We start from the raw sequence: 283894 nt of genomic DNA on the forward strand, positions 1-283894 counted from the left end.
ATGGTGTTGTGTCTACTTTTGAGGTGTCCGAGATGATTTGGTAGTTTACATTTACACACTATTACTATAGACACAAACTTTATACATAATTTATTTCAGTTTTAATTGTACACGCACCGCCCGTAGCACACCGAACGCTAAGTCCTTCTGATTGCGCGCTAAGCCGATCCTGCGGTCAGCGCCCTTCGGGTACTCACGCACTCATCACACGTGACAACCATAGCCGAGCGGCTGTCAGTGCGTGGCGCTAGCAATCAGGTTGGGCCATAACACATGGCGAATATCCCGGAAGCACAGCGAGCGAACCAATTCGATGGCAAAGTGCTCCTTGGATGCTGTAGTTGTAAATTCCACCACGTGCAGCTTCTCGAAGTTGGCGCACGTATGATTGTAGCTCCATTTAGAAGAGTGCAGGTACAGTGGTAACTGGTGTTGGTGGTAATATAGCCGGTTCCAATATTGTATTCCAATGGTAATGGCCCCGCCGGACCATTTGAAGAAGATGATTAGTGGCGGCCCAGCGGCGGATCAAACGGTAGGCGGAGTAGGCCCCTTCTTATTGCGCTTTTCGCCTTGTCTCATTTCAAGTCCCACCATTAATCCCCTTCCCTCCTGCATCGTTTTTAAAATTAGAGGCCCCAACTATATTTCCGCTCTGGGCCTCCAAGGGGATTGATCCTCCACTGGTCTGTACAGCTTAAAACGAAAGGAGGAAGAAGTTAGGTGCGATCAAAGCGCACATGTGTTGATCCAAGAAAAAAAATCGTTTGTTGTACAAAGGAATTGTGATAGTTGCCAGCAGTTTCGCGTTTTGAGTTTTATGTTATTTTCGTCATTCGAATATTGTTGCTTAATAAAAAGTTGCCAAGTTTAAACGCAAAAGTGTTCTCAGTGTTAAAAAATCTCTGTTTTCTCAGAATGAAGCTTTGTGGTACACATATGAAAGTATTTAAACTGAAGCGGTAGAAGTCAACTATGCATGATGAAACATGCTCAATTTGAGTTTTCGTTTTGCGCAATGAATATCACATTATTATTTGATATAGTTCCACGAGCGACGGATCCACCTGTTCTTTGTTAATTCACCTTGGACCCACCTGTACTCTGTTAATTCACCTTGGGTAAGGGTATCACGCGTGGAAAGTTGAGGACGTCATGTATATGTAAGAATGATAAGCTGGTTTAGATACAGTGTCATCTATGTGTAAGAGTGCAGAGAGCAGGTAACATTTTATTAATTTTCACACAAATTTCAGCATGTTTATCATACGTGATCGGATACTTCGATCGGACGGAATTTCCCGCTCGTGTTACTTTTTCGATTTTCGGGATAAATTGTTGGGATTTCGTATACAAGGAATTCAAGAGAGATGAAAAATGCTTCACTATTTCATATCTGTCTCATTTACACTTTGTTCTCATGAGTTTGTTGGTATGCGATAATGATAGCCAATTTATTAGAAGACCTGTTCTCACGCTCAATGATAACGCGCGAGAGCGGAACAGCTACGCTGGAGGAGAATCAATGTCACCTCCTTCGAAACATGCTCTCCTGGTATCAGGAATTACAAATGCCTAGTTTGTATGGAATGCGATTGATACGGAACTGTTGTGATGAAATCATGTAAGAACCGTTGCATACTTTACCCAAAAACCTGAGGAAATTTGTGGAACTCTTAAAGCAAAAGTGCTTAAAATTGGTACAAACCTTTAGTAAAATGCCTACAACATTGGGAAAACTACATGCCTATAACAAGTGCACCGGTAAATCTGCACGGATCTGAAGCTGAAGCTCGACGCTGTTCGGAGCATTCCGGAGCACAAACACACCATTTTTAAATTTCTGTGTGTATTTTATTATTATTTTCATGCCGAGAAATATTTTAAGAGCTAGGCGAGTTTTTTTTTTCACTTGCTTCTTTGTGTCGTATTACCTTTTATCTCCCTTTCTGGCGCCATTGTTTTGCTTTCGTAAGTTTATTTGAGGCGACAATGTGACACCGAATCATCTTGTGTAGGATGATGATTTTATGCTTCCTTCCCTTTTTACACAGTACGCAAAAGGGTCTAAGTAGGTTCATCGGGTTGCCCATTGGCGATCAACTTTTACACGAATTCGCAGCGGTTGCTTTGGTTTTCATTTTGTTTCGCTCTCTCTACTCTTCTTGCCTGCCATGTTACATTTTAACATACGAAGCTGCAAAAGGGTTTCGAAGTAATTTCATTATTCTGTTCGCTTTTCACCATTCAGTGCACGGACGTGACCAATCACGTTTAGGTTTTAATTGCATGCTGAAAATGCCTCATTTTCACATCTCTTGCGTGTGTTTGTGAGTGTTATGTTCTTGTGTGTTTGTAGTGTTTGTTTATCCTTGCCGAGATTTCTTACAAGAGCGGTTTATATTATATGGTTTCCTTTTGCTATTCAATTGACTGCTGAAACGCAAAGTGAAGAAAAGGGGAAAAGAAAACTACAATACAACGAAAGAAGGTTGTAAAATGTGTTGTAACTGAGGCATTGGAGTATGTTTGCGATTAGACTGATATGGTGTATGTGTGAATGGGAAAGTTTGTCTTGAGTTCAATCCTATTTTCCCGCCATCGACTGCTACTACCATTGTTCGTTAAACTATTTCAACTTTCAAACTCTATTTATTCTTATTTTATGAAGTCTTCTATTTACAAGCTAAAATGTTTTCATTCTCATTCACATGTGATAACGCATCGAAAATCAAAGTGAAATAAAGAAAAAAATGGAAACAACAGGAAATGATTGGGATGGAAAATGCTTTTCAAGGAAAACCAGTTTCCTTCTTTCCCGGTTCCTTTCGACGTTCTATTGGAATTAGTTATTTTGAATAATGTTTTTCTGATTAATACGTAACAGTTCCAGAAGTGTTAGCTTTTTTACACAAAAAAAAAACACCGACGAGGACGCAATAGACAATTATTTCTTCTAAAGGCCACTTTTGTCAATCAGCCTAAAGTTATGCAACGTGTATATATATATATATATATGTATGCTTTGCTTTTCTTCTCTTTTTCTCTCTCTCTCTCTTTTCTATTTTTATCTTTTTAATAGCTTTTTCTTTCTATTTTGCTTTATTGTTTTGCTTTTAATCTATCTGTTTTTACGTTCTTCCTTCCCTTCGCTTTCTATTAGCTTGCGCAACGCGAAAACACAAGTTTTCTAAACATATGAAACTGAGAACAGAGTGACTGCTACACAGCTAGATGAGTCTTGAATGATAGTCAATGAACCGTCGCTTTTTGTTCTGTTCAATTATAACTTTTCCTATTTTTGGATATTGAAATTATACACTGTTTTTAACTGATTCGTAAAGAACTTTGTTCTTTCGATAATATTTGCTTTAAATTTCTGTCTCCCCTCTTTTCGTGTCCTCTACCAAAGTAATTAACTGTTATCAGTAGAATGTATTTTCACTATTCACTATACCCTTGCTGCTGATGTAGTTTTTTTGGTTTTACTCTGTTTGTTTTCCTCTTTCTGTGCTGTTTACTACGAGATATTTATTTATTCTTTTTTAATTCCGTTCTTTTAAAGGCCCTTATAACAACTAGATTAACGTAATCCTTTTGAGAGACATAACAAAAAAAACAACAATACAAACAGGCTGTCTTGAGTTAGATTTCATCTTTTTTGCATATAATTATACTTTCTTGTTTGCTTTTGCGTTCATTCTATTCTGAGCCTGAGCATGAATGGGCGCAAATATAATCATCACTCGTTTACACTATCACAATGTGTTTGTGTGTTTTTTTTTTGTTTTGCATTTTTTGCTTCCTGTTAAACAACTACTACGTTGGTTTAACGGGATGACGACTAGGAAAATTAGTGCAAAACATAAACTAATAAACAGATTAACACGAGGACATTTGCTCCACATCAGGATGCGGATGAGGTTCTCGGGGGGCTCGGCTCTTTCGAACTCGGAGCTTCGAGAACAAGCACATTATACACTCAGCTCAGGGTGGCTCATTGTTGGATGGAATGGGATTTACAGTCATGAGCGTAATGGTGGTGATGATGATGATGATGATGATGATGAAGCTTCCATGGATGAGTGGAAATGAAACTAAAATTAAAAAGGCAAAACAACATAATTAATAGCGTTTTATGTTAGTAGTTAGGTGCCTCAAATTAAAAAAAGCAATAAAACTAACCGTTTCTTCTTGTCTTCTAGTTTCCAATTTTGTTTACCTTCTTTCTTCTTATTAGGCGCAGTAAGGGACAGTGATGTCAAACACTACTAAATAATTCGCTCTGCTTGTCCTATTCGTGTGCTTCGTTTCTTTCGATGATCCTCACACCCACACCGTACAACAGCGTGAAATAACAACAATATGCAGGATTATGTATTTGCATCAAAGTTTTGTGTGTTTTTTTAAAGGTTTTTCTCTTCTTTTTTCTCTCTCCGTTTGCAATCCATTTTTCTCGTCGTAATTCGTATCCTTTATCGCAACGCACTTTCATTTCAGCTAACAAAAACATCCCCATCCTCCGGAGCCCTTTTGCCTGGAGATAAGGGATGCTTGTTTGTCTTCTTGTATTATTATTCCTTGCATACTGGGGCGTGTGCGCACGGTAGTCAATCGTTGTCGATCTCCGCTTCTCACTATTTTCTTTTCTACTTGTGTACCTTATACACACCATCTTCAATAGTTTTCACATTTATTGTAACACCGTACCGTTCATCACTCGCTTTTTATCACGCTCTCTAACCACATGTTGTGTGCAACTTTCGTTTTCTTAATCTGTTTACTGTGTTGTTTCTTCTCTCGCGTTCTTGTTTATCATTTTTCTTTTTATTTGTTTCTGCCTTCTATAAGTTGACTCTCTATAACCTCTGTATTAAATATATATTTATATATATATATTTATTTTATAGACCTAATTGTTTTTTTTCTTCTTTTTTCATGTTAATTTTTCTTCCCTTTTGCTCACCCTTCATTTGTGTTGTTTGTGTGTGTTTTCTTTTGTTTTTTCTTCACAGTGTTGTGTTTGTTGTTTGTTTAGCGTTTTATGTTTTATTTTAGGTTCAGCTTCTTTTGCACTGCTGCCGGGGTTTGTTTTAGTATAGCTCGTACTATCTTTCTCTCTCTCTTTCTCTATACAAATTCCGCAGGAACAGGAATTAACCACTGTGCGCTGCGCGTTACACTTCTATAAACTATATATTGATATAGTTTGCTGCAACATGATCTCTACGTTTAATGTGAAAACATTACATCTGCTTGCTTGTGTCGTTCGCTGTTTTGCGCGCGGGGATGAAAAAACGGTTTCATTTTTACGCACCTATTAACATGTCCCCGTGCACGCATTTACTCTAAACGGGTCTATTTTTTCATTTCTATATTCTGTTTGCTGTAACAGCCGCTCAACTAAATGATCACACACACACGCATCGGTCTCTATATCCTATTCTGGATGGGTGTGTGTGTGTTTTTTTATATTATATGCATTTCTATTAACAATTATACTTCCTTCCTCTTTCTAACACGTGTGAATTATTAGTAGTTTAAGGTCATTTTGTTGGTTGGTAGCGGGTTTTTTGCAATAAACTAATTCCTTTTCATCGGCTGACTACTACTACTGACTCTGTTCGACAGCTAAAACCAGTGTTTTCTCCACATACGCACTAAGCTCAGGGCAGTCGATAGAGCAAAAACAAAACAAAAAAGACAGCGAAAAAACGCTAATAAATCTACTGTAAACAACCTAGAGCGCACAGAGAACACACAAAACAAAAAAAAAACGAAGTGAAAAAGGTAGCTATAATTGTGTATTAAAAGTTCTAAAGGAGCAAAATTAAGCGAAATGGTCGAAAACTGAACATAGACAGAGAGAGAGAGAGTAAATAAAACATAAAACAGAACAGATATAAAAAAAATAAAAAAATAATCTAGAAAGAAGAGTAAACAACAGTGGCTAAGAAGATACAAACGTATATCACTTTGTGTATGTGTGTGTGTTACTTATATTGTTTACCTAACAATTGATCTTTGTTTCCACTTTACCACCACGAGGAAGGGCTTTATACGGGAGGATTCCTCTTTCTGTAAGCCTGTTTTGTTTCGTTTGTTATTTTATTTTCACAGCAATAAGCTCCTTAAAGCAACAAGAAGAGCCTTTTTCTGTAAATTCATAAGCGCATACTTGGAGCGGTCAATCGTAAATGGTCTTAACTGAAGTAAAGGAAGAGCACAAGGAAACCAGAATAATCACTGTGAATAACAACGTTAACAGCAAAACAACCAAAAACAACACAATTCTTTCGAGGTAAAAGAGTAAAAATTTCAATGAACGAATTAGAATTAGATAACAGAGGCTGCAGCAAAAAAAACCGAATAAAACGTTTCAAACACAGAGTAGATGATAGATTGGTGAGAATAAAGGGAAATACTTGAAAATAATTTATGTTAAAGTTGATCATCAAACAGCAGTAAAAAGAAAAACAAAAATAACACGTTATCACAACGCAAAAAAAAACTGTTCAAAAGAAAACTCCACTGTGGAAGTGCAGTAGTTGTTCGTAACTCATATGCAGTTAAAACTACTATGCCTCTCCGAGGAGGCTTCAAAGTTTACAGGACGCTTCGCTAAATTGGGCTTGAACAGTAATACATACGTACACAGATAGATTAGCCATTCTCGGGAGCAACCATTCACAAATTCTACGCTTAAAAATGATACCTAGTGTCATAAAAAAAAACAAGTAAGATTGACGCAACGCCTCTGTGTTCTGTTCTGTGTGGTTTTGTGATTCCAAAGCCAATGTGACTCTATGCGTGTGTGTAAGTCTGTCTGGATGTGGTTGGGTGCATGTGTTCTGATAAAAACGGATAAAAGGCAAAAAGATTTGGGAACAAACTAACAATTCCCCATGCCACACACCATTCACAGCGTCACACACACCACAGTCGTCGCATCTTTCAGGTGGCCATCTACTTTTGCCTCTACCCTGGTGTATGTGGTGTGTGTCTATACGTTTGCTACCATCATTCGTTCCCCTTTGCAATGTTTCCTTTTTTTGTATGTTGTTTTGTTTTGTTTTAAGATCACATTTTGGTCAGATTTGGGTGGGCACCTGGAGGGCTCCACAGCACGCCGCCCCGCCCAGCAGGAACATGGTTCCGGCGCCGGCCCCAACACTCGCGGTCCAACGTATCCACTATGCCGTTGTCTGCGTGTTGGACGACTGCTGGGAACTTGGCCCCCCTGAATGTCCTCCACCGCCACCACCTCCCCCACCACCACCGACACTATAACCCACACCGCAACCGGTTACACCGACGCTGCCCGTGCTGCTGCCGCTTCCACCACCGGTCGCACACGGTTCCACCTTGCCGCCACCACCGGGATGGTGGTGATGGTGGTGATGATGGTGATGCGGGTGATTATTATGACTATTACTATTTACAACGCTGCCCGATTCGAGCGGCTGCTTGCAGATCGGCTGGGCCGTCGCATCCCCATCGATCAGCGCATGATTGAGGACGGTGTTGGTGGTCGCGTGCCCACTCTCACTACTACTGCTATTATTGTTGTCCGCACTGCAGGTGTTGGAGGAGGATAGCTGGGAGGGGGTGTTGCAACTGTTGTTCACCGCACCGTTGTTGGACGGCACGGCGTTGGAGGCGGCTGCAGCGGCGGCGGTTAGGAGTAGCGGCGGCGAACAGGAAGCGGTCGAAGACGTGGACGACGACGAGCACGTGTTGGTCGTACCGGTCGAGGCCGAGGTCGTGGACGCGATCGAGGCACTACTGTCCGCCTTGCCGTCGGTGACCGCCGCCGGGGCCGTCGGATCGTCCGTCAGGCGGAGCGCAATCTCCAGATCGCGCAAAACTTCCGTTTCTTTGGATTCTATCAGATTAAATCGCCTAAAAGTAAACACAGAACAGTTGATTAAAATGAAACCGACCCTTTAAGGATGGCTTTTGTTTTTCCCCGTTCAGTAACCTACCTATGGAACGCGGTTAGATGCGCGAAGGTGAGGTTAAGATGCGCGTGCAACCCTAGCAGGGCAACCTCGCGGAAATGGGCTGCGTACAGGTGCGCAATCACATGAAACAACAATCGTACGATTTTTCTAGCGATGCTCTCGAACGAACTAGGGAACTCATTGGCATATTTGGTGGGAAAGATCGACTCATCGCTGACCGTCTTCTGCGTAAACGTCATCACATAGTCGATGTACTGTGGGGCCGCCACCCGGGTCTTTTTGCCCTTCTCGTCGAACCAGAGGTACATCCTTAAACGAAAGAAACAGAACAAAAGATTACTTATTAGTTTGAGTCGAAGCAAAACAACAACAAATCGAGCAGTCTCCGTTGACAGCTGTCATCGATCAGTGTGACAAGGTAAATGTCAAACATTTTGCACTTCGCACGCCTTCAGCTTATTCTACAGCGTGGTTCAGCGTATGAATCATGGCGGAAGAGACACGACTGAGATCAATGATGCAACACTAGATAGAGTTAAGATCACATTTGAGATCAATTGTTCAAAAAAAGGAAAGAGAAGAGAAGAACTTGAATTTTAGAGATGAAAACCCTCTACAAAGAACAAGAGTTACATTCTAAGGCACAACTCATCTAGAACGATGAGGTAATAAGCGTACACTATTGGTACACTGATCACTGGAATGTGCACCGTCATTCATACTCACAAGCTCGCTCTCGAATCTGAGAAAGTACCTTATACCCACACGATCGTCTTCTTCTTTGACGGTACACAAAAGCACAGGGGGCTACACATCATGGGAGGTCGGAATTTTTGGAAGGGAAAACAAAATGAAAAGAGTTCTCGTCCCGGGTCGGACGATCAAAGAACAAACGTCCGATGATGGTTGAGTTCCTGTTTGCTTTATCATGCGCGCGATGTATCAGGCAGCGGGTTCAAAAACTGTCTCTTTGAACAATGTGCCCTAACGGAGCGTGAGATGTTTCGGTGTGGGTTTTAAAAGGGGTCAAATCGTTTTCCTACAAATGCCGATACTTTGTGCATACGAAATTATGATAAGCACGTGAGAAGATATAAAAATGTCTAGCTATAAAAGTGGAAAGACATATTCCAACCCTTTCCCTATTGCGTTGTGCGTGATACTCGATCAAACATTTCGATGAGCTTTCTTCCAAACGAGTCGAGTTGAAGATTAGATTGACTCTAAACTTCGTCATACTGTTGGATTTTGATTTATTTTCATTACAGTCGTAAATTAATTTATCGCAAAATCGCATCCAATACGGGCGATCGTTTTATGTCACTGTTTATTTGTTACTCCGTCGACCGTCGGGCACGAAGAAGAAAGTTAAACGTGCGAGCGCGTGATTTATTGTTTCAGAACACATCCTGTTTCCGGAGCCGGTGTATGTGCGCTCTACAAATAAATCTTCAATCGAGGTCTGTGCGAAGGAAAACATAACAAACTACTGGCTGGCGAACGATTTAGTACACGGATTGTGGAACCCTTTTTCGAGGCGTCACACTATTATTGATCATCGTGATATGAGCGACCTGAATTGATTGACGCGACATCAGAAGTTCAAACAGTACAGGCTGCACTCAACAACGAGGTCGTTGATTTCAGGTCCGTTCGTGCAGTGCCTTCCTAATGAGGCTAGGTAAAGATCTGGAATCTGTCAGACGGCATCTAAAACGTGACCGAAATGGGACGCCATTCTACGCGGCGAAAGAAAGTTGTTCAAGGCTTTAACTGCCTGTCGTGCCGCACCACCACAAACTCACACCGAAAAAAGGTGCACGACATACGCGTGTGTCTTGTCATCCATTCGCGGCCAAGTGGGAAGAACCCCCATTACAGTGCGTGCAACGATCGTTACGGTGTTGCTTTATCGCGCCCTCAAGATATGCAAAGGGGACGTAACAGCATATACATCGAACGTATATGTTTGCGTGCATTCAAACAATCACCCCCGCTTCGCCCAGGGGTGACTCTTTCACTCCCACACTCACCTAGTTCCTGGACCGGTCATGTCTGGACAGCCGGATGTAGTGCAGAATTCACTGATGGTACCGTACACGAGGTTGACGTGCTCGAACAGCGCAAGTGCTAAAAAGAGAAGCAGGAGAAAAAAAAACAGGAAATGGAAGTTTCGATTAGTATTCAGTTTGTTTTTTAAAAGACAATTAAAATAGAATGTAGTTTGGTGAAGTAGACCTTCTCTACTGGGTCCTGCACGAAAAGTGTGAGAAAACAAAAGCAAAAACTACTCTGCTGATATGATGGTGTTCAGTTTCCAACAACAATTTGCATAGCAGAAAATGCAAAAGCGCCCACCAAACCAACTGGCGGCGCGACCTTCGCCATCATTTATCATATCAGAAACGAGTTCGAAATGAAATGGACATGCGAGCGAAAAAAAAACAACAACTCCTGCCAACAACCAGCGATATAGAGCTGAGTCTTTAAATGGACCATCGATGGTTCGAGTATTTTTTTATTGGTTTTTTGCATATCTTTTTGTTGTCTTCTGTTTTCGTGGGATAAGAAGCTTGGTTTGGCATCGAATCTCTCTCGGCTAAAGGTTTTTTTGGCAACGTTTTTTTTTTTGGTTTGGTGAAGTTGTCTAAATTGGAGAACGATATCCTTCACCAGAGATGGAGGCAGCCACCAGTGTCTAACCACACCGTCTCGCAGACACTTTTTGGACATTTGACATTTGGAATCAGCTGTCTCGGGTAGCCGGTTCTACAGTGTTTGGCCAAGTGGTGAAGTTTGCACCAAAAAAACAGAGGTTGCTTTTTATTCGCCCGTCTGTCTGAAACATGTTGAATACAATGAGACCGAGCAATGGAGTGTATGAGACGGATCCTTACCCAGAGGAAAACAGTAAGGAAAAAAAAGAGCGCCCACTTGTGATTGATGACAATCGAGCCCCCGGAGACAGTGTGAACCTCACCAGAAGATTATGAGCTATTATTCCAGCTGTTACAGAATTATCGCGAATTCTTTATCGGTCACTTTCGTCTGGCGATTAGATTGGGGTGAAATAAGTCTACCAGAAGACGCGAAGATGTCCACTTAATTTTAAGTACGATTCATTACTGCTGCCTTTACAAACCGTGCCATTTCTAGACGGTTCCATTACGTGAACTTTGCCACTCCGAATGGGCAAGAAATGAGGGCAACAAAGATACCGAAAAATGCCATTTTTTGACAGAATCCATCAAACGGCGACATTGTCCGGCTAGACGTGTGAGATGAAGAGTTACACCAGCGGATGGTGAATCACATTATCTCCGAAGCTTCTTCCACCATTTTACAAAGCCAAGCGCAGAAGGAGAGATGGAGCGACCGATGAAGAGCCCCGTTTTAATCGAAAAGCGCAAAAAAGGAAACGATGACACTACTGTCAACTTTGCGCACACATTGTCACAATGATGTAGGATGATGTGATGTTTGGGGGGACGGAGAGTGAGAGAGAGAGAGCTGGGATTTAAAAAAAGGGAGGTTTTTTTTCACGGGTGACGTGCAAATCATCCCTGTGTTACAATATATGGTGGTGGGCGACACCATGTCTGGCGATTGTTAAACCGAACCCTGACGTGGGAAGTGTATGATGAATGGTGATCCCCAAATCGTTAGTTATTTTTTTATAGTTATAGTTAGGCAATATCCGTATCGTGGATATTTAACGACAATGGCGAGTTTTTAAATAGCTCCAGTAAAAAGCTTTCGTGATGGTACGGTTTTAGATGTCTGACATTACTAAACAAGGTGTCAGATGACAGGTTATGGAAGATATTTAGAAGACCTCACAAACTGAGATATAATACGTTTTGTATTGTGTGGATATGGTCAGCTAGCAACTTGGGTGTTTTTTATGCATATTAAACCACGTAGTACTATGTTGGTAGCACAATTCTGGGAAATACCACTCTCTTTAAATGGCGAAATGAAGATATTCCTAATGGCTTCACTATTAGCGATGATTTCCTCGAATATCTCCACTACTGTTACTTACTGTGCGATGCTAGCCATTCGTTGTAGTCGAGACCGGCAGGTAGATCCACTAATAACCGCAAGTCTGCATCGGGTAGCTTCCGCTCTAATAAACCTTCCTCGAGGTAAAGCTTTGTGTCGCCCTGATTCGAATCTCCGTCTCGTTCCTTGCGTCGGGCTTTTCTGTAATGAAAATGTAAACGAAAACAAACATTAAAACCGTGTTGCTACGTTTATTAGTTACGGTGACATCTGTCAATGTTGACAGTGATTGCTTTGATTAAAATAAGTCACAGGGCGAGAAAGAGGAACCATAATCAATCAGCTTACTGCAAGCTGCAATATCATAAATTATTCGTTTCACAACGAAAAAAACAACAGCAACATCACGATAGAACAGCTCACTTTAATTCCGTTGCATTAGCAGCGGTTGATTTCTCCCCTCCCTTTTAGATGGGCATTAATTCAAATAACAAAACTCCGTTGCTTAATTATGAAGTTCTGGGATGCGGGAGACCACGCAACACGTGCTCACGATCTCGTCGTACGCGGATGGATGTTCGAGAAATTGAAAGTTGCACTAGGGAAGTGAATTTGATTTCGATACCATTTCGTTACGAAATGATGCCTTTCTTCCTCTCTAAAATGCGCAATGTGGGTCTCTCGTCTCTAATGTGCAGCAGAGGGAGTGGGTAGCGCGTTACGTCTAAGCGATCGTAAATTAGCGTCTTCTTGCCGATCTTTGGATCGGCTGGGCACACTGTCAAGAAGATTAAGAAGCATCGCAACACGGGATCGCGTTCTGCACTACGGAAGCGGTTGGAAGGTAATGAACTGTGAATGTTCCACTTTTTTTTTGTTTTATTACTGCCCTTATCTTACACGTTCCCCATCAGAAATCTGAAAATCTACCGCGTTGCCGCTATTTCCTGCTTTACCCTCAATATTCCGCCCGTTCAGTTGAAGTTCTTTGATCTAAGGTTCGACTTTTCTTTGCCTTCCTTTATACAGCCCGGGCGCGAACCAGATGTTTTCCAACCCAACAGATATTTGGGTCATCACCGTCAACCGACCGAATCGTGCGTGGGGGGAGTGCTGTGGGGACTTTCGGGAAGAAAAGGAAGATGAGGGTGGGGGGGGGGAGGGGTTTGAATTTTAATTCACACCACATTTTATCATCAGATTCATTTTGTGCGCACTATGAAAATAATCACAAATAGGGCAGGTTTGATTTAGCCACATGTTTTGTCATTTCATCGTATCTTGCAGAAGGCCGGCCACGAGGCGAGTTCGATGGAGGAGCAGACAGAAGAATAAAAAAAACATTACCACGAGACTCTTCCCGGTACGATAAACAACGAGAGGAGGCATTTAGGTTTGTGTTTGGTCAAATTCAACTGATAACGCTTCAATCGCGAACACTACCCCAAGAAGGGTTTTGGAGCTCTGGACGTCATGCGGAATACTTGAAGATAGGTGATGTGTATAAAAACATTGGGAAGAATTTACGTACACCAGATACTTACCTTAGATGCTCTGGAATAAAATTCTTGATCTAGCACATATCACTCCATTGGGATCCAGTGATCAATAGATTTTAGTCCACGACTTCATCAACACCTCATTGACGTACTTAAGAATTTAGGAACCAAAAGAAGCAATCCCAAAAAAAAAACTACAGGACATTTTGCTGCTTCGTCTTAATGGTCGGTCCACCAAACCTCCGCTACCTTTCAATTAGTAACACCATCGCCCGCTATAACACATTGACCGGAAACATGCGAAAAATGAAAAGAAAACGGTACCAGCCGTACTACTCCAGCTTGTTTGATGATCATCAAACATGGATATCACTCATAGAAACACCTCTTATTTTGCTTCATATCAGGAAGGTATACTATCACTCTACCTTCCCCCAACTCCAACTCTCAGCTTGTACACACGCACAAAAAAAGGGAAGGGAAGTACACCCGAAGTGTTTGCGTGGGTGAGCGTACAATACACCTCACGCGTCTCTCTATCTCTCTTTAATCACATCATTCATCAGCGCGATGTTGTTGCAGCAGTTAGGAGAGAGCCGGGTTGGCATAACACACCATCGCACAAACACGCCAAATTATAACGGGGCACGTAATAATAATGGCCTGATACTGCTACACCACCACCGCGCCATCTTTATCGCTGACGTATCCAGCGGGCCCCTCCGTAGTCTTGCGTATTTACTCACGCGTATCATCACGATTATGCGGCACGGAGGAACTAAAAGCACTAAAAACAACGTGCGGTCTCCGCTCCACCAAGAGGTCAATTGAGTCTAAATGAGTCTCCGGGTGGAGACGTTTTGCGCCACACACCGTTTGAGGATCGTACGATCATGACAAGCCGACATACTCGCGTAAACAACGCAGCAGCCAAGACGTACCCGGGGGGGCGCGCTTCTTGGCCAAGGTCTATCCCGGTCCAACTCCAAGAACTCCTCCTCTTGTCGTCTGCCGCGGCCTGGGCCCCACCACCGCGATTCGCGATTGTTTTGATGATGTTGATGAGCTGCGGTTGATTGCGGTGGTGAAAAATAGCAACTCTTCTCAATTGATTGAGGAAGTGCGTCGTGGGCACGTCCATTTAATCCATTCTCACGTCCCTTTTGAGAGGATGCGTACGGTTTGCGGAATAATGGTCTGTGGTGTGGTGGGCCGCACCGTAAACAACAACAGTGTGGTGGTCGGGGATTGATGGTGTTTGGTTTGTTTGCGTAGTTAAACCGCTGAGTACACGTGAGTACATTTGCCACTAGTCGTTAGCTTCTTGAGAAGGACCCTGGTGGGTATGAGTAACGGAGATCACGGACTGCCTTGGTTGAGGAACTTTGAAAAGGGTACAACTTTTTACTCTAGAAGTTCCACCAAGGAACCCATCCCAAGTTCAAGGTTTACGTTGGGATTGCAGGGCAAGAGCTTCCCTTTCATTGGCCCACGTTACTTCTAAATGTCAAAACCACATCTTGCCAGAGTTCCTACTGATGCTAACCTGATGTTTCAGAATTCCCATCCCATTCGACTGCCTCCATTTTATGGCCGGTTTCTTAGCCGGTTAATTATTACCGAGGAAGAGAGATGCCTCAAACGACTTTGGGCAAGTAAATATGAAAAACATTATGGCTCACAGTTGGCATCAAACATTCCGTGTTCTTTGTGCCTTCCCCCATATTTGTCACATGTCTGCACAACGAAGAGCGCCTATGCACGGCCATTTAATTGGGTAACTTTGAATGAAACGAATGGTAAAGAATTTGGCACTGCACTGCAAGAGTTGGCCGATCACTCGATCAATTAGAGAAGCAACCGCCGAATTGCTGTATGAATGAAATGTCACCCCGAAAAGGCGGACTTACGTCGGGCAGAAGAAGATGTTGAGAGATTCCTGAGCATAGCGCACGAGTGATCCGAGTGCGTCAGTCAGCTTTGCCGGTACGATGCCCACCTGCCACATAGGCTTCCGCAGGTACAGTATACACTCGATCAGGCCCAGCTTGGAAGGTGACGAACGCTCGTACACACTTTTCATTTGGCACTTTGGTGTGTTACCACGCCAGTTCCTCTTCCGGCGCGGCGCTTTTTTTTTCTGCTCTTAAACCGTTCTTCAAGACTAGAACTGAGGGGGCGTTTAGTTACACTAACTAGGTGTAGGAACCGTTTGTATGACAGCACCACGAACGTATCACAGATGTTAAGTTTTCAACCGACCGGGGGGGTTTGTGTTGGTGGTGAGTCCAATACTGCTCCAATACCCAAAATTTTTGCGCTACACAAACACACTATTTGTTTCTATTTTCGCACCGTTCACAGACACTCGACAACACCGTGCGATATTATCGCTGAATGTACTTGCGCCGCCTGGACGACTTGAATGCCGATGACGTCCGATGACGTAGTGTGCACTCGCAGTTGAAGAAATGGAACGGGCACCAGCGCTGGTTTCTCATCGGATGGATCATACTGGTACTGCTGCTACCGGAACAAACATTAACCGTGCACAAACATTGCCGACCCTGTGCGCATTAATAATATATCTGGCTGGTTCCACTTATGCACGATTCTGCTTCCAATTGGTAATGTCCGAGTCCTCACCGAGCAAATGCCAAACAGCAAACTGAACGCACCCCGAAAAATATTGTTCGAAAAGTTCTCCCACAAACCCAAAGCAAAACGAAGGGTTTTAAAATCGGGGTTTCCTTCCCCTAAAAACAACAAAAAAGGTGTTGCCTGCACCTCGCGGGTTGGTGGGCTCTCTGGTTCCTTCGCGCACGGTATCAAATCGTCAACTGATAACGTTGGCTGGGCGCACAACACCCCATCGCAGCTGTGTTTGCGATGTCGCGAATGTTGCCCTGTCACGTTGCGATAAGCATCGCGAACGCTGCCGCGGTATGTTGCCGCAAAGCACGGGGTTCGGCGTGGAGCGGATGACGCACGGGTGGGGCGACTGTTGTTGGTTGCGCCAACATAACCCGAACGGAGCGGTGTTGTTTTGGCGGGCTGAATACACCACCGGGGAGCTTCCGTTTTCGAGACGTTCGGATTCGGTTCGATCCGATGCCGAAGAGCCTGCGAACAGATCAGGTGACGCTATCACGCTATCAGCCATTTAGCACGGGGAGTAGCTCAGGAAGAGTTCGAAATCGCAAATAAAATCCCCTCGCGGGTGTGCGGGACCGCTTATCTTTTCGGGAAGATCGAATCAAGGAGGGGTGGCCTGTTACTTTTTAGATTGCGCTGGCCACACCAATCGATACGAAATAGATTACAGAGAGATATAAGGCACAGAGGGGGTTGGGGAGACATTTTATCGGGGATCAAGCGGGAAGGCTTACTGTGGCGCGAACCACCCCAAAAAAAGCCAATGACATTTTCTGCGACGTCGAAAAAACCACTTCCACCACACCTTGTTGCTTTTATTTTTTCGCGCGCCCCCAAAGATTGGCTTTAACGCAAGTGCGTGTGTGTTTGTTTAAGCCCGAGATAAGCCACTCACCACTCGGATGTGTGATTCACAATGCAAGGGGTGCGTCGTTATGTTACCGTTAATAGGAGCTGTCGCAAACAGTTCCAAAATGTCGTCAGTTCGGTAGAATTAAATCAACAAATAAAGGGCTTTCAGGGGGGGCGCAACGACTCACTCTTAAAGCAACAGTATGATGGGATAACAACTTCTGTCAAATAATATTGCTTCATTCTGATGAGATTCGTTAAGGACACAGCATTTCGGCGTTAGAATTTCGAATTGCATAAGATAATATTTTTTGAGACCTTCAATTTGAGGAAAAAAACTAACTTAAACCCCAAATAGCTTAAAACAATACATAAATATGATTATATTAAAGTACAATAAAAAATTACAAATTTTAAAATAAAACTGTGTAAATGTTCTTATTGATTCTTTGCTGTGTTTTAAGAAATTTTGATATTAGTTTATAGTCAATTTTTGTACAAATGTAATTACATTTGCAAGATTAAGTATTAGAAAACCGCAACCTTCATGATACCTAAAATGATAACATGATAACCTTTAAATCACAAGGATTTATAAAGTATGGAAATTTCATTTTGTCATTTTTTAAATTAATTGTTGTACTAACAATACTAACAGTAACTACCAGTTTAAGCCGCTTTTTCTAAACATAACTTGGCTTGCTTTTATGTTTTGGGGAGCTGACAGCGAGTAACCCTAGAAACGTCAAAACACATACAAAAAAACACTAACTGAAAGTGTCAATATTCGAGTAAATGTTGTCAAATTGTACAAGTTGTATAGAACATCCGGAGAACCTCCTAGATTCAATGATTTGATCAGTAAATGTAACAACATTTACAACCATTACATTCCAAGTGAGTCCAGCTGTGGTCACTGTCACATGTTTGCATGCAAAAAATCAAGCAAACCCCCGTCATTTCATTATCCCAGTGCACGTGCACCACATGGTGAGGGGGATCTCGCCAGTCGTTGAGGCTAACGATCCGTTCCCACGCCATCTTTACCACCGTACCCGAAAAGGATGCCGCCGCTGGACGGTAGCCAACTGGCCGACCTTGGGGGCAAATCTAGGATAGCGAGAGTTAGCCTCCGCCTCAGTAAAATGCAATGGGACGAAGCGAGTGTGGTTGCGAATATTCCACTGAATTCCCACGTGCAGCATAAGGCGTACGGCGTGTAGGGGGACCTTCAATAATTCATATCCTTTCTTTGCCAGTTCTTACGGGGGGGGGGGGGGGGGGGGGGGGGGACACGCGAGAGGAAGAAATAACGCTTTGCTATCCGATAGTGCTATTCTCCCGCAACCAGAAACAAGCACAAGGTCAGATCGAAGTTCTCGAGCAGGATGGGGTGGCCATTTTCAACTTGCCATTGCTCTTATTCTGAGCCGCTGTTTATGTAACAACGTTACGCAAGCAAAGGGATTGTTTTCGTCTATTTCTAATCTAACACTGACCACCCCCCAACAACGGGGACCAATTACTCGAAGGAGCTATAAATCAGCGTTAGTTATAGCGACGTCAAATGCAAAAATATGAGTTGCTGGTAAAATCGGGTCCCAGCAGCTTCTGCTTCCGTTATTTTGCACAGCACGATATCGAAGCTGTAAAACCGTATCTCTGGGGGTCCTTATCTCGCCAAGGGTAAACAAACAGCACCGCTTAGCAGCAACTTGCCATGACTGTCAAATATTGTTCTGTAGAGCTTAATTTGCAGCTCATTGGTTGTAAAATAATTTATCAATGCGTTTGGTACAATTTTGCGGCCACATTATCACCAACAACTTCAATACGCGACTCCAATGAAGCAGCACATTTCATCTCGCAATAGATTAGCACGGCTCATTAGCTTCAGACAGCACTCTGTCCAGGACTTGCTTCGGTGACGCTATATTTCGCTGTCCCGGTTGGGGCTGACGGCTCCAATCAACAGGATCAATTATCCTTCATCCGTACCGGCACGTGTACTCTCTTCGGCAGGGGGTTTACTCGGGTGAACCGATCGGGCACGACACGAGCAGACACACTCACACGAGCAGTCGAAAGGAGCTTCGAAGGAGAACGTTCTCGAGACGGTACAGAGTCGCTTGGAGCTTTAAGCAAACCCAAACAGTTCTTGCAAGGTGGTTTCATTTGCTCAAACTTAAGGCTATGTTTGCCCGCTACTACCACACTTAGTTGTCGCGCCCACCCGAAGGTTCCAACTGTGGGGCTATTTCTTTCAATGTTTCTTTTTTTGGTTGCTGTTGATTCTTTTTTTTTGTGAACATTGCAGATAAACAACGTGCTAGAACGCTGCATACACATATACAACAATAGTTCCCTGACTGTTTGTGTGGATTGTGCCTGTACTGTGGCCGAGAAGAAATGCCAAAAAGCAGAAACGAAAATAATGCTTCAATGCTCGTGGAAAATCGTTTCCAAACGTAAACGAAACGAACGGCGCGCGCGCTGCACCCCGTTGGTGGGGGTGGTGCTGGAAAACCCCGCGTGAACTCATCCAACCTCCCCTCCCTCCCCTCCTCCCCTTCTAAAAAAAAAGAAACACTAATGACCTTGGATTCTTGGATAGCTTTATCGTTTTTAGTTTCCGCTTCTTTCCTCCTGTTTGTTGTAGGTTTCCTCCTATTGCGCAGTTATTATTCTTCTCCCAGCAAGCTCCCAAAACCCAACCGAAAAATGCCTACCGGCGCGGGAAAAGCGTGTATAGAGCCAGGCGTTTTGTTGTTGTTGCTGCTGTCTTCTCTGCTGAGGGGCTGGGAAAACATTATGCGGCAAAATTTTGGAACGCGGCACACACAAGCACAATTTGTGGCTTGGTTTCACCAAACACACAACAATAGGCATCGGCGGAGGGGAGGGAGTGAGGGGGACCGGGTAGAGGACACAAACACATAAATGTGTCTAGCAAAAGGGGGTACTATTGGGGGTTGGGAAAATTCGCACCCCCAAAAAAAAACCCCAGAACACCATATGGTTAGTGAAGGCCAGCTGTTCGATGGTGGAACGTGTCCCGATAGAATTGGAGTTTGTATTGTACGGACAACGATCATTATGTTGCCATCTTGTAAAATTATTTATTGATCGGATACTTATGTTAAAATACGTCTTTAGTAGACACCACCATGCAATGCAAGCACATGATATCACCATCGCTCACCACAACACCAGCACGTTGATAGAAGTGAAGTACGATCCGAGCAGTATAAACGTGTTCTAGGTTGGATTTTCACTGCCAGACGATGATTTTTAGTCACAATTACTGTATTTTTCATCAAAGAAAGCTTATTTAATTCGATAAATGCAGTAAATATTTCTTCGGATCAAAGCAAACAACGCTTGATTGTCAAAATCATTCTCAGAATGCGTTTATACTGCTCGGATCGAACTTGGCTGATACCATCGTACGAGTTTTGCGTTAAGCGGCGCTGTCATTATGATATCATGTGCGTTGAAGTACGCCTACTGCGGTTGTGGTGTCTTCTAAGGATATTGAAATGTCAAGTGCTGCGCTTGTTGTGAGAGGCGCTTGCGTTGTTCTATCATCTAAAAAACCCTGTATTAAATATGCGACTCACTGATTTTAGACGTGGTGCATTTTAAACTTTCCTAACTAATAAGCCACTTTGGTCTGTCTGGAAAAAAATCTAATGTCAGCCCATAAATAGCGAAAATCGTAGTAGTGTCTCATGCAAGTCAACCAACTCGCAAGGAATTATTGTCCAGAAACTGAGGAAGGGTTTCGCGAGAACACTGCCCCCACTTGACCACATCACACATCATCAAAGAGTCGAATAAAACACGCATAATTCCACCGGACAGGTCGTCCTCTTCAAAGAGGGAAAAGCCTCACACCGTTACATCTCGAAGCAGGAAGAGTGTACAAGAGCACACCAAACAGAAGGCAAGACCCGATACATTACACTGCCGTTGTTCCGGTGGGGCACGGTAATAAAAAAGAAATTTTTATTCGCCACCCCTCGAAAGGTTGAAGAACCTTCGCAGCGAAATAAAGGGAAGTAACCCATCTGCCACGGTTGAAAAATGTCTAAAAAAAAAAAAGAAAAATCCTGCTTCCAACAAACGTGAAGTTAGAGCTCATCTTTACTTGCCTTTTTTTTTCGTTGCCGGAAAAGCAGACAGTAAAAGAATTTCGCCAAAAAGTGTGTGGACCCTCTCCCCCCGAGTAGAAGAAGACCCATTTACGACGGTAAAATGGTGCTGTATCAGTGGCAGAAGAAAAAAGATTATAGTCCGCTTAAACTCCACCGCCTAATTGGACGTGATTTAGGCGCCATTTCCACCGTTTTTTATTTTACGTCGCATCAAAAATATTAATGCCCCCGGTACGCGTGAGAGGAGGCTCGTGGGCAGTAGAGAACTCGAGTGCTTTCTTTGCGTTGATCTTTGGCTTTCGGTGCTTGTGTTGGCGCGCTCTGGTACTCGCAAACGCATGCCGGAACGTACAATTTTAAGTTGTACGCAACGCAGGGAATATGGTCGGAAAATGGTGGTTTTGTGTTTTCCGCATCATTTCCAAACTCAGGGCCCAGAACTCAGCACACGACACCGGTAGAAGCCAAAAAAAACGGTTTTCTTCTGTCTTCAAAAGGTCACCCTGCTGGGTGAGATGTGATCGTCTCATGCCCTCGAAATAAAAATGGTAAGACGGATAATGCCTTTATTATTATTCGTGTCCGTGCCGCTGTTTCGATTATTGCGATTGGAAGCAATATCAATGGAAGGTAAATTTATTGGCACAAAAATGCACAACAATAAAAGGCGAAGCAATGCGCGCACGCTTCGGCGTACAGTTTTTCGGTCACGTTGAACGACGTTTTGTCCCGGGAGGGGAAAAGTGATACCGTTCCGGCAATAAATTAAACCTAACTGGATAATGATGAGAGATTTCTTCTCGGTGGTCTTGAACGCTTTTTTTTTTCGAACCCCCCGAATTTTCCCATATGTGGATTTTGAATGTGTTCTTTGTACCGCCGATGATAGCAAAAAACACCTCGGGGTTAAGTTTTTCGTTCCTGAGAAACGAGTTTTCCACGATTGTTGTGTGTGTCGGTACCGAGAATTGTTCTTTCGTGTGACCACAAACCATTCGCCAGTGCGTGGCATAAAGGTGAACGCGAGACCGCAATTTCGTCACCTGCCCTATACAAATTACAACCCCTCTGCATGAGTCACGGGAGCAGAATTTAGTTTTTGCACGCAAAAACAGTTTCCATACACCGCCCCACCCCGAAGGTCAATGCGTTAATTACATGCCAATCTGCAATGAAACGTGTGCACTGCTGATTGCGACCGTTCAGTGGTTTGCGCAAGAGCTCGTCCCAACTTTCCGCGATGACATCAATCGCCTAATAAATCATCCATTTGAATGTCAGTAACCTTTACCTGAGGACACCTTATCCCAACAAACGCTTGTGTGTGTGTTTAAGGTCACTCTTGTGGAAGGGTGAAGAAAGACGCCCACACAGAGCCGCCCAACCGATGGGGACATTGCGCACTACTTTCTCTGGTGGCCAAACTTCAGGTTTAATATTCACTGAGCACAGCCATGAGTCACACGGAGTGGGTCCACACCTCCCCAGTAAATCCAAAGGGGAATCTCCAAGCGGCAAAGTTTACGATTGGTGAGTTTTAGGTGACAAGCCTCCTTCCATACCACTCTTCAAACACACATCTCGATGAGTCATGCACAGTGACGAATCATCAGACGGCCAAACGATTCACTTATCCGCTCCAGTGAAGCTCAAAGCAAACAGGTGAAGTTCAAGTTGACAGGCAACCCTAAGGACCCTCCGTTACTTGGTCGTCTATATTGAAGACTTCCTCTCGATTAATAACCAAAACAAAAAAAAACAATACCCCACAAACGAAACACTTGTACTACCACCCCCATGGAGCGAGTGTCCACAGTGCGATTTGCTGCTCTTCATCACCTCACTTTCACGTGCGTGCGCCATTTTTTTTTTTGGTGGGTTTCGCGCATTTAGTCAGCTTTCACGCGCGTGTACTCACTAAGCACACGCACACAACACCGCTGCTACTGTCACTGTTTGGCTTACTTTCGCCGCATTAACTACGCTTTGTGATGCGTGTTGGTGGTGGTGATTGTTGCCTGCACACACAAAAAAAAAAACATCACACATACGCATTACTGCCAAAATCCGGGTTTCAAGTAGATCCGGTGCAACTGTACACGCGTATGGTTTAATGAGTCATCTATTATAAAGGGGTAGCTATGCGTGGTGGGCAATAATCCCCAGAGGGTTAGAACTAATAATCAAGGAAGCAGAATCGCGCATGGATCTCAAAAATATTTATAGAAACGATTTGTTGTTCCATTTTAATTCCCGCTTTTAATTAATTCACTTTTCGCAATGGTTTAATTTCCAAAACTTCACTTTCCGAAAACTCCGAACTCCATACCGTAACTAAACATTCACTTTTCACACCTGTTTTCACGTGGCTCTGTGTGTGTGTGTTTGCTTTTACGCAGAAAAAAAAACAAACTTTCTCAATGATTTATCAATAAAGAGTTTTTCACTTTTTTCCCCCAATTTTCCGGTTCCAATCCGGAATGGAAAACAAAAAAAAACATCAAAATACCATTACACAGAGCTCGTACCAAAACTTCGCAAATGCACAACAACACACAGCCGCCGCACTGCTCTTTTTTCCCCCCAACGTGGTTGATGTACTTTCTCACCCCGTAAATCTAATAATTCGTTTCGTTTCGCCACTGCAATGCAGCAAGGGCGACTTTTAGAATCAACAAACCACTATCACACACACACACGTGGGGTCACAAAAAAGTGTGACACAAAATTGTCCTCAACCCCTTTTTACCACCGGGAGGGGGGGATGATATTCTAGTTGGTTCGCCGGTTTTTATTTGGCACCCCGCGGCGCGGTTTCCGGTTTCTTGGGCAGCGATATTTTAAACGCGAATATGGTAAATCAGCTGACACCGACTGCGGGCCACTACTCTCGTGGTGGAAAGACCCAACAACTGACGTACCAGTAACGGCAACCAGCGGGTACACACAACATCCGCGTCCGCGACGAACTGTACGAGTACACACCCGGGGAAGTATTCATTCGTGACTGAGAGAGAACACGGCCGTAACAAACTCACAACACTCTTGCGAACCGCAGCAGGGGGCTTTTTGCCAGGGTGGCTCAATTATCCGCTAGTGAACGTGCCGCCCCAAGTGTGTGTGTGTGGGGCGATGACGATTGGGGTGGGTTTTGTTTTGTTTTGTGGCAACGGCAGAGCAAAGTCAAAAGCTGGGTGAGCACATCCGTTGGGTGAGTTGTTCACTCACTGGTGTGTGCGGTCTCACCGAGTGAGGTGAGCTGTGAGCAAGAGTTAACGCATGACGTGCGGTGGGAAAGGAGTGAGTAAGAAAGAGCATAACCGTGTGGGAGCTTTTTTGGAGCAAAATAAAAAAGCTTCACCAGCAGAGGGTTTGTTTTTCTCTTCCATTTTGTTCTCACAGCCTCTCAGCGGGAAAACACACGGCTGGCGAATATTTCGTGAGAATGTTTGGATTGTTTTGATTTTTTGTTTGGTTTTGTTTCGATCAATTCCGCTAAACACCGTGGTGAAATTTCGCAACATACTAATAAGAAGTGACAAAAGGTAGAAAAAATATAACATAAAATATAAATATATAATGATGGAGACGCATGGTGCCGGGAAGATAATTTCAGGAGAAAATTCAAATTGATTAGTTCACCACATTTGGCTGATTTTTCTTTAATTTGAATGATTATTTTTATCTTCTAAGAGTCTTTAACATCTTCCACCAGTCCTTTTGGTTCTGTTTTGACGATTAAAGAGTACTCAACACTACTAAATATTGATTCAAACTGGCAGTGTAAAATGAAGGTTAAATTCTTTAAAATTCACCACTTCGTTTGACAAGGTTGTGTTTGTAATATTTTAGCAGAGTAAACAAACTTTTAATGCTAAACAAACTGAAAGCCAGAAATGGTAAGGCTAGATTTCTGGTTGGTTGTCCCAACATTTTGTGGAGGCTGTTGTCCCGATAAAGAAGGAGAATTGAATGATGATGACGGTAAATCTCATCTCGTACTGCAACGTAGGTTTAAGAAGTAAGAGTTTACCTTTGTGGTATTGTTAAACTATTATTCTTTTGTTTAAAAAGTGTCTATCTAAGAAAACTCTTACATCCCTATTATCAGATTAACACATTATTTCAAAAAACAGATTCTTGATCAGTAACATCAATTCTCTAATGCCTATTTTGGCATGGTCAATCCTCCCGGCAATAGATCTCTCAAGATTCATCTCTCGAAACGCCACTGCACAAAATCTGAACCAGTTGCACTAAGCTTCGACAGCGTGCTTTAGGGTTTTTGTAAGATTTTTCAGGAAAATTCATCAAGAAATTACTTCAGCACGTTTGGTAGACATAACAACAGTTCAAAATAATAGAATTTTCAATTAACCCGTCGCACGTTTAACAGAAGTGACATTGAAACTTTATCTTTCCAATAAAAGCCGCTGGAGGCTTAATTGTTTTACAAAATCTGATTTCTGTTTTTGTAGAGAAATATGTCCCAAATTATTCTATAACTCTATTTTAATTTTACAAGAAATTCCGATATAAAATCCCATCCGAAGGCGACCTCTTGAGGTTGTGGTGCCACTATCGAAGAAGTAAATATAATACTTATTCTAATAATAGTCATGTGTTACACTTAGCGGATAATTAGTAGAGCTTCTCCAATAAAGGTGTTTAACGATGGTTCGACATCCCAGCCCATGAACAAATCCTGCACGCTTCATCAGTAATCCAGAATGAATTGACAACTTACCTAAAAGTAGAAAGAAATAAAAAAAAACATATGAATACATTGTGTTGTTCGATTGTATAACTATTACAGAAACAAAGTTGAATAAATTGAACTTGAAGTAAACGCCAATAATTCTTCACGATCGAAGCGATCAACGACACGCCACGATGACATTAAATACTGGTCGCACATTACAAACAGCTAACGGAATCCGAATACCGATAGACACGTACAAAACATATTTCCTAATTTGTAAAGTAACGCCCGACTGTTGTCGCCAAACCCCACGACCATACACACACACACACACACACACACACACACAATGGGCATGGGCAGTGGCTGAAATTAAACCGACAAAGTCGTCGTACACGAAAAGAGCGCCGGGAGCCGTGACTACCCACCGAGAAACTAACCACACCACTGGGGTAACATTGTTGTTCGGAAGCGTGGCGGCAGTGGAGACGTTCGTTAACTTCTCTCGATTGGAAGTAATGTGCCGCAGTGACACGTTTCCTCCATCTTCCCGCCATCGTTACCACCATCACATGCTTTATGTTCGTGGAATAAACTTTTCCTAGGAAAAACATTGAAACATACAGCACTGTCAAGGGCAGAAACGAAACGAATCGTAACAACAACAACAACAACAAAAAAACGATTAGTCAAACGCAAAAATGCTGCTTTTGCTTTTAGCCAAACTGTGCTTTCTTTGATCGGCGGGTTCCATTTTAATGGGCTGTGGGGCTATGCTGACGACCTGAAGAAAAAAAACGTGATCACGGGGTGACGGGTTTTGTCAGCGATTCTTCCATACCCATACACACACAGAACAAAATAACGCGCAATGAAGGTTTTCCACTGCGTTATTGTTCGTGTGTTAAAGAACCCTCGAAAGATGGACCACTTTTACCTGCACTAAGGCGGCTAAGGTGAAATAAGAAGAATCCGATATTGTTTGTAAGGGCACTGGTTAAATGTAAAAGGTCAAAGAGAGGACATGGAGAGCGAGAAAGAGATACTTTTTCCGAAATGTCAACCGAGTGGGACACAACCGGTAAGCATCTTCCTCGTCAGTAAATGTCAAACTGTCAAACTTGACCGACCTGTCAACTGGGTTGTTGTTCTTCTTTGCTAAGTATGTTGCTGTTGTAGGGTTCTATTGGTGATTCAGCAAAACAAAAACCCCTGCGCTATTGTGAGTCCATGTAATGCAGCTAGATTAATTAACTAAAATCCATATATGCAGAAAAGAAGTTTGCCACCTGGTCCAATTTATCACACAACTCATTATTTGGTGTCCACAGAACCACAGAAAAGTGATCGTTATTCCATTTCGACGTGAACCATTCAGGCGGTACGTGCGGTACTGGTCGGTGACAGCCAAAGTAATTGTACTTCGATGTTACGGTTGCGCTCGATTTGCATAATGTCGACATGAACCATGACCGGTGAACGTTGGGGGGTGTTCTTCGTGTGCTGGTGCGAGCGGGCATTACCGTACCGTTCCGGCCGTGTAGTAGCCGCCGCTTCTCCATTTCCTAATGTGCTTTGAATTCACCGTTTCGTGACGATGATGGTGAAGGGAGAGTAAAACAAAAAAAACATTAAAGAACCTCTACAACGCGGGGGGCGGGATTGATGGAATGCACGCTGGCGGGGTGGCGGTTGGGTAAAAAAGGGGAAGGGTGGTAAGGCGGCAATTAAACTTTCAAATCGGCCAACCAATCTAAATAAAACTTGCCGGACCACGATGGCGGAAGCACGAGCACCGAGAATAAGACCGACACCGCTACGGTGTGTCCAGGGATTTATTCTACACGGCAGTGGACGTGCAGCGCCGCATGCACCATTCTAACGTAAATAGTTACCGTCCAAAACACCTGATCGAGGTCGGCAGCAAATTGGGACTGTTTACATGTGATTAGATTTTTGGAACCACCGGGTCGATGTTTTTGTACCAGTCGGGTTAAGACTGTTGTGTTACCACCGCAACAACGGGTGAAACATGCAAGAAAGAATTGTTCTGTATAGCGCACACGACGTTGACCAATACACGGAAAAGTGGGTTTCTGGGGCGAATAATCGATAGCTGTACAATTAGGTGCAAGTGCTAGAATAAATAACGCACTGGTTACTTACTGATTAGTAGGTTTCGGTTGGTGAAATAAAATAGGTTCACTTAAGTTTAATGGACTTGGAGGTTCGCACCGTATGCGTCACTCGCAGCCAGTGATACCGAAACCAATGAGCGTACACATCATGGCACATAAATAAAACATAAACCTCCACAGCAAAAAAAAAGGATGCCAAAACTTACACACAAACTTCTGTGTGTGCCACCTTGCCACCGTCGGAAGTCTGAACAAGCAAAGAAAGTCAAAGAACCACAAAAAATAGTACAAACAGCTCTTGAAAAACTACGTCAGATTCGGGAACTCGGGAACCTCGGGCGGGTTGGGGGGTACGAGATCGAGGTTATGCAAACGATACTGTGGAGTCTGAGTGGCTTGGTGGTGGTTTTAGTTGCCTCACGAACAGGAAAAGTGCGAAGTTAAGGTGAAGGAGGTTAGCGTGGAAGTGATGTTTTCCGTGCGATGACGTGCCATCCTCTCCAAGAGCGGATTGTGCGCTGCTGCTGTTGCATCACCCTGGGCAAGATATCGGGTGGCCACAGAATGGCGTCTGTTCGTCGAGTCTCCACAAAGCATACCCAGCAGCACCGCGCATTTTGAGGATGATGAATTGTTTTCTTATGCAGGCGGGAGGAGAGGTACCAGAAGCTGTCTTTACACGCTGCTGTACGATGTGAATTTTCTTCACGCCCACAAGGAGCGGACGAAAGGATATTCGGTGAAACGGCGCGGGAAGTTTGGGAAGTTTTTGCGACCAGTTTGGGGAGGCAGTAGCATCGGAAGCAAAACCAAATTTGAATGATGTCAGCAGGAACTGGATATTCGGAGCGCTTTTTCCACTCGCATTAGCTCAGACAGGTGGACGTCACCCTCGAAGACTTAATCAAACAAAAGCTGCTTAAGTCCACACACTGTCCACCAACCTTCCTCTCGCTCTATTACCCCCCCCAAGAAACAAGGCAGGAGAGTCACCGAAATGGGGTACTTCAATGTCGTCCCAATTGACTTCTGGTCAGCGCGCCGCCGATACAACAAAACACCATCACCACTTGGGTGAGATCAATTCAACGAAATGCAAATGAAGCTACTTGGTGGTCACTTGGAGAGCTGGACAGGGAACACTAATAATGATGAACACAACAGAGGGGAAGCAGTGTCCCTGTTTAAATGTAAGCCAAACTCGAAAGCTGACAATGCCGCTTTACGAATGTGTTGATCTTGAAAAAATGTCACACCGCAAAAACACTGGCCAAGGTTATACGGTGGAGGAAGTGGTGTGAAGTGAAGGTGTTTAAACGCCGTTGGTTGGGTGTGTAATTAGCGTGTGTAATGTTAGTTGGGTGCAGTAGAACAAAAGGCACTAAACTTCCGCCATTTAACAGGAATTTGTCATCATCTTTCGAGAAAAGCAAAAATCATCACGTTCAAGTAATTAAACATTAATGGAAAATGTGTAGAAGTAAATCAAATGGTAAAGTGATGTCACCACCACCAACCAGGTTGGCCCCATCGATGCATGTAATGCGCACCAGGAGGGTTGGGTCCCTTACGGTTACACCAAGTCACGCAACGGTGCCCTACTCTTGCAGGCAATAAAATCAAACTAAAGCCTTCACAACGGTCTGATTGCCCATGCTACACATGATTGCCCTGCATCACCAGTCAAGAGACAATAATGTATCTCCTCCCCGGCTTGGCTGTATTGTTCGGGGTACGGGATGACGAAAACTGTGACATTTATGAGCTACTGCAATCGAGAACGAAACAATATTGGCGAAAGTGAACGAAACGTACGGAGATACCAAAGCCTAAGCTGCTCTGGATCATTAAATGTTGAGAAATTTGCTCACCAAGAATGAACTTTTGGGGCCCGGTGTACACTTCTGGATGGTTGCTCAACGAAATTCTAGCTATTGAAACGGTCACCCTTCTAAACGCTGTAGAACGAACCAGATATCGCATATCGCATATTCATCTAGCCGTTTTGGGGTATTCTCTTTTTTCACAAGAGGAAATCGATTGATGTGCACACAGCACACTCCCTTCTCATGCTGTACACATCTGGTAGACGACGTGCAATAAAAATCGCTCCAAATAAAAAAAAACCCACCGACCGAAGAAAAAAAAAAAGGCCCAAAATCAAGGGATGGATGATGTTGTAAAATCTCGATCCAACAATCAATAAACAACAACCACAGAGCACGGGGTATGTGTGCAATATGAGCAATGAATCCCTTTTGAGGAGGCACACAAACAAAAAATGTATATACATCCACAGAAGGCCGAGTAGTTTACTGGCAAAAGCTATTATTTTGGACTCCACTCCCCACCCCACCAACACAAATGTCGTCCACCAGAGAGTTGCATTTTCCGGGGGGGGGCAAGAGTTCGACCAGATGGAACTGGAGGCTAGGAAATTGGATCACTGTACCATCCACACATGATGTCGTTTGTGGCTGTCGTTTTGGTCTGCCAGGAAAAGAAACTCCCTCCTCTATTGACATATCGCAGCGGAGTGTGATTCGGGGTATTCCTTTTTTTTTTTTAAGGCGCCTATGAAAGTTTGAAAACCCAAACAAGCAGCAGTAAAGTGAAAGATGTGCACTAATAACACCCTTTTCCCAGCTGGACGGGTGCACGCTCCCAGCACATCTTCATCACATCAAACGGCCGGAGGAGTCTGAGGAGTTCCGGGGTGAAAACAAGAAAACACAACGCAAGGTACACACTGTTCTCGTTTTAGGAACGTCCGGAGTTTCACTACCGGAAGTTGGATTATTTAGGGGAAAGAAAGAAAGAGAGTTTGTCGACAGTAAAAAGCCGGTTTATAGCATCCGTCCGGCGTGATTTCGGGTGATTTTAATGGCGTTGCAATTGCCAGATGTACCACGAACTCACGGGTTGAATTCATGCGAGATCTTTGAAGTTCTCATGTCAATATGACAAATTTCTTTGCAGAAATCCTTGATATCGCTACATCTAGTATCTCCAGACATTAAGGAGTTGTTTTGAGCAAGACAATGATCTAAATGACATATATTTTCGTATGATCTTCTTGGTTATTAGACAATAAAATAGCATTTAGGATATTAACGGATTAGGTAGCGTGATCATCGCGTATGTGAAGGCGGTAATTTGATATACAATGAGTAAACTATTCCACACGATAATAAACAGATAAATCCCATTTTTTTTGTTGGTGATACATTGCTAATAGACATCAACTACCTTCATCATACATAGTATCGTAACGCATCAAATAAATAGATCTTTTTCACTGTTCAAATTACCCATTGTCAGTGGGATGCTCCCTCCACAGTCACACCGTGTCCAACCGACGTTTCCATCGCGAGGAACGATAATCGCCAATCCCTCCCCCCGGGGGGGCGCATATTCGTTTGTCGGTAAAGAACACTGAAATTGCTACTGTTGCGGTGATCGCGGGCGGCTTGCACAACCGATCGGTGTGTGCATATGCACATTTTGCTCGATTATGCAACACGATTTGCCCGCTTCGAATAAAACCAGCACTGATCTCACTCCGACCACCAGATGCTTCGGACACATCATCGCTCCACCGACAATGCGGACCTATTCATCATCGCACCACACGTGCTGATTGCGGGTGGGGGGTTTTGTCCACCGAATCGAATGCATTTATGCGCGATCGGGTGCGAGAGGCGGAGATGGAAGCATTGTTGTGGTTAAGAGATTTGCATAGATCGTGCCACGATGTGCAACACACATATCTACCTTCTCTCCCCGTACACTAGTTGCGGGGTGTCAATTGGTGGGTAGTAAATGGAATTATTAGTACGTAAAACGCTGACCTAAAGTGCCACGAGGGAGGCTTTCGACTGGAACACCTCTCACTATCATTATACCACCCCCGTTCCGTTATCACGCCTCACACGGGCGTATGGGCAGGTTAGAGAGTAGTCGCCATGGAAGCCACGAAGCAGTAGCCAACAGTAGACGAAATGGAAGAAAGAAAAATCCTAACAACGATTTGAATAAAGCGAAAGCGAAAAGCTGTGGTTTGCCCATTATCGAGACAACTAACGTGTGCTGCTGCTGCTGCTGCTCTCGAGACGCCTCATCTTATCGAAGATTGTTACGGCGAAGTAACGGCGCCATACGTCTATAGCTGCTGTTTTGCCCTTCCTTTCTTCACTTCCTGCCAACCTCTGCCTGTGTGTGTGTATTATTTGTGTATCATGTGTTACATTTTTGTGAGGTGAACACGTTTCATTTCGTTGTTTCTTTGTTGTTCCTCTTTTTTTTAAACCATTCCTCCATTTTCTATTCCACACATCGAAGATCTCGCTCGCCAGATGGCGTACGTTGATAAGCATCGTATGAGTGATTAAGTAACCGAGAGCGCAAGTGGCAAGTAATGATCGCCCGGACCCGCTGCTCGGGGGAAAAAACTCCACCTACAAAGCGCAAACACAGGCAGAAGTTTTCCACTCCGTAACTCCGTTAGATGGAGTTCTCCTCTCATCCGGTTAGGGGTTGTTTTTTGTTTTTGTTTTTCGTTCGAAGAAATGTTCCTCCACTTCGGAAAGAAGCTTTCCATTAAACCACTATTTTGTTACTGGCAATGTCTGCGGCTAGACGCCATCTTGAGTTTGCTTGAGTGAACTAGAGCTACAATTATGACGGTCGCCAGCCGTCACGATCTCCGACTGGGACAGCAGTAAGTGCATAGACAGCTGACGCGACATAAACACATAAAGTCCAACAACACATTAGGAATGTGCCGGCTTTAAATGCTTGTTGAGAAATCAAAATCAAAATCACGGTTGTATTACAGCATCACAGTCCCTCCGCTTGTGGCGTGATCCGGGCAATGTGATTTGCATCGCACCATGCACGGAAAGATCAGTAGCTATTGGAGGCGATATCTCACGAGGCGCCATCTATTTAGCACGCATGGAAGCGGATCCATTTCGATGAATGTTTTGATGTGGGATGTGCACTACCCGAAACGGCCGTGCATCTCTGGTGAAGTTGTCAATTGATGCCGAATAGCGATTAGGATCGCCGTTTGTTTTTTTGCGATTGGCGCCCGTCAACTATAGATGCTGATTGAAACATGTTCTTTATTAGCATGCGCACGTTAAGCTGTTTACCATAAAGAAGATTTAGGATAACGGTAAAAGAAACCGACCAGAATATGCCAATACAATAGTGACTCGCTATTAATTAACTAAATTTCGTCCATTTTGAGACATTTGTAAGGTTCCAACAACAGCTGTCAAATATTTTATAGAAGCATTGCTATAGGGTTTTATGGCAAAGAATTCCCCTTTTCTGCCTTTTTTTTTAATTTACTTATTCAAATTTGTCAGTTACTTGTAAACTTATCCAGGCAGTCTCCGAGATACGCGGATTTGGAAATTGGACAGCTGAGTTAATTTAAAGCACAAAATCTACGTAAAATGGTGAAAAATTGGTCGAAAATACTTTCCTCTTTCATACAAAACATTTGATTTTATGTTAGTTTTGTTTTGAAATGCCCCCTTTTTTGTTGAATAATTAAAATGAAGAAATCGAAGTCAACTATGTAACTGTAAGGTATAAACGATTTTGCATCAGGATTCAACATACGTGGATCTTTCCCAGATTATAGCGGTCAGCTATAATAACGTACCTGTAATTCGTGCATATTAGTATCATATTTTTTGGCAAAACCGGTTATGTAATTTGAAGACAGACACTGTCAGTAGTGAGCTAATGGATGATTGTTTAATTATAAAAACTACATGCGATATAGTATAAACTTAAGCAAAACGCCATCTGTTGGATAGTAAGCACACCATTATGGGGTTTTAGTGTACTTTAATTATATTCCAGGGGATAAGTGTACTTTAGTACTTAGTGTTATTATAACTCCTTTTAGAACCTTCCTATATCCAGCCAATTTTAATCTAAATCCGATACATCTAACTGACCACCCAGTACAAGAAGATGCCGAACCGCTGCCCGTTTACCTGCTAATCGACAGTTAATAAATCCTTCCCACCTTTTGCCATTATATAGAATTATCTTTTCTCTTACATGTACACAAAGCGGTTCTCTCCGTACTGCCAAAAGCAAATGGCAACGAAATGAACCGTGCCCTATGGGCCGTGTGCTCCATTTGCCAAAGAGCGCGCACACATTCGATGTCCCAGGACGATGCACGTGTCTGCAAATTGCAATTGCATGCAAAATGGCCTCTACCACAGAAACGCGGTCGGTGGTGGTGGTGGTGGTACTTATCGATTTACACACTACGGAAGCTTAAAGGTGAAGGTGCAAAACAAGCCAACAAAAAAGAAGGAAAAAAAAGCCGTTGGCATACATTACAACGGCCGGGTCCTTATAAACATGAAACGGGATTATCATAACGTTAAAGTAGCAAATATGGTGTTTAATGGCACGGTGAAGTGTTATCCACATGGGAGGGGGGAAAGAAAGCCCCACTGGACACACACACACACACACATGTAAATGTGCACGTGGGAAGGTCACACAATGCAATTTTAGCACATTGTGCGGGTCTTCTCACCGCACGATTTGCACATGTGCATACGGTATGGGTTTGCCACTATTGCGGGAAAATGGACCAAACACGTTGTCACCATTATGCGGAGCGCGCAGTACAGAACCCCATTATCGTGCGATGCAGGTCTTTTTGCCGTTGAACGGAGACACTAAGAACGGGGACGGGGACGGGGACGGGGACGGGGACGGGGACGGGGCATGAACGGGTAAAAGGGATGCGCACCGTGTACCGACCACCAATGATTAAGAGAGTTCGATGGTAGTTGTATCGTGTTTTTTTTTTGTTACAACGACTGAACTACATGTCCCAACGGTAACAGCAGTTGATTGTGTGCATCGATAAAAAAACAAAACGAGCGTAAAAGAAAGGACAAAGAACGATCGTGTGTGTCCTTTCTAGATTGAAGCGACCGGAAACCGGATGCATTAAAAGTGCAGTGTTCTCTATTTCTCTCCCCCCCTTTCGTTGGTTGTAATGGGAGACCACCTTTTGCAGGTCATCATAACGAACAACAAGGGACTATGGTTGAGGATGAGAAACTACGGGACATATGGAGTAAAGAGATATGTAAAAAATAGGCACAGAAAAAACATATCACATGATGAAATAAAAAAATGGAGAGCAACATAGTGTTACAGGCAGTCCCCGAGATACGCGATTTTTTGGAAATTTGACAGCTAAGTTAGATCTAAAAAATAAAAAAACTAAGCAGAAAAGTAAAGAATTTGTCGAAAATAACTTCTTTTGACAGTGGTCAGCTATAAAAGCGTATCTCAGGGACTGCCTGCACATGAAAAATATCATTATTTTATAGCAAAATAATAACATGAAATGCTATAAAATATAGTAATATTAAGATAGTGTGCTATATCGTTTATTCTTGTAAGTTGGAGAGTTGGTTTTACTGATTTACTAGCAATATATTTTTGGACAAAGTTTTTGGACACACATTTATTGGATCAAATTAAAAGGCATTACATTTATTGCCTTATTTGTCTGCTTTTCGTACAATCGACACACTGTGCTATAAATTCTCAAATTCCGCCTTTGTCAGATACCGCGTATCTAGGGAACTACCCGTATATTTATGATGTCATAACAGAAATTGATAATGACACAAACTAAAATACATTCAAAACAGTGTTTTTTTTTTGTAAAAGAACGCTCACAAACAGTTTTGATGAGGGACTACGTTTTGGAGAATACATTAACCAAGCCTATTTTTCGAAGACCCGCAGCAGTTAGTTCTCGCTTCCCGTATGAAACAAATGCCATGGAAGCGCATTTACGCGTGCTTCCGGTTTGAAAAGAAAGTTTGCTGTACAGCAACATCATGAACACACACAGCGCAGAGCTAGTTCACCCTGAACGCTGAAAAATCCCATTGGGGCACTGTCGGTTGTTTGCATTTTGACCTCGTAATTGAAGGTTTTTTGAAGTGCTCAATTTTGGGGGTTCGTTTGAAGCGAGAGCTTTTCGTGAACTTCTCCCCGCGTTCAACAGTGGAACGAAATCGGGAATTGTTTTCGCTCCCATCGTTTACCCATCTCGATCGATTTTCAAGTGCACTGGAAATAGCACGGCAAGAAAAATGAAGTAAAAAGTGAAAACGGCGACTCGAAAAGGTCATTCCACTAACGCCCAATCAGAGCTCCCATATCTCGGAGGAGTTTGGAACATTGGAACACAAAGCGGTGCTTACACGGTTCGATGGTTTTAAGATTGACCTATTTGTGTGTGCAAACGTGGTGAAGGCGGTACTCAAAGCGGTTTAAAGTGTATTTGCCACCCTCGCGTAGTACATTTTGCAAGTACAGTGTGCCGGCCCGGCCCTATATTTACCCTAAAACGCTGCAACAAGCAAACCCGTATGTTCTTCCCGACCCGACTCTGTGTAACGGCGAAAGGGAGTGCAATGGAGTTGGACAGCATCAGCTTAGCAAACCTTCGAAAATGGTGCCCGGCCCCCCCCCCCGCACAACGACACGACGCGAGTGGAACCTTTTGTTGATGTAAGCAGATAAATTTGCATTTTAAATTAATGCTCGTACGCACTTTTTTCCGGGTGTTTTTTTTTTACTGTTCCACCTTCGCGCTGACGGTCGAAAGTGGTTTGGACACTACGCCGCGTTGGTGCACTGGCTGGTAGTGTACCCGCGAGGTGCGTTTATTTCACACCGAGCGTAAACAAACAAATTGAACCAACTTGGCTGCGTTTACCAGTAATCGCGAGCAATGAGCGCAAAGCGGTCAATGGACAGGGCGCGACAGCGGGTTGGAGAAATAATATTTATTCACCCCAAGCTTCCTGAGCAGCAGCTGCCGGCTGTAGCAATTTTCGGTGAGCAATTTAGAATAAATATTGCGAGCATAGTGGGCAAACGGTTGGATTTATTTATTTTGTACAAGAAACAAAATTGCAACATTGCAAAAATTGGTATGAAATTAATAACTGCACAATAAACAAAAGTTTAAACATAAATATTGATGTCTAAAAGCGTTTTAAAGCGGGTTTTCCGCTAGATGGAGCCACCAGATGCCGGAACGAGAGTTAGTAACAAATTGGTTGTGGTTGTATATGAAAATAATTTCACTTATATTCTAAACATAAGATTTTGACTTCGAAAATGCTGAACGCAGCTAAAGCAACGAATGCACTACAAAACCAGGTTAAGGTCTGACAGGAGGATTACAATTTCCTACCGGCATCAGCAAACTCGCTATCGCGCGCTTCGGGTTAAGAAATCACAACCTCAAATCCCCAACGAATGGACAACACACACACACTGACGACATCAACCCGTTTTTTTCTGGCCCAACCGGCATTTATATCAGCAGCATCAAAAGCGCCACTCGGGCAGAAATATCGTTCCCCAATTTGCATACGACATTGGGCTCACACTCCTGTTCGTGGTTACGTGTGGAAACCACTTTCCCGGCACGAGACGCCCTTCATCCAGTGTTTGGGACACCATCCTCTTTCCCTCTGTGCCCTGTGTTTTTTTTATCTTAGCCTTTCGCGTGATTAGTCAATGTTTACAGCACCCGGTGGTCACTCATCCATGGTGGTGGGGCTGTTGGCGGCGCGAGAACGATAATGATACCAGATTGGGTTGAAGAGTATTATGCGAATAGGAGCTGCTACTAATTCGTGAAAATAGCCTGTTAGGGTAATTTTAGCACATCGCCACTTCCGATCGCATGTGCGCCACGGTGGACAGATATTTACACTGTTTCTCATTTGGAAAATGTCACCTCCATTCAAGGTCGAGCGTAAATAATGGAGCTGCACATCGAAGGTGAGAAAATCATTCATAGCATGTCCCCCCAGTGGTTGGGCAGAAATGGTTTTTAATTTTTCACAGCTTAAAACCCTTCCAAATGGCGCTAAATTAGCACCATAAGCGGTGTAATTATTTTTAAAACCCAAATAAGACGCACTCTTACGTCTAACAACAGTTTTCCCGCTAGATGGAGCCACATGGAGCTCCAGAACATGTGCTAGTAACGAATGCGTTGATTGGTTTAACAATCAATACTGATTTACGACCCTAAAGATCGAATGAAGTAGAAAATAAACCGTTGATTGATTGATTGGGTACACGTACGAATGAACAAAAAGGCTTAGAATTTATTTTTGTGCAATTTTTTTTTTTAAACCTCTCTCGTGTAAATGCCAAATGGCCTAAGTTAGCTGAATTTACTTAGATGATATTTAAACCTTTTGCACAAATCTTAATAAAAAGACACCGAATTCGCTAGGCATTCCCTCTTCCGTCGAGTAATTGTATCTGTCAAAATCGATCAATTGGTCTCAATATTACGCTAGATGTCGCACGTGAGTTGATTGAACAATTGGTAGTAATAGTAACACGGAAAGGGCGTCTCGCGTTGTGGAGTACTGTCTATTGTGACGATATTTTTAATGAACCCGGCATTTTAAAAAGGCGAAAACCTAGACCTAGACATTCTTCCGTACTACCAACCCTCCGACTCGTTTGCTCGATCTTTTTTCGTTGTGCGGTGACCTTTTGAATGAATATCGTTGCCGTTTGGCTGGCACATTTGGATGGACTGTTTCTGTGACGCTACTCGCCAAAGCATCCACCAATACCCATTACCCGCTCTTTCTCAGGGGTGGATGACATTTGTTGGTGGAGCATCGACGTTCTGTAGGGGGGGTGTGTGTCTGGCCCCGCAGCGCGGTGTCGTAGCTTGTGTTTGGTTAAATTTGATGATCGTTTGGTATATGATTAATTTGTTTACGTGCGCCATTTGCTGCCGTTGCCAAGAGAGAAAGGAAGGTAAATGCACTTTCAATTCTCGCAACCACATGGCAGCAAATGGCGAACGGGACACACCGGGATGCTCTTAAAATGTTTCACGCAAACAGATGCCGTAAGAGAGCACTACCCGGTTGCTACCGTGACTCTAGAGCCGTAGGGTGTATGTTTCGTTTCAAAAATGATCTATATTAAAACACCACCTCCTTTCCTAAAAACAAAAACACTCATTTCTTGGTTTCGAACGGCGAAATATGGCGTGCATTAAGATTGAAGGTCAGGACAGACCTAGACACCGTCAGGTTTGCTACATTTAGTTCGTTTTGTTACACCATTTTGTTTACTGGCGCAGCGATACGGAGCGGGAAATAAGGGGACACACTTTACCATCGCTCACACCCGGTTGCAGAACTTAATTCCTGCTTTTAAACACACCCCATCAGGCCGGCCAACTGTTGTTGATGGGTAGAGCTCGCATTTCAACACTGTAAAGCAGCTGTATGTAGTTAATTAAAATCATAATTAAACGAGCGCAAACTGACGTGGCTCATCGGTAAGGGACGGTTCGCTATAAGAATTCATCTCATGTCCAAATTATTCGGTAATTTTAATTAGTAGCTATTACTGTCTAACGACCGGGAACAAAAATAGTAGGCTTATTGTGCGAGAACACCAGCACTGTTTATGCTGATTTATAATCTCTCTTTAAGGTGGAGCTATCATGCGATTATTTCGTTTTACCGAATATTTATATTTCAAAACTTTGGATTTGAATATAAATGTTTTTACGCCCAGTTCCAGTCACACAGTCCACACCCAATAAAGCTGCTGTTTATTGAGTGGTGAAATTCTAGATCTTCTACATTTCATGCTCCAACTCTTTCAATCTACCAAACACCAATGAGTTTTTATCACTCCACCGATTCTGAGGGTGATAAAAATCAAACGAAACTTTTCAGCCAAACCTTCCGCCGATGCCTCACAAAAGACCGGCTGCCAATCAAAACGGGAAGTTTCGTGTTTTATGACATTATCAACGTCTAGATGGGACGGGAAAGGGAAGAAACCAGTAGCTGACACCAAAGCTGACAGTGAACTTTAGCAATAACCCCAGCTTGCAGACAGCGGCAGCAAGCAAACAATCGACGGCAATCAGTGCAAGGCGCAATCAGATATCTTCGATAATTTTCTTCAATTGGAATTTATTGTCACATTTGGACCATGGAGTGGAGAGCATGTGCAGCAGGTTTGTTCGGCTACGACAAGTGGCAGTAAAACAATAACAAAAAAAAAACCCAACTGACACAAATTTGCGTGGACGTGGACGTTGAACCTCAAAACTAAGAAAACAAAAAAACAGATGCGAAGGTCACAGAGCTGGTTTGGAAATGTTTTATGATATATTTATTTCACTTTTAATATGGTGAGAAGCTTTTGTTAACTATGTTTTATTGCCTCATTGTTAGTTTTATTTTTCGAATAATTTGTTTCCCCAATTAATGTTGTGACAACAGCTCCCCAGCATTCAGACTTTAAGAAACATTTTTAATGTTTTAATATTTATTCCTTTTATGACGAATTGGTGCGATATTTAGCACCATGCTGATACTACAATGTCCATCGAGACTCGACTGGCCCCCCATAGGTTCGATGATAATTTAAATGTCTTTATGACCTTTTTCGCCACTAAGCCGTCGCGCATTAAAAAGCGCTCACACAATTACGCAACGCACATGTACGAGAAGATAAGTTGCTTTCTGTTATTGTTGTTGCCCGGTTGTTGCTGGCTGGTTTTTCTCGTTTTCCATTGGCCCACCATCATCGATATTGTGCTTACTGCTCCTTCTAAGTAACCGCCGCCGGTCCGGTCTGAAAGGTAAGGCGACGCAAACGCAAAACCCGTCGTTGGAAAGGGGAACAAGAAAAACAAAAACGGACCCAACGTGAGCGACTGCCGGGGGGGAAAAATGGGTCACTGTCTTAGGGGGCCAAAACCGGCCTCCCTTCAAAAGCCACTGCGTCGTCGTCTGCGTATTGATTTTCCGCCTTTTTTCGCATGTTGTGCAGAAGTGAAGCATAAAACAAAAAAATAACGAGAGAAACATGCCGGGAAACCGTTAAAGCCACGCACCCTTTGCGAGATGAAACGAGTTGTTCCACTCTTCGTTCGCTTGCTCCGTGTGGCCACGGTTGCGACTAACTCGAGCAAAACTCGCACGAATGATCGAGTGTGGATCGCGGAGAAGAAGAAGAAGCACATACATGGCCAGGGCAAGTTCAACTAAGGGTTTTTGTTATGATGATGATGATGATGATGATGATGATGATGATCGTGTTGTGGAACAGACAAAAACCTGCAATCACAACCAAAAGCCGTACCATCATATTGGCAACATTACATTTATTGCGTCCACATTCACCTTTATTCGAATATCCGAATGCATTGTGGAGATATTTGCTTAAGCTTACTAAATTTATGCCAAATAAACAGTCCTTACAAAACCCCGCAGGTAACGCAAATTGGAAAACGAATTTAAAAAATGTACTTTAAGGTGCTGGCCACCTATCAAAGTTGACCATCAAATATCGGGAGAAACATTTCCTCCTACACACATACACATTTCACTTGCAAAACTTGTACAGCAATCCGACGGGAGAGAAAGGGCCACACAGGGAAAGAGACAGAGTGCACAGAGCTGCACGTGTTTGCGAAAAAAAAAAATACTGCAATTGCAAGAGAGAAAGACATAACCGTTGCATAACGTTGTATTACGATGATGCAGGAAGAATTGGAAGAGAAAGAGATTGGCTGCAGTATGTTAAGCACATGGGTACATGGGTGAAGTTATTTTCCATGTTCTGTCCGATCTGGCATTGCAACCTGTCGATCTTGGTGGCTTTCTCTTCCATCGTATGTTCCTCTTGATGATGATGATGATGATGAGTCCTACCTCTTACCTCGACAATGGTTTTTTGCAATGCATTTTTCTCTAGGATATTTAAAACATTTGAATATACGTATCAGAAAATTAGAGAGTTCTTGATGATGATAAAGAACCTATTTTCTGCAGAAACGATCATACTCTACAGTTGGAGAACAAGAGTAATTTGCTCTAGCCAAAAAGACGATCACTTAGACGATCACGCTTCGTTACAAAGGACTTGTTGGTATTTAATAATTTTTATAGCTATCCTTCGAAAATTATTATAGCACACAATATTTTCTTATGGTTCTGTTACAGGGTTTTCAACATTAAGTAGCAAAGTTCGATCTTTTTGTGTTTTTTTTAAATAAAGCTAGAATACTTATTATTGTTATTCATAAACAAGCTAACTTCACACATTTGCTAAGCCATCAGTGAGTCCGTCAAGAACAATTTGAACAGAACCAATTTTGAGTAGCAAAAATACTTCAAAGTTGAAAGGAATCTAGATATATGTTCACATATCTTTCAGCTTGAAAAGAGTTCAGTTACCCAACTGTGCCACACAAAGAACAATAACTCTGTGAGAAGTTGAAAATAGATATTGTAAAAATATCAACTTTACCCCTGGTGCTTTAACATCTGCATCATAATGTATTTTCATTCCTTTGGCGAAGAATATCATCGTCTAATATCTCCATTTTTACGAGCCAACAAAACTAAATCCCGGTATCATTTCTACCGCACATGCTTCGCGATTCCGGTCGAAAAAATTCAAACAGGTTCCGGTGTCACGATTCGCAACAACCGATGCCCGGTGGTGACGTTCTCTCGCTTACAGAGGCCACCGGCCGGGTGGGGGGGCAACATTGCACGGCATCGAAAAAGCTCGTCCTTGGCCATTCCCATACTCTCTCGGTCGAAAGCAATCAAACTCGAACCAATAAAGTTGTCTACGGATCGGAGCTCCATTTGCAAAACAAGCGCAACAAAAATGCTAAAACTATAAAAACAAGCTATTACATTTAATTTAATAACGCCCCGGACCAGAGAATGACCACCGTGTGTCGGGGCTAGAACACCCGCGTCGCTTGAAGTAGAAGCAGTATCCGAAAACTTCTCCCTCTAGTCGTCGTTCGATCGATTTCCACCGCCGGAGGGAAACAAAATATTGGATAATTTCAAAACATTTGGAATCGATTTGCTATTTCTCGGCGCTGAGAATGTAAACGAACCCATCTTAGCACGGAACAACCAACCGACGGACGAATATCGTAAAATACCGTTCCATAAATTGTTCACCAAATACCATCGTCATGTGTTCTTTGTCGCTCGTCGGATCCAGGGACATGGCGTTTCCCTGCTAGCCAGGGAAATGAACGACGCTTTAACGACTGTTCGAACACTTCCCATCGGTTGCACAGGGTTGCACCTGGGAGCGGAGACGCATGCGGAGACGGTGCGCTTGGCAACACTTGTTCGATCCATTCGCTGTTGCTGGTGGTTGGCGGCTGCTTAACCGGAATAATTATTGCCAACTTTGTGCAGATGCTATTTATTGCGGGCGCCCGTTACATTGTACTTTTACCTTTTGTTGTTAAATAAATAAGAATGCAAATATTCACGGTACCCCCAACCAAGTGCAACACGCAAATGGGCAGAACGGGCCAGAAAAAGTATCTCAATATGTTGATGATTAATGTGAATAATGTAACAGCCGGATTACAACCCAATATTTTAATGAGCAATAATGTTTTATCAGTACCGTACGATTTCGGTAATTTTTGTAAAAAATTCATAAATGTTTCAATAAAATCATCGATATTATACACATTTCGTATTATTCTTTGTTTCAAAATGTTTTTTACAAAAAATGCACATTATGACTCAGATGTATCATAGACCATGCAAATCATTTTAAAAAACCGATATCGCTCGTAGTAAGGAACCGTTACAAGGTGGTGCTACATACGGCAATGCAGTTTAGATGAGCACGCTTAAAAAGGAACGCAACAAAATAAAAAAAAACATCCGTACCGGTTCCGGTAATTATGGCCGTGTGTCATGTGTGCATAAAATTAAATCTCCGTTCCACCCTTCAGGACATCGCAAAAAACACAACCTAGCATGATGTGGGGGGGGGGGGGGGGGGGGGGAAGAATCTGCCTTATGGATGGTGTACACTCGACGGTATCGAGAGATCGATAAGTCCACATAAGGGTGGTCGAACCCCTTTCTTTTACCTCCTTCTGCTTCCGCACCATCTTAGGGGGTCTCGTTTGTTGCGTTTGGTGATGGGGATGGGAACGGTTCAAAAAATATGCGGGTTGGTCGGCAAACCCGCGAGGAAGTAGGCAATCAATCACGCGCCATTTTCCGCCAAGGGAAACATCTGAACGATCATCACAACGCCGTCCGTTGTCGTTCATATTTTTCATACACGTTATACCTAACAAACCCACAGTGGGCGTCAAAGCAACCAATGAAAATTACAATAAAATTCCCAACTGATGGAAACCCCAATGTAGACTAATAACTATTTATAGTTACATTGAAACAATTCACAATCATGGCATGCTTAATTGTAATATGGTTTTTTTTTATAGCAAAAATAAGTTCCAATCCCACTGTGCACTGTGGTTGCAATTTTCCGGTCGTGACTTAAAAAAGCACAACTAAAATAAATACACAGAAAAAGAACGATCGAGAACCAGTACCGTTCGTTCGTTCGTTCATGAATATTCAGCAAACTTTCCATCGCACAAAATACACGAAACGCTCACAAAACAGTACCGAGATAAGGTGGTGTACAAGCAAAAATTGTGTGCTGCATTGGAGAGGTGTACTATCGGGTAAGACCCCATCCATCATTTTCTTTTGAAAGGCATTACACCATCACGCTTCACGCTGAAACTAAGAATAACAATAAAGCACGTCATTTTCACCTAGTCTAGATTTTTCATGACCTAGAACGTTCTCCTTCACACACAGTGTTTGCCACAATATTAATCACACATCTTTTGTTAATAAAAATTCGCTTCTTTTAATGCTGTAACCTAATCATGGTTCAATATTCTAAAAGCATGCATGTTTTAACGAAAAAAAACAGGCCAAACACTGAACCGTTTTTAAATTCATTAGTCATATGTCACATGGCATGTCCGCGCGCAACCACGCTCACACTCCCGGTCCCACATGATGAATGAATTTCTCTGCTGTCGTCGATTTGACCTTCGCGAAAAGTGATTGTTCGTCTTTTCTGCACATTTTTCGGTCGCTGTTAAATGGTTTCCATTGCTATAAACCTTCTTCTGTTTTTATTTTCCTCACCATCATCACTTGTAAAAGACGAACCAACGACGAAAAAGCTACAACACACAAGCACACGCAGGTGTGACGCACAAGGTTCGAAGGTTTTGTTCATTCAAAAAATTAAACCATATAATCAACAGCTCATCATTATCGGTTCCATTCTTTCCCATTCCTGCCTAACTATCTGTGTGTGCGTGTGACTATTATTTCCGTTTTTTTTTTCTTGCCTCTAACAAAGTCATAATTGAAAAAGTCACGTCAGCAGCGGATGCGCTTTCACTTTTTGACACTTTATTTTTGGGGTGCCATACAGCGTGTATACGTGTGGTGTTATACGGTGCGAAAAAGCTGAATGTGTATCCATCAAAAATCCTCCACCGTTGACCATCGGTTCATTCATTCGCAGCTATTGTTCAAGCGGAAAAGGAGGTCGTGAACAAAAAGTCATCCTCGCCACCCGCCCCCCCCAAAAAAAAGGGTACGATGATAGAATGGATGAGAAACAATGAGCGAGATAAGACCCATTAAGATCTGTTCTCTTTGAGAAGGCATTCCATGGTGAACTAAAAAGCAGCGCAAAGGAATGCTGTTTTCTAATCACTTTTCTTTTGAAATTGTGACCGCTCGCAATCGTGCATGTTTTGATCAGCTTGAAAGCGATGTTGTTAGTTTAATTTTTTACACAAAAACCCCCTATAGAAATTCTTTTGTTTCCTAGTGATTAGACAATTTTAATCGATTTAAGCCTGCCTCAATAACTTTTCATGGTCGAAAAGCGATTCCGTATAGACGGGCCAGATTTTAATCCTACGTGGTGGATATTTATATCGAATTTTCGAACTAGATGTTAATTACATATTCCGCAGTGGGTGATTTATACAATTTAAACAGGTTCGGTTATCAGAGGTCTCTTTCAGTTCAGTGAAAACAACACAAATGGAAGCGTTCCAATTCCTTATCTGTTGAATAATATCACAGCTAATAGCACTACTAATCAATTTTATAGCACATCGAAAATTAATTCCTTGCACTGTTTCGCGATTGAGAATTTCTTCCGTGATTGTCGATTTGAGTTTTGAGATATTTGTGCTTGTCTCTCTCTCTCTCCAAATGTTCCGGCCATTTCTGATGTTACGCCAGTATTATAGGATACGTATTACTCAAATAGAGGTTGTTATACAGTGTGGTCGTTCCATGACACTTACCTAAAACGAAACAAAGAAAAAAGAACAAAATGTCAGTAAAAATATGTCAAATATATTCATTTCAAAATACCGAAAGAAACAACTTCACCACTTCCAATATGCAATGATATTTGATATGTTCTGCGCTTCAAAGAAATAAATTTTATAGAATCAACCAATTTCCGCACTTTCCGTTATCCGTCGATCCACGGTTCCGTTATGTGGTTTTGCCCAAAATCAACGCAGCATTAAAGCAGGAAGAACCGATGATGTACCGATGAAAATGGACAGGAAAAGGTAACACCACGCAGAGAAAAAAGGGGCGGAAATTGTAAAACGATCCACTTCCCAACAAACACACGCATACACACACCGAAAAGAAAAAGCGTTGTGTGCTGATCTCGCGCTCGAGCATCAAACGGCATTAAAGCATTGCGACAAAATGATCCTCTGCTCGTTCGCTCTCGGAATGATTGGATGCCGGGTAGGAATGTATAAAGCGACAGAAAAAAACAAGAACAGCGCACTAGACCTACCATCCATCAGCTGATCCGGCGCCCATCCAATGCGATTGTGTGTGACGGCAAATCAAACAATTACCAGCGATCGATAATTGGTGCAATCAACGTATAAGTCGATGTGCTATAATACTGCACTACAATAACCCTTAGCGGCACAGGGGTTAGTTTGAGTTGGGGAGAAAAAAAACAACAAGCCCAAATGTAATTTTATCACACACTTCCACCAGACACAAATTGTGTTTCAGTTAGTTACCGTAAATCATTAATAAAATCAACATGATGAATGTACGTGTTAGCGCTTTGCTCTCACAACACATTACCGGTGTACGATCAGCGATCTCCGCGTTGCCTCGAAGTAATCCACGAGATGGTCATGGTCAAAATGGAATCGATTACTAACGAGCCGAACCCGAAGCGAGATCGAACCATCTGGGAGAATGTGTGTATTCAGCATATTTCATCAGAATCATCGGTATCGAAACACTCTTTTCGTACCCTTCGGAACACCATAGGGATCTCGCCATCCAACCAACACACACCCTTTGGCTTAATTCATCTAACCCAGTTACGGAAAAAAACGGGCGCAACGAGAATGGGAAGAACCGGGCGGCCACAATAGCGGCCCCGAGAGCGTGGGGCAACTAAGGAGGTGGAAGAGTATAAATTGCAGCTTCATTAAATTTACAGTTAGCATGTAATTACGCCAATTAAGCGCGCAAGCCGTACTTTTTTCGACATTTGTGCCATTTAACGTTGGAAAATCGATGGCTGAAAGTTGGAAGAGTGGTGGGCATTACACTGTGGCTTTGATTGGGGGGAAGAAAAACACAAGGGAGGGAGGGGGTTAGTAAAAACGGAGGGAAAGGGTGCTCCTGCTTGTGGCTAAACTGTTGTGTATCGATTAATTTAAATTTCACTTTGATCTGTTTACACTCATCCGGTTGAGTACTGTAAGATATGTGTGGTTTACGAAGTGACATATCGTTTCTTAGTGTCTTGAATGGTTCTGCCATAAAAGCGTAGACTTACTAACCAACTAAGTGCAGGCAGTGTCCGAGATACGCTATTATAGCGGACCGCTATAAGCCGAGAAAAATCCGCGTAAGTCGAATCCTGGTGCAATTTCGTTTATACTTCAAAGTCACAGAGTCGACTTCCTTCTCTGGACTTATTTTTTTTCACCGAATCAGGCGATTTTAAGAAAGAATACATTAGAATAAGTTAGAAAGAAATGTTTTGTGTGACAAAAAACGTTATTTTCGACCAATTTTCATCTTTTTGCTTCGATTTTGTGCTATAAACTAGCTCAGCTGTCAAATTTTCAAAAACCGCATATCTCCGAATCCGCGTATAAGAGGAACCGCGTATCTCGGGGACTGCCTGTACACTAAAGATGCGGATGAAAGTGTTGAGTTGCATACAAGTGTCACGACAGACAGCTGCACAATATTTATGCACTAGTTGTATAATCAAAAGCCCTGTGATTCCTCTTTCTAATTAAAACCCTCAATTAACTGTTGCTGCTAAAACACTTCATTTCGCAAACAAATCTTTCTTGATTTGTAACATTAAAAACAGAACAACAAAAAAACACTAAGCTATTAATTATTCAACCCCATTACTTTTTAACTATCGTTTATTTCTTTTCCCAAAGGGGTCGTATACTTTTTTGCTTGCCAAAATCGCGCAACTATTATTAACATGCAAACAGCGTGTGTATACATATAGCGCCCCGGCCACACTGCAAACACGGACAAACCGGCAGGAAGTCAACAATGAGAAGAAAAAAAATTAAATTAAAAGTAATTCCCAATGATCATGTTTTTTGCTCGGGCGCAGTCCATTTTCTCTCACCATTCCCAAAGTCCCAAAGCTGCCCATCAAAGCCGTATACCGGAAGCTATGCACTGAGCGGTGAGCGGCATCATCGCCCCAAAAGCTAGACATGCTGTATTACTTAAAATTAACGCTCCGTGTACGGTGGTACGTTTTGTTTTACTTTAGCGCAGTGTTTCGCCTTCTTTCGCAAAGCAATTTTAAGCACCTTTTGCAGGCATTTTGTTTTCATTTTTGGGCGATTTTTTTGGTTTCATTTCCCTCGACGGCAACAATGTGAGGTGAGGGCTTCCATGTTTTTTTTTTACGCAAACATACGCACACACACGCGCTCAATAGAACTTGGCTGCCAGACGTACCAGACGGGGAAGGAACACACGGGAAAAAAGGGAAAATTGGTGCAAGTTCCTATTGAACTTTTAACCCCATTTCTAGGATGTAATTATGGCTGTTGCTTGCGAAAAATCGCAACACCATGGCACTGAAAGAAAATGAGTGTTGATGGTGGCCAGCCGGTGCACCAAACATTAACAAGAAAGAAATTAGCAAAAAAAAAAGGTCACGTGATGATAACGATCATAATCAGCAGATAATGAAGTTGGCACACATAAAAAGTGAGGGGTAAACCGATGCTTACCGCTTAGACGACCGATATCATGCAGAATCACCAAAGGTTGGTACCATCTGGAATGTGTCTGCGCTGCTCTAGAAGGTCAAAGATATTAGCGTGGTAATTTGGGTTTATTTTAATCTATATTTAAATTAACCCTCAATACTGTTGCACTCATCCACCAGCGCGAGTTGGGCTCGGTGGTGCACAAGTGTAGCGACGAAACGGGCCGTTTTGTTTGTATGTTGATGTTTACCAAAACATTTTCTCGTTGCTTGCAGTTGTTGGATTGTTTTCAAATCCGCGCGATACCGCGTGCGCCACTAGGCGGCAATGCAAATGACCTTCAGACGTAATGTCGACATCAGAATATCAATAACATCGTTGCAATTAATTTAAAACTGCGTAGAAAAATAAACATCAGAACGTAAGATGCGGTGTAGTTTTAAACACATTCTTACATCTTCAACGTGTGAACTATTAATCCAACTGTCATCAGATTTTGGGAAACTGTTTAAACGTATGCTTATGTTGCCTTTAACACAAGCTGGAAAAGGAAATCACGAGACAAACTATTTCGTCTCCACATCGCTGCATTTATTTCCTTTGCTTGACATTTCCGCATTTTGCTCGACATTCATCTAAATGAACAAAGCGTCGACTCAAAGCGCCCGCAAGTAATTGGATCGTAACGGTGAAACTAACACTCTCCAGCTGTGTTTCACTGCACGAAATCACGTTTGGAAAGCACGTGCCGAAACAGCAACTCTCCCACCACCCCTCACCATCGCGAGGAACCAAACGCGATGACTAATTCGAACTCGATCCGGCGTGCGTAAACAAATCAATCATAATGACACTTAGCCAAACGGTGCGTAACTTAACCTTCGTCTGCGTAAGCGACAGGTTAGAGTGAGGAGAAACCGCCGAATAAGGGGCTCGCTTGTTCCACAATGCAATCTCTTTTAATTTCATCACTCATTCTCTGTCTGGACACTACGCTGCTGGGAGTGCAAATTAATTCGCTGCATGCTTCACAACATAAACCCAAAAGCCATTCCTAATTTAATTACCTTCCAGGTGCGGACACTCCAATGTTCAAGAAAAACGCAATGCCTATTGAGGCGTAACATCAAGATCAGTACAAAACAACTCGCGCAGAAAAAATCAAAGATAACGTAACGAATCGATGACGAAACCAAACGAACTGGGTGTGATGAAAATTAATAGCCCAATATTCCTTTCACAGTTTAGTGTTCGATGTCTTTCTAAAATTTCATTGACCTCGCCTGGAACAGCATATCACATGTCAGGGGTGCCTCTGGCAATAAGTCCTGAAGCTACGATAGAATTACTCATTCCGGGAGTGTTTGGACACCGCAGAGCGTATTCTTGCGCAGGAACCAACGTAAACGTGCAGGCATACCTAGCTGACATGCGTTTATCATCGTGTCCACACACAGCACACCTCCGATTTCTACAACACGCTTGAAGGGTGTACAAACCGATTACCACTGCCGGCATTAACTTAGAAGCAACCTTGACATTAGAATCAGGTTAGCGGTGATTCGTTGCAACGATTCGTCGCGAGTGAGTGTCGTGAGGAGATATAAAAACAGCAAACCAGTATCAATTACTGGCCTACAGCTGAAGAGCGTTGGGACACGGGAGGTTTGCCGCCGGCAAGCATACGTGGAGTGCTTGAGAGTTCTAGAGAAGGAAGCAAACCTTCAACCACTCCGTGACGATGGAGGTAGTACACACCACCCCGAAAAGTTAAATCTGAACGTCCGACGGGTGGTCACCGTCGAGTTACCTTGGCCGTTTGAAACTCGTTTGAAACTGAGCAACGCACGAGATGTCGTCCACCACGTGGCGGAAAGCGGAGGAATGCTAGGCGGATCTGTCTACACTTAATCTTTTTTGTCCAGTCCAATTTTACGATGGGGTGACCTGTCAACAGTGCTCCAACGGGGTTCGAAAGAAACATGTGCAATTTCAACACCAACAACATTCCCTGTTCGTCTCATTGCCAAAATTCGGTAAACGCATGTAGCTGAGCGATTTTACAACCATCGAAAAGACGGGTTCCCAATGCTGAATGTGAATGCTTAAATTTCGTTTGACAACTGGCGTGAAACAACTGGCAGATAAGGTTCGCGAGAGGTGCTGAAAAGTTCACTACCCGTACTGCTCTCTCGCTCTAGGGTTCCTTCTTTCACAAGCGTCACCCCTTTGCAACAGCGCAACGATGGTTACATGTATGAGTAGGTCAAATAACGACCAATTCCGACACGGAGACGATGGTTTCGCGCCACCACATGTGAGTAGGTTCCGTGTGTCGCGGTCACTAGGCAAGTAGTAAAGCCGATTGCAACATCAGTTGACAGCCCTGCCCGGCTGCTGCTGCTACGTACGAGATGAGATGCGAACAACCGGCGCGTGCAACGGGCACAAAGGCGGCCAAGCATGCAACCGCATCATCATCATCATCATCATCATCATCATCATCATCACCGTTACCATCAGCTGTGGACCTAAATTAAACTCAAGTCAAACCGGTCAGCTGTCAGTGTGATAGAGCGTGATGTGCCTCTGTGTTCGCGACACATAACCCCCCAGCACTAGCTGCCGGTAAAAATGACAGCTTTAATAATGTCAATCGGTAGTCGGCTGCTGACACACTGCTGAGGAGGTTCCACTGATAGGATGCACCGAGAAACGCAACAATTTTTTAGTCATTTCCATTCGTCTAATCGGTATTATTGGGAAGCTTTCAGCGAAAAACGAGACCGGACGAATAGCAGTGTCGGTTACGCGGTTGCTCATCATCAACACATCTGATCTGGGTTCAAATCTCTGCTGGACCCATGTTTTTCTATATGCGAGGTTTCTCTAATCTGCTGGAGGATGGTTGAAGGTAATTCGCGGAAGGCCACGAAAACACCATCAACGGAGTTCTACGATAGATACGATTGCGATCCATTAAGTAGACTGATATATCGTTTTCTGTCCTACGTCACTTCAAAGGTCTCACAAATCACACCTCTCAGAGCCCTACAAAAGTGCTGCTGCGAAACGAATTTTGCAATTGCTTGGCGACGAATAACAATTATCGAAACCCAGTTACCGAGAGTGGTGTATGCACTCCTTCCTTTTTATGTATGCAAGCAAGTTTCAGGGTCAGCCACGTTATTCCCTTGAACTAGTGTGTACTCAGGAGATTCGGCGTCACTTACATTAGCAACCCCTGCGACGAACTTCACTACTGGCAGCACAACTAGGCAAGAGTGGGTGTTTCTAATCGTGCGACAAACAAACAACAGTGCAAAACTGGTGGTGGCCCCGCCGCGTAGGTGGCGGATGTGTGTCTCCTTGCTACGGTACCGGTTGATCCGTGCTGCAATAATCGTGGATAAATCAACATTCATCCTGGAGGGGATGCCACTGTGCCTACGCTAAATGTCGTATCTCGACGAAACCGTCTCAGTGGCCATTGGAAAACCTTGAAACCGCGATGTTCATCATCAGTGAGAGTGTCTAATGCTCCCTTACATCTCTGTTATTTGCTATTTGCTGTTGATCACCTTCGGTTGTCTCCAGGGATACGCTACAGCTTCAGGTGAGATACGTGGACAAGTTGAAATTCGAAAGACATTATTGATTCTTTATAAATGGATGACTAGGCAGTAGATTGTTACCACAGCAATTAATCATCGTTCAACATCATTAAGACACCACAATCTTATTGATACGTAACCATTAAATGGTTACAACCACTTGCAAAAAATAGAGCAACTTTTTAATTCTTTTAAATGCGTTAAACTTTAAAGCACCTTAGAGTAATTCCAACCATTCAAAGAATCATCTTCTCTTTGAAGTTTCAGTTGATTTATTCACACTTCAGCAATTTATTCACATCTCAATCATCCTTTTGAATTCACGCGCGGATGGATTGTGCCCGCTCACACGACGGAGCTGTAAAAGTACGATGAGCTTGAAATGGTACGGGTGTTGTAAGCTTTTGAGGTTCAAAAAAACTGTTATTCACTTGACATTTAGATGGTGAACGTGAATCGTTTACAATCGACAAGTTGTATTGATGCAAATGAGACAAAGTGCCGTTGAGCATTGCAGGTATCGCTGCTTTCTGATGCAGATCAAAGCAATGTCAACGGTAACCGGGCAATAAAGATCAGCAATAATTACGCGTTTGATGCAAAACTTGCCTTTCTCTCTCTCGGATATTTATATATTTTGTTCCGCGTGTTCTCATACCGGCTGGAAATGGAAAAAAAAAACATTTCTCTAGGAAACAACAAACTGTTTCCTCTAATCCATCCATTACCGAATGGAAAGTTTCGTTCCGGAACAATGGCATGACTGACGTTTTTTGGGGTAAATATTTGATCCTCGAACCTTCCCCATGTTGTGTTCAGAATCAAAAGCCAACGCTTCCTTTTTTTCCCCCCCCGCCCCCATCACCTTCAAACATCCGCCTGTTCCCATCCAAGAAGCGAACCTTGAAAGATTAATCCAAAATTTGTTGCACTCTGTCGCCCACTGTGTGTTTTATTTTCGCCCTTCCACTGGGTAACACTCACCAAAAACAAAAAGTCTTCCACGTCTTTTGAAGGTATTGAATCACAAAGAATGGTATTTACATTTTCTTTTCCTGCTTTTCCCGGCTGGCATCCTCTCGAAACGTCACCTTGCCCGTTGAAGATGTTGCGCATCCTCACCTTTCGCGGTAGCGCACTACGGTTCCACCACCTTTTATGCTACATTCCTTCGCCCCGAAGGTACGGCGAGCAAGCGGATGCACCAATATTTGCACAGTATCCGTTTGCTTTCATGATGTTCTTGGAAGAATCCCATTCCCGAAACCCGTCGCGTCTTCCCGGTGTCGGATGTTGGCACAAGCTTACCGCCACGATACACACACACAACGCGGGTTTACCTTCGGGAAGAGGGCGAGAAGGCTTTACATTGTAAAAAAGCCCTCCCGTCGTCTTACATCATACACAGCATCATTCTGGCAAGTTTTTTGAACCCACCCATTTGTGTCGACCGTTCCCGCCATTCATCCTTTTTTTTCTGTTGTTGTTCAGCGTTTTTGAGGAACGGCAAAATTCCGACAAAAGCAGGATGTGATCGAGTGATGATGACAGTGTCGGTTGCCTTTTACGTTTTGGTAAGGCGGGATATGTAAGGGGTTTTTTTCCATTATTTACAAAAGCAAACGAAATTGAAAAGCAAAAACGGAACTGCAAAAAGTTTTTACATTAATTATTTCTTACGTCCTGTTGGGAAGAAAACGTTCAAAATATTTCGTGTAATTTTAAGAAGTTTTAAAAAAATTCTTAATACAATTCAATACTAATATTGCTAATTTGATCCCTGTTTGTGCATATGACGAACCTTGTTAAAACGTGTGTAAGGCTTAAAGGATTATCGTTATGTCGCTAATATCAGCTGTAAAGAAAAGAAAACCGTTTCTGTACGATAAGGCAACAAAAGCTTGCCTCGTATCAATCTGTTCAGCAATCTGCTGCCACAGCATGTGGCAGCGCGACGTACAGAAGGCTACAGGAAGTAGGCTAGAAGCCACCGCAAAATCCTTCCCCCCGGCTGCACCGGAACACTGTTGCAAAATAGTTTTGCATTGCTTTTGTCGTCCCTAAGCGAAACCAACCAACCCTTGCCAATGCCTATTCCCTTAAAGCAGCAAAAGAAAACGAATTAACGCGCTTCGTGACCATTCGCAGTGTGGCACAATTTGTATCAATCTCCGTGCAACGCGGCACGGGGTACAGACGAAAGAAAGCGTAGCGCGCGTGCGGTCAAATCATAACAATAGCTTCCGTCCCCGCCGTGAGTTGGTGAGGAAAAACAACGGCACGACCTTTATAAAACTAGCCACCATACCCCAGGGGGGACAAGGGTGTTGTGTGGTGTTCCTTCAACGCTTCCTTCAACAACGCCAACCTCTGCCAAAGTTGCATTGTGCGAGAAAAAAAAAGCAAACCACTGCACAGTTTTGCAACGGGGGTTAACACATGCGCGCATTATGCAAACGAATGAAGGAAAAACGGTTCGCGTAACCGCGATGACCGTGCAGAAATGGAGAAGAAGCCGTGCTTTCTACAAATGAATCATAATGCAGATTTCCCATGACCTGGTGCGGGATAAGGGTCTGACCGCTTGGTGGAAGGTTATCAGATGCATTTCTCCCGGAACCCAGGATTGCATTAAGATCCGGCCAAGGACACAACAATTGCAATTCATTAGTTTTGCTGTGTAAGCCCGTAATTAATTCAACACGACCAAGAAGCAAACGTACTTCAAAACGAGAGCGCCATACTTTTGTTTGAAAACTTACTGCGGAATTCGCCCCTTTCTCGTGCGCATGGTGGTGATAATGATTTACAATAATACTACTATCGAAATAATTCGAATGTGCAGTAAAACGATGAATTTAACCATAATCGTTTGCGTTTAAACATTCTTTGCGGATGAATATTGTCGTTATCCCGCATCATTGTCGTATGTTCAGCGACCGCGACACAGCTTTCATTCTTCAAAGCCACGCGCCGCAAAACAATCTTCTCCACCAGCGAGGACAAAGACATTTTCCCCTTTACTTAGCGCTAAATCCTCTCAGGCAGAACGCAATCACGGTTCCAGCTGGTGATGGTGATGGTGCACGTTCTTCTCCCGCACAATGCAGCAGCAGCAGCAAACGGGAAGTGATTCCGTTGGTAAACAAAACAATTAACCTTCACGCGCAACGCTCTCTCTCTCTCCGTATATGCTTGCCTGACTGTATTATATGGCATCTTCGCGTCCACAAAGCATCACCGCACATTGTGGGACAGCTGTGGGGGACACTTTCTACCCAAAAGCTTGCCACGATTTATCTGTATCCGATGATGACTCTGATTCCGATTCGAGCGAAAGGAATAGACCATTACAAGGGAACTGCTTCGTGTTTTGCAATACGATAGTGCAACAATGAACCTAATCCACATCGATTGTCCCCATGATGCACGGCACGTTTAGCCTCGTTCCGGATAAAACAAAGTTGGCGACCATGCCTCCAAGTACGGGCGGTCCACTCCATTAACCCGTTTGTGTGCGTCTTTGCGACTCGCCCTAGTTTCTGGTTCCTTTGGTTGCGCGCTGTGTGCACTGGAACAACTCCCTGCGAAAAACAATACCGATCCCGGTGTACCCCGGCAACACGTCCGAGTGGCTACTCGTACCCACATTGACGCTCTGCTCAGTGGCTGGAACAGTAACCGGTTCCGGTTTTCGAGTGCGCACTGCCTACGTACACACCAAAACCTCCGCTCCGCGCGGATACGGGCCGCGGTCGTGTGCGCACGCGATCGCAAATCAACGAAGCACGCGCACCCACAGAACAGAACGGATACGGCGCGGTGCGAACGCTAGAACGAATGATCGAGGTGATCGTGGTTTGTACAGCACACACGGAACCCAGCCCAGATCAAGTAACTTGCATGTGCGAAAAACACATGTGACAGTTTTGTACACGGTGTAGCGCCTTTGGCTGGTAGGACGTCTAGGAACTGGTCTACGGCGAGATACGGTTCTTGCACCGTAGTACACAGCTACGGGAGGAGTTGTAATTGAAGGTCTCGGATAGCAAACTAGTTCCTTTTCCCGGGTAGAACGCAACGTTGAACCACCGACTGGGTGACAATTATAATCGCTCTGCTAAGCGTGTAGTACCGAGCACGCTGTTGGATGTACTTTATGTACGGCAGCTCCATCCGTTGAGCAAGTTGCTTCAAATATAAACCCGCAGGGGTGTTGATATTTCCTCATGTTTCGTTTGTTGAACACTTACCTAAAAATAGAAAAAAGAAGGAAAAACAGAATTAGACTCAAGTCAAGTACAGATTACGCATTGAATTGTTTAATTATTAATATAATAATAAGACGTAAAGGAGTACCACTTAGTAGTTCTTATTGGGACATTTAATGGTTTGCTTCTCAGAGGTAGGGAGGTTGCTATCAAATACATCCTTGACATTGATATTGATTGGGCGAAGGCTTAATCATCCTTGTCTAATGTATATTATTCGTCACTTAAATCTCGCAGCACTCATTTTGTTGGTGGCAATTGAATAAAACACTACGAAACTATGGTATTGTGGCTCTGGTTGTCGTTGTTCTTCATTTCAACCACCGTAGCAAGCGAACATCCTGGTAAGTGTGTAGCACCTCCCAACAACAGAACCGCTGTACGAGAAATGTGTTCCAACGGTGACCGGACCACCGAATGGCACATGTACCCGGTTGATTTCGAACCCACCGAAGTATCCGGAGCACGAAACGATATGCTCTTTCACATCGGTGGCGTCAACTGGCGCTGTCTGGATCTTGTGGTGCGATGCATCACTCGGACGCAACTGCAGCTGACGTTGCGCTGCAAACATGTCCGTGCGGTGTATACGGTGCAGTTGAGCAAAACCAACGTACATCTATGCAAAGGTGCTGATTTATGCTACGATATACAGTTAGAGTTGCGTCCCGGTGTAAACGTATCACGATCCGCTAGGTGTCTATTGCGGCATCCCGGCTATGAACTCTATGGCCACGCGTCACGGCTACTGTTTGTGCAAAAGTGTCAAAACATAGTGCGGAAGAGTAGCTACAACTACGGATACTGGCTGTTCATATCGCAGGATGATAGTGACACATCGGAAGCTAGACGATCGTTGCAAGCGTTGCTGAAGCACTATCCATACCTGCGAATGCCCAGCTGGACCACGGCATTCGCCAACAAGGATGCATGCAAGTGTGAGTCCTTCGACAGTTTCATCGTACGGCAGATGCAATGCAACGCTCCAATGTACAATCAGTTTGAGGAAAATGGCGCCAATACGGATTTACGAAAGCCAAAGGGATTACGTCTGGTAAACATCAAAAACATACACATTGTTATTCCATTCATCGTAGTTTATGTTATTGAAGGTGTAATAGTGATTAATGGCATATTGTTTTGTGGGTATATAATAGTGATGTATAATAACGTCGCAATTGAGGTATAGATAGTCGTTACAATACACAATAATATCAGGACTTTGGGACAATAAACAACTGACAAATTCTCGCCGTATAACACGATCGATAATACTCATTGTAATTGCTCGGAATAGACCTAAATTTATTAAATATAAATTTATTTATAAATTTATAAAAAATACACTCACAAATATTGTGTTCAACTCCTCACACTAAAGCGCTAGCAGACTAGCTTATAGTTCTCATTTTTTCATGAGAACCTTACATTAGAAAATTGATCCCAACATCAAATTCTCCGAGACGCAAAAGTCAAAGTACTCTTTCGCCTCTGGCCATGTGCCATACGAATTCCCACAGCATTAAGTTTGCAAAAGCAAACTTCACAGACTTCGGAGAAAAAGAAAATCATGCGCCGCAATAATAAATGCTGATCGTTCTCATTACTGCGATCTGCAATGCTTCGCTTTCTCACATCGATCGATCGAGTGTAAGAATCAATAAACTTAAAGCAGCGTGGAAACTACTTCGTCAGCAATGGGTGCACGCTGTTCCAGGGCGAATGAGTTTGCTGCGTTACGACGGTTTCGCTATGGTTCTTGCGTTACGAGTCTTCGTGGAATGTCTGGAAGATCGTCGATCGTTCGTTACACAGTTTATGCTTTTACAATTCTAATATTAACCATTTCTTGTGGTATTTGTTCTACTCTTCCCTAACGATATGAAGGGCAATTGCGGATGCTCCTCAGATTAATAATTGACATGAATAAATGTAAAAGACACCCTTTTGCTCGACAACATTCCCAACAAATAAAAAACGCAGAGCAATTGTTTTCATTGAAGAGAAAAAAAGCTCCAAATAAAATGTACATTGCACCAAATATACAGCCAAGCACTGCTGAAAATATTAACATCAATAAGCTTCACTGTCCATTTGTCAGCTGTCGGAGGACGGCTGTGTGCAGTGTCTCTTTGATGTAGCCACACCGGTAACGGGAACCCAGGAAAATGAACTGAGAAAATTCAGCCCATTTGCTGCTGTTCCCCTCATTAGTGCGCGACCGACTCTGTGTACGAGCAGCTGCCGATCTACACCGGTGCGTTTCACCCAACAGCAAACGGGGGAAAAATAAAATCGGGACGCTCAAAGCCGGTTCCGGAAGAAGGTTGAGGGGGCCGTGTCGGTGGAAAATGACATTACGATGATGCGCGCAACGTGTTCCACCAGAGACCGCCAGCTGGAATAGAAAGAGATTATCGCACACGGCACACGATCGCGGAAAAGTCTCTCGACCGTAAAACGCTTCCCACAAAGAAAAAAAAAACCCCCGGTGGAGATCTGGGCGAGATCTTTGTCTTTAACTTTTCAATTGAAGTGAAGCTTGAAGAGAAAGTTATAACGGTGGAGGCGGAATGTATCTTAAGCTCCGCCCGGGCTTTAGGTGTACTGTCGATTGATTCGAGACAGTTTTTTTTCTGTTTGCTGTGTGTAAGAAACAAACAAATATTTCACTTGAAGCAAAGGGGTTGTTTCCGATCGCTGGAAGTGGCTAAAAAATAGCAGAAAAATCAGCGAAATAGATTTGTTCTATTCCCTCTCTCTTTCTCATTCATCTGAGATGCATAAAAACGTGGATGGAATCGTTCAGCTTAGAAGCAGAAGAATTTAGATCGTGGGATGATTTCAATCGACCGAACCAAGATCGAGTAGGGATCGAGAAATGAAGAAATGAAAAGCCCCAGGTGTATGCTTTCATGTACCGCAGCGTGGAAAATTAGGATGTAATATTAGTTGGTGTATGTCGAATTGGAAACAGTTTAAAGTAGAAAATGTATTTCACACGGTACGATTTGACATTTCGTACTGAAAAGCAAGCCTCGTTACAGATAAGAAAACGTGTTCCAGTGCTGATTATAGCTTCGAACGCATGGAAGGTTAAAAGGATTCCATCTTATTAGTATAAAGCAGGGGTCGGCACACCTTTCACGAATAGGCTCAGACAATAGAAACAACTTTGAAGCTGCGGGCCAGACATTCCAAACGACTTTTGAGACAAATCGAACTTCTTATAATTCTTTTCAAACTTTATGGGATCTGCTGGTCCTTTAAAAATTATGATTGCAAACTGTTCGCAGTGCATTTTTGTTTTGTAATTTTTTTGCATTTCATTCAACTGTAACTTGGCATAAAATATTTAAAATACCTACGGATTGTGAAAAAAAAACGTTGCTTTTAAGTTGGATTTTGAAATCATAAGGTGCCGAGCGACGAGACCTGACAAAGCGCTGATAAATTTGTCAAAACGGAGCTTTTGTCATTTTTTGTGAGCTTTTGTCAAACTTCATTTTGTAGAAAATCCACGACAAAAAGTTGACAAAAAAATTATTTTTTATCGGAAAATTATATTTTATTTTGCATTTAAAGTACATAAGCTTGATTTTTGAATGTGCTATAATTTATATTTTATCATTATTCCTCAAATCTCTTAATATTTGCACAAAAAATAAAAATATGAAATCTGTTATTTTTTGGTAACAACTGTCGAAAGCTGCTTCGATCATGTGGATATTCTGTCAAAGAGTACAATTGTGTGCGCGGCAACGGTACAGTGTTTTTTCGCAGTTGACAAGCTAATTTTGACACTTGACAAATTTGTCAACATTTTGTCAACTCTCGTGGTCCTGCACCTATTGACAAGACTCTGCCATCCTCGAGTCCTGTCACATGGTTATCGATATTCGTTACATTATGAACATCCGGATTCGATTTGTGCGATTAACTCTTAAACATAACTGCCTTTATAACTTCTGGACTTCGCGTTGAAGCAACTTTAGTAAGTTTTTAGACCAACTATGAATTAATTGAATGGAAAAAGATGACCAGTTTTGTTAAAAAATGTAGACAAATTTGGCACAGCAGTTGTCAATGATCAATCAATAATCCATTGTTAGTATCATGATGAAGAGATTTTGTGTTGTTTGTGAGGTCTTTCAAAATTATCTACTGCCTGCCGGAATTTGGAACGCGGGCCGCGCTTTGCCGACCCCTGGGGTCTAGAGATTCATACAGCAAAGACATATTCATAAGGCCATCTGATGCTTTTAAAACTCTATTATGGTTGGATTGTAACCTTTAATGGTTTGCTTCGGTGCATTAGTCGGTGGAATTGGTATTGATTGGTTGAATTCTAAATCATCCAGAGCCTTACATATATATTGTGCGTCCCCTAAAACCACCAGTACTCACTTGGTTAGTGGCTATCCGTCGAATAAAATCGCTACACGTTGACAAAAGTCATGCTCTGGGTATGGTTTTCGCTGCTTTACACCCCGGTCACTGTGGCAATCGACAGTTTTGAAATGTGTAAAGGACCTCCTCCCAACAGAACCACGATACGAGAAATGTGTTCCAGCGGTAATCAGACCACCGAATGGCACATGTACCCGGTGGATTACGAAATATACGGCGCCAAATTCGATACGTTCTTTCGCATCGGTGGCGTCAACTGGCGCTGTTTGGATCTTGTGGTGCGATGCATCACTCAGACGCAACTGCAGCTGACGTTGCGCTGTCAACAAGTCCGTGCGGTGTACAGGGTGGATTTGATAAACTACAATTATACATACTTCGACAATGAACGCTGCTGGGATATCACGCTGGAGCTGCGTTCGGGTATGAACGTATCGCAGAGCGGTATGTGTTTATTGCGCCACTCGGGCTATGAAATCTGGAGCTACGCATCGCGTGTACTGTTTCTGCAAAAGTGCACTAATTTCGTAAAGAAGCAAGGCTCCACCAACGGGTACTGGCTCTTTATTACGCAGGACGATAGTGGCACATCCGAAACCCGACGAGCGTTGCAAGCGTTACTAAAGCACTATCCATACCTGCGGCTGCACAGCTGGATGACAGGATTCGCCAACAAGGATGCATGCAAGTGTGACTCCTTCGATAGCTTTATCATACGTCAGATGGAATGCAATACACCAATGTACGATTGGTTCCAGGAGGAATATCTGAATACCGCTCGCCGAAAGGAACAGGGATTACGTAGGGTAAACATCAAAAGCGTAAGCATGATTATTCCCAATATCTTAGTATATATTGTTTTAGGTGTGATAGTGATAAAAGGTATGCTGTTTTGTGCGTATATATTGATGCAAGGTAATGCTGGAATTATAATATAATTAATTGGATATAAATGAAACAGAAGGAAGTCGATCTTCACACAATAGGAACAGAACGTTTGGGACATACTCTCGTATTCAAATACTGATTACCCCTGCTTGGGTGCATATAGAGAAGAGATATTAGTGTCACACAAGAAAAAAATAGAACGAGTCTTTGATGAATGTCTTAGAATGTCTTACAAGCAACAAGCAAAGTGATCGGGATATGCGTGGCACAGTTTTATCTATGGAGCTTTAGTCTGACCCATGCCTCTGTGTCTAGACATTTGATCTTATACATCCAATGATCGTGGATCGAAACTAGTCTGGATCACCTCCGATGTTTCTCCGCTATAAATAAATAAGACAGCCATCTAGACAGGGATCTAGACAGTCTAGGTTGTGAAATATCTTCACAATAAGTACTGGTTGTGATATCAGGACGATTCTCGTGAAAGGAACCTCGCAGGTAGGTTTGCAACTCTATGTTCATTACATCTTACAACACCATTACCTAAAAGAGTTCTTTTAGTTAATCCTATAATTACATCGAACAGTAGATCACTTTGTAAAATAATTAATCTAATTCGTTCGACGTCATATTCCATAAAATTCAGCACCGTTTATCTGGGCTTATTGGGATTCGTCGAATGAGCAGTTGTCAGATTGGTTAGCACTTGCAGAATATTATTCACTAATAAATCAGTTCAGACTTGCCAGACTCCAGTGGGCTGATCATGTCATGAGAATGACACCGAACGACCCAGCTTGTAAAGTCCTTTTAGGTCGTTCACATGGAGAGAGGAGCCGTGTTTGGCCCAAATTGAGATGGAGTGATGACGTTGATGCGTTCGTCAGTAATTTTTTCTCTAGTTCCGGGCTGACGACGAGACTCGACCGTGTGCGGTTTAGAGCACTCCTGCAGCAAAGTAAAACCCCGTTGGAAAATCAGTGGGAAAATTGTTTTTACTGATAATTCAGCTTAAGCTCAGGTCATTAACATAACAGCACGCGAGCATTCCCAGAATCTGTAATGTTTCACACAATTTAATAACAAAATCAATAATGAAGTAATCATAATATGACGTAAACATATACCACTTAATAGTTCCTCGTATCCTGTGGACACTATTTCTCAATTCTGGAAAATACAGAAGTCTTGGAGGTTGGGACTTGCAATGGATTGCTGCTAAGTGGGGTTACTGTCAAAGACATCATTAGCCGATGGAATTGGTATTGATATTGGTTGAATTCTAAATTGTCCTAGCTTATATGTCGTTCATTACTCTAATCCCTTCATTAATCATTTTGTCAGTGGCTATCCGTCGAATAAAACACTAGCATCGCTACACTTTGACAAAAGACATGCTCTGGGTTTGGTTGCTGCAGTTTTGCATCACAGTCATTGTGGCAACCGAAAGTGCTGGAAAGTGTAAAGGACCTCCTACCAACAGAACCACGATACGAGAAATGTGTTCCAGCGGTAATCAGACCACCGAATGGCACATGTACCCGGTTGACTTCGAACCCTACGAAGTATCCGGATCACGCACCGCTACGTTCTTTCGCATCGGTGGCGTCAACTGGCGCTGTCTGGATCTTGTGGTGCGATGCATCACTCGGACGCAACTGCAGCTGACACTGCGCTGCCAACATGTCCGTGCGGTGTATACGGTGCATTTGATAAAGTACAATAGTACGTACTCCTATGGTGAACGTTGCTGTGAAATTCAGCTGGAGTTGCGTTCGGGAGTGAATGTATCACAAAGCGATACATTCACACCGGAAATGTGCTTATTACGGCACCGTGCTTATGAGCTTTGGGGCTACGCATCACGGCTACTGTTTGTGCAAAAGTGTCAAAACAAAATTCGGAAGAACAGTCACATTAACGGATATTGGCTGTTCATAGCGCAGGACGATAGTGGCACATCCGAAACCCGACGAGCGTTGCAAGCGTTGCTAAAGCACTATCCATACCTGCGGCTGCACAGCTGGATGACAGGATTGGCCAACAAGGATGCATGCAAGTGTGACTCCTTCGATCACTACATCATACGCAAAATGCAATGCAATGCACCGATGTACGATCGACAGGAAACCAGCTCAAACAACGATATACGAACGGAATTGGGATTACGCTTGGTCAACATCAGAAACATACACATCGTTATTCCAAACTGCGTAGTTTACATAATTAAAGGTGCGCTAGTACTGAGTGGACTTATGTTCTGTGTATACATATTACAAGTGCGCAGTAACATTGAAATTGAAGTGTAAATTATGAGGTCTAAGGAGTCCTTGAAGGATGATGATGACGGTGTAACTTTAAGAATATTCCATGGACTTCTGACTGAGCCTTTGGTCCACTGCATCGAAGTTCGTGAAACGAACCCAATATAGGCGTTTCGTACAAAAAGAACATTCGCTTGTGTTGTATATTAGTAATGCGACCTAAAAAAGTTGAAGACCGATTTGCCAAGTTCAAGAGCTGTGAAAAAAACAACGATACTCAACTACAGCTGTCAAACAGCTGACAGCTGAAATTCATCTGTCAAACGGCATTTGGAACTTTCGACCAGCTCAGATAAACAGGCTTAAAAGTTCAAATAGAATGACATTAAACGAACAATTTAAACTTCGTAATATTATTACGATGACCTAACCTTACTCCACATTTTTCTACCTATTTTTCCACATTCCTGTACATATGTTAAATACGTGTAAGCCTACATCTTTGCCAAATGAGGCGCCAAATACTTACGCTACTAAACCGCCGAGAAATGCGACTGGACCACCGCCGATGAGCCGGATTTTCCTGTGACAGGAATCGAACAGCGAGGGCCGGGCGTGGGGCGGCGACGAGGCATGACTGTGCAGCCCCACCACACCACCACCACCCGCTCCCGGACCGTGCCCGATCAGATGTGCCGGTGAGCGAAGCATCGCCTTCAAACGTTCGCGCAACTTGCTCAACCGGAAGAGCGTATCCTCCAGCGTTGTCGTCCTTGCCCCTTTATCGCCACCGTACCACCCGGATCGCCACGCAGAGCACGATCAAAAAGGGAGATTCTTTTTTTTCCAGTGAACAGTTGGTTGAGACCGGGTGATCCAGACGATGAAACGGGCCGTTCGATACCGGAGCCGATTACCGAAATCTGCGTCACACACTAACGAACTATAATTCTGTTTACGCTTATTTTGCGCTTTTACGCGATATAAACTTTTCCTCCGCACAATAAATCTGGCTCCGTTCCTTCAACTTGCGAGAGACGGCTACTAGGAATATCAGGAGGATGTTGCACGCTGTTCGTGCAGTTGTCTCGAAAGAACAAAAACGCGCAGAAACACGTGTGTCGGGTGAGGGTGTAAAAAATAAAGCACACACAGCAGCAAAACAAATACTAGCAAGAAAACAAACCGACAAACAAACAAAAACCGAACCACACCACTTATCACTCCACAGGGTTTGCCGGCATCGCCTTCCACATCATCTCGCCGACGGGCGTACGAACGGGCAATGGGGGGTGGGTGTGTGGGGAAGATTTCTTTTTCAATTTCTTTTGCTTTCTTTTCTTATTTTCACCCCCACTTTCACTTGTTTCGATTTTATTTTTCTTTCGCACTCGATCACTCACGCACGGAACTGCTGTTGGAAAAGGGCGAAGGATGATTATAAAACGTATCCGGTTAAGGAAATGAAAAGAACGAACGGAAATTCGAATGTGTTGCTTTTTTTTCAGTATTTTTTGATTGTTTTGTTTTGACGTACACTGCGCGCAAGTTTGTGGCACGTGCAAGCTGTCTGTGCTTCTTGCTGGCTTGTATTCACATTTTGATTATCTTTTTACGAATGTTCCACACAATCATTGCTACCTTTATCGTTTGTGTTTTTCTACGTTTGTTTGCAATTAATTGTAACTCCACTTTAATAACTTATATCGCGTTTCTATCTTAGCAACTTCCACTTTCTTGTTTGTCATATAAATTACGCACACACACACAAAAAACCAAAACAAACACACGCAAAAAAACCCTCGCAATCAACTAAAAGCAGCCCAGAGAAAAGGAGAGTGAAAATAGGATGTAAAATGAACAATTAAAAGCAGCAACGTGAAGACACAAACAAACTAAAAGAAATAGAAACGATAACAAAGTTGGGAAGAAGAAAGAAAAAAACAACAACATTATCGAAAACTCGCGATACGTTTGATTGTGCTTGTGTCTCACTTTCCAATTTCCCAGCAGCCAAGTTGTGCAGTAAAACTGAATGAATGCACCAATGTGGCTAGAAGTAGTGCAATGGCAGTGAACAAAGAAGGTGTAAGAAATTAAAGGTAAATTATATCACACCATATCAAGACCGTAAGCCGTTAACCAGGTGCAGGTGAAGTGCGAAAAAAGATATGCCCCGTACGCATTATTTACATTCAATGCAGTTTATCGTTTCTTAGTTCATTCATTTTTTCCCCCGTCCTACAGCAGACGGCCCCAGATCGCCGACCATTGTTTTCATTCGTTTGATTTTCACTTGCAACTCGGCACGATATGACACACATCATGTTTAGGTGTTTTTTTTTTTCGCCAACGCTCTTGGCACATCTCGTGAGGGGTGGCTTCTAAATAAAGTGCAGACGTTCCGTTTTTACATCACTGCCACTGCCATCTGCAGCCAGAACTGGGGGGGATTGTTTTATCGAGTGTTACACAGGCATGTTCAAAACACACTTTCGCACTTACAGAATTGCTATCGCTGCATATTGTTTCACATTTTATCTACCGTACTTTTATTTGTGGAGAAGATTCGTTATCGAACATTGTACTCTTCCTTTGACGGAACACTGCACGATCGTGGCAGCAATACTACACACCACGGAACCGGAGCTCGCGGGTAGTCACGAATCGGCGTACAATAAGGAACCACTTCTTTCACTTCTACTTCTACCGAGCACGAAACGATGATCACGAGCGAGAGATTTAAATGTTACACTTTGGCAGGGCTTATTTTCATATTTGTTTTCACTTTCGAACAATCCTGTCGTGCCCTAAATTAAGGAGAGTTAGCCTTCTGAGACTGTTTGGTTAGTTACGTAAGTGCGACATCTGACGCAGTGATGAGTTTCTAATATTTTCTCATGCATCTTAGCCCTACCAATTGTCGTGATTGTTGCTTTGTATTTTCTTAAGCAGATTAACCACGCAAAAAAAATATTCCGATTGATGTCCGTGAAAATTATTATAATCGAAAAAAAACACACGTGAGTAACCCTGTAATTAAAGCTTCGTGTTTGAAAGGCGCTGTATTAAAATAACGTACATAGTTCCAACATAATCTCGGTCCTAGTTGTGGGGACATACAATCCCGTTTTTCGTTCGCAAACACAGTTGAGCAAACAAAGCTAAATGTAAAGTAATCCCCTCTGATGCACAACGCACGCTTTTAACCAATCTGTCAACAATCTGCCTACTGTTGAAGGGAGATTTGAATGATTTTCCAACATTTTTTTCCCCTTTCCTTCGGGACAGTGACATTAGGCGGGATGGCCTCGGTTCATAATCTGGTCTTAAGAAATCGCTCGAAACAATAGAACCGTTTCATTGTACGAAACCCGAGCACTCCCCCGATAGGCGGTGAAGGGTCGGTCGGTGGGGGTTAGTTCTTCTGGGCCCGGGCTCGACATTTATAAACCGCACACAGGCGGCTCTCTTTCGTGTCGGATCAGTGTGGCGAGACTGTCGGTTTGAAACAAATCTAACCACAATGTCACACCACACGGGCGCGACTTTATGATCGTTACGCTACTTTGCGTAAGTTACTCGAGAGCTCGTGCACTATTGTCACCGTACGCATGTACACTACCAGGCTGGCAAAACCTTCGCTCCGCACCAGATGGATAAAACGGGGGGGCGGGGAGTGAGCACAACTACTCACAACTCACCCTTTTCTCGGTGCTCCCAATGTCACGTGCAAAGCAAGTGGCTTGTTTACAATAGCGTCTCACAAAAATCACTTCAGCAAAATACGATACTTAAAATCCCCCCAAAAATTGAAACGTTTCCACTTCCTCGTTTTGTGCGAAGTGCACCTCACGCACGCGCGCACACTCTCTTCTAACCCGCAGAGAGAATGGTTTAATTGTGCGTTTTGTTGTTTTATGGCAGGTTCCAGCAAAGAATGGAAGTCGTATAAATGCATCGCAGTAAGCCGAAACGTTCGGTGACATGCCGTGTGCGCTGTCAACCGTCATGAACACGAAGGCGGACCATTGTTTGGATGATTGTAAAGTGATAAGATACAATCTTACCTTGAGAATCGTGATCGTACAATTGAAAAATAAGAACGGCGAAAAGGGAGATCTTATTTCATTGAAAGATACATATCACAATGAAAACCCCACAATTGTAGAAACCTTTTTTAAAAATTCAAATGATATATTATATTGAAAAAGATTGTAATCTTTTACTGCTTATGAGCATTGTCTTGAAGGCGGTTTTCTAAAATGTCACCGAAATATATCAGCTACTATAAAATTTCAATAATACCAGAAAAAGAATTCGAATAAGAACTGAATTGAGCAGTATAAACGTCAGTAGTCAAACGTAAAAGAAGCTACGAAAATGAATTGGAAGAATAACAAGTGAATTGAATTATATTTAAACACAGGAATAAAAAGCAGAAATTAGAAAAAGAAAAACAAATGAAGAAAGGATCATTTCTTCGAAATCATATCACTCACATACATTAAAATCGATAAAATCTCTTCAGCAACGCTTCAAGTAAATTGTAACGTTTTCCCATTAACATAAAACCCATTTATTTATCTTTTATATTTCCTAGCTTCAATAAAACGTGTCTTAAAAGGGAAAAAACAACAACATTTCCTTCATCAACACTCTACATTTGCCGGCTCGAATGGGCAAAACAGCGGCGATCCTGCTCGCCACAAAATCCATTTTCTTGCCGTTTCTTAATCACGCCAAAAATTGGCCAGCAACATTATTTGGAAAGGCAATGTTTACAACAAAACGTAAACCGTGCCCAACTCGGATCGGCTACGCGGTACCGAACCGCACAAGAATGGAGGGCAGATATGTAGGAAGAAGGAAAATATAACAAATAATATATCGCCACTCCGTTTGCAACAAGGGTTGAGAAACGATCGTTCGTGGTGTTGTTTTAGCACCAGTCGAAGTAAATCAAATCGCCTGAGAGTTCCTAGGCTAGATGGAACAGAATTCATAGTATGAGAAAATACTTTGTTAAGCACGCTTCCCTTTTGAAGTACGCGTAGTAAATTCACCATTTTGCAATGACAATCAACTGTGGCGATATTTTGCTTGTTTGCTTTGGTTTTGGTTTGGAATCACAATAAAGGAAACTTTAGTTTCTAGGTCACTATTAGTAACACAGCTGTTTCGAGGTCATCGCGCCGACAATTCACAGCAATTTAGGGATGGTACGTTTGTTCCGCTGGTTTACAATTATAACAAACCAGGTAAAGCAAACCCATGAAATGCACAGTTGACTGTTACAAACATTGTAAAACGTTGCGTAAAAAGTTGTCGAAAGGCCCCCAACGAGACCTTCGAGAGATAGGAAAAAAATGTATCTCTACCAATGCTTGCAATAAGTTCATGTTCATGTGCGGCACCATTACGGAAAATTCCATCCCATCATGATCATTCACATGATGTTTGATTCGCGATCTGAGTGTTCTGCAAACATTGTATGCCCCCCTCAAAAGATCCACTCCGAGGGCGTGTAATCCCATTTGCTCCAGAACATCGATTTCATCATCCACCGCAGTGCAGCAACTCGTCCAAGGATCATCTAAAACGGTGAAACAAATTAGTTTATGGAACTGCGCGTGAATCAAACTTGCCCCCTAGGTAACAGCAACACCTGACAAACCAGGGTGTACCAGTTGCAGAGTACACCGTAGCCGCACACACCCTGGGGGGTGAAACATTATTTGCTTTACCGAACGGGATCGCTTCGAACATTCGTTCCGATTTCGTGGGAACAGGCAACAGCTTCTCTCCCGTGGATTATTGTGCCGTGGAAAATTCGAAGCCTCGATTCCGACTCATTTTCCTGCTGCAGACGAATGCTGTGGATGAAAACGCCATCAAAGAGTTGCTGACGTTGGTTTGCAAACAAAATTCTACACTGCCAACCCCCATGTGGAGAGCGTTTCATTAATTCATTCTAGCTGGCGAATTGGAAATTCCAAATTTGAAAAGGCCGAATGCTTTCAAAATCCCCATAAAACCCTTTCAATAACCTTGCTGGTAGTGTTGTCCATTCTTGCACCTGGCGGTAGCTCCACACAACTTCATACAAAATACGAGAAGAAAAACCACAAATCATTGTGCATATTGCGTATGTTTCGGATGCTCGTGACGTCAGGGGCTTGGGTTTCTTGGCTAATGAACGATCACATCTCACACATCACGCGGCAAAAAATCGATCGCTATGGAAGCACAATTACAAATGTTCATTGCGCCACCACCCCAAGGCAAACCAAAAATGGGAAGTACCCGACAGCAAATGAGGAAGTCGTTTACGAACCGGACAAAGAGACGTACAACCTCCGTAGACGTAGATTCTCCGACCGACGGTCCGTACCACTATGAACGAAGAAAAAAAGTACTCTGCTACTTACGATCCGCAAAACAAGAAGTAAAAGTGAGAGTAGGTGATTATGGAACCACCAGGTGGTGGGATTGGACACTTCGACTAGGCAAGCGAACGAGAAGAACCCAAACCCCATCGCTTGGGTCTCCCGATACTGGGGAGGGAGGTTTGTTGGACGTGCATAATGGGACTGGTTGTGGTGTTTGTTGTCCGAAGGGACGGTAGTCCACAACCACCACCAGACGGCACACGGTGAATGATCGCTGTCAAGGAAGTGAAGAAACATACCTCGCTGGACATTGTATCTGTAAGACAAGAGCACCCCGCTCCTAAGACAATCGTGCATAACCTCGCATCTTCGCAAAACTTCAACGGTTTGCTGCACTGTAGCTCAAAACGTCCAGAATGAGACGCTCTGAACAAGCGGAGTCTGATTAATTGCCCTTTTGGCAGAAGAAACACCCGGCCAAACAATGGAGGAACCCAACACAGCAGGGACTCCACATTGTACGCGGAACAGTCAAGAGTCTGTTGCTACAATTCTTCACAGACACCTCTCGGATATCGCTAGGATGCTGCTGCTGTTGGCCGATGGCACAGTGATCAACCACTTCTCGTCACGATCGGCATCTTCGCCATAGCCATAAAACCTGGCGAAGGGGTACAGATTGCGATACCCCGGGTATATACTGCGTCATTCGTTGCTTCTGCACCGCTGCGAACGCTGTACGATCCCCACCCCATTTTGTTTCCCTTTCACCTATGACCGAAACTGGCGGCTAATCTGGAGTAGATCTTGCTGACGAAACGTGATCGTTTGTTAGCGTGGAGCTATTAGCCCGTGCAGTCGAGGTATATGGGGTGTCTTTGGATATACCACATAAAGACCAACTCCAAACGATCGGTGAGGTCAGATAAGTGTGACTCAGGAATACATCTCAATGAGTCATGCATGCGTTCCAACAACCTCCGATTTTCCCTTCCCTAAACACGGTCTAACTGATCATGTAAGCAGAGACCCATGCACGGTTCATTACATTATCCGCAAATATTCAATTATGAATTTCACTTTCCTATCCCCCAATTGATGGGTAATGACCACCAGACGGACCTCGGACAAGCAGTTGTAATTAAATTGCTGACGGACAAACCGTACTGTCACAACACACGCTACAACACCTCAAGGTTAACGTGTCATATGCGAAAGCCAAGCCTCCTTTCGTGTGTGGTGTCTACGCGTTCGCCGAAAGGTCGTGCCGACGACCAAAACCGAAACTAGAAACTTCTCCCTTCCCTAGAAGCCTAAGGCTTCAAAACAAAGCCAGGCCCGTTTATTTTGCGTCGACACGTAATTTCAAGTAATTCTCTCACGCTCATAAATCCTTCGCGGTAAAGAAAAACAGACACACACCCTGGCTAGCATATCCATAATTACTCCTCATGGAGTGGAGGAACCTTCGGCAAAGTCAGCCACCGCCAGCTAGTGGCGCATCATCATCTGAGTGGCGATTTGTTTGTTCTTCTGCGTGCTCGGGTTATTAGCTTTTTTGCTGCTGCTGCTGCTGCTGCTGCTGTTGTCGGCAAGTGGGGCTGTAGTGGATGCTACAGCTGTGACACGTGATGCAGTAATTAAAAGCTCCTCAAACCCTACAGTGACGCTATCATCCTCAAGGATAGCGAATCGTTATGCCATTAAACAAAGCGCGTTCCATAAAATGTGTCCGTTGATGTTGCGAGGGATTGCGTGAGGCCATGTATGCCGGGTGTTGCTGATGGGTTTTGAAAAAGGGCGACATTGAGAGCCTTGATTAGCACAAACTTTCCAGACGAGATATCCAATTCGAGCAAGAGATTGAGGAGTTTAGGATGCGAATAAATATGAAACATCATCAACATCCAATCCTCACATAAAAGAAATCCGTGGTTTGAAATCATTTTCTCAGTTCTGAGTAGAAGCCGATGCCGAATTCTTGTGAAGTTCTTCAGTTCCACTGGGTTTCCATCCATCGTTTACAGCATATCACTGCCAAACTAGACCTCTCTTCAGGTTGTTCCTTTCCATCCAGCATTCACGCATTCCGATGAAAATGAAACCATTTTGTCTTTTTCAGGGTGCTTCTCTTTCATTCCCACACTGACGCGCGTTTCATCATCGCCCGATTTTCGTGTTTACCGAGAATCAATTCATCCCAAATGATTGATGTTTTGAAGCCCGCACCGTTTGTGAGCAACTGAGTCTCTCGCCCCAAAAGATCCTGCCAAAAATTCAGACCATGCCGGTCGTTTCAAGGCAGAAAACGGAGGTACCTCTCCTTAAAGGGAGGCTCTGACTGTCGGCTGGCGGTCCATTATGAATCAGCAGCATGAGAGAGCAGAACACAAATTGTGATTGTTTAGATCGTTGCACTTCATTCTGCCCATCGGTTAATGGCGCTGTACGGCCGTTCAACGGTTGAAGTGACTTGTGCTACGCCCGCGGGCAGATTATTTGCGATGATTTAGTGTAATTTATTATGCCCACCTTCTTTCGTTTCATGCTTGGTTATTGTTGCGCAAAAATGCGAATCGAACTTTGGGTCCGAAGCAAAGGAGATATCAGGACTGTGGCGGAACTGCGAAAGAATATGTGCACAGAATTGCACTGTGTATCCCTTCCCCAAGAATCCGGGGGGGTCAATTTGGAGTTGGAAGCTTTATTTTTGGAACAGGCGCCAACGAGACCGAACCACTGGCCTGCTCTTCTGCAGTGGTAGCTTTTTAGCCAAAACCGGTTTTTCGAGCCGTTAGCCTGAAGAGAACTGATCGGCAAAAGATAAACGGATCCGGACGGACCATGACGGGGGGAAGTCGTCGCAATCGTAAGTTTGCCGAAAGAATTTTCGATACAAAAACTGGGTGTAAAAGATTTAAGCTACGCTAAAACATAAACTGCCGGTCCGCTGTTGGGTAAAACTTTGGATTAAAAGGAAGATCAAGCCGAGATCATCGATTCGTAATGGAAGCTCGTGATGTAGGTCGTGATTTTCTGCCCGGAACAGGCCTAGGATATAATAACAACTTGAGATGGCGCAACGGTTCTATGCCAACGTCACAATGTTTCTCATCTCTATGATCGCCATGTCTGAGAAGCTTTGAAAATAATTGGATACACAGCTACACATCGCCGTGGTTGATCTCGTCGTCGCTCGTTGACGAGTAGTCATGGGTTTATTTCGATCCGTTCCAGTTTAATTCGATTATGGTTTTAAAAGTGTATTGCAGGCGCTTAGAAATGCATTGGAGCTACGAAACCGCTCTCATAAGGTACCGCTTAATTCGAGGAGCCTATTCGAGCACGACTTCTCAATTGTAGCTACTACCGGGCTGTGTTCAACGCGATCTCTCGGTCGCCAAACCGATCAAGCTCCCCGCCGGAGGGCTCTCGGATGTCCAATTGTGGTGGAAACGGTAAAACAACCAAATCCAAACCCAAACCATCATCACCGAAGTGGGCTCAACGCAATCGTCGTCGGTGGTGGTTTGGCATTTTGAAAGGCTAGCTCTAACTGGGTTAAACTGCTTGCTAGGGTGGGGGGGGGGGGTGTTGTATTGGAAACGGAAAAGCAATGACCGCCTTCCACTTCAACCCGGACACTGATGATGGACATCGTTTGGGATGGCCGCGAAAACATTGGCCCGGTAATTGTTTTTCGGAGTGGTGGATGACCAACCCGTACACTTCAAACTTCTTGCCGAGTTGGGGTTTTTGGACGACGGCACCGACGGTAACTTCAAGACAGACTGTACGATGGGGAACTGTTTGGGGAGATGTTTGCTTGCTTACTTAGTGTTGGATTGTAAATTGGTGACATTGAAAGCAGTGGCTGCACACTGCCATAATGCAGCCTACCTTTCCTTAACGTTTCCTTCGCGTAAAGAGTCTTGAAAGATCAACAGACGAATGATTAGCAATGATCGGCCAGAAGCCCAGTGCTGTTGGAGAGTTGTAAATTATTACAAAAAAGCGTAGTTTGGAGCTGGAGGTTACGGTGCTTTGGAGATGAAAATTGATGTCTAATTATATCCATTCAAGACTAACTAACTCTTCAAGCACTGGGGCAAGGTGATTTCTTTTGCCTATTGCCGAAGTACCTATTTTCCTTTAACATATTCAATCATCGTACGAAACCATTCGAAGGAATTACATAAAACCGTAACCGCTCCAAAAGGAATCCATTTAACAAACCCTTTCCCGCGTGCAACAGGTGGACATTAAGATCGTGGCTGGAGAAATAGATCATTCCGCAAGTGTACCCCATCTGTATCGGTGTATCGCAATGGCGGGATGATATAATGCAGTCAAATGGTTCAACTAGGGTTGCACCACCGGGTTTTTTAACACCTCCCCGTGAGGTATCTCTCCCCTGCCTGTGTACTATCTCGTGCGCCAACAATAGAATGTGCGGCATATCTTCTCCCTGGCTCCCTGGGGTGCAATTAGCAAATAGTTGCCGGTGGTCGATGAAACGCACAATCAATATGCTAGCATTTTTCTTTTAGAGCATGCTGTCTTATAGAGCTCGAGACAGCAATCGACAGCAAACAAAAAAAAGACGGTTGTGCGCTGTTGGTTTACTTTTGAAGTTCATTATTTTCTCGCACTTTGCGCCTTGCCTATTTATTGGACCGCTCAACGCGCCTTTCGGAGCATCTCTTAATCGCCTATGATTAATTGTTATTAACCAAAAAAGGCAAAAAAACAAGACGAATGATCGAGCAGTTCGGTATCGTTCCCACTCGGAAAAGACAACCGAACCAGCAGCAAGTAACAACCGAGCGAAAAACGACACCCTCTGTGTACCGCGCGCGGAGATCCAATTCTCATGTTCTAATTCCCAGACGCGATTAGCGCGTGATCCAAAATGGCATTACACGCGATGAAGAAAGATGAGCTTCACGACACAAAAAAAAACCCCCCGAAGCGAACAGGGAAAACAACAGTGGCTAACTTGGGAAAAATGCCGGTCCACACAGCCGGTTTTGCTGATGGTGTGTGTGGATCGGTCACCGGGCCGGCCGCCAGTGTTGAATGGGAAAATGGAAAATGATTTGCCCACCACAAATTATGAACAAAAAACGAAAACAAAAAATCCGGCCACGATGCGGGAGAAAGCCCATGTCGCCCCATCATTGGTGACCTGTATTTTAGTTTCCCGCAGCTTGTGGATGGGGCAATTTTTCTTGCAGAGGTGCAGAGCAATTTCCGCAGAATTCGTGCACAGCCGCGGTTTGTGGAAAAGCGGTTGTAACGTTACATTCTCATTGCATAAATTAAACATTTGCTTCAACCGTTAACGCGAGGATGTTCTTAGTTGGGTAATGTATCGCAGAACAGAATTTTCCGTGCTGTGTTCATCCCGCTGGGTGTTAAACACTATCGAAACTTAACGATGGATAAGCACATTATTTATTGATGACCCTTGAGCCTCCGGTGGGTTTGTTGACCGCGGCCGCGAGGCATGGTGCAGGGAGTGTCAACCCAAGGGGGAGAGGCATTAAACTCCGGTCGGCACGTCAACCCCAAAACCCGAGAAACAACCTTTCCTCCACCCGGTGTAGCGACAAATCGACCTTTTCATAATCCTGATAGCTGATTTGAGCGCTTGATCGCCCGAAACGATGGATTGTGGAAAGTGTGGGGAGGTCAATAATGCTTAATTTGATTAGCTTCTCAAGGTTCTTGCCCAATACGGCGGAGGCCGAGGGTAAAAACGCCACCAAAAACCCCGGAATGGTATTTGCAAATGCAAAAACCCGAATGTACCCGGAATCATCCGATCAGAAATGGTGGTCCGGTGATGGAACAGTGTGTTTAAATAAATAATGTTTGACAGTTTCGAAACGCGGGTAGATTGGATTAGTTTTTGAATTTAATCATTCGGCTCCAGCGAAAGGAAATGGGTCTCCTTTCCCGGCTTTCGAGCGGGTAACAGATACAAACAGAAGCAACATATGTGAAAGCGTCTAATTAAAGTTGCATGAATCGCACATAATAATTTCAAACTCCGCACGCTCAACATCGTCCAGTGCAGCCGCCGATACCACACCCAGGAATAGAGTGGAGGAAAGAGTGCAAATCCTTTTTCGGAAGCAGCCCCGCCATCCATTCGGTGCATCCAGTGCGGGATTTCTTGCTGTGATGTAACTTCCCGATACGATCCGCACAAGATAGCGCTAGTGCTGGTGTATTTTTTTTTGTCCAAATGGAAAACCCTTTATTCACGAGTACTGGCTGGAAAGGAGACAAAAAACTAGTACTCGATAGACGCGTCACTTTACTCGCTGATGTTTTATCGAGCAAATTGAATAAATTGCCAGCGCAAAACCCTTGCTAAAGGTTGGCTGGCTATTTCTAATTTATAAAACCACCCGTCGATCTCGGTAGATGTCACGGGGAATAACCACCAGAGTCTAACATGTCCATTATCTGGCACGCTGGCTGTTTTGTACGGGACCAAACCATCTTCATCGGTTTATCGGTGACCCATTTTGTGTTGGTTTTTCTTCTTTTTTTTTTTTGGTCAATCCTTTTCCCCACCATTCGTCCATATTTGATAAATCATTTTCCCTAACCTGCATCTCCATCTGCGCTATCAATTATGCAATGCCAAGCGTTTGTGATGGACGGATGAACTGATGCCTTCTTCTTTCTACCGAACAAGGCAAGATTAAGGGCTGGTTGGTACAGTATGGTTCCGTTTTTTTTCACCCCAAGTAGCAAAAAAATGAATGAATTATTAACTGCAACGGTCAACACATGAAAGTGAGTTCCCCTCCTTGTGGATAAAAACGTATTTTAAATGAATAATCTCATAAAGGTTGTCTGGTGCATCGCTTCATACAACGCTGATTATATTAAAAATATAAACGAAAAAGGTAATAGTTCACGATTTTCTGCAAAAGAAAATAGTCCACCTTATAGCTTGTACAACATCTTCTTAAATAACCATCATTATACAAAAATGCATTTTAATATGCATAGACACGTATTTGGTGCGACAGAGTGAACATAAACAAACGCACAAAATGGTAAGGACCAAAAAACAAAAAAAAAAGCAAACCTCGCATCATCCCATATTCTCGCTAGTTCCACGAAGTTCGCCGATTTCCATACAACTCCGATACGAATTCCTCATTATCATTTATCGCAGCGCGTTGATGTTGTTTTGGGGGCATGTTAGTCTGCCAAAAAAGAAAAAAACCCCCATCTGCTTCCTACGGTGTCACACACACTTTAAATGGCTTATACTTCATTTTATGTAATTCCCAGCTATTATCTCATATTTGCACCGGAAGTGTTCGGCATGGTTGTTCACACTATTACGTAGTCCGAGAGCTGAAGGTTTAACCTATTGGCGAAAAGATGGCATGAATATTGATGCTGCGCGTGAGCGCAAGATTTGCATTTTTGTTGTTTTTTGCATCTTCATTCGTTCGAGCCTTGAAAATGATGCTACGATGAGGTTTTCTTCCATTTTGCTCTAGCTGCACGTTGAATATGTGTATCGAAAAATCGAGCTTAATATTTAGGCCAGTAGAGAAAAGGCGAAGGTTTTCATTATCCTTTTGTTTAAATCAAAGCAATAAAATCTCCAAAGTGTTACGTTGCTTGATTAGGATTTGTTTGGGTTGGTAGAATATTTAGCAAAAATAAAATTTGGAAAAGAATTTTTTTCCCAAAACAAAAACGTTCCATCATTGAAATATGACTTAAATCATCAATCAATTCGTGTCGGCACTTGACCTGTTTGTGGTTTAAAAATGTACACTTTTTATGGGCCACCCTCCTCCTTGTCACCCCTCAACAGATCACCTCCTCCCGCAGTGGTAAATGGGATGATTTTGAAAATTAATTTATCACCTATGAACCGAAAGCATGAACTTTGCTGCGCTATATGCGGGAGAAATTATGAAATGGTGAGATTTTCCGATTGTGAGATTGCGTCTGCAACCTTCCACCAACCCCTAAACCGTTTTACCCGCCTGCCTTGCGATCCAAGCACCAACAGTTGAGACGGGCGTTGATTAAAAGGGATTTATTGCATTATTTATGGCGTTCATTTAAACGGCGTGACCCTTTTATAACACTGGCACGATGAATCTGGCAACAAATGGATAAAAGCACCAGCTTCGTTCATCAGTAACTTATATCGTAATTTTCGAACCACTGGGTGTTAGTTACTACCTATTTTTTGTTTGTAATTTCTGTAATACCCCTTTTTATCATTTGTGCCAAAAAAGGGTACATAAAGATCAATCACCCATTTTTGCTTAGTGTTTTTTTTTATCAAAAAGTGGGTTTATTTTGTGCTTCCTCTATCCAAAAAATTGCTACTCCCGTGTAACAACAAAATGAAGGAAACATTATTCCACGATCGATGGTTCCAGCTCGTTTGCGTCTGATCATCCGTTTTTCTTCATTTTTGTTTTGCACCTTTTCCAATGGTGCTGTACTTTTATGTGCCTCCCTTCGTCCGAAACGTCTCGAAAAATAAAAAAAAAAACAAACAAACGAACGGCAAGCTTTGCAAAGGCGAAAAGCAATAAAAACATAAACCCACACACAACCAGACATTTCGCGCACTTCTACATCGCTTTTCGTGTGGGGGGGTAGTAGTAGAGGCCGTTGCCGATTTTTTGTGCCGTTCCTGTTTTCTTGACCAAGACGTTTGGGGTTTTTTTTTCCCACTTCCCCGTTCGGTTTTGTGCGTTTCTTATTTTAACCGTGCTCGCGCACCGGGGCGTACACTCTCGTTGCATGAATTATTCTCGCATGATTTTGATTATTATTGTTTCAACTGCTGCTGCTAAATCGGACGTTCACCACACGCGTGGTGTTACACCGTTCGCTTTTTGCTAGTATGCATGTGGGTGTGCGTGAAAGGATATACATTGTATGAAGAAAAACTTTTCCCTCTTTGCTCGCTTCTCTTACTCCAGTTTGCTGCATTAAAATGCAATTAGAAACACTATTTAAAAGGACAATTTAAGACGGGTTCGTTACACGTATTACTCCAACCATGGCAAGAACTTAAACTACACAGTGAAACAGCACAACAGCTCGAAGAAGAACAACAGGTTACGTTAATTTTCACATCATTTCACCACACTTTTTAAAAAAACCGATCTTCCGGGGTTTGTTTGCTTCCCCGCGCGAGACGAGATGAGAAGAAACAAGTGGTTGATGTGGTAGAACAACTTCGCATCACTCACTGTTTCGTTTTATTTTTCCTTGTTGCTTTTTCCGTTAAGCGAACGAACAAGTAATGAGTTGTCCGATCATCGAACTTTCCTTCCAAGCACACACATCAAAGGTATTTTCTCCAGCTGTTTTTTTTTTGTTTTCGTGCTTTCCAACCAACCGACACATATACACACAACAACGCCGGATGCTGCACAAATGGGATGTGGATACAAACGATCTTTCCCTGCGCGCGTGTGTGAGTGAATTGGTTTGGTAGCGTTCTAAACGAAACAGATGAGATGAGATCAAAAGGCGAGCAATGCGACAGGTGTGTTAGAAGGGGCGCTAGAGGAAACCGTTTGATGGATGGATTTTATTGTACCTCAGAAAACCACACACTCGCACAGGCTTAATTGCTACTGACAGACAGGATAGAGTTCGTGCACTATATTCATTTTTGTTTTCGGAATTTTGTGCTAACTCGCACTTAAAATGCCACAAACTCACAACACAGTGTACGTCAACATGGTCGAAAACTTCACTCTGCATACAGCAGCGATTAAAAAAAAAACCACAACACAACCACCATCGATCGCTGTACATCATGATCGTAAGTGCTTTTATGCTTTAGCACAAATTTTGTGCGAATGTTTTTTTTTCGCCTCCTGGCCCACTTTCATCATATTATTATTCATTTTGCACAGGCTCACACATATTTTCATTATTGCACCCGTTTCAACCCACAACTGGTCACTTTCCACTATTGAACATTAACGTTATGGTTAAATTTGACACCCTTTTACCGACGAAAAAACGTACATTAAGCGCTACCGCATTTGCAATTATTGCCGCTATCGGTCGCGATCGGTCGAGCTGGTTGAAAAAAAATATTCGGAGAACACACACAGGAAAACCGGGTGGAAAATATTACCACGATGCCACGGAAACCATTCACACGCGGCTCGCGACCAATCCTCGCAACGGCTCAAAATGAACTGAGCGGGTCGGTGCGTGATCTCACCGAGCAGCTTCCAAATGCACGAGAAAATGAGTAATTCATTGTTCAACGCTCTCTTTCCCACCTCACTCTCTCTCCTTTATTTTCATTTCTCATTCTCATGGAACCCGTTGCTCACTCGCTCGTTCCTCTCACTCGAATGAATGTGTCAGTGGTTGCGCGCTTGTTTGATTTACAATGTGGTGCAAATGCACGCATAGACCAAATTGAAACAATTTAAAGGAAATTTTTACAAGAAAAGGAGGAAGAAAACGAAAATATTCGTAAGGACAATTTGCATAAAAAAACATAACTATAATCCTTTTTCACAACAATCCTGCAACTCAGGTTCGAGTGAGATAAACAAATCAGCATGTGAAAAAGAGGCTCGTGCTCACTATGGTGAGATGAAAATTAAATAAATCGTTCTCATCATTTTACTCCTTAAAAAAGATCTCTGAGCAAATGAACTCTCTCACCATGTGCACTATGGGAAAACATATCGAGTTTTGTCCAAATTTGCCATTTACAACCAATAAAGCTCAACGATTTTATTCATAAAAACTGCTCAAAATTATTATAAAACGATAAAGTTAATACTACACCAGCAACACGAAAATGGCAACTTCTTTCGCTAACCAAAACCGTAATGTCATGCACCATGATAGGTGAAAATTTATTACACAAACCTATCGGCTGGATTAGGATGTTCCTTTGGCTGGCTGATTGTGTCACAGAGCAAGCATACGATGTTGTTTACGATGTATCGATAAACAGCAACCACCCGCGATGTGTCCACAAACTCCATCCCAAACGCGCGATGTATAGTGCTAATTGTTCGCATTCGCAATTCCGATCCCAACCGTTTTCGGGATGTTAAACGATAGCACTAACGGTGTCATGTTTACTCCAGGACAACGATTGTACGATCACATGAGCATACGGGGAGGGGGGTACATTGTTTGTTCTCCTCCGCTTTCCTCATGCGAAATAACCTTTTATGATGTTCGTACCGTCCCGATAGAAGCACCAGAAGGTTGCTACATTTATGTCATTAGATTGGTTTCCTTTTTCACTGCCAATTACTCAACATTGGAAGAAAACAAAAAACAAAACACGAAAAAATGAGAACCAACTTCACTTCCGGATGTCCGCACAAATAAAAATAGTTTATCAAACCCGGAGTAACGTTTTCGGTAAGCAAGTGTATATCGTTACTCGGCAGAATTTATGGACAAATTGTTTCTCAACTTGCCTGCCTTTTGCGCGATATGCGCGCTAATGGAACGGGTGAAAACAAACAAAAATCCATCAAACAAACATTAAACCTCTAAAAGCCACGTGTGTCTCGAAAGGAAGCACATAAATATAAATACACACACACACACTTATATATATTTACAAATGGAAACATAAATATAAAAAAATGGTGCAGAAGAGTGCAAAACTAAAAAGCCCAAGTTAAAATTAACCCTGTTCATCAGTGAATAGCAAAGCAAAAAAGCAAACGGATAAAACAACAAACACAAAAAGCTGATGGAACAGTGTACGATGCACTCGTACGCTGGCTGTCTTCGCTGCTATATATTTATATTTCCATTTTCCGTTTCTGTTGTTGGGGTTTTTTTTACATTTTTTTTTTTGCAACCGGACATACACAAAGGTTTAAAAATACGATTCCAAAGGGGACACCATTTTGCACGCGGCTTTTACGGCAATTTATTCTTGGGCGATTCTAGGGAACGGGAGAAAAATATTTGCGAGCATAGTTCAGCAAAGAATTTCCTTTTCTTTTAGAAATATATTTGATTTTTCCTGTTCCATTACACACACACAACGATACTTACACGAAGCGCGTTCACGTACACTACAAACTATTACATTACAAAAAAAAGAAGCCTTGCATGAAATCGATAGAATTCAATGAATATTGTTTTTTTAAAAACGTCCTTTTTTTTTGGTATGTCATTCTGCAGCCACCTCTTTCCATCCAAATCTTCCCAAAGGTCAGCAAAATTACTTTGTTACGTTTGTGTTACTTTTCCTTCGCACTGTGCGGTCCCTTCTTCTTGCTGTTTGGGCTGTTTCACCATTTCGTTCCATACGCTTTTTGTCTCGACTCAGCGGAACCGGCGTGCGGGAGATAACTTCCCATTGAGAACTGCAACGGGAAGATACATCCAGGATCTCCTAGGCCATTGAATGGCCATCTTGCCGCACTGGCAATGTGTTGGGATAGTATCGAGAAAGGTCCAAAACCTTAATCAATCGCTTTACGATAAAGAAATCATTCGGGATGGCGACATTGGTTTATTTCGTTTTTTTTTTGTTTGTGTAGTAAAGTTACTCTAAATGGGTATCGAAATAATGAGCTTTGAGTTAAAAAGGATTCGAGAATTGGAAAATCGAATCGTACGGTACACCCAATCTGGAAGGGAGCTTATCCGATTTAATTTCATTTTCGACCATCCGATCCTCTCTGGAGGGACTCACTTATGACTTGTTTGTGGAAACTAAATTAATAGTCACACTGACTATTACGTTCTACTGTTATGTGCCTTAATATAGTTAATTTAAGTTCCAGGTGTATCGACAGTCCCAAAAAGTCTTCCATACCATGGTTGAACGCATTTCGATTAATTGAAATCAACGACCTAAATCAACTCGATGGCCACGAGAGAGCGGTACGTTACATTTCATCTTGGCCTAACCTATCCTAACCGAGCATTCGGTTGGTTAGGAAAGAAAACAGAAACCTGATCTAGTGCTGCTGTGCAGGACCGAGAGAAACTCCCGTCCTTTCGATAAGTGTACAATTAAATTAACCGCGCTGTAGGTGGCGGCCAGCAACCCTGCACCCTGCAGAAGAAACGAGCACAAGAGTAGGACGTCCTTTTTTTTTTTGTTTCGCCCAATCTTTCCAACCATTTCCATCGGTGTTTCATCGCTGCTAAGGCTTCAATCGGTCGGCACCTGGATCAGGTGTTCATGGGGAGGTTCCGCATCCCGAACCACGCTCGAAACAGAACGCAAAAGTGCTGAACGCTTTTTTCGATCGGAACCGCGCGCGCGTCCTATTTCACAGGATCTTCGGTGAATTGATTTCTTGCCTTCGACGACGTGTGACTAATGGAATTTGCTCCAATCACAAGGTTTAACTTTTCATTTCGTCTAAGTTTTTGTGACTTCATGAATGAAGCCCAACAATGAGGATTGACAAAAGGGAGGGTTAGGAATTTAATTGAAATAATTCACTTAGCCTGACAGGGACCGTGTTCGGTACACCTTCGGAAGGAACGGCATAGACACTTCATTTTGGTAGTACATTTCGAACGTAATTACCACATCAGGCGACCACGGGTGGAACATATTGTTGCGAGTAAATAATTACAAACAGTTGTTGTGCGGAGAGAATGAAAAACTTTTGCAATATTCACAACCGAAAGCTCGCAAAACAGAGCTTGTGTTTATTTTTTTTTAATTCTTGCTTCATTTAATAACATTAAATGGCACAACCGCGTGTTCCATGGGGCTTGAAAAGTTGTACCTTCTGCCGCTAGTACGCCGCACAAAAACGCAATGAGATACAGTCCTGGCCTGGCAGAGGATCTTACGCCTGTTTATTCCACCGACACCGACACTTTGATCTCGAACGACACGAAATTATTACCGACCTGTCAAGCGGTATTCTTGGGCCGTCTTTGCAACTAAGCCCCCTGCAGCAGGCAGCAAAGCTGGCACCCGGCGTCAGAATTAGATGCGGGACCATTCATCTTCTGGCTGGGACCAAACTCCGATTTCTGCTCTCTCTTTTTTTCTGCTTCCTACACTGCCTTATCATGAGAAACCCACACAGTGACGAAATTTGTTCGCTTTTTTTTAATCCAAAAGGTGTCGAGACTTCGTCCCTTGTAAAGCAACTTGTTTTGGGACTGGGAAGCAGGGAAGAAGAACTCTGTAACAAACGGTTCACAGTTCTTCATTAGCCTGGGCGTTCTTCCAGTGCTATGCACACACACACATACACACTCCAGCAGTGCAAAAGCGCGCCAGGAGAAATGACTTGAAATTAGCCGAGTTAGCAAGTGAGTTTCCCGAGAAGGGAAACTTTTCATAACCTTCTTCCTCGCCTGCCGGCAGGGCAACTGACGACATGACTGATTAGTCGGTGGAAAGTACCTCTGTAACCGGGGGGAGTAGTCTACTTTGGAAAAGTTTCCATGCTGCTTGCAGCTCTTTCGTGTTAACGAAGATGAATAAGGTACCTTTAATGTTCGGAATTCTTTGATTTGTGACGACAAAAACGGCGCTGAAAGTCACCGAAAGCACATCAAGTTTAATGAGTGGCATTAAAGGATGTATAACGATTTTGAAAAGGTATTGCATTCCGGAGTTAGATTGATGTTTGGGAAGTAAGAAGCTAGCAGGATCTTGGCAAAAATAGCTAAAACTCTTAAACCGCTATGCTCTACCGTACATAACTTATCGTGCTGACACAGCTGATGACGTTCGTCAACAACATCGACATTGAGCCAACAACAAATTAACATTTTTTTCCTTCTCTGTACATTATTTCCGATAACATTCTTGGAGCTTGAAGGTTCAAGTAACCGCTACCCTATATTGAGTAGCCTAGGTATGTTACATATCGTTACTGACGCACAGAAGCGCCTACGGCTATTGTTGGGGAGCAATGTGCTCCCCACCGGGACATGGGGCACGTGTTTATGAGTAACGGGGACCCCATCTCACCTTTACGATCGCCCAGCACGATACGGAGATTGAATTCCGATGTCGCGATCAACGCCGCCGACGACTCTCCCGGGTGTTGGTGCGAGAGACACGGTCCCTAAATCTTCCAATCAAACTCAAACGCCACAACAAAAAAGCCTCAAATCAGCCTACCACCCTGACCCACAGCTGTGATTTACGGTCCCGTTGTGAGGTTAGGTCATCGTTGGTGCACACTAACGGGCGGCATTGCGTCAAAAGCGCCGATATGAGACATTGACACTCTTAACGGGGACTATGGGGGCCTTAGACGTCTCACGCACAATTGGGGTGGGTTTGGGGATTCACGGTTCCACTGCCATCGACGCCATTCCATTACTGAGACCATGTTTGGTTTTCCATTTTTGTTTACCTCCCTTCCGAAAACGCGCAACTCAAGATCGGTTCAGTGACCGATTGAATGGTAGTTGCTGGTTCGAAACGTTTGGTCTTATCGAGAACTGAAAACAGGGAGACCGATAAACAAATGAACCGAAAGTCAAAGTACACTTACGCAACATTATCCACGAATGTTCATCCTACTGCCTACTGCCCGAAACCCTCTGCTCTGTTTAAACAAGCAGCAATGTTTAATTTGACAGGAAATACATATTCGCCTACCTGTGGCAGGAAAAGATGCATATTTACCGTTTGGGAAGTAGAATGACAAACCCGGCATTGATTCATCTCACGTTCATGAAAAATAATCGCCATCACTTACCTGAAATGAAAACGGAAAGAAAGAAAATGTTATTGATTTTCTATTATTTGACATTTGAATAAATCAATCAAAATTGGAAAATAGACTTATTTATTTTTTACTTATCTGTTGAGCTTAAATTTGCACTTAAACTAAACTTCAAGTTTGCGGCGTTTCTTTTCGTAATTTTAAACTGGATTTTAAATTTTCATGTAGAACAATATTTTATTACATTATTCTTAATATTTATAAAAAAAACTAACAAATAATAATGCGCCACACATTTCGATCAGTGAGAAATGACGAAAGTGTTACTACGTATGAACCATCTACAGCAGTGAGAAACAAATAGAAAAGGGATTGAAAGAGACAGAGCGCTAATCACTGCAACACGGAACACGCAGGATCGTAAATCGAAGGACCCCCCCCCCCCCCCCCCCCCCCCGCGCGCTCAGCACACCGAGAAACCGACCAAAGTCTCTGCAAAAACAAACAACAGCTGATTTTCTACAACCACTTGAACAGCAAAGGCACGAAAGAGATCGTACGAGATTTGCCCTCTTCATTTTCCCACTTCTGACACAAACACAACTGAAAGAGGAAAAACTACACACACACACACACCAATGCAAGGTGAAGAGTATCATTCATTCCGTATGAAAATGATTGGATGACAGCCAGTGAGCCCCACAACTGTCACCAAGCTTTAACAACGCACAGCACAGGCGAGGAGCGTGTGAGAAATGTTGCTTTTCACCGTGAGATGGAGCACTCGCCTGCTTTGGGTTGGGGTGAGAAGATGAAAAGACCATCGCGAATCACTTATCTTAGGGGGAAAAGTGGAAAAGCTACACACAAACCCATGCACACGCACACGCACACACACAAACACAAAAGAAAACACCGTCTCCTCAACAGGGTGGACATGCGCTTTATGTTCGTGTGAGGTGGCGTGAGTTTTGGTGATGATGTTATGCAAAGCAAAAGGAGAAAAAATCGCAGATAAAAAAAAAACAGACAATTAAAATATGTGCCCCTGCTAAATACACATTCCCCAATTCATTGCCACTTTCACTTATATTTTATCATTTTTATTGTTAAACTCGAATAGCATATTTCAAATATTCTTCACTGAAGTGAAGTGAGATTTCTGTGCGTGAAATTCCTTAAAGGGGAATATAACGTACATCAATACAATGCAGATGTTCCACAGTAGGCAGAGTGAAGGAAATCGGCAACACTGTATCACAGTGTGTTCGACAAAAACCGCACGGCTTCCCTAAGCCGCTCCACTGCACGTGCGATCGATTTTTCAAGGTTACCATAATGACAACCGATGGTACCAAAGTTTCCATTTCTTCAACACAACCTATGCCGCATGCCGCACACGTACGCTTCACCGTCAGTAGCGAGATGTCCTTTCAACGTGCCGTAAATCTCGATGGTGCTGGGGGGGGCGAGGAGAAAATTCACCGCCCAACAAAAGATCGATGTTTTTCTCCGCTGGACAACAACCATCTTCTCCTGCCACATCTACCCTTTGTTGCCACGCATCTCCTATTGGTCCGCGGCTATTTTGCGTAGATGAAATTAATTTCTTCGCAATCAAAAGTTGTGACGAACAACCAAATTGCTCATTGCTGGAAGATTGTTCGATGGTTATTAAGTTCCCTTTTTTGCGTTATTCTTCTTTCTACTGATAAAATCTTGCACAAAGGATATTTTACGAATTCCGAAAGCAAAACCCAACAAGAAGGAAAATTAAATTTTAACTGTATTTTTTTTTTGTCACGTCAAAGGGAACAATTTAAAGCGCCAAGTAGCAAAGTCGGCCACGTTGGAAGTAAATTTCCACTGCACGGTTGTGCACGGACCGGTAACGGAATAACACCCCATTAATGTGCGCCATCCATCGGCTGCAAACTCAATAAACACATTATGCAATCAATGGCATCATCGTCGCAGATGGAAACCTAAACAGATCACGGCGTTCCACAACCAAGCGTCACAAGCTGAATCTGGTTGACGCAGCCCTCAAGCAGCGTGGCCCGGGCAAACGATGGAAAATAGATGATGTAATGGTATCTGAAAGCTGTTCTTTGCTTGTGCTTGGTTTAACTTGATTTCGTTGGAACGTTTTACAATAACCCAATACAAAGGTAAGGCAATCGGCATTGCTGTTGTTTTACTTGCATGGTTTCTTACTTTGTTAAAATGATCTCTTCATTTGTTTTATTATCGTTTCATTAGCTCTTTACAGACATTTCTTCGTTAATTTGTTTTATAATATTAACTTATAAGACGTTTATAATATTAACGAGTTCATTTCACACTCGATTTGTTAGCTTTCATGTTCTTGTTTTGGTTTACCGTTCTGCGTTTGTTTTACTTTTTTACTCTTTTCATAAATGATTCCTCATGTTTTATATTTCATATTCAATTTTTTTTGTTTGTGTTTTTGGTTAATTCGCAATTCATTTGTTTTCTTTTTGTAGTTTTATCTTTTACGTTATCGTGTTTTAGTTCTTCTTATTTAGTTTTTTGTTTCATTTGGTCCTATTCTTCTTTGTTTATTTCTTGCAAGTTTTTTTTTCCTTTATTTATGATCAACTTCGGTCATTTTCTTGGCTTATTTATAATTTACATAAACTCGTTTCACTTAAAATTCACACTGATACTGTTCGATCAGTCTGTCTGTCTGTCTGTCTGCCTTAAAAAAAATTTCCGACTAATTGGCTGGAAGGATAGAAAAATCCATCCCGGTGTACTACACATTTGCTCAACATAATTATTTTAATCAACATTCAACGCAGTCTCTCTCCTTTCCCGTGCACGTGATACCCAAATCATTGTTCGATTAATGGCCACTAATTTCAACCACCCATTACACCACAGTCAAACAAGGATTTAAAGCAGATTATTATCCAATTTATGTTGTCCGCGCGATGGCCAAAACCAATCTTTAGACTATTTGCACCGAGCTACAAGATTCAATAAATTTCATTACCAATCGGGTGAAAGATAGAGCGGTGGGGTGGGTGTGGGGCCAGTGAGCCAAGGCCAGTGGTGGAAACATCATGCCGTGTACACAAATCCGGCTATCCTAAATGTAGCGCCAATGTGACGCCACCACACCACACACACCATATGCTGGCGATGTGGTGACCTTTTGCCGGCCCTTCGCTTAGAGGACGGATGGAAATCGATGGTTTGCAAATGGAAATAGACGTACCTTGCCGCACACGCCCCCCACGTGGCATGTCCTTCGGGAGCATACAACACTCGTAACGGGTAGTGGCAAGGGTTCAAAAGTACGCTTCGCGCAAACGAATCGTTACCGGACGATTTATTGAGATTTATTTTCGATTTGACGTTCGACGTTACCTGCTCGGATGATGACTCCGTTTACGGAGGTCCACGGATACTTTAAGATATAATATTCTAAAGGGAATTCTCGAAGAAGTAAATGTCGAAAGTGTTTAGTGAACTGTCGGTGATGTATTTCAAAGCATTTCTTGGTAAATTGCTGAAACGTAGGCGAAATTCCCAATAAAACATCTAGGAAATAAGTCCTAATCCGAATCACTTCCAATCTTCACATCCCAACCAAAATTAATTTACTTCCTGATGCCATAAATTCTGGGACATATTGTGTCATTTTCCTTTCATTATAAAAAGGAAGAAAAAAGAAACTCGATGACCACCGTTTGTGGTAATGGATACTCTTCTGCCCAAAACGGCCAGTCGAACATCAGTGACAGAAGCGATATTCGGGTTTTGGTCCGTGGGGACCTTTAACCAGCAGAAATCCGTCGATTTAACTACCGCGCTGGAGATAATAGATGTTTCACCCAAAAAAGAAAGAAAAAGGGAAGGCGCGTGACGTCGAGTGGAGGATGTGATATTTATTTTTACGACTTTTTAACGAGAGTACGTAACCGTGCCGCGTACCGCCGAACCGGTACGTTTCGGGCGAAGATTTACGTCTAGCCGGCAGTGATTGGGAGCTGATGTCTTGGGAAGTTTTGTACCAGGGTTCTCTTGTGCATTCTTCCATAACAGAAATTATTATTCTCTTGATAGTATGGACGGTTTCAATTACATTTCCTTACATTGTCTTATTATGCCATAACAATAAAAGAATAACCAGACGGTCAGATGTAAATACATGAATAAATCCCATCAAACTAACGTTAATTATTATTCAAACCACCCTAAAAAAAACTAACAACGCGAACCATTGTCCACGGAATACCACAGTGGAGAGATCTTGGAGACGACACTGCTAAAATAACATTGCGTGAATGCGTCTTATTTTTAGTGTCGCCCGATATCGATTATTTTGCTCTTGCGCGCTTTTTATTTTACTCCGTCAGACGATTCTCGTTTGACTCGTTTCCGCGGAAGAAGGGATGGGATTCGGATTCGGTCTAATTATAGCAGGGAATCTAACGCGGAGAAGGACGGAACAACCTGGTCGATGCATTTTCATTTAGCATCCACCCGGTTGGTGGTGCATGCGATCGGAGACGGTGAAGTGCTCCATTTGGAAAATGGAAATGTGCGACGTCAGACATTCCAATAGCAACAGACATTGCTAGTTCCAGAGGCAAGAACATTTCTAACGATAGTGACGATGTAATATTAGTCATAATATTACAATTACTAATCGAAACGGGTTTCTTGTTGAGTCGTAGAAATAAAACCAAAAAATACGACAATTAATTTGAATACATTTTGTATTTATGTTTTTAAATAAAGCTTCTACAAGGAAGAAGACATGCAGTGCAATTTTCCTGCTAGCCATATTGGCATACATCATAGAGACCGAACACTGTTTTCCTTAATTTGTTATATTTTTCCTGAAAATGCCAAAATTAGATTTTACCCATAAGCACCATAAGATGACAGAAAAAATGGATCCGAATTTTAAACAATCAAGCTACATCGGAATGGGACGCATTTGAGTTATGGTATCTACCAACGTCAAAAACCTGGTTACGAGTTGTTCTGGCAGCACTGCCAAAGGTGACAGTTTGAACGTCAGTGCCATGCACGTTCTCTTCTATTCTTATCGGCATCCAAGTAAGACGTGTTTTATGTTTTAAAGAATAAAGGTTATAAAACGTAGCACGAGTAGAGTTGGGATTCGGTCAATTCGAAGATCCGATCCCTTGAAGGATTCGATCGGATCTGATCCCAAATGACGGATTTTAATTGGATTCGAACCGATTGGGATTCTAAAATGATTCGATCCGATCGGGATTCTTTAGGGATTCGATCCGATTGGGATTCTATAGACAGTGTGAGAAAGCATGCTGTTTTCCTTTTTGGGATCCTATTGGGATCCGATGTGGGATCCATATTGGCTGGATGGGAAAGACACTGGTGTTGTGTTTTTTTCTTTGGACCAAGTAAGAGCATGATTTAACTGATGATATTCTGATGTACTCTTGTACACATTTTAAACATCTTGTGCACATCTCGTTTGTACATGTATTTTTTGTACGGTGAAGCGTTATCGTGAGCGTGATAATTATCATTTTTAACGGTTTTTACTTTCTTTACGATTTTTTAAATTAATTTATGGCATTGACAGGAAAAATCTGTAGTTGTTATCTCCTTGTTTGCCAATAAAAAAATTAAAAGCTAAAGCTTAAGCCATATCCAGGCTTAATCATAACCGGCTACCCGTGAAGCCAAGAACTTTGGAGGCTTAGAACTTATGAAAACGTTATCCAATATGGAAGCAATGCTCTGATCAAAATTAATTGATAGTTGATAGGATTATTTTTCGGGAAAATTAAAAAAAACTCCAAAACTATTTATTTTAGTGTTTTACTTATTTTTTTTCGCATTCGAAGATCTCTACAAAAATTCTATTATCACATCACTAGTTGCGAGACAATCGTGTTGGATGTTTTGAGTTCCTGCTCGGTGCACTGGCCTCACTTTTTTCGGTGCTTGTAACTTCATAACGGAGTATCTCATGAACTTTGCGTTTTACAATAAAGTAAACATACTCCAAATATACGTTTAGGTACATTTTGTTTTAAATTTGCACAGCGCACTACCGCCTCGCAAGTATCATTTCCCTGTTAGCAGTATTGCCTTCTTAATTGAGTTTAAAAAAAAGGTCCAAAACTAAAACATTCGAAAGCATCGCAATTAAGCCGTACTGGCCCGAAAGAGACACGTGTGCTGCAACATAAAACCTTCGCGAACTGCACAACGCCTTTCGTCGCAAGGATGGGTGGGTGGTTTTGCGTGTGCACGTTTGCGTGGACCCTCCTCCACCTACCTTGTTTTGATATGCTTTCGGGCCAAAACAGAACAAAAAAGGCACTGGATTGAGCGGTATATCAGCGACACGGAAACCATTTCCATTTAGCAGGTAATGGTTAGAATTGCCTGCGCTCGTTAGAATGACGAACGATGATTGCGAATTAATTTCCACCCGGTAGGCACGTCCAACCGGTGACCGACGAACGCATGGTGGTGGCGCAACTTGTCGACAGGAATTTCACATGGAGTTTCATGGCCAAAAGGGGGTGTGTTGTAGATGTTCGACAGTAAAATAAGTTAAGAAAAAAAAGATAAAAGCAGTATAAAAGAATAAATTTAAATCGACCAGCTTAAAATAAATCAAGCAGTTATGGAAATATAACTGCTCCATCATATGTTTTTGGTTTGATAATTTTTAATAAATCAAACATTTTATTTCCCACGTTTACTAATGCAAACTATGCGCACTTCTAATAGTCAACTCCTAACTAGTTTGCATCGCAATATAAAAAAAAAATCCCCATCTGGCTTTGATCAAAAACAAACATCTGCAAAATATCTGCATAATGTCTGTGATACCGTGTGATCGTCGGCAGTCGAAGTCAAACATGAAACGAATTAACTGACGCAATAATGTAATGCTTTTATCGCCAAATTCTTGTGCGGTTTTTTCTTTTCTTTTTAAAAACACCTTTTATCTTCTTTCTATAGTCGTTTGCAACTGCACAGACATTCACCGATGCATTTACTAGAGATTGTCGAAAATTGACTCCAAATTCTTCAATTACAGAGACCCCCTCCTCAGACACAGCCAAACGTGTCTGTGGCTGTGTGAGCAGTCTTCTTTTCATCGGTTGGATTAATACGTGGTTTAAGTTCGCGTGCACTTGACCAACGGAACGTAATGTAAATATTTATAGAAAATGACAACAAAAGGCAGCATCTTTGCCAATTAGACGCGCACAATACAACAAAGTCTTTCCATCTGGGCACGAATAATTTTCCGAAACGGAAACCTGATGAATTTCCTTCCATTTCCACCGAATGGTGTTACCCTTTGTCGGCACAATTCACACTGCTAATGTAAGACGTTTTGTTGAAATTAAAAACAAGCCGGCAGGAAATAAACACCTACAACACCCATATCACCGAGCGGATCATCTTCTTTCGCCATTGTAATGTTTGGGTTATCTTGTTTGTTCGTTTTTTTAGTTTGTTTTATTTATTTATTTTGTTAAAACACATATGGGACGAGGAAATGTTTAAACAAATGAGTGCATGGTTTAAAAATACTTCAACAAAACTGTAGAACGAGAAAAAAAAGTGAGAGAAAATTAATAAAATTACATTTGAATGAATATATAGGAGAAATATATGCTCAGAAGCTTATTATTGGGTAATTTTTAAGGTTTTTGGAAAGAATAACTATCTTATATATTAGCTGAGCAGTTTAACAAAAATGCGTATTTATTTACACAATTGACATTTTTACAGGGTTTTCATCGAATTGTTTGTGAAAAAAAACAAATGTTAGGTACTAACTGGACTTTCGTAAAAAAAAAACCAGCGGAATCCAAAAATGTTATGTATTCAATACTCGTTAGTCTATAACAAAAAGGAAAAAGTTTAAAAAAGCCGCGTTTCATCGAAATTTTGTTAGTAATTTGTCCATAAAGCAAATAAAAACATGTTGAAAACGAAGTGCAACTATTTTTAAAACTACTGTCCGGCTGGTACGGGGATGCATGTCGAATAATTTATTCAGGCAACAATTTAAGGGATCTATGTGTGTGTGCTTGTGTGTTTATTATCGGGCACATTCGCGATACCAAACAATGCAAGTGATGAAAAAAAACTTCAAAGAAGAAAAAAAAACATTCTATCACTGCAACAGCTTGCATTCCAACGCTTTCTTTCGTCCTTTCGAAGGAGAATGTTCTGTTGGGGAGGCAACAAAAAAAGCAAACCCCACTTGTCAGCAAGGTATGCAAATGAACGACAGAAGCAACTTTCAACAAACTTAACCACTACGCGGAACGTGTTACATCAGCGAGACGCAAAGATCGTCAGAAGAAAGTTTGACGTTGCAAAGTGTAGTGTAATGACATAATTGACGCTCCTTGACCTAGTTTACAGTTAAACGAAAAATATTCTTCAAGCACAGTTGGTAGAATGACGTTCCGGGGGGTTTCGTTTTATTTATCAGGTTTTAATTAAAATTTTTAGATTATTTTCAAACCATCGCCACTAAACAATGACAGAATGGTGATATACAAAGTAAAAGAGAGACTTTATCAATACGCTTTATCAACGATGTAAAACTAACCAATTGTCCCTGAAAACCCTGCAATAAAATTCTGTAAAATTAAAGTTAAGATCGGCTTACATTAAAAAATCGTTTAAAAGTGAAGAAGCAAATTAAAAATTATGTTAAAAATAACAAGCTAAATAACGTAAATTAATTTACATATGGCAACAATCAAGTGCTAACAAAACATACGAAAGCCAACATGAATCCACCGTTAAGCTAGCTGATACAAACACTTGGAGACAGTTAGGTGTACATTCTTCCTATCGGAACATTGCCGAAAATGACTAAACACCAGATACAAAATTCATCGGACAAGAAAAATCACCCAAAAAACAACCCCAAAACAACATTGTTAAAAATGATTTATTACACGTAACTTCCTGTTATTCTGAGCGCGTATTTAACGGATAGGATATGGTGCGTATCGTCAACCGATTGGGGAACTGCTACTGCCGTGTATCGCACGCTATTTCCACTTATATTTCTTCCCCCCATTCGGCCACCCACAAAATTTTCCCAACTCTCGGTACCTTCGCACCTGATCGTATCGTGTACGAAACGTTGTTGTTTCGTCCAAAGTTTGCCAAACGAACGGGAACACACCACACAAGTGCAAAGAGAGATGGGTTCGTGAGGTTGAGTTTTTTTCCTTCCCTATTTTTTTCTGTCTGTCTGTCGAGATTCGGTCTGTGTTATTACTGTTAGTTGGAAATGCTTTTTTACCGGTTGAAATCGTTTTATAGCAGCCATCGCGCGCCAAACGCATATTATATCAAGCATCAGCTTGTTATTATGCTTCTGTTTCTGTGCACTACCTTTTGCTGTACGTTTATGCCAGGAGAAACAGGTCACACACAGCTCCTCTGAAGGGTGGAAAAGGTGATATACTGATTGACTTACCAAAAAAAATGGTGATATCGTAATTTTTCAACCCCCTTATACTCTTAAGGGCCAGGTTTATTTTCTTACACAGAAAAAAGAGCAATTGTACCCAAACATGAGAATAAAAAACCCCTTTACAAACATCGAAGTAATAATACTAATGGGCTTAACAAGTGGGCAACTCAGCAACTTTATTTTTATGAACGTTGTTTTTTCGTCTTTCATTAGGCACGCGAACGTGGGCGTGGAAAGATCCACCTTTTGGTGGATGCCGGAAAACCGGACACCCGGACCCGGATAATGAGTCAATTGGAGGCCGAAATGAAGCCTTTCGCGTTCTCGCTGTTTGCCTGGGTGCGAAAACGAAGTTGACCACTAAAGTGTGTGTGTGTGTGGGTAAGACTTCCTTAAATGACCTTCAGGTGGTGGCACTTGAAGGGTCGCTTACACTTTCCAAGCGTTCTTGAGTGAAGGAAGGCCAAGAAGAACAGCTTTTAGAATTTATTGTTCAAATATATGGATAAAAACAAACCATGAAACTAATGAAACAAATAAAAAAGTATGTGTATTATAAGTCATCAAGAAGTGTAATTCTTTATTACTTTTAGTGTACCGAATTTGCTCGTTTAAAATACTAAATGATGTTGAAAAAGACAAACTTGACGGCATTAACGTCATCGTTATTATTGGGCACCATGTTTAAGCCAATAAGTCAATTGGACAAAGTACACGTGTTACATGTGTAACGACACAGTAACTCGAAGCTGTCACTGCTACGTATTTGAAACAAAGTGAGCTCCGAAACGCTTTAAGTGTGTAAAAAATCGGCTACTCGATGGAAGTTATGAACGGCCCTGTGTGTTAGGTAATCATTCTACAACATCGACGGTCATGGGATCGAATCTCCCCCCAACCATATCAGGGCAGGCTTTTCTAAAACCAATTTTCTAACGAGAAATTTTAATTCATGATAATATTAATATTTGTTATGTAAAACTTTAATGTCTGCACCTATAATTAAAGACTCCAATTTTACATCAAAAGCGTCATATCATTTTTTTATTACATGCAGTGTGTAACTAGAGTTACAATTAAGACTTTTTGCCCCTTGGAACCTAACCCACACTCAAACTACAGAGAACAAATTCCACCAAAAATAAAAACCGCCCAAACCGCAATAACAATACCCTTCCCACAACAAGTCTAATCGAATTTCGTTATCCACCCACTCCCGCAATGGCCGGATGTGGTCAACCGCGAAAACCATGCGCAAATAATTCACCGGGATGAGGAGAGGTTGGGCAGAAAAAGATGGCACGTGTGGACTTCACCGACTATGTGCACCCACAACAAATACAAAGTGCGCAAAATGACGTACACAACACGCGTTAACGTTGACTAATTTCGTTCGACTTTTCCTGTTGGCCACTTCCGGTAGTGCACCTTCCGAACGGAAAAGGCTTCTCTTCGCGGAGGAGCACCGTGATACCGTGCATCACACAATGTTGCGAACATACGGTTCTAAATAGTCCGAACAGAACAATACAGAAACACCAACATATGCCCGTGGGGGTGGGTTCCCTAAATAAGCCTCCATCCATCAGGTGGTGTCGTGCGAGAATTGGCAGAAACTATTTTTGCTTTAGAGCTATAGGTGGAAGGTGAGCGGACGCTCCAAAACGTGGGGAAGATTCTGGGTCAGGAAGGTGCGTAGTACACGGTGTGTTGTATGTGCTAAAGACACGCGGCCATCATTCACTCAACGGGCTAATTAAATTTTTACACAAACACTCGAACATTTACAAGAGAATGTAAAAAAACATCTTTAATGTCTGATCTCACGTAAAACACTCAACCCAATAGAATTGTAACGATCGTGCAACACAAAATGTTTCCGTTTCAGACTTTTATTTCAAATATTATTTATTAATCATTTTGCCCCAAAAAAGCTTCAAAGGATTTCAAGGAAATTCAAATTCTTAAACTTAAAATTATTCAGTTTGCAGCCTTTTTCCACCCAGAACGATAATTGTACCCCAAAAAAGCACTGTTTTCCCGACGGTTTTCCACCTCCCCCCCCCAAAAGCATGGTTATGAAGTTGAAAATTGATTTATTTGCAATTGCGCTCAACTGTTGTTTAATTTGTCTGCTTCTTTGAAAGAAGCCTAAAGAAGAACAAAAAAACCCAAGGAGCAATATCGAATACCCGAAGCTGAAAATAACCATCACGGCGTGGATGATGATGATGATAATTGCGAGCAAAATACTTCCCGGAACGAATCGTTTTCCCGTGAGGAGGTTTAAGAAGTTTAAGAAAAAAAAAACCGGTGTACGAAACAGCAAAAAAAAATGCGTGCAATTAAGAAACTTTTTCCGATGGGCACAAAGAACACGAAATCTTGCCACTAATCGCCATTAGATATTGGAGAGCACTATTGAGCTGCCTTCCACGCCAGGAGATATGAGACTAACCTGCAGAAACACGTTACCGTTTCCTCGACATCCAGCGGCAGTATGATACCGGAACCGCCCATTATCTTGCTGAGATTACTGGCGGACGCGGACGGACCACCGGACGACGAACCATCGTTGCTGGGGATGGACGAGTAGCGCACCGAGAGGTTCTTCGAGGCCGACGTCGCCCGGCTGGTGATCGCGTTCAGGACGGCCGTGGTCCACATTTTGGTAAAGCGGCTGCTGCTAAGACCACCACCACCACTACCACCGTCCATAGCGCGTTCACAACCGCCACCAACAAACGCCCTGGAACGAAAGTTCCTCCGAACACGATTGCAACTAAACGTGAGGACACTTTTTTCCAGCAGTTCGGGAATTGTGGACGGTTTTGTTTGCTATTAGTTCACGATCACGATCAGATTGATAGATTTCCACACACACACACGCGCACACGTCTAGATCGACGATCATTCACTTAACACCCTTGTACTTTGGGGCAAAACGGCTTCAAGCGCACCGCTGATTGCAGCCGGACTTCATTTTTCTTGCCCATAGGCACAACAAACAGGCTGGAAAATTGAGAAATTTGAGCAACACCTCATTCATCAACGACCTAGTAGAGGGTGGCCAACATACGCACACACACGCAAACCCGCATCACGCGCCACTCCACTCCGTTCGGTGCGCGGGGGAGTGTGTGTGTGATAAATTTCACATGATTATTTATGTGTTTCCACTTGACACGGATGGAAAAAATTCACAGCTTCTTTCTGGCACAGCAATAATCCGGGGGGTGGGTACGATGGATGGATTACTAACCGACAGCGTGAAAGTGGGATCGCAAAAATATAGTAAAACATCCCATACTAACTAGCTTATGCACGTCGTACGAGGTGGTGGTGCGGGCAGCAGTATAGAGACGTCACGCAGTGCCACTTAATCGATCGGAGAATAACACCTCATTGAACACTTCCAACCCCACAAGATGTGTGTCTGGATCAAACGAGGGAACAAAGAACCTTTTCTCTTAGCGCGTTGTTCTTTATCACGGCACTGGAAAGATCTACATCAATTCGCACCCGTAGGAGGACGGTTCACGGAGGTGCACTAGGCCACTCGGCGATGACACTCTGTTTGAGCAGACTCACCGTGGCAAACAACCGTGGCCACAAAACACCTGTGTGCGCGATATATGGTCTGGTGGTACACATATTGCCGCGCTGGTGTGCATTTGTGGGGAAGTTTCGTACGAAAACTATGTCAAGCGGTGTTGCAGAGCCCCCGGGGATGGTGAGGGGGAGGGGGGGTCGTGGTACGTATGTTGAAGGTTGTGTTGTAGAGATAAAAAAGCAGTGGAAAATCGGGTTGTAGTGTTGAAGGTAAAACAAAAAAAAAACAACAAAGTTTGAAGCAAGCTATTATCACCTACTGCACCACCACCACTGGCGCAAACACCGCGAGATAAGCGAATGGTGAGTGTCTTCATCAATGGCGGAACCTCTAGCAGCGTTCACGACTCACTAAACTCACTAATAACACATTCGATCGTTTAGGGTACTTTCGAGATCGAGAAGCAATAATGCCAAACAGTTTTCAAATCTTATCGCCTCGCGCAACGCTAATGAAGATGAAGATCTCGGAGTACATCACAGACTCCAGACCACCAGCGCAGATCGACTCACTCACTCATCTCATGGCTCTAAGGATATCCCCACACCAATATCACTGATCGTACCCGGGATGTAGGATCGGCCGGGAAAATGCCTCAACCACACCATTCAACTTCAACTACGGTCACGAACTCTTCAGCGCACACCCGCCCAACTACGACGACAGGCTCGCACAAAAAGGCGGCCCGCTTCTGCTTGCCGTTCGCATCGCAAGCACTATTATCGAAGCGAACGTGCGCACACTACCCAACCTGCATCGATTGCCGATGCGTCGAGGCTCACGCGAAAGCTTCCTATCTTCCATCTGCACACACACACACAGCTGCCCTGCGGGTCTTCTCCTACCTTTCAACAACGTGGAACCGCGCAACACACAGTGTGTACTGGATACTGCGGCGTTGCGTTGCGGCTCGATCAAACCTTGCCCACCTTGCCCACCTCAAGCGGAGGCGGAAAATGTGTGCCATTTTCACGGGCCCCACCAACACAAGCGCCAAGGGGGGGGAGGTGGCACGAGGGTATCCAAGCAAAACAATTCGCGCGTGGAGCTGGCCACCTTTTGGAGTAACTGGAAGGGAAGCCATGGAGGCGGAACTGGTGTGCAAGTCGATCGTACGCAGCTCGCGAAACGCGCACACCACCATCAACACGGGCACGTGTATAGTGGGAGCGGATTTTTAGGCAAAAAGGCCCGTTCAAAGTGTTGGTGACCGTAAGAAAGCCTGCAAGCTACCGATGGGCAGATGGTACCTCGGTGGGTTTTACAGTGTGGGTCCTAAATTGAAGCGCAGTGCGCAGTTTATTTATGTTTTACTGTAAAATTTAAATTTTTATTATCAGTTAAAGGTTTTAATAGAAACAAATAACATGCTTCTTCTTCTTCTTCTTTATCGACACAAAAACCTCAAAAGGCCTGCCATTTCTGGTTTTCCGAAAATAAAGTCAAATATTTTCCTTCGACCGGCAGTCAGTCCTGCGTACGGAGGATTAGTCCGGATGGGGTTTTGGACCGGTCCTATCAGGTTAAAGCCGGTGAAATTACCAATACCAGTAATAGTGAAATTACTAAACAATTAAATTATTCCAAATATTTGCGTTTTTTGGAGAGTTTTTGGAAAATTTTTGAAACAAATTTCCACAATATTTTCCAATATTGCATGCCCCTTTTGCCTGCGTTTATTATTACGAGTGCCACCACGCAGCACCATCATACTGCCACGATCCATCATGCACACCGCTGTCAATGGAGACTAATTTACATACACTCCCCAAGGTTTTCGAAGCCTCACCGCGCACAACCCATCACCTCATTTTACCTTCCCCCGCCGGGCTTACTTATCGCACCGTACGAGTTTCCATCACGTTTTCTCAATTGTTTCGCGCAACTGCATCTGTGTGTGGGTTTTCTTTTTGTCTACGAATATCCCACACATGGAAAGCCCACATGGAAAGAAGCAGCAAAGACACAGCACAACAACAACCTTCCTTCTTCATTAAACAGATTTTCCTACACCCCAAAACCACACCTAATTAGATACGCGGGAGCGTGCGGGTGGATCACGTTTCAGGACATGGAAACTGAAAGAGAGGGGGGAGGGGGGCACTTTTCTACCACAACACACACACACACACACACCTATACACAATAAAATTTCCCTTGTGCTATTGGCAGGTGAAGCAAAATTGGCAAATAAAACAACACACCGCCGTTGTACGACTTCTTGCGGTGTGCGCCGGTTGCATTACGTTTTTGAAGGAAGTTCGCGTTGGGAAATGCACCGTAACTAACAACGCTATGACGTACGCCACATGAAAGCTGCACGCGTTACCAAACTTCGCGATCGATCGAGCTGTAGCCGCACACGGCGTGATAAGGGACGCTTATCGATGATTCATCATTGCATTTACTGTTGACGCGCGAATTCGAACACCGTGATTGAACGGCAGCAGCGAGAAAACCCCCGATGGGGGTTAGGTGAGCATTGATTGATCGGACGCAATAGCTCGGAGAGAAAAGCTAGGGCAGAAGTGTAAAAATGTGTTGTTTTTCCTTGCCACCTTGTTCGGCAGGGTTTTCCCTCTTCTTCTCATCAATTAATATGCACAGCCGCCAGAAAGCCGCCACAACATGGTGGTGTATATCATGCATGCAAATTGAAGAGATGTTTCCACTCGATATGATACTTTTCGATACTGTTCGTTTTCATATTGGCTTGTGGTTCCCCGGGACTGTTTTCCCTGCCGAGTGGTGAGTGAAGAGTGTGAGCAGAAAATCCAATTTTGTCTTGACCACCTTCTTTTGCCTTCCGGTTAACGCTACAGCAGCGCAAGAGAGAGAGAGAGGGGGTGCCTACACGTTTGCCACGATACAGTTGCTTGTGTGGTACCCGGAAAAAAGCGTTTCCCTCCCACATCGACTGCGACTGAAGTTGTGGAATTTTCACCAGCAGGTGCGGGGAAATTGTGGAAAAACTAATGCTAATGCCAAAAAAACAGAGTAGAATAAAAAAAACACACCGATGCTCCACACTCACACACGGACACGGTTTTTCTATCTAGAGAAAGTCCAGCTCCAAGGCTCTACTACGGTCAACTCCTTCTACTAAAGTTTGAATGTTGCTCTACTCGTTACGTGATGCATTTTCTAGGCTAAGGTCCATGACAACTGAAGCTACTGGACCTACACCAGATGCATTACCTTATTTGGTTGTCAACCCGATCAGTATGTCTGCTATATGACACAAATGAGATTAAAATTATGCTTCAAAGAATTTTCTTTTTAAATTGTTGTAATGTTTGGGGTGGCAGGGTGCAACACGACGGAACCAAGTACAAAATCCTATCCGAACGAAATCAAATCAAGGAAAAACACAGAACTGGCTTATCCTGGATCCTGGATAGAGTGTATCAGGTGCTGGGTAAATGTGAAATTCAGATTCATTCATCCGAAAGATTCTACATCTCCAAAGTAGTGATGGGAAAAATCACTCCCATGTGGGATTCGATCCGACCGATCCGGATCCGCCTTGGGATTGAATCTCCGAATCCGATCCGAATCCTACTAGATTTTTTATGACCACAAAACACTCTTTGCTTTGAAATTAAAGAAAATGCATAGTGGATATGCTAAAACGACATTTTTTTCTTGAATTAAAAAAATGGATTCACAATTGAGCTATTGCAAAACAAAAAAAAAGGAAAATTAAATTTATTTATTTTTATTCAATATTTAAAAATTCATATTTTTTTATTCATTATTTTCAGTATCGATTTCAGTATTACTCAACATTCACGAGATTATCATTATTCAGCGTCAGCAGATTATCAGCATATCACAATTTTATCAAAAAAAAAATTATCCAATTATTTCTATGTCTTCCTCGTTTAATTTATGCTTTAGAAATAATATTTCATTCAGTTTTTTGGGGAGCAGCCTATTTCTTCTCTCCGTGTAAATTTGTCCTGCCTTAGAGAAAATACGTTCACATGGAACAGAATAAAAAGGCAATAAATCACAAAATATCCGCATCCGAAAACAATCCCTACCACAATCCCACATTCCAATCATGACAGATCCGGATCCGGGATCTGGACTCTTGTTTTGGATTTCGAACCCAGAATGTCGTATTGACGAAGCCGGCTCCTGAAGGATCCGAATCCGGACTCTTGTTTTGGATTTCGATCCCGGATTCCCGTCATAACAGATCCGGATCGAAAAGGATTGTTTGGGATTCCAATCCAGAGGATCCTGGATTTAGGATCGAATCGGGATTGATCCAATGAAGGATCCAATCCCAGAATCCGATCCGATTCGGTCCGCCCAACACTACTCCATAGAGTCAAATTAACTCTAAAGATGCATGAGCTTTAAAGTAATTAACAAAATTGATGAACCTCTGCAGATCATTAACGAATAAGCAACAATTCTTCAAATATTCATAAAATAATCTCTAAAGATTAATCTAAAGATTCTTGGATCTCTAAAGATTCATGAATCTTTAAGGGTAAGAAAGATTAATCTCTTAATTAAGACTCAAAAACTTCCAATGTTTTAATAATAATAATACTTCTCATAATACTTCGGAGTTTTTAAGAACTTTCTCACCAAAGCTGATATAGTTGTAACAAAAGATTAATTGTGTTTATGTATAAAAAACACTTTAAAAGAAAATGATGTTAAGCGAAGTTATACAAAAATAGATAAAAAATAAAAAGATATTCAGAATTAAATGGTAATTTTTTTGATTTTTTAAGACCTTTTAGAACTTTTAGCGAACTGAACTGAATGCTTCTTTTACAACGAATATTCATATGAATGATTCTTTCCAAATGATGCACTTAAGCACAACTCTGATGGTATAAAAGCATTAAACAATACGTCCACTTGCTTTGTTTTCTCTTTTCCGCATATGACATCATTCACTTTGCTTCGGAGTATGGATGAGCTTAGAAAATCGATACCTTCGGGATAAGCAATGTTTGAAATGTGCTCAGGACGATCATGTTTACGCTGTTTGTCCTTCCGGCACGGAACAAGGCTGAAGAAACGCTTCTTTAGAGCAACATAGAACCTTTAGAACCTTTAGAACATAGAACTGTTTAGATGCCGAGGTGTATGCATTCTGGTGAGCTAATGCTCCCAAACAAGTGGACAAACAATGGTAAGCTTCCAGTACTTTTACCCCTCACCAAGCAGGGTCAAGTATGGAGTAAAAATAGCGATAGAATAGATAGAAGAAAAGCCACACTTCCGTGCGCACACGAAAAATGAATATCCTTCGTTCGACAGGCTCTTGGAACGGTAGCCACTTTATGTTTGTATGCGCTATGATTTGGACTTTCCCTCCACGAGTAAAACGATTAATTATCTACATAAACCCAAACATATACAAAATTTCTCTCGAACAGCTAAGCTCACCCCATTTGTCGTACGATTTCGATCGATTTTTTCTAAAAGTTTATGTTAAAAATAGTCATACCAGCGGAAGAACATGTGAAGGAAATTATTAAATATGAAAAACGCAACTTACCCCATAAACCAGTCCACCGTGTCGCGCAGATATTCTGGAAGTCGCTCCAGTTTGACGGCTTTTCCGGGCTGACCGGGGCAGCGACGACGACGAACACGACGATGGGGCGATGACGCACGACGTTCACAGCGTTTTTCAGGCTCGCCGGATGTTGGCCGGAAATGTGGGCAACCCAACGTCTGGGAAGGTGTTGCCTTTCTCTGTCCCGCACCGCAAGGCGTAGTATTTCGGGGTGCCGATTCCTACGTTTGGAAGCGTTTCCTTTCACCCTTGAATTAAAGGTTAATTCTTCTTCGGGTGTGAGAGCTTCGCAAGGTTATGTTCAATGTGCCTTCTTGGTAGAACTATTTTTTTCCTCTTTAAGGTAAGTAAGCAAAAGCGTTAAATTTTATTTCTTCTTTCCTACAGCAAACACCACTGTACGCTGAAACGTTTACAGCACGGATTTTTCATCGGCTCCACACAAATCACACGCATCACACGCAGCAACACAACACAACGGGTATGCAACAACACCTATCAACACACAACAACCGAAGCACTGCTCACTTCTCACACACCGTTCTCACTTCTGAGCTGAGATAACTCATGGGTTTAAGGGGGGGAGGGGTTCCGTGTGCAGATTTTCCCGTCTCACACCAGTAGCAAAATGCGTGAGCCAGCTGCCGCTGAGTGCTTTTATGTAACGCGATCGAGCAATGCAAGAACGTTGCCGCTCATCTCACCCGGGTTTGGCTCACGGTTTCCTACGGATTGCCCGTGAAATTTTGGTTTAATCACAACGGACGGACTTTTCACACGGGAACACAGAATCTCGCGCACTGTTTTGCATTCGGCCAAACGAACAGCTTTTATATGCACAAACGGTAATGGTCAGCCTTTCTTCAGCCTCACTGGCACAACACACGACGATGAGATGCTGCTGCTGTTGACCGTCACACCTTGCCACCTGCCAGTGGTACACTCATCTCACTGGCTCACTTGCTGGCGCTGGCAAACGAACACAGAGAACACGAGTTTCTTGTGAAGTGGTCTAAAAGTATAAAAATAAAAAAGTTATGAAATGTCTACGGATGTGGACAGTTATTTTTCACCACCGCGTAAAATCATTTCGTTACCGGAGTCGTACACGGTACGGTAATACTAGAAATACGGCAATACGAAGGAAAAATGAACCAACCAATCAGTCCTCCGGTCAGCTGTACAGTAGACAGGATTTTACAAAAAGGTCACCCTCAACTGTCGGTGGAAATTAACGCAATTTTCGTATGGGTTTTTCAGATATGCCATCGGGGAAGCATATTTAACTGGATGGGACTACTTGGTGGAAATAGAAAGTATCTAGCGCGTGAGAATGAGAGAGCAGGGATTGCGGTTCGAAAATAGAGCTATAGTGAGATTGTTACGGTCTAAGCAGGAGAACTCTTGTAGCAAAAACCGACCTACTTCGATCTAGGTTTGTTTGTTGTGTGAAAATATAATAAAAGGATTTTCGATGAGGCAATACAAAAAAAATAATGGACCTGGACCACCTTTGTCGCCATTTGTATTAGCTTGCACTACAACTAGAAGCTTGAGGTTCAGCACGGTCACATTTACGCAATACTTTATCATATCTTACGACGTAGACAACAAAGAATATCGACGGTGAATTTGTTTGAACTGAAGAGGAGATTAAAGATATTAAAAAAAAGCCTAACTGAAAGTGTGATGGGATGTGTAAGTGATACCAATTCATGAGTTTCGCTCTCCCATGCCATGATACAGCTATTACGCATTTAAGTTTAGTTGTGCTTACTGTTACCTTATCTTGTGCTTTATGCGATGAGTCTGACACTGTACAGCACCTTACACTCAATCTGCCTTGTTTACAGTTCGTCAATTCTACGCAAAAGATTCGTACTCTTTCTTGCACTTCTAAACAAAATCACTCGGTTAATTTTCCTCTTCGTAGCATGTACGATACAGAACTATAAACTTCAATTTTGAGCACCTCATCGGAGTACGGACCTAATGGTTCAAAAACAGCACCACAATGGGCAACAGTGAACTTACACAACACAACAAAATTTTCACTCTCGCTTCGGGACAGACTGTCACAGTCAGGACTGTTACCTATATGCACTCTATTGCCAAATCAAAAAAAAAAATAAGAAAAACCCTCAATATACTATCTCCCGACCTGCTGTTTCTTGCTCTGAGCAGCATACGATTGAGGAAAACCGTTCTCTTTTGCTCTCTCTCTGTGTTATCTGGTGAAACATTAATGTTTTGCTTGGAATTCTATGCTGCTCGACGAGTGAAGGTTTTCCCTCTCTCAATATTAGAACGTTTTGTGTCCTTGTGTTCGAGTGTTGGTGTGTTTGTGTATCCTTCTTGTTTGGAAAATTGACGATGACTTTTCCGACTAGCTTTGACAGTTCTTTCCCCATATTGCGGCGGGTAGGAAAAACTGACCTTTTCCAAAATTTACATTTCCAACACCGAAGGAACTGAGCGCACTAAAAACATTAAAAATAAATTGTTAGTTGGTTTGGGAGCTTCTCTTGTCTTACCTAGTTTAGTTTGATAAAATCATTAAAAAAAAACAATTCATCGTGTGGTTCACCTTTTGGTGTTATCCATTATTCGAGGGAACATTTTGTTGCTCATAAATTACGAGTTTTCCTTTCGTTTCCTTTTCTACGACGGCGCCGCAAACAAATCTTCTCGCCAGTTTCCAACAGGAGATTCTGTCACTTTTCCGAAGCATCGTCCATCTCGTTCGTTCCTAGCGGATGAACTGTCAAACGATCTAACCTCACCTTTTACTCCTATTGCTCTGGCTTTTATCAACATCGGATGCATAACAACAAGAATAATCTGTCACAATATTGCTTCATTCTGCTTGCTCTGCAGCAGCATATTCTGTCTTCTCTTTCGCGCTCGCTCACGCGCGTACGCACGCACACACATACAATTTGTCCGCAAAACCCGGAACACAAGCGCACTTTGATCTTGGGCAAAGAAAGTGGAATGATTATGGCGAATGGTGAAATAACGAGCCTCCAACAAACCTCCCCCCAATTGCGGAAAACTCACCTACCTGCACGTGAACGTTGTACGTTGTATCGCCAAAAGGACAGTTTTTCACAGTAACAACAGTTTTATGCTGATGGAAGACAATCGACACAACGCACACACGAATACGTTAAACACGGAAGCGATATAGCGTACTCTGCTCCCATACGAACATCACAAAATTAATGCACGATTATTCTAAGCACCTTTTCTTCCCTTTTCCTGCAGTAGTCTAACCGATTTCTTCTGATTCGCAATCACCTTGGGCTGCGTCTGGTAGCAGCAACAACATACGATCCCCAACAATCAATCAGCGAAAAAGCAGGAAGGCCAGTAAATTCACTAGATTGTATAAACTACACACATACTCACGCGCACAATAAGTGCGAAGGGAGAGGAGTAGAAGGGCGCTACGGGGAAGATTGCATTAGCACTTTTCCCATTCCGAGAACGCGAACCGCTGCTTTACCCTTACCGGATGGAAAGGGATGAACCCGTGTTTGCTCTAAAATGATCTTTATAGTTTATCAATTTTCCACTTACTCTGTCGTAAAATAACCTCACTCTATGCGGCTACACTTGGTCGTTTTTCGCGTTTTTCCAGCGTTATGTGGAGGGGCGGGTGAACCATACATTGGTGGTCAAAACCGAACCAATCGTGCAAGCGAAATTTCCGTCCTTTTTTCAAAACCGGTGAATGGGGTTGCACTTTCTTTGGCAACGTTGTTAACGCTCGCACACGTTATTCTCACAGTGGAACTTTTGCAAACACGTACACCGAGTTTTCGCTGTGAAAGGAAGAATTATTTTCCGTGCCGCCGATTCGGAATCATCTTTTCACCAGCGATAAACTTGCTTATGGATGGATTGTTTGAATGTAGGGAAGGGAGCGGAAGATGAGTGAAGCGAACAACAACAACAAGGCCACTGCGGTTGCCGTTGCGGTCATCAAGGTGGACAACTAAATGTCACTGCATTGAAAGGAATCGTTTGAAATGGTGTCTCTACCAGAAACATTTATTATTTTTTATCCGAAAGCGATAGTTTATTAATAAATAACATTAAACTACAGGAATTTATCACATTGACGAATATTTACAAGAAAAACATAGGGCTTAACATAGGGCTAGGTTTGTTTACCTTCTCTGGACAGTAACTTGAAAATGTCGTTAAATATCACTCATTAATATGAATTGTGGAACTGTTCATAAAAATAAAACAAATTTGTTTTGTGTGAAAGCATTTGTTTCAGTTATTATTTGAAGCTTTACGATGTTTATAGATCGTATGGTGGGCAGCGTTTTTTCTTCAATTTCAATTCCATTGATAATGCCAGGATGGAGCGCGAGGAGTAAGATTGAAGACGAAATAGCTGCTAATCGGAAGATCTGACCGTGATAGGGCCCGCCTGGAGAGTCTTTTGATGGTAATGGAGTAGTTCTGTTAACTAAGAACGATCCTATCTTCAGATAACAAATTAAGCGTGAAAATCCGCTTTACTATCTGCTGCTATTAAAACCTTCTACGACCGAGAAGACTCCTCAAGGCATGAAATGTGGCAAATATATTACGTTATATCCGCTTGGAGCTGGGATTGGACCGAGTTTCTTATAAACGGATAGGTAGCCTGGCAAGAAAAAAAAAATAAAAAATGTTTAACAGAACATCGAACGGGTAGCGCTTAACCTCAGGTAATCTAGATAGCCGATTTAGGAATGATAGGCGTAGTTGATTTTCCGTGCTACAGCCGATTTCTTCAAAATCTGCCTCTGCCTCTTTTGGAAGACAGATTGCCATTACACTTTGAACTTATCAAACGTATCCGTTTATGATGTACTCCATTGTACATAAACTCTAGCCTCAACTTTTCTTAACCTAAATAAATATTTATCAACCGTAAAATCGTTTAAAGGAAACTAACTGTGGTTTCGGTTAGTTGATTACATTTCTTTTATTCGTTAACAGTGGATTAAATGGATTTTGTACCGACAATTAAGTAAAATTTCGCATAGCTTAAAATTATTCTCCTATCGATAGCGTTCAGGTGCGTTTTTTTGGGTGTAAATTAGAAAAAAAGAGAGCAAAACCCGCGACCAACCATTTGATTCCAAGGAGGAGTGCATTTAAAGCACATTCGATTGTTCTAAAGTTCAACGCTTGGAATGAAACATAATAATTATAATATATCTTTGTACAGAATGATATTAACCGCAATCCGTTCGAATAAGATCACAATTATGTGTAGGGTCATGTAGCTGAACCCAATTCATTCACTTAACCGAAGGAACAGGTGATCCATTTTGGTACCGCATCAAATCAGTTCCAGTGGAACACATACCCAACGCAATTTAACCATTCTATATCTCGTTCGCCAAAATACTAGCTTCCCTCACACGTACCGGCTCCTTTCGATTGTTTAATACAACATTTCGCAAAGGTTTCGAGTAAAGCCAATGTTTAAGCGTGCACATCTAGCGTGAAGTCGCTCTAATCCAAACGTTTTACGCAGCTTTTACATTTTAAACTTTAAAATTACACAAATATGCAACAACGTATGTGCGCCAGGACGGACTACAGGGTTAGAATATGATGGGACAATTTTTAGCGGCAGGCTTTAGCCGTCTTGAGCCACCTCGCGTATTGTTCACGATCGACATCGAATGGTTCGTTCCGATACCCGGCGATCGCAGGGGCATTGTTGAGCAGGCGACGGGAGAATGCGAAAAGCTGACGGGAGCACCCATAGCAAAGGGAGGTGCCGAAGTTGTTGGTTCAACATTTTCTTCCCCTCCGGTGCAACTGGTGTCGGACGTTGCGAACAATTTCAGCGGTTCCACCATTCGATGTTGCTGCAGCCGAGTGATGCGCCGTGACTGGTGCTTCTCGGGAACCACCGACGATCGGTTGGGAACATTGTTGTCAAAGAAGTTCTAGAATAAGAAGGGGGAAAGGATAACATTTGAATTTGAGGAACATTAGACTCGTCGATCTGTGTGTAATTTGTTTTTTTTTATTCATCAACTACGAGTGTTATTACTTCCTGCAATCTGCATGCTTAGCTAATGATCGGATTTTCGAAGATAAATTGTTTAGTGCGACGAATAGTTTAGTAGTGCCATTAAGAGGTTTTGATGGTTTAATTTATTTCTATATACTTTAAACTATATATATTTTATTTCCTTCACCACAAATTATTTACATACAAACACATACAAACAACACACACAGATCGACCGAATTCCCTTGTTCATTGTAAACATACCTCAATCTTTTCGTAACACACCGATTCCTGTAGAATTGTACCATCGGACGATGTTACAGTCAACGATGGGACTTTAGCCATTGATACGCTGCGTCGTTTGCCCTGCGATTTTCGACGCGAACGCTGAAAAGATTTCGAAAATGGTTCGAAACGTTAGCAGGACTGTTAAGATGTGGTAAACATAAAAATTCAAATAAATTCACCTACCCGCTTCTGTGCAGCTGATCTGCCTGCCTTGGTATCGTACACCTTGATGGCTGGTATTTTCCCCGGTGCTGTTTTCGCAATTGCAAGTTTTGTTCCCGTTCGATTGATTGCGGACGTACCATTGGGTGCAGGACTGTTCAATTCCCGCAGAAGCGATCGCTTTGCGTGCATGGTATTGTTTGTCGGTGTTGCCAGTTTACGCTTTAAATGGGAGCCGGACTTTGCAGCCGATCGCACTAACAAAGGTGTTACCGGCGCTTTCATGGCGGAACTCCCAGCCACTAGACGCGATCGATTGCTGCCCATAATGGAGGATGATTTAATCATTATCGAATCACCGCCACGTCCCGGTGTGCGCCCGACAGATGATACTCCCAGGATTCCGTTTGCTTTTTTCCGGGCGCTCGAGATTTGATACTTGCTTTCTTCTCGCTGCTTCCACTGCTGTTCGATCATCTCCTGGACATCCGTACCGTACACCGTAAACTTGCGTCCGTGCTCTTCCTCGTATTGCTTGCAAGCCTCCAGCAGCTTTGCTTCGATCTTCGGCAGCTGGCAGCTGATCCGCCGCCGTTCCTTTTCCTCCTCTAGCAACTTTCCACCGCGGTTGTTGTACCGTGTCGGATCGCTCGATTTGTTCTCGAGCGCCAGCATGCGATCCCACATCTCCTGTCGCTGGAGCACCATCTGGAAGATCGGTTCGTTCTCGTTGTAGAACACCTTCAAGCTTTCCAGCTCCAGCTCGTGAAGTTTCAGCGTGTCTTCGTTGTATTCCTGCGAGTGGAACGTACTGAAACGGGCCCGCTCATCGGCCGACTTCATGCAGCGTTCCCACCATTCCGTGATTTCGTGCCGGGTATTCTCAACGAATGCTTTCATATTTTCGCGCCTCAAAGTTTCACACCGATCGTGCTCGGCGAACAGCTTGTCGAAGGTGGTTTGTGTATAGGAAGTTAGTTTTTCGAACTTTTTCATGACGCCCGGATCGGTTTCGAGACAATGCCACAATCGCTCCAGCTTACGCCGTACATCGTCGATGTGCTGCTTGAGACTTTCGTACTGGGCTACCGTTTCCTCATGCAGAACACGCAGCCTGTGCATGTTTTCACGCGTCGGTGGAAACTTCCGTGCATTCAGCAGCCGTTGCTGCTCATCGGACAGTGGAATCGTTTCCAGGTAGCCCATGAGTTTCTTCGTTTCACGACGCAGGACGGTGATGTCTTCCAAACGCTGCATCTTCTCGGCCATTAGATGGTCCAGATACGAACGAAATTCGGATATCTCTTGCTCCGTTGGCAGCGGATCCTTCGACAGAATTTGTGGTTCTTCACTAAGTTCTGCAATGTCAAATAAAAGAGCATTAATAACCGATTTCACTTGCATTAAAGGAAAGCTCCTAATACCTTCACACAACGTTTCCATCTCGAGCATATACTCATCGATGGTTTCGTGCCGTTCGTTTAGCTTCCGTCTCATCTGCTCGAGACTCGCATCGAGTGCCGTGCGTTGGTCTAGCAGTGGCTGAGTTGCAGTACCGGGGGGCAAACAAGGGTGTTTTTCACCAAGAAGGCGCTGCAAATTTTCCGCTTCCTGCTGCAGCTGTGCTATTTCCAGCACGAAGCGCTGCTTGCGCTGAAAGCTTTCTTCATACACTTCGTCGAAAAATGACGTCATATGATCCGGCAACCGTTCGGTGTAATCCAAGCACAGGTTCTTGTCGAACATTTCGCTCCACAGCGCGTACATACGATTAAAACCGGCCGTACAGATTGACTGCATGTGCAAATGTATCTTTTGGCTGGAATTAAAAACCGAAATAAAAGAGGATGAATGTGGACCGTTCGCGACAAACACACGCATTGACTTACAATGGATCATCGTCCATGGTTGTTGATGATTCCATTACGATTTGCACGACGTTTTATTGAGGCTCTTTTGTAGATAGACTGTGTAAACTTTCTTTCTAAACAGCAATCCCAACTACACTGGCTACTATGTATCGGGGATGCTTAAAACCACGAGCGAATCGTTTGTTTGTTCACGAAAACCGGCACCAAGCGAAACGATAATGAGCGACGCACACAGCTAGAAACAGACAGTGGAAAAAGTACGTTACAGGAAACGTCTAATTGGCCATTTAAATTCGCTACCCCGCTCGTTTTCAGTTCAATGGCTGCCCACAGTGACATTTAGCGTTTTCGTTCAAATTGTTCGAAAATAACGGGGAAATCAAATTTTGGAATGGATTTTACACACATTCGGGCTATTTTATCGTCCAAGGTGAGCGAAAAAAAAAATTTATACGATTTCTAGTACGAGAAGATTTCCGATTTTATTAACTGTTTCATGCGTAACGAATTTAAAACAAAATGTTTCGATGCAGGGCTTTTTCGAAATTTTTTCTCTTTTTGCTCGAAATCTGTTAAATATTTGTTAGTAAACGATTTCATTTTGACAAATCTACGTCAAGCTTATTTTAAACTGTTTCTTTTTCCACACTTTACAATTAAATTAAAAAAAAACAGCACGATCCAAGGGCAAAATGCAATTCCAACTGACAAATGGTGAGATGTTCGAAAATGCATTCATCGCATTTGAGTGTTGTTACGAAAGTGCATCACTTTGGGGAATTTCGGAACCCCTGAAGTTGTCGGAAACCGGCCACGACTGTTTATGATCTGCACTATAGAATCATTGTATTTTTACGACTTTCTACCGCGATCCCCTACTGCGCGATCATGGAGAGTAAATTAGCCAAGCTGGAGTAAGTATTGCCGCTGGATATTTGCTTCCCGAACTGGCCGAGATAGTTATTTACATCTGAACCATTTCCTTTCTCCGTATTATGCGGCACATCGAACAAAAACACGGTTACACCGATTGCCTCGACCGCGCATTCCCCTCACAGGCGAGACACGATAACAAACTCGCTGGAGATCGTGCACCACAAGATCCGGCTGCTGATGGAGGTGTGGAAGATGTTTTTCGACGAGATCTGCTACCTCGACTATCTAACCTCACTCCCTTCGAGCATCGAACAGTTCCTGGGGGAAATCTACTGCCTGACGATGAACTTTTGCGTCCGAAAGACGCAACAGATACGGGAACTGCAGACCAAAATGTTCGAAATGCGTCGCATACTTGGTGTGACGAACGGCGCGCTGGAAGATGATTGGGACCAGGGCCATACGTCACTCGACCGGAAGCTTACTCAGTTGCAGCAGCGAATAAATTCGCTGCAACAGCAGATAGACGAACGCAAACGATTGATGAAACAATACACACTGGAAGAGGGGCAGTTGCTTAAGGGTTTGTATCCGTTCCGGGCAGTTCGAAGTTTCCGGCCCCTTGCCGATTTATCTTATAGCTTGTATTGTTTGTTGTAGATCTGGGCGAAGTCGCTCCACCACACGATCCGCTGTGTGAAAATTCGGAAACGGGCGTGCTTCCGGACGCGCAAAAGATGACCCAGTTCGCCGATTACCTCACCCGGTTGCGTACGGAAAAGGTGAAGCGTATCGCAACGCGTGACGATCTGCAAACAGACATTCGCAAGAAGGCGCAGCAGCTAGACTGGGTACCGCGGAAGGAACACCACCGGGAGCTGGTAAACGAACAGTCCCTAATTCCTTCGCTGACCCATTTGCAAGAGTTGCAACATCTGGACTATGTGTTGTCGGGGCTGCTGAAGCGTAAGCAGCATCAAGAACAACACACTGCAAACCAACAATCAAAGAAGGCGAAAAAGCAAGAAAAACGCCATAAGCACACCAAGCCGGAAAGTCCGACGCACTGTACGGAAAATAGCAGCGGAACGGAACAGGACCAGCAGCAACAGCAGGATGACCTATGGTCACAGTGTAATGCGATAATCGAGCGCCGAAAGGCAGGTTCGCCACCACCAGCGCCACCTTCATCGCCCGTCTCGGAGGTTAACACGTCCGAATCCGGCCCATGCAGTGGACTGTTCGAGCGGACCATCGCAGCGTACATGCGCGTGGAATCGAAAGCGGGTCGGCCGGCGACGCGGGAGAAAGTCATCGAGGAAATATTCCGACGCTGTCGGGCGGGCATTAACGTGTGGTGGAGCCGTTGTCTCATTCTGCCGCACGAGCGCCAACAGTGTAAGGTGCTGTACACAAACCAGCTGGATGAGGATGCGTTCGTGGCGCACATCGAACAGCAGAAGCTGCTGCAGAGCTACTACCACGAAAACGAGGTCATATTCCGGCTCATCTACCTGTGGGCGGAAAAGTGGAACCAGGCAGTGCAGCTGCAGCGCGAGACTGAAGAGACGGTGGACAAGCAACCGGCAGCCCAGTGTTCGGATGGGGCCAACGCGCAAACACAGGCACAGAAGCTGGCGAAGGCCAACAAGCAGCTGGCATCAATCGGGAAACAGCTGGAGAGCAAATGTCGCGAATTCGAGCAACGGTGTCAGGTGAAGTTCACCATGTATGGCATGCCGGTAATGCAGGTGCTGACGCGATGCCAAGAAAAGCGCGAAAAGCTGATACTACCGGAGAGTTGTAAGCAGCAGCCAGCGCCAGCCCTGCGCACGAAGCCTGCATGTGCCCGGCAGCAACTTTCGCCCGAGATGGCCCTAGAGCTCGGGATGATGTTGCGCGATCTGTTGCGCGAGAAGCACATGGATATGATTATGAAAACACCCAACACGGATTCGGACGATTCCAATGACGATGGTTGCAACAGCAGCGCCGATGAGTGTGAGGTGGACCAGAAACGCGACGATGAACTGCTGGAGGAAGCCTTCGCATCCGCAACTGCGGCAGTCACTACTGTAAGTTGAGGTACTTTTGTTTGTTTGCCGAACAATAAGATCAATTTGTTTCACCCGTTTGCAGAAAAACCGCATGCACCATTCCGTCAACGGGCATCCGGCATCCTGAAGGTGTGGCTTAATAAGCCACATGCCAGCTTGTCGAAGCAGAATCACACATATTTGCGCCTGCAAAGCAAACTAGTTCCACACATTACAAACTCGCAGAAAATCAGTAATCGAACGCGTCGATGATCGGTCGAGTTTTTTTAGAATTAAGAAGATACGCGCGCGCGCCATCCTTGGGAAACCGAGTGCCTTTTTTGAAACATTTTCAAGCTTCCGCCGTTGTTTTGTGGTTCCCTTGCTTTCTCACCCACTCGCCTTTCACTGTATGTTGCCCCCCAGACAGGGCTCTAGCTTACAGTGCCGGTTTTAATATTCCCGTAATGTCGACGGGATCATCTACAGAAGGTTACGAAGTTAGAGGGTGATGGTGATGATCCATCACCATCGAAAACGCATTTTCATTTCATTTATCCCTAGATATAAGAACGGTTACCACGACGAGGTTAGAGAGAGCCTTGACAGGCGGACAATTTATCGTTAGGAATTCGATTTCCCCCAACTTAGCTGCGTTATTTTTATAGCAAACATCCTCTCGCAGTGCATTACGATTCCGAAGCAGCAATCTATTATGCAAACCAATCAAACACACATACACCCGAAACACAGCAAATCGTTAACACATTCAACCAAATAATAAAACAAAAAATGCTTTTTTAATGTTGTCCAAACACGGTGTGGTTGGTTTCCTAAATTTCGGTTTTGTTAAAGAAATCGGAATGAGTCCCGCTTCACTTTTTCAAACTCTTCTTTATTCAACGGTTTTCAACGGGGTTTCTTCAAAACGGGTGTGGAGTTTTTGTTCTTACATCGCATTGGGTAAACAAAGTTGGATTTGCGGAGCAGTAAGCGGAAACAAATGAAGTTTACGAGCACATGTGTAATGTTGTGTTGTGATGCGCCAGAAAACGTGCACCTTTCCTTGCAATTGAATTTAATCGGTCGGAGGTTCTCTTGATGACTCCAGCCTACTGTAGCTTTGTTAGCTTCTCAAACAATCACTTGGCAAAGCATTTATGATTGCCAGAAATCTAGTGTTGTGTTTCATAAATCTTGTGAAGCGAGTCATTCACAGTGTCCTTCCAACCAATGGGACGATTTACGAATTAGAAACTAGAATAGTTACAAAAGGAATAGTCAACTCAATACGCAGAAGCGTAAAATCATGATCTTTCTCTCTCCTGAAGCGATTCATGAATCTTTGGCCTTTCTTAAAAATTAAGGATGCCTGAATACACGGAAATTTAGGATCCTTTGGAGTGTTTCGTGACTCCATGAGAATGTATGAATCTTACGAAAAGTGATTCAGAGTCATTCATTAAGATTCAAAAATCGGCGAATCCGACTAAATCAGCATTGCAGAAATCTCTCTCATTCTGATTCTTATCTCTTATGCATTGCAACTTTCGCAACTATTGCCGTACCGCTTATCATTCTGTTTGAAGCTAACTTAGAACAACCTGCTGGGCACTTCTGCCTATGATTCAGTGAGTTGCGCAGTGCTCAGCTCTTCAAAAGGAGCTACTTCACACACCACTACACATGTACCATGTATTTGTTAAACGATTAATCACCTTTAAACGATACTTGACAGCCTAATACCAATGTGCCTGAAACCCTGAAACTATCCCCTATCGCCGCAGTTGTTTTTGTTCCCAAGAAAGTTGCTGCCGTTTTGTGCAGATGTTCCGTTCTATTATGGCCACCGTTGTTTAACCTTGTTCTGTCGTGTTCGTTTGTTTTGCTCCTCTGCGTACGATCAATTACACTTGATTTGCTTCCCGCTTTTTTCCTCCTCCTCTGTTGGTTTTTACGCTTGTGTGTGTTTGTGTTGTTGTTTGTTTTCTTTACATATTCAATCCAACTTGTTTATAGTTTACTATTTTTTTTTTACAATCTATGCTGTTCTGCACAGTTTCGATTTCTGCGGTTGCAGTTTGATCGCTTTCTTCCCCAATTAGTGATCGGGGTTACGGCGATATATATATCTTCTATCCAAACCCATCGAAACGCACACACTTCTTTCGCCTATATGCACTAATGAACTTAAACGTCTAAAAACTGACTTGCGTGTGGTTGACTTGCGTATTGGGAAAACGTTTTCCACTTGCTTTCTCTTCATACCGGGAAACAGTTGTTTCTTCGTATCGGGGGGCACAGACATAACCCTTACTTAGCAATCTCAAGATAGTGTAGAATAGTATTAGGTAATAGTTAACTTAACGGTGTACAATATTATTTGTTTAAAAAAAAAAAAACAACGATACATAACGAACGAAACTACAAATTCTACGCGTGTACACGAAAACACCTCTATATAGTGAGAAAATGCAACTGGTGCACGCAACAATGCACATTTTGGGAAGGGTTTTTCTTTTCGACAATGTTTTTTTGAATGTTTGGTCGTGGAATAGGTCAGAGCACAACAAGCTCTTTGAAATGTGTGTTGGGATGAGATGGGTGGTCCATTTGTTGGAATTATTTGTTCATTGCTAGAGCCCTATAATTGGCACTGGAACTACCTACTCAAAAACAGTACAATATTTAAGCATAATTTCCAGTAAATGAAATCAAAAACGAAACATTAACTTAGTAACAGATTAAAAGTTTTAAAGAACTTCAAGAACCTGCTCCAAATTCACAGCGGATTTTTACGCAGAATGATCCTCAACAGGCACATGATGATGGTTTACAAACAATACGATGGTGGTGCTTCATGTTGACACAGTGAACTCTGTCCAAATAAACCAGCACTTGTAAACATTCGCATAGTTATTAAACAGGCTTTCCACTCTAAAACCATATGCATTTACTGTCAGTGTAATTGTGATTCGTTCTCACTGGCATCCGTGTGCTAATATCGACAGTGGGTGTTCCATTGTTTTGTGGATAGCTTTACATACTAGTTCGCTTGTTCATGTCCTGTCCTTAACTGTGTTTGTATCATGCTTATTTTTTGTCTATTTACTGTATAGTACGGTTCGTTTGTTTGTGTGTTCCCACTATGGTTTACTATTTTCAACTGTTTGAATTTATTGCTATATGTGTTATATTTTATCATTATCACTTGCTTTGTTCTTGTTTTCGGTGTCCGTTTTCTGTTTGCTTTTGTTCTTACGCTCCCCATACACTTGCGGCCTTCATAGGAAGGGTGAAGAAAACAAAAAACGAGACACGCGCAAAAGTGTGAATTATGGAATTGTGTTTTTTTTCTGGTTTTGTTTTGCAAATGCATAAGTTTTACAACGCTTTATCATATTGAGTCTCTCTAATAGTAACAGACACACATACACACACACACATATGCATGCGTGCTATACGTGGGCAAATTGCAACTGTTTGATTTAGCAATTTCCGTACAATCAGATTAGAGAAGCAGGTTCGTTTTTTGTTTTTTGTTATGTAACGTGTTTAATGGTGCTATTATTCGGCGCAAACATTGCCCCCAAAATGCTAGGGTTTTAGTAGAGTTTGTGTAAATAGTTTTCCATCAGTAGTATGGCGCTTTTGCTCTCGTTTTATTGCAATCCGTGAAGTAAGTGTTCGTAGTGATCTCAATCCAGTCTAGTTGTGTACAGTTCTCCTGGGGTCCGATACATTTTCGCGCGATTTGGAACATTCCCGTAACAGAATCATTGAACAGAGATACGAAAGAATTGTTTTGCTTTATATAAAAATATACTCTTTCCCCTATACTGCTCTCTGTCTGTCCGATCTGATAGGGATTGCTTCTTGAGGTGTTTGTTGCACTTTTCGTACTGTGGCGCGTGTAAACAAACCGTTTGGCAAACTGGTTAATTGGTTCCGTATCTTCAGGTATTGCGCCACTACTATCATAATGTATTGCAGTCCACTTGTGTCCGACGTTCCGTGGAAATGGTTTTTTTTTCACCCAATTGCCACATATTACCGAAAAGCAAAGCATAGTGTGTTTGTGAATTAAATTCAACACTGCCTGTCTAAGGCAATTCATAACTGGATAGTAATACTTATATAACAAAATGGGAAAAATTAATGTCTGTTGTTCTTTAAAATCTCGATGTTCGAGCGAATGTGTTTTGGAGCAAAAAAAAAGGAATATTAATGATCTTTATGATTTAGGAGAGTCTTTATAAACGCTGTACCGAAATACAGAACGATATTATTGAGAAGTAAGCTTTTTTGTTTTGTTTGTTGTTTGTCAAATGTATGGATCAAATGCGCGCTAAAAATAAGATTAATACTTTTCGGGACACGTTACGTTTTCCCTATTCCGTGTTGTTCGTTCGTGCACTGTCCTTCCCGCCAATGTTCCGATCTAACGTTCTAGCATTGAACATCAATATCAAATTGATGCCTCTCGCTTAAAATGAAAACAACACCCGCGTGGCTTCAAAACCCGTTGAGCGGTGCGCTAATGAAACGAATTTTAAAACGGACCTTCTTCGTGCTACTTAGCTCGCTGTGAAACAAACAATTGTTTTGTCTATTTAGTAACTTGCTTCGTGGCCCGCCAATATGTACAGATCGTGCCCAACATCACTCGTTCCTTCGCCACTGTCCGCACGGATGGTTCGGCTTTGCAGCATTACCACTTTGCTGAAAATATTCAAGAGCGAGAGAGGGAGCTATTAATTCTGTTATTAGGTGTGACGAATAGCAAACAACGTACTTGTCACTGCCGATAAGCTCATAGATCCGGCTCGTATCGGTAATTTCCTGCGTAATCTCACCATTCCTCAGCGAGCGGCCCTGCATACCGTATTTGTGAAACGCTAATACACTATCAGTTAAACAGACTGTAAAATAACGCAGAAGGGCAAGAAAAATATGTTACAAAACGTATCAAACACGATTAAAGAAGGAGACCATTCTCACCTATGCTTTCGATTACAAAACTAAATTCCACGCGCGATATGAGCTTACGGCTCTGCTTTGGGAAACCCTGAATGTCAACGATTTGTACGAAACGATCGTAACACACTAATATCGCATCCTTTTCAATCTGCAATGGGAGAAACTCGTTAGTGTTGTTTTCGTAAAACTTCATCTACCACAAGTACACGACGAACGCGGCTCTACCTGATGCACTTTTATTGGTCGAAGCGTATCTCGCCGGTTTATGACCGTTGCCATACCGTCCATCTCTTCGACGGTGGTATTAAACCAACTGGGGGCTGTTAGTAGAAAGAAGATAAACGTTTACATTAAAACAAAATACATCGTACAGCGTACATTGATTATTCCCGTGTTGCGCTACATACTGCTGTTGGTATTGATCAAATCCAGCTTTAATGATTCGTTCGGTCCTTTTCTCACATTCACACACACGATCGGATATTCGAGTTCGGGTGTGATAATCATTTCGAACACGTTCGAGTTTGCACCGTAGTACTGTATATTACCGGATGGCCATTCGCATTGCTTTAGCAGCATAAACTTGTTCAACGGATCGTACCTAAAACAAGCGCGAAAAAAAAACGGAGGGGGGGAGTTATTGCAAGCTCTTATTGAGCTTTACCATCCATACAAACAAACTTACCATTGCATCAGAAAGATCCCGGTTGCCATCGAACCGCACAGATACTTGTAGCCATTGTACGGATTGCGCGTCACGCAACACTGCATGCAACCCTTCGTATCGGGAACCTTCGTCGTCAGTGCGAACTTGCGCGGTACCAGCTTCTCCGGGATCTTCTTCATGTGCATTGAGAAGCGGTGCGTCTGCTTGGAATGTAACGCCAGCAGGTCGTGCCGGTACAGTTGGGTCGTTTTGCCCGACAGCGACATCAGAATGTCCTTGATCACGTACAACCAAACGGTACGGCGCGGGTACAGCTGCTCGATTGCCGCGTCATGCAGCTCGTTCAGATTTAGATTAAAGATGCCTTCCTCGGCCCCGATCAGCAGGTGCTGATCGCGCGTTTCCGGATGTATCCATGAGGCTGTGCAGTTGATGTGCAGCGGACAGTCATTAAACACCTTCGAAAAGCAGGCGCCCATATGTACTTTCGGCGTTGGCGGTAACCCGTTCGAAACGGGTCGGGGTGGCGTATGCCGCCGGGTGCGATGATGTCGCTTCGGGGGAATGGGTGGTGTGTTGTTTAGCAGATCCGGTTGCGATTCGGAAGCTGTGTGATCGATTTAAAATCCAATTTTAAAGCTATTTCGATGTGTTTTAGCTACGCATACATACCTCCCTCACTGTTGCCATCGCCGTCACTTAAACTACGCTGCCTGGAAGACTTGTCGATTCCCTTAAACAGTTCATTCAGCTGATCCATTGAATGTCGCTTGCTATCGCTATTACTACTCCCATGTTCTTGTGGTTCACACATAGCCGTAGCTCCATTTTGCTAAAAAGGCGAATCAAAACATACAAAAAAATTATTAACTCGTTAACTCGGTTATGCTCGTGAAAACATATCGACAAAACGTACCGCATTTAGCTGCTCTAGTTTTGCGGTCAACTGATCCATTGCATCGTAGCTGAGCGTCGAATCGTCCCGACCATTATTGTCATAATCCGATGCCGTCGACAGGCCCGCCGACAGGTAGCTGCTGCTGTCCGACGCAATCAGACTGTCCTCGTCGTCGAGCAGGTGGTGGTGATGATTGCTGCCACCGATCGCACCACCCCCCGGACCGTTCCCGGTACGATGCTGCTGCCCATTGCTGCCGGATAGTATGTCATCGTTCGAACACACCAGCAAAGAATTATCGTGCAGCGGTAGCGTACGCCTTGCGTGTGCAATGCCGTTAATTTATCGAAAGTCGCAATGAAACGGAATATAGAAAAATAAAGGAATAAAACTCAGCGTTAAAAACTCTCGCTTATAAACGCCTTTTTACGGCGTAAACAAATATCAACAAACTCAAAATAATGTTGAAGGTGTTGAAGAGTACGTATACTAAATATAGGATGACCACACCATTCGAATCCGCAAGGGAGTACGCACGTTCCAACGTCCAAACATACAACAGATGAAAGAGCAAATTTAAAGCCACATTTCATTTAACAAAAAAAAAAAGAACACACTAAATGAAAATACCAATTAGAAAAAGCAGCGCTTTTGGGAAGCATTCCTGTTCTGCAAAAGCAATGCACGATTTCTTACGATGTTAGAAAATAGTGTGCTATTTACGTGCTAATCGGCAAAACAAACCAAGAATGTAATCTTTTTATTAGTTTTCGTTTATTTGTGGTTGTCGTTATTCGTGTTGTTTTAGTTTAAATGACGTGGGACGCTACCGTGGAAGGTGTTAAACAGGGCATCACATTGCGGCCCATAATGAGTTAGCTTGTGTTTTCATATTAGTTCACCAATTACAGCACTACAGTCAATTTTTGGAAGGAATAGTATCAGTACGTGGACATGCCTGACCGTGTGGCGGTTGGTGATAGGAGGGCTGGGGAACGATCGTGAGTGTGAAAACATTTGCCCAACAAGATGCAAATCGGATAAACTGGGGCGGTGCCTTTTTCCTTTAGAATGCTAAGATTACGTGATTATGTGTGATGGAGGAGCATGGCAGTAGATAATGATTGAATGGTTCAGACTGTGGTTGTGGTTGAGTTGCTGTGAGCGAGTGTATACGTGTGCCCGGGTAAGTTACTTTACTGTAGGAATGCGTGTCTTCAAGAACTTTAAGCGACTGTTTCGATAGGGCACGCGGATTAAAGCTTCATTGTGCAGAAGGCAATACAGGATTTTACACATCAGAATTGAATGGTTAAATAGCATTTGTACAACCCTTCAAAATTCACTCGTACGTCCATTGATATTCCAAAGATCGTTTCATAGAGCACCGATCAACGAGATTAACAATTATTCAATTTTATTCGACTTCAATAAATTTGTTTCTAACATTATTATTTCGGTCTCTGCTTCCTCGCGTGAGTAGGATAGAATTTTAAGGCTGTAAAATGGCTACGTTAACAATCATATAAATGGTGATAATGTTTTCCCACCAAAATGAAGTCAAAATGTATACACACAACAGCAGCAAGGAAACGGCATTAGAATGACACAGCATAAACCATTTTTTCCCAATTTCGGTATTTGCTTAAGCATGAGCGGAAGGGCGGTGTAAAGAACCCAAAGTTTGGGGAACTTTCGGGAAAGGGCATATTCTTGAATGAACTATACATGAGCGCTTATGCGAAGAGAGCTGATATATTGCATGATGGTGGAATGGAATTACACTCTCGGTGGGATAGAAAAAAAAAAATGCCTTTGCTATAGGAGCACGAGAAGGTGGTGAATGGTACAATGGTACAATGTGGCGTTGCGGATGTCTGTTACCTTATCTTCAACTCCTCGTCTATATAATGCAATAGACTCCTAGAAAAAAGAAAAAAAACATAGAAGAAAAAAAAACGCAAGACAGATATGGCACCAGTTATTGTTTTAGAATGGAATGTTTAAGAAATAAACAGAGAGAAAGAGAGAGGGAGAGAGAGAGAGAAACAGACAGTATAAGATGTTTTCATAGATAGAACACGTTCGGAACATCTTACTTAAAATCGTGGCGTAGCGTGTGAAAGGACGTTCACCAGAGGTACAATGGAAAGGAGCATGGTTTAGACGACCGTAAGCTATGTAACGCGAAGCAAATGGTACACCGTTTGGGTACTAGTATTCAAATTAGAAGTAATTGACTGTCCTCTCCTGAACACAAGAGTACAACACATTAACATATTTAATTCTAGTTAGCCGCAAGTGAAAGGGTGAATTTGTTAAATTCATTTGTTGGTTTTTTTTACGCTTAACATAACATACAATGTATCTTAGCCGAATATGTCAGAATTTTTAGAACAAAATGAGTAACACCGCTTGTTTGTATGCATTTTTGTGAATGTGTGTGTGTATGTGATTTTGTTGTTTTCCATGGTGGTAACGGTTAAAGTGCATTATCAACCGACATTAATTAATGGCGCATTCGGGTAAAAGTAGTTAGAATTTCCTTCGCTTTCCTATTCACTGTAGCGTGTGTGAAGTAATGTTACCCGTCTTTGCAATGGGATACAGCTAAACAGAATAGCATAATGCTAAGCGTATATCGGTTTAATCAACGTGTTACTAAAGTTAAGTAGCTTTGCGGAGGACATCTAGGACTTTCTAACAGCACTTTACGAAAAATATATGCAATACTTTAAACCCTCTTCATCGCATCGAAAAATCTTATCTTAGAAAAAGTGATAGATAAAAGCCCAGCATACTTACATATCACTCGGTAGTGTTTCGGGACTAGATGAACGCTCATTTTCCAACAGTTCTAAAATTGTAACAAAGCCGGTTATGAAATTACATTATATGACGTTGATTCACAACCCATTCAACTCACTGCAATGGTAAACAGAATTGGAGGAATGCATTCGACTCGTAATTCTCTGCGGTCCATTTGCGATGGCCTGCGAAATGCGTTAAAAGCAGAAACATAATTAATATAACTTCTTCTATTGTCATGTGCCCCTAAAAACCAAAACGAATCATTACTCCTTCTTCCTCCGTATCCTGGTAGTAGTAGCTCGCGTGCGGGCTGTGATATTTTTGCAGCAGCTCCTGCGGCAACCGGATGGACATGTCCGACTGGAAGAAGGCATGCTGCAGCAACCGTTCCGCCGTCGGCCGCTTTTTGGGATTCTTCGTGAGTGCCACCTTCAGAAAGGAGTGAAAATTGGTACTCCAACGATCTTTCTCCTTCAGTGTCGGTGGTTTGAAACCGCTCTTGGACATCAGAAAGAGTGCTCGCATCGGGTGCAGATCAAACATGGGCGGCTGCAGTTCGGCTAATTCTGTGCAAAATCGATCGTGAAAACGTGATCGTGTGATTAGTACGGTTGTCCCGATTGGTGACATTGTTATTCTCCCCTACCGATCGCAGTAATACCACAGGCCCATATATCGCACAGATGATTGTAACCACCTTTCCGTTCAACGGCCGCCACCTCCGGCGCCATCCAGTATGGTGTACCTAAAAAAAGAAAAAAAATAATACTAATTAATAAGTAATTGATGGTATTGTTTGTTTTGTTAGATGCGATATTTCAACCAAAAAAAAAAAACCTGAATTTAAATAAAACTAAATATTATACTACATTATATGATCACATTATTCCATACATTTCCCTTCTGTGCCATAAAAGGTTAGGCCGTGAAACAAACCCCGCCTCGCCACAACCAATTGTCCCTTTTATACGACTAAAGCACCGACTAAATCGCGTTATCTTATCATGTGCTGCCTGCAAAAAAACAAAACAAAGTAGGCATCTGCTATATTTGCCTATACTATGCTAATTCAGTATCAGTAGCCGCGATTTCGAAGCGGTTCTGGACAGCACATTGCTGTGCTTTATGTAATGCAACCGTACACTGGAAACAAATAGATGTACAGTAAAGTAAATTAAATAATGGTTGAATAATTTAACTCAATGCTTCCACAATCCCATATCACTATCGGTGCTCTCATCCGAAAGCACACACACACATAGCCACCCACACGGTCGCTGTTCCAAACGCCGGGGGGCAAATGGTGGTAAATGTAGTGTGTCCATTCGATTAAAAATCGTTTCAACACCCTCGCGCTCGCATACCCAAAAGCCAACCCGACTCAAACCGATCCGAACCGCGTCGAATGAAGATCGCATCACATCCGTCACGCGTCGCGAATCACCTTTTTGCCTTGAGTAGCACACCACACCAATGGCAATACAGCACGGGCCATAACGTGACGAATGCACTTGACTGTCCATAAAATGTCGGGCAACTTTCGCAGAAACAAATAGCAAATTTGAAGCATCTTTACTACGCTACTGGATCAGCTGTTTCGAGAATCTATTGCAGCAACAAATGTTGTCCCTTAAGCATTGCATGAATCCATCGCTTGTTTTCCGCATATCGCGTGGTATGTTAATTGATAAACGAGCCTTCTGCAGTCTAATGGCCATTAAAGCGTAGTAACAATTGGCTACGTAAGAGTCGTGCCACTGGATAGCGCATATCAAGGGGTCCAGGAAACGGAATGCACTCAAACAAAAGCTTCATAACGTGCATAACACCTGAACGGCGCAGGATATGTTTTCAACTACTTTAGCTTCCTTTTACTCGACACCTCGGCAGCAGGGAAACGAAATTAGCCCATTTCGTGCAGCCCTAATGCGAACTCTGGAGGGGGTAACAGTTAACATCCAACATCCCAAAAGCGCCATACGTTTGATATTGCGTGCTGGAAAACGGTTGAAATCAACCGTGGCAGAAGGGGGAAAACAAAAAAATAAAAACCCTCCGACTGCACCAGGTGCGCAAAAAACCAACCAAAGACCCACAATTGCGGAAAGTGAAAAGTTTACACGGGTGTACGATCACAATCCACACGCACACACCTCGCGCGATCGATTTACACTTTCGATCTCTCGATCGGCGAAACGTAACGGAAAGATGGTAAGCCGATGCCGGAAGCATCGGTATCCCCTTGCAACCCTCCCCCGATCCGGGCTCTTACCGATGAAACTTCGACGCTTGTTGATGGTGGCCGTGATCTGGGCGCTCACACCAAAGTCGGCCAGCTTGACATCGCCCCGCTCGGTAAGTAGAATGTTCGCGCCCTTAATGTCCCGGTGAATTTTGCCCATCGAATGGAGATAGGAAAGACCGCGGAGCGTTTCCCGGCACATGTACGCAATCTGCAGCTCGGTCAGCGGACCGGTCACCTGGTAGATGTCCTGTAGGCTTCCCCCGCCGCAGTACTCCATGCAGATCCAGAGCTTATCGTGGCGCATGTACGAGCCATAGTACGAGATGATGTTCGAGTGCCGGCAGTCGCGCATCATCAGTATCTCCTGCTGGATGATCTGGATGTCATCGCCCGGCTCGAGCTTGATGACTTTGATCGCAGCGAGATCGTTCGACTGCAGCTTCTTGGCCTGAAAATAAGGAAAAGACAAAAGCAGATCTCTGATGAGTGGATGTTCAAAACTCTTGGCAGCTTCGCATAAACGAGAGGAATGTAATTATAATAGACTGGAGGATACCGGGGCACCGAACGAGGAATGATCGGGCAGGACAGAGAGGGAACGGGAATGTGCTCGGGATCTGGGAATAATTAAACACTTTCGCTCTCGGGTCCCGGTACACGGTACTGAGTGTGATCTAAAATTATCATCAACAACGGAATTGAGAACAACTCTAATGCCCAGAATCCCAGCAACGCGCGCACACACACGCACACCCATTCTGGCCGACCCGATGGAATGTTTGCGGTAAGTGATTGCCCTTCCCTGCTTTCACGCACCTTGTACACATCGCCGTACGTCCCGGAACCGATCTTGTGGATCAGCTCGTACTCGTCCTCCGGATTGCGGCGGGAGATGGCCGAACTCAGTATGGGGGTTGGATGCGACATTCTGCCAGCATTTTCCACCTGGCCTGCTCCGTAGCGGATACCGGATGCGTACGCGTAACCGAACACTTTTGCGCTTTCTTCACCCAAACACGCGACACCACACTCCCCTTGCTGCCTTTGTTCCCTTTCGCGTACCAACCTCCCGCTGGAGAAGGGTTGGAGCAGAATCTGGCTAGCGTATCACACCACGCACGCACACACACACACAGCGTTACAAAAACGAAACCACAAACAACGCAGTACAATTCCCGAAGGATGATTACGATGGCCAGCTAGAATGCTGTCACCAACTCTTCTTGACCGATCCTTAATTGCTGACCAGCAACAATGGGCAATCCCAGCAACAGCTGCACAAGGTTCCGCACCAAAATTTTCGATGTTTTTCTCCTACGTACAATATCTGACACAATTCTTTATCTGGGCCCACCCCACAAGTGTAGCAAAACACTGACTGCTCCAGCTGCGTTCGGTATGCAAACCGATACGGTGGACGGGTTTGTCTGGCCGTGTGGTACACCGAACAGGAAACAATAGGCAATAACGACACCCCCCCACACGCACACACGCACACGTACACGTATCGAAGGACTTAGGACAACAATCTGCCTTTTTTGCTTTCGCTCGTTGTCCCGTTGAGTTTCGTTGCTGGGCCCAACAATAAAACGTCTGTGTTTTGACAGGCTGACTATCAGGTGCGTAGTACACCACCACAGTGGTGAGAGGTAGCGTTCGATCGAATGTGCTTGCTGTCTTTGTTACTCCAGTGCGGATTGGTGCTATGACGTACCAAAGTGAGGTGTAAGACGCGATGTAGTATGGAACAGACTGTGCAAGGTGTTGACATATCGGCCAAACACAATGGGTGTTATATAGGTCAAAATTAAAATGTATAATTTGAAAGGGAATTTATGCCGCAACATAAAACATTTCACCTTTTCCTTTTTCCTAAAATCCAGTTTTGCTCATATAAACCATTTCTTTCCAACTTACTTCAATGTAATCTTCCTAAAAATCGCCTAATTCGCTGCATAAATTGAATGCAGAGAAGAAAGTCGACTCGCTGACTTTGAAGTATAAACGAAATTGCACCAGGATTCGACTTACGCGGAAATTCGAGTTACGCCCCAGCCAACCAGACTACGACCACAGAGTCTGATTAGGGTCGTAGAATTTTCATTTGTTCTACACTACGACTTTGTGGTCGTAAAAGCAGATTGGTTCGAAATCGTGCTATTTTATATCATAGCCTCATCATATTTCACCGAACTATCGAAACATTTCATCGATTTCAGTTGTAGTTTCAAATCTGTTTCGATAAATGTCATACAGCTTATCGAAGATAGCGATATATTTCGTTTTTTCCTATCTGTCATGTCAGAACAATTGTCAACACTTCCTTTGATATAAACCGTGTGTTTCTGTGTTTCAGGCAATCAATAGTGTTTTTGAAGCTAATATTAGCTATCTTTTAGCTATTTGAAACGTAAGTAGCCGTAAATATTGTTAAGCGAGTATAATCTGATTATGATTCCTTCGATTTTCAGTGATAGGAATGGATTACGCTGCAAAAATAAGGAGAAGCGGTATGCTGTACAGGCGTCGTACTAGAGTGGAGAAAAGCTTTCAGTACAAGAAGGGAGAACGAACCTTTGCGAACATCGATCTGGCAACAGGTAAGATTACTTTGCACTTTCCGACATGAAAATACTGTAAAACTAGGAAAACTTGTGGTGTACAACGATCGGAGATGATTCGTTTCTCTGTGATTATTTTTATTTCAGTTTACGGCACAGTACAATAGAAAGCAACTGGATGTGTAAAACTCGATTGAAAAGGCTTGCTGCAAAATTCTTCGAATTGACGAGAATCTAACGATAACCATTTGCAAGTAGGACAATTGTATGGATGATTGGTCGCACAACGAATGCTCCAAAGAGAGAACACGAATTTCGTTAAGTTTGTGAATTGTCATCACAAATTTGACGAATAAATAATAAAGAACGAATATATTTCAACGAAGGAATTTAACGGTTGAATTATTTCATTTAAACTTTTGTAAGAAATGAAACTGCGTTGGAAATTTCACGACAAAAATGAAATATTTCAATTTTATGGTTCATATGCTATAATTATGGCCCGTTTTATATATTTCACGGAGTCTTATAATTGCTGCTGTAAGTAATGCTTTAAGACCGCTATACGACCGTCCTATATCGGTCTTAGAAGGGTCGGATATCGGGTTTTGGCTAACTGGGGCGGATTTTCACGGGTTATAGCGGTCCGCTATAATAGCGTATCTTGGGGACTGCCTATACTCCAAATTACACCTATGCAGTTCTTAAGAATCTTGCGTCAGATTACACCCCTATCCGTTATCCTGCTTTTTGTACGCACTACACATAATTGCGTCTGATTGCTTATGTCTAAGGTCATTCCCTATCAGATATTCCCATTCAGGTACTACTGGTTACACATGAGTTTTTCTGACTTCTTCTACCGATACAGTAAATATGAGTCATAACTTTCCATTAACATGTACATACATGTTTAGATTTCATACGGTGCCATTTTATCAGATGTGCCTGGTAATATGCCTCTTCATTCGACAGGACAGTTGCCTGAAGTTTATGGCAATATTACGTATTTTGCCTATTAGCATTTGATGGCATCTTGGCCATTGGGACTATGCTTCACAAAATTCTGCGTCTCTAGACTCTTGATTGTCTGGTTTGATTAAATTTGCTCTATATAAAAAGAGAAGTAAATAATGGAGTACAACAACAACTGCTCATGAAACACTATGGGTATCGGTACCCAAATTAATATGGGTCATCCGGTAAGAGTAAGACTAATTTAGTATTCCCATATGCAGGCAGTCTCCGAGATACGCTATTATAGCGGACCGCTATAACCGGGGAAAATCCGCGTATCTCGAAATTCCGCGTAAGTCGAATCCTGGTGCAATTTTTTTGTACCTCAAAGTCACAGAGACGACTTCCTTCTCTGTATTTAATTTATGCAGCGAATCAGGCGATTTTTAGATAGATTACATTAAAATAAGTTGGAAAGAAATGTTTTATAAGACAAAAAGGTTATTTTAACCAAATTTTAACCTTTTTGTTTAGATATTGTGCTATAAACTAGCTCATCTTTCAAATTTCCAAAACCGCGTATCTCCGAATCCGCGTATAAGAGGAACCGCTTATCTCGGGAAATGCCTGTGTAGCGACCAGGGGCGTCCTGGTCGCTACACCTGTATATACCTAGTACAGCAGATTTATGCTTTGATGCCTTGGCTGTAGCACTGATTCATGGATTCCTGGAGAAGTAATAGTTATTTAACTTGAACATAGCGTAGTAGTATAGTTTGCGTAAACCTATAGTAGAGTATAGTATACCTATACCAGTATACCAATACTGTAGTATACAATTTTAACCATGTAAAATTAAGTCTAAAAGAGATAGACCTAGAAACAATTGGTATGGGTCATTTGGTACGGGGAGTACTGAACTGAAAATATACTGAAAAATACTAATCTAGTATTCCTAGTATACCGCGTACCAAATTAGCGTATTCCTGCCTACTAAAATAGTACAGCGTATACTTAAAAAGCATATTTCGGATGTATTCAAATAGCATACCGCAAGTAGTAAATATTTGGTATCAGTCTTATTAAATATATGCCTGGTAGAATTATGCTTTGCTGCGTTGACTGTAACACTGGTATCACTTTTGAAGCAAATAAATCATAAGTCGATAAGTTCTGAAATTTTTGGTGGCGTTGCTCTTCTTCTTTTTTATTGGTACAACAATCTCAAGAGGTCTATGCCTGCCATTTCTGGCTTTCTTTGACTTTATTTACCCGTAGCCGGATCGTCGAATTATTGATCCGGATGCGATTTTGGATCGATCCTGTCGTGTGTAGACCCACGACGCTACTAATACAATACAATCACCCTTTTCGTTGCTCACAAAAAGAAGATGGGCAACAAAATTCAGTCGGCAACAAAAGTCACAGGAACCTTACACTTTGTCAGCAACATGTTGCATGCAACAATTTTAGAGCTCTACCTGATGAAACATTCGATGTTGCTTTTGCATGTTCGGTACTGTAGTAATGCAGGGGTAGTAAGACACTTGTTCTCACTATTCATATTTCATGCATTATGAAGCTTTTATTACAAGATTTTCAGACAATTAACAAACAGCTGAACAATTGTAAATAGCTGAAAAACGAACCGGTGGAAGAAATGTTCTGTGGTTTTTGGAGAAGCATTAAGTTTCTTCTGCGTTCACAGGCACAATATTATTGTTTTTCTAGTTTATGTTTACAGCTTCATGGCAACTCAGACCACCTTCTAAGCAACACGTAGCCAATCTCGATTTAATTAAAAAAGGTACACCCGGCTATTTCGGACGATTTACTGCTTTCCCATGAATAGTTGATTCGAAACTCGAATTGAGTGTGAAACACGTTCTCGTTCAGCATGATTCTTTCAAGGTGCTGCGGATTATTGAAGCGATATTGGCCTTGGAGAGGTTACTTTAGTGAAACAATAAATTATTTATTCGTTTTCACAAAATATACGCAACTCGCGCTACTGCACGCAGCGGGTCACAAAAATGATTACTTCTAATATGTAACGCATGAAAAACAGGATTATTACACTATCATATTACGGGATCCGAAGCGCCATCAATTCGTTCCGAACAGCACAGGTGCAGTTACAACCGTCAGCTTCCAGAGTGCCACGATGGAGCTCCCGCACATATCGCCAAACGTATTCGTGCGAGATTATTATTGGAATCGTGGGTAAGCGAGGAGCGGGCTACAGTGGCCGCGACGTATCGGATACGGAATAGGGAAACGTCGATTTTCAGTCGATGAAGATTTGGGGAGGATGATTATTTCTTCTATTCGCAGGATAATTGATGTACGAACGGGAAAAAGGGAACGCAAGCACACACAGACATAACACCACCAGCTTATGAACCGACGATGATGTTGTTGATCGGGATGTGTATCAGTTTCACGAAGAAACCAATGAATCCCATGATGCAGAATCCGATGGCTGTGGCGATAGCAATCTTCTGGAACTCCCGGCGGTCGGGCTTGGTGCAGCGCTTAATCAGTCGAATTGAGTCCTTGGCAAACGAGCGGCCGGGTTCGTAGAATTTTGTCAATTGATCCATTTCTTCACTGTAGAGAAAGTCAATTAGTTTAGGATTTTTTTCCCTCTGCAACACTTTCACCGTGCGATTGACCTACCTTTAGCGGGACTATAAATTGTTTTTTTGTAATAACAGGCGAACTAGCGTAAGCAGAATTCAAAGACGCAATGAAATACGAGTGTACGCGTTGTGGCTTTCTTGGCTGAAGTTTATGTTCCTTTTTCTCTATGTGTCCGCTTTTGATTCCACGTCGAATGCGAAGTACGAAAAGCACAGGCAACGTCACCATCGGTTGCACGCCAGAAGGGCCGTATGGACACATGCAATGACAGTCTGTTGAATGGATTTTTGAAGTTTGTTGTTCAATGGTGCTCAAGCAAGAAGGTTTACGTGCGCCAATTTCGGTTTTACTATTCAAGGGTGGCCGCTAAACTATTTTTTTAAATGCTGATGAAGATTTCGCAGGCATTATTTCTCAAAAATGTAACGAAAAAACAATAGAAATGGACAAGTCATGATGAAATTGACCACTGTCATGTAAGCTGCTGGATCCGTAACGCAAGAAACATAAGGGCATGTCAAAATATAACGCCACTGCTATTTAGCTAATTGGAAAACTAATCTGTAATATTTTAATATTACAGGTTATTTTTATGTTTTATCAATAATTTATTGTTCTTTTCGCTTACCGAAAATTAGACATGTATGTTATTTGCGCATTGCGTAACAATTTGTCGAGCTGATAATGCAGAGCGTTTTATGAAAGCTGGGAATCAAAACATAAATAAACACAGCAATGATGGGAACCACAAACCAGAACACTGCAAAGATTAAAACAAACTTTGTGCCCCGGGTGAATCAGGTTAGTGCTCCTTTAAACCACTAAAACCATTATTCTGCTCATGGTATTTCTTTTTCAGCTCGACTCTATACAGCTGGACAATGAGATAACAAACCTTCTGCGGCAGCAGATACAAAACGTTCTGCAGGTCCTACCGGTAGGAAGTTAACTCGCAGGTTTACCAATGATTGGACAATTTCTAAATTATACCTTGTTCTTTCTATTTACAGCCCGGTTTATTGAGTCACCTGCAGCCGGAGATCAATTTTGTGCTAAACTCCGCACTATGGAACTTTTCGATCCGTACTTCATACGCTACCTTTGGACAGCAGATGCTTTCAATCACCTACGAGAAAGATCAACTACCGGTGGAAAAGTTAGCATTCCATTACTTTCTAACTATAGCCTTACCATACGCCAAAGAAATCTGCCAGTATCGTTTAACCAGCTGGTCACGGTTGCAAAAGCTGGTACTGCTGACAGAGAATGCTCTGGTTCTGTTTAATCTGGTCAACTTTTTTAAATTTCTACGATCGGGTACGAGGCCTTCGCTGCTGGACTGTCTGTTGCGTATCAACCATCGGTCGTTGGATGGAGCAAAGCGTCGGAATATCGGTTACTCGTACATGACGCGTGAGTTGGTTTGGGCTGGCTTTATGGAGCTGCTCGGAATCACCATTCCCTTCGTAAACTATCATGCATTGAAGCGAAATATAAGGAATTTGTTGCGGCTCGAAACGCCACATCGACAGGACGAACGGGTTGAGCTGAATACGGAGACAAAATGTGCGTACTGCAATGAACGAGTAATTCTTCCACATCACATGGGCTGCAAACATGTGTTTTGTTATCTGTGCTTAAAAGGGAACCAGTTAGCTGATGCCGGATTCCAGTGCAATGTGTGTGATTTTCGAAGTGACACATTCAGGAAGGTTGTAGTTTTGTAAGGAGAATGTTACATTTATTCACAAGGTTACGGGGTGATTATCGGGTGATTATGAGAAGGTTGCGATATAAATGAATGATGAGCAACGGATTGTTCAATGAAACATACCTACGTAATGTGCTGTAGAATGCCTTGCCGAATTAACTGTTCACACTGTTGCTTCGGTAGATAGTGCTGGCTGTTTTTCTTGAGCAGTACAATCTCTCCATTTTCCAGCTCAAACTTCCCGTAATCGGTCAAACAACGAACCTCGATGTAGAGCGATTTCGGTGGTTTGATGTCGTTCGTCAGATTCAACCCGTACCCGTCGTGGATGGAGGCCATATATTCGGCGAGTATTCTCGAGTACTTGTTGAACCACACCGATTCCGGTTCGTTGATGCAGGCCTTAATTTCCGGCGGCAAAATAGGGCCCACGTGCCATCGGAGACGTTTCAAACGGAACAAACGGTTTGCAAGGTACGCCAGCGCACACCGTTTCTGTCGCTTTATCAGATTGTGCCGGTACATAACGAGGGGAAGAAATTTCCGATCACCTGTTTGATTGAACGTTGTACTGTGTAGAACAGGGAGAATCGAATGTAAGGATGAAACAGCGAGTTAGTTTAGGTTATCGGTTGAACAATTAAACAAACATCTCACGCATGTAGGTAGTTTTCTTGGTATATCTTTGTTATGTCCTCCAGTACTGATCGCACGCCATCGTCCTGGAAAATGGCAAAGAAAAGGAGAATTTGAATCCGATTCACTACGCAACTCCCTTGGCACGAGTGTTTACACACGTTAAACGCTGGTATTGGATCGGTCGAACGTTCGTACTCTCTTATTAATTCAAACCCTTTATCGGTCGTCATTATTCCGTAGCTGGATGAACTGAAAGTGGGAAAATAAAAATAAAACGCACAATTGGCGGCAAAGTGTCTGTTGTGACAGCAGAATAAAACCGGCAGATGAAATACACTGCAAGATGCAAGCCACATAATAGGTCATAAATTATACCAAATACAAACATAAAATGTAGCTAAATGAAGCACATAAACTTAAGCAACATTAAATGAATTATTTCCAAATGAGATGCTTCTCGAGAAGCGTATTTTTAGTTTAAAATCTTAACAAAAGCAGTTTGTTGGCAGTTGTACAATGTAGGAGCATAAACAGTGGCGTAATGCAGGGATGCTCATCCGAACACGATTTTGACAGACTGCACAATGTAAATAAAAACAAATCCAGCAGCTGAGTCACGCATTCACGGTCGTGCTAAACGTTAATCCATAAATTCTGTGTTCGTTGTTTTACATTCAATCCCGGAAAATCTCTGTGTCTCGGTTCGATATCGGTTAGTGACTCATGCCAAAACAGTTCTTATATATTAAAGACATTCCATCGTAGAAGGCTCGTGCATTGATGACTAGTGAAGGGGAAATTCGTTCCATTCTTAGCCGTGCGTTAGATGCCGATGAGGCGGGCAAGAAGGATGAAGCCATTGATCTTTATGGACAGGCGGTTGAGAAGATTCTCCGCCTGGAGGATCGAGAAAAGCGTGACAAGTTGAATAAGTTCGCAAAACAGGCACTGGAGCGAGCGGAAGAATTGAAAGGAATCAAGTACACTGGACAGGTGGTACCACAGCCATCCGTGAGTCATACACCGACAGTACTGCAGCCAGTGCGAAGTAGCGCAGGTTTAGGTATGAACAAGTGAAAACAAATTATATGGCCTTAATAAAGCAAGATGTCCTTTTTCAACACCACAGTTAGCCCTTCGCGTGCCGGTCCCGTGCTGGAGATCAGCGGAAACCGGCATGCCTACACGAGTGAGGAGAAAAAGGTGCTCGAGCATACCTCGCACATTAACGCGAAAGTTTACGTACCGTTCATGGATATTGATCTGCTGGAGAAGTTTCACTTCCCGATGCCATTCACCGATAAGGACGGTTTGCTGGAGTTGGCCCCGAAGCAGAAGCGTGACCTTGTGAACTGGGTACGCGTCAGTGAACTGTGCGAAAACCCCCAGCTGATTGTTGGTGATCACGCGGACTTCTACAGCATCCGGCAGACGATCGTTTCGGACTGTAGCTTTGTTGCTTCGCTGGCCGTTGCGTCTCAGTTTGAGAAGAAATTTAAACGTCGAATTCTTACCTCCATTATCTATCCGCGCAACAGCAAGGATGAGCCGATATATAACCCGAGTGGCAAGTACTCGATTCGGATGCATGTGAATGGAATACCGCGAAAGGTGGTGATCGATGACTACCTTCCGCTCGGCCGGTACAATCAGCTGCTGTGTTCGTATTCGAGCAATAAGAATGAATTTTGGGTGTCGTTGCTGGAGAAAGCGTACATGAAGCTGATGGGAGGGTACGATTTTCCCGGTTCGAACAGTGTATGTATGGGTGGAACAGGGTAGGGTGGGTTTAACAGATCTTCAATTGAGTTTCACTTTCTTTGCAGAACATCGATCTTCACGCGTTGACCGGTTGGATACCGGAACGAGCGTTGGTAAAATCGAACGAACCCGACTTTAATGCGGACGCTGTGTTCGATCGGCTAAAGGAAGGGCTTAGTATGGGCCGTTGCCTGGTAACGGTAGCCACGGGGGAACTGACGGATGCGGAAGCGGAACGTACGGGTCTCGTTTCTACCCACGCCTATGCCGTGCTGGATATGCGCGAGGTAGATGGTGTGAAGCTATTGCAGCTTAAGAACCCCTGGTCCCATTTACGGTGGCGCGGTAACTATTCCGAGCTGGATGTGGTCCACTGGACGCCGGAGTTACAGCGAACACTCGGGTATGATCCAAAAATGGCAGCCACGTACGATAATGGAGTGTTCTGGATCGACTACCGTTCGATAATGAACTTTTTCGACGTGTTCTACCTGAACTGGGATCCGGCACTGTTCCAGTACACGTACTGCATTCACCAATCGTGGAGTGCGGGCGTGGGACCGACCAAGGACGCCTATAACGTGGGTGACAATCCACAGTTTAGCCTCACGGTACCGGCCGGCCGTGGTTCGGTTTGGATACTGCTGACACGCCACATCACCAGCATTGAGGATTTTCGCGAAAACCACGAATACATCACGGTGCTGGTGTACAACAGCAATGGGAAACGCGTGTATTATCCGACCGATCCGCCACCGTACATCGACGGGGTGCGCATCAACAGTCCGCACTACCTGTGCAAGATCCGGCTCGATCCTGGTGCGGAACGTCGTTACACGCTGGTGGTGTCACAGTATGAAAAAACTGCCACCATCTACTACTCGCTGCGGGCGTACAGTAGAACGAAGTTTGAACTGAAACAGCTTGGCCCGCGCTATTCGACGGTGGAAAATGTAAGTTTTTAATTGTTACTTCTACATTAGACAGCAATTGGATTGATTTTAGCGTTCCAGCAATTATTACTTTCATGCGGAAAGAGGGTTCGGACTGACGGAACTAGAAACGATGAACTGGTTTACCAAAAGCTCTGTCAAAGATCCGCAGTCGATATTTTGGAAGCCAAAAGCGAAGGGCACACTATAAAAGATGTGGTCATTAGAAGCTTTTCGGTCAAAGCTACACAAGGAAGATATATTTCTTTATTTTTGATGTCCAAACGAAGACTCGATCTTCATGGGTATGGAAGAGCTAAGGTTCCGGTTAGCTGGCGTAGGGTTGCCCAGTTAAGACGTTGATTTGATTCGATTTATTTATTTATTTCACTCAATTATCTTCATTAGCATATTAGCATATTCATATTTATCATTTCATATTTGCAGCTCAACGGTGAATGGAAGGGAAAATCGGCGGGCGGGTGTTTGAACCATCCGTTAACGTACAAGAATAATCCACTATACCGCCTGCACATCGGGCCGGCCGATACGAGTGATCTGGTCATCGAGCTGCGCGGCCCCAAGGTGTACCAGGTGGGGTTGGATTTGACGGTGGTATCGTTGGCGGACGATACCGTCACCGCACCGTTCGTATCGCAAAAAACCGGCGTCTATCGGTCTGGGTTCTGCGTGCTCGACCTCGAAGGTATACCGGCCGGCGTGTACCAGGTACGGCCGTCCACCTTTTTACCCGAGCAGGAATCGCCCTTCTTCCTGAAGGTGAAATCGACGACGAACGTAGTGGTAGAGAAGTTACATTAAAACGATGCTGCATCGTGCGTGCGTGCGTGATCATGTTGTACGGTTATGTTCATGTGTTACTAGCTTACCCAAGCCTAGCTGCTGTCTATTTTAAGAAACGAACGTCCAGTAACGTATGCCATCAAAAGAGCATCGGATTAGAAATGTGTAAATAAAAGTAAAATGGTTTGTTTGTAAATTGTAACTTTTAATAAGCGAATCGTTAAAACGTTAAAAATAAATTAACAAAATAGCTTTAACACACAATGTGTTTCTCAGTACAGTAACTGGTTAGCACTAGAGCTTCAGGCTTTCTATTTCAACCTAATAAGCGCTTCTTATACAACGGGCATTCGATGGTGAATAATGGCATACACATCCTTCCAATCATCGTATGTGTTTTCAAGTGAGGATTTTAGGAAACCTAGTATCTTTAATATTGTTAATCTTTTTTCTGATTTTACCATACCTAAATTTTCTTTTTTACTTTTGCATTTTCTTGCAACAATCGCTTGAAGCTATCAAGCACTGCAGATACTCGGATTTGCGTGGAGCTCCCGTTAGCGAGCGTATGGATCAACACTCTCGCCAATCTGTACTTTCGATTCATTATAGCAATATCGCACACATCGTATCCCTTGTTATTCGGTACGTTAAACTGGTCGATCGAGCAGTACGGTAGCAGCTGGTGATACATTTTGACTGCGTGTCGATCTTCCACCTCCCTCGCTACGTAGTGAAGCACGTTTTGTTTCAGCTTCGTGCAGGCGTTTAGCGGATCGAATCCTCTGTCGAGCAAACAGCGCACCATGACGGTACACCCAGTCGCGCCGACGGTGTGTAGTAAAGTTTGTCCGGCATCATTGACCGCCTGCAGATCGTCTGTTCTGTCAAGCAGGTAGTTGAATAGGGACGACGACGCTGCTGGTAGTACAGATTTTTGACAGCTTACCATTCTAATTACGTCCCTCAAAAACCGGTTAGAAACCCGTTTGATTTTCTGCACGACATAGTCGATGATGTCAAAATTTGTTCGGTGCAACGATTCACTAAGAACAATTGCAATGGTTTGCATAAAACGCCGATTAACGTCGTCTGGAATTTGACGTAAATTTGTGCGAGTTGACCTGAATGATTCTTCAACAATATCCTCATCTTTAGTACAGGTGTATTGGCACTGTGCGCAAAATTTATTGAAAAATAGTCGGAACAATTCCATGTTCTTAAGTTCCATCGTAAAGAGCAGAAAGTCGGATGCTTCGTACTGGCAGATGCATTCCCATTCGCATATGCATTTGCTGCGATCGTGTTCAGTGATGATATTCGAACGGAAGCCACATTGGTCCATAAGATATATCGCTACATTGTACGCATTGTGTTCGATTGACAGCTCGTACAGACGTGGACCAATAACGCCAAGAAGTTGGTTCGATGCGTCGGCGAAGGAAATAAAATGTTCAAGTAAACGGAACAGATTTCGCTTTGCACAGTATTCTAACACGTTCAAATCGCTCAGTTCCGCTAGTGGTTTGCGAATGTCAATGTTCTTCTCGTAAAGTAAGTGTTGTACTATTCCACTGTTTACTGCACTTAGTACATGCCGGGCGAGTACGCCGTCGTTGATGATTTTGCCCTCTGATGAATAAATATCTCTGCGCCGCATTAGCCGGTGTTCAAGTTGTGCCATCCGATTGAACAGCTCCACCAAATCGTATGAGCGTAACTGGTCCACCCAAACGTCGATGTTGACTTTTGCACCGAGTTGTATTAAGTTGCGCATGATGGGCCATTGCTCGGCAGCAAACGCATAATCCAGAGCACTCCAGTGGAAGAGTTCGTCTTTTGCATCGATTTGTTCGGTTGGTATTATTTCGAACAGCATTGCGAGTGACCTATTGGCAACCGACGACAGCCAATGCAGTATCGTTCGTCCAGTAGCGTCTTTGCCTGGGACATGATCTAATCTTTGCACTTCGATGAAGTAAGACATTGAATTATGCCTCTGGGCAACACACCAACACAATAAGCTATGTGCGTACGTTCCTGCACAGCCCTCAATACTGATTCGATCGAACATCCAGCGCAACGGAGAATTGCTCGTTACCATAATTTTGCACGCAAACTTGACGTTACGTTTACTACCGAGGCGGGATCGGTTTTCAAACAACCAACAGGCGGCAAAATATTCCGCAAACAGTTTATTGGTAAACCTTGCCGTGCCGTCACGATTCGTCGTTAAAAATTCTACCTTCAGCTTACCTACATTGCAATCCCTCGCGAGCTTCATTGCATTTGTTCGTTCGTCGGCGGTGAGCAAACGATCGGTGTACTGCTTATCAAGCACAGTGTGCACGGCTAACAAAGCGAGTTGACGTTTCGGCGTGTTTAGTATTGCCAGCTTCTTATTAGTTACACCAGGTGGCAGTAGTGACTTTGTACCAAGCTGTTCATCGATGAATTGCTTGAGCACTAGAAAAGTGTCAATGTTTCGCAAGTGCGTTCTTATGCTTCCATGCACCAGCCGTTTCTTGAAGTTTACACAGCGTTTAATCGCTGGTAGATAGCGACTATACGCCATGTACAGCAGCAGTGGAATATTCTGATCCTGTCGCATTGCATCGGAAACGACGTAGTACAGAAAAGGTAACAACGCGTTTTGTGTTTGCTTCTCGACATAGTGACGATATCCATTCAACTGCTGGAGAAGCAAATTATGTAGCAGCAGTGACGCATCATCCTCGTAAAATGGTTTCAGTTCACATGTGTAAGCGTATGGGAATCGGAAAACATGCCTTGTCTTAATAGTCGAAACGAATATTTTACGAGCTCCACCTATATCCGCCAAAACTCCAACAAACCGTAACATCGGTGTTCTGAGACTAGTTTCCACTTCATCTACTCCATCTAGCATGAAGACTACCTGCCAAAGGTAAACCTTTTCCTGGAATAGTCGTAGCTGAATCAGTTGGTTTGATGTTAAGGCTAACTTGCTCGCCTGGCTCTCATCCAGCAGCACCATCCCGTCAGCAATGGTAATCAGTTTCGCTAAGCGATCGGTTAGCCTTCGTTCCTCATGGATATCTTCCAGCGTCAACCTGGCATCCACGTGTCGGTCGGTACATGCCAGACGGTACAGCCGGAATAGCATTCTTATAACTTCCGTATCGATCTTAATTGGAAGATCGTCGAACGCTAACCACTCTAACGATGAACTGTGCTCTGCTGCATTGAAGTGCATCACATACAGCGATGGAAATTGCGCTTGTAGATCCCGGGCGAGCCAGGTGAAGTATGCCGTCTTTCCTGCGCCGGATACATCATCCAGATTTGTTATTTTTTCCTCCGTTTCCCATAGATTATAATGGTGTTCCTTTTGCCGTGAAGAATGAAAGGTGTTCCTCCACCTTTGAAATTTTTTCAATTCGTGAAACTGATAAGAATCCAACTCGAAGCATTCTTCGGTCAGGTGTTTACTTATACTGGTGCAGAAATTGCAGTAATTAAATGTATATCTTGAATTAATTTCACGATGAATGTACCAGGAATGGATTTTGTCATATCTTTGTTGGTGTATGTTGACATTTTCCTTCCCTTGGGTGTCGTTGCTAGTGTCCAGTACATACTTTAAGTGTGCCAAACTATCGGTCGGCAAAACCATTGCATCGAGCGTAGTGCGTGTGCCAAACAGATGCAGGGTCGCGTACCGTTCGTACAACTCCTGCCGACAATCGCTTGTGAGGTCAGATACGAGGATCTCGCCGTGATGATCTATAGTTGATTGTTGCAGTACAATTATCTTCACGGTGGTTCGCTGTTTCCATGTTGCATCGCCGTTTGCAATCAGTCTCTCCAGGCGATGTTGCGTGGCATTGTCTAGCTTTGCCGCTATAGCTATTACAATGAGCGAAGATTGAAATACATCAGAGGGTTGCATCAGTAGCTGATCAAGGTGTTGAGCGATCTCTGGGTTGATGCTATCGATAAACACAGCCTCACATGATGGTACGAGCTCTAGTGTTTGCGCTATGGTCGCCATACTAAGCACAACATCACCATTGCCACGGTAGGGCAAAATGTCACGCGAATAGCCGCTTAAGAGATCCGTGTATAGTCCCGTCATTTTAAGACGATCGCGATTAATGATGAACATAGAGCATTGCTCCTTCAGTGATTGCAAGTATTTGCATGTTACGAACTTCAGCATGTTCCCGGCATGCATCGTAATGTTTATCGCATCTCCTACACAGTGTGGGCCGATTGGTTTTTTGTTCTGCAGTGCATCCATTAGCTTATTCTGAAGCTCTTTAAAAATCGTTTCCTGTTCCGCGTTGGATGATGTCTTGCTGAGCTGTTTTATCTCCCACAGCGTCTTATTGTGCAACGATTTCTCACCGTGCGGGCAGCACACCAGGATGAACGCCTTGTAAAAGTCGGCCAAACGAGTAGTTATTCGTGAATCACGATTGCTGTGCCAATGTTCTCGGAATAATAAGGACCACTGAACCATTAATTCCTCGTCTAGATAAGACTCACACTTCCCGTTCTGCTTTTGATATTCCAGTTGCAATAAGTGATTAAATTTTGTCATCATGTCGTTGTAATCGTGCTCTATGCAGAAACGAAACTTTGAGGAAAATTGGAAGCAGTAGTAGGGTTTGCCTTTAGCCGGCTCTAAACAGCCATTGAAAAAAATCTGCGTACACGTCAAACAGTGGGGTTTCGTCCGAGATCAATTTGCGATGGACAATGTGTGAAACCATTAGCTCTGCTAGGACCTTCAAGCAGGCGTCTTTTAGTTGATTATCGTAATCGTTAGGTAATTTGTTAGGATTAAGCTGGTAGCATATCGAGGACAGAGCGTTAGTAAACGATAGAATGTGATTATTTTCAGGTACCAGCTCGTTGAAATAGTTTACAGCTGCATGTTCGAGCCGTGAGTTAGTACACACAACGTATTTATCAACGTCTTCCCAATTATTTAAGGGCTTGACGTGAAGAAAGGAGATGAAATATTTGGCTATCGAATGTTTAGCTCCTGCGTCTGCGTTAGACATTAAGGTTTCCTTCGTAATAACACGTTCCGTTCCGTGTTCATGCTCGTAAGCGGGTATGTACCAATCCTTCGCGTCTATAAACAATGCTTCTTTGCGCCAATGCTGCACGAATGTGTACCTTACTACGACGTCATCGAATTTTCCATCCTCCGAATCGTTTATTGTGATCGTAAAGTCGCATATGTCAGCGTCTCGATACATTTGATAGGCTCGCAACATAACCATCGTTGCTGGCGTTAAATGGTTGGGTGTATCGTTTAGAAAGATTTCCGTGATGCAACTTACGCTTGACGAAGAAGCGACCCCAATGGATGGTACAGGCGCCATGTTTTTCACATTATTGGTCCGTGTTGCCATGTTGTTACAGTAGCCTGCAAAAAGGGTTATAGTGAAGCATTCAGTAAAGAATTTTAAAAGCTATGACTAATAGTATTCAAGCGCTTGGAATAATTCTAAGCTATTGTCCAGGTCTTCTTCGACTGCAAAGACACCAACACTTGTATCTTCTTGATAAAACTATACAACGCAATGAACCTTTTGGTGTTATCCCGACAAAACATATCCGGCTGGTAAGAATGATGCTTAATGCATAACTCTCAGGGTCCTACGCATTCATTTAAAATGTCTGAATGAAGGATTGATATTGTTAATTAACGTCTGATAAGACCAACTTAACGATGTTTCACAAGTATTAGAATGTATAACTTGTATGTAGTGTAACGATGCTTTGCTGAACCTGACTTTGATGAGGGTTGAACCAAGTGGAATCCAAAGTTTATCGAATGCGCATTAAGGTAGATGATTGAGGCTTTCAGAAGAAGCGTTATGATCGTGTTGTGTGGGAGAATGAGCAATAGTCTCGGTGTTGTAAAACAAAATTCGCCTAGTCAGATAAGGATAGTCGATAGTTCAACAGAAGTAATTCGGCTGCGTATGAAGCCTAATGTTTATGAGGTCACTGTTTCGAAGATTTCATTGCCCAATAGTAGACAGCGCTCAATATAAGGCGATAACGTGTATCTGTCAAACCATCCGAGTGAGTGAATAGCAATCAATAGCATAAAACAATAACTGTGCAATAGATTCGTGGGTCGGACACCATATTCTAAAAGTCAATTCAGTTCCTGATATGTGCCTTTCCCAAGTAGCAGACGCAGGTGGCAGAAATCCTCGGGATGAAGATCAATGGGACAACAACGAAAGTGATGGTCCCTCTTGACTTGCGTGATGTACCGATAGATGACCGCATCTTTTCGAAGTTGTCCAGTTGTGACTGACAAGCGGGTAATTTAAGACTATTCAGACACAATCTGAAACTATATCAAACTTATGCGGACTATATCAAACACTCACATGCTACTCGTAGATAAGGTAGACCTTGAGATATGGCTGACATTGGAGACGAAACCCCCTTGACCGCATAGAAAAAGGATCGTACGGTAAATTAGCTAAGAATTGGATTCACCGCGGAGGTTTCGGGGGGATGGTCATGTCATTAAAACGACAATCGGACAATCTAGCCAATAAGAACTTTTTACACCGTGTTCACTTTACGTGGTATGCCCTGGATTGTTTGAGTGAAGAATTACACTTCTAGCAGTATCGTAACTCACTCCACAGCACCAACAATACACATTACATACCTTTAGGCGCCACAGGCCAAGCGTCACAACGAAACTATAACCTTTGATCTAATACTTCACTTTTCAATGTTTACTTTCAATAATTTCACGATTTACGCTGTGATACTGCAGAATAGATCTCAGTTGTACCATGAGCACAAATAGAATGGTTCAACTAACTTCAAACACACCTGTTTTAGTAGGGAGCGACAAGTTTTCTTATCAGAAGTGAACTAGTATTTAGAAAACTCTTCAACCTTAAGTATGTACTCGAGAGAAATCTAAAGCCTTTGAGGGGTTTGGACGACGAATAGGTAAATCAACACGTTCTCGTAGATAAGACGATTAGAGAACTGTTTTGTCGTGAGTTCTGCAGCTTTGTGATCATATCAGTGTTATTTTAGGTTTAAAAATTAAATAAACACAATGGACGGTTCCTGTGTAGACTGTTTGCTTTTCGATGGGGCAATCCCAGTTTCGAAAATCGGCCACTGCCCATTCTACGTTACGTTATGGATGGACAAATGAAATATAGGGTAGGTTGAAAGTTACAGCGTGTTCCCAAAATGCATCTCGCCTCGTCGCGCCACGACACCCAACTGATCACCGTCATCATAATCATCGTGATGGATTAATTTGCCCATGTTGGTGCAGTTTCGTGTTGGACGAAACCAAAAACCAACCCCCGGTGTGTCCGGAACCGGGAGCCGTAATCTTGTTACGGGCCGCAATCAACGGAAGCCCATCCGGTGAATCGTATTAACTGGTAGAAAATATTGATTGCCACAAACAGCTGGCCGGGTTCGTGTGTTTTTTTTTTTTCTTTCGTCTTCTTCCTCTTCATAATGGAACCCGGCCCCATCACGCTTTTCAACCGTAATGCGATTGACCCATATCACGGTGCGGGAGTGCTTTTGGACGGGATGAATGTGGCAGCACCGGAGAAAATGATATTGACTGACTGCTTTTTGATATTTTCGCGAAGCCACAAATGTACAAATGGCGCTGACGGGGTTTTCGTACAGGATGTGTAAGGGAAGCACGGAACCACGTAGCGCCCATGCCGGGCTGAAGCTTTGCAATTTATGATGGAAGTCGTTGTCGTCGGGCACGGTGCACGGTCGACCCAGAGCAGAGTACACACATCACGGTATGGGAAGGTGAGGGCGAAGAGAACCAAACCGGTTGGGTGACGGGGTTTCATCATCGATAGTATGATTGAAGTACGGTACGGTTCGCTACGCTACCGTACGCTGAATTTTACCATTGATCTCTTGCGCACTTTCTCACTGTCACAGCCATGCGCCCCCCAGATACACAATGTGACCGTCTGTTTAACTTTGATGTCTTACAACTTTTCATCCGAGCTTTCCGTGGAAACACAATCAACCTACCGGTACCCGATTGACCCGTGCGCATATGCGCTTACTCATTTTCTTCCACAACACGCTACCCGTGGGAGACGATGCAAAACGGTTACATTTATTTGTCGCCACGATCGGAATGACCTGAATCGGCGATGCGATCGGCATATTCATTTAATATGACATTTTTAACAGTCTAGTGTTTCTAATGTGGCTTAAAAGGGATAATGATTTGTGGTGATTTTTGTTTAGTTTAAATTTATGAGTTCCATCAACCATCAATCCGGTTTGTTAAAAAGTATAATAAAAGGGCATTGAAAGTACAACCTCTTAGGCATAGTGCATTCATTTGCATGTTTTGTCATGTGGATTGCATACAGCTTGGCAGCTTTGTGTGCATTTAGTTAAATTAAATTGCATTGCACTACAAAACCTAGATTGTATTTACCGGGCCCAACCAGAATATTAGCAAAACCACAAATTGGAACTAGTTAATAAACTCGGCCAGAACGATCTTTCACAATCAAGGCTACATCAACACGGTGGTACAGTAGTTAACACACTACGCCTAATATCATGCAATTTGCACGACATTTTAACGTTTTTAGTGTTCGATAATTGGTTGGTGGTTTGGTCGTATAATTATGCATTTTGATTGTTAATTTTCACTTCAATCACAAAGCAGGCACAGACGATACACATTGCATACCTTCAGGTGCCACCTGTCGAACGAAACTTTTAAAATAAAAACTTTATTCTTATTTAACGTAACTTTTGTATTTCAGATAGGCATAAGTTGCAACCCAAGCACGGATGGAATAAAACGAAAATAGTTTAAACTCACCAGTTTAGTAGCGAGCAACAAGTTATCTTATCAGGAGTGAATTAACACTTTTTATCTCAACTGTGTACTCGAAATAAACAAATACGGCTTATGAGGTGTGGTTGTAAAAAAAATAGGAAATAATCTACAGAAAGTACTTGAGCGTATTCTCTTTAAAAGGCTCAACGTACAATACTAGAGCAGCTAGAGCAATGGTTGCGCCAATGCATCCTGCCATTTTTGCCGAGCAGAAATTAGAGAAAGAAAGTACCCTAAGATCAAACAATTCACGTTCTTTGATCACATTAAAGTTTTAAACCACATACACAAAACGCCTTAAAATATGCAATTTGCAAAAACTTTGGTACGTTCTTAGTGTTACCGTTAGCAACATATTTGGCCGTTTTCGTTAATCACTGCCCTTAATTATTAGCGAAGTAAAAAGTAAATATACACTTAATACATTCACATTGTTAGTTTTCACACCAAACACTAAGCAGCACTACACAGTATACATTACATACCTTTAGGCGCAACGGGTCAAGCAAAACGATAAATTTGACGCGATTGTTAATTTTTTAGGTGTTCAGGGTTTAATAACCATTGATGATACAAACTGCAAACTGGTGAAAGTTCTTTTTCTAGCTGTAAAACACTTCGATGGTGTTTACGGTGTACGGTGTAGGAATCGCACTTATTAAAACCGATGGAATGATTCGAAGAACTTCAAAACCGCTCTATTTATAGTGATCAATATGGCTGTAGTAGTGAACAATCATTTATCTTATCAGCAATTAATTTAAAAAAGTGAGAACTCTTCATCTTAAGTAGGTACTCAAAATGAACATAAAGCGTTCAAGAGATGTCGTGTTGTGGAAGAATAGGAAATATTCTATCAAAAAAACCTCTCGAAGTAGAAAAAAAAACTATATGTAAAATTGCAAATTCAAGCTATTCCGTTCGGATGCCAAGTGTATCATGTACCAAGATTAACCTTTAAAAAAACCAGCTTCCCCTATTCCGTCAGCATAGAACGTACGGGCACGCCCCAGTCCAACGATGATCCATTCGCGCGGTCGTTTGCTGTAATCTATCTTAATTCCTCAACACGTCCCACAACGGTCATTAGGTGGTGCCTTTCACCTCGCGCCATCGTCAATGCTGTCATCACACGGTTTTGTTTCGCTTCCCCGTTCCCGGGGAAGGACACTTCCCGAGAACTGCTCGGAGAAGCATGCCGGTGTCTGTTGAAAGAAAGTCAACCCTCTTCCTCACCCCCTTACACCTGGCGACGCAGCCGGACCGCCGCAACAATGGCGAAGGGTAATTTGTTTTGTCGCTGCCCAACGGCAACGGCCCACTGCGGTCGACTCGAATCCCCGTTCCCAATGCAACCGGATGCGGATCCATTTTGAATCTCAATTTTCGTTCGAAGATTTCCGCAAATGGTGGACCGGTGTTTTTGGTGGGTGAGTGTGAGTGCAGTTTTTTTGTATCCTCAATGCACCCACATTGCATTCGTGCTGGGGAGGGGAGGTGGGAGGTGGGTGCAATAATTTATAGCACTTACTGAGCACGGAATTATCGTTATTTGTTGTTACGGGGCCGTGATGCCATTTGCCAAATTATGGTTACTTCCCTTCCATCGAATGCGAAAGCTTTCAGCGGGCCCTAAATCACCTGATCGCTTGCCAGGTTCATCCTGGCACGGTTAGGAATTGTTGTAGCATTAGGACAAGGTGAGTGGTGTATACGTACACGTGTGTAGCAACAAAAAAAATATCGAAAACAACAAAATGGAGATGATGAAAATTTATTGTTACTTCAATGAGCGTGTACGTCCGATTTGCGATAAATACTGATTCACCCGGGCACGTTCATATTTGTGGCTTTGTGTGGTGGCGTTTTTTTTTTCTCTCCATATCAGTTGCATGAAAAATGCCATTTCACTCACAGTATCAAATTTATACAGCTAACGAATGCGCATAAAAACGTAAGCGAAATTCGTAAAAAAAAAACAACCACACACTCACGACAACAAATCAGTTCCAAATATCTTCCATCATCACGTGGCGCATATGCTTTGGCACTGTCGGACCGTTTGCTTGATGGTTTGCAAAAAAAAGAAATCGTATGCTATCGTTTTGTTGTGTTTGTAGCGCCGAGCGCCGAATATGTGCCAAAAATTCGAAAAAATCGTTCAACAACGTTTGTGTTTTCCATCCTCCCCCCAAATCGATGTGGTGGAGAAGGGTGGCACGCGAAGGGAAGAAAGTAATAGATCCAACTACGACTAGCATCATGCCCAGGCACATGTCCGGGCATCACATCCGCCCAGATGTACGCAAAACACATAACGATCAGCCGCACCAACCGAGCAAACACGAGAGCACTTCACTTTCAAACAATGATTTATTACACGCTCATTCGCTCGACCGATGCTGCTGCTGCTGGCTGGTCTGCTTCGTGTGCCGTTTACTTTTTTCCTCCACTAAACTTTTTGGCCGTTTTTTTATGATTCGTGAAAATGTATGCGATCATCATGCGAATAGAGATGGTTGTTTACGCGATATGTGCTCCACGCTTGCTTTGATGGTGTGAGATGTTGGCGTTTGGGTCGGTCGCGTTGTAAGACGCTTCTGTTAGCATTAGAATGTGTGTGTGTGTTTTTTCCCCCTCTACTTTATGGTTGCTAAAACTACACTTTTGTCACGCGGTGTAAATTTATGCTTAAACATTCTTGAAGCATTTGGAAAATGGTCCCGCAAAAATAGGATATTTTGTTTTGGAAGAATAAAACAACAAGTTGTTTTTAAAAGATGGTGGGAGCGATTGTGGGAGTGACATTATGAGCCATTTTAAAAATTCGTTCTTCTAATTTCATTTTTGGACGAGACATTTTTAAACGTTACCAAGTCTTTCTTTTGCCAGCAATTGCCCATAATCGTAAGAAATGTTCGTATCAAACGTTGTCCTCCATCTTTTTGCACGATAATCGTCTTTATTGCTAGCAGCCGATGAGAGCATCTTCTAGGAAAGGTTTTGTCTGTTCCTAGTCTACACCAATACGTTCGTTGGAGCACCGGTCCAGTCGGTGTGGACAGCGACAGCGTTGGAAGATGTTTCCGTTTCCGATGGTCACTGCTCAGCAGCAGACGGGCCCCGAAAGACGCCCCGTGGGGACGATAAATTGTAGTAAATAATTGCACCAGTCCACACACACACACTCACTTTCCGTTGTATCGTATTTTTGTTGTTGTTATAACACCCTTTCAAGCCACAGTGCTCTACCTCGCTCTACATCCAGGCTTGACTCGTGGGAAAAGCGTTTCGACGATTATTGCAAAACAAAGAGGGTCAGCTTTATTTGCCCCATGTTTATTTTGGGGATGAAGTGTTGTTGAGTGTAATGTTGGCGAGTGGTGCATGTAAGGATTGGTGTGTTTTGGAGTTGTTGGGTGTCTCGTCCAGGGGACTAGACGCCTTTCAACAGATGCTCGTAGGTTACGGCGTTTAGACGGATAATACAGTCACTGGGCCCCAGTCTTTTTATTTGTCGGATAAACATCGATAAGGCGTTTGACATTGTTTGGGAGGATGGTGTATTCCCATCTTTTTTGCGAACATCGACTTTTTAACATATTCAATAAATCACTGCCCCAGCGTGAGAGCAGTTCTGTTTTGATATTCTCCGTATGATTACGAAGGTTTCGATCAGCTTTTGAAGATTTTAAACACACGGGTAACAATAATGTTTTATATGTTGATAGAAAAAACATACTATTATCTCAGTTACTAACATAAGAATTTGTTGAGTGTAAGGCACTCTTATTTTCTTCTGCAATAGGAATAGTACCATTCAGATTTTTAGATAAAAATCATTGTAGACTTCTATTAAAATAAACTCGCTTATTCGGCAAAGAGTTTACATTTGAAATGGTGAAATAAGATCACTAACGGTTTTGGCACTCTTCTCAAGAGGCCATACCATTGGACTTGGCAGAGTTTGAGGGGCTACTCATGCTATTAAAATGACACCGAACAATTTAATCCTCAAAGTCTCAATTTAACAGACCGTCCCCATAGAAAGAATCGCACATGACTTCTCAAATTGGTTAATACATTGTTCAGAAAACCCGGGATATACCTAATAAGTATGTCAGTAATAAGTATGTTATAAAGGTTAGGTATCTGAACTATCGCCTCAAATCACCAACCACCAATCCGGAGTGTAAAATTAGACTCATCTAAATCATAACTCAATCCCCAAATAATATATTTCACACATGATTGGTATCGATTGCACTTAGCCCGAATGCAATTTATGCGGTCGGCTTCAACGCATGGGGCAAAAACCGCTTTCCCATATTTCCACACTAATGGATGTCCCTGCTCATAACAAAGTTACAAAAACAAAAAAACTTTTAATTGCTGGGAAACGGTAAAATCCATGGAAACCCCTGATTGGTCTGCGCAATGAGTGTGACTGTACGGGAATGTTGGAATCAGATTTTTAATCCTTTTCGTGTTTGCAAGCATATTGGAAAGCTGATAATATAATAGCGAACAAAATTATGAGAAAAAAAAAATACCGGCATCCCAAAAATGGTGGGAACAGGCAAAGACACAAACAAAAAAAGCCGCACAAACAAACAGGGAAAACAGAGTGCGAAAGGGCACCGAATTGTAAAGACGAAGAACAAAAAATCGCCGTTCACTGGCCACGCGCTGGGTCCTTGGTTGGCAGCCGTGCATCAATTACACTCCGAACCGCGAAGGAGAATCACTGCAGTGTGCCGTTTATTATGTTGCTTCCCACCATTTGGGGTCGTTTTCCATTTTTTTACCGTCGTGCCAGCTTTGTCATCGTTTCGAGTGCATTCTGGCGGTGTGTGTGTTATTGTTTTGTATTTTTTGTGTTGCTGCATCTCCTACAATCGCGTTGCGAGGTGGTCGGTAACTTTGTCCGTATGAATATCATAAACCATTGACGATGCCGGATGAAAGTGAGTTCGCGTGCAAAAGGATACAGAGTATGCATATAAAGCAAACTAAAATGGGATGCAAATAAACGGAACACAGCACGAACCGATACGCCGCAGTATCGATTTGCGGAGAGAAAGTAAAATAAAATTGAAAAATCTTCAAAAACCCAACCGATTTCACCGATTGAAGGTAGCTGATAATATGCAATCGTGCGCATCCAATATCCTCCCACCGAACGGTGGGATGAAAGGTGGCCCCCCGGGGAGGGTGGGTGGTGTCAAACATATAGCGCGGAAGTTGGAATGTGGCAATTTGGATAATTAAAAAAAAATCGATAGCTACCAAATAATTTTCATTGAGCTGCAGCTTCGTTTTATGCTGTGACTTTTTTGTTATCGCTTTTGTTATTCCGCCCTTTTTAACAGGAGCTGAAATCGATCGGTTCATATTTTTGCAATATTTCACTGCTTACTTGCATGCGAAAGTGAAGAATGCAGGGTATGTTTGCATATTTCCCTTTTTTTCTTGCTGCTTTTGGTTGAAAAGCAATTGCGAAAAGGGGGGAGGGGGAGGTGGGGAGGTGGGTGGAGTGCGAGGAATAAAAGGAAAACTATCCGCAAACTGCATTGACATTTTAAGGGAAATTATCCATTTTTTCTTTTTTGGTTTGCCGTTGCTTTTGGTTGCGATGGCGTCAGATGATAAATTGCGTTCGTATTTATTGAATCGAGGGAATCACTTTGTCTTGTTTGTAATGGAGGCACATGTACGGTGCGTGTTGGGGTCGGTCGCGATGATAGGGCTTTGAAATTAATCTATTCGTAGCAGGCGGTGGCCTAGTTCTAACGGTGGGAAGCAATAAACCGTACCGTTCGATAGTGCATTTCGCGGAACCCATTTTCCATTTGATGAGCGATTTTAATGATTGTTTGTACAGCTCTAGTAGTAGCAGCATAGTAATTGAGTGTTCAATATGATGGTAAGGGTGGGTGGAGTTTTTTGAAACTTTGAAGTACTTTTACTGATATGAATACTCGTTTTGTCTAGTGGACTTTGTCGAAATTTGTCTACTTTGCCTGTTTTTTCGTTTCAAATGTATTGAAACAAACTAATCGGATGGTGATAAAAATGATCCCACCTTTGAGTTGGGAATCAATGGATTATAAATGAATTTGTATCAGCTGCTACTAAAATAGAAGCTTTGTATTTTTTTCAATATTGACGAAAAAAATATTGCCGCGAGGAAGATGCTCTTTGGAGAAAGAACATGGTGATGTCGCTTTAAGCAAGACGAAATATTCGAGGTGATTTATGAACTTACTATCGTCCAATTAATGAGGCTCACTAGTGTCCGGTGTGTTGGTCATGTCATGAGAATGATACCGGACGACCCAGCTTGTGAAGTCCTTTCGGGTTGTCTACAAGGACAGAGGAGGTGTGGAAAACCCAAATTACTCGACGGCGAACGATTTATAGTTCGGTAGGCGATTGTTACAGCTAGATAAGTTGGGAAGTAAGGAAGAGAATTAAAACTACAGGCTTCATGCCTTAGCAAAGAAGCTTTACATTGTGAGATACTTGATATCCACCGGATATATTGTATATGGTATTTATAATATTAGTTCTCAGTTCTGAAGCAAATCCAGAGCGTCGAACAAATGCCTTGCTTTGTTCATACAACGGACATATGGTACAGACACCAAAGATGAAGATCGATTGACAGGTAATTTCGAGTAACTGGAACATACGACGAAAAAATACTTGTACAAAGTCCTCCTCCAAAAAGCTAACCATCAACGACATCAGTGCAACGTTCCCCAAGGAGGTCGTTGTATGGTTAATGATAAGCAGAAACGAAATTTTAACGTCCTTCAGAATTTGAGGTGATTTTCGATATGATCAAAGTAGGTAAGATATTAAAAGCACCACTCAATCAAATGGTCCTCAGATGCAGCTCTCATAGACAAACTTCAAATGGAAGATTTCAACCGATTATTGTGAGGTTAAAACAATGGTTGATTGGCCAGTTCCGGAAAAGGCCTAACTGAAAGCCCACATTCACGTCATTCCAATAAAATCGAAAGTGAAATGCATATTACTTAATATGTTGTTAAATGAGCTACTACTTTCATACGTGTTTCAAAGTTAATTATTTAAAAAATAATGATGAAAAGTGACCCTTTCACTAAAACCGGGTATCACTACTGAAAACTAATCCAACGATGAGCGGGCACGACCAAAATCTGAGGTTCCGGAAAGTTTTTTAATCTAAAGCCAACCGTACCGTGGGTAAATTACGCCATGTTATTGAATAGCGGTAGGACGTTTGTGGCGGGCCGGTGCAAAATCGGTGATGTGCTGACGGTTAACGTCTCTCTACATTAGCCACGATCGAAGTTTGTGGCCCTCATCGGGACTAAAAGCATTCAAGTGCAGACACACGTTATGTGTGTGAGTGTTTAAAAGTGGACCATATTCGTGCAAAACTCGGGAGATGATCGAGATGGATGTAATAGGACGCCGGGGCCGACTGAGCCGAATGCTGAATGAGCAACCCCCACCCCGTTCCCCCCTGCTCCATTTACACTAATGTACATTGGCTAGGTAGAAGTAACCAACAAACATGACTTAAAGCATTAAAACCCTTTTCACTTTGCTACGGAACGTACGGAATGTTATCAGCACCATTGTCGAGGGTGGAAGTTGCTGATTAACCTCGAGTGAAGTAAGGGAATATAACGATAGAGAGTGCAAAAAAAAAAACAAACAAAAAGTAAAAGGCAAAACTTTTTCTCGCTCCATTATTTGGCTACCTGCACTCACAACATGGCTGAAAGGGTTTGCACTAAACTAGAATTCTATAATCACAACCCGCTCACCGTCATTTCGTGGCCAACGCGTTGCCCATAATGTGTTCATCCCTTCGTTCTCCGGTAACTGTTATTCTTTCACTGTCTGTTAGATCACATTAGGCAGTGGTCTGTGGAAGTTGTGAAGTGGCACCGCCTGAAAGTATGCAATTTGAAACACATGTAACAATCCATTCAACCAATCACTTCGTTCACCAGCATTCTCTCTCTACATTCGTACACATTGGACAGTGGCCTGTGCAAGATGTGAAGGAGAACCGCCTGAAAGTATGCAATCTGTCTAACATTTGACAAACAGTTTTGTGTTAAACTCTTATATTGCATACCTTTAGGCGCTTATAAACGATTAATAAAAGTATAAGGTAATAAATTGCGATTTTTTTTTTAATTTGAACACATCACCATATTTTATTTCAAACTTAATGGTGTCTCATTTCGCTCTAATGAACCACCGCCTTATTCGATGCGGTGAAGTGTCTATATCCCCGTTCGCGTGTGTGGAGGATTCTGACAGGTTGTTCCGCTGGCACGTTTTTTCGCCCTCGCCCCTCGAGTTGCGTCTGATCAGGTACGCATTATTTCCCACACCATCAAAACCGGTCATGGTCGTGTACGGCAAAGGGCCGCATTGTGTTACAAAGTTCGGGCACGTAACGGTACGCCTTGCCCCGAAACTAATGAACTAATCCCTTTGGGTTATGCGGAACGACAAAGGTCGAGAAAAGATTGCCACATGAGGTTTAAACCATGTTGCATGCAAGCAAATTGGGCGACTGCGTGGTGAATGGGCTTAAAGTGAGGGATGTCAGAAAAGAAATGAAGTAATAGAATAGATTTAGCGAGAGTTGTCCTGATTGTGGGTTGTAACGTTTACCAGCAGAAGGTTAAACACGAGAAGAACAGCATTATGGCGTTTCCTTTAAAGTCATGGCAGCCCCAGTTGTCAACCCATTAAGGTGGACACAAGCAGGCCTCCCATGTTGTTCATCGAAAACCGAAATGCATAAACTATGAACTGCCATTCGCGGAAACTCACCGGCACGGGTGCCATCCATATTGTATGGGCAGGACCGGTGAAACCTTGCCATCTCCACGCCATATCTTGGCACCGTTGACACTCTTTGAGGTTAGCTTCCTCCCAACTGCAGCACACCAACAACCACCGCCTCGTCGGAACGACGATGTATTTAGACACGTTGCTGCGCGGCACACGTGAGACACGATAATCGTAAATTGACTTTGGTAAACTTAATTAATTAAACTTTAATGCGGCTGTGGATGAGCCCGGCGGGCTTAACTCGGCCTGGGAGTGTTAGGAAGATTCCCACTTATTTGTCCCACTTCCTTACAGCGTGGTATTGATCGGGGTTCTCCTGCTCGCACGTTCGGTCCGACTGCGACGCTACACGTCACCAGGCGGCAACTGTCGAAACTTTTCTGGCGGCGTTGTCTTATTTACGAATCTCGCATACCAAACAACCTCTTCGATCGATGCACAAGCGCGACGGTGTGGTAGGGGATGTGCCCGGTGCATCGTGCCACTGCTACTGCCGGTCGGCTAAATAGTCGCATTGATACATGCTGAGATGTGACATTCGGCGGTCGCACAAAGTTCAGTGCGTTTTACGTGCGATCTTACTAAACGTGCTTGGTGGTAAGTGCAGTCGAGGCATTCGTGTGGTGCAGGAATCTTTGGTGGAATGATTTAAATTATGCAATCAGCTTGTGCTTGAAGCTATTGAGTTTGAGTTGAGTTTCGGATTCTGATATGACTTTCACCGTACGGCAAAGACTGCTTAAATGTAAGGGAGCCAGAAGTCGTAAGCTAAACGTAATTAAATTGTTCAACAATCAATTAGTTGCAGTATGTATATTTGTTTCAATTTTGAATATGATTAATATTATGTTATGGTTCATTGAAGGCATGTGTGAGATATGATAGGATGGAAGTATGTAAAAGGTGGATCGAGAATATTGTGCTGACCACTTTTTTTTACTTCTTTTTTTTTTACTTTTACTTTACAATATGCTAAATGTTCCAATGTCATTTTGATGTCTCTAAAACTATTGTCGAAAAATGGTACAAAAGAAGAATAAATTGCGCCTCAAACCTATTTGCTTGAATCCTTTGACTGCTAATGAACCATTCTAGTGAGGGACATTACACACTACACTCTAGGGTTTCTAATATTCTTGGTTATAAATAATATACCATGCTGTTATCAAAAATGTTATGTTAATTGTCTATCATAAAAGCCTAAGACTGACAAATATCCCAAAGAAATATGGTTTTCTGAAGCCGTGAGTGATTTGTGAAACCTGTAGAGACAATAATGCTGTATCTGATAAAATTCTTTCTTCTTACTCTTCTGTAGTGGCACAACAACCCGCAAAAAGTTTCGGGACTTACCTTTCAGGATATTTTCTGACTTTGTTTACCTGTATGTTGATGGTCACTCCTGCGTTATTTAAAGTTTTTGGCATTCGGTTGAAATCATTGAAATCAAAATGTGTAGTGTGTAATGGCCCAATCGTCACTACAATTATTGCTAGCTATTTTAGTAAATGTATAGGGCCTCTATACTTCCTTTTTGCCAAAACAAATATGTGGGTTAAACGATATACAGTTATTGCAGTTTGTACAATTGTCTTTTCACGTTGAAATCAATAAAAATGTATGAAATGAAGATACTAACACGTACTTATTTTAAATTTAGTGCATGAATAAATTTCTGTTAAATTTTAGCATAACTGGCAGCATTTTTTTTCTATGAATGATAGCCTTTTCGTCGTATTGCACGTTTGGCAGTTCAGCATGCTTATTTTCGGTCGTTCTTGATAGTGAAATCATGTGACAAAAAATGAACAAATCCACACATATTTACCAATGCTAAATTCTAAGCGTGTAAAGTAATATAATTTGCAGTAATATAAAAGCATCGAAACATAATTTTACAAAGAAGTAGATAACATAAAAAAGGGGATCAAAGCGTCCAAGTCCATGCAAAAAATACTTCAAATACACCAAAACGCATCATTATTGTGATGGGAAATCCAATGATACGCATCAAAAAGGGTGGTACAGGGTTTACTTTGATCGTTTCATTCTCATAAATAGAGATTTTTTTTCGTCGCGATGCGATTCAAATCCCATAAAGCATGAGTGCACATAACGGCAAACAAAGCACACTCGTACGTGGTTCGAGAAGTCAAACTGGAGAACAAACAACAACAGTGAGTCTTTTAGTGTAATGTGAATTATGAACCGACTTTGAACTGACTGCACTACGGACATGGGGCTTGACTGTACAATGGAAGTGAGTCAAGGTTAAATTTGTTTTAGCTTTACGTTTAGAAGTTAGGTCTTTTATTTACAAAAATTAAACTCTCGGCAGATATTACTTGTAATGTTTTATTTTACAGTGAATAAATTGTGAAAATAAGTACTAGCACAGCATGAAGTTAAGATGGGAGAAGGTAGTTTTCTTTCGTTTTTTTTTGTTCAAAGTGCAAATAACAACGCTTCTTTATCACAGCTTTAATGCATATTTGATGCCACCCGATGGGGATTCTTCTTCCAGTAAAGTGCTCATTGCTTGCAAAAAGCATCATAAAACGGCAAAGAGATGAGACAATGCGCTAGCTTTTGCATTCCGTGCCACGGCTTAAAGGACAAGATGCACGATGCATGCACGACGCGGATTCAATGGCAAACGTGAAAAATGAAATATCAATTTCAAACGGAACGATACGGTACGAGACACTGCACTGGCACATATGTGGCACAAGGACACGGTCCCTTTAACGGTGGTGTCTTTGTGCAGTGTGAGAAGTTGTCGAAGGGGGGCAAAAAAACATCAACCCACCTAACAATGCGCGCGAATAAATCGTTGAGACACACTTGAACAAATCAGACACACTCGAACGATTGAAGCAAAACGATGAAAGTCAACACAGAAAGAGAGAGCGAGCGACAGAGAAATAAACTGATAAAACTTCAGAGAAAAAAAAGAGTGTGAGACAGAGAAAGAGAGAGGGAGAAGGAACGAATGAATTGAGGAGAAATTCATGGCTGCTCATAAATATGTTTTTATTTTACACAAATTTGCACACGACAGACGTACGGTGACCCTCACATACGGACGATGTTGGATTGCCGGTTTTACAACGCCAAAACGAGTCCAATCAACGTGTTTCACCAGCGTTGGACCACATGCAATCGATCCAGCACCGCGGAGCAAAGATGACTGAATTTAACAGCAACGATGTTATATAAATTTTTACATCATCCCACCATCTGTTGGGCTGATGGGTAAAAGAAATATGCTGGGCAATGGAGATTTTGCTTCTTCATCTGTTCTGGCATTAAAAAAACCGACGGACGCAACGCACATGCTGCACCCGGGGTTTGATGATCGTAGGACAAATCCCGGGCGAGAGGCATTACTGTGGCGTGGCGCGTTTTACCTTCCAGATTAATAAAAGCAAGTGACGCAGCGTAATGGATCGTTGCACTCCGTCACAATAAGCTAGGAAAATGTAAGCAGCAAAGTAAAATGAAAACACCCCACACCGCTAGAGCCGGTGAAATGAAGTCCCGGTCGTTTGAATGGGGAAACAATTTACTGCGAACTTCTCGCACTGTGCACATGTTTGCTCCAGTTGCTTGGCTTCTATTTTCCCCACCAAACGCATTGTATTGCCCATGGTTCATTCCGCTCTCTTTTTTCTCCTGGCTGGAACTGGAAGTCGCATTTGGAAGATTTTCGTTTTCATTTGTCTTTCGCGCTGACCGTTCTTTCGGGGTTCCCGGGGCGCAGAACCGGGGAAGCGGGCGCAAGTGTGACCGAAACGGTGGTGTAGTTAAGTGAGAATAAAAATAGTAGCGTAAATCATGGCGCAAAAAAAAACGGGGACGAGCCCTAACGTTCGGGCACGGGAATTATGAATGTCATGCCGGGTTGCCGGAAGCGAGGTGCCCAATGGAGAACGGGTGGAAAAAAACGGAACCGGGCGGAAAACTATTAAAATGATACATTATATTTAATATCAGGGGGAAAATTTACGACAGAAAAATGAGGCTTTCATATATTTTCTCACTTAATAGTGGTGTACTCGGTCGATGTGTCCGTGGCTGTCTTGGGAGATGGATTTTTTTTCTGTTCTCCCTTTGGCGTCCGTGGTGTTGCTGTCTGGTGCGCTTACGTTCGACACGGCACGGACCGTTTCAGCGCCCGTGTGTGGCCAGATGCAAATGAAAAATAGTTTGCGGGCATGGTAGCCGGTGCCGGTGGGACGTGTATGCTCGCACCTTGTCATATGGTTCGGGAGGGTTTTAATATGTACAGTTTTTAGGATGAATGATGATGGTGGGATTTCTTCTATTTTTTTTGCCACCCTGCAGCCCTCTAGAGGCGGGGTTTTGGTTTGCAGCAAAAGGTTAGAAATGCAAAAGGTTGCAAAACCCAACGGAGGGCGATCTATTGGGCTGTTTTATGTTTGACCGTGATGTGAAGGGCGCTTATGCCTGGGAGTTGATGATGTGCTTAAGGTGCTAACGTGCGGTGGTACCATGGGAGGAAATTTGCGCTTTACTGTTGTTAGTGACAGATGCACGAATGAGAAGACAAATTTTATTAAAGTGATAACTATATCGAATTATTTGACTTATTTGTACTTATAAATTAATATCAAAAAACAAATAATACAACAAAGGCTCTTACAATTAAAAGGTAATTTTTATGTTCTTTTCAAATTACCAAACAATCTTATGGATGTTTAGTTAAAAAAATTCCAAAATAATTTTGATCAATAATAAAAAATATACGATGGAGACGCCTGGTATTTTGTAAAGATGCATGCAGTTTTTTATTCATACGCTGATAGTACTGTGATTGTCTAATAAAGCGTTTGTTTTAAAACCGTCATTATTTTAAACTCTTTTAAACATAGATTACTATACATAGTATTTTTATTAAAATTCTTCTAATTGTTGGCATAGTCTTCTGACATAACAATAAATCAAAAGTTTCGAATAGATCATAATCCTTTGGGATAAAACAATGCGAAATCAATTTACTGCTTGATATGTAGCCGATTATTTGACTATCACTGCGACCCTTTTTTACTTGAGGGATCATACTTAATTAACTTACTTAAGAATTACAAAAAATACCCATTAATGGAGGCGCCTAGTAGTTTATAACATGATATGATTTTTAAACACGTTATAGTTTTTTCGTTTGATGGGAATGAATCACAATTAATGTTCAATGTACAAAAAACCATGGCAAACAAATTTTCTGACGTGTGCTAATGTTTTTCTCCCTAGTGGAAAACTGCACCTCCTTTGTTATGGGTTTGAGCGATCTTACGATACGCAGCAAATGAAATTAATCAATTTATCAATTATCCATTTTGTGCACCAGTTCAACGATCGCACTGGTTTCCCAACCGGGCACAAAGATAACGGCACTATAGTGCTACCATCAACCATTCATGCGCGGCGTTGAATGTATCCAATGCTTATCGCAGGGCGGTCCCAAATGGATGGCATTTATCGATTAAGCGTTATTTATCTGATCGTGTTGATCTTTGCACGACCAGTTAGCTGTACCGACCGTACATTATTGCGTGATGGGTTAATTGTGTAGAGCATATCGTATGCGCTACCCGTGACAGATCGGAGTGCATTGTGTAATCGCATGCAAGCGTGTCCCGAGCATACTGCTTCAAGGATGCTCGGCGAAGCACTGGGCGGACGGTTGGAAAAATGCAGGTGCGTAACACAATTTACACCAAACACACACGCTTAATGAGTCTAATTTAAATTCAAAGCTAAATAAAATAAATTACCGGCTCACCAGAGACAACAGCAAATGATCGAATAAAGCGAATGGAGGCGCCCGGTACGTTGTACTGGGTTGCGGTCGGTGTATGGAGGCGCCCGGTGAATTGTGGGAACTGACCACGGTTGAGTAGGTTTTAGTGGGCTTTGCAGTTCAAAAATCACGCACCACCCAGCGGCCCGTGACCGGTGTCATCGGGTGACCCCAACCGTAACCCCTACTGGTGGCTAGATAACCATTTAAAATCTGTTAAATTTGCACATAATTGTAAAGCGGCTGCATTTGGTGACTCAATCGGATTTCGAAGCCCCCGGTGCTTGGTGCGATCACTTTATTATTATAACCCTCACTGCTCGCGTACCGATAATTACTGGAGCTCACCCGTTTTGTGCTACTGCCTCCCCGGGGGAAAGAGGGGGTTGTAATGGGCGTTCGAGTGGTTTACGGTGATTTCGGCCCAGGAATTCACAATCCGCGGTAGCTAATGTTGTACGTGGTGGTGATTTGCGTAGTGTTTTTGGGGGGTTGGGTTTGATGACATTTGCAGCACCGGGTAGCACTGTCACAATCTGTGTTCGACAGCGTGATTATCAAACCATCGATAAAATCTGTGCCTTGTCCGGGCTGTGTGTTGGGAAATTTTCGCGCATTATTTTAATACGCTTAGAATATGGTTTCAAACGCAGTGAACCTCTCAATTAAGCTTGAAAACTTCCTAATCACGTTACTGCTTTAGCGCTAATTTCTATTGAATAGTTATGAGGAAAATTCAACCCTGAATGTGAGATCTGATCTTATCTGGATCATGACCGGCGTTATTTCATTGACGAGTTGTTTCTTCTAAAGTAACATTAAATTCAATTTGTTCAATACTGTGCTTAATGTTTTTTGGCAGATAATCCGTATCGTGTATCCATGATGTATGAAGTAATTATGAGGATATTAATAAAGGGTAATAATATACAAAAAACAAACCCTCTTCCGTAATGGAGACGCCCAGTCTTTTTTATTCCATTATTCACAGCGAATTCGTCACAACACCGTTCCAGATGTGTGGCACCTGGCTGTGTGGCATAATTTGTGTTGATGACCGGAGTGTGTAGCGCGCGGCGTAGCAAACCAACAATCCACCGTTCTGGCAACGTGTGCCACGTGCGTGTGTATGCGCATCGTGGTTAGTGCTTTTGCCATCACGATTTATGAACCCTTCCGGTCGGTTAGGCGTCAGTGAATAATGCGGCTACCCGGTACCCGATCGATGAGGTGCATTTTAGTGTGACTTTTAGCAAATTTTGCAACATCATTAGGCTTCCGCACCGGAACACTCGCGCTTTCCGGCGGGGTGCGTTTCCATAAGGGCGGCGGCCACGGTACACGTAGTATCGATAAATATTTCATAGCCGTTAGTCTACTCGATAATTGGATTGGATCAATATATGCAAAGTAGGGCCGAATGCCAAACAGTTCGGGGACCGGACCTTTGGCTTCCCGCTTTTGCACACGGCACGGCCAGACAGATTGGCTCTTTACTGTAGTGCGTACCGTGCGTGTAGGAATGCACTCAACACGCTCGCAACGGGTCACACATTAAAGCGAACGCGATGCGAACGCCGCCACAAGGGACGGTTGGCTTGTTTGTTTATTTATTTAACGTGGAATGGTTACGGAAAACCTCCACACGGACACATTAACATGAAACGGGCACGGGCATCATTTTAGTGTCGAGCAGCGCCGGGGAAGCTTTTAAGAATTTATTATTAAAAGTAGTAGCAAAACGGGAAACAAAAAATTGGGCAAGTATGGAGTAAATGGATTCCTTCATTTGTTGGGATTTCACACAATTTAAATGCTTTAATTAATAAGTTTTGACCATTATGCTGTGTATTGGTTATATACGCTGATTATTCCTTTTGTCACTGGGTGTTAGATGCGGCCGAAAGCATAAATTGGTCGAACGAAACTGTTCGATTGCATACCCCACCGTAGTCCGTACGCGGTACAGAAAACGCAATACGGTTGATGCATTGAGTGGCGTACAGTACAGTTTGGTGCATGTGCACCATGCATGCAAAATCCTGCTGCATCGACGCACGTAGCGCACGAACAAGGTGGAAAATTCATTGCATTAATATCGTATTAAAAGTAATGATACAATAAATCAATTTTATAATTATTTTAACGACGCTGACGTTAATGACTCTATCACAGGAAGCAAAGGTCCTGATGTGTTGGACCCTCGTTTCGTCGTTCCCGATTGTTTACGAATATACTCGTACAAGCACACACACATATATCGGCAACGGTAGAGATGATGAGGGAAAATTAAATTCATGTCGTTCGTATGGTTATGGGAATGCATTCTGCCGTGCATACAACGGGCATAGAACGGGAGAACAATTTCAGTGACGAATTGTTTTCGATATGTGATTCGGGGCATGGTTTGGACGGGTGGTAGAATTTCTGCCACCGGTAAACAAATATTATTTTGCGCTTCCCAATTCGGGAACTGTGGTATTTTTTGTTCTCTCGAGACAATGAGATTGTTTGAATTACCTTTCAATGCTCACAGTGCACACTGGGATAGCGCAGTGCAAATAAGCGGCCATTTTACTTGTTGGGAAATATTTTTCTAAGGTTTTAGCCACCATCATTATAATTGGCTTCAAGTGTTATTAAAAGTTATGTAAATATCCTAGATGGCGCCACAGTGCCATATAAACATTTTTTGTACAGCACACAAATTTGAGATAGACTTTAGAGATAAAAAACCTCAAATCCTTCCCATTGGTAACAAATTTGATAATATATAAGTATAACGTAGAAAAAAACAAAACAGTATATTTCTTAAAAAAAAACATTTCAATAAGATTAATAACTTCCAACAAGTTTATTCATTCTAATAATTAATAATTGAGATATAACGAAGGATTAATCTTAGTTAACTTATGTTCTTTTATTTAATGTAAGTAAATATACAATTAGTGGTGTGCTTAGTAACTATTTGCAGTAGAACATTTATATGATTTTTTAGGAACCAAATGAAGATGAATTATCTTTGGAATGTATAGATTTCAATCTGCGTTATGAATCTGAATAATCATCCAAGTAAACAATTTATTTTTTACCGAAACGTCCACGCCATATCTCAATGTGTTGAGGCGCATCATTATTGAGTTTAAATCTGAAATTGTAACATTGGACCCATTGGTTTGTGACAATACCCAGGGGGAATGTACAAGAAATGTATCAATTCTCATTATGAAGCCTCCATGCGTGCGTGTGTGTGTGTGTGTGGATGGGTGGAGTATAAAAATGGAATGAATTGCTTTATTTTCCTGGTTTGCATGTCTTTGAAATAATTAATTCATGAGTGAAAGAATTGCTTATTTTGATACAGGACCGACATCTGTTGGTTGCGGCACATCACGGTGAGCTCTTTCGAACGCACCGACATGGTTGGAGAAATATTTTATGAATACAAAAACCCATTGTCGGAGGAAAGGTATAAAAGTAATAATAAATGTGAATATTTCATATCATTATCTCGCAGTATGCTTACCTTGCGCAGATGTAATGTCTAAAGGATCACGTGTGAGAGCCGTTCGTGGAGGGTTTATCACACCACTTCCCGATGCCTTTATCTAGTCGATTGAAGATCTGTTACGCTTAAAAAAATAAAAATTACCTCATAAACATCACACCCGCCCGTTCGTTGCGGAAGGTTAGGTTAGCTGCCGCGCGATGGGAAATTTCACGCTAAATCGCTTGCCAACGCACTTTACCATAAATTTTCATTCCCGTAAATCCCGCTATGCAAATATTTTCCCACTCCCACCCAACGGATTTTTTTGTTGTTGCTCCAGATAACGCACAAAGAGAAGACCGTCTCGCGGTGATGATCCTGATAATATACCATTTTGAAACACGAAAAAAGAAAGAAATTTAACTGCTCGCAGAAGCGCAATGGGAAAAGTTAGTACAGATGGTGTTCTGTACTAAAAAACAAAATCCAAACGCATCATTTAGCTCTATCGCCGCAGTCAGCTAGCTATCAAGTTAATCTTACCGCCTGCCACCGATCGCTGGAAATGGGGGGGGTTGGAAATCAAATGAAATAAAGAAAACAGAACGACGGGCGCCTCGTGGCCCCAAAACCGGCCCAACCGGCGTACACAACGTGACCGGCTTTCCAGCCGCCATTAGCTTGGCGGTTTGCTTGATTTGCATCCGGAAGCTTTTAAGTGAGCTTTCACTGTACCGCGGCCACCGTGTCCCGGTGATGGCACAGGCATCGAAATGCTAATGAATTTTGCGTTCGCTTCTTTCGCTGCAATGCGATGAGAGTCCCCGCGAATGACACAAACGCTACGGCTGGTGCTGGACCGAAAGTGTACGTACGAGCGGTCGTACGGTCGAATTAGACAAGCATAAAACCGCATAAAGCTGCCAGCATGTTGTCCGGTGACGTTTTCACACGGTGGCTAGCTTTTTTGTGTGTTTTTGTATTTTCTTGAAAGTTGTTGTTCTACGTATTTGCTTACGGTTTTTTTTCTTCTGTACACGAGGGTTTCTGTTTTTGGCTAGGGGTTGATTCCTCCGAACCATAAATCAAGCGCTCGTGTGTCCTGGTTCTGGTTCTTGCTGGTGCTACACGGGGAACGGTCCAATCAGCGTGGTTGATTACGCAGGACGGTAATGTTTTGATTCGTTTTCATGGTGGGTCGTATACATAACATCGATCGGACAGAAAGAAGCAAAATATATTTAAATGTTTGTATGCTAATACTTACTGTATTTTTCTATTTCTGAAAGCGCAATATAGTGTATGGTATGCAGACGTATTTATTACATCTATTGCCAGTACCGTTTGATACTGCAATTGAGGCACAATTTATGATAAAATTGGCGATTTACATCTTCAGAAGTACGTTAGAAGGTCATTTTTGACAGTTCCCAATCGAAAATGATAACAAATATCTGCTTTGGTTTTCAAATTCGATTTTAAAAAATTATTTAACATGTTTTATTTATTTTATTATTACTAAAACATGAACGACAAATGTTCTATTCTGGTCGGATCTGTGTGACTGTTTTTTAAGGAATAAGGAAATTCTGCTTTCTATTACAATAAATTAAAATATAAAATTCTATGTTCATCTGTATCTAGCCATCCGGAATATTGCAAATTACTACCAATGCTTGGTTAAAAAAATTAATAATACTCAATAATTGTAGTAATATAATTTACTAATTTATCTTAATTCAATTTAACTTGCTAATTGCTGTATTTGATTGTACTCTCCCTTTAATTAAGCTACGATTAATGTGTGGTTTAATGACGGAGGTAATGTCCACTTCCAATATCAGGGTGAGCTGTACCGTCTGCCTTTTAGCTCTCGTTGTCCCATGATACACCGTGTGCGTTGAGCTCACCGGGACCGGTGTTTCAAGGGTCATAAAAATTTTATGATATCCACCGGTAGAACCGATGAGCCACCCCCGAATCCCGTACACCTTCAATCGCTCAACACCGCCTGTTTGCTGCAGTTGTGACCATGGTTTCCCACGGCACACGGCCTTAGCAATATAATAATGATACCGTCCAAAATATCCTACTTCTACGGATTTCCATGCCCACATCCGACCTGCACGTGAAATAAAAACGAAACAAAAGAAAGCTCACCGCCACACTGCGCTAACAAAGCGAACCAAATAGCTCAGTTTCGGTCGGTTCATGATCCACCCTGCTGCCTGGCTCCATTTACCCGACGGGTGATTATATTAGTGCTTAAATTAGCGTAAAAACGAACCGCTCATTGATAGTGTTTTGTGTGTATCGTCCCGCTCCCAGGCATTCCACGGTACGTTGTTTGCAGCGAGGAACTTTTCATTTGCCGCTTCATTTACGCCCTCTCACCCTCAGAGAGAGAGAGAGAGAAAGAGAGAGAGAAAAAAAAACGGTGCGATCCGTTAATCAACCCGGGATGTGCCAGGATCACAAGAAACCCCGGGCACATAATTAAAAGAAACGGACGGTAATGGGAATGGCGTTTCAGCGTTTCATCGTGCAAAACGGTTTTGCCGGGCTAATGCCGGTGTAATGAGCGCCCGGGTTGGCCATTTTAACGTTTGATCTGCCGCCCGGCCCGGTTTCGTTTCCGTAATTTATTCGCAACAAAATGTGCAACGGGCGTTTTCTATTCAATGTTTGCACAATGCAAGCTTAACATGTGCGTCTGTATGAATGGTAATTCTTCTGCTAATTACATGCACACGGTACGCATACACAACGCTGGCAGGGTCAGCACTTCATCGGATGTTGCTTTTATTGACAGGATTGCAAATGGACGAGCGGATGTTACAAATCGGTATAGATTGATAAAGCTAATTGGACGCGGTGATGCCCGCGCGCCATTCCACCGTCAAACGCTTCAATCGTACTCGAGCAAAAGATTTATCTCATCTCGCTCCGGCAACTCCGGTGCGTCGCTTTAACCTCCGTCCCCGGGAGTTGACAAGGGCCACGTCCTGCTGAACTTTCAGTCGCCGTCCTGTCAATGCCGTTGATTGACGGATAATTAGTGGTGGCAAATGGGACAAAGATTTTCCATCGTGCGGCATGGTTAGTTGCAGCCAATGGTAGTTTTCCAACCTGCTGAAGAGTTAGTAATTAACAGTGTGTAAGTTTTTTTTCTGCTTTGTCTCACTGCAGGATGGAGGTTAAGACAGTGAAGTGGTCAATGTTGGGTTTTGTTACTACCAGCTGGTTGTAGCTTTCTGGTGGTGTTTCGACCACTGCACTGGTCAGAGTATTTGGATGGTCCAATCATTATTTTATCGTTGTTGTTTAATTAATTTAGATTGTAGTAGAGTTATAGTTGTACGCTATACATAAAAGCTTATTCTTTCAGATTCTTTTACATATTTTGGAGCAAAATAATGTGAAATTTTTTTTTGGATTGACAGCATTAGCTCTAACAAAAAAGTTTATTTTTTGTGGAATAACAAATGTAGAAAAAAATTAATCTAATTCTATCTATAAATTTATATTACATTTTATATAATTTTTTTATTTCTTCAGGAACGGCCAGGCCGTATTGCTTATATATTTATTTTTTTTTCATTTTATTTAAATTGTGGCGGTGTCGATAATACGGCGAAAGCCGTCATCCAGGAAATATAAATCAAATATAATAAAAGTATATTTCAATTAACAGTAGTAAAATTTTACAATAAAGCTGTTAATTTATTTTCATTTCATATTTTTATATAAACCATTTTTAACTCATAGAAAATAGAAATCATCATATTAATATAATTTGGTAATTTAAGTTAATTATTATTTAGATTGAAATCTTTTAATATTGATTGTCATCTTAATCTCAGTTCAACTATTGTCAAAATAATTATTATTTTACAGGGCAATTGTATGGCGAAGCAAAAATGCTATGGATATTGATACCCGAAGCCATAAACAATTCTGGTCTGTACAAACAAAAAAGAAAGACATAATATATGGTCGGTAGTATGACAAAGCGAACACACGTTTCCTTAAACAAACAACTTCGCATTTCTGCTTTCAAAATTCCAAAGATATCTAACCTTTCGTTGGGAAGTTCCTTTACTTCCCGGCTTTATTCCTCTATTTAACCAATCATGCTGGCGAAGTTTAAAAACCAAACGTAGCTAACGCAGATGATGACCTTTGAAAGCTTTCTAGTGTTATGGTCAAAAATATATGTACAGGTAGTCCCCGAGATACGTCATTAAAGTGGATCCGTTAAAACCTGGGAAAATCCATTTTTTCACGATACAAAGCACAATAATAAATGATATTTCTACGTTTATTTCGATAATTAAATTAATTTTTTACCAAAACTTATAATAATATAACGTGTAACATAAAGAATAAAAAATTCCTCATACCAAAATTACACGAACTGTCCGAATTTTTGAGATTCGCGTAGCTCATGTCGCGTAACTAGGGAAAAATAATTGCACTCAAACATTACCAGTCGTGGTGACACTCTCCATATGCTGGACGTTCTAGTGTCACGCTGATGTCAGTTAGCTCCAGCGAAATAGCTCCACTGAAGGACATTTCTTCTCTGACTCTCATCACATAAAACCACACGGTAATAATATTATAGAATTCTCATGAATAGCTTTTTTTTCTCTTATTTTCCTCTATAAAAGCACCGTCAGCATCAAATACTTCTTTCAATTATCTATTCCCGGTACGGTAATGTTGTTCGTCTTTTGTATCTGGCGAAACAACGCCCCCACTGTGTAATAGATCCTCGAACGTAGATGAATGCCCACGCAACCCATGCATGTAAGGTAGACGACAGCGCCATGCATTCCGGTACGTGTCTACATAATTGATACATCCGGTTCGGTTCCTTTGATGCTATCGGAATCAACATTTCCATCCGGCTGGAAGAGCAAGCAGATACCGCATCGTTCCGGGATACCGTGCCATTCGTGATGGTCATTACCGCAAGAGTCTACTACCGACCGAAATGGAAGGTTCCACCGGCTGTGCGGTACATCGTACAAGTCCTACCGGGAAGATCCAGCCGGCGGCGAAAACAATGGAATAACAATTACTGGAGTCGGCGCACCGGGGGGGAGTGGAGAAACACTTTTGTCCGCAGCCGGTAGCGGAGATGCACCCAAGGAGCTTTACCGATGTAAAATAATTAAACATGATTTGTATTGATTTAAAACGATGCACAATGCTGGTAATGGTATTTGCATTTCCTCGTGTGGAGTAATGCTTTGCATTGGGAGTCTAAATATTTCTGTGCAGATTGCTCTCCATTTCCAGTGAATAATGATAATATTTTTGCTCGGTGCACAAATAGCATCTAGTGAGCTAAGAAAAAACAAAAATCAAGCAGGCAACTTCTGGTACATTGCAAATAAGTTTGGGCTGCACAAAAATGCAGATTCAGCCCGAAATAGAAAAAAAAAACTTCAAAAAAGAAAGTACCCGAAAACAGCCGAAGCTCGACCCCCCTCGACGCTTCAATCGCATCTGGACGCAGAGATTGAAAAATGGATAAAAGATGAATGCACGCAAAACTTTACCGCGAAAATATATTCAAATTCAATTCAAAACCACACGCCGGAACACTAACAGCAACGGGTGGGAGCGTTTCGGAAGGCTCCCCGAAGCAATGCACACGCAAAAATTGGGATTCTCCTGAGTGCAAGTGTTGGAATGGGGAAAATGTAGAGCGCACACGAAACACGTGATACGGAAACGATGGCTTGGGCGTGCACAGTAGACACAGAGGAGTGTGCATTAATTTTTGTTGAATGCAAAACGATCCGAGTAGGTTTGCATTTTGCGAGGCATGCATAGAGCGTTGGTTTTTCTTTTTCTCCCGAACGATTCTTTCCCATAGTTACCATAGCTACCACTTCAGACGCTTCAGCTAAACCGTAAAAGAATGCGGTTAGAAAGATTTTTTTCTGGTTTGGGCTAAAGCGCTTGGGTAAATAAGCAAACGATATAAGCGGTAGCGATAGCAAAAAGGGTGTCGGGAGTGTGGTGTGGCAGTAGCAGTAGTACTAGCAGAAAAAATGCCTTCTCCAAACACACTCGCCCAACGATGGGGAACATTAAAAACACTTAATTGATGTACCATTTTTTCCTGCGTCCAGCTAGCTCAACTACCAGCGAGTGAGGTTATATAGACAGTTAGGGTGGATATAAAAAGTGTGCATAAAATCAACCACCAAACGACCGCTCGCACGCCGACAGTCATCCCGATGTGTCGGTAGCATTCCTAAAAAAACTAGTCTACAGGCAGTACCCAAACCCTTTTGAGCTGGGCAGGGGAGGGGAGGGAGTAGATCACGCGTTTTGGCGCAAGAAATGAGAACGAGAGTTCCATAATTATAGTCGGGAAAAATTGGACGCTGCATCCGAAACCCGACACCCCGGTATGGCGTAAAAATGGCTACCGCTACCCCTGTGGGCTTGCTTCAGCACCGCGCACGGACAGCGTTTAAATTTCAATTAGACGCATCGCATCAGCCGCGTGTGTAATGGCAAACGAATGACGAACATCACGTGGAATGGCGAGTGTTTTTTTGCCCCTATCTGTCTCTCTCTCTATCTCACGTCCCTAGCGTTGTCTGTTGGAGTAAGTAAATGAACGTAGCAACGCGTAGCATGAGTTGGGTCCTATTCATCCGTGGTTTACTATTTGCCGCTGGGTACGGCTGGGACGGCGACTCGCGCAACGCGATTGAATCCTTTCGAGTTGTGCGGATGGGAAATAGTATTATAATAGCGATGATGCAAAGCAACAACACGATGGGAGAGAAAGAAAAACGGTACCCCACCCCAACGAGAAAGGAAAAATTAAAGGGACGAAACAAAAAACACCCTCCCTAGACCCAGAAGCATAAAAAAAAGGGAGTCCGAGCCTGGAGCCTGCTGTGGACAATTACAGGAATCATCAGTTTAGTGGTTATGAACATTACACTAAGTAATCCGATTACATGCTGTCGGTACATCGTTTGTTGAAGCTTGGGTTCGGTGATGGGCGTCCGGAGATGGAAATGGCCGGTGGGCAAACGCAGCTAACGAACCACAGACTGAAGCGTGTTGGCATGGACAACATTTCCACCCCTCGAAGCGACAGTGGAACATCTTTATTCATATGTGAAATAAATATGGTTGAATGGGGTTGAAAAATGATTTTTTCTTTCCCGTTTCATATTGATGTAAAATTCGTTTTAAGTAAGGGAGGGTTTGGAAAATAGCAGATGTGAAAACATATATAATGCAGGTGATAATATTAATAGTGTAAAAGACGAAAAGTCTTTTTGAGAAAAAGAAAACAAGGTAAAAAAGTAAAAAATAATAAAAAGATCTAAAAATGAACATTAAAAAACATAAACAAAGGACAATTAGAATGGTTAACGATAGCAAGGATCGTTTTAAGCAAGGGAGGGTTTGGAAAATAGCAGATGTGAAAACATATATAATGCAGGTGATAATATTAATAGTGTAAAAGAAGAAAAGTCCTTTTGAGAAAAGAAAACAAGGTAAAAAAGTAAAAAATAATAAAAAGATCTAAAAATGAACATTAAAAGACATAAACAAAGGACAATTAGAAAGGTTAACGATAGCAAGGATCGTTTTAAGCAAGGGAGGGTTTGGAAAATAGCAGATGTGAAAACATATATAATGCAGGTGATAATATTAATAGTGTAAAAGAAGAAAAGTCTTTTTGAGAAAAGAAAACAAGGTAAAAAAGTAAAAAATAATAAAAAGATCTAAAAATAAACATTAAAAGACATAAACGAAGGACAATTAGAATGGTTAACGATAGCAAGGATCGTTTTAAGCAAGGGAGGGTTAGAAAATAGCAGATGTGAAAAAAATATGCAGGTGATAATATCAATAGTGTAAAAGAAGAAAAGTCTTTTTGAGAAAAGAAAACAAGGTGAAAAAGTAAAAAATAATAAAAAGATCCGAAAATGAACATTAAAAGACATAAACAAAGGACAATTAGAAAGGTTAACGATAGCAAGGATCGTTTTAAGCAAGGGAGGGTTTGGAAAATAGCAGATGTGAAAACATATATAATGCAGGTGATAATATTAATAGTGTAAAAGAAGAAAAGTCTTTTTGAGAAAAGAAAACAAGGTAAAAAAGTAAAAAATAATAAAAAGATCTAAAAATGAACATTAAAAGACATAAACGAAGGACAATTAGAATGGTTAACGATAGCAAGGATCGTTTTAAGCAAGGGAGGGTTAGAAAATAGCAGATGTGAAAAAAATATGCAGGTGATAATATCAATAGTGTAAAAGAAGAAAAGTCTTTTTGAGAAAAGAAAACAAGGTGAAAAAGTAAAAAATAATAAAAAGATCTAAAACTGAACATTAAAATACATAAAGAAAGGACAATTAGAAAGGTTAACGATAGCATAAATCGTTTAAAGCAAGGGAAGGTTTAAAAAATAGCAGATGTGAAAAAATATGTAATGCAGGTGATAATATTAATAGTGTAAAAGAAGAAAAGACTTTTTGAGAAAAGAAAACAAGGTAAAAAAGTAAAAAATAATAAAAAGATCCGAAAATGAACATTAAAAGACATAAACAAAGGACATTTAGAATGATTAACGATAGCGTGCATCGTTTAAAGCAAGGGAAGGTTTTAAAAATAGCACATGTGAAAAAAAATCGAATACAGGTGGTAATATCAATAGTATAAAAGAGGAAGACTTTTTGAGAAAAGAAGAAAAGGTAAAGTAATAAATAATAAAATGATTTAAAAATTAGCATTAAAATACATGAAGAAAGGACAATCAGAATGGTTAACGATGGAAAATACAGTGGTTTAATCGGTGCCCTACTGGACTCGATGTCGCCGACGGATAATTGCATAACACGGATAATAGAAACATCTTCATTTTGTGTTAAATTTTTGTTGTATAATATCGGGTGGGTAATGCTTTTTAGAGTGTATAATTTACACTCTACATTTATAATTTGGAGTGTGTGTGTTTTTTGTTGTTTAAAAAAAACTGTGTTGTTTTTAGATTTGAGCATTTTATCTTATTCTATTGGACCCTTCATTTCTTCTGTCAACGGTATTTACAATAAAGATGCCAAATTGTAATTTTAATTTATGAACAGCATGGATAATCACCTAATAAAATAGCAATAAAGAAAATCCATTCTGCTACGTAAGGAAAAAAAAATCAAATAAATCCACAATTTAAACCATCCGATTGAGCAACTTGCTTAAGTAACCATAAGCTACCATAATTTCTGAAGTTTCACCCCTAACACTGGCCAGCCCCTAATCAATCTTCATGAAATCATCGAGCTCATCGATCTTGACCTCCATCCGCATGAGGTGAAAGTGAGACGACCCATCGACCGTTAATCGCCGGAATGGGGGAATGATCGCGTAAAAGAATCGGAATAAGCAAGCAAGCAAGTTGGCAAAAATTGTCCGATAAGTGTTGGATCCCGTGTGCGATCCGTTTGTCGCCCATCTGGTAATTGATTCAAGAAGCCAACCCGGGCGTTGATCTGGAGCACGACGTGAGCGGTACGATATGTCGGCCACCCAATTCCGGATAAATGTTCGATCGGAATAGGATAAATCTTGGCCCCGCCAGGTTCAACAGTTGGCGGTATCTTTGGATCAAAAAGGTGGCAAGACGTTACGTTTTGGCTCGTGCTTCCTTCCCTCGTGATTGTCGCACCGTTGAGCGAAAGCCGTGCCCTTCCTGGTGCGCTGTGGTATAATAAATGCGTGCGTGAGTTTGAGCCCGGGAAGCACATAATCGGAAGTGACTCCTTTGATCGATAGGATTATAGCGTGATGTATGGGAATGGTGATTGAATCAAGCGAAGTGAAAGATAAAAAGGTTCGCCGAAGGTATTGCCGCATCAAAAGGAAATGCCGTCCGTTAGCACACCGGTTTGCGCGTACGGCATCTATCTATGTGTATCCTTTGCAGCAGTGTCTGCTGTGCCATGAATGCATTCACTCGACAAAGGAAGGGAAATGCCACACTTCCTGGTACGTCCTTCCGTGCATCCGACTGTCAGCTGGTGTCGTCCTTTCTCAACCCGATTGACAGACGTCTTTTGGAATGAAATTGGGAGGGAAGTTTGAAGGATGAACCATTTGCTAAGGGGTTTGGTGGGGAAACAGAATTTATTTTATATATCTCTTACAAAACAAAACAAAAAAAGCAATCGTGAGGAGCGCCACGGCTTTCCACACATTTTCACCACCCTTCAAGCGGGAAATCAAAAGCGATTCTGTGCGACTTTTGCCAATCTTCCGCCGGCCCCACGTTGTCCTCTCGTCGGTCCGGCCGGTCTCCGGGGTGGCTAAGGGAAACACGAAACGGAAATGCCTTCCAACCAAATCTTTTCGGATATCATCTCCGATCGGGATCGATTTGTTGCGCGGCATCAGACCGACCGAACTGTCAACCGAATCAGAACAGGAGTGTGTTAGTATTTCCTATTTAGGGAGTGGGAATATCATGAAGGCGTGGTGAGCGTGTATGTATTTGACAGTGTTCGAAAAACACAAAGCTAATATTCACACCTGACATGTGCAGAGTACTGGCCCGCGGGGCTCGTGTGAAAGGGCGTTTAGCTTATTTCCACCGTTAACGCTCGAATGATGAAGCTGTTCATCTACCTTTATACTCTCAATAGGCTAGTGTTGTGATTTTCCTTTGAATTTTATTTTCGTTAAGATTGAGAACGAATTGAAAAATTTTAATTTACGATAACTCATGACATTTGACAGAACTAAAACTAAATGAACTGGAGTGAAACGTTGATTATGCAGGGAAGTTAAAACAAAAAACGAAGCTTTAAACTCGTAATATCTGAAGAAATGAAGTGGAAGTCCGCAGTGGCATCCAAAATCCACTCGGACTTCGACGCTGAAAGATCACCAGAGAATTCTAAAAAACTATTAGAAGTTAAATCCGGAGTTATGAGGTGTCTCGTAACTTTTTGGAGTTCTGAGGTGTCCTAGAGTTGCATTCATCAGTTTCCATCCAGGACTAATCTATGTTGTAGATTAAAATAGAATACACTGAGTTTTAGTTTTTTTTAAATTCAAAGTACCGTATTTTAGCGTGTGTAACGACCCCCCAGACGAATTATCCAAGATTTTTGGAAAAAAGATTTTTTTCCTCTTTGGAAAAAAGGATAATAAAATAAATAATATAATATAAAAAATAATAAAAAAACATAAAAATATAAAAAAAATTAAATAGTTGGAACAATTTTATTGTTACAATTAATTTTGAACATTACAATTCATAATACTTTTTCATATCGTCCTCACTGGTGTTTTCCAACACATTTTCATTGTCATCATTCCCGTCATCACTATCTTCCTAAATTGGATGATCCTCAGTCCCATCAAGATTATTACTGATTTCGCATTTACGAAAGGATTTGACGACAATCACTTCGCTGACTGCTGACTATGCAGTAATGACCCATTGTCAGATCGCAGGAATAGTGGGTTTTTTTATTCTTCCTGAAGCAGTCAGATTCGAATCAGCCCCTTTTATCCACTTACTCCATTCTGCTCTTATCAAACCCTTAAAACGGTAGTGGTTGCAGCTGACTGGTTAGACCTCCAGGAATGACTTCCAGAAACGTTTTGCTTAGAGGAACAATTTGTTGAACTTCTGCTGGTAGATGACCTCTAAATGCATCCATTACTAGCATTGCTGATTTTTCATAAGAGCTCCAGGTCTCTTGTTTCAATCATTTTGAAACCACAGATTCATCCTTGTCTTATCCATCCATCCTTTTTCTTCAACAAAACGACCTTTAATGCACAAAGCTAGAACGGAAAAGCTAGGATCCTTGTATAACGACCCCCTTAATTGGACTTTTTACCTAAAAGGGGGTCGTTATACACGCTAGAATACGGTAGTTATTTATTTTTGTTGTTTAACAATTAACTCGAATTTAACGGAACAGAACGAGTTTAACATCAGGTAATCGATTTTCGACTGTACTAGCCTGTACTGAGAATTTTAGTTTTATGAAATAAAATTAATTTAATATAAACGAACAGAATTAACATACAATGTGTGGCGAAATCTATTCTACAGCATCAAACTCTTCTTTAGGTAGTGGTTGTGTTGAATTTCACTTGTAAATATTTCCCAGCTTACTAGCAGTTGTGCATAGCATGTTATCTTATGTTAATGCTAAACCTATGTCGTGTTTTCAATTCGCAGAACTTTGTTGAGCTAATATTTCGAAGCATAAAGGACATGGTTGAAACCACAATGCAAGGTGTACTATGTCGTGCGTAGTAAGAAAATGTACATCAAGTGAATAACATACCCGACAAACAATAGCTTGCTAGTGGTGTGGTCCATTCTCTGCTGTCTAGCTTGCGTCAGATTGGGCAGCACCGTCGTTATGGCTGGGAGAGATTAATTATTGATGCCGTCAATTACCACTAACCGAACGGTGGAAACTTATCCTAAGTCTTTTATCGTTCTCCATCTCTGTTCCCAAACAAACAAAAAAACGCAACCAACCGAAAGAGTTTGGAGTTCGAAAATCTGACCACAGTACATACTCACCAACCCATTCCCATCCGTGCCGTACACGTCGGGTTTCGGGCACACGAGTAAGTCACGAAATGGCCAACATTTGGCTCGTGATGGGGTATTTTTTCCGTTTCGTTGGAAGATTTACATTTTCCTTCCCAGTTTCGTTTAGACCCCGTACCCGGAGATTCACTTCAGCGAGGCAACGGATGCGAGCATCGGAGCGGTTACGAAGTCACAGACATGTCTGTCGGACTGGAAGGCAGGTCGGTCGGTCGGCTTCGAATGCTTATTTTTGTTGAGTATGGAAATGAATGGGATGTGATGAAAAATTCATATTTCCCTACTTTTGTTGCTCACCGAGCGTGCATGCCGGCACGGGTTCCACACGCTCCGGTCGCACGGCTGAACTGCCATTTAGCATTCCATAAACACTTCTGGCCAATTTCATCTTCAGCTGCTTCGGCGTTGGTGAACCGACACGGATAGCGTACCAACGCGCTAAGTTCGTATGAACAAGGACAAGCTCTTTGTGCATTGACGCCGAGCCGGTCCGTTAACATGACAGGTAGCAGGGAAAAGGTTTTTAAAAATCCACCCCGCAAGTCTCGCAATTAGGTATCGTGCAGTATCGGTAGCTATGATTTAGGAAACGAACAGGCAACATTTGAAGTGGGTTTTGCAAAAGTGCTAAATGGCTAAGATAGCGCACATGTGTGTGTGCGGGTACGTGCGTATCAGGGATTTATTTTAATTTACTCTCTAACAACAAAACCATGTAGTGGAAAGTTCTGGGCATATTATTGAGTTTTTAATTGAAATCAATTTAAAGTATGCGCCTGGCATGTACGTTTGCATTCTACGAAAAAGTAAAACCATGTTAATGGTTTTGAAGCAACACATAAATTGACGCAAAATATGAGGCAAACTTTCTGGTACGAAGAATCCACGATGTCCAGAGCGTAGTTGGTGATGTATAAATAATTCTTAGTATTTTATGTTGAGCGGTACTAATTGTAGTGGTATAATAGTTAAGCAGTTTAACGTTATTTCAAGAAATGCTCCTAACGCCTTTACATTTTAAACATGCTGTTAAACATGTTGTACAGCATTTCGGTGTACAATAAAAATTTGTTTTGCAGTGAGTTTTATGTTTGGTCTTGACACTATCACTATAGCACAGACTATCCGGCTAGGTGGTAAAAATAAATCTAGTAGGCCAGCAATGGCAGGCCTAGACCTCTTGAGATTGTTGTGCCGATAAAGAAGAAGGTTTAGACTTAAAGACATGCTTAAGACTAAATATTAAGAGTTTTTTTCTAAATCTTTTAATTATTTTAGTGCTAATACACATTGATCTTGTTTGTTGCATAAAATTAAAGTAACAAATACTATAACAAAATTTTTAATAATTTTCCATTGTTATTATTTTTTAAAGAATTATTTCTCGATATACCACATTTTGGTGAATGAAATAAGTAGTTAAATATTATTTTGCTTCTATTTTATTAGTAAACTTTTCTAGTCAAAAAAACACCTATTTTATTACGCACTCTTAAAGCAGTCGCCACGCTAGAGACAAACTTTAGCTGTTGTGAGATCGTTGAAATTTACCGGAAATACGTTTTTCGTGCAAATTTATCGAACTTCCTCGTGGCAGCTGTCTGTTGCGGCACGCGGCTGGCGCCATCTTTCCTTTCCCGCTTGTCAAAGTTGTTGGTGGTGTGGTGTGTGTGTGTGTGTGTGGGTTTTTTCCCTCCTTCGGTCAAATTCTCCTTTCTTTTGCACATTCTCTTCATTTGTCGCATCATCATTTATTCAACCGTCCGTGAGGCAACGGGTGGCAAGATGAAGTGGCTGAATTAAGGCGTAGAAAACCTCCCAAAAGAAGAAGAGAAAAGCGCACGGTAGGGAAAAGTTTGCACGCAGTACATGAAGAAAAAAAAATCACCACCACCACGGAGTGGGAGAAGAAAAGCGCATCTGCAATTGTTTCCCACTTTGCGTCAACCGACCACCATTCTGTACCGTTTTCATACCGCATCACCCTCCTAACCGTCGTTTGCTTATTTTTCCGTCAATTTATCTGGTTTTTTTTCTCCCTCTTTCGGTCGCCTGTTAACTTCTGTTCACGCTCGTCCACATCCTCGCCCGACGTTAACGATGCACCCATCGTGTGCCCAATGGCCGGGAATAACATTTTTGCAACACACAAGAATCAAGAACCTTGACGCAAACGTTAAGCAAAACGGCGAGGGACGTTAAAATAAAACCCATCTGCAGTGGTAACAACAACGAAAAAAAAAAGCCGGACACTTGGTAGCTTGATTGTTAACCCCGATTTTCGTTTCTCTTTTTAGTGCTGCTTCCGGTTGCCTATTAAGCAATCGACCTTTTGCTTCCGTTCGCTTTCGTTCTCACACCGCCTGAAAAAGGGGTTCTTATGCTTTCTGCGCCAGTTATTTTTTTTTTGGTTGCATTGAGTGTGCCTTCTCATTTTGCTTAACTTTCGCGCTTTCGCCGACGGTATGCCATTATCTTAATTTCGCCTTGCGTCGTTGATTTATAGCATCATAATCGTGTTATAATTAGTACGTCTATATTTACGCGAACCGCTTAACCGAGACCGGAGATTGGTAATGGTTTGATGTTCTGCACGGGAAACGGTTACGTTTCGTTGGAAGATCTTACCCGGGGATGGGAAAGGGATGCGTTTCTCTCGTCTTGGTTTTTAAGGGTTGATGCGTGAATGCATCCATTTTTAATTTTAATCATTCATTTGCTCTTCCGTCCGAGCGCTGTCTTCAAAGGAAATAAAAATCTAAGCATTAAATGAGATGGAAATGCATGATTGTGTAAAGCGTTTCTTTTTCGGAATTGATGTATTCTTGCGGAGAAAATATAAAATACCTTAGGCAACTTTTTGAAACCATTTTTAATCTACAACCGAAAAGCTTTCTTTTATGTTAAAAAAAAAAAAACTAGACGCTTTCTTATTTTGTGCTTATTGCTCCTTAAAATTGTAAGAACAGACCCCATTTTTTCCATATCAAGTCACATCACATTAAGTTAGAAGAGTTTTAATTAAACCATAGTCACTTCGCATTAGTTGTTTTGTACGAAATGACAACTGATGTCCATCATTTTAAGTACACAACATTATTTATTTATATTTACCATGTATTTTTAGATCTTTGGTATCATTTTTGCAGTATCGGAGTGACAAGAGCTTTTTTGTGTAAGATCCTGAAGGTATGCAATGCTGTGCTTTTCGATCGTTAAATAACCCAATATTAAATATTGCGTACCTTTAGGCGCTTTTCCATTAGTCGAATGTTTCTGTAGAAGGCATTTAATGAATAATAATTTTATTTCAACAGAAATGGACGTACAACGTCGGTATTTTATGGTTTAATATGAATGTAATAATTTTGATGCATTCTATGTTCTGAAAATTCTAATAATACTTCAAACTATCTTTTTTAGCGCGAAACACATTTATTAAAGTGAAATTCCATGGCTTTACAGATGTTTTATGATTAATTTCCTAAGTGAAATTTCCATAAAACTGATTACTAAATGCATTCACTTACTATGCTACTTTCCGTAAATGAATGCGCTTTTATTATATGTAACGTTTTCATTATGAAAAGATTAAGACGAGAGCAAAATCACACAACAAGCTGACATTTTTTGCCCGCGTCCCTTTTTGCATACCGTCCGTGGTAGCACAGGAAACAAGCTTGCGATTGTGAACGTGTTAATTCGTTCGTTCATAATACGAATTTCCGGTACGATCTCTATTTCTTGACGGTGCGGTAAAGAGAATGAGAGAGAGAGAGAGAGAGAGAGAAAGAGGGAGAAAGAAAAGAAACTTCGCCTGCAGAACGTTCGACACACGACACAGTGAATGAGTTCCGAAAATTGCCAACCGGAAATGTCGGAACCCGGAGGTGAACGGAGGTTCGGAACGAGAGGTTACGTCGATCAGATAGAGCACGCCAGCAATGGCGAACGAATTGTGCGGGCAAGAGTATGAGAAAAGAAAGCAAAAAAACAAAAAAATACACGCTCTTCATGCGTTGGGAAATCGCCTCGAGATGGTAAGATGGGAAAGTGATGAAATTAAGCATTTTTCGTCGCCCCCAAACAATGGCGCAATGGGTAAGGAATGTAGGTGGCACGGAACGGGGAGCTCATCGAGTGGAAATGCGCAACGGCTGATGAAGTACTTGTAATATCGAACCGTTTCTCCCGCATCCTTCGGACTCCATTCCGGTGTTCTGGTCGCGGTGAGTCTCTCGGTTCCACCAAGGACGCTGGAACTGATTACGTGCGGCTGGGCTTTGTAATTATTCAACTCCTCGTCGGCACTGGAAATAAATTATTCAAATCCGAGCTGTAGACACATTTAAATGAGGCAATTTTCTACTTGGCGTGCGTTCGCACTGGTAGCTACTTTTACAAGGCGTGTTTCCGTGCCAGCCTCCCCTGGAAAACCCTTTTCCCTGGGTTCGTTCAAGACGTTTGCCAAATAAAATATGAAGAAGTTATGGTGGAAAACAGCGGCATTCAAAAAAAAAAAAAACAGAATCACATAAGTAATTCCTTGCCGCTCGTCCAGCAACACCGGGGGAAACCCTTTTCAAAAGGTATACTTTTTTACCATTCATTACGAGAAGAGGTGAAACGATTTCGATTACACCCCGGGCCGACTAGTTACCGGTCTCGGCTGGTCTTGTTTCTCATTTCGCACCAGGCACGTACCTGGGGAAATATTGCATTTCGTACGGTTGAGCGATAATGTGTAATGCTGTGTACGATATCGAGCCGACGTGGGCTAAGAGTTGGAAAATTATTTACTCTTCGTGATCACCGTACCTGATGGCTTGTGGAGATGTATTTAGCGGGGCCGTACACTTGTTTGCAGTGCAACCATTCCGGGGCATTTGTAAATCGTTTTCCCAGAACCTCCATATCCCAAGAAATGACGTACAACTGCAATAAGTTCTTATTCCATAGTGCATGGTTTGTTTTGCGAGTCGGGATGGATTTAAGGGTGGCATTATTTGTATCAGTTGTACCAGCTGCTGGTAGCTTAGTTGTTTATTAATATTTGCTACCATTCATTACAACCCACATCAATCATGATTATTTTAATCATGAGACACGCTTATTTGGTTGTAATTTTATGTTATGAGCTATCTCTAGTTGAGTTTCTCCGCACTGAGAAGCGAATTAACGGGTGAAATTTCTGAAATAAAACCATTGCTGCTTTTCTTCTGAAGAAGTTATGGTAGACCATTATGAGACTGGCTGAATATTTTGTACTCAAGTCAGCAAACGTACAAAAGGTTTATTCTTGAGGCGTTTCTGGAAAGGAATGAAGCATGTGAGTTTGAGTATCTGCAGCAAAAGTGCGTAGAATTATGTGTCCATTGTAGGACATTAGGAACAACAGTGACAGGTGATACAAACCCAAGCGTCTTATCACTGACGCTGGGTAGTGTGCTCAGTAGAATTGTAGCGACTACACAGAAGATTCTTTGTTTGGTTACAATATGGTAACAAGGCACATTTCGGTCTTGTACCTGTCATTCATCGCAATCGGAATAAAGTATGATTATATGACTGCACTATAGCCAACCGTTTGGAACACTCGGACGAAGGGATACAAAAGAGCTGACGAGATATCAGTACGTTTGGAGAAAAAGGAACCATATGCATATTCACACAACTAATGTGAGCCTTTACCGAGGAGAAAAGTATGAAACTGTTCTTATCTTAACAAAGGGTTAAGGGATGTCCAAGCTCGTTACGAACACATTTCTAAAGATAAACAAAGGATAGTCACAATGTTGCCCAATATCCACAATATGTGTTCATGTTGAGCCTTTGGGTTTATGGTTTAATGTTGTTTTGCCTTTTTGGAAGTTTATTATACAACACCAGGCGTGTTGCAAGGGAATTGTGTGTTACAATCAAGTAAAATCGGATTGAGAAGTTAGGGTGTGTAAACAAATGAATTCCTCTAATGGAGACACCGTTGTTAATCTGTGAAAACCATGAACAAAACCTGGTTTTGGGTAGTTCATGTAGTATCGGAAAACAATCTAACATGTAATTTGTTTGAGCAAACGCCCGAAGTTATGCAATATTGTGTTTTTGAAGTGCTAGTAGTAGAGTGGTTGTAAATTATTGCATACCTTTAGGCGTATATGCGAAAAATATGCAACACATCCGTGTGTCATCCGTAGGACGATGGTGCACGCTATAGTATCAGCTAGAAATAATACCTAATCTGTTTTATATTACTTTTCCGTAATACTATCAAACGTTACCTAGCGATGTCCTGACCCATTGGCTATTTTATTCCAACCCCCCCCCCCCCCTCCCCCCCCCCCCCCCCCTCTTAATCTGTATTGATGATAGCAACGATAGCCTGATGATGCAAAGAGCGTAGCCTAAAAATTAGATACAGTGTGCAAGGAAAGTGATGAAGAACAATAAGAATAAAAAAAGTGAAAGTGGATGGAGAAACGGGCAAAGTTATAAAATGGTACGCTAGGTCCGTTCCAATTAACAAGGGATAAAGTTGAATTAAAACATGATTGGACGCTGGGATGAGTTGGTCGCTTAGCAGCGTACGATGAGATAAATGCTCTTCGCTCATCTCCGGGTGGCCATGCCGTGCTTCAGATGGCTTCGAAGAAAGCACCAACAAGGCGCAATACACCGCAAACCCACTGTGGACAGAAACACTCAGGTCGGCTGTTGCTGACAAGCTGCTGTTGATCGGTCGGCTGAAGGCAAGTTGCCGGCCCGTGTGTGATCCCGGAATGGATGTAGCTAATGCATTTTTCTGTGTAGTTTGTAGCATGTAGAACAAGAAGGTAAGGCAATGCTTCGCCGGGATGGTTAGCACGATCGGCTTATGGAAGCGATGGTTGAAGGTTGCGAGACAGAAATGATTAGACTTTTTGTGGAGTTTTCATATGTTCTCGTATGCTTTTTTTTCTTCTGTTTATGGGGGACGGCATAGCATGCCCCTACAATTAAGATTTAATTAAAATACGGGCTCAGATGTATGCAAATTTCGGGAGCGTTTTTTTATTGCACGCTGTATGCAGCATGAGAGCCAAACAGTATTTTTTCCTCATCGTAGTTAATTTTTTTGTTTATGCACGAATGTATGTATTTAAAATTATTAAAATGATCTTTGCACTTCTATATTTTACTCATGTTTTGACATTATGTTAATTCATTATTTGAAAGTATTGCACTATTTGTATGAATAAGGTTCACAACACAAAATATTCCATTAATTGAATCACTTAGACAAATTATTAGATAGATTAAATGTTCTCTCAGTTTATTCAGTTTCTCAGTTTATTCGTTAAAGTTATTCTCTCGCCTCCACCATCAGCGAGGTAAATCACTGCTCTAAAAACTACAGATAAGTGTTATCGTTTTGTATCGTTAACACTGGCTTTTAGTTTAAGGGGTTTCCCGAGATCGCCAACTCAAACGGGTTATTCCACAATCTCATTTCAGTGAATTTTGCACGGCCTCGGAGTGCAAAAAAAAAGAGGGGCGTCAATGATTCTGCTCGCTTCCTATCATCACTCACGTCATGAAGACGCTAGATAGAAAAGCAATCTTGCGGAACGTTCAGTGTAGTTTTGGTGTTCAGCGGTCACAGTCGACATTCCCAAACCGTTTTGTCCCAAACGATCTGCGGGCTGCAGCATAATGAAGCGCGATCGTATGTATAGCACGTGGAGCATATTTTGCAATGTGGTGTGTTTAACACTGGTGGTACAGGGTCGCGGACAGGAATCGGAACCATGTTTTACGCCCAATGGTACGGCCGGGCGCTGTGTAAGAGTGCGATCCTGTGGCTATGTGATGGATCTGATGAGAAAGGATCTCTTTACTTACAACGATTCCGAGTATCTGGAGAAGTTACAGTGTGGCACACGGCCCGACGGTATGGCACTTGTTTGTTGTCCTCAGTTTGCGAACGAAGCGAACTGTGGAGCACCAGTCATTGTCAGTCGGATCACGGGAGGCAACGATACCGACATCGGAGAATATCCTTGGATGGCTTTGTTACGATTTCGAACCCGCAATTATAAGATCACTGCAAACTGTGGAGGTTCGCTAATTGCCAAGCGGTTCGTTCTGACCGCTGCCCATTGTTACACAGCGGCCAAGAAGAAGGGATGGGTTCCGTAAGTGTTTTAGATCTCCATTATTGAAAGTTATTTGTTGCTATGTATAAATGTAATTTATTCAAAAAAAATTATAATTATTTGCTGAAATTGCACATCAGTAACTTGAATAACTATTCCTTACTTATCGCCAGTCAGTCGGTGCGATTAGCCGAATGGAATTTCATGAACCATCGTGGAAACAAAGACTGCAAGCAACTGGAGGAATACGACATACCGATCTGTCGGAAGGACTACGATGTGGAACGGTTTGTGGTTCATCCCGACTACCACAGCAGCTACGGGATATACTTCAACGACATCGCATTGATCGAGCTAGCGTCCGACGTGGAGTACACTGTGTTCGTGGCCCCAATCTGTCTGCCAGTGGACGCATCCCATCTCGAACCGGATGGCACGGAAACGGAGTATACGGCCGCCGGTTGGGGTTCGACGGATAATGGTGAGTGTACTGTAGAATGTCCTCCGGAATTCTTCCATATAGCGATGTACTTTATTATTTGTTTGATAAAACAAAAAAACAAAATAGATTCCGGAATGTCGTACCAGCTGAAGCAGATAAATATCCGGAAGTTTGATTTGGAAAAGTGCAGAAAGCAGTTCCAGACACCCAATGGCGACGGTGTCGGTGTGGAGCATATCTGTGCCGGTGGTGTACGCGGCCAGGACACATGCCACGGTGACTCGGGTGGTCCACTGATGCAGTCCGTGCGTGGTGCGTGGTATTTGGCCGGCATCACCAGCTTCGGATGGCCCCGCTGTGGTAAGGAAGGTGTGCCGGGTGTGTACACGAACGTGAACCATTATCTGGGATGGATCGCCCGGGAGATGTACCGTGGCCGAAAGGTGTAATGTACAATAAAATGTCCGCCCTACCATCATTATCCATTCGGGCGAGAAATGGAGATGTTGATGGTATTTGGGAGCAGCAAAGTTGTGTCTCAACAGTCTCAACTGAAAGAAGTCTAGACGCCGCGTTGGTGCACGGCGCGTTTGTGCAATCTCGTACTTTCAATGCAACCGGTCGGAACTGTTTCGTCAATCATAACCACTTCCTCGACCAACGCTGTCTCTGATTGGATGCGGAAAGCAAACAACCGCACGCACAGCTGCACGAGAGCAAATGGTCGCTGCACGAAGCTGGTTGGCAATTAAACTAACGAACCCCAAATTAGAAGGTGGCGGCACAGTACTGCGAACCAGCTGGCAATCAGTGGTGCTGTGTGATAAGCGGTAAGTAGTGGAAGTTTATCCTAATCCCACCACTTGATCCCTCGATGAGCAAAATAGGGGGTCCGTTTTGCAGTCCGAGTAAACTGTCGACGTCAGAGTTCGGTGTGAGCTATTTAGACGAACAAAGTGTACTTGGTACATTTTTCGTAACAGTTAGCAGTATGACGTTGGTTATTTACCTGTAATGGAGTACCTCGAAATTCACAACCATACCGTGCGATATCCGCTTGCAGTTCAAGGTCTTCCCGATGTACGCCCAGATACCGCTAAAAGATAACTCGTTATGAGACATTTTAATTAAAATATTTTCCTTCGTTCGTTTTCACCCGGTGGGTTGTGCAGCGCTCCCAAAAGTACATAATCTTGATGGATAGTGTGGCCTGGCTACCAACTAATCAGCATTTTCTTTCCATTCGGTGCAGCTGCTTGTGGAAGGATATTCCAACGGTGCTAGAGTTGGTTTAGCACTGACCAGTGGTACTTCACTGATCATCGTTTGCCGACCCCGAGGCTGCTGTTGGTGTTCGTTAGGAAAATGGTAAATGGACGCTGCCTGGAATTGGGAATCCTGGAAAGCCCAGTCCATCCTTTCCCAAAATAAAAAAAGATGCCAGTGGGTAGTTGGGTTTAAAAAGACGGAGACTTATCGCTATACGTAAGCGGATGGAGCTGGTAAAATAATTCAAAAGTCACTGATTGTTATCGATGCAGTGTGTGCAATGTGTAGTACCGTTTCCATCCAATCCTGCAGTGGATGAGGATCGTCGACTAACTGGACCAGCTTTCTCGGGGTCAGCTTGTACCACACCTTTAGTGTTTAGTTTGCTCGCTGTGCACAATGGACACTATCCGCTGCCCATTAGGTATTTACTGTACCACCGAAATTGGAAGCTCGATATATATTACCACCCTGGAGCCCTGGGTAAAGCTGAGATGAAACCGAGCTAATAACTCTTCAAATTTAGCTGCCTTAAATACTGGAAACATGCTTAAGTTAGCTAAACCAAGCGGGAAGTTGTTGGCTTGGCAAACAGATGCTTTGGAGCTGGAGTTTTCAAAATTGAGTTGCAAGTTTTCTTCACCGATGGGTTTTATGCAGCAAAAGAAAAGCTGTGCACTGCGGAGAAGCTCAAAAACAACCATCCAACCCGAAGATTGGTTGAAATTCATTTCGGTCACGTCAAATGCGGACGTTAATTTATCGTTGACTTTTTATCAAACGATAAACTTCGTACGGTGTTATTGTGCGGATGGGTGGCGATTGCTGGTTTCTGTGCAAGAAAGCTAGCAAAAAAAACAAAAAAGAAAACATGTGTCTTCACCAGAAGTCAGCTGCTGATTTGGTGGCGGAGTACAATTTCCGGATGGTTCTATACCCTCTCATTACATCATGCTAGCAATTTCCAAATGCACCAATTGTGTTTGTTGCACCAACGAGTGTTTGTGATGTTGTGGCGGTGCAACATCATGGACCGTGAAAGTTCACCCCATCATGGGGAGGGGGATTGAAACCATTTGCAGTCATCATTTACTTCACCGTACAATACACAGAATAAACTTACCGGCGGTAGAGTGGATATATTTGGTGTATATATCTGTTTTAATGTTCTTGTAGCTTTGTTTTGGGTGAAGAAGAAAAGCTGTGTCCGTCTTGTATATTTACGAATTTGGCCTGGCACTCTAATATATGTCTAATTGTTTGTGTCAATTTCGTAACTTGAATTATCCCCTCCCTTTTTTAGTTGAATATTTAAAACAGTGTAATGGTAAGGAGAGAACACAAACTACCCTGCTAAGTTTTGAACCGCGACCGGACATGTTATTAAATCGTGCCTTTGACAGCTGTACTGTCAAACTGTACTTTGAGCTTTGCCTCCCCTTCTGTGACGCAGCAACAACGGCAATAAAGACCTTGCTACACGTTGCAAACAGGTGATATGTTGCAGTATAACCGTATAAATGTGACTAATGTAACGAATACATATTTACAAATACAAATCTGATTTGAATCCATCCACCATAAATCTACAGCAAGTTTAACTTCGGTTATATTTTACTACAAGCATGATGCGACGAAAAACTTTGCTGGGTCACATTAGTTTTTGACCACTTTTGACAAAAGGTTTTGCTGCGTGCGGTTAACAGTTTTTGTGCGAATGGGTTAAAGAAAGTTTTTCGGGCTGAAGCTTGTTGACCGTCTGTTGCCTGTAAATGATTCGGAAAGTTTTTTCCCTCGCCTTTTTGCTAGTATTAATAAATTACTGTATGCAAGTACAAGGATGCTGTAACGTGGTTTTGGATATTTAGTCGAGATTAAACTTTACTTGTTTAATTGTTGGTTTACATCGTTTAACCAATAAATGAAAGTTTTGAACATGCTTTTATTATGTGCGTTTATTGGCATCTTATGCTGTTAAGTATTAAAAGTTTTTGTTTCAAAATCATATGTTTTGTTAATCTTAAGCTGCATAACCAATTACGGAGTAAGATCCACAAATCAGTCAATCACCCTGCATTGCCTACACAAATTGTAGTCTGCTATGTAGGTCGAATGATATTTTTTTGTAATTTAAGCTTCCATCCATAGTCTCCAATATCCAGTCCAGGTAGGTGTCAATGTTAGTATAAATGACGGGATAATATTTGCTGCAAAAAAATGGCCATGCCTTGGCGAATCCGCGCAGAAAGTGTCTTTCAATGCCATTAATTTTTTGCGCTGTGTATATTGGAAACCCTGGAAGCGAAGTCAAACATTCGGTGTTTGGTGAGTATTGCGCCAGTATGCACTGTGTGACATTTTCGAGCTCCCAATTCAGTGCCAGCTTGTTCCATCGTGTTTGACACTCGGAAGAAGCAAAGTAGGTATGTTCGTCCAGCTTCTTCGCCACGAAGTTCAGTGTGAGCAAGTTGAAGGCGTGGGCTCTCATGTTCGAAATGTCGTAGCTGCGAATCTGATCGTCGACCGGCAAGCAGACCGGGTTTATCTGAGGATTTCTCACTGGGCGAGACAGCTCCAGCAGCATAATGTCGTTGCTGTTATCGGAACGGTTGTACTGCGGATGGACAATCATTCGCTGTATTGGGATTTTCTGCAATTCCGGATCGCAAAGCGTAGACTGGTCGCCTTCTTCACACACCACATCGGATGAGTCGATCATACTGCCAACCTGCAGTTTGAGTCTGAAAAGAGTTGATAGGGAAAATAAGTTCTGACTAAAGTTTACGATCATATTCGAAAAATACCAATGTACTCACTCCGTACGATCAATAAGCGTGTGAACTGGACCCACAGCGTACCATTCGCTTATCAATGTTACCATACACAGTAGATCTTTAGGATCCGGATGAGCTGTCACATATCCCAACCAAGGTGAGTAGAGCCTATTCATCGTGTTTTTGGTATCCGGATACACCCCACAGGTATTCAAGTTGATTAATCTCTTCTTAGAACGAGATCTTACTGCCGGAAAATTTACTGGACCAGAATCTATAGGTAGACCCTCTTCTAGATCGTTTGTATCGATGCTTTCCTGGTAATTTTCCGCATGCATGTTCTCTAGAATCCAATCGAGGTAAAGATCAATGTCCGTAAAGGAATACGGTATGTATTCATATCCTTCTTGAAGAGTGTCGTTCATGATGTTAATGCCCCTGAGAAAGTATCGATCTTTTTCGCCAATCCGTGACGAAGTTTGCAACATTGCACCGGACTTGAGGTACACACGATCCGTGATAGCTTTCTTCGTATCTTCGGCGCATAGTGGAGCTGTTTTCAGGGTGGTAACGAATCCCTCCTGAGCAAACCGTTCTTGACAGGTTGAGGGGGGCATTAGCGTTAAATTTCTGATCTCGTTATCATAGTTTCGGAAAGGTAACAATGTCAATTCCGACGCTTTGTGATTGCGCAACTCTTCGGTCAGTGGTAAGCATATAGGATTGATGTAGCGATGGGTGAGATCTGCTGGTTTCATAAACTCTATCAGAGCGATGTTGTGGCTCTTGGGGTCTCCTGCGTACAAAGGATGGATGAGTATGTTCTTGATTTCTATTTTGTTGAACAAGTGATCGCACGGGGAATTGACACAATTAACTAGAAGCAGCGAATTGGAATATCCTAGAATAACAAAACGCCTAGAAATGGAATACAAAAATAGCATTAAAATTCATTTCTTTGAGACATGATAAAAAAATTGAGATATGACACTAACCATGACACAGAGTTGCTTACAATGTGAGCTGGAACCAACGCGTATCTGTCACTGATCAAAGTAACCACACTTTCGATGTACGTTACTGCCTCCATAGTGTTTTTGTGTGTTGTCAACAATCCCATCCAGGGATAGAACGTGCGTTCGTCGATTGTATCAACGTTCAGAGACGTAACTCCACAAGTATCTAGATTGAACAGGGATAGTTTTCGTATGTCCGGATCTTCATAGAGTGTATTCCAACTTTTTTCTACATCAGAGTCTTTGACCTTTGGACCTTTGGTTTCATCCGCTTTATCCAATATATCGTGCCTCATGTTGAACAGTATCCAGTCCAGATAGTTGTTTACGTTGCTATAAACGGACGGCAGCGATGTTGAACACGAAAGACCAAATAAATCGAAACCACGTAGGAAATATTGTCTTCTTCCGTTGAACCTTCTCAGCTGCTGGAGTGGAACTCCAGCCTTCAGCTGAATGCAGTCGCTTGCTGCTCTTTTAGTGATTAAGGTACAAAGTCGCTTACTTTCCAGGAACTGGGGGAACTCTTCTCGGGGGTACTTATTAGTACAGTCCTCAGCACTGATGTAATCGACTGGTTTGCTCGCAAAGGCACGTGGAATAGACACATGGGATGCTATTGAAAGATCTCCCGTGTAGTTGGTGCGCAACTTCGGTACAATGGGTATACAGATCGGGTGTACATTCGGTTGCGTTGTATCCGCTGGGTTAAGCAACTCGATGAGTGCTATATTGTCGGCAGTGTTATTGATGCTGTACGTTGGATGGATGATGATTCGTTGGATTTGGAGCATCTGTGTTGGACTTTCACAGAGTCTCCTTCGATCGTCACAACTTGGTACCGTCAGTTCTGTATTACCACCAAAAAGAACTCTTCGTCTATGGAGTGGGCGAAAGATAGGCCGGAAATTGAGGTTAAAAGATGAAGAAGCATTAGAAGGTTTGAGTTATACTTACTCGAATCCGTCATTTTCGAAGCAATGGGCTGGTCCAACAGCATACCATTCATTCAGTAACGTAACCGCGCATCTTTTATCGATCGTGTTGTCCGAGTGCCTATAGATTCCAACAAATCCGAGCCAGGGTAAGGTCCATCGTTCACCATCAGCAACAACCGTGTTTGACACAATGCCACACGAATTCAGATCAAATAGTTTCAGCTTTTCATCATAATCCACTTCAATAACATCTGCGCTAACGGACAACACAAGAGGATCAACATAATCCTTTATCCAGTCAAAGTATTTTGCGACGTCCGTGAAGGCAGTGTATGTTGATGCATCGCACAGGAAATCTTTCGTTAAATGTGTTGTGAAAGATACAATACCACGAATAAACCATTTGCCTTCGATTTCGAAAAACATACCACCACCACTGTCTCCTCTGCAAGCAGTGGCGCCTTCCTGTCCTCCGGCACAAATCATCTCGGTTGTAAGCTGGTTACCAAACACTTCACGATCCTTCTCCACGCAAGTCAATCCATCAACGACACCAACCAGCGTTTGCTTTAACGTCTCTGATACGGCATTCGCTTCGGTTAAACCGAACCCGACGATCGTAGCTTTCGTACCGACGATTGGGTTCGAACTGATGTCCAAATTCCACAAGCAAACAGGTTGCACAAACTTCGTCATGGTGATGCTGGTTGCCAGCTTGATCATGGCGATGTCGTTGTAAATTTGATCTGATCTAAATTTTGGATGCACTATAATTTCCCGTGCATTATGTATCTGCGTGTAGTCTGTATCTTCTGAAATGTGGATACGGCCGACGTGGACTGAGACTTTGCTTGCCCGTATCACACCAGTCTGGAAGACACAATGGGCGGCTGTAAAACGTGCATGATGGGAGTTCCATTTAGTACATCCAGTATCACTTCGATGATCCTTAGATGAATACCTGTCAGGATGGTGTCTCCGTCGATAATCGATCCACCGCATTTATAGTCAAACTCGTTATCGTTTTTCTTATAGAAAATGGCTGCATGCCATGGCCAGTGTCCCGGCTTTGCATCCAGTCCATTATGGATAAGATAGCTTGTTTTCACTTTTCGTCTACCACAAATGACCCGATATTCCTGGGCGCAAGTTTGGAATATTACACCCAGAATGAGTGCAACGTGCGCTGAGATCCAGAACTGAGCGCGCATGTTGAGTTCTGGAACTTTCGCTATAAACACTTGTATTTCCGGCAACAACTGGTGAACACCAACTGCACACCGCGAGAGCTCAGCGGCAACTAGCGTCGATCTTCGCGCTTATTGACTATTTAAAACATAAAACGCTTTCGACTGGGGCTTAAACGCTTTCCGTTTAGCCGTTAGCGAGCATACACAACAGGTTTTGGAGTTTAACCCTATTGATTTTAGATGTTCTTGTAACGGACCAAATTGAAACTAATATATTCACCTTGAGTTCATATTCGCTGCTGATAGCGAGGTCAACCTAGCTGAAACTGTTAATTCGTTACTGCTAATTACGAGTATTGTCGATAGAATAGGAGTTGAAATTTGATCATGTTTGATCATGACGTGCGGTTTAACATCTCGTTAGGACAAGCCCACCAATATTACATGGCACACCATACGTGATACTGGCGCTAGACCATATGACAAGCTGGCGTGTGTATGTGGTCGCCTTTAATTTATTTATTTTTTAGGACAGAACCGGTTCATACATCCTCCTCCGTGCGCATTGCAAGAAGTCTTAGACGCTCTACGGTAAACAAACAAAAAAAAAACATACAATCACCAACCATATCAAAACTTTAACGATAGTAAAAATAAAAAACAAAAACGATGATGGCTTCGGGAGCTCTAAATCACAAAACCTGTAGCTGCAGAAAACGAGTTTAATTGTACGCTCGGCATGTTCACGAGATTCAAACAGGTTTTTAACCGATACATTGAACATATTACAGATAACACGAGAACGTTCTTATGTAAACGGAAGCTTTTAACTTTTTTAAAGAAAATTGGATACATTGGACAGAACTAATTTTAAAAATCGAACAAAAATGCCGACTTTTTGAATCTTTCACTAATTAAGTGATATTCTAAATTCATTATTTTTTGTAAAAAAAAATCATATCAAATATCAATCATTGCTAAAAGCAGACTTCCATTTACCTTTTATTCCTTTACCACTCACTCGGTATTGTCTTGCGAGCAATTGTGTTATGAATTGTGATGTGCAATTAAGCTAACATAATGCCAGCCGCGTGTGAGGATCACGTTAGTACGGAATGTAGATTGAGCGAAATAATTACCGATATCTCATGCCGGAACGAACAGAAAATGTGAGAATGGGCGAATGTTTTTTTTTCCTTTTAATAAGATAAGATAAGGAAGATCTTTTCCAACGTTTTTCTATCGATTTTCCATCGATGCTATGCTTCGTTTGATCATATAATCGTCACTTGTTTCGCATAATAACATTAGCATATTAAACAATCGCTTATGAAACTTGCGAGTTAAAACTAGTCAAAACGAAATTATTCTTGGATTGAGATAAGATAAAGTTGAATGAATCTTTGCACTGAATGAATGACGCTCTATTCAGTCTCTATAAATAAAAGTGAATGAATCCAAGCATGCTAGCAGTGCTGATACTTATTTTACATGTGTATAAATTCTAATTTAAGCAAAGAAGTAAAATGAATGAAACTTAACATAAAATAATGTTTATGTTTAATAAGTTGGTAGTTGATTCCTGAATTATTCTTCTCAAAAGATTCATTAAACACAACACTAAACGAGATCATTTTTCTGTAGCTGTTAGTAGCGTTCTGTGTTCTAACTGCTTTGTAGAATAACATCGTTGATTTTCATTGGCATATAATTTCCGATTTTGATTATCTTGACCAGTTGAAGCTAATGAGCCGTGTTGAATATTTGTTAGTGAGTGTTGGTGGTAGAGACAGCGTTCTATGGTGCAATTATTATGAACGCTATTAATGTAGGAAAGGAGGTATGCAGTATTGAAGTCAGATAAAATTAAAAGTGAAAGGAATGCGAATCTACGATCGGATGCGTATCAACAATATTTCTTCTGAGGTTGTGCAGATTTGGGGAATCCCGTACATTACTCATGTTCTAAAATCTATTTTAAAACCTCCAAAAAACCTGTTACCACTGAAAACGAGTTCGAGATTGCACTTACAGTTTGAATATTATGTTCGCTTATGGATAATAACAAACAGGTTTTGGAATGACAAGGTGGACGTAGTTCAGCTAACATAGGAAGAAGAATTTCTTATGCTGATGATGTTTCATTGATGTAGGTGAAAAAAAAACAATATACCAATAATAAATAAAGTCTGTAGTTATGATTTTTGTGTACAAATTTACATGCCTCAAAAAGTTGTGTAGTTGTTATTAGTTGTTCTATGTATATATTTTAAGATTTTGATTTATGTTATCTGTAGAATCTTTAAAATTGTTCAAGAGATTATGGCTGTAACAAAATAATCATTTGCTTAATCTTATTTTCGTGAATAAAATTAGGTCCACAATTTGATAACAAATATCTCAAAGTTCATACAGTAATAAACTTTAATGAAAACTGCTGCATATTTACAATCATTTCATTGGCCAGTAGTACCAAAAAAGCAAACAAGATTTACTTGAAGATATCTTATTCTGATTGTTTGTGGTTTGATTACCACGTAGAACGTCCTGTGAAGCATGGTGTACATTCGGACATCAAATGTGTGGGTTGATGACCACGGGTTTATTATGAGACGAAAGTCTGTACGATATCATTCATACTTTTTAATTGTGAGCAACAACAAATAATCTTAATACTAGAACCAGAAATGTGCCTAGATGTATTGACTTATGTTCCGCTCCTTAGGGATTTTATTATCATATCATTTCAAAATTAAGCAAATTGAATTTTTGAAACTACATTACCTATACCTTGATCACTAGATCACTGCTATTGTTTACATTCTCCAATATCCAGTCCAGGTAGGTGTCAATGTTAGTATAAATGACGGGATAATATTTGCTGCAAAAAAATGGCCATGCCTTGGCGAATCCGCGCAGAAAGTGTCTTTCAACGCCATTAATTTTTTGCGCTGTGTATATTGGAAACCCGGGAAGCGAAGTCAAACATTCGGTGTTTGGTGAGTATTGCGCCAGTATGCACTGTGTGACATTTTCGAGCTCCCAATTCAGTGCCAGCTTGTTCCATCGCGTTTGACACTCGGAAGAAGCAAAGTAGGTATGTTCGTCCAGCTTCTTCGCTACGAAGTTCAGCGTGAGCAAGTTGAAGGCGTGGGCTCTCATGTTCGAAATGTCGTAGCTGCGTATCTGATCGTCGACCGGCAAGCAGACCGGGTTTATCTGAGGATTTCTCACTGGGCGAGATAGCTCCAGCAGCATAATGTCGTTGCTGTTATCGGAACGGTTGTACTGCGGATGGACAATCATTCGCTGTATTGGGATTTTCTGCAATTCCGGATCGCAAAGCGTAGACTGGTCGCCTTCTTCACACACCACATCGGATGAGTCGATCATACTGCCAACCTGCAGTTTGAGGCTAAAGCAAGTGATTATTGGCAAAGAATGTATTTAATTTATGCTGTAGCCAAAGAATACTTACTCCCTGCGATCAATAAGCGTGTGAACTGGACCCACAGCGTGTCTGTCGCTGATTAATGTTACCATACACAGTAGATCTTTAGGGTCGGGAAATGCTGTCACATATCCCAACCAAGGTGAGTAGAGCTTATTTGTATCTTCTCGAACTTTTGGATACACTCCACAGGTGCTGAGGTTGAGCAACCCTTCCTTGATGTTTATTTTTACCGGCGGAAGCTTTACTGGGCCAGAATCAATAGACTGTCCCTCTTTTAGGTCGTTTAAAGCTGATAAATTCTGCTGGGATGATTCGTTCATGTTCTCTAGAATCCAATCAAGGTATAGATCGATGTTTGAAAACGAGTACGGTAGATATTGATAATCTCCTCCAACGGTGTCTTTATGTATGTTAATGCCCCTGAGGAAGTACCGATCTTTTTTGCCAATCCGTGCCGTAGTTTGTAGCATCGCGCCGGATTTGAGGAGCACACGTTTTTGTTCAATTTTATTCGTATCTTCGGCACATTTTGGAAGTTTTTCTAACGGAATCAAAAATCCTTCCTGGGCAAACCGCTCTTGACAGATGCTAGGTTGGATCGAAGTTAAATTTTTCCCTTCGTTATCATAGTTTCTGAAGGGTACCACAGTCAAGCCCGATGGTCTGCGCTTGCGCAACTCTTTGGTGATTGGTAAGCATATAGGGTTAATATATTGATGCTGGAGATCTGCTGGTTTCATAAACTCTATCAGAGCGATATTGTGGCTCTTGGGGTCTCCTGCGTACAAAGGATGGATGAGTATGTTCTTGATTTCTATTTTGTTGTACAAATGATCGCAATTAGAAAATTGACAGCTTGCTAAAAGCAACGAATTGCAGTATCCTAGAATAACAAAACGCCTGAAAATAGCATAAAAAAATACCACTGTAAAGCATAGTAAAGAGAGGAAACGCCTATTCTACTCACCATGAGACAGAGTTGCTTACAATGTGAGCTGGAACCAACGCGTATCTGTCACTGATCAAAGTAACCACACTTTCGATGTACGGCAATGCCTCCATAGTGTTTTTGTGTGTTGTCAACAATCCCATCCAGGGATAGAATGTCCGATCAACTCTCGTAACATTGTTCACTATTGTCGAAGTAACTCCACACGCATCAAGTCTCAAAAGAGAAAGCTTTCCATCGGTTGGCTTCAGCAGCAATTTGTTCCAACTGTGCTCCACAGCAGATTCCTCGTCGTTTGACGTTTCGTTATTTTCTTCCAAAACATTGAATCGCATATTGTACAATAGCCAGTCCAAATAGTTACTTATGTTGCTGAACACGGACGGCAGCGATGTTGAACAAGAGCGCTCAAACAAATTGAATCCACGTAGGAAATATTGCTCTTTGTCATTCAACTTCCGTAGGTCCTGCAGAGGCGATCCAGCCTTCAGCTGAGTGCAATTCTGTTCATTCGTATCAGAGAACTGAGTGCATAGTCGCTTAATTCCAAGATACAGAGCGAACTCTTCTCGGGCATACTGATCAGTACAGTTCTTGAGATCGATGTATTTGACTGGTTTGCTCGCAAAAGCAGATGGAGAAGACACATGGGATGCAACTGAAAGATCTCCCGTGTAGTTGCTGCGCACAATGGGTATACAGATCGGGTGTACATTCGGTTGCGTTGTATCCGCTGGGTTAAGCAACTCGATGAGTGCTATATTGTCGGCAGTGTTATTGATGCTGTACGTTGGATGGATGATGATTCGTTGGATTTGGAGCATCTGTGTTGGACTTTCACAGAGTCTCCTTCGAACGTCACAACTTGGTTCCGTCAGTTCTGTATTACCACCAAAAAGAACTCTTCGTCTATGGAGTGGGCGAAAGATAGGCCGGAAAATGAGGTTAAAAGATGAAGAAGCATCAGAGGGCTTGAGTTATACTTACTCGAATCCGTCATTTTCGAAGCAGTGGGCCGGTCCAACAGCATACCATTCATTTAGTAACGTAACCGCGCATCTTTTATCGATCGTGTTGTCCGAGTGCCTATAGATTCCAACAAATCCGAGCCAGGGTAAGGTCCATTGTACACCACCGGCAGCAACTGTGCTCGATACCGAACCACACGTATTCAGATCAAATAGTTTCAGCTTATCATCATAATCCACTCCAATCGCATCGGAACTGATCAACACATTAGGATCGACGTACTCTTTAATCCACGCGACATAATTGGCGATATCAGTTAAGGCGATTTGTTTAGATGTATTACAGAGTTTTCTCTCGGTATTCCCTGATAAAAATGAAACAATACCACGAACAAACCATCGGCCTTCGATTTCGAAAAACATGCCACCACCACTATCTCCACTGCACGCACTGGCACCTTCCTGTCCTCCGGCACAAATCATGTCCGCTGTAAGCTTGCTTCCGAATGCTTCGGGAACATCGATGGCGCACGATGCTGCGTCAACGACACCAACCAGCGTTTGTTTCAACTGATTTTCCTTGTCAAATCCAACGATCGTCGCTTTTTTATCCACGATCGAGTTTTGTTCGTCGTCCATGGTCCACAAGCAAACGGGTTGCACAAACTTCGACATGGTGATGTTGGACACCAGCTTGATTAGAGCGATGTCGTTGTTGATATTTTCAGCGCTAAACTTAGGATGTACTATTACTTCCCGTGCGTCATGTATCTGCGTGTAGTCTGCATCTTCCTTGAGATGGGTACGGCCGACGTGGATCGAGATTGTGTTTTGTGGTAAGCGCACGCCAGTTTTAAAAACACAATGAGCGGCTAAACATAAATAAGAAACGGTTCCAATTTAGCAGTCGTAGTAATGTCGATCCCTTGATGCATACCTGTTAGGATGGTGTTTGCGTCGATAATCGATCCACCGCATTTATAGTCAAACGGTTCGTCCTTTTCCTTGGAGAAGATGGCTGCATGCCATGGCCAGTGTCCCGGCTTTGCATCTAGTCCATTTTGGATAAGATAGATCGTTTTCACTTTTCGTCTACCACAATCTGCTCGATATTCCTGGGCGGAAGTTTGGAATATCACACCCAAAACGAGCCCCAGGAGTACTGAGATCCGGAGATGCGGAGCGCGCATGGTGTGAGCGCACTTTAGACACTTGAATCCACTGGGAATACTTAGAAACGTCACCTGCACACCGCGAGAGCTCAGCGGCAACTGTGTTGCTCCTCATTTCTTTTCGCATAAAATAACCTTTTCAGTGCTTTTTTGTTTGCAGTCAAGCGGTGATGGCCAACAGGTTTTCAGCATTTAAATTTGCGGAATATCCAAATGTTCACATTCGGAAGGTGTGTGTAGTTCGAAAGAATCGAAAGATTGATGGGATTTTGTTTTTTTTTTGATAGTGCAAAGTTTTGTTTTATTGATAAAGAACAAACGACGAGCAAAAGATAGCCCAGGAACACCGAAAAGAAAAGAAAGAAATATGTTTTAAAGTTCCCTGGTTCTGTTCCGGCTTTGAAAACCAGTTTGATGTTAACGTATCTTGCTTTAGAGCATCTGATAACAGCATGATCATGATTGGGGTGTCGAAAACCAGTTTTTTTTTAGTCTGTGTTGAAACCACACAACTCTCTGCAGCTTAGAACGATCGCATAAATGTTTGCTTCAAGGTAGCGTAGTCAAATCGTGCGTTTAGTAGAAGAATTTAAATTATGATCGCTAGGAAGATGAGCTATGAGATAATCACACGCTTGATAGCAAACAGTATGGATTGATGATGATCGCATCATCGCTAATGATGCTCACTTGGTGGTTTGAATCAATTACTTTAAGAAGTTTTATGTTGTAAATAGTTTTCTTTACTGAAGAAATAATCTTTCTTGAACAAGAATAGTATTAAAAATCCATTACTTTCTCGCAGTTTGTCTGTCTATTGTCATCCTTGTTTTTAAATTTTCCTTGTAATGTAATCACTTTGGTGTGCAGTCACGTGTTGCTCTTATCGGAGAGTGTTTTTTCCTCACTGTTCTCGTTTCTGGTTGTTCTGCTTTATAATACTTGTACGTTTTTCCGTCGCCGTACTATTGTGTTTCGTGTTTTCGTGTACATTTTTTTCCTCTCAAAGCTGATTACAACCCCTAAATCCCAAACCCGAATGTTTCTGTTTCTACTGTTCAGCGGCGCTATTGTATATTTTTCCAAGTACTCCAATAGCCCTGCCCTCATCCTCTAAAGTAATACATTTTCGCAACACATTAGTATGGTTGACGGTTGGAAAGTTCATTGGAACTCGTGTACCGACGAAGGAATCAGACGGAACCAGACGGAGGTTCCCGGTAGCCCGGGCGGTAATGTTTTTCAAAGTGACGGATTTTCCACCATGTAGGGATTTTGCGTGCCCGCTTCGCCATTTACAACCCATTGCGCTACGGGGCGATACGATGGGCGCCATTGCCGATCCGTAAAATTACGAGTTCGAAAACATTTCAATTTGCTCGTGCGCTATTTTATTGGAAAAGTTTTTGCTGCTAGCTGCTGGGGAGTCGCGATTTTCGGGAATGAGTTGGCAAAGCCGGTGTTGAAAAGTTGGACCCTTTTTATGCCATGCACTTCTTGGTACCACCGGTTCAACCGGTTACCGATTCTAACATACACAAACACGCACGCACTCCCATCCGCTCCCATACACACCGTTCAATGGTGGACGGGGAGCGTTGATGCAATCCTTGTCGATTTTCGCACCGCGAAATCCATCGCGTGATTGCGCTTTTTATTTTGTTTTTCCATTTCGGGCGGGCTGGGACTGGGGCGGTTCCGTTCGGATGGTGGATTGGCGATTGATTGATAGGATTAACGCGACTGTTGGAATTTAAAGGTAATTCAATTTCGTAAATCAACACACACACATTACGCCGTCGGTTCGGTGGGTTGACGCGAGTGCAGAACCATCTGGTAACCATTAACTCTTGAATGTGAATAGAAGTTGTACCTACGGAAAGGGGTTTCAATTATTATGCCAAAATTGTCAGTGTTTTTTTTCTGTCGAAAAAGGCAACCTGAAACATAACCTAAAAATCTATCAAATTTCATACTAGTGATGGACAAATTTTAAGAAAATCTGAAACAATTGAACTGGACAAAAATTTCAACACAACGGATCGGACAGGTTCGATATTTCTTTCATTCCGTTTGTTCCTTTTTTTGGTAAAATATGTCGAATTCTATTTTGTTTGCTTTGTTTGTTTGAAACACATACAGGGGTTTCAAAATCAATGGCAAAAAAGGAACTTTGTATTGATTTTGTTTTATATGCATGTTGAGTTTGTGTTTGAGTTCAAGAATCTTTCCTCTTTTCTCGATCTTTTAAGGTATCAGCTGGGCTTTCTAACTTTTGTGTTCGCGTAGGGGAGTTTGGTGATATTACAAAAAAAACGGGTTATAATATCAATAAAACACTGAACACAAATAACAGGATAAAACACTATATTAAAACATAACTACATTGAAACATAAACTCCTCGCGCACACGCAACACGAACACACCACGCACGTCTCCTCTTGTCGGCAGCTTAAGATCAAGTCACGCTTTTAGGTGCCAACGTCCTGGTCTGCAGGATGACACCAAAAATGGCTGCGCCCTTATTCTGTCGCACGTGGGACAGCTGACACTAGTGATGTGCGCTCCGGAACGCACCCACGGCTCCGGAGCCTGTTCCGATTTCAGCCTGGAGCCGGTTCCGAACCCACGGCTCCGGAGCCGGTTCCAAATCGCAAGTGATGACATCACAGATTTGTCGTTGCATGGTGTTATATTGCGGTGTTAGTGTACGGTAGCGTCTGGTCTGGTATTGTATGTAATAATCGATTATAAACATCACATTGCCTTGTCCATGACCGAATAATTGGAAAGAACAATGAGTTGCAAATAAAAGTAGTTATCCGTCCTAATTATAATAAATGGACTATTTTTTTTCAGGATTGGATTCCTCGGTTCTGACGACTAGTTTTGTTGCCATTGACCAGTGTGCACTTGCAGAAATAATTATCCAAACAAAATCATAATTTTTGGTCGATTTACGGTACCTACATGTTTGGAAACTACATGCTTAAACTAAATTTCGTTGAAAGTTGAAAGTAAAGACACAATATGTATTTTCACAAAAAATAAATAAGCAAATGCGTAAATATGCTCTGTACAGCAAAACACATGCATTTCATTTGGTTCGGAAACGGCTCCAGACCCTTTAGTTTGATGCTTTTAGTTCAAAAGCACCTACGGGGTTATCGTGGGTTCGGAGCCGGCTCCGGAGCCGTGGGTTCGGAGCCGGCTCCGGAGCCGTGGGTTCGGAACCGGCTCCGGAGCCGTGGGTTCGGAACCGGCTCCGGAGCCGTGGGTTCGGAGCCGGCTCCGGAGCCAGCTCCGAAATTGTTTGGAGCCGGTCGTTTTTCCGGAGCCGTTTTTCCCATCACTAGCTGACACCTGTCATCAAAGGGCTGTCGCGCGACACGAGCGACCCAGATGACAATGTTGCGCGTCGGTCAGCATGTCCACAACACCAACACACCGATTGTGTGGATGGAATGTCAAAAGAAGGAAGACTTCCATATCTACTTCTACAAGTTGCACCTTAATTTGAAACGATATTTAAAAGTGATTGCTGTTTTCTTACTATCTACTTTTTTCTGTCTCTTTAGAAGTTCTAAAACCTGAAGAGGACCGCCAGATAGTCAATCATTGATTATTTTAAACAGTGATTATCTTATTTGAAAGTAATATTGTATAAATATCTATGAGGATGACGAATTATTCATTACATTATTATTTTCTAAACTAGATCTATTCGAGGGTTGATCGTAAGGATTCTGGTTAATTTAGAATCGTTCATGACTAGTTAATATAATGTTATTATCATGCAGTTTCAGAGGATTATTTGATACATTTTTTTAACAAAATGCTTTAATGAGAGTTTAATGCTCTTTTCACAGCTCTTAATTATGATATGGCAATCAATGAGATACAAACAGAACTAGGTAATGATATAGTAAAACACAATTTAACCACAACGATTGTGACGTTTCTAAAATCACGAAACCTTTTTGCGCTGTAACCCTGCAACTCTTTAAAGGTTAGTTGTAATAATGTGTGGCAGCTCTACCCTGGCGTAATGTACCAACACAACAAAATTTAAAAAAAAAACACCTCTTCAAAGTGATGTTAACAGCGGGCAAACGGCATAAACAGTACTTCTCGCTTCGAAGGATTCCCATTTCAACTTGTCGCTGCGTTAGCTGTGGGCTTTCCGGAGTGTTGAAGTTTGAACAGTTGCTCGGCATATTTTTTCACGCCAGAGTGTGTTTTTTTTTTGTTGTTTTTCCATGTACTTGGCTTCTCATGCACGAATGGCACGAACGTTTTGCATTATGTTTTCCGTTTCATCCACGGAGATTTGTTCCTCCCGGGGTTTTTTTTCCTTTCCTCGTTCGCAACCTTTACGCTCTCTAACTCATTCCATTCGTTACTCGCTTGCAGATGAAGTGAGAATTGTTTAACGGCTTGGTGTGGAACATAAATTGTTGGTTTCGCTCAAAGGGCTAGCAAAAAAAAAGAAACCCCCGTAGCGCCAAAAGGTTTTTGGGGGCGCCACCCACGGACCAGAAACCCAATGCCGAGGACGATTTATTTGGCAGCCGAAATTCGGTGGTAATTGATTTATTTCCCACAGTCGGGAAGCCGTATTAGGGGTTTGTTTGAAGCTTTTGCTTTCGGAGCGATAAAATGATTGATTAATAATCGTTTTAAGCCCAATCGGTTTGCTGGTGGCAAGCTCGTGCTGAAGGCAAACCTGCCCGGGACATTCTGAGTGGTCGTGGTGGTGGTGGTGGTGGTGATGGTGAGAAATTAAAACCCTTTGCTGCTTGATTTACTCAGCACTTAGTGGGTTTATCAGCAAAACAGTAGCATAACTTATTCGTTCAACAAATGGCACTGCATTAACGTTGCTCACCGGGTAAGGCGCCATTCCTTAAGCCTTACACGTCCTAGCACAACACATGATTGGCCCCGTTGGGTGTGGAAGTGGTTTGGGTGTTCAGAGTGTTTTTTTGTTTGACGTGAAAATAAATAAAATCCTCAGCAACGAAAACGGAAAACCCACTCCCTTGTGAGCCGTGAACGGTGCAATCGCGCGCAAGCAATTGGGGGGGAAATGAGACGACGAAAGAAAAGAATGGGGAAAAAACCTCTCCCCCCCAGCGAGTTGCATTATGCATAATGTATGCTTAAGTACAACTACACCACCACCAATTGCAGACACGTTGCAGAGCTGTGTGTTGCAGAGTTGCAGTCCACCCCAGTCCACGGTCCCCCGGGGCGAACCCGGCTCGGTTGATTATCCTCAGCTTCGTGCAGGTGCGGCAGGTGCAAACGCTAATGTAGTGGTCGGCATTGGCGAAGATGGCCACCATCGGTACCATCCGCTAGCATTGTAAACGGTTGGTCCCGGCTAGTGGCGCACTCTGCTGCACAACGGGTTCTGCTGCAACGGGTAAAGAAAAGCATGAGCAGCACCCGAACGAGGCCGAAGCTTTAATAAAGTCTGCTTAGCGGTAATTAAGGCAAGCGACATCAATTTTTAATCAACTGCTGTGTGCTGCTGTTGTTTTATGTGCGTTTGTGTTCGGGTCCAAGCAAAAGTGTAATGAAGTGTCAGCCGGTCCGTTGAAAGGTGGTTTTTCGGTAAGAATAAAATTGAATAAACGGTTGCATCTGCAACGCGGCACAGATACACCGGCCGTACCACGAACGATATATATGGGCCTGGGTACAAGTTTCATTATAAATCAAATCGTCAGCACGTGGTGTGAGAGTTCCCGTCATAAACAACAGGCAAGACACACGCTGGTCGGTGGTTTGTGGCCGAAATTGAGCCACTTCATTTGAATAATTCATGCTCGTTACATTCGACATAAGCGATAATGAATTGAAAATTATTTAGATCATCGGAACGGGCTAGGACGAGAATTTCTCCGGGACAGGGAGGTGCAAAGGGGGTAGTGCTTTCTAGTGAAATAATTAATGAGTATAATTTGTCAGTAGATTAGGCATGATTGCATTATGAATACGAATCTGCTAAGGTTTTCACGATGGCAAAGGTATTTGTTGGCAACATTACTTAGAACTTGCTGACCGATTGGTTGCGATTAGTGATGATTGGATTTTTCTATACAACTTACACAATCTCAGATACAGTGCCTGACATAAATATACGGTTGAGATACAGAAATTTAAGTTTGCAGAATAAAAGGAAAAAGCATAACAGCACAATACATAAAAAAACTGTATGATTGGTGAGATTGTGCTTTTCTTGCTAACCTGTCAATTTATTTATAAAAAATTGCACTTTATTGGTCTATGTTAGAGATGGGCGAAAAGAGTCGACTCTCTCATTCAGAGTAATTCTTTCAAAAGGAACAAATGGAACGATTCTTCAAATTTTCTATTTCAGGACTCTTCAGAGAGTTTATTATCGCTCGAGTTTATTAGAATCAGAGTAGACTTTTGAATTGCATCGACTCGTTGAAATAACTCATTTAACTCAAAGAGTCGACTCTTTGTACCCATCGCTTTCTTTTATCTGTTAAAAAGGATTGATAGTCATATATGCTATAAATGCATATGAAGATTAGGCATGAAATGTTATATGTATAAAGGACGTTATTTATAAACAAAAATAGATGAAATGATTAGAAAGATAAGACGATGCAAAATCGTAACATGAAATAATATTGTTTGTTCTATAAACAAAACATTGAATAGTTACTGCGCCTTAATCAAGTAAGCTTTGATATTTCACTGCGTATACAAACTCTTCAAAGAGACATCTCAAGAGTCGACTCTTTCGAGAGAGCGAAACATTAAGATTAATTCTTCTAGAAGAGCCTATTCTTGTAGACATCGCCTCAGGAATATGATTAACTTTTACATAAAGTTAAAGCACTTTAATTCGCGCCGTGATTGTCTGAATCATGTTTTACATCTTCTTTTTGGTCTTGGTGTCGGGTATGGCCATTAATCCGTTTTTAGAAAACTCAGTCAACATGAATAAATTTTTGTTTGAGATTCTAGGTCAAAATGATTAAATAATAAAAATAAACAATTTTTATAATTTTTACACTTATCATAATTTATCGTTGTCACTTGTTGTTTTACTCTCAAAACCAAAACATCGTATAGTTATGTTATGCACTGTAAGCATGTTTAATGGAATTTCAAGAATTTGCTTGCGATTTCAAAATACCCAAACATCCTTAATCATCTCAAAAGAACCAGCAAATAGCGGTACAAGATTTTCAACTGTAACATAATCACTAGGTTGAAGATTCTCAACCAACTGTTCGCTGAAAGCGACGCATAAATGCCCGCGGGCAGAAATAATATTAGATTATGTTCATCGCTCCATACGCCGTACAGCGCGTAACGGCCTTTGTCTGCCCAGCTGCCAACCATTGTATCACACGAAACAATCACCAGACCGTGGTTTGCCGTGTTTGCATCTTCGCGGATCATAACTCTTCTAATTGTTTAGCGAAAAACATGGGCGGGGGGGGGGCAGAAATTTCGGCGAAAGCAAACTTTACACGGCGAACGCACACAAAGGCGGTTCGGTCGAAACTTTTCGTCCCAGCGTGAGAGCGGCACGCTGGAGGCCGCTACGCAATTAGTGAACGAGTTGACTTTTCCTTTTCGAAGCGCGTGCGAACCTCTCGCCGAGCGTAATGATCATTTCCACGTAGCGTATCGTGCGTAACCACACGCATCCCGGCCCGGCTGGGGGTCACCCTGTACTGTGCGGCGCGGGCTTAGGGCTGTGGGTTCCGTTCGTCACCGAGCATGAGTGTTTATGCTTCCGGAAGGAAAAAAGCCGGATGGAGCGAAACGGGCGAGTGCGTGTACCAATCGGAAGCAGGCCTTTGTGTTCTTTTATAAATTAGATCCACCACCAGCTTGCGGGCCCCGAGCTAATGGGATTTAACGCCGAAATGCGATGGATCAAAGCCAGAAAAAAGGGAGTCCAATGAGAGTAAACGAGAGAGAGAGAGAGCTAACGAAAGAAAAGGTTTTGCGAAGTGTTGAGGTTGTAAGTCCTTGAAGGGTGTCTCGTGGGAGGAATAAATAAACCATACGCCGAAACCTTAACCGACTCCCGTGTTGCCCGTGGGCAGCGGAAAAGAAATCAACTCCGCGAGAAAATATCAAAGCAATTACAACGCACAAATAACTTTCGCTGACAAAGTGTCGCAACTTCCCCCGTGCCGTTCCTTTGTGCTTCGAACAGCTTCTGGTGCGGAAAACATTTGAAGCGAAACAAACCGGTCTCATGGAACCGGTGTTGTGTCTCGCCCAAAAAGCTTACTTGCCCGAATGGGCGATATCTCAATTTGCAGTAAACTTGACAAAAACGTTACACCTGCGGTCGGTTGATACGCTCGCACCGATAAGAAGAACGCACGCCGGTACCGGTTTGGGAGTATCTGCAAGCTTTTCTCGCTGCTCCGGCATGCAGCCGTTAGTGGTTCCGCGTAATAATTTTTCTCCAACCGACGGTTAAGGAAGCCACGCGTCAGCTTAGGAAGTGTTGGTTAAACATATTTACATTTTCTCGTTCTCCCTGTCTCCCCCATTGCATGTAACAGGACGAGGTAAGTTAGTTTAAGCTTACGCCGTGCGGTTGCACCATATGTGACCGGGTGTAGCGCACGACGATGACGATGTGGAAACAGATTGTTTCGAAAACTGCACCGCAAACTGTTCAGCTGAGTACGGCGTAAGCCGGGGAAAATTTCCACAGGGAAGGAATGACAGGGGCAGGGAGATGAACGTTTGATAGTATCTACCATAAATGGAGAAAAAGAATTTCTGGATGTATTATTGGTGCATTTCAAGGCAAATTCTGGTACAAGCCATCAATGTTGAGTAAATAAAAAAATAAATAATAAATAAAAATAAAACGCCATAAAACTGCTATAAAAAGGGTTTGTCCTTTTAGCTATAAAAATATTTATACTTGTACTAAGTATTGAAATTTTGTGTTGATTTGTTTTTTACAACTTGTAACACTTTTCTAGATGTTTGTGTGCATTATTTTCATATGCTGTTCAGTTTAAAACATTGGCATTAGTGTATCTACAATTACATATTACAACTTAAACCACTGCTAATAAAAACTCTTATATTACGCAGGACTTATTCTTTAAACTCTCACTTGATATAAGTAATCGTTTGATAAATTTAAATAAATAAATGACTAACTTCTTTGGGGGATGTCGAATTTATTTTAGAGTTTATAAATCAATAACTGAATAATCATATCATAACATAGATCTATAAATGAATTCATAAAACCATAGAAACATGCTTACTTTACTTAACTTAACTAGAACGTAGAACGAACTACCTCTCTACTTCATTTGGAATCAAGGTAAGTTTAAAAAATTGATTGAAAGATATGATTTTTTCTGATCTTAGTTATTGAAATAATTATAACTATACAACAGAAAATGTTATTGGTTTCTTGGTTTTTCTACTCTTATTATCAAAGAGTTCTTTAATCTCTTTTTACAAAGTTGAATCAAGTGAAATCTTTTTCAGATTTATGAAATTACTTTGAAAAAAATATCCTAGGCTTATTTTTATTATTCTTGCTTTTGAAATACGAGCATACTATATTATATTTATGAACAAAAATGTTCTAGTATTAAATTGTTACCACAAACTTTCTCCACAACAATAACAATTTTTATATGATAAATTTATATTCATTAGATAGCAAAAAAATCAGATTCGTTGAACGATTTTCACTACTTTTCACATAACGTCAAAGCACGGAATCAACGATAAGCCGTTCCACGAAGAAATCGAGGACTTTCCGATTGGTAAAGTTTTCATTTCATCTGCTTCATTTGCCCTAAATACTGGTTTTTGGAACATATTACTCCGAAGTCTACAACATAGCTCCTGGCGGTATGCTAATAAAATTAAAAAAATCACCGACAAGAAAATTTCCGGATTGTTGCGAAAATGATGACACACTTCCAGGCTTTTCCATGTAAAGTTACAACCATAAGGACATTTATTGTGGGAGATACAGCGGCATTAAAACAGTACCATATGTTTACTCCAAAACATCCGGATGTCGAGGTAGGTACGTAACTACTTGCTTAGAATAACGTTCAAAACTGACTCGAAAACCCTCCACCGAAACCAATTAAAAGCATTTCACCATCCGCCAATAAATATTAATCACCCGCGGGACCACCCTCCAGGGAGCGGACGAAAAGATTGCCTTCCGGCTATTGCAGCACCGGTCCGTCCGCGTTGGTACGCAAACAGGTTCCACAGTTTTCCGCTGAAACACTCGCATTATTGTGCTTAATTTCATCCTGCCCGAATCGGTGCGCTGTGAAGAGCAAATGTTAATGTGCTGAGCCGAGTGTCGGATTGAACCCGGTGAATTACACCGATGGCAAACTGCATACACTACCACCTCACTGTACCGTCAGCACCAGGTTAGGTGTATTGCTGTTCTGTGGTTGCAGTTGGGAGGAAAAGTAAGAAAACTCCACACGCTCGTCGTAATCGTTTGCCGCGTGTACGGGAAGATTATTAGTTAGTGGTGACTGCCGGTAGATAAATAGTGGCTCCATTAGGACTGTGTCTAGTCGGTGGTTTACCGGTAGCGCAGCACCAACCTTTATCCAATAAGGGGGTAAAATATTCACGCGGTAAGATAACTCACACCTGGCGCCCAAGGCGCCCAACGTGCTGGCGATGGAAAAGTTTGAGAAAAATAAACCACCATGACGAGCGGCATGACAGTCTCAATTTGGTGGTGGCCGTGGCACATCGTGCAACGTAACGAAACATTCTCGCCAGCTCCTGCGCGGACGCAATGGCTGTTGCGGCCGGAAACTGTACCGGGAGGTAATGTGTTCCTTGGGAACAACACTGACTTACGCTGAGTCAACCACAGTTGAATCGTTATCATTTCTAGGACCGCTCTGGGGGTCTCACGGCGACGCTAGTTCCGCTAGTACCTTCTTCACGGGCGTCTACACAGCGTAGTTTAGTCGGTTGGTTGGCTGTTGTTTGAAGTGGGCCACAACAACCCAACAGGTGAGCCGTATCGGAGCACGGCACTCTTGGGAACCGGTTCGGAACGCGCCGAACCGACAAACAGAATCAACCTAATTTGCTGTCAGGATATTATCTTATTTTATTTCCCACATGAGCAGTGCATCATAGACCATTATGAGGCGACGGTACATTTACGGTTCCACTTCGGTGTTTTCCTCCCGCGTTCGGCCGGATGTGAGCCACCGGTGCAGAACCTTGGCTGGTTGTTTAGCGCTGATGTGGGTGTGGGTAGTGGCATGGTGAGAAATCACAATTGTTACAACTCATCGTCGCTCCGTGTGCAACAATTGGAGATAGATGAAAATATGTCCCGAACTAAAAAAAAAGGGTAAAACAACACAAAGTTCAAGAAGGGTTAAATAAACAGTAAAACTCAAGAAGTAAGAAAAAGTGATGAATTTTTATTTATAAAAAAAGGCATTTAATACTGAAAAAATACCTTCATCCTGGAGAACCTTGCGCTAGGAAGGATATTAGAATCAACCAAACAAGAAAACGGAAGCGAAGGTCAAAACAGCCCGTACGGAAGTTGTCCCTTTTTTTTGGCGAAGGTGTTAATCATCTCGTTTCAATTAAATTTGGCGTTGAAGCGCAATAAAGCAAGCAAAAGCGAACGGTTAAGCCACCCGGTTAGCATCAAGATCGGACTGTGCCAGAAACCTCAGCAAAGCCAATAATAATAGGTCAACTTCGACCGGATATGGGTGCGCTTATCCTTCGGGCGGAAGCGCTACCAGTTTCGGTGAGCCGTAAAGTTTGGCCAGTTGGCAAAGAGATAAACCATACGGCACGATACGAAACGGGATTCCTGTAGACGGTGGGCGATTTTTTTTTTGTTGATGGTGTTGGTAAAGTTTTTAAGGGACGTTAAGGGAAGTTTCACGATGCCAGGCAAGGCACCTTCGAAAGATGCGCCTCTCCGGGCGCTTTGTATCGGTGCGAAAGTTAGCAGGGATGTGCGCCCGTGTGCGGTGCGCTAAATCATCACGGGACTAATATTTCTCCCCTCTTCAAACTGTCACTTAAAATTTTCCAGAAACTTTCAATCCTTCGGCGCCATCGCGTCTTGGGCACGATGGACGCACACAGGTGTGGCTGCTGGGCCGGTTGCTGACGTGTTCAATGATTCATCCGGTGTGGAACATCCGCTGGAACACAAAGCGACAGACAAGGGGGATTGTGTAGGTAAACTTTTGACCCCCTCCCCACTCCCCCCCCATTCCGTCCAATTGGTAGAATGAGTCGCTGTCAGCGTAGGTGACGCTGTGCGGTTGCAGGCTTTGGTTGGGTATCGTGCAACCCAAACCGGGCCAATTTGAAAGTGTCAATCTTTGTGTGCAAGTGTCTCGTTATCGCACCAATTAAAGTCGTCCGCTCATTACGATCGATGAAGTTGTGAGACATTCGATGCACCTTTGCGTACATCCGATCCGGTGTAGATAAAGTTTTCCGGGAAAACGAACATGGTAGCGTTCGTGTTTGTAAGCACCGGTAAAGTTGTGATGTGCATTTTGTTGGGTGGTTTAACCTGGGAATTGCATCTCGGGGAATGCTTAATAGTGTTCTTAAAATTTAATGGATAGCTGTTAGATTTGTTTATCAAAATATTTGAATAATTGTGTATTGCTACCTTGAAGTTTTGATATTTATTTTTATATTCAACAAAAGAATAAAGAAAACATTGCTACAAGTAGATGCTATAAACTTAAATGCACATAATTTAGGTGGTAAATGTTACAAATGACTTAAAAATTTTGCAATATAGTTCCTGAGATACATGTGTTTTTAATTTCCGCGTATGTCAATGGCGTTTATACCTGAATGTTGAAGAGTCGACTTTTTTCTTTGATTTTTATTAATTCCGTTTTTCTGGGGGATTTTCAAAGAAATACTTAACAAAACGGAAATATTATTTTCTTTCAATATACTAGGGTAAAGACTAGGTTAAACTTTATGCTATAAACTAATTCCGGGACGTTATTATAGCGGTTCCGATTAAAATCCGATTATTTCGAATGTCAAATCCGGGAGTAAAATAGTTTATACTTCAAAGATAGAGAGTGGACTTCCTTCTCTACACTTCATTTATTCTGTAAATCAGGCGACTTTTTAAAGGAATTCATTAAAATAAATTTAAAACAAACATTATATGAGAAAGGAAGGTGTTTTCCACCATTTTTCACTTTTAGGCTTAGATTTTGTGCTATAAACTAACTCAGCTGTCAAAATTCCAAAAACTGCGTATCTCCGAATCCGCTTATAACAGGAACCGCGTATCTCGGGGACTGTCTGTACAGGAGTACTTTCTACTAGTTGATTTGACATTTATCGGTATTTTATTGTTTTTACTAAGGCTGCTGACATTTATGCAGAAATGAAATTACTTGATTGTCATTGCTTACATCAAACTTTGAATGAAACCGATTTTTTCCGAACAAATTTATTTCACTAATAATATGATTAATACAAAAAAAGCAACTCGTTCCTTCTGCCAGTCAGGTATAGCTTCAAGCTGCGGTAGAATATTTTACAATATGGTCTCAACAGCCCCAGACGATACGGTGGTTCGCACCGTATAGATTTCGCCGTCAATAAAATGTGGAAAAGGATGCGCTCGAATATCGCTTCACTCGTTTTCAATCGAAAAGCCGCAAATCTATTTTCCATGTTCCGGGGCATAAGTGCTAGCGCAAATATTTAGCCCGTTGCTTCATGGGCGATCGTACAGCGATATGCAATTTCGGTGGCCCGTCTGCAAGAGTGCATCCAGCACAAGCCGGCAACGGTACCTTTAGATGATATTCCACTTTTTTCTCCCTGCTCCCTGCTGCTTTTGCTTCCGAATGTGTTCTTTCCATTCGGTGCGATTGCACAGAGACTTAAGATAGTCGTTCCTTGTGGCAGCATGCCGTCGTCTTTATATTCCTCCGGAACCTCCGGAATCTCGGGGACAATTGGGGGGGGAAAGCGAGTGTAACGGGAGCCGTTTGCCACAAAGAAAGGAATGCTGCAGAAGATAGAAAGGACAGAGGGAAAAAATATATCAAAGCATGCTATGACACCGGTGCAGGGCTGTCGTGTGTGGTAAAGCCCGACACAATCCTTCGCTCCGGTAGTCGCGCTGGTATGAATATTTACAGCACGCTGCCGCCCGACATCGTTGCACGGTATCGAACGAAGCGCTGCGTTCAAATAGGGAGCGTATAAACACACGGTTGGTTTTGCAAAACACATTTAATTGGCTTATGACATCTGCATTTACATGCTGTGAGTGCCATATCATGTCGAATCGAATTTATCCAGCTGTCAGGGTGGAAAAATCTCTCAAAAATTCATAACCCACCCATGAGTGGGTAGTTTAGTTTTTATTGCGATTGTGATTATACCGACACGGGGGTGCGGCTATTTTTTTTGTTGGTATGTGAGGGTATGTGTCGTGTAGTTGTTTGAATATGTGTTCTATACCGCTTCTAGGAATGCCGATATTACCATGCTGTTGTCAGATTGCAGCAAATCTTAAGAATGTGCAGCAAACATACAATCAAACTACGGTATGCAATTGAATTGAGCGAGTTCCAGGATGAGTAGAGATTGATCAACATGCATGGCTGTTGTATGTTTGTTTGGTATTTTATGCATCGATGATAAAAATAACAACAACGCATGGAGTGGAAAAATGCTTATTGAATTACAAAATGCCAAGGTTTCTGGTTGGGTTATCGGGAATTGCTGATGTGGTGGTTTTTATTCTGTATTGATTTGCGTTTCATTTTCTTGCTGATGTTAGAAATTGCATGTGCAATGTACATATATTTGGGTGAAATGCAAACTTAATTCAATTCGTATCCGCTTTAATTGACTTTTAATTGTGGAACCTGGTAAAAATCTTGATATCCTATGAAAAATTCGAATCGTTTGTTCTGGACTAGATAACACAACTAGACCAGAACTGGGCCAAAACAAATGCGTACAGTAACATTTATACATAACTTTCCAAACATTTTTCATCACTGCATAATTTCTTGCGAAAAAGTACCAGTTCATCAAGCAATGTATACTTTTCAGTTATGCTTTTTTGTGGGATAGATGGATGTTAGGAAGATGTTAAGGCAATTGTTTGAATAAGTAACTAAATAAATAAATAAATAAATAAATAAATAAATAAATAAATAAAAAAATAAATAAATAAATAAATAAATAAATAAATAAATAAATAAATAAATAAATAAATAAATAAATAAATAAATAAATGCGACAAACAACGTCACTGTGATAAAATAAATTATATAAATAAGTAGATAAATAATTGTTTTTGTTAAATAAGATAGTTAAATAAGAAACGATGAAATTGTGTAATGAAAAACAGATAACTCATTAATAATTGTATGTATTGTGTACTTTTAAAACAACTTTTATTCTTTCAGTTAAGCACATTTCGTTAGGTGATGGATTTGGATTATTCTATCTAAGACTGCACGAACAGTATTGGCTTCCCATATCAGCTACGTTGCGATTTATTCGATGTAGAAGGCAGGATAAGATGAAGAAACAGTGGAAGCAAAAAATCGCGTAAAACCTACATCATATTTCACACTGTTCGAACATTCCCTTTTTTGTCGTTGTTGCACGTCCTCTTCCTTTACAGCACACGAAAAACTGTTCATGGTACGCTTTCGACATGCGGTAACTGCTTTGTGTTCCAGCGCGTACATACCGTGTTTCGATTTAGTGCACACTGCACACACACACACGCTGCATTTGGGCCAAAGATCGACCCTTAGCCGGAAGTGAGAGTGAACTCTTTATACACTTATAACTACCTCCTCCGGGACTGGCACTCGTACGGGCGGTATGCCTTCAGGCCATTGGGACGAATGGAACCGTTGTTGGTGGCATGTGATTTGGCGTTTCCTTCCAATCGGCCGGTCCCTCTCCCCATCCGCACCCCACCGTCATCCCACCGGCACGGAAGCGGTACATGGATGCAGCACAACACTACGGGCACACTTTCCCGTGTAGCGAGGCGCCGACTTGCGTCGAACGTGAAGAGAAATTGAAATTTTGATCACAAAATATTCAATTTTTCTCCTTCACACTTGCCTGCTGGGATGGGTGAGCAGGTCAAAGTGATGTAGTGTTTGGGGTCGGATTTTGCTACAGTTTCCGGTCGGAGTTTTTTTGTTTCGTTGTTGCTTTTTGGTGCTGAAGAACCTGGCGAGCTGTGTAGATCGAGCGGTACGCGAGTACATTCCGAAAGTACAATCCTGTCAACCGTACTGCTTCCGGGGTTTTTTTTCGTGTGCTCCATTAGAATGCTTTACGCTCACGGGCACCACCATCAGCATCATCATCATCATCATCATCGGCATCATCAACACCAGTGATCGGTGGTACCGAGCCGCCATTGTTGGAGCCCGGGATGTTCGAGACCAACTCACACGAAGACGAACGCCTGTACATGATTTGGATGGTTGATTTGATGCTTCGTTCGTTGGCATTATTTCAAAATCCATCCAACAATCCTTTTTCTCTTGATTCAACCCCGTGGGGGTGAGAACGGCATGTCCTTACCTTCCGTTGTACTGCTCCACAGCAAGAACGATTGGTGAAAAATATTCTTTTCCTGCATACTAACACGCCACATGTGTGTGTTAGGCGAGACGTGCCCGGCAGAAAGATATTCTCGTCCAAAAAGAAGGGAAGTATTACTTATTTTTCGTTTTCTCTCTCTTACTTACGTTTGCTATAGCTCACTGCTCACCGATTGCCAATTCCCATCGTAACCATCTGTAAACGTACGAATTCGGTTATATTTCGCTGTAAATCAGCGATTTGCTTCGTTCCGGCGTTTCCCGTGCGTGCGCCTGTGTGGACGTGCCGGGCTCAAATTGGGGGAATTTGAAGCTTATTAGCGAGGAAACCCCGGTGGGTGGATGATTGTGAAGCAAAGGTTTTTTTTCTGTTGGCAGTACTTCAGGGCCACCCCCCCCCAGGGGAGGATATTTCACCCCCTTTTTTCTTGTTTTGAAGTTAAGAGAAGAAAAATTTTGCTATTTATTTACTGGTGGCCCTTTTCTTGCGTGCGTCTTTCTTTTCGGCACCCTTTTTTTTTTGGTGAATCATCATCGCCAATCATCATGTGTTCAATTGTTGTTGCCGAAGTTGGTGGTGAATTCAATTTCCCCCGAGTGTCCAGTACGTGATGAAATGTTGCATATTTTCTTGGCACCGCCAGTAGCCGGCTCGGTGCCATTGGAGCGTTCGATTTAGAAGACACTTTTGGTTCGCCATCTCCCGATGGGAGCGAGCGAAATCTTCCTTTCATGTGTCCTTATAATCACGGCATTATTACAGATTTGGGTGTTTTTGTATGTGTGAGTGCTGGTGGATAAAAGTTTTGTGTAAGGATTGTGGTTGATCAGCATGCGGGACCCTAATCAAAAATTGGATTTAACTGGAACATTGTAACTACAGGTTGTGTAGGCGTTTTTTTTTCTTTATGTGGGGGAAATTAGATACATACCAGAAGTTTTGCTGAGTTGATTGATAAAAGCCTTCGAATGTTGTGCATTTTTTTTGTAGAAGGAAAGGGAATGGATTCTGTGTATTTTTGTATGCCTCCTTAATTCATTTATATTTCATTTGCTATAATCTGCCATATTTTGAAATCCATTAAACTTTCTTTTGGACATTTTAGTTAGTATTTTTTTAAAATCATGCAATCCTCAAAATTCACTACTACTGTATACCACTCTAATGTACCTAATTCTTTTCTAGTTATAATATATTCATCATTTCAGGTGACTTTTTTCTAAGAGAAAATATTACCTAATTTCTTCTGTTAAAGTGGAAGGTATTATTAATCATCCTTAAAACATTATGCTAGAAAATTTTGCTATAAATTAGCTCAGGTGTAAAACAATTCTAATTCCACGTTTTTGAGTCCTCGTATTTGAGGTATCGGCTTGCTCGGGGGGTTTGCTGCATATTAAATATATAATTGTTACCCATAATCTAGTAAATTTCTTGTCCTAAATTTCTACACTAATTTCCTTTTAGTTTTTAGCCTGTTTGATGGAGTTTATTTATTTTATTACTGTTTTATTTTCTTGGTGGTTTGTTAAATTTGTTAGAAAATTATTTATAGTATGTGTAAAATATTGAACAATCTGGAAATATATAGATAAAACCAACCGTTTGTTTTTGAACGTATCACAACCAACTTGTTTTCAAAATTTAATGTTGTTCATAATATTATTAAGCATGTTTCTAGCATGTTTCAATCGGTATGTTTAATGGGTTTCATGAAACTTGGTTATATTTTTCTCTCGATACACTTTTCATGTAGACCGTGCAGATTGGCTTGATTTCGTTTTTGCTTCAATGAAAGGGAATCGAATTTAGTCCACTGTTTTGGCTTTTTTAGTTTATAGTTAATTAGTTTTCCTCGTCAGAAATCCATTTAGCATTTCTGGAAATATTTTGAAACAACAAGAACCATGAACTGATTTTATTTTATATTTTAAAGTATATTAGCTGCCGTGTATCTTGAGAACTACCTGTTCGTCATACAATTTAATCATGGATTTACAAGTTATTTATACTTTCAATAAAATTTTTGGTTCGTATTCATTATTATTTATTCTCGTATGCTTTGAGACTTCGAACAGAATAATTATGTTATTCAGTTTTGATATTATCCAACCATACGCATCGCACTGTGGAGAATTTTGTGTGTGAAGTAATGATTTTGCTATTAAATTGCTACTGTCAGTGAAACCTGTCTGCCAGTATTTAATGCAAATGACGAATGAGATAAAATTGAGCAGGAAAAGTTTAATCGAAAAATAAAACCTTACTTTACCAAACTCAACCGCCGTCCAGGTTGGCTCGTACCGATCGGGAATCAACGTCTGGGTTGATTTTATTTTCGTCCCTGTAATAGAAGCATTCCGCCCGGGATTCCGTCATCCCTGCCCGTCCACCTGTTGTGCCTTTCCGTCAGTCAAACACTGAACGGCAACCGGTTGAAAAGGCTTACAGGTATTTATATGCAAAACGATTACAAGCGTTCCACCGTCCAGCGTTCCCCGCGTTCGTACACACAGCCCGGCTGGCTGTTAGTCACTTTTCAGTTTCCATTTTCAGCACGCCGAAGATGGGATCGGTCTGGAACGCAAACTGAACGGAATGGGAAGCGTACACCGGCGACTCAGTGATGAGCCGAAGGAGTGAGAAAATTGCAGGAAACACACACCGACACCTTGATGAACGGAAAGCGGATGAGGAAAAACTTTTTGCACCATGCCACACACACCACATTGCTGAAGGGAAAGCTGGAGATTGCCAAACAGGGGTAGGGTGGGGTTAGCATTTTCCTGCGGGGAATGGAAAAATCGGTACACCGTACGCTCCCAGGTCTGGCAGGTTTTACCCGCTGCAAATGTGTTGTGTAGTCGTGGCCGGGTTTTTAAGCGTCACTCTTTTGCCAGCGCTTAAGGATTCTTCAGGTGTTTTCAATTTGTAATTTTAATGTTGGAATGCCCCGTGTTCCGTTGCCTACCGGGATGGGGCGAGGTGTGTCAAAACGGAAATAGTTCCCCGTTTGGCTGAGGCTTATTTTCTTCGGCGTCGTTTGATTGCGAACGGAGCAGCGAATGTGAAGATTGCAAATCGCTTTAAACTATGGGCGAAGATTCGCCGCGATCGTCTTGTCATGGAAAAAAGTGGGAAAATGCTTGCTCATGCCACCCGGTAGACTCATCCTGGAGTGTTTGGCATTGAATGGATGATTCTTTTTCACTTCTTTCCCGTTTACACCGTACACGTGAATGCTTGAAACGTCAGAGCGAAATTGGCCTCCGTGTATGCGGAAGAAAATAGGTACAGCAGGGGGTCCTAATTTCCCGGTCCCACTGCACTTTCCACCGAGCTTGAAGATTGGGCTTTCCCTGCTACTTTTCTTTTTTGGTCCCCAGGTTAAAGCTTGGGTTGAAGAAGGAGGAAAAATGGTAAATCCTTTGGCCCGGTGAATTGAATGGATTGACCGGTGGTACGATTACCCCGGAATCGCTCCGATCCCGAACGAACAACGCAAAGCACGCGTCGTCCGGGCGCTGCCGAAGAAGAAAGCAACCATCCGGCATACCCGGCTGGAACGGAGGAAGGATTTAAAAGCGATTCGTTTTAATGGTTGATTGAATTTTCCCGGCATCGGAATAAAGGGGAGAGAGAGGGTTTTAAGCAGATGAGCACCGAGCGCGCGAGCGCAGGTAACAACGAAGGAAGCAGAAAAAGAAACCCTTATTCGGCCACGAGACACGAAATAGAAACCCCTTCAAAATGGGGTGTTGGGTGAATCGAAATCTATGTGAGCTGCATAAAATTCATTTCAAACCAGTGAATGGTCTGGTACCGATCCTTTCGCCGGCAAATGCTTTATTGGCGAGCGGGTTTCGTCGATCGTTTGAAGTAGCGAACCGTCGAGTCAGCTTGCTGCGCACCGTTTGGGGATTTCGTTTGGGATGGTCCATGTGTTTTTTTTTCTTTGTTGCTGCTGCCGTCTTCAACTTGAAAGAAATATTTCTGAGGAAAGATGGAGTAAAAAAAAAAAAACGATAGTGAAGCAAAAACTAAATCGAATTATCGTAATTGTGTAGTGGCAATTCGAGTAGGTGATGTTGATAATCGAGAGAAGAGCATCGGTCGGTGGAATGTGTGCGTTCACGAGGATGATTTATTCAAATTACTTTACCTTTGGGAAATGGAACCCAGGGGAACAAGCAGGGTGTGCTGTAGAATGTTCGTTTTGTAATTAATTTATTATTTTTAGGTTTTTTTTCGGGAAAGATTTATTTGTGTTGGTGGGGGGGTATTTATTAGGGTTGGTACATTCATCACAGTATCAAGTAGGGATATACGTTCAAAAGGAATTGGATTGCTTATTATCGATAATTTCGGAGTTCTCTGGGTGGATACACGTGGTCAATCATAAGGTGAATAACGATCATTCCATTGTGCTACATTTTTCTACTTTAGCGACACAATAACCTCAAGAGGGGATAGTCAGTTCTGCGTACGGTGCATTGGTCCGGAAGGGATTTTGTCCCGGTCCTGTAGTGTGAAGATCGGCACCACTACTAATACACTACCAAGCCACCCCAGTGTGCGGTTTATTTGAAAAAGGTGGAAAATGCCTGCAGTTATTTGTTTTTGCTTAATTCAATTAAAATATTCCATTTTGGTTAATTTTATTGATTTTACTATTTTTAAAGTTTAAATTTGCGTTTAAAGGAAAAGAATACAATTTGATTTTAGTCTTTTTGGAGTTCATTTGCAACTGTATTTAATTATGTTTCAAATATTCTACTTTTCTATAAGTATGAGCTAAACATTTTTGCGCATGATTTTGCTAATGGCGAATTCGTGAATAATTTTCTCTGTATCTAGTTGATTTAATAAATCTTGCTCTAAATACAAAAGTGCTAAATTGTTTAGCTTTTCTGCTCCTAGTGTATTCCTCAAATATGATTTAACACGTTTTAAAGTGGAGAACGATCTTTCCGCTGAAGCATTTGACATAGGGATGGTTAAGAAAATTTTCAATAATATCTCTTGTTATTTGTATTGTTATTTTATGCATTTCCTAAATGTCCAGTTCTGAACTTTGAATTATGTCCTTGTCTTTCATGAAATGTAAGTTATGTTTTTATTCATCACCTACCATTTGTACATCAATATCATCATTATATGTTCTTTTTAACGATTCCAACGACTGGGATCTGCGTTGAATATTCATATTGCAGTCAAATAATGCACTGAAGGGTTCTAAAACAGATTCGTACTTTTTGGCTCGAACAATTAACTCAGCTTTTATGTGATCACAAATTACATAGAATGTGTTTATTTTAAATTTGTCTTTTGCTGTAATTTTTTATTCCTCCATCATGTTACCATTCGTCATTAATTGCTCTGTTCTTTTTCGTTTCCTCTCATCGTCAGTATCCATCGCTTCAAATAGCAACCCACTAAGTTCGGTTGATTGCTTTACAACCGTTTCAAAGTCATATCTGAATTCATCGATAAATATGTCTAAAGAGTTGAGCAATTGTCAATCATGCAAAATTTCACATGTTATGGATTGTAAAGACTTAGACGTAGCATTGATACGGTGTAGAATTGTATTCTATAATATTATTGTTAACAATGCAGTATCATGTTTATACATTTTTTTTAAGTAACGACTTTGCTTCCAACCTTGTTGATTGTTTTTCATAATTGTCACTTGAAAGTTTCTTTAATGTTTCTTGTATCTCATTAAAACCTCGAAAAAAAAGCATTTACAGCGTCTGCTCTTGCTGACCACCTTGTATCAGAAATTCTTCTCCGTCAGCTCGGGGCCCCCGTCAGCTCGAGGCCCCCCGCAATTGCTTAGTTTGCTTACCGTTAAACCCGCCACTGCATGTAATGACGTCATTCGTTTTAGTCTCTTCTCAATTTTTCTATGCTAAGCTTAAGAGCTAAGAGACATAACCTTGGCCCAAAACTTACCAGATCTTCTTGCCCTTGCTCGTGAGCAAAATCCTTTGCAGAAACTTCTATTCTGAAAATCGCATTTGGGGTGAAATGCAATGAATCTGGCCTGGAGTGTATAACTCCACCATCGTGCAACGATCCTTAAAAGTTGCAAAAGTCTTTAATAATTCCTCGAACAGCCCACTAAATAAACCGAGTAGTGGCGTTGCTCTGCATTGCTGATCTTGGTAATTAATAGACGAAGACCCCGTAAATAGTTTCAATAGTTCTTGCACCGAATTGTGGGTTGAAAACTAAAAGATTAAAGTTTAAAATTGGATAAAAAACTTACATTGTCGTGAAGCTTCAGTCAAGCCTGGAAGTGTGGAATCCGTTGCTAATATTGATGAAAACATTTAAAAAATGTTGAATTTCTGCTAGAATAGTCAAATGTAAATTAAGAAATGTGAAATTTATTTCGATTGAGATGTTGCAAAAAGTTTTCCATCGGCAAAAGCTATCAAAGGACGAAACACCTGGTTCCCAATTTGCTCCAGCATTAAGTGACTTTCTGCTGAACTTGATTTTTCCTGTCCCATTGTCCTGTTTTGCTTTTTTCTACCCTCTCAATCCCATCGCTGTTGACATTAATCTTACATCTTTTTATCACTCCTGTTGCCCGTTGTACCGTGGTGAAAAAGACGGATTAATTAATTTACCTTGTTTAGGCAGTTTCGGAATTTTTCCTACCCCTGCCGAGAGCTGTGGAGTGCCGTACTTACCAATGCGCACGGTTTGAAATCTTTCGTACCTCCGCAACCCGAAGATGATGGCTGGCAGACTGCTAATACATTTACGCAACTTTCCCTCGCGATCCTATCAACGCGACGCGGGGGAAGCTTTTATTCCATTCTTCGAAAGTAAAATGATTCGCTGTGTACCATTCGCTCCACCTTATGCTGTCAGTGTGAAAAGCAATCCTTTCCGGCGTGGGGCGAGTGGGTGCGCCGTCGAGCGTATCAAATCCGATCAACATAATCAAAGGAAAGTTTTAATCCGTGCTGTACACAGTGCATTAATATTGGGCCTGTGCCGAATTTCCGCGCGCTCGTGAAAAGTGTACCGGTGTACCGCGTACGGTTCGTTGCTATGGAAATCATTCAGTGGAAAATGGTCGCCCCAAAATGGTGGGACCATTTAAGTGGTATCGCCCCACTAGCGCTGTAACATTCGGCAAATGGGATGGCAATTTTTGGTGGAAAAAAACAGGGCAGTAAAGCTTTCCCGGGGGAGGAAAAACTATGTATGCTACCGTTGCTTTCGAGGAAAAATGGCGCACGGAAGGTAAAGAGCTTTTCGGCTACAGGCGAAACTGTTGTACGTTCTTAATTTTCCGCCTCCCGTTTTGCTCGCTGGCACCCCTGGTTCCGTACCGGGTGCCGTCCGCATTCGTCATTCGTCATGCCATGGCCGCCAGACGCTGTCGCTCGAATTGACACATGCAATGCTGTTGCACTTGGCAAGCCAAACTGCTTATGTTTCAATTAGGAAAGTTGATAATATTTTCGCTCCGCAACCCAAGCACGGTGACGCTCAAATTAAGCAGTTAAGCCGATTAAACTTTTGTAATGGGAATTTATTTTCTGCATACATTTTCCGAGCCGAACCGTCGGTTGTTTTACTTGCTTCGCGTGGCATTCGCTTCGTACACCCGCGAGGTATCCCGGAGCATCATTTTCGGCAACCTCGGTTTTAGGGGTTTGCAGTAAATTTTGTCGATAAAAGTTAGCAAACTTTCACGGTAACTGTTGTTTGATTTTAGTGGCCGATTTTGCGGCGAAATGTTTCGCACCGCATTACTGCGTCGATCGTTCGTACAGATGGTGGAAAATCCCAATTTTTTTTGTTGGTTCCACACGATTGAGCAACATTGCGCCTGGCGCGTTATGATAATGACGCCATCGACACGATGGATGGTGATGATAATGTTTTTCGGAGGGGGGGGTGTGGAAGGCGAAAGTCATTATCCTCTACGCACAACGCGGATGCGCTGCAGCCTTTTGCGAGTTATGTTGACCCAGGGGTTGGATTATAAATCAATTAAAATCATTCATCGAAGCGATAAATAAGATCAATAATTGGTTGCGTGCCGGCAAATGTAGCAGGGATTACAATGTTAACAGCAGCAGTGTTGGGGTGTCACGTTGCGCTAAGGGGGTTTTAGGCTAAAGGAAATCGTAGTTTCCGTGCGACTAGCTGAGAATGCGTGATTAAATATATATGTGGTTACAATTAAATGATTTTACGATAATTTTAGAGTAAGAAGATTGAATTAAGATAAAATTAAAAAAAATCAGGACTCAATTATTGACTTGAGATAGCGTACAGTGGTGGGTATTTAAATAAGATCACCGAGTTTGTTGGCGATAATACAGTTTTGAACATATCGATTAACAGATCGAAGTTATGTGACAAATGCGCCAAATAGCACTGTGATCTCTGTTTTATTCTTAATAAAATATTATGGGGGAGCCGGTGGTGTAATGGTACCAGAGGGCTTCCCGTAAGCCAAATTTATTTAATTTAACCGACCAGTGGTGTATTTGGTAGTGGAGCCATTTTTAAACAAATCGACCTAACATTCATATCAGGACTAATACTCCCTTCGTTGGATCCAGCTAAGAGAAAATTGTATCAGAATAATCTAGATATGGCTTGACCGCTTTATATTATAAGCTAGAGAAGCAGTTTTGAAGCAAAAATGATAACATTGGGGTAAATAGACAATACTTGTAGTTGATGAAGTTAAAAAATGCATAATCATGTGTGTCATGGTTGTAGAATATTTTTATACATATTGTAGCATTTTTTTTGGCCAAATCAGCCATTATCCAATGTTGCATAACTACAAAAACGACGACATATATGATCATTTACGAAATACTTTTATTATTCGTTTTAACATTGTTTTGAAAAAAAGGCTTATCTAGAACTTTAATTGTTGCTTTTTGGCTCCTTTATGGTTTGTACCACTAACAGGTATCATTTTGCTGCCATATCTAAACATTTGAAATGCCAAAAGATACCCTCATCTTATGTCGAAAGAGTGGCCTTATAACACTGACCACCACTGTAAACTGTTAACGACATCTCATGATTATAATGCCAAAGCATTTTCCGTGAACATACTGTTTCGGCTTGTGCTGACCTGCATTGGCTGCACTTGATGCATTGAAGATGAACTATGCATGCTCGGTATTGCAACAAATTGACTGTCTGGCTGTGTGACGACACGATCAGCAAACATTCGCCCTGAAATTGCCACCATCGTTAGCGTCAATTCTACGGCTACTAGATGCTGGAAACCGAACACACGAAATAAAAGCTGCTCAAATACACATCAAGTGGGACCGAAGTCGAATTTTCACTCTCAAGAAAATAACTAAACCAGTCGAATCTCCACACTCCACACTAAGCGCACATACATGCTACATAACAGGAGTCGCATTCATTCGCTTACGGTCCCGGACGGGAAATTCCAACCAAACGCTCGTAAACGGTGTAATGGCGCTAATGGTAAGGGAGATCGGTACCGTTACCGGTTCCATGCTGTGAGTGTCCGCCACTGTTAAACGTCACTATCAGGGTTGGTATGCGCCCGATTGGTACGCTCCGGTCGGTTTTTCCCCCTTTGTCAGATCAGCACCGTACTACAGTGGGTGAAGAAAAAATAAAATACCCCAAACCCGCTTATTGTCGATAATCCTAAACGAACTTTCTAAAACTCGAGCGATACCGGTCCGGTGCAAGAAAACCCACCGAAATCGCTCCGCTTTCTTTTGGGAATGCTCTTCCGAGTGCAATCATCTAACCCGACCGTAAAAACCGTTCGCAACCGGAAGACGAAACAGAACCCAAACTGTGACAATACCCGCTCGTTCGCTCGCTCGCGGTGGAACAAAACGGGGCGAGTACCTTATTTTTGGTACGTTTGAATCGTTTTCAAACAACTTCCCAAAATTGCTCCCCCGATAGCTTTCCCCAACAGTGAGGTGGGCTTGGGGCTTTCTTTTTCCTTTTCCTGTTCACCCTATGGTACCGATCGTTTCGGTTTCACCCTGTGCTGCCTTGTGCATGTCGTGCCGTGGGAAGTTTGAATTGCTTCCCTTTTTGGGGAACGGTCACAAAATTTTCACTTTAACGATACTGCTTTTCTTACGCGCACTGGATTTCTCCAAACGAGAACACGAGAACACGACAGAACAGTGGGAAGAAAATCACGCTCCTCTGTGTGTTTTTTTATTCGCCAAAGGGATGCCATTGTTGATGCAATCATAGCCGGTTGGATGCTGAAGTTGTGTTAACTACGCAACTACGGAAGCGATTGGCACCGATGCACCGGACCGTGTTTTGCATGATTGCATGCAACGGATTGGGTAGGAACGATATAATTTTTGCTTATTTGTGTTCCCTGTACGGGATGGCAGATTTGTTTTTTTTCTGCTCTACCGTCCCCATCTTGACAGTTTTTTGAAGTTCGTGTGTGAATAGAATGGCGAATCAGCAAGTCAATAGAGAAAATCACATTGCGGTAGTGGTTTTAGAACGTTTGCATTGTTTCGCACAGTCGCTCAAAAGGGCTGTGGAAGAGGTTAAATTGCTTTGTGAAGGGAAATAGGGAGTTGAGAAAGTAGAGGTCTTGAATTACTAGTGTGCTGATTTGGTATGCTGAGTGCAGGAATAAGTATGAATGATATTTTTTGTTCAATTTCAACAATAAGATTTTTCAGTCTTTTAACATAGTCTTATCACTCAATTTAGTAAAATGTGTATCGAAATTTAGTTTCGAAAATTAGGTTTTAAAGAAGTTAATTTTCTTCGGTATATAAAAATGTAATTTGTAGTATGTGTATAAAGTACCCAGTATTTATTGGATAGAGATTTGAAGGTAACAAAATACTCCGAGTGCTAAGGTCTTCGGTTCTAGATCATGGAAATATCTTGCTAAAATTTCAGTGCAATGTTCCGACAAATTTTTAAATTACTGCCCAAAGAGTAACTAACAAACGCGTAAGTGAGTAATACGAGCGGAAAACGGATTTTAAAAAAGGAAGAACCTGTCACGCTAGTAGAGAACTCAGCATTGTTCTGTGTTTTGTAACTATCTTTTCATACACAGCCTGAATTTTACAACGTTATCTGCTTACTTAGTATGGTTACTAAAATATCAGTTAAGTGATATTCGAAGAATACAGCAACTGGAAGGCCGTCATAGGCCGCGGCAAGATACCACGTATTGATAGGATATAGCGGAATTAGTATCTATAACATATTTTCCGATCCGGAGAAAGATCTAAGTGACACACTGAAATTTTGGGCCAGAGTCCCGATATCGGACGATACCGTAAAGTGCACCAGAACCTAAAGAGGAAGATCGAACGCTGCGCTATCTCTTCGTTCTTACAGGAGGTTGAAGCTATCTACACAATGAGGAAGTGGACAAGATGGACTTTGTTAGGTGAAAGGTTTTTGTTTAAAAATTGTTCCAATGTCCAGTATCCCTTCCACCTCCAGTGTCACTCAGATCGCTGACTTTTTTTTATTCGTTTTATAAAGGCTTATCGGCTTATCGGCTGACACCTCTTTGCTTCATATTTATTCCCTTAGTTTCCCCAGTTTCCCTAGTTCATAACAATTTATTCCTCATTTCAATGTCCATGAGAAAATTCAAAATATGGCTTTCATTTTTATCGTTGTTAGTTAAAATGCTCTCTACATTATTCTCTATATTATTTTTCCTCTCTTTCTTTGACATATCCTGTGCAGTCAGCAAGGATATGTCCAGTGGAGGATCAATCTCCTTGGAGGCCCAGGGCGGAAATATAGTTGGGGCCTCTAATTTTAAAAACGATACAGGAGGGAAGGGAAACATTGAGGGGACTTGAAATGAGACAAGGCGAAAAGCGCAGTAAGAAGGGGCCTACTCCGCCTACCGTTTGATCCGCCGCTGGGCCGCCCCTAATCATCTTCTACAAATGGTCCGCCAGGGCCATCACCATCTTCGAATACAATATCGGAACCTGCTATATCACCACCAACTCCTGTTACCACTGAACTCTTCAAAATGGAGCTACAATCATACGTGCGATAATTTCGAGAAGCAGCACGTGGTGGAATTTACAACTACAGCATCCAAGGAACACTTTGCCATCGAATTGGTTCGCTTGCTGTGCTTCCGGGATATTTGCCATGCAACACTCAGGTATACTTCTTCGATCTTAACTTAACTTAACCAAACACTCAAGCTCCAGCATTTGGTGGTGAACTTAATCGCTATTGTCTATCCTGTATCCTGGGTATTTATCATACGCAATCCACTAACATGGATGTTCAGTCATACGTATGAACGCATGAACTGTTCGCGATGAGCTGCGCCTTTGCCTCCTTTCACGTAAACCAGGTATTGACCAGTGCCGGAACAACACACCGACTGCAGGTAAGGTGGGTCATGTGTGTTTGTGACGATATCACCGGTAGCACGGAATATACACGGGAGATTGTGCTGCAACATCGTACTGGAGGATCCTTAAGGTCAGTGTATGAGACCAACCAGATGATGCGTCCACTACAGTACCCGATCCTGTTTCCACGGGGTGGAGCCGGTTGGACTCATGTTATGTTTAAGATACGTCGCCGAAGAAGACAGCCGAGACCATCGACCTCGGGGACAAACACAGATAGTGGTGCCGTCATCAATGAGACTGATCCCCAGATGGAGCCGAATGCAGAGGAAAATGGCAGGATGGCGGAAGATGGCGCGCAACTTCTTATGCAATTCCATGCCAATTCCATGCCTTTCAGCCGTCGATTAGCCGTCGATTGGCCGTCGATTAGCCGTCATCTCCCCCCCTCGTGTCACCTCCCCCTTGTGTCACCTACCCCTCGTGTCACCACCCTCCACGTGACCCCACCCCCCACGTGACACCTCCCACCACCCACGTGTCACCACTTACCTCCCATGGGACACCACTTACCTCCTACAGGTCACCACCCACCATCCACGGGTCTCCACTCACCTCCCACAAGCTACCACCCCTCAATCATCCACCATCTTGTGCGCCATCTTTTCGGCCATCTTGTCCGCCATCTTGACGGCCATTTTGTCCGCCATCTTGTCCGCCATCTTGTCCGCCATCTGGGACACCATCTTGTCCGCCATCCTGGTCCGCCATCTTGTCCGTCATTTTGTGTCCGCCATCTTGTCCGCCATCTTGTCCGCCATCTTGTCCACCATCTTGTGTCCGCCATCTTGTCCGCCATCTTGTCCGCCATCTTGTCCGCCATCTTGTCCGCCATCTTTCTCGCCATCTTGTCCGCCATCTTGGCCGCCATCTTGTCCACCATCTTGCCCGCCATTTTGTCCGCCATCTTGGCCGCCATCTTGTCCGCCATCTTGTCCGCCATCTTGTCCGCCATCTTGTCCGCTATCTTGGCCGCCATCTTGTCCGCCATTTTGTGTCCGCCATCTTGGCCGCCATCTTGTCCGCCTTCTTGTCCGCCATCTTGCAGGCCATCTTGTCCGCCATCTTGTCCGCCATCTTGTCCGCCATCTTGGCCGCCATCTTGTGTCCGCCATCTTGGCCGCCATCTTGTCCGCCATCTTGGCCGCCATGTTGTCCGCCATCTTGTCCGCCATCTTGGCCGCCATCTTGTCCGCCATCTTGTCCGCCATCTTGTCCGCTATCTTGTCCGCCATCTTGTCCGCCATCTTGTCCGCCATTTTGTGTCCGCCATCTTGTCCGCCATCTTGTCCGCCATCTTGTCCGCCATCTTGTCCGCTATCTTGTCCGCCATCTTGTCCGCCATCTTGTCCGCCATCTTGTCCGCCATCTTGTCCGCCATCTTGTCCGCCATCTTGTGTCCACCATCTTGTCCGCCATCTTGTCCGCCATCTTGTCCGCCATCTTGTCCGCCATCTTGTGTCCGCCATCTTGTCCGCCATCTTGTCCGCCATCTTGTCCGCCATCTTGTGTCCGCCATCTTGTCCGCCATCTTGTCCGCCATCTTGTCCGCCATCTTGTCCGCCATCTTGTGTCCGCCATCTTGTCCGCCATCTTGTCCGCCATCTTGTGTCCGCCATCTTGTGTCCGCCATCTTGTCCGCCATCTTGTGTCCGCCATCTTGTGTCCGCCATCTTGTCCGCCATCTTGTGTCCGCCATCTTGTGTCCGCCATCTTGTGTCCGCCATCTTGTCCGCCATCTTGTCCGCCATCTTGTGTCCGCCATCTTGTCCGCCATCTTGTCCGCCATCTTGTGTCCGCCATCTTGTCCGCCATCTTGTCCGCCATCTTGTCCGCCATCTTGTCCGCCATCTTGTCCGCCATCTTGTCCGCCATCTTGTGTCCACCATCTTGTCCGCCATCTTGTCCGCCATCTTGTCCGCCATCTTGTCCGCCATCTTGTGTCCGCCATCTTGTCCGCCATCTTGTCCGCCATCTTGTGTCCGCCATCTTGTGTCCGCCATCTTGTCCGCCATCTTGTCCGCCATCTTGTCCGCCATCTTGTCCGCCATCTTGTGTCCACCATCTTGTCCGCCATCTTGTCCGCCATCTTGTCCGCCATCTTGTCCGCCATCTTGTGTCCGCCATCTTGTCCGCCATCTTGTCCGCCATCTTGTGTCCGCCATCTTGTGTCCGCCATCTTGTCCGCCATCTTGTGTCCGCCATCTTGTGTCCGCCATCTTGTCCGCCATCTTGTGTCCGCCATCTTGTGTCCGCCATCTTGTCCGCCATCTTGTGTCCACCATCTTGTCCGCCATCTTGTCCGCCATCTTGGCCGCCATCTTGTCCGCCATCTTGTCCGCCATCTTGTCCGCTATCTTGTCCGCCATCTTGTCCGCCATCTTGTCCGCCATCTTGTCCGCCATCTTGTCCGCCATCTTGTCCGCCATCTTGTGTCCACCATCTTGTCCGCCATCTTGTCCGCCATCTTGTCCGCCATCTTGTCCGCCATCTTGTGTCCGCCATCTTGTCCGCCATCTTGTCCGCCATCTTGTGTCCGCCATCTTGTCCGCCATCTTGTCCGCCATCTTGTCCGCCATCTTGTCCGCCATCTTGTCCGCCATCTTGTCCGCCATCTTGTGTCCGCCATCTTGTTCTCCATCTAGTCCGCCATCTTGTGTCCGCCATCTTGGCCCCCATCTTGGCCGCCATCTTGTCTGTCATCTTGCTCGCCATCTTGTCCGCCATCTTGTGTCCGCCATCTTGTCCGCCATCTTGTCCACCATTTTGTCCGCCATCTTGTCCGCCATCTTGTGTCCGCCATCTTGTCCGCCATCTTGTCCGCCATCTTGTCCGCCATCTTGGCCGCCATCTTGTCCGCCATCGTGGCCGCCATCTTGTGTCCGCCATCTTGTCCGCCATCTTGGCCGCCATCTTGGCCGCCATCTTGGCCGCCATCTTGGCCGCCATCTTGTCCGCTATCTTGTCCGCCATCTTGTCCGCCATCTTGTGTCCGCAATCTTGTCCACCATCTGGTCCGCCATCTTGACCGCCATCTTGGCCGCCATCTTGTCCGCCATCTTGGCCGCCATCTTGGCCGCCATCTTGTCCGCCATCTTGTCCGCCATCTTGGCCGCCATCTTGTCCGCCATCTTGTCCGCCATCTTGGCCGCCATCTTGTCCGCCATCTTGTCCGCCATCTTGTGTCCGCCATCTTGACCGCCATCTTGGCCGCCATCTTGACCGCCATCTTGTCCGCCATCTTGTCCGCCATCTTGTCCGCCATCTTGTCCGCCATCTTGTCCGCCATCTTGTGTCCGCCATCATGTCCGCCATCTTGTGTCCGCCATCTTGTGTCCGCCATCTTGTCCGCCATCTTGTGTCCGCCATCTTGTCCGCCATCTTGTCCGCCATCTTGTCCGCCATCTTGTCCGCCATCTTGTCCGCCATCTTGTCCGCCATATTGTGTCCGCCATCTTGTCCGCCATCTTGTCCGCCATCTTGTCCGCCATCTTGTCCGCCATCTTGTCCGTCATCTTGTCCGCCATCTTGTGTCCGCCATCTTGTCCGCCATCTTGTGTCCGCCATCTTGTCCGCCATCTTGTCCGCCATTTTGTCCGCCATCTTGTCCGCCATCTTGTCCACCATCTTGTCCGCCATCTTGTCCGCCATCTTGTCCGCCATCTTGTCCGCCATCTTGTGTCCGCCATCTTGTCCGCCATCTTGTCCGCCATCTTGTCCGCCATCTTGTCCGCCATTTTGTCCACCATCTTGTCCGCCATCTTGTGTCCGCCATCTTGTCCGCCATCTTGTGTCCGCCATCTTGTCCGCCATCTTGTCCGCCATCTTGTGTCCGCCAACTTGTCCGCCATCTTGTGTCCGCCATCTTGTCCGCCATCTTGTCCGCCATCTTGTCCGCCATTTTGTCCGCCATCTTTTGTCCGCCATCTTGTGTCCGCAATCTTGGCCGCCATCTTGTCCGCCATCTTGGTCCGCCATCTTGTCCGCCATCTTGTGTCCGCCATCTTGTTCGCCATCTTGGCCGCCATCTTGTCCGCCATCTTGTCCGCCATCTTGTGCCCGCCATCTTGTCCGCCATCTTGTTCGCCATCTTGTCCGCCATCTTGTCCGCCATTTTGTCCGCCATCTTGTGTCCGCCATCTTGGCCGCCATCTTGTGTCCGCCATCTTGGCCGCCATCTTGTCCGCCATCTTGGCCGCCATGTTGTCCGCCATCTTGTCCGCCATCTTGGCCGCCATCTTGTCCGCCATCTTGTCCGCCATCTTGTCCGCTATCTTGTCCGCCATCTTGTCCGCCATCTTGTCCGCCATCTTGTGTCCGCCATCTTGGCTGCCATCTTGTCCGCCATCTTGGCCGCCATTTTGTCCGCCATCTTGGCCGCCATTTTGTCCGCCATCTTGGCCGCCATCTTGTCCGCCATCTTGTCCGCCATCTTGTCCACCATCTTGTCCGCCATCTTGGCCGCCATCTTGTCCGCCATCTTGTCCGTCATCTTGTCCGCCATCTTGTGTCCGCCATCTTGTCCGCCATCTTGTGTCCGCCATCTTGTCCGCCATCTTGTCCGCCATCTTGTCCGCCATCTTGTCCGCCATTTTGTCCACCATCTTGTCCACCATCTTGTGTCCGCCATCTTGTCCGCCATCTTGTCCGCCATCTTGTCCGCCATCTTGTCCGCCATCTTGTCCGCCATCTTGTCTGCCATCTTGTCCGCCATCTTGTCCGCCATCTTGTCCGCCATCTTGTCCGCCATCATGTCCGCCATCTTGTCCGCCATCTTGTCCGCCATCTTGTGTCCGCCATCTTGTCCGCCATCTTGTCCGCCATCTTGGCCGCCATCTTGTGTCCGCCATCTTGTCCGCAATCTTGCCCGCCATCTTGACCGCCATCTTGGCCGCCATCTTGTCCGCCATCTTGTCCGCCATCTTGTCCGCCATCTTGTGTCCGCCATCTTGACCGCCATCTTGGCCGCCATCTTGTCCGCCATCTTGGCCGCCATCTTGGCTGCCATCTTGTCCGCCATCTTGTGTCTGCCATCTTGGCCGCCATCTTGTGTCTGCCATCTTGGCCGCCATCTTGTCCGCCATCTTGTGTCCGCCATCTTGTCCGCCATCTTGTGTCCGCCATCTTGTCCACCATCTTGTTCCGCCATCTTGTCCACCATCTTGTCCGCCATCTTGTCCACCATCTTGTCCGCCATCTTGTCCGCCATTTTGTCTGCCATCTTGTCCGCCATCTTGTCCGCCATCTTGTCCGCCATCTTGTCCGCGATCATGTCCGCCATCTTGTCCGCCATCTTGTCCGCCATCTTGTCCGCCATCTTGTCCGCCATCTTGGCCGCCATCTTGTCCGCTATCTTGGCCGCCATCTTGTCCGCCATCTTGTGTCCGCCATCTTGTCCACCATCTTGTCCGCCATCTTGACCGCCATCTTGACCGCCATCTTGGCCGCCATCTTGTCCGCCATCTTGGCCGCCATCTTGGCTGCCATCTTGTCCGCCATCTTGTGTCCGCCATCTTGGCCGCCATCTTGTCCGCCATCTTGTGTCCGCCATCTTGTCCACCATCTTGGCCGCCATCTTGGCCGCCATCTTGGCCGCCATCTTGGCCGCCATCTTGTCCGCCATCTTGTCCGCCATCTTGTGTCCGCCATCTTGTCCGCCATCTTGTCCGCCATCTTGTCCGCCATCTTGTCCGCCATCTTGTCCGCCATGTTGTCCGCCATCTGCTCCGCCATCTTGTCCGCCATCTTGTGTCCGCCATCTTGTCCGCCATCTTGTCCGCCATCTTGTCCACCATCTTGTGTCCACCATCTTGTCCGCCATCTTGTCCGCCATCTTGGCCGCCATCTTGTCCGCCATCTTTTCCGCCATCTTGTCCACCATCTTGGCCGCCATCTTGTCCGCCATCTTGTCCGCCATCTTGTCCGCCATCTTGGCCGCCATCTTGTCCGCCATCTTGGCCGCCATCTTGTGTCCGCCATCTTGGCCGCCATCTTGTCCGCCATCTTGTCCACCATCTTGTGTCCACCATCTTGTGCGCCATCTTGTCCGCCATCTTGGCCGCCATCTTGTCCGCTATCTTGGCCGCCATCTTGTCCGCCATCTTGTGTCCGCCATCTTGTCCACCATCTTGTCCGCCATCTTGTGTCCGCCATCTTGTCCGCCATCTTGTCCGCCATCTTGTCCGCCATCTTGTCCGCCATCTTGTCCGCCATGTTGTCCGCCATCTGCTCCGCCATCTTGTCCGCCATCTTGTGTCCGCCATCTTGTCCGCCATCTTGTCCGCCATCTTGTCCACCATCTTGTGTCCACCATCTTGTCCGCCATCTTGTCCGCCATCTTGGCCGCCATCTTGTCCGCCATCTTTTCCGCCATCTTGTCCACCATCTTGGCCGCCATCTTGTCCGCCATCTTGGCCGCCATCTTGTCCGCCATCTTGGCCGCCATCTTGTCCGCCATCTTGTCCGCCATCTTGGCCGCCATCTTGTCCGCCATCTTGGCCGCCATCTTGTGTCCGCCATCTTGGCCGCCATCTTGTCCGCCATCTTGTCCGCCATCTTTTCCGCCATCTTGTCCGCCATCTTGCCCGCCAACTTGTCCGCCATCTTGGCCGCCATCTTGTCCGCCATCTTGTCCGCCATCTTGGCCGCCATCTTGTCCGCCATCTTGGCCGCCATCTTGTGTCCGCCATCTTGGCCGCCATCTTGTCCGCCATCTTGTCCGCCATCTTTTCCGCCATCTTGTCCGCCATCTTGTCCGCCATCTTGTCCGCCAACTTGTCCGCCATCTTGGCCGCCATCTTGGCCGCCATCTTGTGTCCGCCATCTTGGCCGCCATCTTGTCCGCCATCTTGTCCGCCATCTTTTCCGCCATCTTGGCCGCCATCTTGTCCGCCATCTTGTCCGCCATCTTGTCCGCCATCTTGTGTCCGCCATCTTGGCCGCCATCTTGTCCGCCATCTTGGCCGCCATCTTTTCCGCCATCTTGTCCGCCAACTTGTCCGCCAACTTGTCCGCCATTTTGTCCGCCATCTTGGCCACCATCTTGTCCACCATCTTGTCCGCCATTTTGAGTCCGCCATCTTGTGTCTGCCATCTTGTCCGCCATCTTGGCCGCCATCTTGTCCGCCATCTTGGCCGCCATCTTGGCCGCCATCTTGGCCACCATCTTGTCCGCCATCTTGTCCGCCATTTTGTCCACCATCTTGTCCGCCATCTTGTCCGCCATCTTGTCCGCCATCTTGGCCGCCATCTTGTCCGCCATCTTGTCCGCCATCTTGTCCGCCATCTTGTCCGCCATCTTGTCCGCCATCTTGTCCGCCATCTTGTCCGCCATCTTGGCCGCCATCTTGTCCGCCATCTTGTCCGCCATCTTGGCCGCCATCTTGGCCGCCATCTTGGCCACCATCTTGTCCGCCATCTTGTCCGCCATCTTGTCCGCCATCTTGTCCGCCATCTTGACCGCCATCTTGTCCGCCATCTTGTCCGCCATCTTTGCGGCCATCTTGGCCGCCATCTTGGCTGCCATCTTGGTCGCCATTTTTTTAGATGAAGGGGGAGGGGTGGAAATGATAGCGTGGTTGGAGGAAGGGTGGAGGGGGAAGGGAGGGCGGAAGAAGGGGAGGGAGGGGGATGGAAGATGTTACCTCTTGAACAACATGCTCTCCTGGTATCGGAAATCTGAAAACAGCTGGTTTGTATGAAAAGTTAGTGTATAAACATTGCATACCTTCCGGCGGAAAGTTGATAGCAAAGTTAGTGTATAAACATTGCATACCTTACGGCGCAGTACCAGGAGCTACCTCTTCCGTGGATGCTCTCCTGGTACAATACATTCAAAAACTGGTAGTTTTCGAAGAAATTTTTCACGACCAACGGGAAAGTTAGTGTTTAAACATTGCATACCTTTCGGCGGTTTTCGAGCAAAATTGCTGCATAATTTCAGTCGATCAACGAGAAAGTTAGTGTTTAAATATTGCATACCTTTCGGCGCTTTTCGACCAAAATTGCTGTACAAGGTGCTACCTCTTCCGTGGATGCTTTCCTGGTATCGGAAATCGGAAAACAGCTGGTTTTGTATGGAATTTCGTACCAACCGACGGAAAGTTTGAGCGAGATGGAGGATGCTTTCCGTTTTATTGATATTACTTATTAGCGATCGTTCTCACGGGTTTGATAGTATGCAATAGCAATTGTGATGGGCAAATTTGTCCCAAGCTGCAGATGTCACCTCTGGAAAAACATGCTCTCCTGGTATCGGACATCTGAAAACAATAGTGTGCGCGGCAACGGTATGGTGGTTTTCACAGTTGCCCAGTTTATTTGGTCATTGGACAAATTTGTCAACTCTCGTGGCCCTGCACATATTAATGTGAATTTCGATCGTTCGCTTGATTTTCGCGTATTAAATTTGATGCTCCAATTTTAGGTCGGTTGTACGTGCGTCAAAAAATCCAAGAATTTCTGGGCCGATCTCTTCGCTCATTGTGAAGACACTTGCGATCATTTCGTCACATTTACACTTGCACATTTACATCAGTATGAAACATACTATGTGCTCCTCAGGCACAATTTGATAGTCAGTAGCAAATTATAGGTTTACAACACCACAAAGCACTCACTAATTTTTCTCAAACAAACCGCTTTCAGCACGCACGACAATGTTTTCGCAAGACTAGTATGATAGGTTCTTCACTGAAAACATTGTTTATATATCAATGCATGCTTGATTTCTTCAAATATCTTTTTTCGTGTTTTTTTTTTGTAATTTAGATCAACGATTTCGCGGTGATGATCTTCAACCGTATGGATTTAGAATTGGAAATTTTAGAACAATTCCATTCTAACAACGATGCAAATGTTACCGAGATTACAACAATGTAGTTTGAACAGTATTCTACAAGGGGATATGATGAAGTGTTTGGACAGTTTGGTGGACATAAGCTGAACCTACAATCCAGCTTGGATTAAGTAATAATCAAGAAAGACAGAAATGGTATTCCAAGAACCATGAGGTATGAAATATCAAACGGAAAAAAGAGTTCGAATGATTGCAATATGATTATATTCATATTCTATGACTATGTCGTAGTACACTGACAGATTGTGTCGATTATAACATCATTACCGGCTTGCAAACTTGCAGAAATTGTGACAATCGAAATACTAAACACAACACTCCACCACAATACTGTTTCGAAACACGTAGGCTGGACATTTTCACGGTTCAATCGGGGAGAGAAAACAATACCACACCACGAGTATCGCAATGGCAATAGCTTGCAAATATTGCGGAAGTGAAAACAAGCATGGTTTCTATTCTAGCAACTAACGGTAGGATCATTTACGAACAGATGAAAAAATATGAATATCTTGAGGTCAAAAATCCCGTTCAAGAAATAGAATACATAAATAAGTTGAAGTAAAAGGGGCTCACGGGGCGGCCAGATGGTGTATTGCTAGCGCAGTCGGTTTGTACAAGAAAGGACCACGGAAAAAAATCATTTGGACCACCAAACCTCCGTACGCAGCACTGACTATCCTACGGATAAATAAAGTAAAAAAGCCAGAAATGATAGACTTCAACATCCTAAAGATGTCGTGCCGATAAAGAAAAAGGAGTTTGAATACATTGCATACTTCTCTTGCGTAGCCGTGCAACCGGGCCGATATAGCTTATCAAATAAAAACAAATTATCTAACCAAGGATATATAAAATCTAAGGCTATTTTCGATCAATATTCTACCTTTTTAATTAGATTTTGTGCTATAAATTAACTCTGCTGCTAAATTTCCAAAAGTCGCACAATAGGCACAAATTGTGTAGGGCCCCCAACACGGCGAGGCCCTAGGCGACCGCCTACCGTTTGATCCGCCGCAGGATATGTCTGATTGTTAAGATTTCCCCACAGTAGGAACAGGATTTGAATGTACGGATTCTATGATTTGCCACCTCCTAGGGCGGCCAAGACACTAGCGCTATCGATAAAATTAACGTTAGGTTTGGTGGAAATTGTTGCTTCTACTGCTGCTAATTTCATTGCGATCGCTTCAGCCGAGAAAATGCTGCTATGGTTCGGGATCTTGATTGGGCATCGAAACGATTGAATTTGCCGAAACACATCCGCATCCAGCACTTATAATGAAGACTGATCCATCCGTGTATATTTGATGATGACTATCGATATCTTTCTTCCAGCAATGTCCCGAAGTATTGATTTGCAATAACAGATGTGATCGAAAGATCGCTCAGTGAAGTCTTATCAAACATAGGATTTGAGAAAATCTGATTGCGAAGATGATCTATTGTTCGAGCCTCACTGTGTATAACGATTTTAAACAGTGCTTAACACTTGAAGTGAACACTTTGAAGTATTGTTAAAATTAAATAATCAATTGAAAATAAATCAATAATTTATATAATTTAATACGGAAAAAATTCATGAAACAATTTTCCTGCCCAACACATGAGTTATTCTACTGTCTACTTATCGATGTATATTTATTTATCAGCCATTTATTTATCGCAAATTAATGAGAGACACTGTCTTACAGTCAAATAATTTCGTTAAACGTTCGCAAAATTGCCCAACCAACAGCAAACGGTTTGCTAGCGGCCCACTTTGCCGAAACCCCCAAAGGAGATGTTAACATGCTGCCAGGGAAGGATCCCCGATTAGCATAACGCACCGTGCGAAAAAAAAGGGTCAATAGAAAGGAATCGAGTGGATAATGGCGAAAGGTTCGTAATCTTAAGCATTAAGTAAGCGTTCGTTACACTGCCCCCCTCCCCACCCGCCATGTCCCCGGTACAACGATCCGGTTTTCTGCAAACGGTTTCAATTTCATGCAAATGACGGTACGGATTTTCGAGTGTAGTGAAAACATTCGACTTTTCCGATAACCGGTCCATTGTTGGAATTAGTTTTCGGCGGCATGAATGTGTGTGTGTGTGCGGTTTTTTTGTTTGTTGGTTCTTCTATCCATGAAGTTGCTTCTCTGGAGTGCAATAAAATAATATGGATGTACTCGTGGAAGAATAATTAATAGTCCTTAACCCTAGCGGCTGGAGGCGAGACCCGGAGAAGTTCAAATTCATAACAGCCAGTTAGTCTGAATTTTAATGGGTAATATTGATAGGAGAAGAAAACAAAACCAAACCAAAACGATAATGGTTGTTTTCGGGTAAAGATTTGCGTCATAAAATGGGAAACCTGCATGCCGGAGCGCATCCTTAGCGTCCTTGGAGTATTTTGGGGCGAAGTTTACCATCGTTGACAGTGCAGTGTCGTATTACGCTTTATTTCCCAAAGCGACATCAGCATTCAACGGCAAGTTTTTCGCACTAATGAACGACACTCACCGGCTGTCAATTAGTGTGTGATGAGCGTGCATGGTAGAGTGTTTTGCCCACCCGCAGCGGGAACCGAGCAGCCAGCATGGGCACGATTTCATGGGGGGAGATAATATTGCCAACTGCATAATCGTCTTGTCGGTGCACGATCAGCACTTCTGCCATGGATGCACGGACGCCCCAAACACACCGGTGGCCAAACGGTGGATAACTGCCACAGTTATTTGTCGAAAAAAGATCACGTTTCTACGGCGTACCGGTTGATGGTTATCCCCTCGCATGCATTCGCATTGTGAGCATCTTTTTGAAGGTGCTGCCGGTGGCACGATTTCGGCACGAAGCTGTCGAGGATGTACCCTGCCATCTACCCTTCCAAAAAAAAAAAAAAAGGATGGAATACGAGATAAAACGGCAAAAGTTGTCGACTCGCTGTTGCTAACCGGGTCCTCCCTTCTGTTCCTGCGTAACGTTTGCCTGCGGATAAATTGCTGGACAATATTTTTCGTAATGAAATATGAACTCACTGTCACGGTGTCGTCCCATTGCAAAATGTGCATGGTTTTTGTATGACGTGCATTCTCTAGCTCGCCAAGATAATGGTTTACGGACGGGCAAAGAAAGCTCACCGTAGCATAGCAGATTGAAAATGAACGAGATTCTTGGAAACGGAGTCACTTCAATACGATGCAATTTTTCCTGGCAAAATGAGAAATTTTCCGTAGAATACTGTTGCGCATTTTATTGTGATTAGTTCTTCACAGGAATTTTCATTGCCCCTGCTTCCAATGGAAAGGATTGCATCAAATCAAGCGTACAAAGCTTATGAATGTTTTGCCTATTATTGTAGCTCCATGCGTTTGCTGCAAATGTTGAGCTTCCCTTTGATAGACGCGGTGCAGAAGGATGAGATAGAAATATGCGCTTGAGAAAAAAAAACCAAGCAGGCTAGTATGGGGAAAATGTTGTAATTGTTTTTAATAGTAAACGTTCTATTGCTGTGAATTGTTGAGAACGAATCTTTGAATTTAATTAAATTAGTTTGACTAGAAAGGCAGTCGCTATGTTTCACAAATTCCCTTCCTTTATGCAGCGCCTTATCAGCCTTTGAACTAGAAAAATCCATCAATAAAACTCATGTAATCATATGGAGGTGCTTTCATAGAGAACAAAATTATCAAATGTGAAACAATTTTCCGATCCATTTATTGTTGCATAAATAGGAAATCTAAATTGGATTTAAAAAACAAGCTTATGCCCTACACTGCTTTGATAAGACCTATATTAACGTATGCTTCCCCAGTTTGGATGAATTGTGCCAAAACTCATATAAAGAAACTTCAAATATGTCAAAATAAGTACCATTTGAAAATAATAAAAACTTTAATACTACTTTAAAAATAAATTAAAGATAGGAAAAACATTACATGAAAGGAAAACAATAATGACTCTAACTTAGCAAAACAGTCAAATATACATGATAAAATGAATAGGAAACTAAAGACGAAAAATTACGTTGTTAACAAAAATGGAAGAAAGAAGGAACAAAAAAAAATTACACAATGTATGAAATTAATGTATTAAAGTAATGGTAAAAAACTTAAAAGAAAATGAAAAAAATGCACTGAAATTATATCAAAACAAATGAAAAAAGAAAGAAACTTAAAGCAGAATAAGCCAATGGTGGATAATAACGAATAGCATGACAAGAGAAAAAAAACAATTGAGCAAAGAAGAATAAATTTAAAAAACAAGCTTATGCTCTACACTGCTTAATAAGACCTATATTAACGTATGCTTCCCCAGTTTGGATGAATTGTGCCAAAACTCATATAAAGAAACTTCAAATATGTCAAAATAAGTACCATTTGAAAATAATAAAAACTTTAATACTTCTTTAAAAATAAATTAAAGATAGGAAAAACATTACATGAAAGGAAAACAATAATGACTCTAACTTAGCAAAACAGTCAAATATACATGATAAAATTAATAGGAAACTAAAGACGAAAAATTACGTTGTTAACAAAATTGGAAGAAAGAAGGAACAAAAAAAAAAATTACACAATGTATGAAATTAATGTATTAAAGTAATGGTAAAAAACTTAAAAGAAAATGAAAAAAATGCACTGAAATTATATCAAAACAAATGAAAAAAGAAAGAAACTTAAAGCAGAATAAGCCAATGGTGGATAATAACGAATAGCATGACAAGAGAAAAAAAAATTGAGCAAAGAAGAATAAATTTCATTAGAACTGTCAACACGTTGAACGACAATTAAAATGCTTAAATGGAAGTAGAAGAAAATTGTGAAAACTTTTATAAAAACGATACTTTTTGATAGTCATTTATTTATTAAAAAATTGCACAGTTCTCTAGTGACGTACTTGACAGGGACTTCGGTCTCTCAGACGGCAGAACTGGTAGCAATAAAATTACCAACTGCAACAAGCTTAGATTTGTCTTATTTGTTAACAATATCTTAATTCTTCTCTGCAGGATGAACATTCGATGCCGCATTATCACATTTAGCAGAACTGTTACTGGCATCATACAGTTACCTTCAGGCATGGATCTACCTAAAGAAATTAATCCATTGTCCATCGTGTTCCAGCGAGCAGCTTGGCACTGCGATGTATAATTCGTACGAAAACCTTGCTGTCCGTATAGATAAAGCAATGTGGTCCGGTATCGCTTATCCCTTTGCCTCGGCCAGCAGATAAGCGGCCTCCCATTCGACGGGTAGTGTCTGATTTTCCCATTCGACAGCAGCACCGACAATGACATCCGGAAGCGTCGGTTCGTGCGGTTTTGCTGTAGCACACCAGTACACCAGCGTGTTCCGAAAAGTACAGACAGACAGTCAGAATGTAACGTGCCAAATCCGGTACGGATTAACTTTGCATTTTGCGGATCATTTCATTTCACCGACAGTGACGCCATGTCACCGGGTGTACACCGGGCCCAGCATATTTTGGACGAGCGTGCTGGGCGAGGATTTCGATCCGGAGGGTGGGTAGCCTGGAAAGCCACCAGACCATTTTGCAGCAATTAATTGATTGTATCAGCAAAAATCTGGGCACCGTCAACGGACCGTTCGGACGAGTACGAGTACGAGCCAGGGGCCACAATCTGGCCAGCGTCCAGCGACTGGCGAAACCCAAAAACCGGAGACATTTATCGTTTGCTTTCCGGGGCGTTCGAAGCATTTCTTGCCAGTCAATGAAACAGGACTTGCCGTATCTTGCCGATAGTTCGATTCGGACACTTTTGGCGGGTGAGGGCCAACGGGGCTACGTACGCTGTCCACTTCTGCAGACGTTCGAATAGCTGACAGATAAAACCATCCGATCGAAGCTTACGTTGGGGCGTAGGCATCGTAGGGATCCTGCCCTGCCATTACCATCGTGCTCATCTTGCAAGAATACAACATTTGCCCAGTCAGGGCCGTCGTGGTAGTCGTGGTTTTGAGTTCTCCGTAGCGCATCCATCCCCGGTACAGTCGCCCGATAGCCGGTACGGTGTGTTTGTACGAACCATCCACCAAGCCAAACCATCTGGCGACAAGCTCCGAATTGAAAGATATATAGTGCCCCCGTCCAAAAACGGACAGCTTATGAGTCGGGAAAATGCATCGCTTATTAATTAGTGGCTTTCGGGGTGACTGTCGCAAGGGTTCCTGAGCTTCGTTTTATCTTGCGCACCGTGATAACGAGCCGTTTCGGGGTTGTGACAGTTGCCGACGGAAAAGCCACGTCAAACGGTTGCTTGTTGCAACCTGCGGTGACTTATTACTTGCCGTCTCCAGCTGCTACAACCCCGGTGGCCCCGGTGTCAACCCGAAACCCGAGGCTCGATCAAAGTGGGTTGTTTTGGAGCGCTTAAATCAAGCGACAACGTCATCAATGGGGCATCCATCACCGGATTCCTGGGGGAGTACTTGGAACAGTAGAGTGAGTTCTTGCGTTGATGGCGTCCAGTGGAAGGCAATTTGTTGGCTATGGGAGGATGAGCTATGGATCGCGCCGAAATCGCGGATTGATGGCTTCTGCAATTGACAGCAGCTCACATTCAAAGGAGTTCATCCCGGTGGGCCCGGGTGGATAGAATTCCAGCGAGATGTCAGGACTGTTGGATGCCTTCAATCACCGGGAAATAAAACATTCGTCCGGTCAACTCCCTGTAAGTTCCATGGAGTTCACAAATCACATCACGACAAAACTGAGCTCCATTCACTTAACAATGCAATTATCTGGATGAGTTAAAACCCCCGAGGCTTCCATTAATGGGAAAAAGAACACAATTGCATTCCACGCTATGGTGCCGCAGACGAAGAGATGTTTTAAATCAGAGATAGTCACAGCGAGCTTTTATTTTAAGCTTTTGCATCGTTTCCCATTAATCCGCCGGTACAATTTCTCGGCGAATGGTTTTGTTTTGCCGTTTTGTTTCACCGCCCACTTGGCGGGGGATGGTGATGTTCTTTGAGTGCATTAACCAAATGACAGCGATCATTCCGGCTGATGCAGTGCAATCAGTGGTAAATGGCATCGCCACAACCCTTGAATTAACCGCTGCACTTTGTCGGTGGTAGTTGCCTTTCGGCCACGAACCACAGTCCACAGTGAAAAGTTAACTTCATCGAACTGGCGCCCCTCTATTGTGCTTACTTATCAACCTCAATTTTCCATCTGCTTTCCGCTGCTTGTGCGTCTCATCCGATCATCCGTGGCGTATCATTATCTATCACATTTTATTTCCACCGAACGCGGCATTCGCTAGCCGCAGTAGTTGAACCGTGTTGGTGCATGGAAGATGGTCAGCGCTGACGAAACGCATCGGGCCAGGCCCTTCTTACCGGATACGACGGTCTGGTTCTAATCGGATGGAAATGCAGTAGAAGCTCTGAAAGTTCCTCTCATCCCCACGGTCCGTAAGCACCGAAAGCAATCGAGTGAAAAGTTTTCCACTTTCAGCAGAAAATTACTTAAGCGAAAAACTTCCCTTCGTGGCCACGCTTTTGTGCCGCTTTTCAACGGACTCATCAGTTTCTCCAGGCGGGCGGCTGGCACAACGGTGAGGACGGACTGTCGGTTGGTTTCGCGCGTGGCATGGCGTTCAAATGTCCAGACCGTTTGGGGGGTTTCTTTTTTCCCTCCATTCGAGCGTAATGTGGACAATAAAAATGACAAATTTAGATACCGCCGTGGATGTCTAAATCTTCCAAACTGCCAGTGGAACATGACGCTGGGTTGGAGGAGGGGGGGGGGGGGGGGGAGGGGGTGCGAACTCTGGATTTGTCGTCCATGCGGGACGAGTTCGAATGGGCACGGCCCTGCAGCCATTGCACCGTTCGGTCACGTTAGACCGATCGTCCGTGGCCATGTATTGAGAGAAAGGGTATGAGCGAGACTGTAAGAGTAATGACCTCCCGGTGTCCCGAGCGCTGGGATGATGACGGTGATGATGATGATGAATCAATAATCAAAGGGATCAATGAAGATGAAAAACGTAATAGTGATATTTTATGCGCCGACCGTCGCATCCGCTCGGGAGCGGCAGGAGAAAGCAACGTCGAAACCCTTGCCGCAACGAAAGAACGGTTGACGAAACGGGCGATAATGGTGAGTAACTTTTGGGATATCGGTCAAGTAGAACCGTTTGACAACGGTGTGCACTCTTGTAAACTGTTTTTGTGTGGCGCATTATTTATGTTTATCCCTCCGGTGTTTTTTTTGCAGTTGTTGTTGTGTGCTTACATTCGGTGATCATTGCTGGTGATTTATTGGCAATCAAAGTTGTCTTAAAGTTTCGTTTGATGATTTCTACCGCGCAGTAAAGCATTTCACGTGCGTGAAATTAAATTATAAAGACCCTTTCTATGGTGTTGTTTTTTCTTCTTCTGAGCGTCATTTCATACTGCTTTATTGCAAATGAGATTATTATTCGTTGGTCAGGCCTTTTTCTTTATGCATTGTACAGGGCTTAAAATAACTTAATATACATCTTTTTCTTTTATCGAAAGCCATCGTTTTTAAACCAGCATTCAGTTCTCTAGAGTTTTTAATAAATCATCCCTTTGAAAATTGAGTACTGAGTATCATTGAGTAGGTAGGTATGATAATAAAATTTAAAGAGGTTGATGTGATACAAATTTACAATTTATAATAAAATGAAGAAATAACAGTGTTATCAAAATTAGACATATAAATTGCATAATAGAATAGTTATTTAGCTAAACGACAATAATACGTTTAAGCAGCGATGAACAAGCTGAAAACGATGCATCACCCTTTTGTATAGATTCAATGATCCTGTCCTAATCTTTACGAGAAGCTTCAATGAATGTTACAGCCCTTTTTAATTTCAACTCCTGTGTGTCCCAATTTAGAAATTCAATTTTATAAAAAAATTTATACGTGACATGAAATGTACGTAATATGCGTTAAGTCAGTGTTTAAGTCGAATGTATGGTCACACACTTTTGTTTGAAATAAAATAAATAATATAAAATTAATCAAAAGAGGTTTAAGTAATCAATTAATATTTACTCAGCATCGAATAGAATTAGCTTCGAAGTTTGATTTGCTTTGCTGTCTACTGTATGTTGATTGTTATTTTCGCACATTTTCGCAACACTTAATAAAATATTTATTGAGTAATAATTCCGAAGATTTGATTTTGCGATATGCGGAAGTTTTATTCTTTATTATTATAGTGTTTGAGATCGTGAGACTAATGCAAAGTTGTCGATATATCAGTAAATTTGATTCTTTCGTGTGTGATTGTATTACATACTTCATCAATTAAATTCGTGCTTCTTTATTTTTTGATAATTTCAAACTATACATATTAAATCTATCTTTAAATCAACTTGTTATGTCTTGTAATGTTATTATACTGCATTATAAATTCCTTATTATTATGTAATTATTTAAAAAGAAGGACTTGCACACAGGACATCACAAAGAACACGTGTGATAGTTACTTGAGAGAACACTCCATAATTGTATTTATTTATCAAGCCATAAAATAAAACCAATGTTTAATACACTTTCATAAATCTTCATTTAATCTGAATCCCGCTCGATATATATTCTCCTGCCCGAACACGCTTCATTGGTCAGTTTCGTAAAATCGGTCCATTATTTCAAATATATCACACAAAACAACAGCAGCGTTATAAAGGTGAGCCTACCTTCCTTATTACTTTAAAAACAAGTTCGAACGATCGCATCACTCTCAATAGAACCCCTCATCAAACTTTCAAACACGCGTAATGGGCTGTTATCAATCCCCGGGCAGCCAATCTTCGCGCCCAACTATTTAACTCTAATCCCGCTTTGGTGCGCTTTGTCCGTGGCCAATCCTACGGCGATTGATCAAACCGGATGTCGACGAGTTCGGTCAATCCGGTCATGGCAGACAGGAGCCCCCAAAACCCGGGCCATCACGTTTATTGGTTGCTCACACGAAGCGAGCGAAGTTTATATTGTCATAACGATAGCTTTTACGGTTCGGGATCGGCGTTGAGGGTGGTGCACGTTCCCCCGTCCAGCACACTGCTGGACATGTAGCGAAGTTTCCGCATCGCACAATACAAATGATCACCGTCGCACCGATGCTGCTGTGCGCCCAGGAAATTAGGAAAACGGAAGCCCGCCAGTAGCCCGCAGCCGGAGGTGTTACGCGTCGGTGCGCCATCGCCAAAACGCTGGAATATTAATGGTCAGCATATAAACCTCCCTCGGAGGCAGCAGTGGCGGGGATGAGGGATGCGCTGCAGGCACTGTGATATATTGAAACCATCAAAAAATTCATCCACATCTCCTCGGGAAGTAGTCAATTCGTCTTGCCCTGTCATACACGTTCGACCGGGTCGGAGGGGGTGGGTTTTTTTCTCTCTCTCTCTCTCTATGTGGATGAGATGATGGAGTGTTGACCGGCAGGTGGCAGTAGTGGGTGGCAGCAACCGGAACGGTGTCACTAGTGATGGCTCCGAATGGTTGATTTTCTTCCCAACCTCCGCCCAGCATCCGTTTCATGTTCGAAGCGCCGGAAATCAGTGACCGATTCTCGTGTGTATCGTGAGGGGTTTTTTTCCTGGTAGGATTTTTCCTCCATTCTGCCTGTTTTGTGTTCGTATAAGCCATAAAGAAGACATCAACTGTTGGGGAATCAGCCTCACCGTGAGTCCGCTATTGGCGGTGGTGGTGATGGCGGTGAGCATGATGATGATGATGTTGTTACTGCGGACATGTTACCTCAGTTGGTTAGTGGGATTTGGTGTGCGTCCTTTCCGTTGTCCAACATGTTTGATATTCTCGCCGCACCCAATAATTCCCCAGCAAAAGCGCCCACACATCGATACGAAAGGAAAAACGCATGGTTGCGTTTCTTAATATTGAAGATCTCGCAACGGTAGCGATTGAACGAAGGGCCCACAACAAAAAAGGAAACATTACCACCGACCAAAAATAAATCCGGCGAACCGCTCTGCCGCTCCGGTCTGCACTTATCCGTTCCGCTGTTTCGCACGCATTCCTGATGGATTGGTTTATTATTTTACATTCAGTCCTCCGGCGATGTCCCACCGGCTGACCGTCAACGGCACGTTGTCATAAATCGTCGGGCGAAAAATCAACGGAGAAGTAATTTGTCATCCACCGATGCATGACAATGGAACGAGTGCTGCGGGAACACTGCGTGGAACAAAAATCCCCAACCAACCGGCGGGGACTACGGTGCGCGGGGAAAAAGCGGCGAAGAGCACTGGTTTTTATTTGAAATCCCGGGGAAAATGATGTTGGCGCTTGATGGACATCCCGGTCAAGATAGTTAAGAATTCGATGATATCATCAATTCGTGCATTAGGTGCCATCGGGTTGTGATTTGTTGCCGGCGCTGTGTGTCGTGTTTGTGTTCATAAGGGGGTAATTTTGTCCACCCCAGTTTGCCATTCCATTGCCCTTAAAGCTAGCCTATTTGATACGCACTTTGTGATGTGGCTAAGGGTTGAGGGTTGCGTACATTAAAGCGATACGTATCATTTTTGTGCGATCAGGCACACACACACCAATACACACACGTACACAGAAATCGTTTGATTGGTGGTGATAATAAATGATACTTTGGTGATAACCGGTCATAAATGTGAAAAGTGATAAGATCGGTTTGACAATACGGCAACAGTAGCAATATTTAATTTTTTATGCTTCAATGGATGAAGGTTGTGTTTTGAAAGGGTGTGAAGTTGATTTTGCGAGTCCAATTCACATTTTGCTGTTTATGAAGTGTTTGATTAGCTCTGTTGCTTTCATGGCAGCTTTAAAGCTGCTTAAAATGGTTCGCTTTTAAATGGGTGGATGAGTGATTGGCATTGGGATTATTGCTACAAACAATTGCAATGCCTGTAAGATAGGAAATATGAGATGTGTTTCTAATTTCGAAAGGGAATGAGAAAGCAAACAGTCGTATAACAGTCCTATAGAAGTCCTATAGGAACTATAGTAGGAATGTTTCATAATCGTCCTGTAGTAGAATAAGTTTACTGATACCAACTTCAAACTTTTCTTAATTTTTTTGTTTTTTTATGTAATTATCACTATTGACCGTGAATCACATTAGATTTCACTTTACTGATTAAGATAATCTAGAGCAGGGTTAGCCAAACAGGATATTCAATAGTTTCCTCTAGAACCTAGAGATATTTATTACATTTCATTTGTAATTTATTGTGTGCCTCAAGGGTTAATCAATTTATTTAATAACTTATATCTAAACGAACTTAAAGTAAACTGACAACAATGAAGTTAGAAATCCCATGAGAGGAAAAATAAAACAGAACAAGAAGCAAAGAAAAAAATAGAAAAATCAAAGAGAGGAGAAAGAAGAGAAAGTAGGTGAAAGAAAGATAGAAAATTTAGTAAAAGAAATAACAACAGAAGAAAAGACAGAGCAGACACAAAAAGGAAAAATGAATAAAAAGAAAAAAGGAGAGCATAATGAAAGGAAGCAAGCGAAACATTAAAATCGAAAGAGCCGGAGTCATCGTTGAAGCTTCTGAAACAACCAAGCAACGGATCGTTCTGACCGTGCAGGGTGCAGCGAATGACATCTGGGAGACACCTGGGACAGGAGGCCAGAAGAGTCAATCCCCCCAAGGAGGAGGCTGGCTCCAAAGAAAGCTTGGGGTTTTTTACGCCGAGAAGCTAAGGTGTCCAAGCGAAGTAATTGGCATCGAGAAGGGTAAGAAGGCACCGGAAAAGGCGGCGAAATATAAGTCTCGTGAAGTATTTTTGAATTCGTTCTTATCTATTGATATCATATTGGCTAGCCGGGCTCCAAATGACAACACCAGATTCGAGGATGGAACGAACAAGAGAAAAGGACCTTCAGACAGCGAAGGTCGTTGAATTCGCAGGTGGTGTCTTTGATTCTTCAAGAGCCCAAGTGTTATGCCTACGCTTTTGATGACGTGGTCGATCTGTGGAGCTAAGGATAAATCACCATCGAGAAGGATCCCGAGATCCTTAATAAAATTGACACGATCGAGCTGCACATTCAGGATGGAATAAGTATGAATAAAAGGGTGGTGAGAGCGAAAAAAGGTTAATGATGGAAAATGTATCTGTAGGAAGACATAGCAGGTTAGAAGAACAACATAAACAAAAAGAGCCAAGGGAAGATTGAAAGCATAGATAAGGAGAAAGTTCTTAACATCAACAGCATAGAGAATATCACAAACATCATTGACAAACAAGAGAAACAGGAAAAGGTTAATCTCACCCTCTTGTGGGACACCTGAGGAGCAAGAAATACTATCGGACAAGTAAAAGTAAAAATTAACACGGTATATTCTATATTTTCTGATGTTTTCATGATAAATGATGAAAAACTCTTGAAGTTAATGAAGTTATGGAGATTGTTGGAACTGTTAGTTACTATTTCTAGAATCCTGTGCAATTCTTTGTCCGTTTTTTGTTTTTTTTTCTTTTGAAGTCTGTTTGGCTTTGTGCATCAGACTGATCTGATGTTGATTTTTTGAAGATAAGTTATCAAAAATTGTACATGATAATCTCCTTTTTGGCTGTTTGCTTCTGAGATATATTAAGAACGTTGAAAGAAAACAATAATATCCCCTTTTTTTCGTCTTTAGAACGGCCTGGACGTATTGACAATAATATCACCTTCATCAGATTTGAACAATCTAGCGCATTTACTCGCATTGATTGGGTATTATACCGATAAGACAATGTTTTCCATCATTTTCGATTTGTTTGAAATCGATTAATTTGTCATTTTCAGATGTAGCAAACCATCCCGAACAATACAGCATATTTTAATCTTCATTAAAGACAATAGGATCGAACGCTTTCAGTGATCATCGAAAAGTATAGCATTATGATTGCTTCTTACCATCTACAGCGCACTCTGCTCAGGTGCCCAAACAACAGCCAGGTTGCCAGGCACGGACCAAAGGAGAAAGAACATTTAAATTACTTGTTTTCTTAAGAAAAAAAAAAAAATAGCCGCCACCCTCGAAATAAGCAGCGGAGAAAGCGTCCTCACAAAGAGTCACTACTGACCAAGGAATTGAAAGATAATAACAAGTTAGACAAATACTAATTGCTACCCGTACGATGGCGGCAACATGGTAAGCTGACGGCCGGTTGACGGCCATTGGCAAAATGCTGAAACCAAGTTGGTCCGTAATTACTTCCTCCATTGCGAAACCGTCGTTTCGTTTCAGTTCCCGAACTGCTCGATTCCGTTCCCGCTCAGAGGGGGGTGGGTGGGTGGTGTTGACTTTGTTGTCACACAGCACAAATGCTTTCCGAAAATTGCAACTAATTGCGAAACGAAGCGGAAGTAAGGGAACAAATTTGAATAATGAAGAAAATGGTACACGTGGGGCAGGGAGGGAAATAATTTGCTGGTCGCCGTGTTTGTTCGTCTGCTGAGGAAGAAAACATTGGAGAGTTTGCCATCGAGCTGGAATTCACGAAGCGCTTCGTTTGCAGGACAGCGGACAGCTACGGACCCGGGGTACTACTTGTCGCCAGAATGTACAACAACAGTGGCTTCAATTACGGGTTCGATCTTTGAAGGGCTTCTTGGTCCGGTGCTATCGTTTCGAAACGGCAAATGGCACCAAGCAAGCGGTGGAAAAGTTTTTGGGCCATTGACAAACGCTGAAACCGTTCCAGCTGGCAACACAGGTGCACGGCATACCGCATTCCGACAGTCAAACTTTTATTCACCAAACAAAAAAAAGGAAGAACGATGAACGAATTATACCCCAAAGCAGACGGTTTCGTCCGCACACCCAACAAAAAAAAAACGGGAATCGAAGCACCGGAAGTACGGCATCCGGCCATCCGCTAACGAATTTGGCTTTGTCAGCTATCCGAGTGGGAAGCTTTGGTGGGTTTATTTTTTTTTGTTGAAGCGAATAAGAACACAATACAGAACAACGAAAAAAAAAATGGCGAACCCAAAATGCAGCAACACGCAAATGCATTTGCATCGAACAACGTGGCGTCGGTTTTTCTTTTTCCGGTGCTTTGGGATAAATTTGCTGGTGCTGGTGCTGGTGAGTTTTGTCTCAAGGACCTCATTATAATTTTTGTGCACTATTGTCAAAGCAAAACCGGAACCATTTGCCGTGTTGTTGACGAAGTTTGCTTTGGTGTGCTGTGGTGTGGGGTGAAGGTGCCAAATTTCCGGTTGGTGGTAACGCGGAACCGGAATTTCTCCGCACTCCGCTCACTGCTCTCGCTCTCGAGCTGAATGTCGAATTTTCTGGCAAATTGTTCGGCCCACTCAAAGTGCCTCCGTAAAGGAGCTGCAAGACGGCTACCGCTCGGAAGGAAGCGATGTTTCGCGTTTTGCGGGGGGAAAATGTAATCGTGCGGCATCGTGGTGAGAAATGTTGCTCACCATTCTTTTGCCCAATTTTTGTTTTTGTGTCGTGCCTGTATTATCGGCTTCATATTTTTGTCAACCAAACTCAAGCAGCCAGTGGTCCTGTTTTTCGGTGCGCTTTCGGAAGCACCGTTAAGATCCCGTTCAGCGCAAGCATTCGTTCGCGGAAAATTCCTCGCAAGTGAAGTACCCAAACGTACAAACGATGACAATTCAATGAGAAAAGCTGCTGACAAAACCGGGCAGAAGAAAGAAAGGCGGATAGCGATTTTGGGTTTCACCGAGTGCTGTGCACGGAGTTGGGAAGTTGGGAGCAAGCAAAACAACTTCCCAAGCAAGTTCCGCTGGGTTGTGCTTTATCTCGCTGTGCTGAAGATTGCTTGGTTTTGTTTGCTCTTATTACTGTGTACTGACAAAGCATCACCGTGCGTCTTGTTTCACTGCGAAGGCGAGAATGTCGTTCCGTTTGGTGGGTTTATGTTTTTTTTTGGCAGCAGCAAAGTTATGCGGCGGATGCATACATGCATTTGTCTGCTCGCGTCAGTGGCTGGTACCGAAAAGGGGAGGTTTTTCTTGGGCGAAATGAATACCCCACTGGTGCATGTCGATACTCAGTCGAATGGCTGTAGAACACATGCAGTAAACATGCATCGTTACGAGACGATTGTGTCTAAAGTTTTTATGGGCAACGAAAAATAAAGATCTAGCTGTAGCTTGTTTTAATGAGATAGTTTTTCGTAAGAAGGACTTGTTTATCTCTGTGCATTTTTGCTGCGTATTGAGATGGTTCTTCTTTACTTCAGTATTATTGGAACGAGTGTTAAGAGTGTTAGAAGTAAGTAATAATAATAGTAAATAGTAAGTAAGTAATAATAGTAATAATAGTAAGTATATTTTTATTATAATTGTTTATATTTTTAATAATCCATCTTTAGGTATTGGGATAATTAGACCCGAAGAATGTGATATGTCTGTGATATTATAATATTATAATAACATATATTGTAATATAATATCAGTTGTAAAATTGGACTTAGATTTAAGTTTACATTGCTTGTAAAATAATTGTTGCCACAGCAGCATATTTATTGCCTTTTATGGACTGTCAAACTGCTTTAAACCTCAAAAATAAAGATAGAAACAGAAAAGCAAATATTTATATGCTATTAATATAATAATAAGATTATTTACGCACACTTAATCGACAGAGTTGTTTAGAGTGCAATATGAGTTTACTAGTTTTAGGTATTGGGATAAATAGACCCGAAGTATGTTATATGTCTGTTGTATTATGATAATATAGTAATTATTAATGTAATATTATATCGGTTGCATAATTAGGCTGAGATTTAATTTTACATTGCTTGTAGCATGCCACAAGTTAAAAATTATTAATTTAATAAAATGTATAGTAATTTGGCCCTTTTAAAAATTCCATTACTTTCTTACAACAATAAATCATTATCCTAATCGGTTGCACTACACCGAATTAAAATTAGGTAGTAAAAAACCCTGTTTTAAAAGTTCTTGTTTTGGTATGTTCCTTACCATTTTGAATATCTTTTAACCACCCAGCTAGAAACATGCATGTTTAACACGGTAACACGGCGAACCTAAGTTGTTGCTTCTTCTGCGCTTCATTACCGATGATAAAGCACAAAAAAAAAGCAACATCCAATCTAATTTTCATCCCCAGCTACAACTGTCACCTGACAAGGGAACCATTTTTTGTCGTTGTACTGCTCGCCAGCCATGATAAGTTCACTTGCCGGTCCATCGCGCGTTCATAATATGTCACGTCCAGCGTAGCAAAAATACAACCACCGAACAAGATTTAGCAAGAAACATCGAGGTCAAGTAAGGTGATAAACCTCCGGCAAGAGTCGCACTAGTACCAATGAGACGAATAAACCCCGAACGGTCGGATCTCTGTGGCTTGCGCCTTTTACGACTGGCGATGGGCTCGTAGGAAAAAAAAACACGAGGACGGCAGAAATTAATTTTAATTCAAAAGAATTATATTTTCACCTTTGCCAGGCCAAACAAACCACCGCAAACGGGCACCAACAACTTTCGTTTGACACTGGCTGCCATCCATCTGGGTGGTACACTAGGGACGGCTCGCGCAGACGGTTGACGTTGTGTTGGATGTGTTCTGTTTCGGGATAAATCTAATGCGCCCAGCCGCAAGGTAAGCAGTTCGTAGCAGTGAAAAGGGTTAGCTTTTCATGTCCGTCACGGTGACAACTGATGACTGTTGGACGGCAAAAGCCAGTCCACGTCTTACTCGGACCGGTCACAATTATGATGCTTAATCCTGCAGCACGCAGCACTGCTGGGTTGGGTGGTGTGGTTGTTTGAGTATCTTCTTTCAATTACGTTCCTTTTACTCCCGAAGCGAGGGAAGGTGGACTACAACGACTGCTATGAGCATTTAATTTCAGCTCCGTTTAGAATGCTAGATTTAAAACAAAAGTTGTTCACGGCCTATTGAAAAACATAGTAATAAAATTACCATCGCCATTGTGAGATATTAATCTGAGATGGCGGTCTGTTTGATTGATGAAATTGTTCAATAAACTAGAGTATTAAAATTATAATGACATACAGGCCATTTATAACATTCCTCGTCCTTTTACAGTTTGATAATGTGTAATTTGAATTATAAGTAACGCAAAAGCAAAAAGCAATATAAGCATACCAACTGATGCGAATTAAAAAGTAAAATAAAAGAAAGCCGCAAAGGAAGATTAAAACAGTACGATTCAAAATTATCCAATTAATTGTGCATTGAGGTATTTATGACTTAAAGATTGAGATAAAATGTGTGCATTTGATTTCATGGTAGGTATGTGAATAGGACCGACTTTTCGTGTTCTAAATTCTCTTTGCATCTTTTCAGTTGTTATTAACAAATACATTTCTTTTTTATTTGTTTTATTTAGTTATTTGCAAAACTTGTTTATCTATATATTTGGTTATGTGTTCAACCATCCATTCATTAATTCTTTCCTTTATATGGTTATATATTTGTTTGAGCATTTTTTCATAAATTTGTTTATCTATTTACTTATTTGCTTCACTTGTTTTTTTATTTTTTATTTATTAGTTCATTTATTGATTCCTTTGTTTATTTGTTTATTATGTTGCTTGGCTATCAACTTCGTCTTCAAAAACCATAAAGGCGTTTCACAATTGCTCATAACCAGAACCTTGAAATTGATTCCATACCACTCATACACAGTGAGAATCAAGTGCGAATCATTTCCCCGGTGTCAAGGTTCACATTCTAAACCATCTAAGAGAAAAAAAAATCCTTCCCAAATGGCTCTCCAAACACTTTCGCAGCTAACGCGCACTAAAACCCCACCGTTGTGTGGATCTTTATTCCCCGTTCTAGCGAGCGGCAAAACGAAATCATTTCATGCCCTCCAGGGTTAAAGCTGTTCACCTCCATCATGCAATTTAGTCCGTCAGCTCACACTCACACTCACTCCGGAACATCTTTTCCTGCCTTACAATCACAGAGCACAAACGCTACCCTCGCTTACCGGCTCAAACGAAGTGAAATCGTGGCTGGCAAACGGGCTGCCTTACCCACCTTCCCAGGACGAGAACGAGAACAATGGTAAGAGATCACATTTTTCGGTGCCCCGAATGTCAAAGAGGAAAAACTTTGAATAAACAATTTGCATACATTTTGTAAGTTTGCTAAGAAAATCGGCGAGTGAATCCTTGCCAGAAGTTGCCCGGCGAAAAGCCGACCGGGGTAAACATTTTCTCGCTTTGTTTCCTCGGTGGGGTTTTGGAATTAGCGTTGCTTTTCCTGTTTGCGCCGTTATGGGGAAACGTTTGCCGGTGGATGGCTTATCACGAAACCGGGCGCCGGACACGACGAGGCACTGGTGGGTTTATGCAGGACAAAATGGTGTTTTGTTTTTCGGGTGCGCGATACGGTACAATGTAAGTATAGATAATCAAACAGATAAAATATGTGGCTTTTTAAAAGGAAGGCAAATAAAAATAGTTTTTGAAGTTAGAAAATTGCTTCAGCAACTCAGTTCTATTGATGTTTTCATATAAAATATGTTTATAAAATGTGGAATATTACTGCTCATCAGAACAATACAAAATACCTACTGTACAACAATGTTGCTTGGCATTCTTCCCTGTTAGCACGTTACCGTGACGGAATAAGCATGTCATGGCACCAGACAGCCCGACAGCGGCGCTTTATCCGGGCCACGTCTCCATTTGCGGTGAGGCAATCTTCTTAAAATTCGATACACTCGAGAATTAAATGAAGTGCGTGAATTCCGATTGTGTCAGGTTGGATTAGGATGTGGATGGCGGGAAATGCGGTGAATTTCGTGGCACCACGCACCGGATCCGACCGACCGATATGCGCGGCAACGTAGTATTCACTGTGTTACCCAAACGCACACAAGCACACTAACACGTTCCTCTAGATGATCTGGCTGGCACTTTTGTTGATGGTTTTGTTGTGTTTTTTTTTCGCTGGGTTTCGCTAGTGCACTAGGAAGAGGAAGTTCATCTTCAATCTATCCATCCACCGGGCGCCTCCATCTCCCACGTGGCACCATGTGATGGAGACGCCTGGTGGTTGACAGGGATCGACGCAAAAATGTTGCTTATTTCCAAAATGCTTCAGCTATTGTTATTCTTTGTGATTTCAATTTGAATAATATTATATTTCTGTGGATGTCGTTTTGTCGCCAAATGTCGCACGTTCGGTAGTGCCGCCGTTGGTAGGAAGGGACGATGCAAACGTTTTTCTTCCGTGTTTTTTTTTATTCTATTCGATCCGCTATTGAAGGTCTGTTTTCTTCACTGACTGTGCGTGCAATTCGTGTTGGGTGTATTTTTCCTCCCCCCCCCCCCCCCCCACTTTATTTGGATCCAGTCCCTTCCAATTCTATTTTCCTATTCAACCACTTTTGCTTTTTTGGCATTTATGTTTCGCTACGGTTTCTGGCAGAGGGAAATTTCCTACCTTATCATCCCAAGGGACTCGTTCCGAATGGGGGGGTGGTTTTTTTGTGTTCGCCGGGCAGGGAAATCTTCATTCACTTTTCCCACCCGAGCGTGTCTGCTTTACGCGCAACTGTCTCGCTTCACACACTTTCCTCCGCGCGGGTGTATTTGCCCGCCCCGTGTAACGTTTGCTTCCTAATCGTCGGCGAAGCTGGAGGCACCCGGCTGCAGCGGCTTGTCGACTTGCCGACACGCACGGTGCATGAATTTGAAAGGGACGAAAGCGCAAACGATGATTTCCCAGTCCTCGGGTACTGCCGGAGCCGAAGCGAGACGATTGATAGCGGTGCGGGACGAAATGGGAAATTTATGCTGATTTTATGTAATTGTTAATTTGGGTAAACATATTGAAAAATCGCCTAGAAATCGAAACAACCTGAGGTTGGCAAATGGAAATGCTAGACAAAAGCGAGCAGTTTGGTTTTGTTTTTCAATTCGGCACTGGCACAGCCCAGTACTTTCCCTTATTACGCAGCCCATGACGTTGGCTACGCAGCAGTTTGTGAGTACGGGCGAGAGGAGTTTTTTCTAATTTCGAAACAGTAATTAGACTAAACCGAAGAAGAAAAATGGACGATTTAAATGTGGCGAATCTAATTTCCCTCGTGGAAAGATAGTGTGGGGGAAAACATAAATAGGCAGAGGAAGTAATCTTTCGGTTGTTGTGGTGTAGTGTGGTCTGCAAGTGGATTCTTGTTGGGTATTTAAGATAAAAATATACCATTTCGCTTATATTTCATCGTTTAAGTTCAACTAATTTGTGGGTTTTAAATTATTTTATTATGAAAAATAAAAAAAAATGTTGGACAAAATTTTATTTTCGTACCAATTCACTTCTGCAAAACAATAGGTTTCACAACAAGGCTAATAAGTTATATAACGTTAAATTTAATAGTTTGAAATGGTAGCGATTGGTTCATTTAAATAAACACGTTTGACTCCAAGTGATGTAAAATTAAAGATACCATTTTGAGCGGTCCAACATCGCCACGAGATATGAAGAGATTGTTGTAACTTAATGCAAGAAAAAAAATAAAACAATAAAATATTTGTACATATTTATAACAAAATAAATTGCTAATGTAAAAGAGTTTAAAATTGCTAGTTTTTCATTCTTAACTGAAGTGCAGATTCTTTATCAAAAATACTATTATTTTAAATAATACCTGGGTGACACATGCGTCTGGAAATCTTTATGACCTATACAAACTTTATATATCTATTACGAAATATAACATCTATGTATAGTAGTTTCAAATTATTGCTTTTAATTTTCTTTCACTTTTATTTAAGTATAAGTAGTATTTAAGTATAAGTATTAAGTATTTAAGTATAAGATCAAATTCCTTATCAAAAATGCAGTTTTTTTAAATGCATAAGACCGTCACCCAAACCTGGGTGACACGGGCTTCTGAAAATTGTTTGCGTCACCCATATTTGAGTGAGTTCGTATGAAAAGTTTTAAACAAAAAAATATGTTTGAAGCATAATATTCATCATAACTTTAATAGATGGCATCAACATCTCATTGTTTTGCTCATTGCTTGCCTACAGTATACGCACTTCCAGTGCCAGCAAACGGCAAAGCAGGCAGAGTTAATGCCGTAAAGTAAAACAAAACATTCCACTTGATGTTCCATTCATTGTTGTAACGGGCCAACCGTCATTTCCCGGTCACGGTGGAAAAACGCTCTCGAAAAATCATGCTTCTGTGTGTTTTCAAGTTCAATTACGGCTGTCAAGAGTCTTTCGATGGTGCCGTCGATTTACCACACTGCCTCCGCTAACCGTTGGCAGTGCCCGTTTGTCTGCTCCTTTCTTATTCCACTCCGTGCAGGGATGAAGCCATACATGCGAGTTGCCTTTGACCCGACCGAGTCCGACGCAGTCAAACGGGGCGCACAGCGTCCTGCACAATTTCGTCATTTGGCACACCGTTTGGCACCCGGCCAAACGCCAAAGCGCCAGACGGCAAATCCCTACGGAGTGCAGGAAAAACCCTGCACGTTGCCCTGTACGTATCGGCCATAGCTTATCCCTCTTTTTGCCGTGGACGACCGTCGAGCACAAAAAGGTCCTGGCCAATAAACACCAGCCCGAGCTCCGGAATGGACCGAAATTGTTTGCTGAATGAAGGAGAGGCTTGGGAGGTGGAAAGGAAGGGAAAACAGAGAGAACCTTAGAGACGGTTTGTTCTCGGACGAGCACTGACATTTCCGGTACATGCGCACTGGCGTATCCGGGTCGGGTACGGTTCGGGTTTCATCCAACGAATGTCGACTCGCCCCGGAGCCTTTCGCTCCGTCTCTCACGCTCTATGTCGACCGCGCTGCTGGGGAAGTGGCTGTGCGGCAAACTGTGAGCAAGGCAGATGATAAACATTGCCAGATTTGCGGAATTCCAGCAGCGCTCAGGTCCTACAGCAACACCAACACTAGTGTCCATTACATAATTTGCCGTACTGACGGCCGGCTAGTGGCTCTCTCTCTCTCTCCGTGATTCCAACCGAAGAGAAAACAATCCGCATGAGAAAACGCGAACGGGCACGCCGTCGTAGTCACGGGCCGGAGGCTGTCAATAAAAAACAGCCGGGCAGGAAAATCCCGGGGAAAAACAATGTTCGGCTTTCGATCCGTCTCCGTTACAGGTGGTGAGTAAAGCGATCAAATTCACCACCAAGGCATCAAGGCAGCGCCAGTAGAGCGGAGTCCCGAAGCGAAGCTTCCACTGCCCGCATTCGGATGACGGTGAATGATAATATTCAAAACATTGAGAGCTTCTTCGCGAGCAGATAACGGAGAGGTGTTTACCTTGGTAACGCTTCGTAACGCACAGCACGGGTGCGCTGGATCGGTGCACAGCTGTCACATCATCCAAGTCATCTCTGCCGCTCGGACAAACCACAGTAGTCTGATTGCAGATTCGGTGCGAATTGGACGTACGTTTGCATACCTTTAGGCGCGCGCGCGTATCTCATCTCTGTACTGGCGTATTCAGCTCCCAGCGGACTTTAAATCAGAGTCGTTCGAATTCGGGACGGTTTACGGTTTGTGATTTGAAGAAAAATGAAACATTGGATTACGAATCTCCGACAGTTCGTGGTTTCTTACTACGGTCGTTAAAGGATAAAATCCCACTGCCCCGCAAAGAGTTGGATTTGAGCAAACGTAATCACCGTACCCTCGGGAGGGGATTTTTTTTGTTTCCCTTACCGTGTGTGTATGTCGAAAAAATGTGAAAGGGCAGCACAGAAACACACGAACCAAACACATCTGCAGACCAACAAAAACTAAGTGGTCCGGTGTTATTTGTTGTCGCTACCTCTGCATAATAGCAGGAAGGGCCAACGAACAACGAACAAAAAAAAAAAAAGAAAAGGTCAGCCCCACAAACCTTACCATTGGTGGCCAAACTCGAAACAAATCTCCCCGGAGACCTGGTGGCACTAGCCCGGTAACAAGTTCGCGGGTGAACTTTCCCCCGGTCGGTGGTCCCCACCGGTGTGCTGAAATTGATTTTTCTTGTTCGGCGAGCTCGAAAACACACGTACGAAAAACAGTCCGGCTCGGGTTCGAAACCTTTCATTGCTGGCCGGTGGCTGCGGATCTGCGTGTCGGTACACCCCAGCACCGGGGTTAGTTAATTCCCTGCGGCGAGTGTGGTGATGATCGTGACAGACAATACAGCAGCATAACAACCTGAGCTGCTTGGAGCCCAGCGAAGTGTGCGTTCCTGTGTGTGTGTCTGTGATTGGTGGTGGCTTACAGCTTTTGGGGAAAGTTTTTTCTTGGTCTCCGTGGTGTTTTTTTTTTTATTCTGCGTCTTCCTGTTGCTGTATGATCGAGCCACCACACCGCGAGTAAACGCGTCCATAGGTGTCCGGCAATTGTGCGTATGGGAAAGTTTTTTTTCCGGCGTAATAAAATCAAGGTGTGTTGCGGCCGCAAGACAAAACCAGACTACCAGGTGGATGCCTCGAATCCCGTGTAGTCAATCGTAGCAGTTTTTTCTTTCACGCGGGGTGTTTTTTTTTTTTTGGTTGCTGTTGTTGTTGGTGAAACAAATCTTAATCTCGAACTTAATCTGTGAGCATTGTGCGTGCTGCGGTATATATGCGGAGCATCAGCACAACAGTCTTCCCCAATCATCCTCCAGCCTTCAGCGTTGTGAAGCGAAAAATACCATAGAAGTGGCAAAGGAATCACAGGAAAAACTCGAAACGGTTAAATCGTTTTATGTTTACGCCCGGCTTTGCTTTGATGCCGCTGTGAATGTGGCGAAATTAGATTACCAACCGTTTCGGTAGCTACTGCCGTTCATCTTAAGCCGGGAGTTTTCCACACCGGGCCCCAAGCCGAGTGGAATCGTTCGGGCGCCTGAAAGTAGGCAACCTCATACACACCGGTATCCTGCAACGGCTTTTCAAACTGACGACGATTCTCGCAGCACCCGGCAGCTCCGGTTGGATGTATTTACGCGCACTCCCCACAGCCCCACATCTCACTGATCACGCTTCGTCTGCTGGGCCGGAATATCCGGAACGGGTCTTATCCAGCGGGCAAAGAAGTAGTAGCGAAGCGATTTGAAAATCGACGTTGCTGTGTTGCTTGGGCTGAAATTCTCTTCCCAATGTGTTAGTGTTTACGTATGTGTGTGCGTGTATGCGTGTGTGTTTGTGTGTAACGTGATTGTCAGTGGATATGCGGTTGATTCAATTTTCTCGCGATGAAAAAGCAAATATTATTTTCTCGTCTCACACGTGCAGTGAAAGTGAAATTATCACACAGTGAATGTTGTGGAAAAAACAAAACCCCCCGCTAAAACCACGGCACCACGGTGGTAACTCTCTACTCGTAGGTTAGCGCTAGCAAAAGTGCTTGCGAAAAAGTAGCAAAACTGTCGCTCAACTTTTTGTGCTTCTTCTGCTGGTTGCGGTTTTAGTAGCCGGTACACTCCAAACCAGGTAGACAGGCTTTTAGCGTTCAGGACAAAACACATCAAGCAAGCACACAGAGGCAGAGACCGTTCGTGCGTTACACGGCAATAAGTAACGCAGTGTACGTGTGTTCAAGTGAAGTTTTCTCCAGTTGTCATTCAGCGTTAGCGGGCGTTAGCGAGAATCGTGGCGAAAGTTTAAATCTTGTGCCCGTGCCAAACGGGGCGAAGGAACAGCGCGTCACCAGAAGGCCCAGTGAATCGGCCGGCAAGACGCCCGGGTGATGGTAAAAGCACGGCACGGTACAGCAAACAAAAAAAACGCGCTAAAGTGCTGAAGTGGAATGTGAAGTAATAATAAAAACATACACGCGACGACGGTGTTTTCTGCGGGAGCTTCCTACATTTTCGCATACAGCAACATCGTGACGAGCACGTGAGCGCGACCGTACGCGCATCTCGGTTGTTTGAGGTGTTTAAGATTCAGGTAAGTGAAGTTTTCATTTGTTATTTACTTATCTGACGCCACCCGGAGAAGGGGGACCTACCGGTAGCTTCCCAACTCGAGGACATGCATTACATACGGATTTGTCTCCACGGTCTTTTGCTCGATGTCCTCAAACTGCCGACACTGCTTAGAGTTTTACCAATCGAGAAGCAAAACCCCATCTCGTGATGGTGCGCCACAACCGATGCTGCCCAACGCTGTTTGCACAACGGCCCAAAGTCAACCTTGACATTTATCCGCCGTTGTCGCCGATGCTGAGGAAGATAGTCGAGTTTCTTCGCCAGGTAGAAAGGTGGGGCATAAAAAGACGAAGCTTTGCTACGTTTTTTTTCCCGACCATAAAAAGAGACTAGCAACGAGGGGTGGTGTTGTAAAGGGGTGATTTTACAGGGACTGCCAGCAGCGGCACCGATATTGACGTTCCGACGAGGAGATGTTAGCAACATCGGTAAAACCGTCACCAACCACGTCAAAAACGTGCTCCGGAAGTAGCGAGCACTTCCACTGAATAGTAGCAGCAAAATAAACAAAGCAATATAAAGAAGATGAAGAAGCGGGTGGAAAAAAAACCCACTCGAATGATGAAACGTGCTTGGAACCGCTACCTTTCGCTGCAGTGTGTGCTTTTTTTTTTTTGGAAGTTTGGAAGGGAGGTGTTCTAGCGCACCACTACAGTGTACAGGATCGCACAGGGAGCACTGGGTATATATTTCGGGTTTGGTTTCAAAGCCATTTTGATTCTCGCGTATCGACAGCGAAAAACTTGGGCCCACGGTTTCATCGGTATCGATTAATCATTTCGCCTGCCAGCTCCCTGTTACGAGGCTGAGTGCGCAAACTGGTGGCACCAGGAACATTCGAATGTACCGAGTTTTTGCATCCATTTGTGTGAATGTTCTGCGTTTTGTCTGTTGTGGCGCAATGAAATATTCAGTCCAGATGCTGTGTTTTTGTTGTTATTGAAAAACAAAATGAATAACTTTTTTTTTTCTGAGCGATGTTTTTTCTTACGCTCAGTGGTCCGTACAGTGCAAAAAGCGCTTTAGCTGGATGGAATTTTGCATTTTTTATTGTGAAGTGGTAGAAATTATAATTATTTACATACTGGGATGGCTCTTTCTCTCAAATAATGATTATAAACTTCAAAATAATTTTGCAAAACGCTAAAAATTGTCAATTGTTTTGTGGACTTTTTTTAAAAGTGAATTATTTTACAAATGTAAGCGTTCAGGTTTAGAACTCATGAGTGCAAAAGTGTGATGAAATGTTAATAATTAATGAAATTAATTTGATCAAAAATTTTCAACGAGCTTTTTTTGAGTTTAAGTTGATATCTAAATGTCTTAATTGCCTTGATTGAAGGTATATCCATAATTTAATCGCTTAGCTTATCATTAGTTTGATTTTACTAATTTATAAGTGAATTAACATTCTAAAATAATTCGTTGATAATTTTCTATTTGTTTTTTGCTTCCTTTTCTTTTTTTACTCTGAATATTTTATTTAAAATTGAGTTAATATTTGATTTTCTTTCGGTGATTTTTTCTCTTCTAAATATTATCTTTACTGAAAAAACCATCAAGCAGCTGCATTTGAGATGCGATCAATCATATACAGGGAAGAAGTAAAGCAGAAAACAAGGTTGTATAGTTCTTTGGCACGGTCAGTTCGAAACGTCCTTGAGAGGTGTCATTGCAGATTTACAAATGATATCTGAGATGTTTTTTTTCCAAGAGTTATTGGCAAATATTCAACAGAACAAACTGTGTCATCGCCTAACGCCTTACTTTCTACGTATCTTTTTTCAAACGGTTGTTTTTTTTTTGTTTTGAACGAAAACCAAGCGATAAAAGATTTATTTTTTTTCGCAAACTATTTATAAATAGAAAACAAAACATTTTCTTTTAACATTATATGTACGTTTCGAGTACATTTGTATTTTCCGAGCAAAAGAATTGTAGTTTAAAAGTACGGCAAAAATAATTCTGTTTTTCACAAATCTATTTTGGGTTACGAGCTGAAACTTATCACGCACAGTGAAAAAGAAACATATTAAAAGCAACTCGATTGCAGCTTAAATATGGATCTAATTAAGAATTGTTTCCGACCTATTTCTCTACCAGCTGATAAAGTCACGATTCAGCGCACAGCATCAGCAAACATTACGTTCCCTCCGCGGGAACTTTTCTCATCAATTGAATAACGGTTCGAAGGTGTTGCTTGCGAAGTTTGATTGCATCGTCCCATCCATCGGCGATGTTTGTTTGTCGTGCAAAATTCAACACAGCGAATTACATGCCACCCGGTTCATTTACTAGTCGAACCGGTCTAGAACGGTGCTCCATACGCTTGATTACCTGCCAAAACTCCCGAAGACACCGTTCCTTCACGGAGGGGATACTGTGGGAACGTGCCCCGTTGGTAGAAACTTTCCGTTTGTCCGTTCCGTTTGGCTCTCGGGCAGCGTGATTTGTGCTGTGCTCTGGAACGCTAGCAAGGATTGCCACCGGAACGCTTGACCTGATATGCCAAGGTGACAAAACCCGGCACAAAAGTTTCCAATCGATCTCGGGGAGGTTTTATCGCTTATTGGCTTCGGGTTGGCCGTTCGGGTGAATCGTTCGACGAATTTTTGCACTTTTGCATCTTGCTGCTGCTGCTGCTGCGTGCCAGCTGGCAATGGTGACTGCTCACACTTTTGTGACGTCTTTCCGCGTGGCAGAAATCGATCGTACTGCGGTAGCGCACGGCACGGATTGGTTCTCGCTCGCCACATACCGTTCGCACGGAACTGGTTTGCAAAAATACCGCCCGCACATTGTCGGAAGTGTTGGAATGCTTTGCATTTTGTCCGGCCCGATACGGTGCCGCTGGAATGTGGCCGGGTGCGTGCAGCGTAGCGCGATGGACGATGGTGCTGGGGTTTGGGAAAAGGAAAATAAAATTCATTCCTTACATATTTTGTGGCACCGGAGGTAAAAAACCTGTCTTCAAGGGTGCAATCGAAGATGGATAGCGGAAAGAAGCGACATCGGCAAAAGGGATTCCTCACTATTGGAATTCTTTTCCCAGGAACGTTGTTGGTACGTGTGACACTTGTAAAGTGACTAAGAAATTTATGTAGTTTTTTATGAAAAGTCATGTCCATGTGAAGAGTTTAAAAAAGCTTTGAATGATGTTAGACATTTAGTGGAATTTATGAAAAACCGTCATCAAGATGTCAATTTCTGAATTAACACGTAAAAGTTTACTCTGTTTACTCTATTTTGTGATTTGTCCATTTCCTCTTCTATTTGTTTCCTTCCTTTTTATCTTTCCGGTTTAGTTGTACTCGCTTGTTCCTGCAGTTTTCTTAATTTGTTCTTTTCGTTTTAGGGTTTAGCTTAGGGCCGCTTTAGATTTAAGTTTTTTTTATACCATTGTACAGCCCGCGAGGCAAACAATTTTGATTAATAAATAATAATAATAAATAATAATAATAACAATAATAAAAAGTAGTTGTAAAGCAAATCAAAATTCGTTAAAACTATTGCTTCATAAAACTTTAAGATTAATACTTTGTTCGCTCTATTCAATGTATTACCTGGTAAGCAAATTTATATGCTGCAAAAATACTTCGTTTAATCCGCAATGTCTGACATCGCGAGCGCTTGGGATGTTCTGCAAGAGAATCAATTCTCAAAGTCCCTAAGACATTCTAAAGGTGCTTCAAAGATTGGATGTTGTTTCCTCATATGTTAGCAAACATCATGCTGGTGATAAAATGGCCTTCACGAGACAAATGTTCTTATTTTCGACTGATGTTATTTTGACGATAAAAAGAATTAAAAAGAAGCTTTTAAACTAAACTAGTTTTCGTATATCGACTTGCAAACGGAAATTGTTTTGAATCGTAATTCAGGTCTCTCTCTCTCTTTCTTTCTAACTTTCTCTTTCGCTCTCTGTATTCTATCTCTTTGTCTCTCTTTATCTTTTTCTCTTCTTGGCGTTACGACCTAAATAAGCCTTCTTTTAATAAAGTAAATGTAACTAACGATCGTCGGCTGGTTTTAAAAATCCATCCTAGAACACGTTTATACTTTTCGGATCGTACTTCACTTCCACCGTCGTACGAGTTTTGTGATAAGCGGCGCTGCGATTGTGATATCATGTGCGACTATTGAAATAGGTGCTTGAGTTGTTCTATCATCTCAAAAAAAACCTGTATAATTCATACTGCATCGGTCCGTTTATATTATATGGTTAAAGAATTGTTCTGCTACTGCCAGAAGAACTGCTACCTCTAGGAAACGTTAATTATTTACTCGACGAAGAAATTGTGAGCAGTTCCCTATCCGGTTGAGATACAGTTCGGTACATATTTCCACCGTAGAGCGTAAGCATTACTAAAACAATGTACGAATGATGCCTCCTCCAACACGGATCTCCCATGCACGGTGAACCAACGGTCGGTTCGATGCGTCCAATGTGCGATGTTTGTATGCCCGCGGTTTCAAACGAAACTCTCAAGTCCCGGAAACTGTGTCAGTGGGATGCAAATTTGCTGCAAGAGGAAAAATACGATTCACCCATGGCCAGGTGGAACGAAAACCAGCCATACAACTCCGCAAGCCACTACAAACACACAGACCCGGTTACTAAATTATTCGTCGTCGGGGGGTGGTGGTTGTCGTACGCTGTGGTTCTCGGCTCGTTGCCACTGCAATTGCATTTTCAATTCAGGTAATAGAAAACGTAGAAACAGGAAATGAAGCGAGAGCAGAAGCCTCGAATGCGGGAAAAACGAAGGTAGGAGAAACGACTACAAAGAAAAAAAAAACGAGTATCACACACTAAAGCGTAGCGACAACCATTTGCGGTACGAAGCATTGGACGGACCAGCTGAAACGTAAAGCGAGCGTCCGGAAACGAAGTTGTATTGACCATTTTTCATGGCTGCAGTCACGCAAAACACTAACTTCTCCATGCAGCACTAGCTTCGTGCAGGTAGTGTACGGTTTTCCTTTCCCAGGCAGCTTCCTGCACAATCACCACGGTGGTGGGAATGGAAAATGGAATTGAATTTCAAGGTTGCAAGCGGAAGCGTGGCACGGAGCGTGGCTGTGTACCAGTTAAGTCCTGGTGGATGGTGGCTTGTCAGTGTTGGGCACTTTGTTTGTGAAATATATGGTTCGGTTCGGTGGGAGAGTGCGAGAAAAAGTGTCCGTTTTTTTTTTGTTGTTCTTCATTGAGGAAAGAGTGAGACGCTTTTTCCCCTTTTTTTCCACGCAGGAAAGGTGAATGGATCGAATGGAGAAAGATGTCAAGGATAAACTGGAGCTTGTCACAAAAGACACGGTTGGGTTTTAGTTTTACTTTCTTTTTCCGTTTTTTCTTTGTGTTTGTGTGTGTGTGGCATTTGTCTGTTTTTTGAACAAGAGCGCATAAGCGCAAAGCGTTTAATTGGAAGTGGGAAACTCTCGGGCAAATTTTAATTAAGTCGGCCTGGATTTTTAATTTACACCAGCCAGGAACGCCTGCACTTCATCATCACCCGCTTTATGATTGTTTAATTTCGCTGTGCGTTTGTTCATTATCTTTTGAGGTGATTTTTTTTTGGGGCTTTTGCCCTCGCCACGTTCCGTTGCTACGGTGAAAGGTCAGAAAGGGAAATTTACCATGATCAATAGCAAACCGACAACACACTTTGCAACTAACTTTGTGGGGGGGGGGGGGGGGGTCACGTCAGCGTGGTCGAGACAAAAAATAAATATTATTAAACCACCTTCACCATCACACCGTTTGGGAAAGCCCTTTCGTGTACCATTGGGAACACCTTTTTTTTCCACGCTGTCGTTTCACCGCATCTAATGCAGAGGTGCGTCTTGCTAGCTTACGAACTTAATTGAAGTACCATAGCAACAACGGTTTGCTGGGTTTGCTGGGTGGCACTCGGCGGCGAGCTGATGGAAAGCTGATGGTCAAAATTGGAAAGCCAAAGCCTTAAAGTTTGAACAGCATGAGACAACATTGACGTTAAGTCGGTGACGGTGCGAGCGCTTTCGACCGCTTCGACTACAATGACGGTAGGACGGCGCGTGTAATTAGGATAAAATATTCATGAAACACTGGGCGCCTCCATCGCCGGCTCGTGGTGGAAATTATATGGGTCTCATTTTGTACAAACGTTTGTCGGCACTTAAAACCGTGCTTTGTGTGAAACATGTTCGGTTATTATTATGGTGTGTGCCAACCACATGCCAAGTTACCCACCATTATGAAATTGTTGAGTTGTTAAAGAACAACAATAAAACAATTGTTGTCGTTTTGTACGAAATGGATTTTTCTTTGAGAAGAGTCATTCTTGTGAATCAAGGAGGCAATGAGTCATTCCGAATTAGGAATCATCTCTCAAAAGATTCATGAATCTTCATAAAATAAATCTACCAACACTTATGAATCTACAAAGATCGCAATGAGTGATGCATCTTCACAAATTCGTAGATCTAAAACCCATTCTTTATTTATATATTTTATTCATTCATAATCAGTCATGATTCATTCCCTCATTTATTTATTTCACTTATACAATCTCATTTTTTAAGGATCATATCCGGCTTAAAATCATATTTCCGGTGGGATTTTATTTATAAATCCTTGAGGATTCAGGAACTGTTAGAAACAAAAGTGGCAACACTGATCTCGCACGAATAATCCAAGCAGGCACTTAGGGAAGAAAGTAAACAATGCGATGTTTACGCAGCAGTGGATTCAATACTTGAAATACTCCTTAAGGTCAACGAGCTAGGAACAGGGTTATAACACGAAGGAAACTATATATAGGAGCAAGGGCAAATAATCGCGACATTCCGCGATAGTAAGGTAGCATAATTTTGGTGCATAATAAAATAAATTGCAACCTTAAATACTTTCCTTGCTAATACTAAGTCGATACGTAACAGGAACTTTTGAGGATATATTAACCTTTAACGTTTTATTTTTTTTTAATAGAAATTCTGATTCAGTTAGACTAAGATTCATTATGATTCATGAATCAGAGTCACCCAACGCTTGCACATTGTATGATTTCATTTCTTTTATGTTGTGAGTTGTCCTTTTTTAAATGTTATTAAATACATAATAACATTGAATGGAATCAAAAATTATGTTCAATAAAATTTCACCATACCCACCATATTGGCAAAAAAAAACATCTACAATCACAAATCTTGATGATTTCCGACCAAATTGGATTCAAACGATGTAGAAATCGATATCGCATTAGATGAAACAAACATGTTTGTCTCAAAACAACCCACTGCTGTTTTTCTACGCCTGTTAGAGGGGGAGGTTGGGGTGAACCGGCATAAAACATGATGGGCCTTCTAATAGGCGCAAGTTGTGCACGTGACCCATTGCGTGTGTGCATTCAGTGCGCGAGAAAAGCATCATTACGATCGACATTCGCGGGTGGCCGTTTCGCTACAAAACACACCTGCGCGATGTGCGCGGTGGTGTCTATAATTGTTACGAAAACAAACCAAAAAAAAAAAAAACCATTTTCCATCATTTCTGTACCTGGGCGAGATGGTTTTGTTCCAACGCCTAACGCACACACCTTGGCCCACAAACTCGGCCGTGCTCATCTCATCAAAAGGACACTAAAATAATAATACCATTCTCTGCGAAAAGCAATGGCCGATCAGAAACTAGTGTTCGTAATCGATTCAGTTCCATTCATCCCTCTGTGCATCTGTCTCTCTCTCTCTCTCCTCCCTACCCTGGTCACGCATCCGTATCACGCGTCGCGTCCTTGCGATCTCATAAATATAAATGAACAATTTAGAGCACACCTTTGCTCCGAACGCTTCTCCCAAGCGGGTTTTCCAAAGTCTCGCCCGGCGTAGCAAGGCATCCCGATGTACCGCACTTCCGATCATCCGTAAGGATGGTGCTGGTGGGGGGGATGAGATGCGCTTTCTTACCCCGGGAAGTTCTCCCGTACCAGCTGACGGGCCGATCCCTAACCGGTATAAATGGAATTGTCGATGCTCTGGCTTTAAATTACCATCATCAGCTATTTAATGCTTTTCACCCTCCTCCCCCCCGTCCCCCCACGGCACACACACGCGCACGCTCGCATCCACATGAATGTTCTCGCTCTCGTCCTTGTCGGGTCTTCCATTTGCTACTGTCGCATTACTGCACGATCCCGACGCTACACAAACAACATATGGCGCGTGGAGGGAAAAAGTCGTTCACTTCTTTACCTTATTTCCCACCGCTGTTGGCTTTCCGCTGCTGCTTCCTGTCCAACGCCGATGGAGGATGCTTTCCTGTCTGCCATCACGCACACACACACACACACACACACACACACACGTGTGCTCACCGGGCTAAACGGTTCCGTTGTTCAGGGTCCATAACCATGTCCAAAAAAAAAAAAGAAAAAGGTTCGGGCGCTATGGCGCAGCGAAATGTCGTGGAGTCGTTTAAGGATTTTTTAAATTATGTAGGCCCTATCTGGCTGGTCCCATTTTCAAAAGCTGGTCCCCCGTTCAGCATCGGCCTCGGATCGACGGAACCATCCGGCGGCACCCATTGGCCGTACGGGGACGGAAAAGCCGTCGTGCCGCGGATGTGTATGTGATACCGGCAAGAGGAACCATTTTATTTCCTGTTTAAGTTTTGTTTTACTTTTTCTTTCTCTCTCTCTCTCTCTCTCTCTCTCTCTCTCTCTCTCTCTCTCTTTTGCCCTCAATATCCCCTCTAAGGGTTCCTTTACTTCTGTGTGTGTGTGTGTGTTTCGTTTCATTTATTTTGCCGCTTTCGTACGCTAGGTTATGGTACATTTCATGCTGCCATGTTTTCCATGTTGTATATGTTCGACAAAGATACGGCTTTTTTGAAAACTTTGGCGCTTGGAATGCGACTGCCGATGGGGGTTCGGGGTAGATGAAAGTTTGGCGGGACGAGCGCCAGGCTAGTGGATTCCCACGGTCAAATTTAGCATCGTGCTATCTGTTCCGCAGGTGTCCCTGGATATGGGAAACATTAACGCTTGCCTAATAGTGTTTGTTTTTCGTTAATCTGAAGGTGAGGTTTTTTTTTGGTGTCGCTTTGGTTTGTTCTTGCCTGTACCCGTTGCCAGATTCCCAGTAAGCTACGGTGGAAGTAACGGATAGTCATCTTTTATGTTGCAGGTTCGTTTTTGTCCATTGGTAGCACATTCATCCTTTAGTACGACACTCACTACATTCACGGTGATAAAACGGAAAGGCTTGGAGGTTTTGTTTTGCAGAATCGGAACATTACGATCAGGCCGGAATGGTGTGTCTCGCTTGCATATGGGTAAGTTTGCTCAGCGTTTTGCCGATCGAACGGACCGCCCGATACTGTACCCGAATGGCAGCGGCCGATGGACGCTCGTCTGTGTCGGGAATTATGTTGACCGACAGGAACAGGGCGGCTTAGAGCGGTTGGTAGAACCGATGCGCCGATGCGACAGTGTCTACTGTCGCGCTTTTATTTGTTCAGTTCATTTGAGTGTAAACGAATTAGCTCGATGCTCGGCCGGTGCTGGCTGTTTGATGTTCAGCGAGACGTTGCGTCCGTACCGTTGCTTCGGGTTGTGTGTGGAGCAGCTCAGCAAGGGCTTAGTTAGTTGACACATCGATGAAATTAAATCTGCACATTGTAATCTTTGCACAAAGGAGTGTAATGAGATTTTATACGGGAGGTGTTAGCGTTAGCTGCAATGCACACGCTTAACAACTACAATCAATATTTGAAATAGTCATACAAGGTCTCCATCGCTGCTTTGGAAGGTTTTTTTTTCGTTTGTAATTTTAGCAGCTATTCGGGAATGGATTCTTGATTTAGCTTAAGCAAACATTTCAAGGATAGCACTGTCCTTCTTGACCGTGTACAGGGAAGAATGGTGATTTATAATAGCCATGATTTTATTATTTTTACAATTTTTGAACCTTTACATCGCATTTTGAATTCATTGGGTTCACTTTCATCAATGCACAAACATGTGTTTATTAAAAAGATTTGAAATTATTTTGTTGCTATCTAAAGACGAAAATCATGTTTTAAAAACCCTGTTGAGCATATCAATGAGATTACCAGATTAAGTGTTGAACAACCTCATCACGAAGCGTTTATAGTTAAAATATAACAAATTATAAAAGACCAAAGAGTTTTTCAGTTTCAGTAATAACCAATGACAATGGTCCTATATTTTATTGTTCGTTCAACGACTTTGAACCAAAAGAAAAGAAATAAATAAATAAAAAAGAAATTTAAATGCAAACTCAATGAGCGATTACCATTACACAAAAAAACATTTTCTTCATTTAATAATAATTATACGTGTAGCTTGAACTATTGAAACTTGTTAACAATGAGAGCAATCGGAATAACAGCGATTTTAATAGTTAATATGTTGAATAAGGTCCGTATACAGTGCCTTTCACAATAATAAAAATAGATAGATAGATATATAGATTTCATTAAAAACAAATGTTTATAATCCCCAAGAATATACTCATTGATGACAACTACGAACTGTGATGAAGAAATAAGCAAATATTTTCAAATATCGTATCTTATGCCTGAAATTCTTTAATGATTCTAGGCGCTAAGGAACGGTCTCGCCGTTCGCAGATTTGACAGTTAATTCTCATGTGTTTGTGCTCCGCGAACAGACTTTTTCGTTGGGAGGAGAATTTGTATTGCCCTGAGATCTCTTCCATTCCAAGATGATCGTTTTGGACTCCCGGTAGCAGAGTTTGCGCCTTAATGTTCGTAATTTTTTCAACCCCAATGTAAACTGATATTCGGCAGGCTATTCGGCCTGCATACTCCAATTGTTGCATTTTGTAATTTTTTTCAAATCTGACAACCTTTTTACGTAAAATCATTTTTTTAACTACTTTTTTTACACTTTTTTGGTTATTTTGAACAAAACAAAAATAAACAAACAAAGAAACTAGGGTGCGTATTATTATGTTACGAACTGTAGTAGCACCATTAACAAAAAGCGATATGATAATATTCCGAGCAATCCTTAAGAAAGTTCACCTTTCGTGTCACCAGGGAATTATAAAACTTTACCACTTACCACCGGATAATCGTGCATCGTTACGACATTTATAAATCATAAAAGAAACCTTCACACCATTGTCGCTAGACCGAATGCCAGGCTACTGCGCGTACATTGCGATAATGACTTTCACCGAAACGAATCGTTGCGCTCGATTAAGACTCATGACTATTTTCCCACTCATTTTCTGTGTGCGTTTTGAGCCAGAGCATAGTTTCGGTTGTACTTGGTAGAACTTTTCCCGAATGGGGGAAAAAAAACGTTGTGCGAATGATATAGTGCGTCGTGACATTAGGGAGAGTTTTCAGAACGGAAGATTAATGCTTCGCAGGTTGCTACGATGGTTTCCTGGGCGGCGGAACGGGGGTTTTCTTCCACTGTGTGTTAATTGTGCTTTATATATCGCATAAGAATATTTGCATACGTTAAAGTGCAGGCAAACTGTACGATGCAGCTACTTTTAAGTTAAATTGTTTTAAATTATTTGCTCGTGGCGTGGTACGACCACTTCGCCACTGTTCAAAATGTTTGATATTCGAAACAAAAAAAAAACTCTCCAGAACCCCAACGTTACGCAGGTACAACGTGCTACCGAAACATGCATCTTACATTTGCATAATGAAGTCCCGACGAACATGATGTTTCGTCAGCTACCACACAGTTACCCGCTAGCAGCATAATACCCTTCGTTCTTTGATATTCAAGCGCATTAGCATAATGTTCGTTGTACTTGGTGAACTAATGACAAGTTGCAAAACCGGTTTCGTTTCGTTTTGCCATTTTCCTCCAGACACCAGACCGAGATGTCAGCTGCACCAGCTTTACCGGAGCTTTAGTGTTTCTTTTCTTTCCCGTACTTGTAGCATAGAAAGCACACGAAATGGGCAACACAAAACAAAACCCCCGGAACAACGAACTCCCTGCAGTTAGTTGTTGAGTTTAATTGAATACAAATGAAAAATCTCAAAACCCCAATCCCAACCCCCTGGCACTCTTGTCTTTGTCGTAGAAAATCTGAACGGAGCAGTAAAATACCACATCGAGTCGAAATGAGCAATCCGCTTTGGAATTTTTCATTTCCGGACGTGGTGTATGTGTGTGTGTGTGTGGGTGATTTTTTTTTTATGTTAGTTGTTGTCATGCTTCGACAGTTTCTTACGGGCTGATGAACGACCGTAACCAGCATCGGTGCTTGCTTCTTTTCCACCCTGCTTCCCATCCCACTTTGCAATGAAGTGGTTTCGCAGTGCAAAGAGGTTTCGTGAAAAATTGAGAACCGAAAGACAAACTATTTCAATTTTCTCCGGGACAAACTGTACTGCACTACAGTACGGGCTGGCAAAAAAAAAGCAACAGACGCCCAAACCAAACCCGCCCGCTACCTGGCAATATCCAATATCAATAAAACCCACCGGATGACACGGCGGAGGTACATGCAGTTAGCAAACGGAATCTAGGCATGCGGACCGAAATCCGAAAGAATCGTTATTCTGGGGGGTTGTTTTTTCCTTTATGTTTCTTCCTTCCCCCCCCCCCCTGCCAGGATGCGACTCGGTGAAGCTGGGTCCCACCCCACCAATACATCCCGCCTTTACAAATAAACAAAGCCACAATCAAACAGAAGGGAAAATAAACATTGTATAGCGAAGCGCCCGGTTGGGGATTGTGGGCCCAACATTGACGAACATCCTACTGCCGGGATCGGTACGAATGCATCGTTGTTTGTGCAGGCCCAGGTAAGGTGCAAACGGTAAGAAGAAAATTCAACAAAATGGAGAATCAAACGCTTTACGGGAGTGGGGACGGTATGCATCCGGTATTGGAAACGTTCACCGATGCACCGTAATTCATTTCTGCCTAAAACGTTTTCCCCCAAGTTGCCACCGATACGGACCCCACCGTTGTATCATTTCCTTGCACTCTGCCGGAAGCGGAACGTTCCGAGAAGCAATAATGCACTGCACGGGAGTAAAATGGAACGTGTTGTCCTAGAGACATTTTTAGCGTTCGAGCAAAATCTTGTGGCTCCAATTTATGCTGCAACCCACAGCATATATGCAGGGGCAGGTAGAGTAGTTGATCAAGTGGTCGAATGAAGTAGTTTTGTTAATTTATATTTATTTCAAATACTTGCGTTCGCTTTCGGTATCGTTTATAGGAATTCAATCTCTTCCTAAGTGGCGATCGGTTCCGGAACACGGTTATGCAAAGGCCCAACCAGTTGGAAATGCATCCACCAGGCACGGATCGATTGATTGACCGAAGGCAGACACAAACATATCAAGCTACTGCACCGGAACTACGGTTTGTTTACGGTTTATCTAAGAAAATCCGTCCACCCATGCAGGAAGTGGACAAGCATCAAAGCCCGGTGCTATGTGTGTGTGCGCTATTTGCTTCGAACAGGATATGGATGCCGTGCCAGACACACGGCGTCGGTAAAAACCGTCCATTCTAGCCGTCCTGTCTCCCGGTGACTTACGGCTACGGAATTGTGGCTGCATAAATATTATGCTCTTTGCGAGTGCATTGTCAGGTATGGTTGCCGTTGCATCGTAAAGCTGCACATTGAGCTGCTCGCATCCGTGTCAACCTGACAACTGGACAGCGTGTGGCAATGCCAAGCCAATATCTTTTGCCACTGTCGATGTGTTTAATGGGCAGGGTACAGTGCGTGACGGTGATACGCAGTGCGAGCAAGGTATAAGAAGGAGTTTCAAATGCTTTTCCTTATTGTACTTATTATGCTTTTCCTTATTTATTCCTTATTGTATTGTATAAATTGTTGACGAATGTTTTGTGCGCATGTTTTTGTATCTCTCTGTGAGCTGGTAGTTGGGTATCACGTACACTTAATGTGGTGTGCTTAAATATTTTAAATTTAAACGAATTATGAAATGAAAATTTCAGGTTTTTAATCTTGTTGTAGTTTTAATCAATTTTTAATGAATAACATAGACGACAACCCAAACGACCAGAGTAAAACGCTGTGGTAGCATTTTAATCTACCCTGACGACTTGCTGAATTAACACCCTGTTGGAACCGGTATTAACGAAATGCATGTTCCTTTTATTTCATGTGCATCCGACATCGGTCAGTTTCCGAAACAGACTGCCTGACTCGTTATCCTCGCTATTCCACTTCTGACAACCGTGTTGCCAGCTCTCGCCTCAACTGTCACAAGGACAGGGTGATTCATTTCCTACACCCATTTAGTAATCATGTGCTCTTTTGTGTTTCAAAATATATATGAGACTTGTTGTACAATTTGTGTCACGAATTGAACGTTATTGTCATAATACCATTACTAGCATCACACTAGCGTTATATCGTGCGGCTAGGTATTGTAATTGAAGTGTATTAGTTAATCGAAAAATGAACTTAATCACGTTATGATGAAGAAATAATAAGTCTGCGAGATATATGTTATATGAAATATCCGAAGTCGTAAAAATGTGAACATTGACTTTTGGACATTTTGCTCAACCATTTTTGTGTGTGTGCTTAATTTATATATTATATATTATATATATTATATATCATAAGAAACCGAATTCGTCCCAATAAATGTGCTTTAATGTTTAATAACGCTTTCCTTCATAACCTTACACTAAAGTTTTTTAGTATTTTCTTCATAACTAAGATGGACTCTAATCCTTTATAGTGCTTTATATAACTTTATAATAATGCTTTCCTTCATGACCTTAAACTAAAAATACTTCATAAATTCTGTATAACTAAAGTGCATTCAAAAACTTCATCTATAGTTTGTATGCAATTATAACTTTCAACTTTCAATGATATTTCATTCAGATTCAATAATTGCATGCTAGTTTCGGGAGAAAACTTATCAAAAATTAAAAATGTTTATTAAATATGTGATAACTCAAGCGGACTTTATAACTTCTAACATGTCTAACATTTAGATTTGACACATGTAGACATTCGAGATACTCAACTCTCCGGCAAGCCCTTTCCCCGTCCAAATCACAGGGACTACCGGTAATATAAATATGTAAATAATTCAACAACCCAATGTAGAGGTTGCTGGTGGGAACCTCATCATCATTACCCTAAAAATCATTTCATCATTCCATTACTTATAACAACACTGCTTGACAATCTTTTCCGTGCAGTGTTTAAGTTTAAGTTTCCAATTCTGGATCAAACAAATCGAAAGAAGGTCTAGTGAAGGAAGGTTCCTTAGGATTACTTGGATTAATCTCCCATATCTTATCGCACATGTTTATGGTTTTGGACTGTAAACGGTTGAAAATCATCGTTGAAATCAACGTAGAGCACCACAAGCAGTGTATGCACACATATTTGAAAAGAATAAATTGCATTTACCTCGAAGCACAAATTACCATTTCTAACAAAACAAAGCGTTACTGTACTATTGATGTGGCATGTAATTTTAACCAACGCTACTACTACTACTACGTTCATACTAATTTTAATTTATCGTCTCTCAGTCTTACTAAAGTGCTTCTTTCTACCGTCCTGTAGTAAATACCTAAGGTGTTTCTAGGTAAAGCAAAATAACTGTAACTTCACTGTTGTTCATTTATTTCTTTTTTCCTATTAAACTTAATCAAAACATTCTACAAACAAGGTGGACAGCAACGAACAATCTGGGGCAATATTTTGTTCGTAAAATTGTGCGACAACCGTTGCCCTTTTGGAGCGAAATATCTGCTACACACCGTATCTGCACGTACACAATGTAGTCACCATTTTACCTGTAGGATCAAACTTTGATTTTAGTGAAAGTTTTCGTTACTATTCTGCCTGCTTTCGTTACTTGCTATTCCACTCAATTACACCGTCACCATCGTTGGCCCGGTGGAAAAACTTTCCTAATCAACCGTAAATGTTACGGTGAAAGATGAAGTTTTTTGAATTTGCTCATTTAATTTACACCCCGGCCCGGTACGACGGACCGGCGAAAGTAATGTGCCTTTGTGTCTATTTTTAGTTTCATGGAGCAAAATAGAATGTTTTGCCTGTGTTGTTGTTAGGAACTAAACTAGAAGTCAAATAATTGATCAAATATTTATTGGTTTTTCTTGTACGTAAGCACACGTAAATTAAGGTTAATATTTATTATTTATATTATAAAGATGTTTGGATGATGGCCATGCGAATGCATTAATTATTCGTTGTCATTTTTAATTTATCTTACACAAATAAAATTCCCTAAAAAAATCTGCGTTTTATTAATATTTGACTATTTTTGTTCTCTTGTCATTTTTATTTCTTTTTAGTTCGCAAACTTTACATCTTGGATTGCCTTCAACAAAGGGAGCATTTTGATGTGCTTTCATATTCTTTCGCTCTGTACTATGCACCATTTTAAAGCAGCCCAGACAGTTTGTTGCAGAATCACGAAACCCAGGTCCGGCTCTTCGGTACCGTTTTGGGACGGGGAGAGAAAAAGAAAAAAAAAACAGCCACTTACCAACTGCTGTGTCGGTCTGCATCTCAACTAAGGGCCGGCCATTTTTTAATTATGTGCTGCAACACATTTGCTCCATCGCTTCTAGGTGCAACCCGGAAATGTTGTGCAATTCCAGCATAAAGACCCGAGAAATGGTTTATCTTTTCACACGACCTCCCAGGAGTAATCGTTAAGCACCTCGAGCTTGAGTTAAATACGATCGTTTGCTATCAGGTTCGGGGTAGCAATTTGCCCGAATGCCAATGAGCCAGCCTCAGCTGCTTTGCTTCTATGTGTGTGTGTGTGTGTGTTTGTGTGCATATATAATCGCTTGCTCTATCAGCTAGCTTCTGGTTCGTACCGTTGCATAGTAAAATAATCAAAATTTGAACGAAAATAAAGGATCAAACACTGAGAAGCTCGATCCTCGTGTACCGGACAGGACAGCAGTGCCATGGATCTGATACCCGGGCCGGGCATTGGAAAAAAGGGGTTTCCTGGTGGGATTAATTTTGATAAACTTAAAAGATTGTGAGCCTCTTACCTCTCGCTTCTGTGGAGTTGGGTTCCTTGGGTGTTTCGTTTCTGTTTTTTTTTTGTTTTAGTTCCACTTTCTTCGAGTTGAGTTTCCGCCTTGGAGCAGGCTAATGAAATGGAAAACACCACTGTAAGAGCGGCGAATGGACGCTTCCGGAGCTGGAAGGCGCAAACAGAGGCGGAGGCGGGGCTGAAAGCGATTTTCATTAAACAAATCGATGAGCAGCAATTCACTTTTGAATTTTTCCTCCTCAACTCCACCGCCGGAAGTCCGATGCCCATGGATGCTTGTGTTGCTACTGGTAAACTTTTGTTCTTACGGTTGCGCTCAAGCTGTCGGCTGAAGGAGATGCGATTGGATTTATTATCTTACTTTGATGAGATTCTTTGGATGATTGGAATTTGGACGGATGGACTTTATTAAAATGTGCTGATGTGCTGTAAGCTGCACACATTCCTGGATGAACCTTTGCATTTTTTCCCCCCCTTTTGAGGAGTATTCTTTGCGGACAACGGCAAATGTGGACGTTGTCGTGTTTTAGAATTAAAAATAAAGTTTTAAGTAATTTGATCTCTGATTTTCTTGCCATTATGTTTCGGAAAAGTTGAGTAAATA

At 42.6% G+C, this 283894-nt stretch overlaps 11 protein-coding genes across 15 annotated transcripts; 4 read left to right on the top strand and 7 right to left on the bottom strand.

The window, feature by feature from the left end:
- Positions 1–6410: 6410 nt before the first annotated feature.
- LOC128310734 (MOB kinase activator-like 2) lies at positions 6411–109296 on the bottom strand. Of its 3 annotated transcripts, XM_053047448.1 has the most exons (6): positions 109005–109296; positions 105402–106434; positions 12010–12170; positions 9998–10094; positions 7986–8273; positions 6411–7902 (listed from the first exon to the last, which is right to left on the bottom strand). In XM_053047448.1, exons 2-6 carry the CDS (start codon positions 105404–105406, stop codon positions 7194–7196), a joined length of 1260 nt encoding a protein of 419 aa, XP_052903408.1. In that variant the 5' UTR covers positions 105407–106434; positions 109005–109296; the 3' UTR covers positions 6411–7193. The 3 variants fall into 3 exon arrangements, with proteins under 3 accessions (XP_052903408.1, XP_052903406.1, XP_052903407.1); XM_053047446.1 differs by lacking the exons at positions 105402–106434; positions 109005–109296 and adding an exon at positions 98717–98976; XM_053047447.1 differs by lacking the exons at positions 105402–106434; positions 109005–109296 and adding an exon at positions 65202–65563.
- A 1113-nt stretch (positions 109297–110409) lies between these two features.
- Positions 110410–113939, bottom strand: LOC128310739 (protein regulator of cytokinesis 1-like). The gene is made up of 5 exons (XM_053047454.1): positions 113799–113939; positions 113334–113728; positions 111931–113267; positions 111724–111846; positions 110410–111391 (listed from the first exon to the last, which is right to left on the bottom strand). Exons 1-5 carry the CDS (start codon positions 113831–113833, stop codon positions 111041–111043), a joined length of 2241 nt encoding a protein of 746 aa, XP_052903414.1. The 5' UTR covers positions 113834–113939; the 3' UTR covers positions 110410–111040.
- A 649-nt stretch (positions 113940–114588) lies between these two features.
- LOC128297163 (uncharacterized) lies at positions 114589–117489 on the top strand. Its single transcript, XM_053032752.1, has 4 exons — positions 114589–114694; positions 114839–115239; positions 115317–116731; positions 116796–117489. The coding sequence occupies exons 1-4, from the start codon at positions 114669–114671 to the stop codon at positions 116838–116840; spliced, it is 1887 nt and encodes a 628-aa protein (XP_052888712.1). The 5' UTR covers positions 114589–114668; the 3' UTR covers positions 116841–117489.
- A 2526-nt stretch (positions 117490–120015) lies between these two features.
- LOC128309368 (mitogen-activated protein kinase kinase kinase kinase 5) lies at positions 120016–129849 on the bottom strand. Of its 2 annotated transcripts, XM_053045736.1 has the most exons (15): positions 129110–129849; positions 128321–128741; positions 126695–126793; positions 126316–126614; positions 126164–126230; positions 126043–126094; positions 125122–125160; positions 123256–123556; positions 123012–123171; positions 122358–122946; positions 122080–122273; positions 121898–121992; positions 121694–121820; positions 121488–121614; positions 120016–121414 (listed from the first exon to the last, which is right to left on the bottom strand). In XM_053045736.1, exons 1-15 carry the CDS (start codon positions 129218–129220, stop codon positions 121306–121308), a joined length of 2790 nt encoding a protein of 929 aa, XP_052901696.1. In that variant the 5' UTR covers positions 129221–129849; the 3' UTR covers positions 120016–121305. The 2 variants fall into 2 exon arrangements, with proteins under 2 accessions (XP_052901696.1, XP_052901697.1); XM_053045737.1 differs by lacking the exon at positions 125122–125160.
- Positions 129850–133761: 3912 nt separating this feature from the next.
- Positions 133762–134664, bottom strand: LOC128297120 (protein transport protein Sec61 subunit gamma). The gene is made up of 2 exons (XM_053032689.1): positions 134491–134664; positions 133762–134421 (listed from the first exon to the last, which is right to left on the bottom strand). Exon 2 carries the CDS (start codon positions 134412–134414, stop codon positions 134208–134210), a length of 207 nt encoding a protein of 68 aa, XP_052888649.1. The 5' UTR covers positions 134415–134421; positions 134491–134664; the 3' UTR covers positions 133762–134207.
- Positions 134665–135098: 434 nt separating this feature from the next.
- Positions 135099–136287, top strand: LOC128296786 (peroxisome biogenesis factor 2). Its single transcript, XM_053032270.1, has 3 exons — positions 135099–135255; positions 135314–135391; positions 135465–136287. The coding sequence occupies exons 1-3, from the start codon at positions 135190–135192 to the stop codon at positions 136179–136181; spliced, it is 861 nt and encodes a 286-aa protein (XP_052888230.1). The 5' UTR covers positions 135099–135189; the 3' UTR covers positions 136182–136287.
- Position 136288: 1 nt separating this feature from the next.
- On the bottom strand, positions 136289–145476 carry LOC128296787 (DNA replication complex GINS protein PSF1-like). Of its 2 annotated transcripts, XM_053032272.1 has the most exons (4): positions 145471–145476; positions 136963–137053; positions 136823–136887; positions 136289–136736 (listed from the first exon to the last, which is right to left on the bottom strand). In XM_053032272.1, exons 2-4 carry the CDS (start codon positions 137032–137034, stop codon positions 136289–136291), a joined length of 585 nt encoding a protein of 194 aa, XP_052888232.1. In that variant the 5' UTR covers positions 137035–137053; positions 145471–145476. The 2 variants fall into 2 exon arrangements, with proteins under 2 accessions (XP_052888232.1, XP_052888231.1); XM_053032271.1 differs by lacking the exon at positions 145471–145476 and having other exon boundaries at positions 136823–137034.
- LOC128296785 (calpain-7-like) lies at positions 137420–140485 on the top strand. The gene is made up of 4 exons (XM_053032268.1): positions 137420–137867; positions 137934–138562; positions 138631–139518; positions 139945–140485. Exons 1-4 carry the CDS (start codon positions 137585–137587, stop codon positions 140317–140319), a joined length of 2175 nt encoding a protein of 724 aa, XP_052888228.1. The 5' UTR covers positions 137420–137584; the 3' UTR covers positions 140320–140485.
- On the bottom strand, positions 140497–145679 carry LOC128299639 (uncharacterized). Its single transcript, XM_053035659.1, has 3 exons — positions 145000–145679; positions 140786–144764; positions 140497–140729 (listed from the first exon to the last, which is right to left on the bottom strand). The coding sequence occupies exons 1-3, from the start codon at positions 145677–145679 to the stop codon at positions 140637–140639; spliced, it is 4752 nt and encodes a 1583-aa protein (XP_052891619.1). The 3' UTR covers positions 140497–140636.
- Positions 145680–187726: 42047 nt separating this feature from the next.
- Positions 187727–189118, top strand: LOC128309543 (CLIP domain-containing serine protease B14-like). The gene is made up of 3 exons (XM_053045961.1): positions 187727–188193; positions 188328–188641; positions 188723–189118. Exons 1-3 carry the CDS (start codon positions 187727–187729, stop codon positions 189043–189045), a joined length of 1104 nt encoding a protein of 367 aa, XP_052901921.1. The 3' UTR covers positions 189046–189118.
- A 2827-nt stretch (positions 189119–191945) lies between these two features.
- Positions 191946–202344, bottom strand: LOC128299650 (uncharacterized). The gene is made up of 10 exons (XM_053035670.1): positions 202092–202344; positions 201174–202026; positions 200205–201095; positions 199262–200137; positions 198574–199198; positions 195555–195852; positions 194613–195483; positions 193635–194534; positions 192682–193557; positions 191946–192606 (listed from the first exon to the last, which is right to left on the bottom strand). Exons 1-10 carry the CDS (start codon positions 202342–202344, stop codon positions 191946–191948), a joined length of 7104 nt encoding a protein of 2367 aa, XP_052891630.1.
- Between the last annotated feature and the right edge of the window lie 81550 nt (positions 202345–283894).

The sequence above is a fragment of the Anopheles moucheti genome, chromosome 2, assembly GCF_943734755.1.
Source record: "Anopheles moucheti chromosome 2, idAnoMoucSN_F20_07, whole genome shotgun sequence".
Lineage (NCBI taxonomy): Eukaryota > Metazoa > Arthropoda > Insecta > Diptera > Culicidae > Anopheles > Anopheles moucheti.

Coding starts and splice junctions, on each gene's coding strand:
- LOC128310734 (XM_053047446.1), bottom strand. CDS start 98,976: ATGGACGGTGGTAGTGGTGGTGGTGGTCTTAGCAGCAGCCGCTTTACC. Junction 10,095..12,009: donor CGAATGGCTAGCATCGCACA/GTAAGTAACAGT, acceptor TTCTCTTTTTAG/CACTTGCGCTGTTCGAGCAC. Junction 7,903..7,985: donor CATCTAACCGCGTTCCATAG/GTAGGTTACTGA, acceptor GTTTACTTTTAG/GCGATTTAATCTGATAGAAT.
- LOC128310739 (XM_053047454.1), bottom strand. CDS start 113,833: ATGGAATCATCAACAACCATGGACGATGATCCATT. Junction 113,268..113,333: donor GATGGAAACGTTGTGTGAAG/GTATTAGGAGCT, acceptor TTGACATTGCAG/AACTTAGTGAAGAACCACAA. Junction 111,392..111,723: donor TGTGTTACGAAAAGATTGAG/GTATGTTTACAA, acceptor TTCTTATTCTAG/AACTTCTTTGACAACAATGT.
- LOC128297163 (XM_053032752.1), top strand. CDS start 114,669: ATGGAGAGTAAATTAGCCAAGCTGGA. Junction 114,695..114,838: donor AGTAAATTAGCCAAGCTGGA/GTAAGTATTGCC, acceptor TTCCCCTCACAG/GCGAGACACGATAACAAACT. Junction 115,240..115,316: donor AGAGGGGCAGTTGCTTAAGG/GTTTGTATCCGT, acceptor TGTTTGTTGTAG/ATCTGGGCGAAGTCGCTCCA.
- LOC128309368 (XM_053045736.1), bottom strand. CDS start 129,220: ATGTCGCATCCAACCCCCATACTGAGTTCGGCCATCTCCCGCCGCAAT. Junction 126,095..126,163: donor CAATTCTGTTTACCATTGCA/GTGAGTTGAATG, acceptor TTACAATTTTAG/AACTGTTGGAAAATGAGCGT. Junction 123,557..125,121: donor GACGAGGAGTTGAAGATAAG/GTAACAGACATC, acceptor TGCACACGCAAG/GCGTACGCTACCGCTGCACG.
- LOC128297120 (XM_053032689.1), bottom strand. CDS start 134,414: ATGGATCAATTGACAAAATTCTACGAACCCGGCCGCTCGTTTGCCAAG.
- LOC128296786 (XM_053032270.1), top strand. CDS start 135,190: ATGATGGGAACCACAAACCAGAACACTGCAAAGATTAAAACAAACTTT. Junction 135,256..135,313: donor TTGTGCCCCGGGTGAATCAG/GTTAGTGCTCCT, acceptor TTTCTTTTTCAG/CTCGACTCTATACAGCTGGA. Junction 135,392..135,464: donor ACGTTCTGCAGGTCCTACCG/GTAGGAAGTTAA, acceptor TTCTATTTACAG/CCCGGTTTATTGAGTCACCT.
- LOC128296787 (XM_053032271.1), bottom strand. CDS start 137,034: ATGACGACCGATAAAGGGTTTGAATTAATAAGAGAGTACGAACGTTCG. Junction 136,737..136,822: donor CAAGAAAACTACCTACATGC/GTGAGATGTTTG, acceptor TGTTCTACACAG/TACAACGTTCAATCAAACAG.
- LOC128296785 (XM_053032268.1), top strand. CDS start 137,585: ATGACTAGTGAAGGGGAAATTCGTTCCATTCTTAGCCGTGCGTTAGAT. Junction 137,868..137,933: donor GCGAAGTAGCGCAGGTTTAG/GTATGAACAAGT, acceptor TCAACACCACAG/TTAGCCCTTCGCGTGCCGGT. Junction 138,563..138,630: donor ATTTTCCCGGTTCGAACAGT/GTATGTATGGGT, acceptor CTTTCTTTGCAG/AACATCGATCTTCACGCGTT.
- LOC128299639 (XM_053035659.1), bottom strand. CDS start 145,679: ATGGCGCCTGTACCATCCATTGGGGTCGCTTCTTCGTCAAGCGTAAGT. Junction 144,765..144,999: donor GAAACCCCACTGTTTGACGT/GTACGCAGATTT, acceptor ACATTGGCACAG/CAATCGTGATTCACGAATAA. Junction 140,730..140,785: donor TGTTGCAAGAAAATGCAAAA/GTAAAAAAGAAA, acceptor ACAATATTAAAG/ATACTAGGTTTCCTAAAATC.
- LOC128309543 (XM_053045961.1), top strand. CDS start 187,727: ATGTATAGCACGTGGAGCATATTTTGCAATGTGGTGTGTTTAACACTG. Junction 188,194..188,327: donor AAGAAGAAGGGATGGGTTCC/GTAAGTGTTTTA, acceptor ACTTATCGCCAG/TCAGTCGGTGCGATTAGCCG. Junction 188,642..188,722: donor TTCGACGGATAATGGTGAGT/GTACTGTAGAAT, acceptor AAAACAAAATAG/ATTCCGGAATGTCGTACCAG.
- LOC128299650 (XM_053035670.1), bottom strand. CDS start 202,344: ATGCGCGCTCCGCATCTCCGGATCTCAGTACTCCTGGGGCTCGTTTTG. Junction 201,096..201,173: donor TTCGAAAATGACGGATTCGA/GTAAGTATAACT, acceptor CCCACTCCATAG/ACGAAGAGTTCTTTTTGGTG. Junction 192,607..192,681: donor ACGCTTATTGATCGTACGGA/GTGAGTACATTG, acceptor AACTCTTTTCAG/ACTCAAACTGCAGGTTGGCA.